This window comes from Arachis hypogaea, chromosome 3 (genome assembly GCF_003086295.3).
Source record: "Arachis hypogaea cultivar Tifrunner chromosome 3, arahy.Tifrunner.gnm2.J5K5, whole genome shotgun sequence".
Lineage (NCBI taxonomy): Eukaryota > Viridiplantae > Streptophyta > Magnoliopsida > Fabales > Fabaceae > Arachis > Arachis hypogaea.
In genome coordinates this window covers 108,380,595-108,668,952 of record NC_092038.1, presented here as the reverse complement: position 1 = coordinate 108,668,952, position 288,358 = coordinate 108,380,595, and the positions used below count along the sequence as shown (strand labels likewise).

The 288,358-nt window shown below is 35.4% G+C and overlaps 8 protein-coding genes, 3 long non-coding RNA genes and 1 pseudogene across 18 annotated transcripts; 5 read left to right on the top strand and 7 right to left on the bottom strand.

Annotated features, from left to right (window-relative positions):
* Positions 1-17,087: 17,087 nt before the first annotated feature.
* LOC112790872 (probable E3 ubiquitin-protein ligase RHB1A) lies at positions 17,088-19,927 on the bottom strand. 2 transcript variants are annotated; one of them, XM_025833472.3, is made up of 5 exons: positions 19,704-19,927; positions 18,995-19,119; positions 17,787-18,216; positions 17,567-17,676; positions 17,088-17,479 (listed from the first exon to the last, which is right to left on the bottom strand). In XM_025833472.3, the coding sequence occupies exons 2-5, from the start codon at positions 19,061-19,063 to the stop codon at positions 17,450-17,452; spliced, it is 639 nt and encodes a 212-aa protein (XP_025689257.1). In that variant the 5' UTR covers positions 19,064-19,119; positions 19,704-19,927; the 3' UTR covers positions 17,088-17,449. The 2 variants fall into 2 exon arrangements, with proteins under 2 accessions (XP_025689257.1, XP_025689258.1); XM_025833473.3 differs by having other exon boundaries at positions 19,272-19,868.
* A 15,300-nt stretch (positions 19,928-35,227) lies between these two features.
* LOC112771038 (uncharacterized) lies at positions 35,228-37,125 on the bottom strand. Its single transcript, XR_003186901.3, has 4 exons — positions 36,987-37,125; positions 36,221-36,745; positions 36,032-36,101; positions 35,228-35,473 (listed from the first exon to the last, which is right to left on the bottom strand). It is a non-coding gene; the product is annotated as an uncharacterized lncRNA (long non-coding RNA).
* A 29,360-nt stretch (positions 37,126-66,485) lies between these two features.
* On the top strand, positions 66,486-184,169 carry LOC112779587 (general transcription and DNA repair factor IIH helicase/translocase subunit XPB1-like; annotated as a pseudogene).
* Positions 184,170-188,112: 3,943 nt separating this feature from the next.
* On the bottom strand, positions 188,113-190,314 carry LOC112790870 (uncharacterized). The gene is made up of 4 exons (XM_025833470.3): positions 189,450-190,314; positions 189,224-189,358; positions 188,587-188,736; positions 188,113-188,503 (listed from the first exon to the last, which is right to left on the bottom strand). The coding sequence occupies exons 1-4, from the start codon at positions 190,119-190,121 to the stop codon at positions 188,417-188,419; spliced, it is 1,044 nt and encodes a 347-aa protein (XP_025689255.1). The 5' UTR covers positions 190,122-190,314; the 3' UTR covers positions 188,113-188,416.
* Positions 190,315-198,341: 8,027 nt separating this feature from the next.
* LOC112790869 (brassinosteroid-responsive RING protein 1) lies at positions 198,342-199,023 on the bottom strand. Its single transcript, XM_025833469.3, has one exon. It carries the CDS (start codon positions 198,973-198,975, stop codon positions 198,526-198,528), a length of 450 nt encoding a protein of 149 aa, XP_025689254.1. The 5' UTR covers positions 198,976-199,023; the 3' UTR covers positions 198,342-198,525.
* Positions 199,024-210,678: 11,655 nt separating this feature from the next.
* Positions 210,679-211,820, top strand: LOC112779580 (uncharacterized). The gene is made up of 2 exons (XM_025823900.1): positions 210,679-210,684; positions 210,804-211,820. Exons 1-2 carry the CDS (start codon positions 210,679-210,681, stop codon positions 211,818-211,820), a joined length of 1,023 nt encoding a protein of 340 aa, XP_025679685.1.
* Positions 211,821-213,528: 1,708 nt separating this feature from the next.
* LOC112771019 (CLIP-associated protein-like) lies at positions 213,529-215,557 on the top strand. 6 transcript variants are annotated; one of them, XR_003186895.3, is made up of 6 exons: positions 213,529-213,883; positions 214,175-214,257; positions 214,398-214,472; positions 214,552-214,639; positions 215,055-215,158; positions 215,241-215,557. XR_003186895.3 is itself a non-coding variant. In XM_025815567.3 (6 exons), the coding sequence occupies exons 1-5, from the start codon at positions 213,844-213,846 to the stop codon at positions 215,110-215,112; spliced, it is 291 nt and encodes a 96-aa protein (XP_025671352.1). In that variant the 5' UTR covers positions 213,529-213,843; the 3' UTR covers positions 215,113-215,158; positions 215,241-215,557. The 6 variants fall into 6 exon arrangements, 4 of the variants coding, with proteins under 4 accessions (XP_025671352.1, XP_072089357.1, XP_072089358.1 ...); XM_025815567.3 differs by having other exon boundaries at positions 214,552-214,586; XR_011880081.1 differs by having other exon boundaries at positions 213,544-213,883; positions 214,165-214,257; positions 214,552-214,586.
* Positions 215,558-218,089: 2,532 nt separating this feature from the next.
* Positions 218,090-220,776, top strand: LOC140182726 (uncharacterized). Its single transcript, XR_011878790.1, has 5 exons — positions 218,090-218,462; positions 218,574-218,617; positions 218,767-218,895; positions 220,155-220,243; positions 220,414-220,776. It is a non-coding gene; the product is annotated as an uncharacterized lncRNA (long non-coding RNA).
* Positions 220,777-246,138: 25,362 nt separating this feature from the next.
* LOC112779561 (uncharacterized) lies at positions 246,139-248,925 on the bottom strand. Its single transcript, XM_025823867.1, has 5 exons — positions 248,635-248,925; positions 248,091-248,472; positions 246,798-248,015; positions 246,286-246,672; positions 246,139-246,197 (listed from the first exon to the last, which is right to left on the bottom strand). Exons 1-5 carry the CDS (start codon positions 248,923-248,925, stop codon positions 246,139-246,141), a joined length of 2,337 nt encoding a protein of 778 aa, XP_025679652.1.
* Positions 248,926-250,730: 1,805 nt separating this feature from the next.
* On the bottom strand, positions 250,731-261,417 carry LOC112790867 (replication protein A 70 kDa DNA-binding subunit B). Of its 2 annotated transcripts, XM_025833467.3 has the most exons (16): positions 261,222-261,361; positions 260,593-260,824; positions 260,476-260,493; positions 260,318-260,367; positions 257,628-257,713; positions 253,618-253,885; positions 253,395-253,491; positions 253,160-253,281; positions 252,975-253,059; positions 252,755-252,887; positions 252,362-252,516; positions 252,125-252,254; positions 251,817-252,005; positions 251,526-251,696; positions 251,323-251,424; positions 250,731-251,198 (listed from the first exon to the last, which is right to left on the bottom strand). In XM_025833467.3, the coding sequence occupies exons 6-12, from the start codon at positions 253,850-253,852 to the stop codon at positions 252,143-252,145; spliced, it is 939 nt and encodes a 312-aa protein (XP_025689252.1). In that variant the 5' UTR covers positions 253,853-253,885; positions 257,628-257,713; positions 260,318-260,367; positions 260,476-260,493; positions 260,593-260,824; positions 261,222-261,361; the 3' UTR covers positions 250,731-251,198; positions 251,323-251,424; positions 251,526-251,696; positions 251,817-252,005; positions 252,125-252,142. The 2 variants fall into 2 exon arrangements, with proteins under 2 accessions (XP_025689252.1, XP_025689253.1); XM_025833468.3 differs by lacking the exon at positions 257,628-257,713 and having other exon boundaries at positions 261,222-261,417.
* On the top strand, positions 257,994-259,163 carry LOC112790868 (uncharacterized). The gene is made up of 2 exons (XR_003196950.3): positions 257,994-258,264; positions 258,700-259,163. It is a non-coding gene; the product is annotated as an uncharacterized lncRNA (long non-coding RNA).
* Positions 261,418-266,751: 5,334 nt separating the features above from the next.
* On the bottom strand, positions 266,752-270,151 carry LOC112790866 (uncharacterized). Its single transcript, XM_072231992.1, has 11 exons — positions 269,891-270,151; positions 269,665-269,761; positions 269,430-269,551; positions 269,208-269,292; positions 268,985-269,117; positions 268,590-268,744; positions 268,353-268,482; positions 268,045-268,233; positions 267,548-267,649; positions 267,273-267,422; positions 266,752-266,817 (listed from the first exon to the last, which is right to left on the bottom strand). Exons 2-11 carry the CDS (start codon positions 269,736-269,738, stop codon positions 266,752-266,754), a joined length of 1,206 nt encoding a protein of 401 aa, XP_072088093.1. The 5' UTR covers positions 269,739-269,761; positions 269,891-270,151.
* Positions 270,152-288,358: the final 18,207 nt, after the last annotated feature.

Below are 288,358 nucleotides of genomic sequence, written 5' to 3'. Positions count from 1 at the left end.
CTAGTATTGGGGATAAGATAGAATGAAAAGTATTAGTTAGTTTGTTTGGTTTGTAAATTTGACTCTTTGATGCGTTTTGAACATTGCCAAGGTTTCTGGCATTTGTTTGTTTTGACTTTTGCCGAGTATAAAGCTCAGTTTTGTTTATTATGACTTGTTCTGAGTATGAAGCTCAGTTTGGATTTTGATTTTTAAATTGACAGTAATGCTATCATAGTACTATGTTTGTTGATTTTGATACAAAAATTGATTGAAATATTTACATCATTTGCATAATAAAATATGGCGTCCGGCCTCATTAAAACCCTTTGAGTAAAACCCTGCTATTATGGGATAAAACCTCAAATGGGAAAAAGAGTAACTTCATCTTTAACACAAATCATGATTGGTATTTCCTCAAAGAGGATAAATTCCAGTTTCCTGGTATTAGATCTCCCAAAAGTGTCTTTAGTTGGTATGCTCCCTTGTCGAGAACTCTATTATTCGGAATGAGCGCTCCCAATTTGCTGCTAATTTCCTGTGAGCTTGAGGCTTTTTGGCTTCCTCTGTCTTTCTGAGGACGAGTTCTCCATGTTCGAATGCTCGGGGGATTACCTTTTTATCATGTCACCTTTGTATGATTTGTTTCATTGCCTGTTGCCTTATTGCTGCCATTTCTCTTTCTTCATCAATGACATCTATGTCAGTTGATCTTGCGTTGTTATTTCTGTTTTGATTATATAACTCGGCTCTTAGAGTTGGCATTTTGATCTCTACTGGTATAAGAGCTTTTGCTCCGTATACCAGTTTGAAAGGAGTTCCCCCGTTGCTAATTGGGTTGTTGTGTTGTAGCTCCATAGGATTTCATGAATAAGGTCGGCCCATTCACATTTGACATCGTCCAACTTCTTTTTTAAAGCCTACAAAATGATTTGGTTAGCCGATTCCACCTGTCCATTCATTTGTGGATGTTCGACCAAACTAAAATGATGTTTTATGTTAAAGTTTTATAAGAAAGTGGCGAGGTTATGGTCTGTGAATTGTCTACCATTATCAGAGATTATTTCTGTTGGTATACCATAGCGGCATATAATGTTTTTCTTAAGGAAAGACCTTGCCTTTTGGTGCACGAAATTGCAATCACACTTTTGCGATTCCGCACAACTAACCAGCAAGTGTACTGGGTCGTCCAAGTAATAAACCTTACGCGAGTAAGGGTCGATCCCACAGAGATTGTTGGTATGAAGCAAGCTATGGTCACCTTGTAAATCTTAGTCAGGCAAACTCAAATGATTATGGATGATGTATGAATAAAACATAAAGATAAAGATAAAGATACTTATGTAATTCATTGGTAAGAATTTCAGATAAGCGAATGGAGATGCTTTGTCCCTTCCGTCTCTCTGCTTTCCTACTGTCTTCATCCAATCCTTCTTACTCCTTTCCATGGCAAGCTGTATGTAGGGTTTCACCGTTGTCAGTGGCTACCTCCCATCCTCTCAGTGAAAATGTTCAACGCACCCTGTCACGGCACGGCTAATCATCTGTCGGTTTTCAATCAGGTTGGAATAGAATCCAGTGATTCTTTTGCGTCTGTCACTAACGCCCAGCCTTCAGGAGTTTGAAGCTCGTCACAGTCATTCAATCATTGAATCCTACTCAGAATACCACAGACAAGGTTTAGACCTTCCGGATTCTCTTGAATGCCGTCATCAATTCTAGCTTATACCACGAAGATTCCGATTAAGGGATCCAAGTGATAAACATTCAAGCCTTGTTTGCTTGTAGAACAGAAGTGGTTGTCAGGCACTCGTTCATAAGTGAGAATGATGATGAGTGTCACATAATCATCACATTCATCATGTTCTTGGGTGCAAATGAATATCTTAGAACAAGAATAAGCAGAATTGAATAGAAGAACAATAGTAATTGCATTAATACTCGAGGTACAGCAGAGCTCCACACCTTAATCTATAGTGTGTAGAAACTCCACCGTTGAAAATACATAAGAACAAGGTCTAGGCATGGCCGTGAGGCCAGCCTCCCAATGATCTAAGATAGCATAAGAACAAAGATAGCTACCAAGATGAAAATACAATGGCAAAAGGTCCTATTTGTAGAGAACTAGTAGCCTAGGGTTTACAAAGATGAGTAAATGACATAAAAATCCACTTCCGGGCCCACTTGGTGTGTGCTTGGGTTGAGCATTGAAGCATTTTCGTGTAGAGACTTCTCTTGGAGTTAAACGCCAGCTTTTGTGCCAGTTTGGGCGTTTAACTCCCATTCTTGTGCCAGTTCCGGCGTTTAACGCCGAGCAGTTTTGAGCTGATTTGGAACGCCGGTTTAAGCCATCAAATCTCGGGCAAAGTATAGACTATTATACATTGCTGGAAAGCCCAGGATGTCTACTTTCCAACGCCATTGAGAGCGCGCCAATTGGGCTTCTGTAGCTACAGAAAATCCACTTCGAGTGCAGGGAGGTCAGAATCCAACAGCATCTGCAGTCCTTTTTAGTCTCTGAATCAGATTTTTGCTCAGGTCCCTTAATTTCAGCCAGAAAATACCTGAAATCACAGAAAAACACACAAACTCATAGTAAAGTCCAGAAAAGTGAATTTTAACTAAAAACTAATAAAAATATACTAAAAACTAACTAAAACATACTAAAAACATACTAAAAACAATGCCAAAAAGCGTATAAATTATCCGCTCATCACAACACCAAACTTAAATTGTTGCTTGTCCTCAAGCAACTGAAAATCAAATAAGATAAAAAGAAGAGAATATACAATGAATTCCAAAAATATCTATGAAGATCAATATTAATTAGATGAGCGGGGCTTTTAGCTTTTTGCTTCTGAACAGTTTTGGCATCTCACTCTATCCTTTGAAATTCAGAATGATTGGCTTCTTTAGGAACTCAGAATCCAGATAGTGTCATTGATTCTCCTAGTTAAGTATGATGATTCTTGAACACAACTACTTATTGAGTCTTGGCCGTGGCCCAAAGCACTCTGTCTTCCAGTATTACCACCGGATACATACATGTCACAGACACATAATTGGGTGAACCTTTTCAGATTGTGACTCAGCTTTGCTAGAGTCCCCAATTAGAGATGTCCAGGGTTCTTAAGCACACTCTTTCTGCCTTGGATCACAACTTTATTTCTTTTTTTTCTCTTTTTTTTCGTTTTCTTTTCTCCCTTTTTTTCGTTTTTCTCCTTCTCTTTTTTTTGTATTCACTGCTTTTTCTTGCTTCAAGAATCATTTTTATGATTTTTCAGATCCTCAGTAACATGTCTCCTTTTTCATCATTCTTTCAAGAGCCAACATTCATGAACAACAAATTCAAAAAGACATATGCACTGTTTAAGCATACATTCAGAAAACAAAAGTATTGCCACCACATCAAAATAATTAATCTGTTATAAAATTCAAAATTCATGCAATTCTTCTCTTTTTCAATTAAGAACATTTTTCATTCAAGAAAGGTGATGGATTCATAGGACATTCATAACTTTAAGGCATAGACACTAATGATCGCAAGACACAAACTTAGGTAAACATAAGCATAATTTTCGAAAAACAGAAAAATAAAGAACAAGGGAATTAAAGAACGGGTCCACCTTAGTGATGGCGGCTTGTTCTTCCTCTTGAAGATCTTATGGAGTGCTTGAGCTCCTCAATGTCTCTTCCTTGTCTTTGTTGCTCCTCCCTCATGATTCTTTGATCTTCTCTAATTTCATGGAGGAGAATGGACTGTTCTTGGTGCTCCACCCTTAGTTGTCCCATGTTGGAACTCAATTCTCCTAGGGAGGTGTTCAGTTGCTCCCAATAGTTTTGTGGAGGAAAGTGCATCCCTTGAGGTATCTCAGGGATTTGATGATGAGAGGGGTCTCTTGTTTGCTCCATCCTTTTCTTAGTGATGGGTTTGTCCTCATCAATTGGGATGTCTCCCTCTATGTCAATTCCAACTAAATAACAGAGGTGACAAATGAGATGAGGAAAGGCTAACCTTGCCAAGGTAGAGGACTTGTCCGCCACCTTATAAAGTTCTTGGGATATAACCTCATGAACTTCTATTTCTTCTCCAATCATGATGCTATGAATCATGATAGCCCGGTCTAAAGTAACTTCGGACCGGTTGCTAGTGGGAATGATTGAGCGTTGGATAAACTCCAACCATCCCCTAGCCACAGGCTTGAGGTCATGCCTTCTCAATTGAACCGGCTTTCCTCTTGAATCTCTCTTCCATTGGGCGCCCTCTTCACAAATGACTGTGAGGACTTGGTCCAACCTTTGATCAAAGTTGACCCTTCTAGTGTAAGGATGTTCATCTCCTTGCATCATGGGCAAGTTGAATGCCAACCTTACATTTTCCGGACTAAAATCCAAGTATTTCCCCCGAACCATTGTAAGCCAATTCTTTGGGTCCGAGTTCACACTTTGATCATGGTTCTTGGTGATCCATGCATTGGCATAGAACTCTTGAACCATTAAGATTCCGACTTGTTGAATGGGGTTGGTAAGAACTTCCCAACCTCTTCTTCGGATCTCATGTCGGATCTCCGGATATTCACTCTTTTTGAGTTTGAAAGGGACCTCGGGGATCACCTTCTTCAAGGCTACAACTTCATAGAAGTGGTCTTGATGCACCCTTGAGATGAATCTCTCCATCTCCCATGACTCGGAGGTGGAAGCTTTTGCCTTCCCTTTCCTCTTTCTAGAGGTTTCTCCGGCCTTGGATGCCATAAATGGTTATGGAAAAACAAAAAGCAATGCTTTTACCACACCAAACTTAAAAGGTTTGCTCGTCCTCGAGCAAAAGAGAAAAGAAGAGAGTAGAAAAAGAAGAAATGAAGGAGATGGAAATGGCTTTGTGGTTCAGCCAAAGGGGGAGAAGTAGTGTTTATGGTGTGTGAAAATGAAGGAGTGAAGATGGGATTTGATAGGTGAAGGGTTTTTGGGGAAGAGGTGTTGAGGTGATTGGTGAATGGGTGAAGAAGAGAGAGAGTGGTGGGGTAGGTGGGGATCCTGTGGGGTCCACAGATCCTGAGGTGTCAAGAAAAAGTCATCCCTGCACCAAGTGGCGAGCAAAATTGCTCCCTGTGCCAATTCTGGCGTTAAACGCCGGACTGGTGCCCATTTCTGGCGTTTAACGCCAACTTCTTGCCCTTTCCTGGCGTTTAACGCCAGTCTGGTGCCCCTTTCTGGCGTTTAAACGCCCAGAATGGTGCCAGACTGGGCGTTAAACGCCCATCTGCTAGCCTTACTGGTGTTTAAACGCCAGCAAGTTCTCCTCCAGGGTGTGCTATTTTTCTTTCTATTTTTCTTTCTGTTTTTGCTTTTTCAATTGATTTTGTGACTTCTCATGATCATCAACCTACAGAAAATATAAAATAGCAAAAGAGAATAGATAAATATAATAAGATTGGGTTGCCTCCCAACAAGCGCTTCTTTAATGTCATTAGCTTGACAGTGGGCTCTCATGGAGCCTCACAGATACTCAGAGCAATGTTGGAACCTCCCAACACCAAACTTAGGGTTTGAACGTGGGGGTTCAACACCAAACTTAGAAGTTGGTTGTGGCCTCCCAACTCCAAACTTAGAGTTTGACTGTGGAGGCTCTGTTTGACTCTATTTTGAGAGAAGCTCTTCATGCTTCCTCTCCATGGTGATAGACGGATATCCTTGAGCCTCAAACACAAGGGATTCTTCATTCACTTGAATGATCAATTCTCCTCTGTCCACATCAATCACAGCCTTTGCTGTGGCTAGGAAGGGTCTGCCAAGGATGATGGACTCATCCATGCACTTCCCAGTCTCTAGGACTATGAAATCAGCAGGGATGTAATGGTCTTCAACTTTTACCAGAACATCCTCTACAAGTCCATAGGCTTGTTTTCTTGAATTGTCTGCCATCTCTAGTGAGATTTTTGCAGCTTGCACCTCAAAGATCCCTAGCTTCTCCATTACAGAGAGAGGCATGAGGTTTACACTTGACCCTAGGTCACACAAGGCCTTCTTGAAGGTCATGGTGCCTATGGTACAAGGTATTGAAAACTTCCCAGGATCCTGTCTCTTTTGAGGCAGTTTCTGCCTAGACAAGTAATCCAATTCTTTGGTGAGCAAAGAGGGTTCATCCTCCCAAGTCTCATTACCAAATAACCTGTCATTTAGCTTCATGATTGCTCCAAGGTATTTAGCAACTTGCTCTTCAGTGACATACTCATCCTCTTCAGAGGAAGAATACTCATCAGAGCTCATGAATGGCAGGAGTAAATCCAATGGAATCTCTATGGTCTCAGTGGGAGCCTCAGATTCCCATGGTTCCTCATTAGGGAACTCATTGGAGGCCAGTAGACGTCCATTGAGGTCTTCCTCAGTGGCGTTCACTGCCTCTTCCTCCTCTCCAAATTCGGCCATGTTGATGGCTTTGCACTCTCCTTTTGGATTTTCTTCTATATTACTTGGAAGAGTACTAGGAGGGAGTTCAGTAATTTTCTTGCTCAGCTGACCCACTTGTGCCTCCAAGTTTCTAATGGAGGACCTTGTTTCAGTCATGAAACTTTGAGTGGTTTTGATTAGATCAGAGACCATGGTTGCTAAGTCAGAGGTGTTCTGCTTAGAACTCTCTGTCTGTTGCTGAGAAGATGATGGAAAAGGCTTGCCATTGCTAAACCTGTTTCTTCCACCATTATTGTTGTTGAAACCTTGTTGAGGTCTCTGTTGATCCTTCCATGAGAGATTTGGATGATTTCTCCATGAAGGATTATAGGTGTTTCCATAGGGTTCTCCCATGTAATTCACCTCTTCCATTGAAAGGTTCTCAGGATCATAAGCTTCTTCTTCAGATGAAGCTTCCTTAGTACTGCTTGGTGCATTTTGCATTCCAGACAGACTTTGAGAAATTATATTGACTTGCTGGGTCAATATTTTGTTCTGAGCCAATATGGCATTCAGAGTATCAATCTCAAGAACTCCTTTCTTCTGATTTGTCCCATTGTTCACAGGATTCCTTTCAGAAGTGTACATGAATTGGTTATTTGCAACCATTTCAATCAGCTCTTGAGCTTCTGTAGGCATCTTCTTCAAATGAAGAGATCCTCCAGCAGAGCTATCCAATGACATCTTGGACAGTTCAGACAGACCATCATAGAAAATACCTATGATGCTCCATTCAGAAAGCATGTCAGAGGGACATTTTCTAATTAATTGTTTGTATCTTTCCCAAGCTTCATAGAGGGATTCTCCTTCCTTCTGTCTGAAGGTTTGGACTTCCACTCTAAGCTTACTCAATTTTTGAGGTGGAAAAAACTTTGCCAAGAAGGCATTGACTAGCTTTTCCCAAGAGTTCAGGCTTTCTTTAGGTTGTGAGTCCAACCATGTCCTAGCTCTGTCTCTTACAGCAAAAGGGAATAGCATAAGTCTGTAGACCTCAGGGTCAACCCCATTAGTCTTGACAGTGTCACAGATTTGCAAGAACTCAGCTAAAAACTGATGAGGATCTTCCAATGGAAGTCCATGGAACTTGCAATTCTGTTGCATCAAAGAAACTAATTGAGGTTTAAGCTCAAAGTTGTTTGCTCCAATGGCAGGGATAGAGATGCTTCTCCCATAGAAGTCGGGAGTAGGTGCAGTAAAGTCACCTAGCACCTTCCTTGCATTGTTGGCATTGTTGTTGTTTTCGGCTGCCATGGGTTCTTCTTCTTTGAAGATTTCTGTTAGGTTCTCTACAGAGAATTGTGCCTTAGCTTCTCTTAGCTTTCGCTTCAAGGTCCTTTCAAGTTCAGGGTCAGCCTCAACAAGAATGCTTTTGTCTTTGCTCCTGCTCATATGAAAGAGAAGAAAACAAGGAAATATGGAATTCTCTATGTCACAGTATAGAGATTCCTTAAGGTGTCAGAGGAAAAGAAAAATAGAAGGCAAAAGTAGAAGAATTCGAACTTATCAAGAGTGATGGAGTTTGAATTGTTCATTGAGGAATAGTGTTAGTCCATAAATAGAAGGATGTGATAAGAGGGGAAGAAATTTTCGAAAATATTAAAAAGATTTTAAAAACATTTTGACAAACTTTAATTGATTTTCGAAAATAAGAGTGGAAAAGAAATCAAGTGATTTTTGAAAAAGATTTTGAAATTAGAAGATAAAAAAGATATGATTGAGAACTATTTTGAAAAAGATGTTATTAAAAAGATATGATTGGTTTTAAAAAGATTTGAAAAACATTATAAAAAGATTTGATTTTAAAAATTAATAACTTGGCTAACAAGAAAAGATATGATTCAAACATTAAACCTTTCTCAACAGAAAAGGCAACATACTTGAAATGTTGAATCAAATCATTAATTGATAGCAAGTATCTTTGAAAATGGAAAGAAATTGATTTTGAAAAAGATTTGATTGAAAAGATTTGATTTGAAAAAGATTTGATTTTGAAAAGATTTTGAAAACTAAAAAAAAATTGATTTGAAAACGAAATCTTCCCTCTTGTGCCATCCTGGCGTTAAACGCCCAGAATGGTGCACATTCTAGCGTTTAACGCCCAAACCACTACCCTTTTGGGCGTTAAACGCCCAGCCAGGCACCCTGGCTGGCGTTTAAACGCCAGTTTGCCTTCCTTACTGGGCGTTTTGAACGCCCAACTTTTTCTGTGTAATTCCTCTGCTGAATGTTCTGAATCTTCAATCCTCTGTATTATTGACTTGAAAAGACACAAATTAAAAATATTTTTGGATTTTTAATAATGAGGAATAATTAAAATGCAACTAAAATCAAATAAACAATGCATGCAAGACACCAGACTTAGCAGTTTGTATACTACTGACACTAACAAAATGAGAATACACATGAGAAACACAAAATACTCAAGTCAATAGAATTCAAAGATCAGAGCAATGAATCATCAAGAACAACTTGAAGATTAATGAAGACACATGCATGAATGCAAGAAGAACAGAAACATGCAATTGATACCAAACTTAACATGAGACTCTAGACTCAACAAGAAACCTAAAATATTTTTGGTTTTTATGATTTTGTAAATTTTTTTTGGTTTTTTTCGAAAATTAAGTGGAAAAGGAAATAAAGATATCAAAATTCTTAATGAGAATTCCAGGAATCATGCAATGTTAGTCTAAAGCTTCAGTCTAAAGGGATTAGACATGGCTAGTCAAGCTTCAGCAGGACATTGCATTCAAGAGCTAAATTCATGAGAATCAATCAGCTTTGGTGATGATAAGAATATCACCTTGAAACACTAGAATTCATTCTTAAGAACTCTGAAGAAAAATACCTAATCTAAGCAACAAGATGAACCGTCAGTTGTCCAAACTCAACAATCCCCGGCAACGGCGCCAAAAACTTGGTGCACAAAATTGCAATCACACTTTTGCAATTCCGCACAACTAACCAGCAAGTGTACTGGGTCGTCCAAGTAATAAACCTTACGCGAGTAAGGGTCGATCCCACAGAGATTGTTGGTATGAAGCAAGCTATGGTCACCTTGTAAATCTTAGTCAGGCAAACTCAAATGATTATGGATGATGTATGAATAAAACATAAAGATAAAGATAAAGATACTTATGTAATTCATTGGTAAGAATTTCAGATAAGCGAATGGAGATGCTTTGTCCCTTCCGTCTCTCTGCTTTCCTACTGTCTTCATCCAATCCTTCTTACTCCTTTCCATGGCAAGCTGTATGTAGGGTTTCACCGTTGTCAGTGGCTACCTCCCATCCTCTTAGTGAAAATGTTCAACGCACCCTGTCACGGCACGGCTAATCATCTGTCGGTTTTCAATCAGGTTGGAATAGAATCCAGTGATTCTTTTGCATCTGTCACTAACGCCCAGCCTTTAGGAGTTTGAAGCTCGTCACAGTCATTCAATCATTGAATCCTACTCAGAATACCATAGACAAGGTTTAGACCTTCCGGATTCTCTTGAATGCCGCCATCAATTCTAGCTTATACCACGAAGATTCCGATTAAGGGATCCAAGAGATAAACATTCAAGCCTTGTTTGCTTGTAGAACAGAAGTGGTTGTCAGGCACTCGTTCATAAGTGAGAATGATGATGAGTGTCACATAATCATCACATTCATCATGTTCTTGGGTGCAAATGAATATCTTAGAACAAGAATAAGCAGAATTGAATAGAAGAACAATAGTAATTGCATTAATACTCGAGGTACAGCAGAGCTCCACACCTTAATCTATGGTGTGTAGAAACTTCACCGTTGAAAATACATAAGAACAAGGTCTAGGCATGGCCGTGAGGCCAGCCTCTCAATGATCTAAGATAGCATAAGAACAAAGATAGCTACCAAGATGAAAATACAATGGCAAAAGGTCCTATTTGTAGAGAACTAGTAGCCTAGGGTTTACAAAGATGAGTAAATGACATAAAAGTCCACTTCCGGGCCCACTTGGTGTGTGCTTGGGCTGAGCATTGAAGCATTTTCGTGTAGAGACTTCTCTTGGAGTTAAACGCCAGCTTTTGTGCCAGTTTGGGCGTTTAACTCCCATTCTTGTGCCAGTTCCGGCGTTTAACGCCGGGCAGTTTTGAGCTGATTTGGAACGCCGGTTTGGGCCATCAAATCTCGGGAAAAGTATGGACTATTATACATTTCTGGAAAGCCCAGGATGTCTACTTTCCAACGCCATTGAGAGCGAGCCAATTGGACTTCTGTAGCTCCAGAAAATCCACTTCGAGTGTAGGGAGGTCAGAATCCAACAGCATCTGCAGTCCTTTTTGTCTCTGAATCAGATTTTTGCTCAGGTCCCTCAAATTCAGCCAGAAAATACCTGAAATCACAGAAAAACACACAAACTCATAGTAAAGTCCAGAAAAGTGAATTTTAACTAAAAACTAATAAAAATATACTAAAAACTAACTAAAACATACTAAAAACAATGCCAAAAGGCGTATAAATTATCCGCTCATCACCTTTTCGGTTGTTATTCGTGCAAGGGGTTGTGCTTCTATCCATTTTGAAAAGTAGTCTATTGACACCAAAAGAAATTTTACCTGCCGTGAAACTTTCGGGAAGGGTCCGAGAATATCCAGTCCCCATCTGTCAAAAGGCCAGCTTACCTCAAGGATGTGCAACTTCTCGACTGGTGTTGTTGAGATAGTGGCGTGTTTTTGGCAATTGTCACATGTCTTGACCTTGGCCATGCAATCTCTTTTCATCGTTGGCTAATAATACCCTGTTTTTAGTATCTTGGTAGCTAATGCGCGGCCTCCGATGTGGTGTCCACACACTCCTTCGTGTGTTTCTGCCATCACTATTTTGGCGTCATCTTTGCTGATGCATCTGAGGAGTGGTTGCGAGAATCCTTGCCTGTATAGGTTGTTGCCGACTATTGTATAGAAGCTCGCTCTCCTTCGAAAGAGTTGTGGATTTCGTTCCTCTCTCGGGATAATTCCTACGTTGGCATACTCAAAGAAGGGTGTCCTCCAGTCTCTTACCTGTGTAATACTCAGTACAAAATTTAGCTCAAAGATCAGCTTTTCAAGTGTTAGTTGTGAGAGTGCTGGTGTGTGAAGTGTTGGCCTTGTTGTAGCTAGTTTAGATAACACGTCGACCCTTGTGTTTTGTTCTCTGTTTATGTGTGTGATTTCGAACTGATGAAATTTTGAAATGAGATCCTTTGTTATGAGCTAATATTTCTCTAACAAAAGATTTTTTACCTGGAAATCACCTTTGATTTGTTGTACAACTAGGAGTGAATCACAATATACTGTGAGCTGAGGTATTTGCAAGTTTTTTGGGTGAGCTTTAGTCCGGCCAGCAGAGCTTCGTATTCTCCCTGGTTGTTGCTTCCTGCAAAGGAAAATTGTAGCGACTGTTCGGCTATAACCTTTTCTCCTTATTTTAGTGTTACCCCTGCTCCACTTCCTTCTCTGTTTGATGCGCTATCTACATATAGTTTCCAGCTTTGCTCTATTTGGTTGTCTTCAGTTGTCATCTTAGAGACGAAATCGGCTAGTATTCGCAATTTCGGAGTTTTTCTTGGCTAATATTGTATGTCAAATTCAGAAAGCTCAATGGACCATTTTATCAGACGTCCAGCTAACTCTGGATTTTTCAGGATTTGTCTCAGTGATTGGCCTGTTCTTACCACAATTGTGTGGCTTTGGAAGTATTGTCTCAGCCTTCTTGTTGTGGAGACTAGTGCTAGTGCGAGTTGCTCTATCTTCGGGTATCTGGTTTCTGCTGGTTGTAGTATTCTATTGACAAAGTACATCGGTCTTTGTGTTTTTTCTATTTCAGAGACCAGCACCAAACTTATGGCATAGTTAGAAATTGACAAGTATAAAAATAACGATTTACCGAGTTCTGGCTTCTGGAGGATTGGTGGAGATGACAATATTTGCTTAAGCTCGGTGAAGGACCGTCGCAATCTTCCTTCCATTTGAATTTTTTGCTTTTGGAAATTGTCTGGAAGAAGTGGTATGATTTGTTTGCCGCTGTAGGTAGGAATCGTGACAGTGCGGCTACCCTTCCTGCTAGTTGTTGTACTTCCTTTGCCATTTTTGGGTTGTTCATTTTGAGGATAGCTTCACATTTTTCTGGGTTTGCTTCAATTCCTCGTGAGGCCAACATGAATCCGAGGAATTTCCCTCCTTGGACTCCAAATGTGCACTTTTATGGATTGAGCCTGATGTTATATGCTCGGATTTGTTTGAAGATCTCTTGTAGATCGTCACAGTGTGAGCCTTGTGTTGAGGTTTTTGTTACCATATCGTCCATGTAGATCTCCATGTTCCGACCTATTTGTTGGTGGAAGACTTTATCCATCAACCGTTGATATGTTGCTCCTGCATTCTTTAGGCCAAATGGCATTACTTTATAACAAAAATTTTCCATGTTCTGTTATAAAAGTTATTTTGCTTTGGTCTTCTGGATGTCTGAGGATATGGTTATAACTAGAATATGCATCCATGAAGCTTAAGCTTTTAAACCCCGAAGCATTGTCTACCAGTTTATCGATACAAGGCAAATGATAAGCATCTTTTGGACAAGCCTTATTGAGATTTGTAAACTCGACGCACATGCGCCATTTATCTTAGTTTTTTCTTACCATTACCACATTCGAGAGTCATGTGGTGAAGCGGATTTCTTTGATGAAGTTGGCATTGAGGAGCTTCTTTGTTTCTTCGAGGGTTGCTTTCATTTTTTCTGTTCCAATATTTCTTTTCTTTTGGGCAATAGGTCTGATTGTTTTGTCGATGGCGAGCTTATGGCAGATTACACTTGGGTCTATTCCTGGCATGTCTGTTGGTGTACAAACGAACAGGTCGGTGTTATCCTGGAGCACCTTAATTAGCTTCAATATTTCCTCTCCTTCTTGAGCTCGTCTGATATAGGTAAACTGTTCAGTCTTGTTGTCAGAGGGATTTTTTGGAGGTCGTCTGTTGATTGGGGTCTTTCCTGAAAGTCTTCCCTGGGGTCGAGCTCCGCAAGAGATAGTACTTCGGACGCAGTTTGGATGGCTTTTACTTCTTGTTTAGTATTTCGCGTTGTGTTGGCTTTCTTCATGCTGGTGTTATAACACTGCCGAGCTTGTTGGCGATCTGAGTGTACTGTTGCTATTTTGTTATTTTGAACCTGAAACTTGACACACAAGTGTAAAGTAGATAGTACCGCTCTGAAGTTGTTCAGAGCGGGTCTCCCAAGAATAATATTATAAGGGCTGGGGTAGTCGACTATGAGATATTGTACATCAATAGTTTTTGCTAACGGGGGTATTGCCCATTGTTGTCTTTAGCCATATATGTCCTTTTATCGGGACCCTTTCTCCAGAGAACCCAACCAGTTCTCCAGATGAAGGTTGCATGGCTTTTTTAGATAGTTGCATTTTAGAAAAGTTGAATAGAATAGTACGTCAGCACTACTACCTGGATCCAAAAGGACCTTTCTTACTAGTAATTTCACTGTCTGGATGGAAATTACTACTGGGTCGTCGAGGTTTGGACTTTGTGAAGCTAGGCCGGATTGATTGAAGATTATCTCTGGCTCCTCTGTGTTATGTTTTCTTGGAGGTATTGTTCCTTCGATTGCTAGCATTGCTCGGCAGCTTTGCTTTCGGGCCGAGCTTGATTCTCCTCCTCCCGCATATCCTCACATGCAGCTTATGATTCCTTTTGGTGGGTTTGGGGTTGTCCACTTCCCTTTGTCCTTTTCTGTTGGGCGTTCGTCTTGGTCTTGTTTGGTTTCTATGTTTCTTCGGCTCTCAATATACTTGTCCAGCAGTCCTTGCCGAGCTAACCTTTCTAGCAAGTCTTTGGCTATTACGCATTCGTCCGTTGTATGTCCGTATTTCTGGTGGAAAGCACAGTGCTTACTCCTGTCTATGAATCGCTGGTCTTGATAGCTTCCTGCTCGGGCAGGAGGTTTCACTATCTTGGCATTAAGGATTTCTTTGATTATGTTTTCCCTCTTGGTGTTAAATCTGTTGTAAGTGTTGAACTTTGCGTGAGCTTGAAAGGTTTCTTTTGTTCTTTATTGGTTGACAATTTGAAAGTTTTCTCCTCCTCTCTTTTGGTTGGTTGTTTGTCCGCCTTTTGGGCCTCGCGAAGTTCTTCGATCTCCATTTGGCCGGTGGCCCTTTCTCGGAACTCCTCAAGCGACTTTGGTTTGGTTATTGCAATTGTTTCTCGGAACTTGCCAGGTCAGAGTCCTGTCTTGAGTTCATGCAAGTGAACTGCAGGGTCTAAGTTCGGAATCTCCATAGTGGCCTCGGCAAACCAAGTCATATAGTCTTTTAGACTTTCATGTTGTCCTTGTCCGATTGGGCCGAAAAAGTATGATCCGTGTACGTATATTCTTAATGCGGCGAAGTAATCAATGAAAGACCTTGCTAACTCTTCAAAGGAGGAAATTGTACCTGCAGACAATTTTGAGAACCAAAGTAAAGCAGCACCATTAAGATAAGTGAGAAAAGCTCGGCAAAGTATAGGTTCATTATTAGCGCCATTAAAAAACATCATGGACTGGAATTTTTTGATGTGGGGGCGGGGGTCGCCAAACCCCTTGTACGACTTCAAGAAGGTGGGCAGCACAAAGTTCTTTGGCATCTGGAAATTGGTAATCTCTTATGAGAAGGGGTTGTCTAACGTCAGCTTTTTCTTTGGCAGGGTGATGCTTAGAGGATCCACGTTGCCTTGAGCCAAGCTTTTGGAGTTTTCTTCCTCGTGCTTTCCAGCATTGTTATGGGCGGACAGCTCGGCTATTCTTCGAACTTCTGCCCGGAGTTCAGCAATCTGAGCTAGAAGCTTTGCTTGTGTGGGCTGATGGACCCCATTATCGGTCATATTTGAAGATCGGAGGTCCTGCAACAAAAAGAGTAAAGAGCTAGGTAAAGAAAAGAGTGGGGTTAAATGAATTTTGGCCCCACGATGGGCGCCAAATGTTCCGTGCGTATGAGGCCGAGGTATGATAAGTTCTTCTGCTTATGACTACGTTTGGGCGAAAGAGTTATACGTCGGCTGAGTTGGAACACCGCGGCGGGAGCACTTGCAAAAAGCACTCCGACGCTCAAGTAAGAATATGACTTAGAAGAAATGATGATAATAAAATCAGAAAGAGTTACGTGACCTGTTTTGCTCCAATGTTGCTTGTATGTTTATATAGATGTTTTAGGTTGTTCGGTTGAAGCTTGTTTTGGGATCCTCCGTTTTTGCCAAAGTTATCCATAATGATTGCGTTTGACTCGTTAGCTGCGATTTCGAGCTTTTAACAGCTCATCCGAATTTAATGGGTTGTTATTATTTGATTCTGTTTAACGTCAAGATATACGTTACGTATCAATATTAATGTAAGACATAAATAAAAAATTTACAATTGATAGATAAATAATATATAAAATTAACTTATTTAATATTTTTAATTTATATAAATTATAATTTATTGATATAAAATTATAAATTATATTTCTATTATTTGAAGCAATTTGTGAACTCAAACTAACTCGTAAAATTTTGTTGAATTGAGTTTAAACTTACAAAATAATTTTGATTGTTAATAAATCAAACTTAATTTTTGTGAGTCGAATTTAAAGTTGGTTTAACTGGACGCTCACTTTCGCTATTCCCATCCTCGGCCTCTCACCCAACCTCTCACCTGGCAATTCACCACCAACAACAATAATACCAAGAACAGCAATGTCATAAACATATTTCACAATCAAAACTGAGGGAAAAGAGTAGAGGAAGGAGGAGGCAGCGGCCACAGAGAGGAGTCGCCGCCGCCGCCGCCGCCGCCGTACAAGGAATAGAGGGGACGACAGAGGAGGCAACACTGGGGCCTGAGTTACAGCTGCGACATTGTCTTTTGCTCCGTAACCACCGCCTCCTTCCTCCAACAAATCTTTGGAGTCCCAGAACGCTTCCTTGTACCCCTCCCCCTTTGCCAGCCCATTGAAATCAACGACGCGGATATCACCCTGTTCGACGCGAACCACTTCCCTAGCGCGGTCCAGTTCCTCTTCAAGGTCCCAACAAAAGGGGGGAAGAAATTCGAGAGGTATGATCACACTGGCGATTTCAGGTTTGTAGTTCAATGATACGACTTATTGCAACCCAAAGTCTCTGTTTCCTTCGCAAGAGAAGAGTGTTGATTATGTGGTTAGCGTAGTGGACTAGTGGAGAGGGTTATTGGTGATTGTGGTGACCATGGTAGTGGTGTTTGCAACATGCCAACATCCATATCTATAGTGCTAGTGCAACTTTTTTTTATTTGCATTTGATGGAGTGAAGGCGGCTCAGATGCAAAATGCAATCTCAGTTTAAGATACCGTGAACAATCATATAAAATGCGTTAAAATTATCTTTATAAAAAAACATTCAATTCAGCATTTACCTTTTACGAAATGATTATAACTTGTTCTTTTCTTCTAATGAATATTTTTTCATTTTAGTTAATTGAATGAATATTTTTGGGGAAGGAGGGATGATGCCAGCGGTGGCAATTCAACCCTCCTATTCAAATTATATAAACAAGTCATCTTAATTAGTTCTGAATCAATGTTAAGAGAAGCAAGACGATTACAGTGAAAGCATTTATCATTCTTTGACAAAAATATTAACACCCAAAATAATATACGATAAAAGAAGCACGGGAAATCATATTGAACGCATCGTTGTTTTGTAATTAACATGTCTCCTAACATAATGTATGCAATATATTGCACTTAGGAGTTAGGACTCAACACTATTTTAAACTTTCTAATTGAGAACTATTAAACAATAACATCCTACTTTCCTTTAATTTCCTGTAACCAACACAAAGGACTCTGCACAAAAAATGGGGGGGGGGGGGGGGAGAAAACCTCAGGTAATTCAGAAGAACAAAACAATCAAAATACACCCATATAATTCGGTTGGCAAGATAGCAACCAATGACGTTGAAACCTCCTCAAACTGTATCACATACTATGTTTGAACCCCCTAAGTTGACATCTATTATTCGATGGGAGGGTTGAAAACCATTTCCTGCATTACAAATTTTCGGTAAGTGTCATATCCATAGGAAAACTTCATAATGATAAGGGAAACGTAAAGTAATTAATTAGGACAAACCTGATCACACACAGGGCAAGTTTCACTTCTTTCCATCCACTCCAGGATGCATGCAAGGTGAAAATGATGGTCACATTTGGTGGTGAGTTTTGGATTTTCTGTATCATACTCTACAAAAAGATGTACATACATCAACAACTCGTTACCAACCAAGAATAAATGTCGCAACATGATAAATGACTTAATTGTATCGCCAGCTAAAGAAGCATAATAATATTACCTTCTAAACAAATTGGGCACGAATCCTCCTCTTCAGCTAAATTTATAGGTTTTCTCAACTTTGGAAGTTCAATCTCAGAATCCTTAGTTGACTCAAGTTCAAAATCAGTCTGAGCTCTGCCTTCTGATTCTTTCAGCTCTTCCAATTTAGTTGAGGTCCCATGATTATCTCCAGCAACTGGTTCTTGAATTGAATTAGAATTCGTAGATTGTAAGGAAGCATTACTCTTGTCTCCAACAATTTCTTGAGCCACAGGTGGTGTGTGAGTGGTACCTAAGGTGACATTGAAGGGAATAGGAGCAGGAGGTGGTCTGTAAGTATCGGGGCTTGAAGTATCTAGATTAGTATCAACTAAGAGTCGCCCAGAGAAAGCAGACGCAGCACCCGGGTGAGATGAAAGTGGAACATGCTCCTCTGATGCTCTTGGGTACTGCAGATAGAATGTAACAAATGAAGCAACATTATAACACACTGGATGAGGCCAATAGAAAATAATTAGCAGAAAGAGATGATAAGCTAATACAAGAAGCAGACGTTAAAATCCCATCGAAATAATTAAAGGTCCATGTTACATGTTAGTAAATGGCTAGGTCGGTACTCTGAAAGTATCTGTCCTAAGGCTGGCCCTTCATTTATGAATACATCAAACTAGCCTTTATTGTCAAGTTATGCCATTAAACTGGTCTCAAAGTAACATCAAATTAGTCTCTCAAGAAGACAACTGACGAGATTTGATGATCAGCAGTGAACCAATTTGATGGTTTTTTGAGTCTTAAGAATTGCTCAGGTGAGCTCGGGAGGTGGTTGGCCAAACCCCCTATGGTAAGTTGCAAATCTGGCATTTGAAAACTTGGTATTGCAGGTATCTGTCTCAGATCACAGTCCACTTCCACAGCCACCAATTACTTCTAGGTAGTTTAATGTTTGACTTTTGATCATGGTGAACCATAGACTGAATACTTTGTAGGACAAATCGTTTGCCTTCCTCCAAATGGACAGAGTTCACTGGAAACACTCCAAAATCCCCCATTAGCAGGTAGCAAACTCGGTTCTAATTTGTAAACAACTCAAAAAGTCATGTATATTACATGAACTGAATAGTCATAAAATTTCTCCTTCGGGGTTGTTAGAGAGTAAGCAATCAAGTCAGACAAGAGCTAGCAGAAGATAAAGAGTATGAAATTCAAGTAATGAAATAGGATACTGACATAGTAGTATGCAGTTGGAGCGCTCAATTCGGTCACTTTGGGAGAACAACAACAGCAACAACCGCCCATCGCCCCTTATCTCCAGCACCAAAATATCACTATTGCCACTGATTGCATTATTTCACCTTTATCAACATATTCACACATATATTCACAGTTACCTCAGACTGATTAATAATTAAGCAAGTACAAGAGCAGGATTATAATTAAGCTAAACACATCGCAAATTGATTGAAAAAGCAAAGGAAAAAAGTTATATGTTTTATCGGAAATTTACAATAGTGCGTGGAAGCTACTCCACCGCCACCGAAAGAGAGTAATAATACCCTACTTTCCAGAACAGAATCCAATTCATCAAAACCTATCACCAACTCGGAGGGGTAAAGACAACGAAAAAAGAAACAAACAGAAGCAATAGGGCAAGGTGCAGTAAAGAGACAAGAGATTCAACAACAATCAGATTACGCTGTGATTTCGATTGAAACAAAAGAAAAGCGTAGCATATATAAAGCTCATAGGAGATTTCAGAAAATTATATTTAAAACAATAATCATAAAAAAAAACAAGAAGAAAGAAAAGCTGATGAATTAGATGAAGAGGCAGTAATCGATGAGTTGAGTGGAGCTGTAATGAAAAGCAAAGAAGATGAATATGCGAGGGAGTGAAGATATGAAATCAGCAGACAGGATTGGCGATGGAGGCTTCGTACCTAACGATTGAGAATTACGGCGAGGGTGGGCGCGTGAGAATGGAAAAATCGAAGATTATTGTTCAGCTAAAAGATGAAGGAGGAGAAGGAGAAGAAGAAGAAACTGCGGAGTAGTTGCTGTAGCTGATTATTTGACACGATGATGTGGTGTGCGAGTTGCACAGTGCGGGGGTTTACGTGTACGAGAAACACTTGCACGGAAATTTGAAAATTCCTCTCATCTTAAATTACTTCTTTGACCCCGTCCTTTACTTCTTCATTCTTCAAGGCCACATCTCAACCCTTTACTTTCTCTGGGGCCCGCTTTCTAATGCTGATCAACGGCTTACACCTAACTCCGCCACCCCTTCCACACAGGATCTAGATTCTCTGATATTTAATAGGATAATGATAATGATCGAATAAACAAATACAGAATATTATTATGTTTTTTTTTTTCGATAAGTATATAATTTGAGAACAATTCAATTAGATATTTTTAAAAAAAAAATTTTATTTAATTTTTTACTATAATATTTAAAAAATTAAACAAATAGATTCATAAAAATTTATTATCCTTTTTAAATTAATACACATCTAAAATACAAATTAAATAAAATTTAATTTTAAATTTTAAATTTTAAAATTTTTGTTTTAATTTTAACATTTTAAATTACTAACAAATTATAATTTAAATACACATCCAAAAAATAAAATTAAATAAAATTCAAAAATTTTAATTTTAGAATTAATAAAGACTTTAAAATAAAAAATACTAATGCTCAAATAAATAATAAAAATTTTAACTAATACTATGAAAAAATATGTTAGATATATTTTTATTGAATAAGATTTAAAAAATTTAACTTTATTATTCATTTTAATAATTTAAAAAACAGTAATATTTAAATAAGTAAAGAAAAATCCAACTAATAACAAAAAAAATAAGAAATATTAGATGCGTTTTTATCAAATAAGATATAAAAAATAATTTTATTTTTAACGTTTAAATTTAACAATTAGATTTATAATTTCGGATATGTTTTAAAAATATTTTGTATATAACTTAATAATTGTATATGTGTTATAATTGAAAAAAAATAATTTTTATAAACATACATTTTAATAATTTTAAAAACATTAATAATCAAATAAGTAATGAAAAAAATCAAACTAATAATAAAAAATAAGAAATATTAAATACATTTTTATCGAATAAGATATGTAAAAAAAATAATTTTATCTTTAACGTTTAAATTTAAATTTAGATTTATGATTTTGGATATGTTTCAAAATATTTTATATATAACTTAATAGTTTTAGATGTGTTATAATTGAAAAAAATAATAACTTTTATGAGCATACATTTTACTAATTTTAAAAACGTTAATGTTCAAATGAGTAATGAAAAAATTCAACTAATAATAAAAAAATAAGAAATATTAGATGCATTTTTATTGAATAAGATATAAAAATAATTAATTTTATTTTTAACGTTTAAATTTAAATTTTAGATTTATAATTTTGAATGCGTTTCAAAAATATTTTGTATATAATTTAATAATAATTTAAGATGTGTTATAATTGAAAAAAATAATAATTTTTATGAACATACATTTTAACAATTTTAAAAATGTTAATGTTCAAATATAAGTAATGAAAAAATTTAACTAATAATAAAAAATAAAAATATTAGATGCATTTTTAACGAATAAGATATAAAAAAATTAGTTTTATTTTTAATGGTTATATTTAAATTTTAGATTTATGATTTTGGATGTGTTTCAAAAATATTTTGTATATAACTTAATAATTTTATATGTGGTATAAATAAAAAAAATTATGAACATAAATTTTAATAATTTTAAAAATATTAATGTTCAAATATATAAGTAATGAAAAAATCCAACTAATAATAAAAAATAAGAAATATTAGATGAGTTTTTATCAAATAAGATATTAAAAAATTAATTTTATTTTTAACGTTTAAATTTAAATTTTAGATTTATAATTTTGGATGTCTTTCAAAAATATTTTGTATATAACTTAATAGTTTTAGATGCGTTATAATTAAAAAAAAACAATTTTTTTGAACATATATTTTAATGATTTTAAAAATATTAATGTTCAAATATATAAGTAATGAAAAAATTCAACTAATAATAAAAAATAAAAAATATTAGATGCGTTTTTATCGAATAAGATATAAAAAAAATTAATTTTCTTTTTAATGTTTAAATTTAAATTTTAGATTTATGATTTTGGATGTGTTTCAAAAATATTTTGTATATAACTTAATAGTTTGAGATGCGTTATACAACAAACAACAACAAAACCTTGTCCCACTAAGTGGGGTCGGCTACAATCAAACGATGCCATTGTGCTCTGTCATGTATCATGTTAACAGAGAGACCGTTTACATGTAGATCTCGTTTGACCACCTCATGGATGGTCTTCTTCTTAGGTCTACTTCATCTGCCTTTTGTCCCTTGTCCATTTTCCATCCCATCCACCCTCTTGACTGGATGTTCTATCTGTCTTCTTCTCACATGTCCAAACCACTTGAGATATGATTTAACCATCTTTTCCACAATGGGTGCTTTTTCAACTCTCTCTCTTATATCTTCGTTCTTTATTTTATCTAATTGCATATGACCACTCATCCATCTCAACATATTCATCTCTGCCACACTCATCAACTTATGTTCGTGCTCCCCTTTAACTGCCCAACACTCCGTACCATAAAGTATAGCCGGTCTTATAGTGGTGCGATAGAATTTACCTTTAAGTTTTAAAGACACTTTTTTTGTCGCATATAAAACTAGATGCACTCCGCCATTTTGACCAACCTGTTTGGATCCTATGATTTACATCATATTCAATCTCTCCATTATTCTGTATGATGTACCCAAGATACTTAAAACTTTTAACTTTTCATAAGATGTTTTCTCCAATCTTCACCTCTATATTAGGGTTTCCAAAAAAAATAATTTTTTAAACATGTATTTTAATGATTTTAAAAACGTTAATGTTCAAATATATAAGTAATGAAAAAATCCAACTAATAAAAAAAAATAAGAAATATTAGATGCGTTTTATCGAATAAGATATAAAAAAATTAATTTTATTTTTAGCGTTTATATTTAAATTTTAGATTTATGATTTTGGATGTGTTTCAAAAATATTTTGTATATAACTTAATAATTTTATGTGTATTATAATTAAAAAAAATCAAATTTTATGAACATAAATTTTAATAATTTTAAAATTGTTAATGTTCAAATATATAAATAATGAAAAAATCCAACAACTAATAAAAAAATAAAAAATATTAGATGAATTTTTATAGAATAAGATATTAAAAGAATTTTTACTTTCACAACAAATTTTTTCTTTTGCATAGTCATTTACTTTCTTTTATTGTGAATCATTCATAACCAAATTTGCAAACTAAATATTTAGAGGACTAAGTAATTAAGTCACTCGCATATACTTTTATTTCCGTACTTTAAAATGTGGAAATATTAAAAATGAGAAAAATATAACTAACAAATAATCAATAATCAATCAATCGGATGATATTAGATAAATATTACGAAATCTTTTTGAATTTAGAATAGAATTTATAAATTTGAAAAGAAGTATAATAATAATAAAATATTAAATTATGAAGTAATAAATTTACCTGCAGAGGAGTAGCACTCATAAATTGAATTTAGTATGAAGAACTAGAGAGAAAAAAGTACGAGAGAAGAACGCACAGAGAGAATGAAAAAATGATAAAGTAACTAGTAACTACATTATGAAGTGGGTAGGAAGTTAGAGAAATTCTAGTATTTAAAATTTAAATTAATTTTAATTACTAATATATTTATCTACAAAATAGAAATATGTTTTAATTAAAATTTAATTAAATAATATTATTTGAATTAAAAAGTTGATTTAAAGTTGAAAGTTAAATGACAACTAGCATTTTTTATTTGATAAATAAGAAAGGTAAACTATTACATATGTGTTGTAAAATAAATAAAGATTTTTTTTATTTCAATAAAATAATCATCTTCCAAAATTATCTAATTCCCCTAAAGCATTTTTTCAAAACGTAAATTCCTAGTTCCTAATAATATATAAATCGTCTCAGAGTGTAATAGTGGTTAATATATTATATAAATTACAAGTCCTAAGGATGATTTATGTATGAATAGCTTCTGATGAATAACATATAAACCGTCTCAGTGTAGCCAGCTTTAGTAGTTGTATATAAATCATTTCAGAGAGAAAGGATTTACGTATTTTGAGGCAAAAACACAAGGGATTGGCATTATTTATGTGCAATAACTCACCCTCAACACCCAAGCGCAATTTATGTTCAATTTGACTAACCAGCAAAATCTAGTTATGATTAGGAAATGGATCCTCTCCATTGTTTTGTCATTGGAAAGAATAAAGTATAATTTTCCACCTTTAATTCTACAAGTGGGACCAAAAATAAATGAAAGAGAAAAAATAATGAAAAATAAGATTTTTCACTGGATACCATCCAATTTTTTTTATTGGAAAGGATCCACTTCCGCTATAATTATGCTCAAAATATAAAGCAAAAGTATCGATGAACATCCATACTAGAAATATTGAAATTCATTAAAAATTAAAAAATAATTATTAGTTAAACAACACTGATAAATATATTTAGACATCATTTTAATTTGTATTCAAATACTTCTAAATTGAATATTAATTTTTCAATAAATTTAGGAAGTGAAAAATTTAATTAGTTTAAAAAATAATATAAAAGGTGATTTTGTTACGAGAAAGATTTATCTTTTAAAATAAAATAAAAAAACTTCATTTAAAAAATTAAATTATTGTGTATGAATAACTCTATATTTTTATTTCAAAGACAATATCTAAAAAAATTAAATAATTTAAATGTTTTAAAATAATAAAATAAAATAAAATTACTCATCATTAAATTTGTAATTTTTATAAAATATATATTTTATTATTTTATTTTTTAAAATTAATTTTTTATTTTATTATTTTATCAATTTATTCAATTTAAAGAATGTTTATCTAAGGTTAAGTATTAGAATAATCCTAAAACTAAATAGTAATTTCTTTATCTAAACGACAGAGAATTAGATCACATATTTTATGTATGAAAAAATAGTATTAATTTGGCCGAATAGCAATCAATAATTGGATACCATATTGTATGAAAATGAAATGAGAAAATTAAAATACATAACAAATGTAGAATTTAATGAAGAAAAAGTATATGGAATCAAAAGGTTACCAGCCAAAAACTAAACAAAACCACATTAATTTATATTAATAATTAATTTTTAAATTTTTAAATTCAAAATTTAAAATTGATTAAGTAAACCTAATTAAAACCTATAAAAACCTTCCTCTTCTCTCTCACATTAACCTACCCACCTCCAACAGTCACACATACAGATCTCTCTCTTACCGTCAGGCTCTCTCCGTCTTCCTACCGCGACCCACTTCCACTTTCAGTCAGAACTGTCTTTACCAGATCCGGAACTCGTGATGATATCTTAGTAATGTCTGCACCACTAAATCCATGTGTATAATGAGCAAGAGCCGAAAGATCGACGTCCTTCGAAATTGGTGACTTCTTCAAGCACGCTTTGAAGATCTGGAGACGACGTGATGTCTCATCCGGTAAAGGAATGTATATCAATTGATCAAGACGTCCTGGCCAAAGCAATGCAGGGTCTATAATGTCAGGTCTGTTTGTTGCTCCAATGATGAACACTGTTTCCTTAACAGAAATTCCATCCATCTCTATTAGTAGTTAGTTCAACATTCTATTAGCACCGCCGGAATCCTCTCTTGAACTTCCTCACTGCAGATCCGAAATGTCAAAGCTTTAGAAAAATAATTAGTGGCAATTTGTGTGAAATATAAAAAAATCATTCATTTAATATGAAAAAAAAAACATCCTAATATTTAACAAAAGAAATATCCAGTTATATTTTAGAAAAAATAATTAAATATCTATAAAATTTAAAAAAATGAAATTCTTAAAGAAATAGAAGTATTCACATTTACAATACAAAAAAATTCGAAAAATATATAAAAGAACATCCATTTAGTATGAAAAAAAAATTTTCTGATACTTAACAGAAGAAACATCCATATATATTAACTCGTAGAGATTTTAGATTCACCCAAAGATATTTTGACTGATTTTTGGCTAATACCCTTTTGGTTCCCTAGCATTGCTCTTTAATGAAAAATTGAGTTGAGTACTTAATGTACTAAAATTAATTTTGTGAAATATTTAGTCAATAACATTAGATCAAATTTATTTCAATATCCTGTTAAAACTAAAACTGAGTTTATCTCAATTTTAAAACATAATTCAAGAAATAAAAAATATTTTTATATTTATAAATTATTTAGACATATAACAAAAAAAATTTAACTATCTGAACATAATATAACAAACTTTGGACTTATCACAATACTCTCCCTCCTAATTACCATAATATGCGCCACATTCACTCAATTAGGAGTTCTATACTTAATTAATATGATCTCGCATCCCAAGAAGCAAACCATGCGGTTATATTTGTGGCAACTACTCCATTGAAAATGTTAAAAACATCTTCTCATGATGATCTTTCTTCAAAAAGTGTGGCTTATTTGTTTAGCAACACTTTAAATAAAGGTAACACTTTTACTTCAAATAAAAATCAGGCTCTACAACTTATCATCCAATGATCAAAATAAAATATTTTCACATGATGACAATCATGAAATCTTTATTGGAATAGTCACCTTTTTTTAGCTACAATCATATGCTTTATCATTTTGAACATACATCGTGACTGGGTCTTGAGGGTTAGCCAAGTTGAGCATAAATCGTATTTGGGTGATGAGGGTTAGCTATTGCACATCAATCGTGTCAACCCCTTGTGCTTTTGGGGTGATTTATATATAACTATTAAAGATGGCTATCCTGAGATAATTTATATGTTATTCTTTGGAAGCTATTCATGTATAAATCGTTCTAGGATGTACTGGTTAATATATTATATAAATCACAAGATCCAGAGACAATTTATATATTATTAGAAACAGTAAATTTGCGTTTTGAAAAATACTTTAGGAAAATTAGGTAATTTTGGAAGGTGTAATTTTATTTAAATAAAAAAGCCATAAATAAATAAGAAAAAAAATAAATATAAAATAAAAAATATAAATAAAAGATTTTAGAATTAATATTATTAATATTATTATTTTAATATAATAGAAATGATTTATATCTATTTACTAATATTATATGTGGTAGTGTGTATATATAAAAAAGAAAGAAGTGTTTAGTTGTTGTTGTATGTTGTTTTAAGTGTAGTTTCTCCTATTTATACATGTAACAAGTCTTTATTTTTAAATTTTATTTATTTGAATTTGTCTTGAAAAATGATTCCTTTAATATTGAAAAAGTTAGCCACTCAAGTCATAAATGGACATTCATGTATCTCTTCTTATCACAACACTTCCCTTGGATATCCATTTAAAATTATGCCTTGTTAAAACTTTACTAAAAGAACCCAATAGAAAAACTTAATAGGGACAAAAACCTAACCAAGAAAAAAAGAGTACAGTCTGCCCTTTTTGTCGACAATATTTGATATTTCGAAATTGGCACATCCCAATCTAATGTACCAATTTTTCAAAAGAGGATTTTGGAAGTGCCTTTGTAAATAAATCTACCAGATTATCACTTGAGCGGATCTGTTGGACATCAATTGTTCCTTGATTTTGAAGATCATGAGTGAAAAAAGAATTTAGGAGAAATATATTTTGTTCTATCACCTTTGATATATCCACCCTTAAGTTAAGTAATGCATGCTGTGTTATCTTCAAACATAATAATTGGAGCTATTTTTCTATCGGTTAGTCTACAAGATGATAGAATATATTGGATTAAATTCTTGAGTAAAAAACACTCGCGACTTGCTTCATATATTTCGCTAGTATTGCAGCATGATTAGAGGATGTTGTTGTTATCGTCTGTTTTGTGGATCTCCATGACATAGCTGTATCATCATATGTGAACATAGGAATCCTATTTGAGATCTTCCTTCGTGTGGATCAGATAAGTATCCTGCATCTGCATAAACGATTAATTGTGACTTGAATTCATATGGATAAAGTAGTCCCATATTAACTGTTCCATGGAGATATCGAAAGATTTGTTGTTTGATTCCATTCGAATGTCTTCTGGTTGGAAAGGAACTATACCTTGCTAGTAAATTTACATCAAATATTATGTCAGGTTGTATATTATTAGCAAGATACATTAGTGTTTTAATGACACTAAGATATGGTACTTCAAAACCAATAATATCTTATTTTTTTTAGGATTGATCTTTTTTCACATCCAAAGACCTTACGATCATTGTGGTACTTAATGGATGTGACTTATCCATATAAAATCTCTTCAAGATCTTTTCTATGTATGTTGTTTGATGAATAAAGATCTCATTTTTTGTATGATTGATCTGTAGGCCGAGACAAAATTTAGTATTTTTAAAATCTTTCATCTCAAACTCTTCTTTTAGAACTTTTATAATTGTTGGAATCTCTTCAGGGATTCTAATGATATTTAAATTATCAACGCACACAGCAATTATAATGAATTCAGATGCATATTTTTTTTTATAAAAACACATGGACAGTCATTCTTAAATCCATTTTTTGCCAGATACTCAATAAGACGATGATACCACATTCGTCCAGATTGCTTTAGATCATATAAAGATCTTTGCAATTTTATTGAGTATAACTCTTGCAAATATTCATTAGATGGTTTAGATATCTTTAGTCTTTCAGAAATTTTCATATAGATATCACGATCTAATGATCTATATAAATAAACTGTCAGCACATCCATTAGATGCATATGTAGTTTATGATATGCGGATAAACTGACTAAATAACACAATGTTATTGTATCAACTATAGAAGAATATGTTTCTTCATAAATCTATACCAAGCCTTTGTGAAAAACCTTGTGCTACAAGTCAAGCTTTGTAGTGTACAACTTTATTTTTCTCATTTCGTTTTCTCACAAATACCCATATGTATCCAACAGGTTTTACATCTTCTGGTGTACGGACTACAAGTCCAAAGACTTCACGCTTTGCAAGTGAGTCTAACTCAACCTTCATGACTTTTTTTCATTTCGGTCAATCATTCCTTTGTTGACATCCTTCGACTGTTGTTGGCTCAAGATCCTTACTTTCATGCATGATGTGTAATGCCACATTATATGCAAATATTTCATTGAGAATTCTCCTGTAAAAACATATCAGAATTTTCAAGTACCTGAACGTCTTTCGGCATCAAAACTATATCAGAATTTTGGACAATTGTAGGTGTCTTTACTATGTCTTTATCCTTTTTAACAAGAATAATATTTACCTCTTTTCTTTTTTAAAAATTTTTATCTTTGGAACCAAGAGGTCTACCACGCTTCTGACGTGAATTTGTTTCGATGGTCAGTTGTCCAATTGGGACATCAATTTGAATTGGGGCATTTTCGACTGGCATGTAGGATTTGGTTATCCTTTTCGTATCAAAAAATGCATCAGGAAATTCATTTGCTATTCTTTGCAAATATATAATCTTTTGAACTTCTATTTCACATTCTCTGATCAATGATCTAAATGTATCAAGGATGATGTATTCCTATTAAGTTCCTTTTTAAGAAGTTTATTCTCTAACCCTAATGTTGAAAATTTTGATTCATCAAAATGACAGTCTGCAAATCGGGTTTTAAATACATCTCCAATTTGTATATCAAGATATCTCATTATAGAGGGAGAATCATATCCAACATATATCCCTAATTTTTTTTGGGGCCCTATTTTAGTGCGATAAGGCAAGCAATTAGAACATATATCACACACCCAAATATTCTTAAATGAAAAATATTTTTCTAATGGCCAAAAGCTAATTGTAGAGGAGAGAATTGATAGTAACTTGTTGGTTTCAAATGAATAAGTGTTACAGCATGTAAAATTACATGTCCCAAGCAAAGGTTGGGAGATTTGTTCTCATAAGTAAGGGTCTAGCAATTAATTGAAAGTATTTAGTAAGTGATTTTACTAACTTATTTTGTATGTTAACATAAGCTACTGGATGTTCAATGCTTATTCCGTTAGCTATACAATAAGTATCAAAGGCTTGGGAAGTGAATTCACCGGCATTATCAAGGAGAATATTTTTTTATTGAATTTTCTGAAAACTGTGCTTTTAATCGAATAATTTGAGTAAGTAATCTCGCAAACGCTAGGTTGTGAGAATACAATAAGCACACATGTGAAAATTGTTGGGAATAAGTAGTATGACCACAATCCAATAAATCATGTGTCAAATAATTTGTTATTGTTATTATATTAAAATGTTAATATAATAAGGTCCTTGATTTAATTTAGAAATTTATCATTGTGATAATGATCATAATATTGAGAGATAAATCTTTTATAATTTAATCTAAATTATTCTTGATCATAGGATTATTAAAAAAGAAATTAATAATCCGAAAAGATCAATATATATATATATATATATATATATATATATATATATATATATATATATATATATATATATATAATGGTCTTCATTGGATGAAGATTAATAGATCTCATTTATTAAATTATATATATAGGTGGTGCATATAGAGATATGACTATTGAACTGACTCATTTTGAGAATTCTTAATGGTATAATTACCGTGTATTTGTCAATAGGATATTCTCAAGATGAACATAGTAATATAGTTTCCTTTGACCTACGACTGTCATAGTAATTAACAATGTATTTATTATACTTTGATTCCGGACGCCTAATATCCTAGGGTTCTAGTTGGATGGATATTGGGTATAATTTAAATACTTGTAGAATTAATGATTAGTCAATAAGGAATCCGTTAAATCTCGGTAAAGAGTTTGAGCTTTATGATTATAATAACTGAGATTAATAAAACCTTGGCCAAGGGAATTGAATGAATGAAGAAATGAATTTTTTAGGTCATTCATAGTTCATTATAATAATAGTAACAAATTAGAGTTTGACAATTAAACCATACTCTAAGTGTTAACCAAGAGGTGAAAAGATGGAAGGAATTATACTTTGTTCTTCTTGGGTTTTCAGTAAAAATATATTACTTCATGCTATTGGGTCATTGAGAAGTGTTGGTAGATGCCAACCTTGATTAGTAAATTTAGTATGACTAATTTACTACCCGTTTAGTATTAAACCTATGGGTCACATACTAACGAGTGTCCTAATATTTGTTGTAGAATTATTTAATTATTATTTTGATTTAATCAAATAAATAATTATATGAATTTCAAATAGAATATTATTATTTTTTTTGCTAGTACCAAGAATATAATAATAATATGATAATTAAGAATATTAAATGAGATTTGAGAATAATTAGTTATTCAATTTCTAAATTTGAATTTTAAATTTGGATGAGATCCTAAATGATTATATTTCAAATTGAGTTATGATATGATTCATAAATTTAAAAAATTCAAGCTTAAAATAAAAGGATATGATTTAAATCTGAATTGAGATTCAAATTTGAAATCAATAACAAATCTCATACTATATATATGTATGACAAGAGTAGAGGAAATATAAGACCAATAACAAGAGTTTTATTCCTTTACCTCTACACACATAAACGTATGTGAGTTTAATTCTTGGAGAAGAATTTTATGGCGTGCAAGGAGTTGCAAGAGGTTTCTCAATTTAGATTAAATGTCCATTGGTCAAGGAGTTGACAGCAAAGGTTGGTCTCGGTGTGGATACGCATAGCGCATTTGTACCATCAAAGGAGAAAGTGATTTTTACTAGCATACACAGGTATTTAGATCTGATCTATATTGTTTATTCAAATAAAATTTAAGCACAAAATAGATCTTTAGGATTACTTTCTTTTCTTCCGCTGCGTGTTATGAACACATAGTAATCCTTCAACAATCTCAAAGATGCGTCTAATAGGAACATAAAATATCTAAAAGATCCACATGGTGGATGAATAGGTCCACATATATCATCTTGAATCCTTTCTAAGAATTTAGGGGACTCAAATCCAATCTTTACTAGTGATGATCTCAAAATTAGCTTTTCTTGATAACATGCAGCACAATAAAATTAACTAAATTAAATTTTTTTTTGGTTCTTTGGTAAATGTCAATGAGAGTTTTCAATAATTCTCCGCATCATGGTTGTTCTATGATGACCCAATCGATCATGCCAAATTAAAATTCATTTAGGCTAATAACTTCTAGTTTACAATGGCATATGATTCAATTGCACTAATTTTAGTATAATATAACTCAAATGAAAGTGAAGGTAACTTTTCTAATATAAGCTTTTTATTTGAATCATGAGTTGTGATACATAAGTACTTATGATTTTTCTCATTCATTGTTTCAGTATGATATTTATTTCGACGAATATCTTTAAAATTCAACAAGTTCTTTAGAGACTTAATAAACAATAGTGCATTATTTATTATGAATTTTATTCCTTCAAAAAATAAAATTATAACTCTTTTAGAACCCTTTATCACATTGCATAAGCCAATAATAGTATTAACACATTCTTCTTTTGGTACAAGATAATTAAAATATATATTATTTTTGAGAATGTTATGTGAACTTGCACTATCCGCAAGGCAAACATCTTCATTATATATCATTGTCATTTTCTTCAAATAATAATAATAATAATAATAATAATAATAATAATAATAATAATAATAATAATGCATAGTAAAATTGTATTTTCTAAGAAGCACTATTCATAAAAAATAGTGTCATATACTAGAATTTTATTATTATTACTATTATTATTATTTTAGAACTTGACACATTTAGTGATTTTTGAATTCATAAAGATAAACATAAATATTTTATTAAACATTATTTATATAACATTATTTATTAAATATTATTTTTTCTAGCATGTCATTATCAGTTATCTTTTTTTCACATAATTTCATTCATGAGTTAATTTAGAACGTTGCTGAATTATATTCATTTATGAATTTAAAATCCTATAAACGCAAGTGTGTCCACTCATATCGAACTTGAGGAAGTATCAGTGTCTTTTGATGATTATACCTTTCTTCAAGGTTCTTTCACAGATCTGAAGAATCTTTTAGTGTGAGATATTCGATCAATTTTCAATCCTTCGTCAAGATGACGACGAAGGAAGATCATGGTTTTGGTTTTATCCTTCTGAGATGCAGTATTTTCAGTTTTAGTGGTATCTCCAAGATCCATTGAATCAAGATAAACTTCGGCATCTAATATTCATGATAAGTAATTATTTTCAGATATATCAAGAGCATTAAATTTAAGATGAGAGAATTTTGACATAATAAAAATATAGGAAAAAGTTTAGTAACAAAAAATTTTCAGCCATAACTAACCAAAACTTTCCAAAATTTACTTCGTTTATATAACTTACATTATAATTTTTTATCTCACTCTCCTGTCAATTCACTTATCATACTCATATCAGCCGTATTTATTAATGATATTAATTATAATATCATATCTTTAATTTTTACTTTAACATTTTCTTTTATAATTTGAATTTTATATTTAAGAATACAATAAAGACTAATAATAATAATAAAGAATGATAATAATAATAATATTCATTAAATGACTTTAGCTGGAATCGGGTTTTATTTCCTTTAATTCATTTATTATCATTCCAGGAGTTAACAAATGTGAAATCCTTGTTTAATAGGTTTATCGTTGTTAGAAGGATCATGAAGGCCGTATACTTTCTCAAAGACCAAAAATCACAACTCTAGTTCAATTACAAGCACAATTGGGATAGGCCAAGGAAATTTACAAGAAGTCGTCTTTATCATTGCAAATAATATGACACTTGAATTCGACCTTAACATAGTGCCTATGTCGGAAGGAGTTGAAGAATAATTTGAACTACAGACAGATTCATCCGATGAGATTGTTGCCAGTCACCCAATTTTCGAGAATATGAAAATCACACTAGCTTTGATGAGGTATGGTAATAAACTGATTTAATTTTTCTTTGGTATTTTTATGTGCATTTATAATTATACTGTGCTAACTATATTCATACACATAACATTCATAAGATCATATATATAACATCCATAATTACATATAACTAACATCTAAAAATTAAAAATTCATGTTTATTAGATATTACATCCATACCCATATCATTTTTTAGTTATTGCATAAGTAACTATCAAGTTAACACAAATATTTTTAAATTTTATCATAATTGAATTTGAAAAAATGTCAAATTCTTAAATTAATTTATTCAATTGATAAAGTTACTCATAACATCTATAAATTCATACACATAACATTCATAGTTTCATATTAATAACATTCACAATTTTGTACTCATAATATTCATAATTTCATACATATGATGTTTATAGTAAATAAATTTTTATAATTAATATTACCAAATTTTAACTACGTGTCTTATTGTATTCTTTAAATTATCTCATTCGTGCACTAATAAATCATTATTTTAATTATTTTAATATTTTTTATTTAATATTTATATATATGCTTATTTATTGATTTTAATATGATGAGTTAATAATTATTTTTAAAAATTTATTTTTTTAAAAAATTATTTTTTATTTTTAATAGTCTATATATAAAACATGAGTGTATAGTAGAAGTTGTTAAAATTTTTTAATTTATCCTCCATCATTTTTGTAGAGAAATTGTATTTTAATGGGTAATAATGCGATTGAGAGATGTTAGGAATTTGATTTAGGAGAAATTGAAATTAATTTTGAAAAGAACATTTATGACTCTAAACACGCAAAAAAAAGTGGGTGATAAGGAGGGTGAGTGATAAGAAGGTGTATGCCACTTACTTATCAAGAGAATGAGAATTTTTACGTAACATTTCTATATTACAATTACTCTTTGGCTATCTAGCATCACCAAAAAAATTTATTACTCAAGTCTTCCTAAATTTTGATTAGAATTTTGTGCTGATAACGTGTTATAAAATAAATAAGAAAGTAAAAATAAATATAAAATAAAAAAATATAAATAGAAGATTCTAGTATTCATATTCACCAATATTATTGCCTCAATATAATAAAAATGATTGCTATATATATCTACTAATATTATATGTGATAATATGCATATATAAAAGAGAAAGAAGTGTTTAGTTGTTGTTACTGTGTGTTGTTTCAAATGTGATTTTCCTTATTTATACATATAATAAGTCTTTATTTTCAAACTTTATTTATTTGAATTTATTTTAAAAAGTGATTCCTTCACTATTGAATTTTATCTCTTCTCATCACAACAATGTGTTTAATATCTTAAAAATAAAAGCTATTAAGTATATGAATTAGTGGTGAAAATTTTAAATAAGAGATATGAGATTTTAGATTCAAATTTATAATCATTAATTAATGTATCCAAAGAACAAATATCTGAAAATTATAAAAGATAGTACCAGTATCTTTTTATTTAAAATTTAAAAGTACAATTAATGAATTAATACGAAGTTATATTATTTTGTGCATACAAAGTTATAAACGTAAAAATGAATAAAGTTTTGTCATTACTTTTAACATTAGTGGCCTATGAACTTTATTACGAGTAATGGAAGTGGAAGTGAGGCCTTTGTCCTTTGTGCTTGGGTTTGTCGTTTCCTTCAAGGTGATTGCTGAATCGGACATCCTGCAAGGACAAATTAAACTAGATTCTCTTCACTAAAATAAGATACAAGACAAGTTGATCAAAATTAATGATATAACTTCATATCTTTTACTTAAATTTAGCTTCTATAATTTGCTGAAGTGCATGTATGAAAATAATTTATAAACTAAATGTACTTGAGCAATCAACATCAAGTTGGATACTTTCACAACAGTTGCTTACACAGATAATATAAAACACGTCACTTCCTATAGAAACCTAAATATTTTCACAAATAGTGAACCAGATGAACACATGACAATGTGTTGCCAATTTTTATTTTTATTTTTATCACTTTATAAAGCACTCAACATAATTGTACCATCTGACCCAAAAGAAAGGAACATGATTGGACCATATACGATGAATTATTGTTCTTAAGAAACAGAACATGATGTTGGAAACCATTAAACCTAGTGTACATAGCCTCCAATAATAGATAAGAAAGTTGAATTGGTGTTATTTTCACTTCTTTTATTGCCTTCACAAAATTAGTAAATAGCATAAGTTTGAGAACACTGTGATGCACAAAAAACTTACCTCAACAAAACAGCAGCAAGTGCAGATCTCAAGAGCTCCGATCTGGATGGCTGAGTCTTATGTATTATTTCTAAGGAAGAAAAATGTGTATGAGGAAACCAGCCAACTTTCATTTTGTAATTATGTGCTTTTAAACATTTTAGAAGGAACATTAGATGGTAATATCATGGCACCAAACAACTAGTTTACCTTCTTATATATGCATCTACATATCTAATTGAGATTGGATGCTACAAGTGGCAGCAAGTCTATCTTCTTGTGGAAGTCCAATCCAAGATAATCAAAACGAGGACATAAGATGATGCAGTAAGCATTATAGTATTAATTCACTATATGCTCCTAAAGAAAAATACTAAACTCCGTTAAACCTTCAACAGCGAAAAACACAGTGCTTCATACATAATCTACTTGATTATTATCAAATAACCAGTTAATCTCAGAAAGATTGTTATCATTGTTGTGACCTATATCAGATCATTAACAAAGGTAATTAAATTGAACTACAACAGATATATAAAACAGAAACGAAATAGTAATCAACACGCGAAAACCATTAATGCAAAGATGACAAACTTTTTGACTAGCCTGCCAACATTGATCTCAAGTTTCTAATGAGTCCACATCCTCTCTAACAGTTGAGACTTGCACCCTGTTAGCTATTAATCAACAACCACCGTTGTCTACCTCGCCGTTTATCTGGCGTTTGGCTTCTATCTGTAAAACCGAAGGAGGGAAGAAAACTCAATATTAGATTGAATGGGAAAAAATTTACCACTACCCCATGTATAGAGAAAGCTGATTATTTGCAGAATCTCCATTAATATCCCTTCCACAATGCTTTGATTTCAAGATAGTGTGGTGACCATGACGAACATGAAAGTAATTCATACTAATGTAGGAATAAGAGACATGGATGAGTCAAAGGGATTGAAAGGGAAAAATGAAAGTTACTTACAACTGAGCTATGCAGCTGGCAACACCTGAGATGCATTGAGATGTTTCGTATGGACTTTGAAATCACACATCTCAGTTACTTACAGTTGATATTGAAACAAAAGTAAGAGCAATAATATAAGAAGAGCATAACAAGAGAGTTAATTTTGATGCAGTCATATTCAGTCACGATTGAAAATTAGTTATTTTTATTGATACGACAATACATGTTAATTATGTAAACCTTGAAAACTAAATCTAATTAATTCCCAATTTTGGTGTCTTAAGTTCCTCTTTATTTACTCTGTCTCTAGCAACTTTATCAATTATTTGACTTTTCCACATGTGGAATTATGCATCAGATCTTTAATTCAACAAGGATTAATCCCATTCTTAGAAAGCAAGATGCAAAAATACCTTTGGCACTATAACAAATTCGGGTTGAGGCAACCCTTTGAAAACGTTGCCTATAATACGGAAAAGTATTGCCTTTGATCAAAGGCAACACTTTCTGACAAAACGCAACGCTTTTTGGGGGTTGGCTATACAGCCATTACCTTTGGTCTAAGGCAACGCTTTTGTGCATCAAAGGGAACCCTTTTTATGGCAACATTCAAAAAACGTTGCCTTTTCTACAAAAAAAGTAACTCCACAAAAGGGTTGACTTAGGGGACCCAAACACAACGCTTTAGATAAGACTTTATGGCAACACTTTTTACAAGTTGTATTTTTTAATACATAAAGCAACATTTGTCCAGATTTTTTTAAGTTGCCTTTTCATATACCTAAAGCAACACTTATATAAGTTTTTTTCTGGTTATTTTTTCATATACCTAAAACAAACTTAATCAATATAGGGAGAATAAACTAATAATATATATTGCATATATAGAAAGGTCTTCCAAGTGCCAATTAACATACTTGCTAAGTTACCAAGTCAAATAAATAAACATAAGTAACAAAATACATATTTTTCCTATTGTGCGATGTTGTGAATTTGGCAATGCACCTTGCATGTGTATTTCATCACTAATAAGGCAGTAATCAACACACTTACACCCCTTGAAAAACAAACCTAATTCTAAATCTCAACATACCAACTAATAGAAAACTATAACCGAACTACTTTCTTGAGATCCTGTGGTGCTATTCACAAAATTCTATAGTCACAAGTAGGATATCAATTTGTTTCCATTTGTTCCCCACATTCCTCACCATTTGATTTTGTTGCTTCAGCACCATTAGCATCTTCAGGGGGTGGTGGCAATGTTCTCTTCACAATCTCAACTATTTCTGTGAGCTCTTCATCCGAAAAACGAGTATCACAACACTCTATGATCTATGTAACAAAATCAAAGCACACCAAAACTCTAATTAGAACTACTCAAATAAATGCTAAACACAAGTGAAGATAGACAACAAACTCAAAAGCATATCACCGAGTTCATCGATTGTCAATGTCAAACATAAAAATGACATAACATAGTAGAGTGATTCTATGGCTTAATAATCCATGCACCATCATAATTACTTTTCTCATTTCAAAACAAATGCAACCAATCAAGAATTGACATACCCCAAATTCACATTGAACAAGGAACTTAGAAGACAAGGTTTTGTCATTTATGTTCTAAGCTACAAGGACTCAAATATGGGTTCAAGGATGATTAATCACTTTTCCTTATGAGTTTTCGAATCATACTAAGATGAATTTAGAGCTAAGCATTTTCCATAGTATTTAGAAGTTATGTAATAATGTTAAGGTACCTATCTATTCTCAGAAAGATTCTATTGCTTATATGTTAGTGTGTTACTGCTAACCAGTTTATTAAAGCGAAAGACAAGGTTTAGTGGGTAAAAACTAAAAAGTAACTAAAAAGTTGAGAGCAAATATAACTTGTAAACATTATTGCCAACATACAGAAAAAATTTCGACTATGTTGGTGGGCCTGATGTTGATTATGTTGAGAATCTCAGATTTTGCTAGATCATGGCTTTTAACATTTTCAAAGAACTCATTGATGCTCTCTCTTGTTTGATCACGAGCAGCAGTATCAAAAGTAAAAGGACTGCTTTGTAGTTGAAACAAGACAGACAAAAGAAAATCATACCATGTTCATCCAGTCTGATAGATGATCCCCTACAGAAGCTAGAGCCTTATTGCAGTGCCTCAACCCCGCATCCAAAGTTGCCTCCAAGTCAGTAAGGCGCGACGAAACCTATATCCAGAAAAGCAAACTCTTGACCCCTAAAACATCATTGCAAGAATATGCAAAACTCAACAGTTAAAACTTTAAAAACAACATCCCACTGATAAATCTTAAACCAGATGGAATTAAATAAGGGGGTTAAAAATAAGGAAAGAGTACTAATATGTTAATAACGATAAATAAGGTGCATATCTACACCCCTAAACTTCGAAATTAAACTGAGAATATGCTTGCTACAAAACATCAAGAAGAAAAATAAATAAATAAATACCTTCTGCAATACAATCTTGAATTCGAGGAGTTCATTATATGATTGCCGAAGTTTGTCACTGTTGGAATTCATTTCAATTAGCTCATGTTCATGCTCAGCAAGTTGTATCTGGTTAAAGTAAAATCAAATAGAATTTAAATCAGAGCAAACCCACCAACTTAAATAGCAACAGCATGTCATTTTTGGCAGCTTGAGAACATTAAATACAAAATCTTTGGAAATAATTGAATATTATACACACACACAGACATGACAAAAAAAGGACATAGAATGATACCTCTAAATCCTCCAAGTCAATCTCTGGTTGCAATGTAGTATGAGAAGACATTATGCCATCTTTATTGATTTGATCCTTGAAGAATCGTAGCTTCCGTGACATTTTCGCACATTGCTTTACCTGCCAAAAGTGGATTGTGTTATCCATTAATAACAGAATGGACAACAGATAAAAAATATTATTTAAAAAAAGAAAAAAGAAGGTCATTACTTCTGAAGATAGATAATATATATCTAGTTCAATAAAATTATAAACTAAAAATTACAGGAAAGCACTAAACAAATGTTAAGAGCATAAAGAACGTCAACAAATTGAAACATAAACAAATGGATAGCAATATAAAGAACGTCTTATGAGCAACAAGAACAAGATCCACAGAATTCCAATAATGTTAAGAGCAAGGATAGTTCAATATATTACGTATGCACATGAATATGGGAATTGCAAAAGTTATTTATGTTATGAGAAGCACTAACATTGTCTTTCTTAGTTTTCAAAATTGAGTTAAGCCATAAAAACACTCACAGTCAAAATTGAGGAAAGCCATATGCTCCAGCGGCCAGAATTCCCAAGCTACACCACATATTACATCAGCATCTCCCTACAAGACAACAATGATGACATATATGACATCAAATATCATTCAGAAGAAAACTAAAGAAAAAAATAGACACCTTGAAAATTAAAATTTTAATAGTGTCACAAAATGCTCTTTTTGTTCCTTCTTTCTTGTTCTTTTCCCTTTAACTTGAATCCTACTGAAAACCAGTGAAAAACTTGAAATTCAACAAAATATCAATCAATCCATTCCAAACAAATTGAAGTTCCAGACTCAAGAATTATAATAGCATGCGTAATTACCTATGAACTAAGACATATGCTGATAAGAAAATCCTAATTTTAATCTAAATTAACCTAATTAGCAAAAATAAGTTTGACTAAATAAAATTACTAAGTAAAAATTAAAATCCAACTAAAATGTAATAAATTAAATTAGATAACAGCAAAATGGGTTTTTGCAAAAACCTGGAAATTGAAGAACAGAGTAACAAGGCAGGGGTGAGGAGGTTACACTTGAGGGGTGGTCGCCGTGTTGCCAGAGCAATAGACCAGCGGAGGGGTGGTCGCTGTGTTATGTCAAAGCTCGCTAGCGGAACAATGGATGCTATGGTTCTGCATGCATCTCCAGTTCGCAAAGAGGAGGATGCGAGAAAAGAGAAGAAGAGGAAGAAGGAGAAGAGAAAGGAGAGGGGTTTCTCGTCGGAGGTGGTTCGGCGCAGAACGAGGAGAGCACCGCGCCGTCGTCGTGGAGATGACTGCGTGGAGAAGAGCACCGCACAGTCGCTGTAGAGGAGTGCACCGCGCTGTCGCCATGGATGAGAGCACTGCGCCGTCGCCATGGAGGAGCTGCTGTCGCCGTTAGCGTCGTCGGTTATTGGAGCTGACAATGGAGAAAGGAGAGAAAGGGATCGTGTGTGGGTGTTACTAGCTTCAGTGGCTTGGTTATTTAGGGCTTAGGATATTCTCTTTTCACTGATAAACAATTTTTTTTTAAGTTACTTGATAGAAAAATTAATTGGTGGGAAAATGATTAAAAGTTTTTCTCTAAAATTTTTAACTATGAATAATTTTAGGCAACTTTTTATAAACGTTATTTGTTAAATTTTTTTGACAACCCTTATAAAATTTTGTATTTTTATTTAAAAGTGTTGTCTTAAAGTTTTTATTTTGCAACATTTTGTAAACGTTGTTTTAGATATCAAAGGCAACTTTTTTTATGGGTGACCAAAAATTTTGTTATCTTTGCCTTACTCAAAAGTAACCCGTAAAAAAGGTTGTCTTTGCCTATCTAAGACAAATTTTGTTAAATGTTGCTTCGAATAAGGGTTGCCTTAGGGCAAAAATGTTGTAGTGTAGTTTGACATAATATTGACATTTATTTAAGTTTGAGAGTTTTCAAAAGCATCAAGAAAAGCGAGTGGTGAATCTTGATGACCGAAAAAAAAAAGATGAATTTTGATAGGTTTGTGTGCATACTCTTCACTTTGTTGTGTAAATTCAAGCATTTGAATTGTTGATTCTTGACTTCATTCCTAGTTTTTCTTCTGCCACCGTTCTACTCATGGGACAGCTAGTCTGCTACGCTGTCAATTGTGATGGAATCGCATCACGGAGATATGTGAATAGTAGTAACAGCATCACGAAAATGTAGAGGAAAAAGAGGAACCCTAACGGCATTGCTCTTGTTCCTTACAACCTCCACATAGTGCAATTACGCTATGCTATGCTATGCCTATCAATAAGCATGCAAAATTGGAGATGGAAATGCAGCGGCAGCATAGAACGGAACAGAACATTTTCTTCTTTTATTTATTTACTAGTATTTTTATTCGTAATAACATTACTAAAATATAAATTTTTGAGAAATTCCCCAAATAGGTCCCCAAGAAATTTACCATTCGACAGTTTTATTTCCCACAAAATTTAACTAAGATTTTGACCTTGAGGTTCTCAGATATCCAAACCGTTTGATCCGGTTAACGTGGTGATGTGTCAGGTTAACTGCGACATGTCACCTCCAGGACATTTTGGTCCCCATCCACGCTGGACAAAATGACGTCGTATTGAAACCAGGGGCAAAACGACGTCGTATTGGAACCAGGGGCAAAACGACGTCGTTTCGGAGAGGACAAATTCGTCTCAATTTGGACAGAGAATGCAAACGGCGTCGTTTTCATGTGGGGAACCTATTTGCCTTATAATAGAATCTTAAGGGACCTATTTAACCTATAATTCGTGATGTTACACTCAAATACTTTCATTGCCCCTGTTTGTTAATATTGAAAACACATGCTGATGTATTTGGACCTGGTAGCATGTAAGAGCCTAATCCTCCCTCTTAATATACTCAAGTTGACAATTCTCCCTCAGATGCGACAAGAAATGTCTCAAGCAATACAAAGGTATGCCCCATGTAAGTGGCTTGATGTAAGCAGTTGAACTCTGTGTGAAACATGGTGATAATAATACTGCTTATTCCAATCTCAGCTTTCTTTTAAACGTCCAAAGGAGATAGTAATTAGGGCCAAGAATTCGAGGAGTGTTAGTGTTGAGACAATGGCAGCTGCAACCAGTGGCACAATATCTAAATTTTTCAAATTCATTCCAACACCAGGGTTGAACCAGTCTTTCAAGAAATGATGCTTCTAAGAATTAGTGTGAAAGTTGTTGTCTTAGTTATGTTACCACCTTTTGTTATGTTGGAGGAAGAAGACTTTATGTTGTTTAGAATGGTTTCGTTTAGTTTATGTTGAAGAAAATAAATCTTCTTTTGACTTGATTTAGTTTGTGTTGCTATTGAAGCCAAATATTTGTATGGTTAATATGTTTGGGGTTCTCAGGTTTATGTTACCATTTTGATAAATGAACTGACCAATGTCAATGTGTTTTTAAGATTTGCGTTGAAGTAAATATAGCTTCTTTTAACATCATAGATTATAGGTCAAATAGGTCCCCTAAGATATTATTATAAGGCAAATAGGTCCTCCACATGAAAATGGCGCCGTTTGCATTTTTTGTCCAAGTGGGGATAAATTTGTCCTCCTCGAAACGTCGTCGTTTTGTCTCTGGTTCCGATACAACATCGTTTTGTCCAGCGTGGATGGGGACCAAAATGTCCTGGAGGTGACATGTCGCAGTTAACCTGATATGTCACCATGTTAACCGAATCAAACGGTTTTAGGGACGTATGTGGTGGATATCTGAGAATCTCAGGTCAAAATCTTAGTTAAATTTTGTGGAGGACAAAACTGTCGGATGGTAAATTTCTTGGGGACCTATATGGTCCATTTTATTTTGACAGTTTAAATTATGCATGACACAAAAAATTTATAAAATTAAACTACTTTTACAACAAAAGTTGTAGGTTGACAAAAGTCTCTAGTTAAGAAAACTAAAATATCTGTATATAAAAAATTAAATAATAAAATTTTTAGTTATTATTTTTATATGAAAAAAATTAATTTTTTATTAATAATTAATTTTGACATTCATTAACTAAAATTTAAAATAATTTAACGTGTATAATTTTACATTTAATTAGATATTAAGTCTATTGTACAAATAGAAATAATTAATTTTTATACTTGCTATTAAAAATAATATTTTTTTATATGTATATGAAAATATAATTAGATATTATTATAAAAAATTATACTGATAGTTATAAAATTAAGTCAAAATTAATTTTTTTAAAACAATTGAATCTTGATTCTACCTTTTAATTATAATATTAATATTCTCTCCAAATTATATGTAATAAATATTTGAAAGAGGAATGAAAATATAAATTAGAAAGATAAGCTGTGAAAATTTAAACTAAACAAAAAAATTAAAAAACTACGTATATAATAATAATAATAATAATAATAATAATAATAATAATAATAATAATAATAATAATAATAATAATAATAAAATTTTTTATTTGAATTATATTATTTTGTTAATTTTTGTTTTCTGTAGAACAGAAAGATAGAAAAAATAGAGAATAAGAGAAAAGAGAGATAAATATAAAGATGAAGAATCAGAGTAAGAGTGAGAATTTGTTATTTTTAAAAGAAAAAGTTTTATTTTAATTGTAAAAAAATATCAGATGACATATTTTGATTTGCTGAATTACTAATATAAAATATAAATTATATATATAGTAAAATAGTAGAGAGAAATAGAAAATTGGAGAGAGATAGATGAGAGAATTTAAGAAGGAAGTTTATTAATCTTAAAAAAATATTTTCTCTCAATTTTAATAAGAGAGTGTCATGTGACACATTTGATTATTAAATTAGATAGTAATATATGATACATAATATAGGTATATTTCAATTTCAATTTTAATGTTTCAATTTTAATTTTAATGCAGTTAAAGAATATCATGTTGTACATTTTGATTGTCAAATTAGTAATTAGTCATTGATATTGATAATGATATATAAAATAAATAGAGTGGTTGAAAGAATGAGAGAAATATAAAAAGGAAGAGGGAGGAGGGGAGAACTCTTTAATTTTGAAAGAAAAGATTTAATTTTAATTGCAATGAGAGAGTAATATGTGGCATATTTTGGTTGTAAAATTAGTAAGGAGAAGGAAAGAATTCTTTAATTTTGGAGGGAAAGATTTAATTTCAATTACAATGAGAGAGTGACATGTGGCACATTTTGGTTGTAAAATTAGTAAAGAAGAGAGGAGAATTTCTTAATTTTGAAAGAAAAGATTTGATTCTAATTGCAATGAGAAAGTGGCATGCGATACATTTTAGTTGTAAAATTAAAAATATATAATAGATAATAGAGTTTTTTGGTTTTGAAAAAATGAACAGAACAGAAAAATAAGATACAATAAAATAAGAGCCCATTTATACCTTTCTCAAGGTGCATAAACGCTAACCTTCAGCTCATTTAGGGTTTAGCCAACTGACACTAACTTGTAACCCAGTCCAAAGTTTGACTCAAAGTTGTCCAAACTCCAAAGAAAAAGAGTTTGACCAACATTATGCAGTTCTTAGTTCTTACAATTTATTCTCTCCACTAACATAATTCGATATTCAAAAACATTCAAATAAAAAAATAAGTCTCTGAAAGATATTATAAATAAAATAATTTTTGAATAATTTAAAAATATAATAAAAATAATTAATAAATATTATATTTTTATAAATAATAAAAAATTTATATTAACAAATAATTTATTTATTTGATCTAAATTTTTATGATAATCTTTGAATAAATATTTAGAAGATATACAAAAAATTTAAAGTAAAACTTAATCTTTAGATTTTTTATTTTTCAAAAGAATATGATCATTTACAATAATTTTTTTAAATTACTCGATATAAAATTACTAAAATTTAAAGATAAAAATATCTTTTTTTTTAATAATGTTTGCAAAAGTTTATATCGAAATCTAATATCTAAAATTATTTTTTAAAATATATATTTAATATTTAGTTTTTTTATCGCGTTTTTAAATCTTTTAAAGATTTATTTATCATTAATGTAAACTTTTAGACACTATTTTAGTAATTTCTTCAACTAAAAAGATACATATATTGATAATTCTCCATACCATCTTCATCAGAAATATTTCGTTCATCTCTTGGAATCTTTTGAATCCTAATCCATTCTATTGTTTTGAAAGACAAATAGAATTCTATCCCATATAGTGTATTCTTCTTTGCGTAGGGCTCTCACCCTATATGATTTTTTTTAGCTTTTTCCACTTCTTTACAAAATTCTTTAGGAACTCTAGCCTTCTCTATATCATAATTGATAATTATTATATTATTTTATAACAGGTTATATTCTGACACTAATAATGCTGATGTGACGCATTCTGATGGCAGTATATATATTTCTCTTCTCAACTTATTTTAAGAAAGTTTTTTTTATAATTATATAAAAATCAATGTTTGATAAATAATTATCCTAATTGTTAATCATTCTAATTATTCTAATTGTCAATCATACATAATTAATATTATATGATATTTATGTTGATGTCACGTGGCGTATTTTGGTGCCAATATACTTGTTTCTCTCTCTTCTATTCTTTATTTCTGAAAAGTGTGAATTTCAAATGTCAAATAATTATATTTGTTAGTGTTCATACCCTAACCCAAATTATAAAGCCAAGTCCAATAAGGATAAAAGGTCCAACCCAAGAAGGTGGCCCCTATCCCGTACCTGACCTCTTCAAAGGGCTTGGACTACGACAAAAGGGGTAGCTTATGCTTATCTAAGTAAGTAACTGCCTCTCGGAATCTTTTCAACTATTTCTATCTTCTCTAAAAGATAGATCCTAACAAACTCTCAAGATAAAGAGAACAGTTATGCATCAATAAAGATAGAACTACTCCAACAAAGGTGGTTATCTACTATACTATAAATACACTGATACCTCTCAGGTATATTCACGTTCTACTCTACTAAAAATTTGCCTAAAGTCCTTGCTAACTTAAGCATTGGAGTCTCTTGCAAGTACCACCCACCATCTCCTCACGAGAAACTCGGACAAAGGGCACCTTGGCATCAACAAGTCAGACGCTGCCATACAAAGGGACCTGAACCTCATGTTCAGGCCCAAATCAATGTTTCAGGTAACCCTCTGAACATTGACGCCATTATTAAGGACCTGGAATTCACTTCTGATAAATGGAGGACCACTAGCATGTAAACTTAAAATTAAAATTTGAAATACATATCTTCACTAACATTTTATGAAGAATCAAGTTTCAACTTCTAAAAATAACTAATATAAAAAAACCATAAAATTTATGAGTAATATTACAATAGTATCTTAATTTGACACAATAAAAAAATAATTAATTCACAAAGCCTATCATCTAACTATAATATCAGTAGATTTTAACACTAATATCAAAACAAATAACCTTAATCACAATACTAACATTGAAATAGATCAAGTAAATTAATAAATTTTTAGTGAAATTTATATTTATATTAATAATGGTATATAACTAAAATATAATTAATTTGAAAAATAGGAAAAACAAAAATTAAATTAAATTAGATATTTATGTATACTATATAATTAATATTTGTCACATATAGTAATAAGAAGCGCAATGGTTGAGTGGCAAGTGGAGGATGCTTTTGCTCAGAGGTTCTTGGTGGAGACATTTTCAAAAAATTTTCAAGCAGACCGGTTCAGTTAGATCGGTTTGTACCGTTTCTCGTCAATTTTGACTGGTTTGATCCGGTTCTTACTAGTTCACACTGGCTTTCTTTCTTAAACGGTCCAAGTAGTAAATCGAACCGGATTAAAATTCAGTTCACCAGTTTTCCGGTTGAACTAGCCGGTCTAGTTCAGTTTTTATAACTATGATTAAACATAAGAAGGCAAGAAGTCTGACGGACTACTGTGAATACCATAAGCTCTATGGATATTCCACCAACGAATGCTACGACTTGAAGAATGTCATAGAAATTTTGGCCAGAGAAACCCGATCAGACAGATATCTGACAGACAGGTCGGACGACCCAAGGAAAAGAATGAAGGAGTAAGAGGAAAGACGACAAGAGCGTCCACCTTAAACCCCTAGAGCGAAACATACACATGATCTATGGGGGGTTCGCTATAGGAGGAACGTCTAAATCATCAAGGAAAAGGCATCTCAAAGAGGTATACCAAGTCGAAGAAGAAACTAGAATTCCCGACTTACCTACCGTCACATTCACTAAAGAAAATGCCCAAGAGATAACATCAGGGCATGATGATCCCGTGGTTATAACGATGATCCTCACAAACACAAACCTCCATAGAGCCTTGGTAGACCAGGACGGCTCGGCGGACATCCTATTCAAAGCCGCTTTCGAGAAGTTCGGATTTGAAGAAAAGGACTTAAAGGCCTACCCAGACAACCTATTCGAATTGGGGGACACGCCAATCTGACTACTGGGGTATATCTCTTTATACACCACTTTCGGAAAGGGTGGAAGGTCGAAGACATTAAGTATTGATTACATTGTGGTTGATGTAAATTCGGTGTACACTGCCTTAATAGGTCGAACGACCTTAAACCGACTTGCGATTGTCGTCTCAACACCTCTCCTCTGCATGAAATTTTCCACAGTGGAAGGGATTGCCACTATTAAGAGAGATCAAAAGCTAGCACAAAAATGCTATAATGAAAGCCTTAATTTAAAAGGCGGTCCTAGGAGCAAAGAGGTCAATATAATTGAACTGGGTGGAGTCCGAACTCGAGAAGAACTACGCCCCCAACCTGAGGACAAGGTAGAGAAAGTACAAATCAAAGATCACCCCAACAAAACAATGACCATTGGAGCTAACCTGGAGGAAAGTCTAAAGGAACAACTCGTTGCGCTATTGAGAAAAAACTCCGACCTCTTTGCCTGGAAGGCCTCCGATATGCCTAACATAGATCCCGACCTAATATCCCACAAACTCGTAGTGTATCTGGGCTCCCGACCTGTTCAACAAAAGTGTCGGAAGCTTGGACCAAAAAGGACATAGGTAGTGGAGGAGCAAGTTCAAGCCTTGCTGGAGGCAGGATTCATAAGGAAAGCAATTTGAGTGGACTCCAGAATGCGAACAAGCCTTTCAAGACTTCAAAGTATTTCTGGGATAGCACCCAATACTTACCTGACCTATCAAAGGGGAAGAACTCATGCTGTACTTGGTAGTAGGAAGCCAAGCCATAGCTTCAGCTCTGATCCGAGAAGATGAAAAGGGCCAACAACCTATCTATTTTGTCAGTAAAGCCTTACAAGGGACAGAGTTGAACTATCAAAAGATAGAAAAAGTTCGCTTATGTCATTATCCTCACATCTCGAAGACTCCGACCTTACTCAAAGTCCATACTGATCAGCCAATGAAGCACATTTTACAAAAGACGGACTTGGCAGGACGGATGCTACAATTGGCCATGGAATTGTACGAGTTCGACCTAAAATATGAAACTCGGATAGTAATCAAGTCACAATATCTTGCTGACTTAGTCACTGAGTACACCGAAATTCGTAAAGAGTGGTATCGACACAAGTACCTCAGATTATATATATATATATATATATATATATATATATATATATATATATATGCACTCAACTCTGTGTTCTCAAGAAGAAACTAAAACTTCAGAATTAATAGAACTTGTTCCTTTTACAAGTAATTTGAGATCTTTCCAAGAAGAAACCATGGGCTTCCGTTTACCTATTATCAGAAAATCTACACAAGTAACCTCAAAGAGTGGAGAAGTCCCAAAAAGGTATCTTGTAGTGTATGTGGGAGAAAACATGAAGAGGTTTGTGATTCCAATAGCATACTTGAACAAACCTTCTTTTCAAGACTTTTTGAGTAGAGCAGAAGAAGAATTCGGATATGTTCATCCGATGGGTGGCCTCATAATTCCATGCCGAGAAGATATGTTCTTAGATATCATATCAGTTCAGGCTTAAGTTGTTCATCAGAGCAAAGAGACTGACATAACATATTTTTGTTGAAACTAATTTTGTAGTGTACAATAGTGCTTTGGTAGAATTTTTTCCTCCCTTTGTTTTCATGCAAAAGTGGAATGTGTTTATTAGTTTCATTACTTATTGTTGATAAAAATCTAAAGTATTATTTAAGCTCATTGTGTTTCTATTATTTTAGTTTCTCTTGTTTATTCTATGCCCCTAGCTAGGGGTGTGGTTGGGTAAAATCGGATTTGTCCTGATTTAGAATCGGTCCTAAATATACATCGGCTCTATTTTTTAGACCCTAACCCAACCCTAAATCTGATGAAACCTAAATATTTTTGGGCCACAACTATACCAGGTCCAAACCTGGTAAAAACTGGGTCTTTAAAGCTTTAACAATAATTTATAAAGAAACTTATTTATAAAATAACTTATTTATGATACACTTATTTATAAAGAAGAAACTTGTTATCGAAAAGTTGATATCTATATTTGAACTTGAATTTGTCCATAAATTCTAGTTTGATACTTCTTCGATCTATTTTCTAATTCAACAAGTGTGATTAAAAATAAAACAATAAGCTTATAATTTATATAACATAATATTGAAATAAATTTAAAACATATATATCTTTTTTAGTTCTCTTAGGGTGCACACGAATCGGGTGAAGTCAGGTTCACCTTGACCCGGACCTGACCCGAAATAATAACTGAGTCTATTTTTGAGACTCTTACCGACCCTAGACCCGATGAAATCACGCCAAATTAGCCCCTAAAGCGTTCGGGGTCGAACCAGGTAATACCGCCATGCACACCCCTACCCCTAGCAATGCCCCTAAGGCAATATGATAGAAGGGTAAAGACTATAGAGGCTATAAAATCCAGTAAGACTATCCAAAATTTGTGGTAGCATTTACCATACATAGAAGAAGCAGTGTATTATATGCTACAAATTCATTTGCTAGAACCTAACTTGCATATAGGATATGGTTAAAATATTTCGACAGCCACAAATTGTAAAAGCAGTGTAGAAAATTAAAGCCTTGACCTATCCAAATTTGATTACTTAGTCATCAAAATTAAAAAATTAATTAATGCTTCTTTCTTCTTAATTTCACACTCTACACTGTGACACCAAATATTTTATGAATGCAACTAGTATTAATAATTTACTTATGTATGATAATACAGGATTTTGGAAGCAAAAATCTGCAGATTAAAAGACATAGATAAAAGTTTTTAGGTATTGAAAATCAAAGAGACAGAATTCATCCAATACTGAAAATCAATAGCAGTCCATAAAATTCATACGGGGAAATATATAAATTAATTTAACTTTTAGAAAATATTATATTGAGTAAATAATCAAATTCGTCCCTACAAAATTACCCATTTTTTAAATAGGTCTCCAAAGTTTTTTTTAGTTAAATTTGTCTTTAAATGATATTAAATTGGTCAAATTAGTGCTTTCATTACTTCTATTGCTCATGACATTAGAGTTTGTTGATATCACGTATTAAGTGATACTATAATACATACTGGATCATTTCAATTGGTTGCTAACATAATAAGTTTTTAAATTTAAATCAAATCAACCCTAAATTGAGAGATTTCAATGTCTCAAGGTCTCCTTAATTTGAGGTTGATTTAATCTAATTGCATAAACTTATCATGTTGGTTGCTAAGTAGGACTACTGTGTGTGTTATGGTGAACGCGGTGTCATTTGATGTGCCCAATAAGTAAATTTTGACTCCATCAACAATGGAAGTGACAGAATGACTAATTTGACTAACTTAAAATCTTTGAAAGACGAATTTGATTAAAAAAATCTTTTAGAGATCAATTTAAAAAATGAGTAATATTTTAGAAACAAATTAAAATTTTTTTGAAGCAAAAAATTAAACACAACATGATGGAGCAAAAGAACAAACAAAGAAATAACTAAATAAACAAAATGTAAAACTTAACTTGTAGTCATTTCAGGTATTGCCATCAACAATCATAGAAGTTAACACCTTCCCACTCTCGGTAGCTTTTAACCGTTCTATGGATAACTTCATGTATCAGAGTGCTTGTTCTTGAAAATTCTATCATTTTTTTACACCAAATATTCTATACCACCGGTTCTGCTCTTCTTTTCTTCTAAGTTCTTCAGTCTAACTCTCAAAGTGTTGCTTAATATTATCTGAACCGTTCATAGTCTATCAGAGGTAAATAACCAAGCACACCATACCTGCCAACTACACTCACAACCAAGGAACAGGTGAAATATGTTTTCAATTTTTTTTACATAATACACAAACAATATCATCAGACTAATAACAGCTAACCGACACAATCTTTTTTTAGTATTAACTCACCCAACCAAGGCAAGCCAAACAAATAATTCAACTCTTGGTGGAATAATGTCTCTCCATATAATGCTAGTGAAACTATAACTTGTTATATCTTTTGGAAGTATTTCTGCCTGCATAAGCTGCACCAAAGAATTAGTAGAATAAACGTTTTTTTTTAATCAAATTTTCATACAACTTGATCCTCTCTTTTAGATGTTAACATGACTGATTGTAAAGTTCCATGGAGTTGATTAAGTAGCCCCCATCACCCATTGAAATAACTCTCTCCTCCATTGGAAAATCTATATTCATTCTAATCCATCGCAGAACTCACAATCCCCGACAAAAGAACCTCTTTGGTTTAAGACCGAGAAAAGGCTTAAAAAAGTATGTTTCAGAGCACTGCTTTATAATCAGATGTCCTCCCAGAACTAAATCCTTCTTCTATTCCCTAGTTCTATAAACAAGCCTCGAATCAATTTCTCTCTTACGCATGGTTCTTTAATTTGTAACTAACAAATATCCTTCTATGGACCCCTGTTTAGGTATGGGCTGACTAGAAAGCATCTCTGAAAAATTCAAATTATTCCATAAACACACAATCTTTTTCTATAACGGATAGTCTTCTTTTAAAAATCATTGCATCTCCAATCCACCTAGTTTTTTTGGAGTCTGCACCAATTCCATTTTATTAAAGGTATTCCATTTTTTCCATCCTTATTATTTCATAAAAATCTCATTGGCAGTGAAATTAGCTTCTCTGCCATAGACTTAATGCTTGTTTGGTCGCTATTAAATTGATAAAAAAATATTTTTTCAATAAAAAATCTTTTTTTTATTTTTTAGTGTATTTGGCAAATTTTTAATAGTAAAAGTAAAAGTACAAGAAAAATAAAAAATCATCTTTTTTGAGAAGTTACAATTTACATCTTAAGGTCTTTTTTCTTTAAAAAAATATATTTTTCACATAATAAATGACAAAAAAGTACTTTTATTTTATTTTATCCAAACATAATTAATAAATAAAAAATCTTTTTACATGGAATATTCAAACATAAATTATTTTTATTTTATAAAAAATCTTTTAAATAAATATCATTTAAAAAAACATATTTTTCGAGAATAACGCCTAAACAAACTCTTAAACATCTTATATAAACTAAGATAATATACAAACAAACTATTAAAAACAGGTTTAATAACAACTAACTTATCAATTTTATTAAGAATTTTTGCTTTTTCCATGCCGAGTCTTTTGATCATTTACTCATTTTATCAATACCAACTAGAATCTTATCTTATCTATATAGAAAATCACATATTGTAAAAATACCCTATCTAATATTACTAATACTTACAAAACGTGAAATTAAAGAGGTTAGTTTTCATGGTGATTATCATTATCATTTGGCATTCAAACGAAAAAAACTCTTTATGTATCAGCTGATTAGAGTATAGTACATTGTCTAAATGTTTAGAGTATTTTTAATGTTGTTCGATTTAACTTGAGAGATATTTTAAGACAATGTCCTAAAAAATATTATACAAATTACAAACTAATTTTTACTCTCTTTTTTTCAAGAGAAGAATCCAAGAAATCAGAAATAAGCCCTTTTAAAAATATATGCTATTTTAAATCTTTTAAAATAAAAAATAGAGAAATTTAATAAAATAATAAAATAAAAAATTAATTATTATTAATTATATAACTTTTATAAAAAATATATTATTTTAATATAAAAATAATTAATTTTTTATCTTACCACTTTATCAATATTACTTTGTAAATTAATTACTTTTGATAGTGAATAACTCCAACAGAAAAAAAAGAAAGGCCTTCCGGTACTAATTACATAAATGCATAAAGTCAACTAGTCATTGACCAACAAAGGAAAAAAAAAGATTACACAGATTTAAAAAATTATAATTATAATTATTAAATGTCTACACACATGCATAGGGCCCACAAAGCGTAAAACACCGCCATTGGCAACCTATATAAGAATGCAAAACTCTCTTCTCAATACTACGTAATTTTTAAGCTGGTTGTGATTTCTCAGTAAGCTTTTAGTTTTTGTTCCTCTTAAATTTAGTTTTCTGTGGTATTATTGTTCTTTATTTTCTCTTCTTTTTCCATTGTTGAGTTCTTTCTTTCTCTGTTATTACTTTGAATAATAGGATCAACACTCTACTGTGGGTGAATTCGGAGGTTTAGTTCAACAAAATTTCAACAGTGAATACGAGGGGAATTAGTGCTTTTGCAAAATCTACTTGATTAGGGTTTTAAAGAACGTATGAATCAACAATGGTAGGAGAAGAAACTCTATTATCTGCATGTTTCTGTAATGGATGGATCCCCCTTCTTTTTTCTTTGTTGATTCTCTTTATAAAGATGTTTTTCTGTTCAAATCTTTTGTATTTTGCTACTTAACATCGGGGTCCATTGTAAAGATGGCTTTTTTTTGTGCAAATCATTGTTGTTATGGAATATATTCAAGTCCGAGAAAAGAAAAGAAAAAGGGTTTGCTTTTTTATTGTGATGTTAGTTTTTGATTATCTTGGGAATGAATTGGTTTTGAAAAAGTTGGTTTTTCTTTATTTTCCAAACTATTTTTCTGTTATTGAATTACGGGCAATTGAGTTTTGCCATTTGATAGTTCTGGGATGCCCTGTTTTTTCTCTCTTCTTTTTATGAGATGGACGTGACTCTGGACTTTGAATTTATTTCAATTCTACCTTGCACAATGTATGTTCGAGCCGTTTGGAAAAAGAATTTGTTGCAGAATGATATATGATTGACTTTTACAGCAGAACAAACTTAGTTGCAGAATTGTTTCAATTCTTTTGCAATGAATTCTTTTACTATGAGGATCAAATAAGATTTTGTCCCTTGAAAAAGTAATGATTTGTTGACGGTAAAATTGTGCGATAGTTTTCATGATTCTTGTGACCCTTGAAAACTGAAATGTGTGAAAGGGTAATATACTTGGCCTTTCTATCCAATGATATTGAAATGTAACGATATATGTGTCCCTATGAATTGTGATGAAGGATTTTAGTCCGTATGACCTGACCCTATGAATTGTGATGAAAGACTTTAGTCCCCATGACCCGATAAAATCGGATAAGATGATATATGTGGCTCTTTGAAGTTGAATTGTGACAAAGTATTTTAGTCCCTATGCTCAAGAAAATCGGATACAATAATGTGTGGTCCTATGGAATTGAATTATGATGAAGGATCATAGTCCCTATGACCCTAAAATATCGGATACAATGATGTGTGGCCCTATGAAATTGAATTATGGCGAATGATCTTATTCCCTATGACCCGAATATATCGGATATGATAATATGCTTGACCCTTATGTTACAAAATGATGTTATTTTCCCTTTTTTGACCCATGAATATTGAAGTTTGATGGTATAGCTGACCCTATGACCTTAAAATTTAGTGAAGGGTTTCTTGTCCCTAATGTGGTTGGAATGTGGTGAAGGATCTCTTGGCTCCAAAATAGTATTTCCTTTCTCTGATATGCTTTTGTTCATGCTTTGAAATTTATCGGAACAGTTAACAGTTAATTATGGTTTTTCTTATTGCAAGTAGCTTTGATTGCCAAACACATTGAGATAATTATTTTGTTGAAAAATGTTATGGATAAATAGAAAATAATTGAATGACTGAATTCATATTCAATTTTACACAATTTTGTTTGCAAATCGTTGCTCTTATGGAATATATTCATATCTTAAAAAACAAAAAAGATTTGCTTTCGATTATTAGTGCTATCTTTTTATTATCTTGGGGATGAGTTGGTTTTGGAAAGGTTGGTTTTTCTTTATTTTCCCAACTATTTTTTTGTTATGAATTACGGGCAACTGAGTTTTGCCATTTGGATTTGGAAGTTCTGGGATGCACAATTTTCTCTTTCATTTTTATGATTTGGATGGGACTCTGGAGTTTGAATTTATTTCAATTCTACCTTGCACCTATTATGCTTGAGCCGTTTGGGAAAAGAATTTGTTGCAGAATTGTTTTAATTCTTTTGTGATGAATTTTTTTTACTATGTGGATTAGATAAGATTTTTTTCCTTGAAAAAGTTGTGTAATAATTTGTTGATGGTAAAATTGTGCAATAATGTTCATGATGCTTATGATCTTAGAAAAATAAAAACTGTGAAAGGGTTATTTAGTTGGCTTTTTCTGTCTAATCATATTGAAATATAATGACATATGTGGCCTTATGGATTGTGAATTTGTGATGAAGGATCAGTCCTTATGACTGGATAAAATTGTAATGATGATAATATGTGGCTCTGCAAAATTGGATTGTGATGAAGGATCTTAGGCCCTATGACCCGATAATATCGGATACAATGATGCTGATAGCTCTACGAAATTGAATTGTGATGAAGGATCCATATGACCTAAAATAATCGGATATGATGATATGCTTGACCCTTATGTTGCGAAATGATGTTATTTGGCTTTTTGGACCTATGAATATTGAAGTTTGATGGTATAATTGACCTTGTGACACTGAATATGGCGACGAATCTTTTGGCTCCAATGTGGTTGAAATATGTTGAGGGATTTCTTGGCTTCAAAATAGAGTTTTCTTTCTCTGATGTGTTATTGTTCATGTTTTGAGATTTATTAGAACACTGAACAGTGAAATATGGCTTTTCTCACTATAAGTAACTCCGCATATATAAGTGCTGCTCAAGAATTGAAAGATGTTATCAGAAAAATAATTGAGTGATTGAATTCATTATCAATTTGTGATGGACTTTTACAGCGTGACGACTTAGTTGCAGAGTCATTTCAAGTCTTTTGTGATGATTTATTTTTTTGTGTGCACTTACTATTGGATTAAATTAAAATTTTGTCCTTTAAAAAAAGCTGTGTAATGATTTGTTGATGGTAAAATTGTGGGACAATGTTCACTATTCTTGTGAGCCTAGAAAAATGAAATGTGTTGAACAGTAATATGTTTGACCTATATATGACTACAAAATCAAATTGTGGTGATACGAAATTGAATTGTGATGAAGGATCTTAGTACTTATGACTCGATAAAATCCATTCTATTTATCGGATAGGATGTTATGCTTGACGCTTATGTTGCAAAATGATGTCATCTGCTATTTTTTTCTCTAAAATATTGAAGTTTGATGGTATAGTTGACTATATGAAGTTGAAATGGTGAAGGATCACTTGATTCCAAAATAGAGTTTTCTTTTTTTGATGTGTTCTCCTCATGCTTGAAATTTATTAGAAAAGCCAAATCTGATTTTTCTCATGCAAGTAAATTTGCATATATAGGCTGCTAATTGCTTCGAGATAATTGAAAGATGTTATAGATAAACAAAAAACAATTTGAGTGATTGAATTCATTGTCAATTTGATTATACAAAAAAATAGTACACACTCTTTGAATTTGTCATTCCAATTCTCTATACTAATTTATTATTACAACATGTATGCTAATCTATGCCAATTAGTCTCAGAAAGTCTGAGATTCTTCATCAGTCTCAACTCAAGGAAGATGTGAGTTGGTGGAATACATCTTCACTGCAAGGAATTGTTCAGACCTCCGTTGAGATGATCATATCCAAACTGTTGAATGCCCTGAGAAAATTAATGCAAAAAAAGAAATAGAAGATAAAAGAGAGAGAGAGCAAATGGTCTCATCATTAGGAACGGAAAGATTCTTCCTTTATCTTCTAATTATTTCAAAGAATTTCATTATATAAATGTGGGTGAACATTTTGGATACTTTTGGACCTACAAGAGAATTTCTGGAGTGATGTGTTGGGAAGGGATGAAAAGACAAATGCTGCAATATATCAAAGAATGTAAGGTCTGCTAAAGGAATAAGCACCAGACATTGTTACTTGCTAGTGATGAGCGGATATTTTGTACGCTTTTTGGGGTAATTTCATGTAGATTTTAGCATGTTTTAGTTAGTTTTTAGTAAAATAATATTAGTTTTTAGGCAAAAATCATATTTCTGGACTTTACTATGAGTTTGTGTGTTTTTCTGTGATTTCAGGTATTTTCTGACTGAAATTGAGGGAGCTGAGCAAAAATCTGACTTAGGCTGAAAAAGGACTGCTGATGCTGTTGGATCCTGACCTCCCTGCACTCGAAATGGATTTTCTGGAGCTACAGGAGTCTAATTGGCGCGCTCTCAACGGCGTTGGAAAGTAGACATCCAGGGCTTTCCAGCAATATATAATAGTCCATACTTTGAGCGAGGATAGACGACGTAACTTGGCGTTAAACGCCAAGTTCATGCTGCTGTCTGGAGTTAAACGCCAGAAAAACGTCATGATCCGGAGTTGAACGCCCAAAACACGTCATAACCTGAAGTTTGACGCCAAGAAAGGCCTTTGCACGTGGAAAGCTTTAGTCTCAGCCCCAGCACACACCAAGTGGGCCCCAGAAGTGGATTTCTGCACCAATTATCTTAGTTTATTCATTTTCTGTAACCCTAGGTTATTAGTTTACTATTTAAACAACTTTTACAGACATATCTGGTACCTCATGACATTTTCAGATCTGAATTACATACTTTGTGACGGCATGAGTCTCTAAACTCCATTGTTGGGGGTGAGGAGCTCTGCAGCGTCTCGATGATTTAATATAATTCCTTTGTTTTCCATTCAAACACGCTTGTTCTTATCTAAGATGTTCATTCGCGCTTAACTGTGGAGAAGGTGATGATCCGTGACACTCATCACCTTCCTCAACCCATGAACGTGTGCCTGACAACCACCTCCGTTCTACATCAGACTGAATGAATGTCTCTTAGATTCCCCAACAGAATCTTCGTGGTATAAGCCGGATTGATGGCGGCATTCATGAGAATCCGGAAAGTCTAAACCTTGTCTGTGGTATTCCGAGTAGGATTCCGGGATTGAATGACTGTGACGTGCTTCAAACTTTAACCTGCTGGGCGTTAGTGACAGACGCAAAAGAGTGATTCTATTCCAGTAGGAGCGGGAACCAACCGGTGATTAGCCGTACTGTGACAGAGTGCGTGCATAGTTTTCACTGCGAGGATGGGAAGTAGCCATTGACAACGGTGACACCCTACATAGAGCTTGCCATGGAAGGAACCTGCGTGTGAGAAGAGGATTTCAAGGAAGAGTTGAAGTCAGAGGACAAAGCATCTCCAAAACTCCAACATATTCCCCAGTACTGAAAATCAAGTAACTCTATTATTTTAACTTACAATTTTATGAAATTTGTAGTTTGGCTTTTTACAAATAAATCCAAATAACTTCTTTAGCCTCCTGACTAAGATTAATAAAATAAGCATTGATTGCTTCAAACCAATAATCTCTGTGGATTCGACCCTTACTCACGTAAGGTATTACTTGGACGACCCAGTACACTTGCTGGTTAGTTGAACGGAATTGTGTCCACTCATGCCAATTTCTTAAATTCCATAATTTTACAATGATACCAAAAGGCACAAAATAGTGATCACAATTTCGTCCACCAAGTTTTTGGCGCCGTTGCCGGGGATTATTGAGTTTGGACAATTGAAGGTTTATTTTATTTCTTAGATTAGGAATAATTTATTTTGCGTTTTTATTCTTAATTTTCGTGAGTTTTAGTGTCTTGTTCTAAGTTTGGTGTCAATTGCATGTCTCATATTTTTCTTTAAAATTTTCGACTTGTGTCTTTGTTCTTCATTGATTTTCAAGTTGTTCTTGTTTATTTTTCTTGTTTGATCTTGAGTTTTTCTTGTTCTGTATCTTTTCTTGTTTTTCTTTTACTAATCCAAAGCATTAGTCTTTCAAAAAGAATATACCTGCCCAGAACAATTGTTACCTTTTCTGCCCATTTGGCTAGAATAGAAGGGTCATATTCTTGACAAGGGAGCACCAATACTTTTAAAAAAATCTTTTTCAAAAATAATTTTTCTTGATTTAATCTTGTGCCAAACTCCAAGTTTGGTGTTTTATTATTAATTTTTATAATTTTCGAAAATTTTCTTAAAGTTTTCTAAAAATTTTAAGTTTGGTGTTCTTTCTTTTGTTCTTGGTGTTCTTGTGAATCTTCAAGGTGTTCTTGAGTTTTTCTTGTGTCTTGATCTTAAAATTTTTAAGTTTGGTGTTCCTTGGTGTTTTCCCTCCAAAAATTTTCGAAAATTAAGGAGCATTAGATCTAAAAATTTTAAGTCTTGTGTCTTTTGTGTGTTTTTCTCTTTCATCATAAAATTCAAAATTCAAAAAATTTTATATTTTCTAACTAATTTTGAACCACTTTTTCGAAATTTTTATATAAATTTCAGATTTTAATTTCAAATTTTTCGAAAAAAAATTTTCAAAAAAAAAAAAAAAAATAATAATAATAATAAATAAATTTTTAACTCCTTTTTATATATTGTTTTTACTTATTCCATTTTTTTCTAAATCAACATATAAATTATCTCTTGTGTTCCAATTCTAAAGTAAGTATGAATGGACAAGACAAGAGGACCCTGGGGTCATATGCTAACCCCACTACTGCTTCATATGAGAGTAGTATTTGTATACCCTCCATTGGAGTTAGTAGCTTTGAGCTGAATCCTCAGCTCATTATCATGGTGCAGCAAAACTGCCAGTACTCTGGTCTTCCACATGAAGAACCTACAGAGTTTCTGGCACAATTTCTGCAAATTGCTGATACAGTACATGATAAGGAAGTAGATCAGGATGTCTACAGACTATTACTGTTTCCATTTGCTGTAAAAGATCAAGCTAAGAGGTGATTAAATAACCAGCCTAAGAACAGCATAAAAACATGGAAACAGCTGTCAGAAAAATTCCTGAATCACTATTTCCCTCCCAAACGGATGACACAGCTAAGGCTAAGCATCCAAGGCTTCAAACAAGGAGATAATGAATCCCTTTATGATGCATGGGAGAGATACAGAGAGTTGCTAAGAAAATGCCCCTCTGAAATGTTTTCGGAATGGGTGCAATTAGACATCTTCTACTATGGGCTTACAGAAAAAGCTCAGATTTCTCTAGACCACTCAGCTGGTGGATCTATACATATGAGAAAAACAATTGAAGAGGCTCAAGAGCTTATTGATACAGTTGCCAGAAATCAACATCTGTACTTAAGCAATGAATCTTTCAGGAAAGAAGAAGCTAAAACAGTAACTGCAGAACTCAGTCCAGTGGATCAGGCTAATGAGTTTAATCAGCAATTAGACTTTCTAACTCAGCAGCTAGCCGAATTCAAGGAAATGTTACAGGAAACAAGAATGGCTAACAGGAACATGGAAGTACAATTAAAGCAGACAGAAAAACAACTGTCAAGACAAATAACAGAAGAATGTCAAGCAGTTCAATTAAGAAGTGGGAAAACATTAAATACCTCACTTCAAAGCAGCAGGAAACCAAGAAATAAACAAGTGGATACTCAAAGTCCTCCTGAAGACAGTCCGAGCCCAGAAAGGGACAAAGCTGGTGCTGAACGCCCAAACCATGCTCATTCCTGGCGTTCAACGCCAGAAACAAGCATGGATCTGGCGTTGAACGCCCAAAAGAAACATGGTTCTGGCGTTCAAACGCCAGAAACAAGCAGGGAGGTGGCGTTTAACGCCACCCCAGCTTCCACCCCTGGTATTCAAACGCCAGTGGGTGATCAGTCACATACAAGTGCTGATAACAATCCTTCTAAAAAGGCTTCCCAACCCACTTCTGTAGGTAATAAACCTGCAGCAACTAAAGTTGAGGAATACAAAGCCAAAATGCCTTATCCTCAAAAACTCCGCCAAGCGGAACAGGATAAGCAATTTGCCCGCTTTGCAGACTATCTCAGAACTCTTGAAATAAAGATTCCGTTTGCAGAAGCACTTGAGCAAATACCTTCTTATGCTAAGTTCATGAAAGAGATATTAAGTCATAAGAAGGATTGGAGGGAAACTGAAACAATTTACCTCACTGAAGAATGCAGTGCAGTCATTCTAAAAAGCTTACCTGAGAAGCTTAAAGATCCTGGGAGCTTTATGATACCATGCACATTAGAAGGTGTTTGTACCAAGCAAGCTTTATGCGATCTTGGGGCAAGTATCAACCTAATACCTGCATCTACTATCAGAAAGCTTGGTTTAACTGAAGAAATCAAACCAACCAGGATATGTCTTCAACTTGCTGATGGCTCCATTAAATACCCATCAGGCGTGATTGAGGACATGATAGTCAAGGTTGGGCCATTTGCCTTTCCTACTGACTTTGTGGTGCTGGAAATGGAGGAGCACAAGAGTGCAACTCTCATTCTAGGAAGACCTTTCCTAGCAACTGGCCGAACCCTCATTGATGTCCAAAAAGGGGAAGTAACCTTGAGAGTCAATGAGGAAGAGTTCAAGCTGAATGTTGTTAAAGCCATGCAACATCCAGACACCCCAAATGACTGCATGAGTGTTGATATTATTGACTCTCTGGTAAGAGAGGTCAATATGGCTGAGAGTCTCGAATCAGAGCTAGAGGAATTTAGACTCAATGCTTTCGAAAATGCAAAGATTTACAAAGAGAAAGCGAAAAGATGGCATGATAAGAAATTGTCATCCAGAGTCTTTGATCCGGGGCAGAAAGTTCTGCTATTCAATTCTAGGCTCAGATTATTCCCTGGGAAATTAAAATCCCGGTGGAGAAGTCCATATGTCATTACAAACGTATCACCATATGGATACATAGAGCTTCAGGATAATGACTCTAACAAAAAGTTCATTGTTAATGGACAAAGAGTCAAACATTATCTTGAGGGCAATTTTGAGCAAGAATGCTCAAAACTGAGACTTGATTAAAACTCAGTCCAGCTAATGACATTAAAGAAGCGCTTGCTGGGAGGCAACCCAGCCACTCACAAAATATAATTTTATTTGATCTAGTTTTACAGGTAGATGCTAGAGTATCTTCAAAAGGTGAAATAGCAATTGATTGAAGTCACAGAGTTACAAGGAAAATTGGAAGCTCACTGGCGTGAAAAAGCCAGTAAGAAACAATTTGGGCGTTGAACGCCCATGAGAAGCACCCACTGGGCGTTTAACGCCAGTAAGGGTAGCATCTGGGCGTTAAACGCCAGAAAGATGCATCAGCTGGGCGTTGAACGCCCAGAAGAAGCAGCATTTGGGCGTTAAACGCCCAAACCATGCAGCAGTTGGGCGTTTAACGCCAGGATGGTGGGGAGAAGGTAAAAATTCGTTTTTCTCCATAATTTTTCTAAATTTTTATGTTTCAATTCATGATTTCTTGCATAAACATGTTTCAAAACGTCATCCTTCAAAATCAAATTGGTTTTCTAAAGAACCCTAATTTCTAAAATCCCTTTTTCAAAAAAAAAATATCAAATGTATCTTAACTCATAAACATAAATCTTTTTCCAATCCAATTCTTTTTCAAATATTTTTAATTTCTTCTCATATCTTTTTCAACTCATCTTATCTTTATTTGAAAAATGCCTTTCCTTCTACTCCTCTCCTTTCCTTTCTTTTGCTTGAGGACAAGCAAACCTCTAAGTTTGGTGTGATTTGCCATGATCACTGAGCTAAAACTCATTAAGACCATGGCACCTAAGAGAACAGGAAGAGCAAGGATGTGAACTTAAGGGAGCTGAAGCGTCAGAAATTAATTCTTGAAGGCACCCCACAGACTAGAGGAACATCCACTTCCCAAAATACAGGTTGTTAAGTTCTAATTCCAGCTTTAACTCTGTGATAGTATGATTATAGGATTTTACCTTAGAAGTTATATAGTAGTAGTAGTAATTAGTATGTCTATTTTGATTTTATTTCCAATTAAGCTATAATTTATTTTTCTCATCATCATTAGGCATGAATAAAGTAGTAGATTTTTTTTAGAATAAAGAAGTAATCTATATTTTTCGAGTTCTTAATAATAAAATTTATAATTAATTATATGTGGTGGCAATACTTTTTGTTCTCTGAATGAATGCTTGAACAGTGCATAATTTGTACTTTGAATTTGATGAATATTGGCTCCTGAAAGGATGAGGAACACGAAAAATATTGTTGATGATCTGAAAAATCATGAAATTGATTCTTGAAGCAAGAAAAAGCAGTTCAAAAAAAAAAAAAAACACAATATTCACAAGCCATGGGCACTAGCCAAGAGAAAAAAAAAAAAAGGGATCCAAGGCTTTGAGCATCAATGGATAGGAGGGCCCAAGGAAATAAAATCCAGGCCTAAGCGGCTAAATCAAGCTGTCCCTAACCATGTGCTTGTGTCATGAAGGTCCAAGTGAAAAGCTTGAGACTGAGTGGTTAAAGTCGTGATCCAAAGCTAAAGAGTGTGCTTAAGAGCTTTGGACACCACTAACTGGGGACTCTAGCAAAGCTGAGTCACAATCTGAAAAGGTTCACCCAGTTATGTGTCTGTGGCATTTATGTATCCGGTGGTAATACTGGAAGACAAGGTGCTTAGGGCCACAGCCAAGACTCATAAAATGACTGTGTTCAAGAATCAACATACTACACTAGGAGAATCAACAATACTATCTGAATTCTGAGTTCCTAAGGATGCCAATCATTCTGAAAATTTAAAGATACAGGGAGATGCCAAAACTGTTCAGAGACAAAAAGCTACAAGCCCCGCTCATCTAATAAGAATCTGAGCTTCATTTAAAACTTGAGAATATTATTACTTCTTTATTTCTGTTAGAACCTATTTTATTCATCTAGTTGCTTGAGGACAAGCAACAGTTTAAGTTTGGTGTTGTGATGAGCGGATATTTTGTACGCTTTTTGGGGTAATTTCATGTAGATTTTAGCATGTTTTAGTTAGTTTTTAGTAAAATAATATTAGTTTTTAGGCAAAAATCATATTTCTGGACTTTACTATGAGTTTGTGTGTTTTTCTGTGATTTCAGGTATTTTCTGACTGAAATTGAGGGAGCTGAGCAAAAATCTGACTTAGGCTGAAAAAGGACTGCTGATGCTGTTGGATCCTGACCTCCCTGCACTCGAAATGGATTTTCTGGAGCTACAGGAGTCTAATTGGCGCGCTCTCAACGGCGTTGGAAAGTAGACATCCAGGGCTTTCCAGCAATATATAATAGTCCATACTTTGAGCGAGGATAGACGACGTAACTTGGCGTTAAACGCCAAGTTCATGCTGCTGTCTGGAGTTAAACGCCAGAAAAACGTCATGATCCGGAGTTGAACGCCCAAAACACGTCATAACCTGAAGTTTGACGCCAAGAAAGGCCTTTGCACGTGGAAAGCTTTAGTCTCAGCCCCAGCACACACCAAGTGGGCCCCAGAAGTGGATTTCTGCACCAATTATCTTAGTTTATTCATTTTCTGTAACCCTAGGTTATTAGTTTACTATTTAAACAACTTTTACAGACATATCTGGTACCTCATGACATTTTCAGATCTGAATTACATACTTTGTGACGGCATGAGTCTCTAAACTCCATTGTTGGGTGTGAGGAGCTCTGTAGCGTCTCGATGATTTAATATAATTCCTTTGTTTTCCATTCAAACACGCTTGTTCTTATCTAAGATGTTCATTCGCGCTTAACTGTGGAGAAGGTGATGATCCGTGACACTCATCACCTTCCTCAACCCATGAACGTGTGCCTGACAACCACCTCCGTTCTACATCAGACTGAATGAATGTCTCTTAGATTCCCCAACAAAATCTTCGTGGTATAAGCCGGATTGATGGCGGCATTCATGAGAATCCGGAAAGTCTAAACCTTGTCTGTGGTATTCCGAGTAGGATTCCGGGATTGAATGACTGTGACGTGCTTCAAACTTTAACCTGCTGGGCGTTAGTGACAGACGCAAAAGAGTGATTCTATTCCAGTAGGAGCAGGAACCAACCGGTGATTAGCCGTACTGTGACAGAGTGCGTGCATAGTTTTCACTGCGAGGATGGGAAGTAGCCATTGACAACGGTGACACCCTACATAGAGCTTGCCATGGAAGGAACCTGCGTGTGAGAAGAGGATTTCAAGGAAGAGTTGAAGTCAGAGGACAAAGCATCTCCAAAACTCCAACATATTCCCCAGTACTGAAAATCAAGTAACTCTATTATTTTAACTTACAATTTTATGAAATTTGTAGTTTGGCTTTTTACAAATAAATCCAAATAACTTCTTTAGCCTCCTGACTAAGATTAATAAAATAAGCATTGATTGCTTCAAACCAATAATCTCTGTGGATTCGACCCTTACTCACGTAAGGTATTACTTGGACGACCCAGTACACTTGCTGGTTAGTTGAACGGAATTGTGTCCACTCATGCCAATTTCTTAAATTCCATAATTTTACAATGATACCAAAAGGCACAAAATAGTGATCACAATTTCGTCCACCAGCTAGCCTGTTATAACCATTATCAATTCCCATAAATGTTCGGTCTAATGTATCTATGGACTACATTGGGGGACTACATGGCTTTGGAAATAGACACTATTTTGGTGGTTGTGAATAGGATGATTAAATATGCTCATTTTTTTAGTCTAGCATACTTTTACACAGTTAAGGAAGTAGTTGATTTGTTTGCCAAAGAAGTGGTGCAACTTCATGGTTTTCTAAATTCAATTGTTCGAGATAAATTATTCAAGAGAAAATTTTGGGGTGAGTTCAAGGAAGCTGGGACCACCCTCAAGATGTGTTCAACTTATCATCCACAAATGGAAGGTCAACGTGGGTTGTCAATAAATGCTTGGAAACCTACTTAAGGTGTCTTATAGGTTCCAAGCCAAGACAATGGCCTAAATGGCTAGCTGTGGGTAGGACATTAACAAATTGTATGATTAATTGATCAAAACAATTAGAGTCTAGGAGTGAATTATTTTAATTAGAAGACAACACTACATTCAGAAAGAGTGGAAGGGAGAAAAGCATACTAGCATTCTCTAAAACAGATATATAATAAGTTTTCCTTTGGAACTTAATTTTTGCAAGAACCATTCATTTTGTTAGATTGATCGTCTATATTCACTTGTTCAGTATCTCATTTGAACGAGTTAGTTCATTAGAGAATTGAGATATAACAATAGCAACAAGTGTTTTAAGTTACAATACTATCTTGCCATAGGAATGAAAGCAAAATGGAAAGTGTCCATAAAAAAAAGAATGAAGTGCCTTCTGTATAAATATGTCTCTCAACTAATTTATCTACATCCTAATAGCATGATCTACATCCCATTCAAGTGAGAATCGATGTTTAGAAACTCATTCTCACTGCACGGAATTGTGAGACCACCCATTGGATGATCATATACATATTCTTCTTCAACGTGACTCAACAATTCTTGAAATGAAGGTTGGTTCAAGTATGATATTGGAATCACGAACCACCTCATGTTGTCTCTAACATAGACTGCAAGGTAGTCGTTTGGTATATCTATCCCCTTGGAAATTGTTTTTGTTGCTCTTTTAATACTTGGAATGCGAAAACCCATGTTGTATAGTGGTTTTTTCAAAGAACTTGTATGAGAAATAAGTATTTGAGTTAGGATACTTGAGGATGCAAATGACTTGTGTTAATTTACAACCCTAAGAAATTTGGTATATATAGATGCTAAGGGAAGTAGGAAACCTTCAAATCAATTTCCAACTGAAATTATTTTTGATGAGTGATAAGGGATCACATGGCATTGTCTTGGAGGTGTTTCTATAGATTGCTAAGTTGAAAAGGATTACATACCCCACTTTCTGATATAGTGGCTAACAAATTTACCCTCTTGAAATCAAAGACATATGACACCAAAAATATGTCCATGCATTAAACCATACATAATCTATTAATAGATATGCTTTAGACATCAAACATCCTCTTTTTCTTTCTCTTTTTCTCTTCCTTAGATTGACATTGATGTTGAAATGCATCTGCGAGGTGCCAACTTATACCAGATTGACTTTGAAAAATACTGTTACAAAGAGAACCAACATAGCGTACATGATGACATGCCAGTGTATATATTCATAAAGTTCAAAGCATCCTCCAATCAGACGATAGATTTTGATTTATATATGCATTGAATTTCTTCTTTTTTCTTGGATAAAGATCATACAACAGTTAGATTCCTTTTTATTATTCTGAATTTTTGTAAGAACCATTGTATCATACCAAGAAAGCCAAAAGTGAAAAGTTTGATAATGGTTTTAGCTTCATACTCATGATAGCTGTTATAAAAGTCACTGGCCTTTAGTCTATTTGGTTATTTTAGACCTAAAGTTTATTTGATTTGTTAAACTGACATTATTGGAAAGAAGGAAATATAGCAATGAATAAGTGGATTAAGATATCTTCAGATGCTTTTGTGGTGAATATGGATCAGTGAGGAACCAGTCACTTGCATATAATTTTGTTGTGGTGAATAAGTGGATTAAGATATCCTCAGATAGCTTCATACTCCCCTCGCATTAGTTAGTGTTTTTGGGCCGGACCGGCCCATGTTGTCATTGGCCCGTTTGTAGGATGCGACAAACACCGTCTTCCTCGCCAAAATTCAATAGTATAAATATTAAATACGCAGACATTTTCTATCGGAAAATTCATTGTCATTTGTCAGTTTTGTTTCTAGTTTTTACTGTCTTCGTTCTGGCTATTTCATTAGTAACTGTAGTTGGTTTATTGTCAAGAAAAGGAGGATATCTAATGGAACACGGCACTTTTAAGTTTTCTCCCTTCATTCTAGCTTTCCTGATTTTCTTATCCTCCCGCCAATTCTATTGAAATGCACCGTAATCACACCGTTTCTTTTTCTCTTCTTTTAGTGTTTTGGTATTCTCAGTTGAAAAAGGTCGACCCTCCAAGAAACAGAAAACCGTGAAAGACGTTAGTTCTCTCCTACATCTCTGATATCAGTTCGTTTCTTTCATTTTCTCAACTTCTGCTGTTTTGCTTACATTATTTCAAACAGGGAAATGGCAAAAAAAGCATTGACAATGATGGTAATCTTCATTGACCGTCCAATTTTCAATTTCATGCAATCCTACTCTAGGGTTGAGGGGTTTTTGGCGTGAATCGGATGGTAGAACCAAAGATTTTAGCAAATTGGAGTTGAAACCAGATAACCTAAATCGCCCTCTCCCGTGTACAAGCATGCTTACGATTTTCTCATTGCCATCGCCAAACCTGTCTGCAGGTTCCTTGTTATTGGAATATATAAAAAGATGATGATTCCACTACAAATATGCAATGTTGTGTTAAACGATTGGTGCTGTACAGACCGGAGTCAATGCATGAGTACAACCTTACTCTGCACTCCTTGTATTCCGCGGTTTCAGTAGGTTCAGAAACAGAAACAATCATAAATGTTTTGACCAAGTTGTCCAAAACCAAGCTTCCCAAAGAGATGATTAAGTTTATACATGATCACACTAGAATGCTTAAGAAGAACAGCTACTTTGTTGAATCTCCTTTTTCTGAGGCATGCAGAAATGTCAGATGCCCCTAGCAAGCAATTTCTGCAAATGCTTTTTTCAGATCTTATGCGGTTCATACTTCAAATTTTTGTAGGTATTGAAGACATTTCTCAAGGATAAAACTATATCTAGAGCAAGGATTGTTTCTGAGGTGTGTGATCAGATTTTCTTTCTGTTTAATATATTTGGGTGACTTTGGTTTGACAAAATTGCTATGATTGTATGTTATGTCTTTCTTCGTGTATTTTTTTGCTTCCTCTTCCCCATATATAGGTGAAACTCAAATTCAGTATTGATTTTTATTTTTGTAGGGTACAAATGGGGATGGATTTACAATCAGCAAAACAGTAGGTGAAATTGAAGGCACTCACGATGAGTTGTTCGATGAAGCAGAAGTAGCAGCTGTAGCTGAAGATAAAGAAGCTCATTTATTTGAAATTGATCCTTCTCAGGTAACATTGGTCAAGCTGTTAAAAAGGAATGTGATATTTCTTTCTTGAGCACCTTAATCCATTTGTTTTCTCAATCTGACTGCATATAGCAAGTCTTGGAACATAATGGTGCCAGATTATATGTCATTCATGTCCTAAATTAATGCAATAAATTGATTATTTTGAATATAAGAAGGCAAAAATTGAGTATATGAGGTGTCGAAATCCTTCACATGTTCGGTGCTTATAAGAAAGTTGAGATTGTCATTGCAAATGTAACGAGAGCTAATTTGAATATTTGGTTACATTGATATTAGAAAATAGGATAGAATAGTTGTAGTTACTTCAAATTATATATTCTATTTGTATGTAGGTTGAAATCGTAAAGCAACGGTGCTTGCTAAATGCATTAAATTATCCCATGTTTGGAGGTGTATGACTTCAGAAATGATACAGTAATTATAATTTTTCAGGATCATAATCAATATGTTTATATATGCCAAGCATTGCAACTTTATGGCTTTGGACTTTAAATTAGTTTATCTGCTGCTCATGCAGTTACCCTGTTTTAATGGTGCAGGTGAATCCAGACATTGACATGGAACTAAAGCCTCAAGGAAAACCTCCACCATATCAAGAGAAGAGCCTTAGTAAAATGTTTGGAAATGGTAATGCTGATATATTTTGCATGCACATGTATCTTTAAATTTCCTCTCTAGTTAAAAAATAAAAAATAAAAAAATCTTTACACTTCCTCTTAACATGTTATACTTTATGAGCACCCATCAGTTGTTTTTTAGAATTGATCGATCTGACTTCTTTAGTTGTTTGACTTGAGATATAAAAAATAATATTCCATCTTTCTGTGTATTTTGAAGACTACAATATTCGGGACCACTGTTAAACCATGCAGAGTGTATTATGACAAAAATTGAAGTAAAGGGAAACATACACACCTTGGAACATATTTTTGCAGTGTGCAAGCCTATCAATGGTCCTTCCTCACTTGGAAACCTCATGTAATATGAGCTAGTAGTATGGCATTTGGATGATTTGTAGTAGGTATATATTTAATCTATATGCATTAGTTTTTACCCAAGAAAATATTTGGTTATTTCTTTTATGGAAATTTATGAGTTGGTATGTTTATGTTTCTAGTATAAAAAAACTGCTTAGAGATAATTGGCTTGTGGTGTGGCTGCATCGGGCTTGGATTAGCATGACTTCAGTAACATAAGTGCATATTGAAAATTAAATTACTTTTGGCTGCAATTTTATTGTCTTCCTCCCAGGTAGAGCAAGATCTGGTATAATAGTTCTCCCACGTGGCACTGGAAAGTCCCTAGTTGGTGTTTCTGCAGCTTGCCGGATGAAACAGAGCTGCCTTTGTTTGGCAACAAATGGCGTCTCTGTAGATCAGTGGCCTTTTTAGTTTAAACTTTGGTCAACTATCCACGATGAACAAATAACATCTGATAGCAAAGAGAGATTCCATGGTAATGCTGGAAATGTTGTGACAACATATAATATGATTACTTTTACTGGTAAATTATCTGAAGAATCAGACAAGATCATTGAAGAAATAAAAAATAGGGAATAGGGATTGCTCCTCATGGATGAGGTTGTCATGCTAAATTATGGTTGTATCCTTCTGGCTTGAATTCTTAAGGTTGTTCTTTATGCATAATATCATTGCATTATTAAACATCTACACGTGGTTCCATCCCATTTATTTCGAGAAGTCATTATTATCACCAAATCTCACTGCAATCTTGGGCTCATAGGTATTCCATTTTGCTTTTAATTTTGTCATCATCCTTATTGTGAACTTAGCCTTTTTCTGCTGGGACTGAAATCTTGATGGTTAACACTGCAGCTACACTTGTGAGAGACGAAAAAAGGATTACCGATCTGAACTTCCTAATTGGTCCCAAGTTTTATGAAGCAAATTGGTTAGATTTATTAAAAGGAGGATTTATTGCAAATGTATAGTGTGCTGATGTATGGTGTCCAATGATAATTGAGTTTTTTGCTGAGTTTCTAAAGAAAGAGAACTAAAAAAACAGGCAGGCAAGGCTTCCTGCTTTAAAGTAGAGATTATGTGGAGAGATTATAATGCATTGGTTTTGTTGAGTACTACAGGTTGCATTTTATGTTGTGGCTATTTAGATTATCAATGGATTGAAAATAAATTTTAAAGAATACTTCTACTGCTAAACAATTTCTGTGGTTTACTTGTTTAAGTTCACTGTTCCTAACTAATTATGTTTACATTTACAGGCATTATATGTGATGAATCCAAATAAGTTCAGGGCATGTGAGTTTCTCATAAATTACCATGAAAAGGCACGTCGTGATACAATTATAGTCTTTGTTGATAATCTTTTTACTCTCACTGAGTATGCCATGTAACTCCACAAGCCTATGATATATACTGCTACTAGGTGCTGTTGACATATATTATTACTATATATATAATTTGTGGTTCTCTTTCTACGGTACCTTATATTCTAATGTGTTATCTGCAGCCATGTCGAGCGGACAAAAATTCTTCAAGCCTTCAAAACTAGCAAAGATGTAAACACTATTTTCCTTTCCAAGGTCTTTTCCCATTTTCCTATACTTCCATTTTGAGAATTATCTGCTTTATTCTTCTTGGATATGTCAAAGCATATGTTGGTAGGTCCATCCTATCGACCTTGATGAATGTCAAGTTTGAACTGATGTATTTTTGCAAGTTTTGTTGTATTGATTGGTTTTGTAAAAGATCTAGTATGTTTTATAGTTGTCTGCCTCAGTGTTGCCTGTTTGATATTATTGATATATTATGTGTGATTTCCTTTTTAATTTTACAGAATAACATACAATGATCTAATCCTAGCACCTCTCTAAAATTTTCAGGTGGGTGACAACTCTATTGATATCCCTGAAGCAAATTTAATAATTCAAATCCCTTCTCATGCCAGTTCAAGGCATCAAAAAGGCCAACGGTTAGGGGGTATATTCTTAGGGCAAAGGTTAGTTTTTGAACTTCCTCCACATGTAATACTATCATAACTTATTGGGGCAGCTATGATTATGTATTACTTGAAAAGAAGATTTTTGAATATTATTCTTGAATTGTTTCACTTAGAGAGTAATTACATACAGAATATAAAGATTTATTTACAACTTAATTAAGGAAACAAAATAATAGGTAATAAAAGTTATTCAAAACAAATCTACACCAAATCTGTCCTAATATAAACAAATCTGTACTAATTATAGAATAATTACAACACTCTCCCTCAAGCTGGTGAATGTATATCTATCATTCCCAACTTACAAGTAAGGTCTTTTAAGTGCTCTGTGGAAAGTCTCTTAGTGAACATATCTGGCAATTGGAGTCTTGAAGGGATGTACTTTAGTGGCTATAAGACCATTGTCCAATTTCTCCTTAATAAAATGTCGGTATATTTCTACATACTTTGTTCAGTTATGTTGAACTAGATTGTGTGCAATACTAATGGCAGACTTATTATCACAAACCAATTCCATAGGAGCTTCATACTTTACTTTGAGGTCATCGAGTATGATCTTCATCCATAATAATTCCCAAATCCCTTGGGCCAGGGTTCTAAATTTCACCTCTGCACTTAATCTTGCAACTACATTTTGCTTCTTGCTCCTCCATGTCACCAAGTTTTCTCCCGAGAACATACAATATCCTGAGGTGGATCTTCTATCAATAATTGATCCAGCATAGTCAGCATCAGTATATACTTTCATGGATAAAATCCCTTCCTTTTTTGAATAGCAAGCCTTTCCCTGGAGAGGCTTTCAAGTACTGAATAATCCTGTTTATAGACTGCAAATGTCTCTCACTTGGATCATGCATGAATTGACTAACCACACTAACTGCATAGGTTATGTCAGGCTTGGTGTGTGATAAATAGATGAGTTTTCCCACAAGCTTCTGGTGCTATGTCTTCTCCACCTTTGGGCTTTCCTCATCATTTTCAATTCTATGATTTTGCTCTATGGGCACTCTAGTGATCTTGCAATCCAACTTACCAATCTCTTTGAGGAGATCTAGGATATATTTTCTTTGGGAAATAAAGATGTCTTGTCTAGAGTAAACAACCTCTATCCCAAGGAAGTACTTTAGCTTGTCAAGATCCTTCATCTCAAACTGAGTGGCTAACTTCTCTTTCAAAGTCTATTTTTCTAACTCATCATTACCTGCAATAATTATATCATCTACATAGACCAATAGTAGAGTGGGTTTTCCTTCCTGTGAATGTTTTATAAACAGAGTATGATCACCTTGGCTTTGTCGATACCCTAAAGATATCATAGCTTGAGTAAATCTTCCAAACCAGGCATGAGGTGACTGTTTAAGACCATACAAAGCCTTTTTTAGTCTGCATATCTTATTTCCTTCACTAGTGATACCATATCCTGGTGGAATCTCCATGTACACTTCTTCCAAATTTCCATGCAAGAAGGCATTTTTAACATCAAATTGATGCATCTCCCAACCAAAGTGTCACTACAAGAAAGAGCGTATTTATCGACGGCAAAAATCGACGGCTATTTCTGCCGTCGATAATTTTCGACAGCTTGATGTCGATATTACCAAAAAAATAATAAAAAATAAAAATATTAAAATTGACGGCCTATTCGTCGATATTTTTATAATGCATTAATTTATTTCTGTATTATCGTCATGGTAGGGTCGAACCAGAAGTCGAAAATAAAATCGACGAATATGGTGTCTATTTTATTATTTTAAATATTGACAACCTTGCCGTCGATAAATTTGAACGGTCTAGATTACTTTCTAAAATGGAATAAACGGTCTAAATTTAATTTATATAATAGACGCCATATGTATTGTTTTTTTATATTAAAATCGACAAATATAGTGTCTATTTTATTATTTAAATTATCGACACCTTTGCCATCGATAAATTTGAACGGTCTTGATTGCTTCCTAAAATGAAGTGGACGGTGTAAATTTAATCTATAAAATAGAAGCTTTGTGTGTTGTTTTTTTTAATTAAAATCGACAAATATTCCGTCGATTTTTATCACTAAAAACATATATCCTCGCGTCCACTCCGGCTTCCAAATTCAGAAACGCAAACTTCCCCAAATTCAAGCTAGGTATTCTTCAAGCTAGGTATCTTTGGTTGACTTCACTTTCTCTTCACCACCGCCTCCGTCCGACACCACCACCGGCGACCACAATCGCCTACCCTCTCTCTTCCTTCTTCTCTTTCTTCCCCATTTCTCCATTTCTTCGTTCCTGCGTGCGACACCCCTGTTCATGGAGTCACCCTCTGTCCGCGTCTTCAAGCACCGACAAGCAACCACCAGTGGCGGCGACCTTCTGTGCCACCGCGACATCACCACCACCCCGCCGCCTCTCCGTTCTTCTTCCTCCTTTCATCAATGCAGGTTCCCTTCCCCTGTTCCATGTCTTTCTTTTCTTTATTTTCACTGCTTTTTAATTCTGTTTTTAGAAATTTTGGTTTGGCTTAGGTTTGTTAAAACTTGTGTTTCTAGACTGAAATTGTTGTTGGCTGCATCTTTCTGAAATTACTGGGTTGAATGTTGCTTAGATTGAATTGAAATTTACTGTTTTAAACTCTGCACACCACATGTTCGAAGAAATTCCTGAATGGAATTTTTGATTTAATTTCTATGTCTAATCAGCCAATTTTTTGGTTAACTATAACTACAAACTAGAATGGATTTTGTTAGAATCACTACTAAACTAAAGGAATTAGACCAATAACTAGCTATAAGTGCTGACTAAATACACTAAATTGTGCTGACCCTTGAACTTTTCGCTTTAGTATATTAGGCAGCAGGAGCGTAGTCATAGCCATCATCGTCATCATCACCTTCCATGAAACTTGAATGATCATATTCATTATTATCCTCTTGTCGAAAGCAATCAGTAGTTGCAGGAGCATAGCCATCATCACGATCATCGTTTTCAAGCTTGTTGCAGCAAGAGGCAACATTAACCTTGCAAGTGGAACACATTTTTCTAGAGTAAGTAGTTGAACGAATAATGCAAGTGTATGTATGTTACTGAATTGGTGCACTATTATTCGATTGTTGTATTGAGTTTGAATTGGTTTGGAAGAGAGACCACTTTATATAGAGCAGATAGAAAGTGGGAGGACCCCTTTAATTTGGTCACTAGCCACGAGCCAAGCTTGTGGATTTAGGTTTGGGACATGTGCATCTCCCTAATTCCAATGATGCACATATCTAAGATTCTTCTTCTCTCAACTCTGATCACTACAACTCTCAAATTGTCATTTTCCACTAACTCACATGCCCTGTTGTTTACTCACAGTAATTCCAACAATTCATTTATGGTCAATGTCTCAGTTCAATCTTCTTGTTTCCAATAACATATGTGTATGGAAAAGAATATCTATATATTATTGAATGCATTTTAGATATATTAAAAATTTTCAGGAATTTTAATTATTGATTTTATATGTTTTATGATTAAGATCAATGATCAATCAAATACTAGATCACATGTAGTTTCAGTTAATATATAATTTTATAGGCATAACCAAACCAACTGCTTAGCTTTCCAACAAGTAAAGAACAAAAATCCTACTCTTTCTGTCTCGCATTAACAGTGAATATCAAGAGCATATCATCAAATAATCTGTTTCTTTTTTCATGATAAATCCATTTTGATATCCACTTTTGACATTCAAATTCCAAACACTACTCCAGCATATAATCTTTGTATATTACATTAGTCTTGAATTTCAGCTCAAGTACACTACCCTTTTTTCATTTCTTCAAGCTTAGCTTTCTTTCTTTTTTTGGCCTCCCTTCCTTTCCTTTTTTTTCTTTTCATTTCTTGTAAATTGCTTTATAACTAATGTTAGCTACTAAGAAATATGTTTAATAATCTTCAATGCTGTTATTTTATTCTTTTCTCATCCCTCATTTGTTCTGCCCGTTTTTGGACATAGTAGCTGGACACAAAAATATAAACTAGTACTGCAAATTTAATTTCTTCAAAGAAAATAAAAATATTCTCTCCACCTCAAAAATTAATCAACAAATTAATTATTATATATTTATATATATTTTTTATATAATTTTAATATATATTTTATATTTAATTTACATTTTTCACAATTAATTAATAATCACTAATTTTTAGTATATGTCAAAATTATTTAAAAATAAATTAAAAAAGAGATATAAAATAAAATTCTTTAGAGTTATGAAACTGAGTACTCAATAGGGATATATTCAAATTCTTCATGTGTTGATTGCTTGCTTGATTTCTTGTTAGCTAGTTTTAACTTTGTTGGAATTTGAAATTCGGTTACTGATTAAGCATTTTGTTATTAGCTGATTCTGTTTTCTGGTTTAGCTTCTTGGAGCTTAGTTAGTTTTCTGCTTCTTTGTGAAGTATGAGGAATACTCAATATTGAAAGAATATTCAGTTTTCTGCTACCAAACTCAAGATTCTAATATACTCTTTTGCAACATTTGATATTTCTATGCAGCATTTCACAGTGGAAACTGTAGTGGTGTGGGTCAATGGAATCTTTTGATAAAAGAAACAATAGTGGAGTATTTAGTTCTTCAGCATATACACTATCACAAAATATTGGTAGAGTTTAAGACTCCCAGAAAAGCTATTCAATGTTTAACCTTCTACTTATTTATTTATTTATGAATAGTGATTGAAAATAGCCACCACTTTCAATTATATTCGAACCAAATTAGTCACAAAACGAAAGACTCCAACCAAAAATTATTACTGGCTGCTTTTGGCTTTTGATTCCATGCAGCTACTTGTCCACATGCATGCATCTGATGATATGCTACGACCTCCTGAGAAGCCAAATTTATATTCCTTATTAATATTATATCCCAATTCAACACACATAATAAAGTGATAAGCTCTGAAATGGCATGAAAGTATTAATTTCTTGAACAAATTGATCTGGTTGCTGCACTATGCATAATGCATTGGAAGCATGATAGAGATAATGTGAAACCAGATTCTGCTGTCAAAATAGAATTGGTTGAAGTTAGTTATGAATTTCCAGATATAGTAATTTAGTTATGTTAGTTACTATGGCAGTTGATGAAGACTAATTGATATATATATATAGCCTCTGACATAGGTAGAAGACTCGAGGCTTGTAATAATTTTTCAAATACTAAATCAAACTTTAGATTCATTTTTTATTACTTTCTATTCTCTTCTTCCTCTGCTATTCTGTCTAAGATTTCTTCAAACCAGAAATAGCCACCATTTTCTTCCTTCCTTAATATGTGCATTGCACTAGTCACTCGAGCGAGTATCAAAAACCTCTATGTATATTTTGAACTTTTCCTTTTATTTATTTATTTATTTATTTTTGGTGGCGTACCCAAATGCATGCTAGCATTCCGCATGATCACCTCAGAAGACGATCATAAAGTTCAGCAAAGTCATCTAACAAAATGAAAGGAGAAAATTATCTTACTTACAAGCTATCAAACATTAACTGTCGAAAGTAATACTCATTATCCACCTATAGTTACTAGTATGGATAATTGCATTTTACATTAATTGCATTTTACTTTAATTAGTATGGATAATAACTTGCTTATTTTAATGTGTACAGGATATGGTTGGTAGAGACGGAGATCGCGGTCGTGGCCGTGGCCGTGGCCGAGGCCGAAAGGGGAGGCCTAGGCTTTCTACTGTTCAGCCCCTTGACTTGCATGCGGATCCATACTCTCTCGTTGGGTCATCATCCGACACGACTGTTTCGACCAATGGGAGACCGCCACCTATTGCTACTACTACCCCCTCCCGTCAGGAGCCTCAGATACAAATGATGCCTACTCTGGGTGTGCCAAGATCATGCACTCAACAAGCCAATGAACCTTCCAACACTGCCTCACATGGTGTGCAGAGTGAACCAGCTATTGTAGCTCCCAGTCGAGCAGGATCTTGTGGGAAAAGACAAACCACATCTAATAGTACCCAAGATGCTCAGGGTCAAGGAACATCCACTGCCACTGGTCACTCCAGCACAAGTGCTCGAAAGCTCAGATATGATGGTGCCAAATGGTTTGTTATTTGCTTTAAATTTGTTGAATAGCATGTCTCATTTTTACTTAGTAATATGTCGTTATCATTTTTTTGGTTTTTGATGCAGTTGGCACCCACCTAAACCTAGATTGAAGCGTATTTCTCAGGTTTTTAAGGAAAACTACAACAAGCCTTGGCTGAGTTTTGATGAGGCAGATGATGATATTCGAAAAATATGGTGGACTGAGTGGAGGATAAATTTTATCTACCTTGTTTTACGTATTTTACAATATTATATCTCATAGTATATCATACTGTCTCCTTATGTTCTATCAAAATTTCTGCAGCAACAAAATTGTTTTTAGGCTCAAAATATTATGGTTATTTTTTATCCTCCCAACATTAGTTAATATATATATATATATATATGTTTTTTGGTGGGTAAGGATAAGTAGTCAACAGTTAGTTTTTTTAAAATTATTAGTATTTTTCACTTTTGTAGGATTGACATAGTTTTGGTTTGGAAAGAAGTGATTAAACCTTTATTGTACATTGTTCGGTAATGGTAATGGTAATGGTTCCATGCCTTGTGAGTTCAGTGTTGAGTCTCATTATCATAAGAGCAATAAAATTACAAGGCGCAAAGTACCTAGGGAAGGTGCCGAAATCTTCTAGCTTTTTGGATCATGTAAAGAAAAAGAACAAAGGGGTTATGTCATAGAAATTTCATGTAGTTTTCGAGAGTTTGGAGTTAAATGTGTTGTTTGAACTGATTCTGTCTTTCATCGTTTGGACTCTGCAGTTATGTGGTTTCTATGAAACATGGTTTGCTATAAAGTATACACTACACTCATTGCTATGTGACAGATCTTTGTCCTATTGTGGGTCATATTTTCATCTTCAAAAATAAAACCCAACATTTATATATATCACAATTCAAATTATTCATGCCTGCTTCAATTTAAAATATTAGGAGATGTTTATTTAAAATTAGAATTTCTGATATAATTATGAAATAAAATGAAATTGTATAACCATTTATTTATTAGAGAGATTGTGACTATACAACCATAGTAAGGCCAAGACTTCTGTTTGAAATGAAATGATGGATAATGACCAATGAAACAATAATTGTTCAGAGGCTAAATTTTATTCCAATGATTTTTTTTAAAATAGAAATTCTTTGACATTATTGATACGGAAGAGGATGATATCTATTAAGCTTGGAGGTTTAGGGCTGCCAAGCGCTTGCGAGGTATGCTCCATGCCATTCACAAAAAAGGTGCCCGTCCATATTGGATCCCACCAGAAGTTCTTGGTGAATTGATGAGACGTTGGAACACTGATGCCTATAGACAATTACAGGCGAGAAATACAGCTGCCAGGAAATCGACTCGAGGTACTTCCCTTCACACTGCAGGAGGCACCACCTTTCCAGAGGCGAGGTTACGCTTGGTAAGTTACTTATAGACAATCTTTACTATGATATTTGCTGTTCTGAAAGTTGTTTAATAAAAATGATCTTAAATGTCAATCAGTGAATGGTGACAATTGCAAATGTTATTTTATACAAATTCAAAAATAAATAAGTGTTTCCATTGTGTCGTTTACCTGGTAATTGGTATGTGAAAATATACAACTATACAAGGAAGCGTTAATGATATTAGTGTTCACTTAAATGTTAACCAATTGTTTATTCAAGCTATTCCCTTGCATTTTGATTGTTTTTTCTTCCCTTCCCTTTAGTTATCAAAACTTACATACATCTCCTAAACTTGCATCGATTTTCTGATTTTCTGATTTAGTTATGCTTTGGTAAGCCTTAATCAATAGAGAGTGAAATCCGTTCTTAATAATGAGCTTGATCTAGTTTCTTTTTAAATTGATGCAAACTGCTGAGTTTTATTTTCTGCTTAATCAATTGCTTAGTACAATACATCCCATATTACATGATAATTTGGTTACATTATGTAGAATCATTCGCTTGTAAGACAATCACGTATGGATGAGTTTTTTGAGCACACTCATACTCGCAAAGAGGATAGGACTCAATGGGTTGATGAACACTCCCGAAAGACAAAGGTAACTTACCTTTATTAATTGTAACTATTTTGTTATCTAATTGTTATGAATTATTAATACTTATAGTAGTTTATCAATCATTTCTCCTCATTGTAGGATATATTTCAAGAGCGTATGTTTCAAGCTGAGCAAGAGCGGCAGGCTGCTATAGAGGCTGGTGTAATTGATCCACCGCCTGTCTCTGAGGAAAGCATATGGATTGAGACAGTGGGTGGAAAACGAAGAGGTAGGGTATATGGCATGGGTGAGGTAAGGGACTCTTCTATGGTGCGGCCTCGAGTTGATGGGCCAACCACCACCACCAGCGCTGATATTTTGGATCTTAGAGAACGAATCATAATACTCAATAGAGAAGTTGAACAACATGCCGCTAAATATAGAGAGCTTGAAGACCGCTACCAAAGGGAGAAAAGAGAGTGGCAACAGACTGTTGAATCCTTGCAGAGGATCTCAACACCAGTAACTCACAGATGGATCAATTTAGTCATCAGTTGAGCAGTTTGACTGAGTATGTGAGAGCCATGGGTCCTAGTAGTTCTGGATTACGTGTTTCCCCACCTCCTCCTTTTACTTTTCCAAGCTCTCAGAAAAGCACAGCCCCAGCCCAGTCCCAACCCCAGCCCCAGGTAGAAAAATTCCATCTATTCTGCAGTGACCAGGACAACCACTGAGTTCTCAAAGGGAGGATGATTCTGACGACGATTTTGATGACTCAGATGATTATTTAGATGAGTATGAGTAGGTTATTTAATTACTTTACTTTGAATATTTTGTATTATTAGTAGATTGCAATTTAAACGAATATAAGTCTAAGTTTAGTTATTTATCTTGTCTTGAGTCTTTATGTTAGAGGGTTATTTATTATTTTGATAAGTTTGTAAACTCATTATCTAATATTTAGTATAAATTTTATTTTTATATTTAAAAGTTTCTTTGTCTTGTTATCTAATATTCTGTTTAAATTTTATTTTATATTTAAAAGTTTATTTGTATTAACGGTTTACTATTTTTCAAATAGAAAAAAAAATTAAAACATATAACTATTAAAATCGACGGCAACGTTGTCGATTTTATTCAAGCCTATATCGACGGCTTTAGCGTCGATTTTATTAAACATATTATAGACAATAGTGTTGTTGATTTTATTAAGTTAAATATCGACGGCAACATTGTCGATTTTATTCAAGCACATATCGACGGCTTTAGCGTCGATTTTATTAAACATATTATAGACAACAGTGTTGTTGATTTTATTAAGTTAAATATCGATAAAAAGGTTGTCAATTTTATTGAATCAATTATCGACAAAGAGGACGTGGATTTTAAATAATAATATCGACGGCAATGTTGTCGATTTTATTAAGAATGTAAAATTCTCACACCCATATTACAGATGGAATGGACGTCGATTTTATTAAATTATTATCGACGGCTATGAAAGCCGTCGATTTTATTAGCATTTTGAAAAATCGACAAGCTTTATAGCGATCAACTGCGCCGTTTATTTTGCCGTCGAATTTCAATATTATCGACGGCTAAGCCGTCGATTTGGCCGTCGATTTTAACGATGTTTCTTGTAGTGTGTGCTGCTAAGGATACGATAATCATGACGGTATTCATTTTTGCCACCGGAGCAAATGTCTCTGCGTAAATGCGTAATCGATCCCATAGGTTTGGGTACATCCTTTTGCAACCAACCTTGCTTTATACCTGTCCAATGTGCCATTAGATTGATATTTAACTGTGTATATCCACCTACAACCTACTGCTTTCTTGTCCATTGGTCTCTCTACAATCTCCCAAGTCTTATTCCTTTCTAATGCACCCATTTCTTCATTCATAGCTTGAACCCAGTTCTCATCTTTTAAGGCTTCTTGTACTGATGTAGGGATTCTGACAGAATCAATAGCTGAAAGGAAATTCTGGTGCTGTACCAAAATATTTTTAGTGGACACAAATTTGGAAATAGGATATTTGGCACATGATCTTTTTTCTTTTCTCATGGCAATAGGTAAATCATCTGGGTTAGTTGCACAAGTGGTATTTAAGGTGTCAAGAGTCTTAAGAGTATGAGGTCTTACCTCCGGTTCAAACGAATGAAGTTGCTGTTTGACCAGGACGGGTTCTCGTTACCTTCGCTGATATTGTTTTCCAAAAAACTTGTCCTCATTATTCTCCTCATTATTCTTTTCTAGTAGTGATGTTGATTCAGGGTCTTTGTTATCCTCCGGAGAAGTGAAATTTTACAATAAGGGAAAAGGTGATGACTTAAGGAACTCATCTTCTGGAATACTCTCCCTTGAAGCTGAGAACTAGGAAAGAAGGACTCAGACTCATGAAATGTGACATCCTTGGAGATATAGAATCTACGACTTTGAGGATGATAGTATTTGTATCCCTTTTTGTTTGAAGCCTAACCTATAAAGACACATTTGATTGCCCGAGGATCCAACTAACCCGATGAGAACTATAAATATGAACACAAATAGAATAGCCAAAGATACAACTTTGAAGACTACTCATAATAGGGATAGAAGGGCTAATTTTGGTCAAAAATTGAACATGGCTAACACCGTCTAGGACCCGAGATGGTAATCTATTAATCAAATAAGTGGCCGTTAGGACAGCTTCCCCCTAGTAAGACTTGAGTAATGCTCGAGTAACCTCAAGAAGATGACAATTTTTCCTTTCTGCCACCCTATTCTGTTGAGGGGTATTTACACAGATCAATTCATGAATAACTCCATTATCCTTAAGGAACTTGGAAAAATTTTGGTTCACATATTCTCTGCCATTATCAGAACGTAATCGCTTAATCAGCCTTCCGAATTGTGTTCAAACCATTTGGTAAAAATTTTTAAACAAGTGGAAAACTTCAGATTTATCTTTCATTAGTGATGGTTTCAGTGGCTAAGAGAAGGGGGGTTGAATCTTAGCCCCTTTTCACTTCAGAACACTTGCTTGTCTTTGAAACAACTTCTAGAGATTTTGTCTCGTCCCTAGCCACAAGACTTTTCTTTTTGTCTCGTCACTTGGCACGAGATATTTTTCGGTTTTATCTCCTGTGCAGCAGAAACAGAAAATGGAGTAGAAGAGAAGGAAAATAACACCCAGATATATCCTAGTTCAGCTGCTAAGTGCAGTGTAGCCTACATCCAGTCTCCATCACAACAATGATGGAATTTCACTATAATCATCTTTGATTACATACACCAATTCTCCCTAGGAACTACCCTTTCTATCTGGGACAAGTCCAGAATTCTAAACCCAATCCTGAACTTGACTTGGTCACTGCCAAGTTTCAACTGTAAAGTGCTAACCCAACTTACAAAGGGATTTCCACAGAATCATGAAACACAACACAGATGTACAAAGGAACTCTAAGGACATCTATGGCTTTTTCTTTTAATTTTGCACTCTCTGCCTTTTTCCGTTCTATGGCTTTTTCATACAAACCTCACTGTTTGCCTTTTTTCATGAGACTCAAGATATGACAAAATTAAATAGAAAAATACAAAATAGAATACATTGAAGGAAAAGAAAATCTGTTAGCTTAGGTAGCTCTGAGAATTCTGTGCCTTACACTCTCACACTTTCTCCTTTCCTCAAACCCTGACTGTTCACCCTTACTTATAGGGAGAAGCCTTCAAGGTTGAAACCAAACAAACCAAGCTAAGCTTCTTCTTCTTCAGAACAGAACCGGTTCAGCCAGAGAGAGAGAGAAGAGATAACCCATGCAAAACTCAACATGCAATTACCTCTAGTCATTCCTTGGTCACCAATCTTCATCAATCCGAGCCCTTCATCCTTTCTTGCTCTCCAAGATGAACTTTTGGCCCTTGATGCTTCATGATGATGATAGCTTCATCTGCTCTTATCTCTGCCTCTTCCATCACGTAGCCACTGTAGCTACCTCCTGTGGTAGTTGAGCAAGATCAGAGACAAGCCATCCCTCCAAAGATCTTCTCCTTGCTGGCCGAAATCTTCTTCAACCATTTTTGGTGTGGAGAAGCCAAGATTTCATCACAAGATCTTACCAAAAGTGAATGAGAATCTTAGCCACAACATATTTTTTGTTTGCTTTTTCTTGCCATCATTTTGATGGTCATGTAGCGTGCATCTTCCTCTCTTCGGTGGCTAGGCTTAGCTTCCATGGTTTGCTGTGTAATGACCGAAAGAGAAGAAAGAAAGAATGAGAGAGAAGAAATAATTGGAAGAAAAGCAATTAAATGAATTGAACAAATTAACTGAAAAGAAGTTGCTTTTCCTTCCCTGAGTAGCGTGTAGCCTTAATGCCATCAATCATATCAATGACAATCTCTCTCATGTTTCCAAGACAATTAATACAAGTTAAATGAATTTTGAAATCCAGCATGTGATGAAAGTGGGTATCCATTGCAAGCATTGCAACTTTTGCTTTCTTTTCTTTTAATTTTTGGACCAAGCATATTTGGTCTCATACCAAGACTCTCAATTGGGCTTGTATCACAATTGCTGGCCTAATTAACAAAAACATTGTTTCAGCCACCATGATCTCATACAAAGACTCTCAAATAGCCTCATACCAAGACTCTCAATTTGGCTTAATTATTCCAATGGGCTTGCTTTATTTTTTCTTTCTGTTCGGCCCAAAAAAGAAACTGCACAGCAAAAATTATTTTAATTAACATATATTTTTTATCAAAAATAAATTAATAATTTTGTTGTTAATAATGTTTGATCATCATCAATTTAAATTAGAATTTTTCAAACTCATCAATCCCTCTCTTGATGACAAACATTATTAAAATTGAAATTAAAGATTTGAATATAGAGTACTTCCTTTGAATATTTGAATTTCTCCCCCTTTCCAATTTGATTTTTTGCTCAAGCTCATACAAAGCAATTGTGTACATATCAATAAAAAATATTTTTGATGTTTTCAAGAGGTAGCTGTCCAAGCTGTTTTGAAAATATTTTTCAATTGACAAATCAAAGCAAATTAATCATAGCAAGGAAAATATTTCTGATCAAGCATGATCATCTAGAACCATAGCAATTATCAAACTTTATTTTTATATCACAGCTTAAAGGAACTGCCAAAAATAATTCAAAACAGCAAACATTTTATCAAGGTAAATCAAATAAATCAAATGCATCATGAACACAGCAAACATTTTACCAAGATAAATCAATCACAAACATCAAGAAGTAGCAACAAACTATTGAAACTTGAAACAAGGGAGATCATGAATCCTCAAAAAAATTTCATCCCCTGTTTTGTTAATTTCAATTTTCAGCCAATTTCTCCCCTTTTTGGCATCAAGGGGCACCTGCAAAAAATGTCATGGGAAACAAAATATCCAAAGTATGTCTAAAATATCAAGAGTGTAGCACAGAGTCATAGGTTCAGCAGTATCTAAACAGACAAATACAGTATGAAATTGAGCCTAAACATGCCAATATCAAATACTAAAAAACTTGATTAATCATCAGATAGGTGAAACTCAGATTCCTCAGCCTCTTTGTCACTAGCAGCACCCAACTCTTCCTCAAAGTTTTGTAGCATCAGACACACTCTATCCTTGCATCTAATCCACGCCCTTTCATTTTCATAGGCTAGCTTGCGAGCCGCCCTATGGGATTGTACCATTAGCTCCGACATGTTTGAGAATTCAGTGAGGATTTCTTTGAGTGATTCGGTTGCCTTGGAGGATTCAGGCCGACTCTCAAAGTCACTATCCGAAGGTACGAACTTCCTTCCTTTGGTTCCCTTCGTGGCTCCTCCTCCTTTGATCATTGATACTTTATTTTCTACACTCTCATTTGTCAAATCTACCTTAAAATACTCAAAAGTACAGGTAAGAAACATTCTATAAGGTAAATTAGCCTTTTTTGGTACTCTTTACAAATTTTCACATGTGTCTAATCATAAGGTAACCAAATGAAATAGGAGATGAAGTAACAAGAGCAAAGATTATAAGAGAATCAGATACTGTTACCCTGTTATGTGAACCACTTTGAGGGGTCAGAATGTGAGTTATGATGTGGTGCTGCAGTGAGTTGGTTAGTCCAAGAGCTTTGTGGGTAGGAATAGTGCTGTCTAAGCCAGACAGATTTTCACAAATATGTGGAAGAACTTGCTTGTATGTGACCCCAACTTGTGCATCCCATTTGTCAGTCATGTATACCCTCGGTCCTTCATCCGTGTATCCAAGGGCAGAGCTGATGGTCTCAGCATTCAGAGTGATATACACATGCTTCACATTGGAGTGAAGACTACCATCAATCAATCTCAGATTAGCATAAAATTGTCTCACCAACCCTGGGTATACCATTTTCTGAATATGTAGCAGTGGAGACCATTTGAGATTGTCAAACAGAGGGTGTAAATTGATCCCTTTGGCAGCCAGAGAGTCAAGATTCACCAAATATGAGGGACACAGATGCCGCTTTTTCAATACCTCTTGGTGGAATTCATAAAATACACATGTAGAGAACTTTGATGGATCATAGTGAGAGTGTGGTTTGTGAAATCTGTTCTTGAAGTCTAATAATTCAAGGTTCACGGGTTCCTTGGTCTCGTGCAACACGAAACCTTTAGTCTTCTGTGAGCTTCTTCCGGATGCATGTGGTGTTGCCCTTTTTGGTGATGAGGGAGGAGGTGATGTGTGCGACTCCTCTTCTTCTTCAAGGCTTGGTTCCTTGTTCTTTCCACTTTTTCTCCTTCCAGAGGATTTTTGGGCAATTACTTTGTGCCTCATGGACTCGGGTTGCTTGGTAGGAGGTGAGGGAGAGGATGATGAAGTTGAATGAATGTGTATGTGAGTGTGAGTTTGAGGTGTGGTAGGTTTTTGGGAGAATAGAAGCCGTTCACTCTTCCTTGGTGCAGTTTTCTTTTTCATGATAATGAAAATGAAAAAGTGGAGAGGGAGAAGAAGAAGAGAACCGAATTGAGTGAGGGAGAGAGGAGGTTAAAGGTGCATTAAATGTGGAGTGGAGAGAGAATTTGAGGGAGTTAAATGACCATTGATGGGAGGTTATTAACCAAGGAAGTTTCTCTTTTATTTGAAATAAATTAAAAAGTGGTTTCCTAGAATCAAGGGATTAGATGAAAGAGAAAGATTTGATTTGACAATAACCACTTCCAACAAGATTTGATGAGATAATAAAAAGATATTGTGTTTTACACAAAGAGAAACTAACAAAACGGTCAGGGTGGGGTCAAAGGAATTTGGTGGGACCTATAAAAATTTATTTCTGCACTGTCTCCCCCTTGATCATTGCACTCTCAATACAACCTGATTTTTATCTCCTCCATTCCTACGAGACAAAACTGAGCAGAGTCAGAGATTTTCACAAGTTATCAATAAAACTTAAATCAATCATTCCCAAGCTTTTTCTTAAAGAACAGAATCTGTCTTCACAAAAGGGTTTTGTAAAAATGTCAACATGTTGGTCTTCAGATTTTACAAATTGAATATCAATAGTACTCTTTTACACATGTTCTCTAATGAAATGATATTTAATTTTAATGTGCTTGGTTCTTGAGTGCAGAACAGGATTTTTTGAAATGTTTATAGCACTCATATTATCACAAAATAAGGGTATACTATTGATCTTTAATTTGTAATCTTCCAACTGCGTTTTTAACCAAATTAATTGAGAACAGCATGCAGATGCAGAAATATATTCAGCTTCAACTGTGGATAGGGCCACGATTGCTTATTTTTTGCTTGACCACATGTTGAGTGAGCTTCCAAGGAAGCAACACATGCCGTATGTGCTCCTTCTATCCACCCTATCTCCCGCATAATCTGCATCACAAAACCCTTCTTACCATCTGGATGAGGTACTAGTGTCCAAACCTCATTCTTGTCGAATTGAGCAAGCTCTTCTTGCATGGCTTTGACCCATGATGGATCTTCAAGAGCTTATTTCACATTGTTGGGCTCCATTTGTGACAAGAGTGCAAGATTGCTTGGTTCGGATTGCCTTTTGGTTGAGGATCTTGTTGTTACACCTTGAGAGGGATCACCAATGATAAAGTCATGAGGATAACCCCTCATGGACTTCCATTCTCTAGGCTTCCGGAGTGGTGTTGAACTTTGATGAGCTTCTGTGGGTCTCACTGTTTCAGTTTCTCGTGCTGGTTCAGGAGATAAAATGAAAATATCTCCTCCAATCTGACGAGACAAAACTGGACTGGCAGATTCTTCATTTTGAGCAGACTTAGGATTTTCACCTCTGGTTTCCTTGACAAATTCTTCACAATCTGTGTCATCATCTATCACAGTACTGGGGATTGAATTAGAATCACAAAAAGTCACATGTATGGATTCCTCTATGGTCCTATGTTCTTTGAGATAAATCCTATTGGCATTACTAGTGGTGGAATATCCAACAAATATTTCCTCGTATGATTTTGGATCAAATTTACCAATATTTTTTTTGTTGTTTAGCACAAAATATTTGCATCCAAAAACATGAAAATACTTAAGATTTGGAGGGGTTCCTTTCCATAGCTCATAAGGAGTTTTCTTTAACCCTTTTTTAATAATGGTCCTATTCAAAATGTAGCATGCTGTATTTACAGCTTCAGCCCATAGGAATTTTGGAACCTTATTTTCGTATAACATAGCCCTAGTCATCTCTTGAAGGCTTCTATTCCTTCTTTCAACAACCCCATTTTGTTGAGGTGTTCTAGGGCATAAAAAATTATAAGCAATTCCAAAGTCATCACAGAATTTTTCAAAGTCTTGGTTTTCAAATTCTTTTCCGTGATCACTTCTCAAATGGGCCACTTTTAAATTTTTCTCATTTTGAATTTTCTTGCAAAGGGTTGAGAAAGCATGAAAAGCATCATTTTTATGAGCAAGAAAAAGTACCAAACCAAATCTAGAGTAATCATCCACCACCACTAGACCATAGTGTTTACCTCCTAATCTTTGAGTTCTTGTTGGACCAAAAAGATCAATGTGTAACATCTCTAATGGTCTTTTGGTTGAAATTCCATCTTTTGGTTTAAAAGAAGATTTTACTTGTATGCCTAATTGACAGGCATCACAAGTAAGATCCTTATCAAATTTGATATTTGGAATTCCTCTCACCAAACTTTTCTTGACTAGCTTAGAAATTTGGTACATGCTAGCATGACCCAACTTTCTATGCCATAGCCATTTTTCAGATTCAAGAGAAGTAAAACATGTTACATTTTGTTCTTTCAAGTCCTCAAGAGTCAATCTATACACATTATTGCATCTTTTAGCCTCAAATAAAATATCCCCAGTTTTTTCACAAACAACCAAACACACGAACTTTCAAAAGATAACTTCAAAGCCTAGTGATAGGCAAAATTGTGATTTACACTTTTTATAACTCGAACAATTCTTAGTTATGGCTCCAAAAAACTTGGTGCACACTACTATGGTTCACTCACATTCTTCACAACTTCGCACAGCTAACCAGCAAGTGCACTGGGTCGTCCAAGTAATAAACCTTACGTGAGTAAGGGTCGATCCCACGGAGATTGTTGGTATGAAGCAAGCTATGGTCATCTTGTAAATCTCAGTTAGGCGAATAATAAATGGTTATGGAGTTTTCGAAAATAAAGATAAATAAAACATAAAGTAAAGATAGAGATACTTATGTAATTTATTGGTAGAAATTTCAGACAAGTGTATGGAGATGTTGTGTTCCTTCTGAATTTCTGCTTTCCTACTGCTTTCATCTAATCCTTCTTACTCCTTTCCATGGCAAGCTGTATGTAGGGCATCACCGTTGTCAATGGCTACTTCCCATCCTCTCAGTGAAAATGGTCCAAATGCTCTTGTCACAGCACGGCTAATCATCTGTTGGTTCTCGATCATGTCGGAATAGAATCTATTGATTCTTTTGCGTCTGTCACTATGCCCAACAATCATGAGTTTGAAGCTCGTCACAGTCATTCAATCCCTGAATCCTACTTGGAATACCGCAGACAATGTTTAGACTTTCTGGATTCTTAAGAATGGCCGCCAAAGGGTTCTAACTTATACCACGAAGATTCTGATTAAGGAATCTAAGAGATATTCATTCAATCTTAGGTAGAACGGAGGTGGTTGTCAGGCACACGTTCATAAGGATGGATGATGATGAGTGTCACAGATCATCACATCCATCAGGATGAAGTACGAATGGTATCTTAGAACAAGAATAAGCTAAATTGAATAGAAAATAGTAGTAATTGCATTAATACTCGAGGTACAGCAGAGCTCCACACCTTAATCTATGGCGTGTAGAGACTCCACCGTTGAAAATACATAAGTGATGGTCCAGGCATGGCTGAGAGGCCAGCCTCCAAAACGTGATCAATAGTCTCCTAAGATGAACAACTGATTAAAACTGAGACCAAAGATGTCTAATACAATAGTAAAATGTCCTATTTATACTAAACTAGTTACTAAGGTTTACAGAAATAAGTCTAAATGCAGAAATCCACTTTCGGGGCCCACTTTGGTGTGTGCTTGGGCTGAGCTTGAGCTTTACACGTGCAGAGGCTTCTCTTAGAGTTAAACGCCAAGTTGTAACGTATTTTTGGCGTTTAACTCTGGTTTGTGACGTGTTTCTGATGTTTTACTCCAGAATGCAGCATGGAATTGGCGTTGAATGCCAGTTTGCATCGTCTAAGCTCGAACAAAGTATGGACCATTATATATTGCTAGAAATCCCTGGATGTCTACTTTCCAACGCCATTGAGGGTGCGCCATTTGGAGTTTTTTAGCTCCAGAAAATCCATTCGAGTGCAGGGAGGTCAGAATCCAATAGCATCAGCAGTCCTTTTTCAGCCTGAATCAGATTTTTGCTCAGGCCCCTCAGTTTCAGCCAGAAAATACCTGAAATCATAGAAAAACACACAAACTCATAGTAAAGTCAAGAAATGTGAATTTTTCATAGAAACTAATAAAAACATCCCTAAAAGTAGCTAGATCATACTAAAAACTACCTAAAAATAATGCCAAAAAGCGGATAAATTATCCACTCATCACCTAGATCACACAATTGGCTTACACTAAGTAAATTATTTTTCAAACTATTTACAAGAAGAAAATCATTTATACAAGATGAAAAGCTTTTACCGACTTTCCCAATGGCCACTATCTTTCCTTTTCCATCATCACCGAAAGTGACAAGTCCTCCATCATACTTATCAAGCTTTATGAAGAAGGTTGTTGATGACTTGCATCATCTACCCGTCTTTCTTGCATAAAGAAGACCATAAAAGAGCACAAATCTCATTTGATGAATACAATTCATGCATTATTTGATGAATATTATCATACAGTACTTTGAGATGAGTTGTGCTGAATTGCAGGTGAAAAGGTATCAAAAATGGGTAGAAGACAAGCAAGAAGCTGGGCGTGTGAAACTGGCGTGCCACTTGAGGGCAAACGCCAAAAAAATGCACTGGCGTGGCACGCCAGGAACTAAGCGTGGCACGCCAGTACTAAATTCCAGAAGGTAGATCCAAGCATGCATGTGGGCGTGGCACGCCAGGGACTGAGCGTGGCACGCTAGCAATAGAGTCCAGAGAGCAAAAAAGGGGACACAAGAAGGGCGTGGCACGACGGATCTATCAACTACTATGGGCGTGCCACTTGAAGTCGAAGGCGTGGCACGCCAGCTCCAGAAAGTCACTTTGCCATGCCACTTGAAGACCCAGGCGTGGCACACCAAGCTTGAAGAGTGAACAAATACATGGGCGTGCCACTTGAAGTCGAAGGCGTGGCACGCCAACCTCTCAACCTCACTTAGGCGTGCCACTTGAGCAACCGGGCGTGGCACGCCAATGCACAAGACAACACAAGCAAGAACTAGGCGTGCCACTTAGCGTCGAAGGCGTGACACGCCAGCCTCAAAAAGTCACTTTGGCGTGCTACTTGAAGGCCAAGGCGTGGCACGCCACTTTCTGGAACGAGACAAGATCATGGGCGTGGCACGCCAACCTTCAGGCGTGGCACGCTGGTATAATTTTCCAGAGAGGATGGAAGAGGCCAATTACATGGGGCGTGCCACTTGAGCTCGAAGGCGTGGCACGCCAATCACTATTCTTCACTTAGGCATGCCACTTGAGCAACCAGGCGTGGCACGCCACTGTCATTCAGAGGTAGAGAAGCATTGGGGTGTGCCACTTGAGTTCGTGGCCTGGCATGCCAGGCAGAGGGGCCATTTACCTAACAAAGGCGTGGCACGCTAACCTTTAGGCGTGGCACGCCAACCTTTAGGCGTGGCACGCCAGTTCAATTTTCCAGAGGCAAGGAAAGTGGAGAAATCAAAGGGCGTGCCACTTGAGCTCGAAGGCGTGGCACGCCAACATGAGAATTCCACTTTGGCGTGCCACTTGAGTTCGAAGGCGTGGCACGCCATGGTTGAAAGAGGGATGAGCGTGCCACTTGAGGGATTGAGCGTGGCACGCCAAGCCATTTTGAAGGGCACGTGACACGCCTGAGAAGCGCCAGCCACACGCCAGCTAAGGGGTCACGTTTATTGAGTGCTCTCTTTCCCTTCAAAATGTAATTTCCTTTTTTCACTTTTTGTAATTCTTTTATTTTTACTAGGAGTAGTATATATACCCCAAGAGAGTACTGAAGAAGGGGTTAAGCAGTTAGTTCTAGATCCACTTTTACATTCCACTTTTGAGTACTTTCTAAGCTATGAGTAGCTAACTTCCCTCTCATTGAGAGATTGAGCTCTATTGTACTTGATGGATTGATAATAGTGAAATTCTTCTTCTCTTCATCTTATCTTGATTTGCTAAAAGGAATTACGTTCTTAATGCTTAGTGTTCAATTATCTTGGGAAAGAGATTGAATACAATTGGGTTTCATGGGAACCTTGGGAAAGGAAACATGAAACCATGCTTGAAATCCCTTCTCACATTTGAGTAGATTATGGGTTTTGGTGATGGGATACGTGACATATAATCTCCCCTCTACCTGGATTTACAAAGGTGTGTGGTATAATCAGGGAACAAGCTTCATCTCTTCTCATGAGCAATTAGAACAAGGAATTGGCTATTAATCAAGATTTCAGAGATTGAGTCACCAAGGGATTGGGGCTCAATCAATCATGATTGCCAAGAGGTCAGTGAGTTGCATGATTGAAGAAGATCTAAGCTATATTTGATCCAAAGAGGCAACATCTCCCAATCTCAATGAATTCCCCCATTCTTATCTATCCATTTCTTTATAGTTCAATTTTACCTTCAGCAATTCCCCATTCCCATTTACATTCAAGTCATTTATGATTAAGCAATTTACATTCTGCAATTTCCATTTCTGTAATTTACTGCTTTTCTTTACATTCTATCATTTACATTTATGCCATTTACAATTCTGCACTTCACCCTATTATTGATCTGCTTGACTAATTCATCAATCAATTAAAACTGTTTGGATTTGTCAATCTCTGTGGATACAATCCCACTCCACTGTGGGTTATTACTTGGCAATAATTTTGGTGCGCTTGCCAAAGGAACTCGTTCACTGAATTTTTAAAAGGGGGTAGTGAATGAGGGTCTTCAAGATTTATGGCGCCGTTACCGGGGATTGGCTTAAATTTGAAAGTGATTAAATTAATTGGAGAGCTAGATTAAGCAATTTAATTTCTTTGTTATTTTAATTTCCTTCATTTAGCATTTTATTTTTTTTATTTTGAGCTCTATTTCATTCTTCTTTGATTATCTCTATTCCCACTCTTCTAACTGTTTGATCTATTGCACCACTCACACTAATAACCACTCTAACAAAGTAATTTATTCACCCACTTTCTTTCTTGCTTTTTGTCTTGATTGGTTGTATGACAAGTAAGAGAAGTGGAGCTTCAACTTCCTTTGATTCTGAACTAGAGAGAACCTTCCTTAGATTAAGGAGGGAAGCAAGAGGGAAGAGAGTCGTTGGTGCTGAGAAAGAGGAAGAGTATTTCGAGACAAACATGGAGGAGAATATGGAGAATAATCATGAGGAGGAAGTTCATAACCATGCCAGAGGAGGCCCAGTCAATCATGATGAGCAAGAAAGGAGAGTTTTAGGCTCTTATATCAACCCAAATCCAGGGAATTGTGGCAGCAGCATCCTAAAGCCAACAATTCATGCCAATAATTTTGAGCTGAAGCCTCAGCTCATTACACTTTTTCAGAATAATTGCTCATATGGAGGAAGTGCCCAAGAAGATCCTAATCAACATCTCAGCACGTTCTTGAGGATATGTGATACTGTAAAGTCCAACGGGGTACACCCCGACATCTACAAACTACTCTTGTTCCCTTTCTCACTCAGAGATAAGGCAGCAAAGTGGTTGGAATCATACCCAAGGACAGCCTAACTACATGGGAGGAGGTCGTGAACAAATTCTTTGCAAGATTTTACCCTCCACAAAGAATCAACAGGCTAAGAGCTGAGGTGCAAACTTTCAGACAACAAGATGGATAAACACTCTATGAAGCCTGGAAGAGATTCAAAGATCTAACAAGAAGATGCCCACCAGAAATGTTCAATGAGTGGGTACAACTACACATCTTTTATGAGGGACTATCCTATGAAGCAAAGAAAGCAGTGGACCATTCTTCAGGAGGCTTACTCAACAAAAAGAAAACCATTGAAGAGGCTATATATGTCATTGAAACTGTAGCTGAAAATGAGTATTTCTATGCCTCAGAAAGGACTCAGAAGAAGGGAGTGCTAGAACTCAACTCTGTGGATGCTTTGTTAGCTCAGAACAAGGCAATTGCAGCACAAATAGCAGCATTAACCAAGAGAATGGAGGCCAACCAAGCCTCAGTCATTCAAGACCAAACTCCTCAACAAGAAGGAAATGCATCAGAATCTGAAGGTGACTGGGAACAAGTTAATTATGTGCACAATTCATCCAGAACACCATATGACCCACACTCTAAGACATACAACCCAGGTTGGAAGCACCACCCAAACTTTGGGTGGGAAAATCAACAAAATCACAACCAGGACCACAACAAGCCTTATCCATCAAATCAACAAACCTACAACCCCAACCATCAAACAGGGAACCATAGACCTTACCACAACTCATAAAATAATTCATACCATAACAACCAACCCATACACAACAACCTCAATTAAGACGCACCATCCTCAACCATGCAATCATGCAAAATCAAGAGCAACTTTGAGAGGATGGAGGCTACAATAGCACAACTCTCATCCCAGATTTCAGGGGCAGTCTCCTCCCTCATGAACAGACAAGCACAAACTGATAGAAGGATAGATGCTAATCAAGAGGAATACATGTTAAATTTGAAAAATCAAGGTGCAGTAATCTCAAAGTTAGAAGCACAAGTGGGGATTCTTTTCAAACAAATCCCATTTTCCACTCACACATTTTCCAGTGATACCATGGCTAACCCAAGAGGGGAATGCAAAGTCATAACTCTAAGAAGTGGGAAGGTTGTAAAGGAAGGAGCCCCAAGCAAAGATAATCATGAAAAGATTGCATCGAAACATGGAAAAGAGGATGAAGGGGAGATCCCAGCTTCTCCTCTATCAAAACCAGTTTTGAAGCCTTATTTACCAAAGGCACCATACCCTCAAAGATTGAGAAAATATGAGAAGGATGGCTAGTTCTCCAAGTTCCTAGAGATCTTCAAGAAGCTCCAAATCAACATACCATTTGCTGAGGCATTAGAACAAATGCCACTCTATGCCAAGTTCTTGAAGGAGTTTATAACCAAAAAGAGGAACTGGGGAGCAAAAGAAACCATAGTGTTGACTGAGGAGTACAACGCCATCATACAGAGGAAATTACCTCAAAAGTTGAAAGACCTAGGGAGTTTTCAAATTCCCTACATCATAGGGGACATCACTATTGAGAAAGCTTTGTGTGATTTGGGAGCTAGCATAAATCTCATGTCCCTAACCATGATGAGAAGGATGAAGATTGAGGAAGCCAAGCCAACAAGAATGGCACTCCAATTGGCTGACAGGACATTTAAGTTTCCACATGGGGTAGTAGAAGATTTGCTAGTGAAAGTGGGAGAGTTCATTTTCCCTGTCGATTTTGTTGTGCTGGACATGGAAGAAGAAGCCAACACATCAATTATCCTAGGAAGACCATTTCTAGCTACTGCTGGAGCCATCATTGATGTACAAAAAGGGGAACTAGTCTTGAGATTGCATGAAGAGAAAATGGTCTTCAATGTCTTTAAAGCAATGAGTTACCCCAAGGAACCCATAGGAGAATGCATGATGGTAGATACCATGGAACAGATAGTTCAAGAAGTCATGGGAGAAGAACAATGTGAAGAAAACAGTGAGCTGGAACAAGCAACCATGAGGAGCTCAATCATGCCAACTACCACAGACAACAAAGATGCAGAGTCACCAAAACTTGAGCTGAAAGCCTTACCACCCATCTTGAAGTATACATATCTGGGTGCCAATAACACTTACCCAGTAATCATAAATTTAAGTTTGAGCAAGGAGCAAGAAGAGGAACTTATCCAAGTGTTGAGACAACACAAGGATGCCATAGGCTGGACACTTTCAGATTTAAAGGGGATCAGTCCTTCAATGTGCATGCATAAAATCCTGCTTGAAGAGGATGCCAAACCCTTAAGACAGCAACAAAGGAGGCTGAACCCAACTATGAATGAAGTGGTTTAGAAAGAAGTTCTGAAATTGTGGCAAGCAGGGGTGATCTACCCCATTTCGGACAGCCCTTGGGTAAGTCCGGTGCAAGTAGTTCCTAAGAAAGGGGGGATCACTGTTGTGGAAAATGAGAAGAATGAATTGATACCCACAAGAACGGTAACCGGATGGCGTATGTACATTGACTACCGGAAGCTTAATAAAGCCACCCGGAAGGATTACTTTCCCCTACCATTCATGGACCAGATGCTTGAAAGAATGGCATGACATGAGTATTATTGTTTCCTAGATGGATACTCGGGCTACAACCAAATTGTTGTAGATCCCAAGGATCAGAAAAAACTTCATTTACTTGTCCATATGGTGTATTTGCTTATAGGAGAATGCCCTTTGGATTGTGCAATGCACCTGCAACATTCCAAAGGTGCATGCTCTCCATTTTTTCGAATATGATTGAGAAGTTCAAAGAAGTATTCATGGATGACTTCTCTATGTTTGGGGACTCATATTCTGATTGTCTATACCATCTTTTTCTTGTGCTAAAAAGGTGTCAAGAAACCAACCTTGTTTTGAATTGGGAGAAGTGCCATTTTATGGTGACTGAAGGGGTGGTTCTTGGTCACAAGATTTCAAAAGATGGCATAGAAGTAGACAGAGCAAAAGTGGAAGTAATTGAAAGATTACCTCCACATTGCAACGTCAAAGCAATCAGAAGCTTTTTGGGACATGCTGGGTTCTATAGGAGGTTTATTAAAGACTTTTCAAAGATTGCCAAACCCCTTAGCAACCTACTTGTTTCAAATACTCCTTTTGTTTTTGATAGAGAATGCATGGTAGCAATCAGGCTTGGCATGGCACGCCGATCCATCAACTACTATAGGCGTGCCACTTGAAGTCGAAGGCGTGGCACGCCAGCTCCAGAAAGCCACTTTGGCGTGCCACTTGAAGACCCAGGCGTGGCACGCCAAGCTTGAAGAGTAAACAAATACATGGGCGTGCCACTTGAAGTCGAAGGTGTGGCACGCCAACCTCTCAACCTCACTTAGGCGTGCCATTTGAGCAACCGGGCGTGGCACGCCAATGCACAAGACAACACAAGCAAGAACTGGGCGTGCCACTTAGCGTCGAAGGCGTGGCACGCCAGCCCCAAAAAGTCACTTTGGCATGCCACTTGAAGGCCAAGGCATGGTACGCCACTTACTAGAACGAGACAAGATCATGGGCGTGGCACGCCAACCTTCAGGCGTGGCACACTGGTATAACTTTTCAGAGAGGATGGAAGAGACCAATTACATAGGGCGTGCCACTTGAGCTCGAAGGCGTGGCACGCCAATCACTATTCTTCACTTAGGCGTGCCACTTGAGCAACCAGGCGTGTCACGCCAGTGTCATTTAGAGGTAGAGAAGCATTGGGGCGTGCCACTTGAGTTCGTGGCGTGGCACGCCAGGCAGAGGGGCCATTCACCTAACAAGGGCGTGGCACGCCAACCTGTAGGCGTGTGAAGTTAGGATTTTTGCTAGTAAAGAATTTTATAAAGTTGCGTTGTAAGTATAGATTCTGAACCAACAGAAATCCCTTCGTACAAACGTTTTGGTTGTCACAAGTAACAAACCCCTAAATAAATTGATAACCGAGTATTTAAACCTCGGGTCGTCTTCTCAAGGAATTGCAGGGAGGTATGTTCTTATTGTTGGTTATGAAAAAGTGTATTTTGGGGTTGAGAGTGAGGAATGAATATGGCAGATAATTTAAATGGCAATTAAAATAAATAAATACTGTAAAGCAAACCCTTCGGTAAGGTATGAGAAATTGGAAGTCCAGACTTAGTTATTCTTATCAATAATAATGAAAGTTAAATCTTAATTTCACTTAGTTAACCTTTGCTAAAGCAAAGGAAAGTCAAGGGACTAATTAGTTGACCTTCGAATCCTATTTATTTCCTAAGAAAAGGTTGGGATTATTGAAGTTCAGTTCAATTAGCAAAGATAACAGTTATCAATTATGTTGAGCTAAGATAACTCCTGAGTTTCTGATTTCTTAACCAAGACCAAAAGGAAAAGAAATTAAATCTGCTGGAATAAAAAATATCTTCAGATTGGGAATAATCAATAGCATAAACAAAAGAAAGCAATATTAAACTGAAATACCTCAAATATCATTAAATAAGAAAATCATCATGAATGTAGCATAAGCCAAATAGGCAACATAACTAATATAAGCATTCAAGTATCTGAAAATAAGAGATAAATGTAAAGTAAAAGAACATTGAACCTGGGATTGAGAGTCGCTCATAAAACTAAGAGAAGTCCTAAATCCTAATCCTAAAGAGAGAGAGGAGAGAACCTCTCTCCAACTAAACCTAAATCATGGAAAGTGACTAAAAATTCGGAGACTCCCTGAATGGATGCATTCTCACACTTCATAACCTCTGGTCTATGCCTTCTGGACTTGGATTTGGGCCAAAAAGGGCTTCAGAATCCGCTATGTGCGTTTTCTGTAATTTCTGGTGCGTGGCCTCTGTCACGCATCCGCGTGGGTCACGCGGTTGCGTCGATTGGAGTTTTCTTTGTCGCACGGTCGCGTCAGTCATGCGGTCGCGTCATAGGTATTCTCCTTTAGGCGCGTGGTCGCGTCAGTCATGCGGCCGCGTCGCTGCTTCTTCGCTCTTGGCACGCGGTCGCGTCATCCATGCGATCGCATGGATGCCAGTTTCTCCAAAACTCTGTTTTACGCTTTCTTTCTATTTTTTTATGTTTCTTTTTCATCCTCTAAGCCATTCTTGCCCTGTAATCCCTGAAATCACTTAACACACATATCAAGGCATCTAATGGTAATAAGAGAGGATTAAATAAAAGAAAATAAAAGCCAAAGAAGCATGTTTTCAATCATTGAACAAATTCTGGGAAGGAATTGTAAAACATGCAAACCATATGAATAAATGTATGAAAGATTGATAAAATCCACTCAATTAAGCACAAGATAAACCATAAAATAGTGGTTTATCAATCTTCCCACACTTAAATATTAGCATGTCCTCATGCTAAGCTCAAGAGAAGCTATAAAGGAATGAAGAGGAATGGTAAAATGTATGAAATGCAACCTATCTATATAAATGCAAAAAATGTTTCTATCTACTTGGTTAAAAGTAAGCAAGTTCTTCAAGACAAATATGAATCAATTCCACTAATTCAAATTATACAATGAAAGACAAGTAAACTTGTAAGAAGATAGCTTATGAAAGCAGGGAACATAGAATCAAGCATTGAACCCTCACTGGTTATGTATATCACTCTAGTCTCTCTAGTGTATAGGGTAATCACTTTATTCTTCCCTAGTCATGCTTTCTAAACTTTGTTCTTCATCTAACCAATCAACAAGTATTTAATGTACTAATGCAAACATCATGAGGTCTTTTCAAGGTTGTAATGGGGCCAAGGCAACGGTGAGGATATATGTATGGCTAAGTGAGCTATAAATTGAATCCTTGACTAACATAAGCTCTCACATAAACACACACACACTCTATATAACTTCTTAAATCACGCCTAGCTACCCATAATTTCCACTTTTGTATCACATACTCATATACCAAACTTTTGATATTTCTTTACTTTTATCACATATGCATTGATCTTTCTATTAAAGCTTAACATTGGGGTAATTTTGTCCCCTTATTTATTGAATTTTTTTTGAATCATAAAAATAAACATAACATTGTCAATGCACATGGAATTTTTTTTCTATTTTGGTTTTTCATGAGTAGGTTCCCAAATTCCCACTATTAGAAACATGATACATTCCCTTATTAACCCATGTTCCCACAGTTTCCCCACACTTAGTTGATACACAATCTTTATCTTAAGCTAACCAAAGATTCAATTAGGATATTTAATTTGTTTTTCTACTTAAGGCTAGTGATGTGGTTATAGAATAGAAGGGGATAAAAAAGTTCAAAGTGGCTAACAAAGGTAATTTAAATGGTAGGCTTATTTGGGATAAGTGAGCTAAAACAAATAATGGCCTCAATCATATGCAAGCATGTAAATACACTAAATAATGGACATATAGAATGAAACAAAGTAAAGATTGCAATCATAGAGAAGAAAACACACAAGAATAAAATATTTATGGTTAAACAATGTAACCATGTAAATAAGCTCAAAGTCTCACAGGTTGTGTGTTCTAGCTTTTAATTATGTTCCAAATACAACTTCCAAACAAGTTTAACACAAATTTTTCAAATTAAATTAGTGAAATACTATAAAAATTTCTTGAAAAAGAAAATATTACTTCAACCAAGTAGTAACTAAATGCACAAAATCAAATAAATATGTAATTAAATATGCAAATGCAGCAACTAACAAGAAAAATAAACCATTGGTGTTGAGATAGAAGAGTAACTAACCCATGGAGATTGGTATCGACCTCCCCACACTTAAAGATTGCACCGTCCTCGGTGCATGCTAAGATGTGCAGGTGGACGGGTTGCTTCAACTGATGCTTTTCTCTAAAGATTGAGCAGATGAACTTGTTTGTCTCCCCAGTAAGAAGCTTTTCCTCTCCCTTTGTGGTGGCCATCTTGAAAGAAGAGGGAAAAAAAGAAAAAGTAACCCAGAAATAAAAATAAGAATATGAATAAAGTCTGGGTGGGTTAATGCCAAATAATGGGGATCTCAATTACATGGTAGCTACAACATGCAAGTGAGAAAATAGTAGAGACACATGGCATATCAATAATGTAAAAATTTGCAAAAATGAGGGAAGAGAGTGTGGGTAAGGAGAGATAATATAAATTCATGATAATGCAAAAGTGATACATGTATAAAAGATTGACATTGATATAAATAATATTACCTAACCAGAATAAAACAAGTCACTAAGCACTCAAAATAGTTCAAGAGAAGATGCAACAGTTAAATAAGAAAATTCAACACCAAAGGAAAAATAATGAATTTAGAAAAGAAGGAAGAATATATACCAAATTAAAATGCAATGAATGGAATATGCAAATAAATAAAATGAAAGATAAGAAGAATGAGAAGGGAAAGAAGTGAGTAAGAAAGGAGGGAGGGAAAAAATTAGGATTGGGGAAGAAAAGATAAGATATTTGGCAAATTAGGATAAGATGTGCGGCGCAAGCGATGTGGACACGTGGGGCACGCGATCGCACGACTTTCACTGATACTGATTGACGCGGTCGTGTCGGTCACGCGGTCGCGTGACACAATTCATGCTACTAGCGCGAGGGCAGCCTCGCGCTCGCACAACTCTCTGTTCAAAATCTTATTTTGCCAAATTTTGGATGACGCAATCGCATGGTCGACGCGATCGTGTGAGTGGCCAATATGGGGATATGACGCGGACGCGTGAGCCATGCGTCCGCATGGTAAGGTTGTGCTTTCAGCACCAGTCCAGCACCACTCCAGCATAACTTTCGGCTATGCACCCTTTTCACGTCGATTTTCATGGCACGCGGCCGCGTGGGTGACGCGGTCGCGTGGGAGGCTAAAGTTCCCACATGACGCGGTCGCGTGAGTAACGCGGTCACGTGGGGTCAAATTATGCTAAAGGCGCGCCTCCAGCCACGCTCTCGCGTGACTCTCTGTTCAATTCTTTTCTACCCAACGCACTAGTGACGCGGACGCGTCAGCAATGCTGCCGCGTCGCGTGCGAAATTTTTTTTAATGCAGTATGCAGAGTGCAATGCTTAATATGAATGTTATGCAAGTATGCATGATTCCAGGTTCAATCAAAACTCAAAAATAGACAAAAATTCAAACTGAAGAAGAAACGATAATACCATGGTGGGTTGTCTCCCACCTAGCACTTTTAGTTAAAGTCCTTAAGTTGAACATTTGGTGAGCTCCTTGTCATGGCGGCTTGTGCTTGTACTGATCCAGGAATCTCCACCAGTGTTTGGAATGCCAGCATCCTCCGAGGTCCCAAACTAAGCATGTAAAGCTTCTGAGCAGCTTCAGACATATGCTCAGGTTCCCGGGATGACGACTATCAGAATATTTTCCAGGATCCCAGACTTCGCTTTTAAATCAGCCTTTGTTTGGATCTATATGCATCCATTCGGGCGGTTCAGAAGTTATATTCTCACCAAGGTGACCAAACGTCTTCCGAGATCCATTCGATTGAGCTTGACTCCTTGCACTTCGAGTTGAAGTGTGGAACCTTCTTGAACGTTGTGCACTAGCTCTGAGTACGAGCCATTTTCCTCTTACTCTTAAAGCCGTAGAGAGCTCTAAGTTGGCCATCTGTTTCAAGCAAACCATATTCAGGTGGAAAAGTAAAGATTAAAGCTAAGGATTTTACCCACTTGAAGCTTGTATTAGGTGGTAATGGCCTTGGGGTAGGTGTTTCCAGTGGTTCTGTAAGTTCCGCTCCCTGGTAATCTTCTGTGGGTTCCTCCACTTCCTTGCAAGATTCTTCAAATGCAACATCATCCTGATCAAAGTCTTCTATGTCTTCCTCATCGCTTAAGTCATAGATTGGAGGTTGAGAGAAATCTACCTCTGCATCTTCTTCGTGTTCACTTGGGGAAGATTCTTCGACCTCAGAGAATTTACTTGCGGATGCAAGTTCATTACTAAGAGAACTTGACTTGTGACTATCATCATCAAGGGAATTTATGTCCTGGGTTATTCGGTCCAGTTCTTCATAAGATATTTGCATTGGAGGCAGTGCAAAATCCTCCTCAGCGTCAATTGTAGCATCCTTGACGGAGTCTTCCATGACTCTGTGTTCCCATGGAGGTTCAGCATCTCCTAAATCTTCAACCAACTCTTCCTCCTCTATAATGACAGCATCCTCTACTTGTCCCAGTATGAAGTTAGGCTTTATGCTGTCCACTGGAGCTTCTCGTGTCTTCTCCACAACACATTCTTTATTAGATTCTCCATATGAAGCCATGGGATTCTGTTGAGTGTCCGAACATCTGGAAGATAATTGATTTATTGCTTGCTCCAGTTGATGAAGGGTTGCATTAAATTGGTTTATTGATTCTTTGAGGCGAACCTGTGATTCTGGCTTTAATGGATATGGGCATGGTGTATGGGGGAGTGGTGGTTCTCTGGAGTAATTGGATTGGTGTTGGGGTGGATAAGGATCATGTGGTAGTGAATGGTGAAAAGAAGCTTGTGAGTATGGTGGATTGAGATTGTGTTGAAAGGATGGTCTCTGAGCACAGGGTGGGGCTTGTTGGTAGCTACAAGGCGGTCCATCAAATCTATCAGTTGGGCATGCATTGTAAAATGGTCTTTGTCTGTGATATCTAGTAGGATGTTGTTGCCTAAAGGGTTGATCAGATCCTCGTGGCTCCATCCATCTTTGATTGCTTAGACCTTGATGCATAGTCCTGTTATAGCTTCCATTCCTTGCAACAAAATTAGAACCAAACTCGGGGTGAGAATTCATAATAGCTATCAGAAATAAGAGGGAAGAAAGAAAACAAATAAACAAGTAAAAGAAAAAATATATTTTTTTTTCTTTATAAAAAATATTTACAATAACCAATAATAAGGCACACGTTTGCAATTCCCTGGCAACGGCACCATTTTTGACGTTAGGATTTTTGCTAGTAAAGAATTTTATAAAGTTGCGTTGTAAGTATAGATTCTGAACCAACAGAAATCCCTTCGTACAAACGTTTTGGTTGTCACAAGTAACAAACCCCTAAATAAATTGATAACCGAGTATTTAAACCTCGGGTCGTCTTCTCAAGGAATTGCAGGGAGGTATGTTCTTATTGTTGGTTATGAAAAAGTGTATTTTGGGGTTGAGAGTAAGGAATGAATATGGCAGATAATTTAAATGGCAATTAAAATAAATAAATACTGTAAAGCAAACCCTTTGGCAAGGTATGAGAAATTGGAAGTCCAGACTTAGTTATTCTTATCAATAATAATGAAAGTTGAATCTTAATTTCACTTAGTTAACCTTTGCTAAAGCAAAGAAAAGTCAAGGGACTAATTAGTTGACCTTCGAATCCTATTTATTTTCTAAGAAAAGGTTGGGATTATTGAAGTTCAGTTCAATTAGATAAGATAACAGTTATCAATTATGTTGAGCTAAGATAACTCCTGAGTTTCTGATTTCTTAACCAAGACCAAAAGGAAAAGAAATTAAATCTGCTGGAATAAAAAATGTCTTCAGATTGGGAATAATCAATAGCATAAACAAAAGAAAGCAATATTAAACTGAAATACCTCAAATATCATTAAATAAGAAAATCATCATGAATGTGGCATAAGCCAAATAGGCAACATAACTAATATAAGCATTCAAGTATCTGAAAATAAGAGATAAATGTAAAGTAAAAGAACATTGAACCTGGGAGTGAGAGTCGCTCATAAAACTAAGAGAAGTCCTAAATCCTAATCCTAAAGAGAGAGAGGAGAGAACCTCTCTCCAACTAAACCTAAATCATGGAAAGTGACTAAAAATCGGAGACTCCCTGAATGGATGCATTCTCACACTTCATAACCTCTGGTTTATGCCTTCTGGACTTGGATTTGGGCCAAAAAAGGCTTCAGAATCCGCTATGAGCGTTTTCTGCAATTTCTGGTGCGTGGCCTCTGTCACGCGTCCGCGTGGGTCACGCAGTCGCGTCGATTGGAGTTTTCTTTGTCGTGCGGTCGCGTCAGTCATGCGGTCGCGTCATAGGTGTTCTCCTTTAGGCGCGCGGTCGCGTCAGTCATGCGGCCGCGTCGCTGCTTCTTCGCTCTTGGCACGCGGTCGCGTCATCCATGCGATCGCGTGGATGCCAGTTTCTCCAAAATTCCGTTTTACGCTTTCCTTCCATTTTTGTATGTTTCCTTTCCATCCTCTAAGCCATTCTTGCCCTGTAATCCCTGAAATCACTTAACACACATATCAAGGCATCTAATGGTAATAAGAGAGGATTAAATAAAAGAAAATAAAAGCCAAAGAAGCATGTTTTCAATCATAGAACAAATTCTGGGAAGGAATTGTAAAACATGCAAATCATATGAATAAATGTATGAAAGATTGATAAAATCCACTCAATTAAGCACAAGATAAACCATAAAATAGTGGTTTATCAGCGTGGCACGCTAGTTCAATTTTCCAGAGGCAAGGAAAGTGGAGAAATCAAAGGGCGTACCACTTGAGCTTGAAGGCGTGGCACGCCAACACGAGAATTCCACTTCGGCGTGCCACTTGAGTTCAAAGGCGTGGCACACCAAGGTTGAAAGAAGGACGAGCGTGCCACTTGAGGGATTGAGCGTGGCACCAAAGCCATTTTGAAGGGCACGTGACACGCCTGAGAAGCGCCAGCCACACGCCAGCTAAGGGGTCACGTTTATTGAGTGCTCTCTTTCCCTCCAAAATGTAATTTTCTTTTTTCACTTTTTGTAATTCTTTTATTTTTACTAGGAGTAGTATATATACCCCAAGAGAGTACTGAAGAAGGGGTTAAGCAGTTAGCTCTAGATCCACTTTTACATTCCATTTTTGAGTACTTTCTAAGCTATGAGTAGCTAACTTCCCTCTCATTGAGAGAGGGAGCTCTGTTGTACTTGATGGATTGATAATAGTGAAATTCTTCTTCTCTTCATCTCCTCTTGATTTGCTAGAAGAAATTTCGTTCTTAATGCTTAGTGTTCAATTATCTTGGGAAAGAGATTGAATACAAGGTTTCATGGGAACCTTGGGAAATGAAACATGAAACCATGCTTGAAATCCCTTCTCACATTTGAGTAGATTATGGGTTTTGGTGATGGGATACGTGACATATAATCCCCCCTCTACCTGGATCTACAAAGGTGTGTGGTATAATCAGGGAACAAGCTTCATCTTTTCTCATGAGCAATTAGACCAAGGAATTGGCTATTGATCAAGATTTGAGAGATTGAGTCTCCAAGGGATTGGGGCTCAATCAATCATGATTGCCAAGAAGTCAGTGAGTTACATGATTGAAGAATATCTAATCTAGATTTGATCCAAAGAGGCAACATCTCCCAATCTCAATGAATTCCCCCATTCTTATCTATCAATTTCTTTATAGTTCAATTTTACCTTCAGCAATTCCCCATTCCCATTTACATTCAAGTCATTTATGATTCAGCAATTTACATTCTGCAATTTCCATTTTTGCACTTTACTATTTTTCTTTACATTCTAGTCATTTACATTTATGCCATTTACAATTCTACACTTCACCCTATTATTGATCTGCTTGACTAATTCATCAATCAATTAAAACTGCTTGGGTTTGCCAATCTCTGTGGATACGATCCCACTCCACTGTGGGTTATTACTTGGCGATAATTTTGGTGCGCTTGCCAAAGGAACTCGTTCACTAAATTTTTAAAAGGGGGTAGTGAATGAGGGTCATTAGTTGTCTTTCCGGTCATGTGCCTAGAGCATCCGCTGTCCATGTACCACATATTTTCCTTCTGTTTGGATGCTAGGCACACCTACAAAATAAGCTCAAGTGACCTTAGGTATCCAAATCTTCTTGGATCCTTTGATGTTAAACCATCTCTTATGTCCTAGTCCATTATAATCAAAACAACTTTGTAAACTTTATCACCAATCATCCTTTCACCAAAGAAACATTGAATGGGAAAGTGGCCATTCGGTTGCATAGTCTACAAAACCTTGGAGTTGCTGTTTTGTTAAAGTAGGTTGGATTTTGAAACCTTGTGTCATTAGAAGATGAAGCAATATTTCCAAAAGAAGGTTTTTCAATAGATTTGAAAGTCTTTTGAAACCCCAAGCCAACTTTATCAAAAAGTGGTTTTTGACTAGCCAAAATTTGATTTAAATTTTCAGAACTTTGAGTGAACTTGGCTAGGTCATTTTCAAGGTTTTTGATCTTTTTTAGCAACTCTTCATTCTGTTTAAAATAGTTTACATATGCAACAACAGAATGGTTACTTTCACAGCTTTTAAGTTGAGCTTTTAACTGCTTATTTTCTTCAACAAGTTTAGTAGCAGTTTCGGCCTCCCTTAGCTTTTCTTTGAGAAAATCATTTTCAGCTTTAAGAATGGTGATTTTTTGTTCAAGATCTTGGTTATCAAGCAAAAAATATCTTATTTTTTCAGAAAGGTGGTCTATCATAAGATGAAAATCTTCAGTGTTTGGATTATAAAAGACTACCTGTTCTATGTTATCTGCCATGAGACATGGTTGTGACTTGGTCTCGGATTCTTCATCACTGTCTGAGTCATTTTCCAAGTCCTCACATGATACCATCAGCCCCTTTTTCTTTCCTCTTTTTGGCTTCTCTTCTTTCTTAAACTTAGGGCAATCTGACTTGAAATGCCCAGTTTCTTTACAATTGTAGCATGTAACTTTGCTGAGATCCTTTCTTTGTTTCCTAAAGCTGCTTCCTTTACCTCTCTCCTTGGACTTCATCATTTTCTTGAATTTCTTAGCAAACAACACAAACTCATTTTCAGAAGAATTATCACTGGATCCATCATCCAGGGGGTTAATCACAGATGTAAAAGCAATTCCGTTCTTTTTTGCATCTTTTTTCAAATAAGTATTTTCAAAAGCAAGTAAGTTTCCTCTCAAATCATCATATGTCATGGAATCTAAACTACTGCTCTCAGAAATGATTAATGCTTTTGTTTCCCATTCTTTTGTAAGGCATCTTAGAACTCTCCTCACAAGCACAGAATCAGAATGTGTTATTCCCATAGCATCTAAGCCAACAATGATGATATTGAACCGTTCGAACAGTTCATCAATAGATTCTCCTTCCTTCATTGCAAACATTTCATACTCTCTGTTCAACATGTCTATCTGGGTCTTCTTCACTATTGTGGTTCCTTCATGGGTGATTAGAAGTTTGTCCCAAATTTTCTTTACCGTTGTGCTTGGTGATACCCGTCGGTATTCCTCGAAACTGATAGCACAGTTGAGTAAGTTGACAGCCTTGGCATTGAGTTCCACCTTCTTTCTATCTTCTTCGGTCCATCTTGCTTCAGGTTTGAGAGAGACTACTCCTTCAACACTTGTGGTGGTTGGGAATTGAGGACCTTCCAGGATAATCTTCCACAGTCTGTAATCCACTGCTTGTACAAAGATCTTCATTCTCTCCTTCCAATAGGTATAGTGTTTACCATTGAAAAGAGGAGGTCTATTGCTTGACTGTCCTTCTGTAAGGTTGTAGTACACCAGATTTGAGCCACTGCTTTCTGCCATATGGATCTTTTCTCCAAGCTGCAAAGCTTGATCTCTTTGAGACCAAGCTCTGATACCAATTGATGGTTTCAGTGGCTAAGAGAAGGGGGGTTGAATCTTAGCCCCTTTTCACTTTAGAACACTTGCTTGTCTTTGAAACAACTTCTAGAGATTTTTGTCTTGTCCCTAGCCACGAGACTTTTCTTTTTGTCTCGTCACTTGGCACGAGATATTTTGCGATTTTGTCTCCTGTGCAGCAGAAACAGAAAATGGAGTAGAAGAGAAGGAAAATAACACCGAGATATATCCTGGTTCAGCTGCTAAGTGCAATGCAGCCTACATCCAGTCTCCATCATAACAATGATGGAATTTTACTATAATCATCTTTGATTACATACACCAATTCTCCCTAAGAACTACCCTTCCTATCTGGGACAAGTCCAGAATTCTAAACCCAATCTTGAACTTGACTTGGTCACTACCAAGTTTCAACTGTAAAGTGCTAACCCAACTTACAAGGGGATTCCCACAGAATCATGAAACACAACACAGATGTACAAAGGAACTCTAAGGACATCTATGGCTTTTTCTTTTAATTTCGCACTCTTTGCCTTTTTTTGCTCTATGACTTTTTCATACAAACCTCACTTTTTGCCTTTTTCCATGAGACTCAAGACATGACAAAATTAAATAGAAAAATATAAAACAGTATACATTAAAGGAGAAGAAAATCTGTTAGCTTAGGTAGCTCTGAGAATTCTATGCCTTGCACTCTCACACTTTCTCCTTGCCTCAAACCCTGACTGTTCACCCTTACTTGTAGGGAGAAGCCTTCAAGGTTGAAACCAAACAAACCAAGCTAAACTTCTTCTTCTTCAAAATAGAACCGGTTCGGCCAGAGAGAGAGAAGAGATAACCCATGCAAAACCCAACATGCAATTACCTCTAGTCCTTCCTTGGTCACCAATCTTCATCAATCTGAGCCCTTCATCCTTTCTTGCTCTACAAGATGAACTTCTGGCCCTTGATGCTTCGTGATGATGATAGCTTCATCTGCTCCTATCTCTGCCTCTTTCATCACTTAGCCACTGTAGCTACCTCCTGTGGTGGTTGAGCAAGATCAGAGACAAGCCATCCCTCCAAAGATCTTCTCCTTGCTGGCTGAAATCTTCTTCAACCATTTTTGATATGGAGAAGCCAAGATCTCATCACAAGATCTTACCAAAAGTGAATGAGAATCTTAGCCATAGCATACTTTTTGTTTGCTTTTTCTTGCCATCATTTTGATGGTCTTGTAGCGTGCATCTTCCTCTCTTCGGTGGCTAGGCTTACCTTCCATGGTGTGCTGTGTAATGACCAAAAGAGAAGAAAGAAAGAATGAGAGAGGAGAAACAATTAGAAGAAAAGCAATTAAATGAATTGAACAAATTAATCGAAAAGAAGTTGCTTTTCCTTTCCTGAGTAGCGTGTAGCCTTAATACCATCAATCATATCAATGACAATCTCTCTCATGTTTCTAAGACAATTAATACAAGTTAAATGAATTTTGAAATTCAACATATGATGAAAGTGGGTATCCGTTGAAAGCATTGCAACTATTTCATTCTTTTCTTTTAATCTTCGGACCAAGCATATTTGGTCTCATACTAAGACTCTCAATTGGGCTTGTATCATAATTGCTGGCCTAATTAACAAAAATATTGTTTCAGCCACCATGATCTCATCAAGGCTGAAAAAAGACTTATTCCATTGGGCTTGCTTTATTTTTTCTTTTCTGTTCGGCCCAAAAAGGAAACTACACGGCAAAAATTATTTTAATTAACATATATTGATCAAAAATAAATTAATAATTTTGCTGTTAATAATGTTTGATCATCATCAATTTAAATTAGAGTTTTCCAAACTCATCAATCTCCCCCTTGATGACAAACATTATTAAAATTGAAATTAAAGATTTGAGTATAGAGTACTCCCTTTGAATATTTGAATTTCTCCCCCTTTCCAATTGTCACATGGCTCTCCCTAAACATACGCTATTTTACCAAGGGAAGCTTTATACCTGTAACAATTTTTATCAAGCCTAAGGCAACAATGTTATTCAACATATATAATTTTGTAATGTTGAATGGCTTGATTTATGAGCAGAATTGAATGATAATCAAAACTCATTTGTTATCAATAATTTAATTTTCTGCTCAAGCTCATACAAAGCAATTGTGTACATATCAATAAAAAATATTTTTGATGTTTTCAAGAGGTAGTTGTCCAAGCTGTTTTGAAAATATTTTCCAATTGACAAATCAGAGCAAATTAATCATAGCAAGGAAAATATTTCTGATCAAGCATGATCATTTAGAACCATAGTGATGTACGGAAAACTTGTCTCTCAACAAATCTCCCTTCGGCAAGTATACCAAATTGTCGTCAAGTAATAACTCACAAAAGAGTGAAGTCGAATCCCACAGAGATTAACGGATTAAGCAATCAATGGTTAATTGATTATCCTAGTTAGACGAAACATATTAGAGTGATAAGCAACAAGGAAATGTAAATGGCATAAAAGTAAAGAAAGCAATAAAGTGCAAAGAAGTAAAATGGCAAGAAAAGTAAATGTAAGAACTAAAAATAAAATGAACATTGGGATCAAGAGATATTGCAATCCTCCAGATCAAGTTCATTCTCATCTTCTTCCTCAATCAATGCATTCATTGATCTCCTTGGCAATCTTAAGTGATTGGATCCCAATTCCTTGGAATTCAATCTCTCAAATCTTGATCAATAGCCAATTCCTTGGTCAATTGCTCATGAGAAGAGATGAAGTATGGTCGATTATACCACATGCATTCCCAAATCAAGTGTTGGTAGGATTATAGTCACATATCCATCCAAACCCAATTTGGTCCAGCATGAGAAAGCATTTCTAGCATGATCTCTTCATTCCTCTTCCAAGGTTAAAAAAAAATCCAAGTATGAATAGCTTCTTTTCCAAGATAACTACCCAATTGGATGAAGATCGAAAGCTCTCTAGTAAAATCAAGAGAAAAGATAGAAGAAGAAGAATGAAAACTAATATTGATCCATTGTATCACAATAGAGCTCTCTAACCCAATGGAAAGAGTTAGTTGATCATTGCTCTACCAAAATAGAAAAGAAAGAAAGTGCAGAAAAATAAAGATGAAGAATAAAACTGAAAATGAAACTTCCAAATTCATAAATGAAAAGTAAAAAGAAAAGAAAGAGAATGAAAAGTGTGTGAGGGGAGGGAGTACGAAGACTCCTCTTCCAATCCCCAATTTCTGTGTTCCAGCCTCCCTTTTGAATGTACAAACTAAGGCCTTTATATAGGCTCTCCTAAATTACAAAATAAAATTAAAAGCAAATTACATTTAAATGAAAATTCCTATTCTAGATGCTTCTTGTGGCCTTGATTGGTTGACACTTGTGAGCTTGCTTCCTTGAGGTTGGGTGGTCCTTGAGGCCCATGGTGAAATGCTGCCCAGTTGGTGTTTTTGGGGCTTAAAAGATGCCTCCTGTTTGTGCTTCAATTTCATGCCCACTATAGACTATTATATATCTTTGAAAAGCTCTGAATGTCAGCTTTCTAACGCAATTGGAATCACCTCAATTGGATCTCTATAACTCAAGTTATACTCCTTTGAAGTGGACATGGTCGCTGGCATAGTCGCTAGCGTTAATGGAAAACGTGAGTCCCGATAACGCTAGCGACCAGGGGCTTAATGTTTCCAAGTTCTGGAGCTCAAAATCAATTTCCACCCCATACTATTATATATTGTTAGAAAGCTCTCGATGTCTACTTTCCAATGCTATTAAAAGCGCATCATTTGGAGCTCTAAAACTCGAGTTACACTTCTTGGAAGGTGAAGAGGTCAGTTGGCCTTACTACAGGTTGATACCATGTTCATCTTTGCACTTTCGGGGAAGGTTTTCTCCCTCAAATTTAGTGTCAATCATGTAGTGCCATATATTCTTGGAAAGCTCTGGAATCCTACTTTCCAATGCCACTGGAATCACCTCATTTGGAGCTTTGTGGCTCAAGTCATGCGTGTTTGAAGAAGGCATGGTCAGGCTGCCAGGTGGGACTATTGCCTACCTTAACTTCCACATTAACTTAGTTAACGTAGAAGTTAACGTGGGTCTTTTTTGCCTCGCCAACGTTAGTGGCACTCACTTTTTCCACTAACGTTGGCATCTCCCTTTCCTTCCATGTTAACTACCACGTTAACTTAGTTAACGTGGCTGTTAACGTGGGTCTTTTTGCTTCGCCAACGTTAGTGGCACTTACTTTTTCCACTAACGTTGGCATATACCTTTCCTTCCACGTTAACTACCACGTTAACTTAGTTAACGTGGCTGTTAACGTGGGTCTTTTTGCTTCGCCAACGTTAGTGGCACTACTTTTTCCACTAACGTTGGCATATACCCCTTTCGCAAGCGTTATTGGGACTTACCTTTCCCATTAACGTTGCTTGGTGCCTTTTGTCTCTACATTAGAGTTCACGTTAGTGTAGCTAACGTGACTCTTAACGTGGGTCTTCCTTGCTAACGTTCCATGCTCTCCTTCTTCAAAGTTAATGCCACTAACTTTTCTCACTAACGTTGGGGCTTTCGTTCCTTCCACGTTAGTGCCCACGTTAGTGTAACTAACGTAGCCATTAACGTGGCTCTTCTCTTCTTCTTTTGGCCTGAAATCAATCAAACAAAGAGCATCAAAGTCTTGCTCTTAATCATGGGAACATGCATCATCCAATTTATCATTCAATTTATGCATGATTCTCATGAAATCGTTCAAAATTCACAATGTTTGCTTGAATCATGGTATGATTGCATTTTCACCCAAATACTTGCCTATTTCCCACGAAAATGCATGAAACCAACCTAAAGCATACAAAAAATGGCTAGTAAAACTAGTCAAGATGCCCTGGCATCAAAACACCAAACTTAAATCTTGCTTGTCCCCAAGCAAGAAAAGAACTATGCATAAAGAATTCTCTTAATTGGAATATATTGAAGAATTGCTTATGATGCCTTAGTGGGTGAAGTGAATAAGTGACAGTGGGGTGAACTCTAATTTGTATGCTTATGCAAGGATTCCAATGCTCATTAGTCCTCACATTTTGGAAGTCTTAGATCTTAAGACTTTCATTCAAATGATATTATGGAAGTCTCTTTATAGATTGTCACCTTGAAGCAGCACTTATTTTCTAGCATTTTTCTTTTCTTTTTGTATCTTGGCCTCGACTCTAGGTGTCATGTATCAAAGCGGCTTTTTAAGATAAGATTTCAATCAATACTCCCAAACCAGTTGGTCTAAGGTATTAGGTGTTGAAGCACCCTTTAGGATTTACTTGCTCAAGCCTCTCTCTTTGATACAAATCCACCACAAGCATTTAACTAGGACAATAACTCTTTGAGTTCTTGTTTCTTTCTTTTTCTTCCTAGAAATTGATGCTCAGAGCCTTGGGCTTGTTCTTTGTTTTTCTTTTTCTTTTGTTTTCTTTTGTTACTGCTTCTTGGATCAATAGATGTTTAAGAAATTCCATAATACTTCTCTAAATTTCATTTCCTGTCTATGAGCTCCCATGCAAGTTTTCACAAACATGCAACCTCAATACACAATCATACAATCAGAACCTCCATTCCTCTTAATCTTTTGCTTGCCCCATGATTTATAAAATTCTTCAATATTTTCCTTTCAGAAAGATTAATTTTTTTGTTGCATTCTTTAAAGAGATTGGGTGCAAGTAAAACTCAAGATGATAATCATGATATCATAGCAACATGTTACAAATCAAATATCAAATTATGCTTATTCACAAGGAGTAATCACACATGCATACAAAGAAAATAGAAGACAATCATGCAATTTAAAGTGCTGAAAATGAGTAAGAGGAGAAAGAAACTTTACCACCTTGTAGTTCATCTTCATTGTTGTTGCCCTTTTCCTCCTATTCTTCCCCTTCTCACACCAAACTTAGAATGCTTGCTTATACTCAAGCAACAATTAAAACAGTGGTGATGGGGTCTATGATGGATCATGAATGTCTTAGAATGAGGTGTGAGTACGCATGTGTTTCAGCAAGCAAGATTAATGATACAATAAAGGCACAAGAGATACAAACAGAGACATTTTGATTGCATTAATAAGTAGTGTGCTTGGTACTTTGCATGAAAGATAAGTGGCAACACCAAACTTAGTATGGCACTCTCAATTTAGAATGTTGCAAGTACCCAGTGAAGATTGAAAATCAAATTGTTGCATGGCAACACCAAACTTAGAATGCAATCATATGTCAATTAATTGAAAGTAAACTAAGCAAAGCAAGGAAATGTTACCTACGGTTGGGTTGCCTCAAAAAAAGCGCTCTTTTAATGTCATTAGCTTGACATGTTGTTCATGACTTTCTTCCTCTTCTTCCAGTTTGTTAAGAGGAATGACCTCAAGATGAAAGAGGAGACAGTTAATGCCCCTTGCTTAGAGTGCCTCTCCCCGGCAAGCTTTCTTTTGTTGTTAGCTTGAGTAGACTTGCTTGTTGGGGTAGGGGTGGGATGGCTTTTGGTTGACCTTTTCTTTTTCATGGATATTGTCCTTCTTTTCTTGGTCACCATCTTCTTTTTAGTGCTCATGTTGATTGCCTTCACCACCTTAATTTTAGGACTTGGGTGTTGTATGATGGTTGGAGCATCCTCTTCATCAAGTGCTTCTTAAATTGGTAGTTCAATGAACTCACCCTCTATGCAACTCTCTATTTCATTGGAGTGTGGGCTCCCTTGATTGACTTCCTCCCTTTCTTCTACATGATGTTGCATTAAGTCTTTTGGGAGTGAGTTTGCGTGTTCATTTGGCACCACTAGTAACCTCTATGAGTATGGAGCCTTAGGCTTATATACTCTCACAACCTCCTCCTTCTTCATAGAAATCTCACTTGGTATGGGTGCCTCTTTTTCTTTTTCTTCTGATTCCTTCCTTGGGTTTGCCATGATGTCACTAAGGGAATTATGGGTATGGATTTGCTTTGATAGATATCCAACTTGTGCCTCAAGCTTCTTAATGGCAACCCATCGGTTCTGCATAATGGGTTTTACTTCCTCTTGGAAAGTCCTAGTGTCCTTAGATTCTTCCAAGAGCATTGCCAGTAGGTTTTCTATCCTTGATAGCTTATCCTCGAGGGGAGGGTGTGCAGTTGGGGTGAAATTTGGAGGTTGAGGGTGGCTACTTTGTGAATGGAATTGGTTGTTTTGTGGTTTTATATTCTGAGAGTGGTATGACTTTTGTGGGTAATGATATGGGTTTTGTGGACTGTGAGAAGAATTTTGTGTGTAATAGAATGCATTGTGTGAGTGGTGAGATGAATTATATGGATGTGAAAAGGAATTTTGTGTTGAGGCATGTCCAAGTGGTGAAGGGTTTTGATGTGCAAAGCTAGGAGGTGAGGTTGAATAATTAAAGGATGATGGCTCCTGATGAATGGGGTATGAATGAGTGAAATTTCTTTGGTTCTGATCTCCCCAGGCACAGCTTGAGTAGTGCTTAAAGTCATCAAAATATGGACCATTTTGTGACCCTGGGAAGCACCCCATTTCATGTTCTTGATACTCCCATCCACCATGAGCATAGCGAAGTGAATCATTCTGTGGTGGTGGAGAGTTTCCCCTGAAATTTGATTGACCAAAGGATGATCTATACTCCATTTTTCTACAAAATATTTTGTATCAACAACAATCACCAAGATAAAAGAGATTTGGAATTCCCCTTGTCACAAATGAGGAAATTCCCAGTGAGGCAATATCACAAACAGTTTGTTAGCAAAAGAAAATAATGCAACAAAAGAAAACAAAAATAAAAGAAACGTGTCTAATCTAGTAAATCAATCAACCGGTAGTTTGTTAATCACAATTAATCCCCGGAAATGGCGCCATAAACTTGATGCGCGGAAAACTTGTCTCTCAACAAATCTCCCTTCGGCAAGTATACCAAATTGTCGTCAAGTAATAACTCACAAAAGAGTGAGGTCGAATCCCACAGAGATTAACGGATTAAGCAATCAATGGTTAATTGATTATCCTAGTTAGACAAATCATATTGGAGTGATAAGCAATAAGGAAATGTAAATGGCATAAAAGTAAAGAAAGTAATAAAGTGCAGAGAAGTAAAATGGCAAGAAAGTAAATGTAAGAACTAAAAATAAAATGAACATTGGGATCAAGAGATATTGCAATCCTCCAGATCAAGTTCATTCTCATCTTCTTCCTCAATCAATGCATTCATTAATCTCCTTGGCAATCTTAAGTGATTGGATCCCAATTCCTTGGAATTCAATCTCTCAAATCTTGATCAATAGCCAATTCCTTGGTCAATTGCTCATGAGAAGAGATGAAGTATGGTCACTGATTATACCACATGCATTCCCAAATCAAGTGTTGGTAGGATTATAGTCACATATCCATCCAAACCCAATTTGGTTCAGCATGAGAAAGCATTTCTAGCATGATCTCTTCATTCCTCTTTCAAGGTTCAGAAGAAATCCAAGTATGAATAGCTTCTTTTCCAAGATAACTACCCAATTGGATGAAGATCGAAAGCTCTCTAGTAAAATCAAGAGAAAAGATAGAAGAAGAAGAATGAAAACTAATATTGATCCATTGTATCACAATAGAGCTCTCTAACCCAATGGAAAGAGTTAGTTGATCATTGCTCTACCAAAATAGAAAAGAAAGAAAGTGCAGAAAAATAAAGATGAAGAATAAAACTGAAAATGAAACTTCCAAATTCATAAATGAAAAGTACAAAGAAAAGAAAGAGAAGGAAAAGTGTGTGAGGGGAGGGAGTCCGAAGACCCTTCTTCCAATCCCCAATTTCTGTGTTCCAGCCTCCCTTTTGAATGTACAAACTAAGGCCTTTATATAGGCTCTCCTAAATTACAAAATGAAATTAAAAGCAAATTACATTTAAATGAAAATTCCTATTCTAGATGCTTCTTGTGGCCTTGATTGGTTGACACTTGTGAGCTTGCTTCCTTGAGGTTGGGTGGTCCTTGAGGCCCATGGTGAAATGCTGCCCAGTTGGTGTTTTTGGGGCTTAAAAGATGCCTCTTGTTTGTGCTTCAATTTCATGCCCACTATAGACTATTATATATCTTTGAAAAGCTCTGAATGTCAGCTTTCTAACGCAACTGGAATTATCTCAATTGAATCTCTATAACTCAAGTTATACTCCTTTGAAGTGGACATGGTCGCTGGCATAGTCGCTAGCGTTAATGGAAAACGTGAGTCCCGATAACGCTAGCGACCAGGGGCTTAATGTTCCCAAGTTCTGGAGCTCAAAATCAATGTCCACCCCATACTATTATATATTGTTAGAAAGCTTTCGATGTCTACTTTCCAACGCTATTAAAAGCGCATCATTTGAAGCTCTAAAACTCGAGTTACACTTCTTGGAAGGTGAAGAGGTCAGTTGGCCTTACTACAGGTTGATACCATGTTCATCTTTGCACTTTCGGGGAAGGTTTTATCCCTCAAATTTAGTGTCAATCATGTAATGCCATATATTCTTGGAAAGATCTGGAATCCTACTTTCCAATGCCACTGGAATCACCTCATTTGGAGCTTTGTGGCTCAAGTTATGCGTGTTTGAAGAAGGCATGGTCAGGCTGCCAGGTGGGACTTTTGCCTACGTTTAACGTGGGTCTTTTTTGCCTCGCCAACGTTAGTGGCACTCACTTTTTCCACTAATGTTGGCATCTCCCTTTCCTTCCACGTTAACTACCACGTTAACTTAGTTAACGTGGCTGTTAACGTGGGTCTTTTTGCTTCGCCAATGTTAGTGGCACTCACTTTTTCCACTAACGTTGGCATATACCTTTCCTTCCACGTTAACTACCGCGTTAACTTAGTTAACGTGGCTGTTAACGTGGGTCTTTTTGCTTTGCCAACGTTAGTAGCACTCACTTTTTCCACTAATGTTGGCATGTACCCCTTTCGCAAGCGTTATTGGGACTTACCTTTCCCATTAACGTTGCTTGGTGCCTTTTGTCTCTACGTTAGAGTTCACGTTAGTGTAGCTAACGTGACTCTTAACGTGGGTCTTCCTTGCTAACGTTCCATGCTCTCCTTCTTCAAAGTTAATGCCACTAACTTTTCTCACTAACGTTGGGGCTTTCCTTCCTTCCACGTTAGTGCCCACGTTAGTGTAACTAACGTAGCCACTAACGTGGCTCTTCTCTTCTTCTTTTGGCCTGAAATCAATCAAACAAAGTGCATCAAAGTCTTGCTCTTAATCATGGGAACATGCATCATCCAATTTATCATTCAATTTATGCATGATTCTCATGAAATCATTCAAAATTCACAATGTTTGCTTGAATCATAGTATGATTGCATTTTCACCCAAATACTTGCCTATTTCCCACGAAAATGCATGAAACCAACCTAAAGCATACAAAAAATGGCTAGTAAAACTAGCCAAGATGCCCTGGCATCACATAGCAATTATCAAACTTTATTTTTATATCACAGCTTAAAGGAACTGCCAAAAATAATTCAAAACAGCAAACATTTTATCAACGTAAATCAAATAAATCAAATGCATCATGAACACAGCAAACATTTTACCAAGATAAATCAATCACAAACATCAAGCAGCAGCAACAAACTATTGAAACTTGAAACAAGGGAGATCATGAATCCTCAAAATAATTTCATCCCCTGTTTTGTTAATTTCAATTTTCAGCCAATTTCTCCCCCTTTTGGCATCAAGGGGCACCTGCAAAAAATGTCATGAGAAACAAAATATCCAAAGTATGTCCAAAATATCAAGAGTGTAGCACAGAGTCATAGGTTCAGCAGTATCTAAACAGACAAATACAGTATCAAATTGAGCCTAAACATGCCAATATCAAATACTAAAAAACTTGATTAATCATCAGATAGGTGAAACTCAGATTCCTCAGCCTCTTCGTCACTAGCAGCACCCAACTCTTTCTCAAAGTTTTGTAGCATCAGACTCACTTTATCCTTGCATCTGATCCACGCCTTTTCATTTTCATAGGCTAGCTTGCGAGCCGCCCTATGGGATTGTACCATTAGCTCCGACATGTTTGAGAATTCAGTGAGGATTTCTTTGAGTGATTCGGTTGCCTTGGAGGATTCAGGCCGACTCTTAAAGTCACTATCCGAAGGTACGAACTTCCTTCCTCTGGTTCCCTTCATGGCTCCTCCTCCTTTGATCATTGATACTTTATTTTCTACACTCTCATTTGTCAAATCTACCTTAAAGTACTCAAAAATACATGTGAGAAATATTCCATAAGGTAAATTAGCCTTTTTGGTACTCTTTACAGACTCCCACATGTGTCTAATCATAAGGTAACCAAATAAAATAGGAGATGAAGTAACAAGAGCAAAGATTATAAGAGAATCAGATATTGTTACCCTGTTATATGAACCACTTTGATGGGTCAGAATGTGAGTTATGATGTGGTGCAGCAGTGAGTTGGTTGGTCTAAGAGCTTTGTGGGTAGGAATAGTGCCGTCTAAGCCAGACGGATTTTCACAAATATGTGGAAGAACTTGCTTGTATGTGACCCCAACTTGTGCATCCCATTTTTCAGTCATGTATACCCTCGGTCCTTCATCCGTGCATCCAAGGGCAGAGCTAATGGTCTCAGCATTCAGAGTGATATGTACACGCTTCACATAGGAGTGAAGACTACCATCAATCAATCTCAGATTAGCATAAAATTGGTTTCAAAGGGGCCCGTGGCAGGCAACCAAGTCTGCTAACCTTCACTCCTTTTTTTCTAGTACTGCTTGCTGAGATCAGCATAAAAGATAGGGATTGGATGGAGTTCTTTCTTTTTAGAATGTATTTGTCGTTCTTGGAGTTGCCATTTTTGAGTATGAGAATGAAGAAATGAGATCTTTTAGTAAGCGTAGGGGGCGCTGGGATCACAGAATAGGATCCCGAGCAGAATTAATAGTAGGAAATCAATACACAAGTCGTTGGTCTTTCTTAAAATTGGCCTTCTCTTTGATCTTTTATTCAATCTTTCGTATGTGGTAGCCGCTCATTTGTCTATGTATGGTATGTGCATAGGAATTCCCATATTGAATTAGCATGAATACCGGCTCAATCAATCCCATATCATATATAGGGTGATGTAGAGCTCCTGGAAGGTCTTTCTTCAAGCCAGCCTAGAGTTCATGAGTTGAGGGGTTTTGGAGTTAAGTCAAATATGCCAAGAGGCGCTCACCCAGGAAGCTAAAGGGGTGTAGCCTTCCTATAGTTCCAGAGATGGGAGGAAATAAGACCACGATACTCCTCCTTAGGCCGATCAAAGTCGAAAGGTTTTAGATCGAAGGTTTAGGCATTTCTAGGAAGACGAATTATCAAAGGTTACACCTAAGTAGAAAGGGGATTTAACAGATAGAGAAGTGGGACGGAAGTTGAAGGCTTTGTCCATTCAAGTCCCCTTTTTTGCTCTTCTTTCCTTCTCCACTTCAGAAATTTTGACCAGGTCAACCCAATCCTGAGATTGAAGGATGGGACCTTTTCTCGAAAGACTTCGGATCCCGAGGAGAGTGGAAGATGGTGCAACATTGAAACCTGTTATGTTACTTCGAATGGAATCTTGGCCTGCCTCACTTTCTTTACTGGATAAGGGCCATAACATAAGGGCATAAACAAAGTCAAGGGATTTCCAATTCCGACATTCTCATTCTCAAGATTCAACGCTATTCCTTTCACACCGCTGACAAATTCAACCATAAAAAAAGCTGTAGAATCTGAAGAAATTCTAAACTATTAATCCATCTTTCTGAAAGATTCTGAAGAATAGCCAAAAGCTCATCGAAATTCTCGTAATCACTAACAAAGAAGGATATGTCTCTAAGTGTCTTCCCTTCCAGAAGAATAAAGTCGGGACCAAAATAAAGCTTTAGGCATCGATCCATTTCTTTCTCAATTTACTCTCTAAGCGTATCAAAGCAGAGATCCATAAGCCTGTCGGCCATATTCTCTACATTGAGGCCTCTGAGGCACACAGCACGATAAATAATCAGAGTAACCAGTGGAATGTATGTTAACTCCATAAAATTCAAAAGTGGGAAGTTATATCGACTAAAACGGTTCAAAAGAGCTTCGGACATTCCGTATTATTTCAGACTGAAATAGAAGAGAAATTCAAATGTTATATAGATACGGGAGAAGATTAAACCTCTCTTGGCGTGATTTGAATTAGACAATCCCTATCTAGGAAAAGAGCCCTGCTTTCGATGCTTAAAAAGTCTAATCCTAACTAAATTCTATACATTATAAAGACGAAAAAGACCCTTTGCCATTTCCTTTTTCCCTAGATTAACTTAAAAGGTATCCCTTTCTTTGGATATGCCCTTCCTTATTTACGCAAATAAAGTCGCCCGAAGAATGGGAATGCTAGACTCTACCAAGTAAAGCAACTCCAACTGTCACTGCAACTCGCTCGCAAACAATTCCTGCTGACGGGCTACAACCACAACCTATACTATGGAAACTCCCAATGTCAGGTCCAACTTTGACTGTGGAGGATCTTCATCCCAGATCAGAGAGGGAATAGAAGATCAGGCTTTCGGCCTCACCTATAGTTGATGATAAGGCATTTGCCTCTGCTGTATTAAAGTCTTTAGAATGAGAGGATGCTTTCTCTTTTGCCTCTTCAAGGAAGGCACATTTCAGACTGACTAGCCATTCTTCCCGGGCATGTAAGAACAAGCAAGAAGAGATCAAGAGGAAGCCAAGCTATGTGTATACTTTCCTCTCCTAGCATTTGGGGATGATGTTAAAGGGATATGGAACTAAGCAGCCTAGGATTCTGTTGGACTATGACTTAAGTTTCTTTTGATCTCAGATCCCTAATAAGTAACTTCGGGTAAGGGGGCTACCTTAGTTGATGAAGCGCTTGCACCTAAAGATAAAGTCTAGGTTTTCAAGTTAATCTGAGGAGATCTCTTCAGCTGGAGATAAAATTTTCCGATCTTGCTTTTCTTTAATCTTGGCTTCCGGTGCATATCTGGGAAGTGAATCAAGGGACTTTTGCAGATCAGGGAATTGGAAGAGGTAGGATTAGGCAGCTCATTCTCTAGTCTTTTCTTTCTATCTTTAGTTCGATTAGCTACTTGCAACTCTTTCTTCCTAACTCCTGACCTAAGGGGTTAGCCAATAGACTGTCTTCATGACTTAGGCTTGTCCGATAGATTGAACTATGGGATTTGGGAGACTTAATTGGCTGCTTTAACTCATTAGTTCCCAGAGCAGATCAGGGACAAGAGAACAACGTCAGAGCGGCTTCTATCTTAGATATATTATTTGACGATAGAGATTTAGAACAAACCGCTGTTAAGCAAACCAAGCAACCAACAACCCCAGGAATGTATGTAGAGAAGAGGGCTTAGGAAGAATAAGAGCTTTCTAAGACTCCTCACATAAATAAAGCAAACCAACTCCAGGGATTAGTTATATGAAAGCGCTTGCTCATGGATAAGTGATCAGAGTGACTAATTGGCACAGAGCGAAATGCCACTCAATTGAAAAGCATAGTAGCTCACCCTTTAAGTGAGAAGAAGATTGGGGCAAACAGTCTAGCTAGCTTCTTTGCCTTTACTTAGTCTTTTCTTTCGTGCACTACTATGAGTGACATTTATGACAAGGCATACCTCTCTGTGTAGCTACAGAGAGGATCAAAGGTAAAAAAACGTAAACAACCCAGAGAAGGGCTCGAAATCTGTCCTTTTAGTTGTGTAAGAAGGTGATCCACATGATCACGAGCCCGCTTCCGTCGAGCCTCTTCGAAGACACTAGCCTAGGCCTTCTTCCCACTAGACATGACTTGGCCTAACCTTTGGCTCTTCTACCACTTTGCCCCTCGCCAAAAACATAAGGGCCCTCAAGCCCACAAAGACTTGTCATTCTTCTATTATATTAGCCTGGTCCCTTCGAGAAGAGAGGATATGTAGGTAGCTTCCTTTTCTCTTGTTGTTGGAACTCTTCATGCCTTTATCAATCACTAAGAACTCATTCTAGTCATGAGATTCTATTACCTGAGATCTAGAGGGTAAGAATGAAATGCTTAAATAGGATGCTTTGCTTCATCTGATCGATCAATTCATCTCTGTAAGGGGGCAAGTGCGTTGTGGAAAACTATAGAAGAAAGAAGAAAGGAGAAAGCTTGACCTCGAGTCACTCTATTTGGTTAGCGATAGCTTTCAAAGAGGATAGTTGAATTGAGATTTCGTAAGAGAAGGCCTTATCCCTACTAGGTGAATGAAAGGCCTTAAATAAATCGTGAGATAGGGGTATAGGATGGCTTTTTTCCGTATGAAAATTGTCTTTTTGACACTGAAAAGTAGGGACTATGGACGGGTCTTGACTAGTTAGAGAAGAGAAAGAGGAGTTTGGGCACAACCCCGAGGAAGAATCAAATAAGTTTCTTCAAGACCAGTCGAGAATCCCCAAGTGTCTAAAGAAAGATACGTGAAATCTCAATTTTTAGACTCAGTTGAACCGGGGCCTTACTATTGAAATGAATTGGAATTTTCGATAGATGTGACCCCTATCCAGAGAAGGGAAATAGGGAAACCCCCTAGAGCATGGGTTCTGGGGAAAGAAAGAGTGAAGAGAGATTACCTTAGAGTCATAAGTCAAGAAGGGGTCTCCCACTCTTAGAGAACCGATTCCAACCCTCTTGGAAAAGACTACCTCGGTCCTTGACCTGATTCATTGCATCGGTCGAATAAAGATTTTCTAGGGCAGGTTTCTGGGAACAAGTCATAGGTCACCCGTGAAAGCTCTTGTTTCAGCTCCAGTGTACACAATATTCATTTTCTTTTAGGGTAAGATACCCTGGCTTTCAGTTGTAGTACTGGTCATTGGCAACCTTGGGACGCATTTCAAGTGTACTGGGCACCCCCTCATTGCTTATAGACTCAGCACAGAAAAAGTAAGGCTCTTCTTTGAGATCAGGATGTTATACCGCTTTTCCCTGGGACGGCATATATGATAGTAGTCCACTTTGTGAAAGTCCCATAAAATCTCACTTCACGGCAATGACATCCATCCAACGAGATATGCTTCGGGTAACATTCCCTGATATAAAATTTTGTTAGTGAGCTGCTTCGGTCTATCCCTTCACTTAACTGAAAGCGTACACTCAACTTTGATTATCCAATGGGTAGGTTTATTGCGCACTCACGCCCAGTGCTACTGCCTCATCTTGTTCCTGAACGGTGAGGCATCCCAAGCCCCTATAACATTTGCCTTTTTGTGTGCTTCTTCCCTGGAAGAGCAACTGAACCTTCGCTATGTTCCAGCTAGTCTAACTACCTCAGTGAACCAGAGAAAGCATCTCTATTCAAAGCAATCCAACCAAGCCAAGCAGCTATAGATCTTGAGCATCTTGCAAGGGCATCTTCTTGTCTATTTTTTTTCTTGGGACATGCTTTATGGTCACATTACCAAGCCACCCAATAAGCCTTTTTATTTGCGTAATTATAGTATGGAATCAATTTAGGTCAGGCTTTTTAACTGAATAATTACCAAGGAGTTGATTGATCACCAATTTCAAATCTCCATAAGAGTTGCAACTCTTTCAAATCCACAGCCATCTCAAGTCAAGTATGAGGGCTTGGTACTCTGCGAGATTATTGGAACAAGGTTTCGACAAGGTGAAGGAGTGCAGCAGCACTTCTCCTTCAGAAGTAAGAAAGAGGACTCCAGCTCCATCTTGATGAGCAGCACCATCAAAGTACATCTTCCATGGTGGAAGAATTTCGACCACAAGCACATCTTCATCAAGTCGTCAAACATTTCCCATTCAGGGTCAAAGAACTAGTAAATTCTTTTCTTTCTTCTTTTGCTTTTTTGGTTTTCTTATTAAAGGAAGGTTTTAACTTGGCATAAGCTAAGGTACCCCGCTCATTAGTCACTTCCGCTGCATGGTCAACTCTTACCGGATTAATGTATTTGAATTAATCATATATTCATTCTTACGCGTAGAGATACCTATTTCTAGTGGTTTGTTCCTGCATCAATAGTAGCTTGAAGCTATAGTTTAAGAGAAGTAACAAGATCATCAAAAACAAGGGAGGCACTCAAGCTTGACTATACGATTGGTAGGAAAGATTTTAGACTTGAGCATACGCCTTCTTCCTCTATGGATAGGGCGACGTGACACGCAATGGATCGGTTAGAAAGGAGAACAAATTGATCACATGTCCCCTTCTCAACAACCTTTCCCGCATCAGTAGATAGAGTAGATTTCCTATCCTTGGCCAACCTAAGGATTTTCTTCTCTCTATATTTAGTTACCATCGACCCGAGCCTATGCGAAGCAAGCCTACACCCTAGACTGGCTCCAGACCAAAGTGATGAAAGGGCAAACGATCATATATCGTAATATAATAGAAAAAGGTCCATGAGAGAAAGCATAGCCCTATCTTAACCTTATGATCCTAGTCAGCTCGCCTCTGTCTTGAGGCCAATAACCAGTGACTCTTTTGTTAACCACATGTAAAATATCTTTTGTAGTCGGGTAGGAAAACGTCAATCTATCTTTTCTTTAGTGTGTAACCGATTTCTATATGTTAAGCTCCCATTTTTTCTATCCTTTGCTTTTGCTCCTCTTTCCTGTAAAGCAGCTTCTTAGAGTTGGCTTTTGCAATTGCAATCTGTCTCTGTCTGGCTCTTCGCCTTAAACTCAAATAAGACCTCCTTTTGGTCAAGTGACTTTGTTCCTGGTCTTCCTATTCCCTTCACTTCCCCAGCCGCTACCAATAAGGCCCAAGTACTTTTTTTGTTTGATCAAATGATTGATTTAGATTTCAAATTCCTCTTTACCAAGGGAAGAGAGCGTAGATCAGGTGCCCTCTTGGATGTTCCAAACCACCATCTTGGACTTCCAACATTTGCTTCAGACAGAAAGTTTGGGACTCAAAGTGTGCCCTCATAAGGCAGGGAAAACTTCCAAATGTGTCTTTTACGTAACTTGGATAGCTGAGTGGTTAATCCTGCACCAATCATTGATTTGTTTCCATTCTGTCTGATCTCCAAGGCTATTGAACAAATTGAATAAAAAGCTTAAGCGAGACAAGAAGGAATGTTGGAGCTATTCCCATAGTGAATTAGCATCTTTCTTTCGAACATTCGGACATTGTAAGCTCTCCTCCAACAAAGGACTGGGAAACAAAAACTCACATTCCCGAATAAGCAGAAAGTCTAGGAAGATATCAACCATGGATGGAAGGTCTCCTGTAAGCCAAAAGGTCCTACTAAGTGGTCTAAATCCAATCCCTTCCTTGAATGGTTAAGGAAAGCTTTCATATAATGCCTTTGTTCGTACCAGACTCTTTGACTTGGTTGGGATTGTAACCTTGAATTAGTGGGGAGACTGCTGCTACTACTATTTCCTCGCTGAGGGAGAGATGGACGTAGGGTGACGTAGGAAGTAGTTCAAGCTGGCTTGTAGTTTTAGGCTATCGATTGGTCAACCACCACTCAATGTCTAGCTTTAGACCTTTCTTGAGCAAGTCGGTGGCACCCTACTATCAGTGTGGATTTTTTTATCTATTTCTGAAAAAAAAAAGAAGGGATCTTTATGCTCAATTAGTTGAGGACGCACAACAAAAAACTATCCAAATCCAGGGTGTAATAGATGAATTGGAAGAATAAACGTCTTCTATGGACAATATGGATGAGATCATAAGGAGGTTCTCAAATAAGCTAAGAATCCAAAGTTCCTCTTCCTCCTATAAGGAAGGCGATTTGCCAATCGAACCAGAATGAACTGCCGCCGTGAAAGAGGTAACAAAAGAGTTTGCACTGTCGAGAATGAAACTTATTTTTAGTTGAGGGCCCCACTCCTTAACTTATTGAATAGGGGCGAGTAGCTTCACCCCTCTCCCACATGGTCGAGTGGCTTTAGAAAGATAGTTTGCCAGGTCTGTCTATTTGTATACATTGGCAAGAGAAGCCTAGGTACCCATTCGCCGGAGTGAGGTTTGAAGATGCTCGAGTGAAGTGAGAGGAAGGAACAAAGTAACTCGACCGTAAGGGAGCAAAGAGGGAGAAAAAATCCAATACCAAGAGTGTTGTGTATCATACACATATCCAATAGCAAGAGTGCTATAGCAAGCTATCAGGTGTCGCAACCTGGACTCCCAACAATTGAAGTCATCATTACGTGCCCAACATGAGTGGGCACCTAGGTGTGAGCAAAGTCGATCCGGGAAAGCAAGCCATTTTTAGCTTCCCTATCAGATAATTCTTGAGTCAATACCTGGCTTTGAATAGTATGCGGCATAAAGACCGTACAGGTGGTGCGAGTTCATAACTCCTTTATAAGAGATTGGGGAGAGATGTCTTTCGACCCAGAGTTATTCAATTTAAGCTTAAAAGAAGGTTATAGCAGATGGAATTTTGAGTTCTCAAGAAGTCATTGCCAAACACTTTAGCATTCTCTCTTTACCTTAAATTGGAGAATGCAGTAAGGTGCAGAAGAAAGGAGGGAAGGATTACTAACCTCCAAGCTCTTTCCTTATAAATGACTAACGGAATAGTTGAGGATTCAATGATCCTATTCAAATAATATAATGAAGCAGATTAGTAAATGGAAAGTTTTTCTGTTATGCAACATGGAGACTATAGTGCAGAAAACTACATTCCCTTATGTTTAAGAACTTCTTGCCTGGCATGTACTGTCATGTCCTTAACCAGGAAAATGACTTAGAATCGTGATAAGGATTTATTTCGAATAGCTGGTAAATTCATTCTCTTAGTCCGTGGTAGTTCCATTCCAGCCCACCTAGTGTCCAGTCATGCATTTTTAGTCTTAAGCTAAGTGCTTTCCATCTGCCATCCATCTAAGGTTAGCCCTGCCCATTTTGTTGGCTTAGAGCGAGTATGAAGTCAAGGAAGAAGAAGAAGAGAGGGAATGCCCGGTGGTGCACGAAATTGCAATCACACTTGCAATTCCGCATAACTAACCAGCAAGTGCACTGGGTCATCCAAGTAATACCTTATGTGAGTAAGGGTTGATCCCACGGAGATTGTCGGCTTGAAGCAAGCTATGGTTACCTTGTCACTCTTAGTCAGGAGATTATCAATGAAAAGGGTTTTGTTTGCAATAAAATAAAAGAGCATCAAATAAAAGGTACTTGTGCTCAATATTGGAGAACAGGTTGGAGTTTTGGATGTCTACTTTCCAACGCAATTGGGAGCGCGCCATTTGGAGTTTTCAGCTCCAGAAAATCCACTTCGAGTGCAGGGAGGTTAGAATCCAACAGCATCTACAGTCCTTTGTCAGCTTCTGAATCAGATTTTTGCTCAGGTCCCTCACTTTCAGCCAGAAAATACCTGAAATCACAGAAAAACACACAAACTCATAGTAAAGTCTAGAAATGTGAATTTTTCTTAAAAACTAATAAAAATATACTAAAAACTAACTAAATCATACTAAAAACTATATAAAAACAATGCCAAAAAGCGTAAAAATTATCCGCTCATCACAACACCAAACCTAGATTGTTGCTTGTCCCCAAGCAACTGAAAACAAAATAGGATAAAAAGAATAGAATATACAATGAATCCCACAGTATTAATGAAACTTAGTTCTAATTAGATGAGCAAGGCTTGTAGCTTTTTGCTTCTGAACAGTTTTGGCATCTCACTTTATCCTTTGAAATTCAGAATGATTGGCATCTATAGGAACTCATAATTTTAGATAGTGTTATTGATTCTCCTAGTTAAGTATGTTGATTCTTGAACACAGCTACTTTATGAGTCTTGGCCGTGGCCCTAAGCACTTTGTTTTCCAGTATTACCACCGGATACATAAATGCCACAGACACATAACTGGGTGAACCTTTTCAGATTGTGACTCAGCTTTGCTAAAGTCCCCAGTTAGAGGTGTCCAAAGTTCTTAAGCACACTCTTTTGCTTTGGATCATGACTTTAACCACTCAGTCTCAAGCTTTTCACTTGGACTTGCATGCCACAAGCACATGGTTAGGAACAGCTTGATTCAGCCGCTTAGGCCTAGATTTTATTTCCTTGGGCCATCCTATCCATTAATGCTCAAAGCCTTGGATCCTTTTTACCCTTGCCTTTTGGTTTAAAAGGCTATTGGCTTTTTCTGCTTGTTTTTTCTTTTTCTTTTCTCTCTTTTTTTCGCCATTTTTTGTGCTTTTTTTTTGCTGCTTTTCTTGCTTCAAGAATCAATTTCATGATTTTTCAGATTATCAATAATATTTCTCTTTGTTCATCATTATTTCAAGAGCCAACAACTTTAACATTCATAAACAACAAGATAAAAAATATGCAATGTTCAAGCATTCATTCAGAAAACAAAAAGTATTGCCACCACATCAAAATAATTAAACCAGTTTCAAGATAAAATTTGAAATCCAAGTACTTCTTGTTCTTTTGTAATTAAGAACATTTTTCATTTCAAAGAGGTGAAGGATTCATGGAGTTATTCATAGCTTTAAGACATAGACACTAGACAATAATGATTATGTAGTGAAGACACAAACATAGATTGAGCATACAGCATAAAGCCGAAAAACAAAAAATTAAATAGACAAGGAGATTAAGAATGAGTCCACCTTAGTGAGGGTGGCGTCTTCCTCCTCTTGAAGAACCAATGGTGCTCTTGAGCTCCTCTATGTCTCTTCCTTGCCTTTGTTACTCCTCCCTCATAGCTCTTTGATCTTCTCTAATCTCATAGAGAATGATGGAGTGCTCTTGGTGTTCTACCCTTAATTAGTCCATGTTGTAACTCAAGCTTTCCAAAGAAGTGTTGAGTTGCTCCCAATAATTGTTCGGAGGAAAATGTATCCCTTGAGGCATCTCAGGGGTTTCTTGATGAGGGAATTTCTCATGCTCTTGTTGTGCAGTCAAATGCTCTATTATTGAGCTATGGACCCTTGAGATGAATCTCTCTATCTCCCATGACTCGGAGGTGGAAGTAATTGCCTTCCCTTTCTTCTTTCTAGAGGTTTCTCCAGCCATAGGTGCCATAAATGGTTATGGAAAAATAAAAAGCAATGCTTTTACCATACCAAACTTAAAATGTTTGCTCGTCCTCAAGCAAAAGAAGAAAGAAAGAAGGGGAAAAAGAAGAAAAATAGAGGAGATGGAGGGAGAAGTAAATTCGGCCAAGATGAGGGAAAGGTGTGTATGATGTATGAAAATGAAGGAGTGGAGAAGGGCATTTCGGGAAAGAGTTAAGGAAGTGATTAGTGAAGGGTATTTGGTAAAGAGTGTTGTAGAAAGGTGTGAAGAGGAGAGAGAGTAAGTTGAGATTGGTGGGGATCCTGTGGGGTCCACAGATCCTGAGGGGTCAAGGAATTCTTCATCCCTGCTCCAATTGGGCGTTCGAAACGCCTTAGAGTGCAATTCTGGCATTTAAACGCCAGTCTGCTGCCCTGTTCTGACATTTAAATGCCAGCTTTCCTTCCTGTTCTGGCATCTAAACGCCAGTTTGTTGCCCTGTTTCAGCGTTTAAACGCCAGTCTGGTGCCCTATTTTGGCGTTTAAACACCGAGAAAGGTACCAGATTGGGTGTTTGAACGCTCATTTTGCTACCCTTAGTGGCGTTTAAACGCCAGTAAGTCCTTCCTCCAGGGTGTGCTGTTTTCAATGCTGTTTTTTATTTTTTTTCTTTATTTTTGTAATTGTCTTTGTGACTTCACATGATCATCAAACTGAAAGAAAACAAAATAATATAGATAAAATTAAAATAAAATTGGGTTGCCTCCCAATAAGTGCTTCTTTATTTTCTTTAGCTGGACCTCACTGAATGTTATTCTAGTCTCAGTTTTGAGCACTCTTGCTCAATATTGCTTTCAAGATAGTGCTTGACTCTTTGCCCATTAACAATGAATCTCTTGTCAGAATCAATATCCTGAAGCTCCACATATCCATATGGTGACACACCTGTAATCACAAATGGTCCCCTCTATCGGGATTTTAATTTCCCAGGGAATAATCTGAGTCTAGAGTTAAATAATAGGACTTTTTGTCCCGGTTCAAACAGTCTAGATGACAATTTCTTGTCATGCCACTTTTTAGCTTTCTCCTTGTAAATTTTTGCATTTTCGAAAGCATTTAGTCTGAACTCTTCTAGCTCATTCAACTGGAGCAATCTTTTCTCTCCAGCTAATTTAGCATCAAGGTTTAGGAATCTGGTTGCCCAGTAGGCTTTGTGTTCCAGTTTCATGGGCAGATGACAGGCTTTGCCATACACAAGTTGGTATGGAGAAGTTCCTATAGGAGTCTTGAATGTTGTTCTGTATGCCCACAGAGCATCATCCAAGCTTTTTGCCCAATCCTTTCTACGGGCCATTACAATCCATTCCAGGATCCTCTTTAGTTCTCTATTAGAGACCTCAGCTTGCCCATTTGTCTGTGGATGATACGGAGTTGCCACCTTGTGGATAATTCTATACCGGACCATAGCAGAGTAAAGTTGTTTATTGCAGAAATGAGTGCCTCCATCACTGATTATTGCTCTGGGGACACCAAATCTACTAAAGATGTGTTTCTAGAGGAACTTTATCACTATTTTAGTATCACTAGTGGGTGTTGCAATTGCCTCTACCCATTTAGATATATAGTCTACTGCCACCAGAATATAAGTGTTTGAGTATGAAGGTGGGAAATGCCCCATGAAGTCAATACCCCATACGTCAAACAATTCAATCTCTAAGATCCCTTGCTAAGGCATGGCGTAACCATGAGGCAGATTACCAGCTCTCTGGCAACTGTCACAGTTCCGTACAAACTCTCGGGAGTCTTTATAGAGAGTAGGCCAGTAGAAGCCACATTAGAGGACTTTTGTGGCTGTTCGCTCACTTCCGAAATGTCCTCCATATTGTAATCCATGGCAGTGCCAAAGGATACTCTGCGCTTCTTCTCTAGGCACACACCTATGGATTAATCCATCTGCGCATCTTTTAAAGAGATATGGTTTATCCCACAAGTAGTACTTTGTATCAGAAATTAATTTTTTCATTTGCTGCGTGCTGTACTCTGGTACACGAAATTGTAAATCACACTTTTCAAAATTCGTACCACTAACCATCAAGTACACTGGATCGTCCAAGTAATACCTTACGTGAGTAAGGGTCGAATCCCACGGAGATTGTTGGCTTGAATCAAGCTATGGTTATCTTGTAACTCTTAGTCAGGATAATAATAATTCTCGGTTTTGATTGGTAGTAAATAAAAAGCTTGGATTACATAATACTTGTTATGTAGTAATGGAGAATATGTTGGAGTTTTGGAGATGCTTTATCTTCTGAATCTCTGCTTTCCCCCTGTCTTCTTCTTCACGCACGCAAGGTTCCTCCTATGGCAAGCTGTGTGTTGGTGGATCACCGTTGTCAATGGCTACCATCTGTCCTCTCAGTGAAAATGGTCCAGGTGCGCTGTCACCACACGGCTAATCATCTGTCGGTTCTCACTCATGCTGGAATAGGATCCATTGATCCTTTTGCGTATGTCACTACGCCCAACCCTTGTGAATTTGAAGCTCATCACAGTCATTCAATCCCTGAATCCTACTCGAAATATCACAGACAAGGTTTAGACTTTCCGGATTCTCAAGAATGCTACCAATGGATTCTAGCTTATACCACGAAGACTCTGATTAAGGAATCTAAGAGATACTCATTCAATCTAATGTAGAACGGAGGTGGTTGTCAGGCATGCGTTCATAGGTTGAGAATGGTGATGAGTTTCACGGATCATCACATCCATCATATTGAAGTGTGAATGAATATCTTAGATAGAAACAAGCGTGTTTGAATAAAAAAAACAGAAATACTTGCATTAATTCATCGAGACACAGTAGAGCTCATCACCCCCAACAATAGAGTTTAGAGACTCATGTTGTCAAAGAGTATAAAGTTCAGATCTAAAAATGTCATGAGGTACAGAATAAATCCCTAAAAGTTGTTTAAATACTAAACTAGTAATCTAGGTTTACAGAAAATGAGTAAACTAAGATAGATAGTGCAGAAATTTACTTCCAGGGCCCACTTGGTGTGTGCTGGGGCTGAGACTTGACCTTTTCATGTGCTTGGGCTGTTTCTGGAGTTAAACGCCAGGTTGTAACCTGTTTTGGGCGTTTAACTCCAACTTGTAACCTGTTTCTGGCGTTTACCGCCAGAATGGAACATGGAACTGACGTTAAACGCCAGTTTACATCATTTATCTTCAAGCAAAGTATGGACTATTATATATTGCTGGAAAGTCCTGGATGTATACTTTCCAACGCACTTGAGAGCGCGTCAATTGGACTTCTGTAGCTCCAAAAAATCCATTTCGAGTACAGGGAGGTCAGAATCCAACAACATTAGCAGTCCTTTTTCAGCCTGAATCAGATTTTTGCTCAGATCCCTCAATTTCAGCCAGAAAATACCTGAAATCACAGAAAAACACACAAACTCATAGTAAAGTCCAGAAATATGAATTTTGTATAAAAACTAATAAAAACATACTAAAAAGTAGCTAGAACCTACTAAAAATTACCTAAAAACAATGCCAAAAAGCGTATAAATTATCCGCTCATCACAACACCAAACTTAAATTGTTGCTTTTTCCCAAGCAACTAAAAATCAAATAGGATAAAAAAAAGAGAATATACTATAAATTCCAAAATATCAATGAAGCATAGTTCTAATTAGATGAGCGGGACTAGCAGCTTTTTGCTTCTGAACAGTTTTGTCATATCACTTTATCCTTTGAAGTTTAGAATGATTGGCATCTATAGGAACTCAGAATTCAGATAGTGTTATTGATTCTCCTAGTTTAGTATGTTGATTCTTGAACACGGCTACTTTATGAGTCTTGGTCGTGGCCCTAAGCACTTTGTTTTCCAGTATTACCACCGAATACATAAATGCCACAGACACATAACTGGGTGAACTTTTTCAGATTGTGACTTAGCTTTGCTAAAGTCCCCAATTAGAGGTGTCCAGAGTTCTTAAGCACACTCTTTTGCTTTGGATCACGACTTTAACCACTCAGTCTCAAGCTTTTCACTTGGAACTGCATGCCACAAGCACATGGTTAGGGACAGCTTGATTTAGCTGCTTAGGTATGGATTTATTTCCTTGGGCCCTCCTATCCATTGATGCTCAAAATCTTGGATCCTTTTTACCCTTGCCTTTTGGTTTTAAGGGCTATTGGCTTTTTCTGCTTGCTTTTTCTTTTTCTTTTATAATTTTTTTCGCAAGCTTTTGTTATTCACTGCTTTTTCTTGCTTCAAGAATCAATTTTATGATTTTTCAGATTATCAATAATATTTCTCTTGTTCATCATTCTTTCAAGAGCCAACAATTTTAACATTCATAAAATTCAATATCAAAAATATGCACTATTCAAGCATTCGTTCAAAAAATAAAAAGTATTGTCACCACATCAATATAATTAAACTAATTTCAAGGATGAATTCGAAAATCATGTACTTCTTGTTCTTTTGTTTTTTGAACATTTTTCATTTAAGAGAGGTGCAGGATTCATGGAGTTATTCATAGCTTTAAGACATAGACACTAGACAATAATGATAATGTAGTAAAGACACAAAACATAGACAAACATAAAGTATGAAAAATCGAAAAAAATAGATAGATAAGAACAATGAAGTTAAGGAATGAGTCCATGATAAACCACTATTTTATGGTTTATCTTGTGCTTAATTGAGTGGATTTTATCAACTCTTTACTCACTTATTCATACAATTCGCATGTTTTACATTTTCCTTCCTGATTTTGTGCTATGATTGAAAACATGCTTCTTTGATCTTATATTTGCTTATTATTAATCCTCTCTATTACCATTAGATGCCTTTATGTGTGTGTTAAGTGTTTTCAGACATTATAGGGCAGGAATGGCTTGGAGGATGGAAAGGAAGCATGCAAAAGTGGAAGGAATACAAGAAGTTGAAGAAGTTGTTAAGCTGTCCAACCTGACCTCTTTGCACTCAAACGGCTATAACTTTAGCTACAGAGGTCCAAACGATGCGGTTCCAGTTGTGTTGGAAAGCTAACGTCCGGGGCTTCGATTTGATATATAATATATCATAGTTGCCCTGACACTAGGCGACGTGAACGCGTGATCCACACGGACGCGTCGCATCTGCAAACTTTAATCCGCGCGGCCACGTGGGCGACGCCTCTGTGTCACTTGGCCGCGACCTGTACGGACCAGAAAGTGCTGGAAGTGACTTCTGGGCTGTTTCTGACCCAGTTTTTGGCCCAGAGAACACAGATTAGAAGCTATAAAGTGGGGGATTGCATCCATTCATAATCAGGCTTTCATAATTCACTTTTCCATGATTTAGTTTTAGTGAGAGAGGTTCTCTCCTCTCTCTTACGATTAGGATTAGGATTCCTCTTAAAGGATTTAGGATTTATTATTATTCCAACTTACAATTTTCTTCTTCATTCCAGGTTTAATGTTCCTTTCTATTTAATTTCGTTCCTATTTTTATTCACCTTTATACTTTAATTGATATTTATCTTTTGAATTTGGTTTATGACTTTCATGTTAGGATTTTTTTAATTAATGTGATTTGAGGTATTTAAGTTTATGATTGTTTCTTTTTATTATTCCCAATCTGAAGACATTTTATTCCAGTAGATATAATTTTCTTTCCTTTTGGTCTTGGTTAAGAAATCAGAAACTCAGGAGTTATCTTAGCTCAATATAATTGATAACTGTTGTCTTTGCTAATTGAACTGAACTTCAATAATCCCAACCTTTTCTTAGGAAATAAATAGGATTTGAAGGTCAACTAATTAGTCCCTTGACTTTCCTTTGCTTTAGCAAAGGTTGACTAAGTGGAATTAAGATTCAACTTTCATTATTATTGCTAAGAATAACAAAGTCTGGACTTCCAATCTCTCATACCTTACCAAAAGTTTGCTTTATGGTATTTATTTATTTTAATTGTCATTTAAATTATTTGCCATATTTATTCTTCATCCTCAAAACCCCGATTTTACCTTTTTCATAGCCAATAATAAGAACATACCTCACTGCAATTCCTTGAGAAGACGACCCGAGGTTTGAATACTCGGTTATCAATTTCAAAAGGGGTTTGTTACTTGTGACAACCAAAACGTTTGCACGAAGGGATTTCTGTTGGTTTAGAATCTATATCTACAACGCAACTATTTTTATAAAATTCTTTACTAGCAAAAATTCTAACGTCAAAATGGCGCCGTTGCCGGGGAATTGCAAGCGTGTGCCTTATTATTGGTTATTGTAAATATTTTTCAAAAAAAATTTCCTTTTTCGTTAGTTTTTGCTTTTCTTATCTCTCACTACTATAAACTCTCACCCCTTTGGCTATGAGTCTGGTTATAATTATGTTGCAGGAAGAGGAGATTATAATGACAACATGCACCATGGTTGGAACAATCAAAGATGGAAGGAGCCACAAGGATTTGATCAACCCTCATGGCAACAACCACCTCCAATGGACTATCAACAACCATTCTGTGATGCATATCAAGGCAATGGCTATGGTGAGCACTCTTTGGACTACCAACAAGACCCACCATATGCCTATGAACCCCCTCCTCCTCAACACAACTTTGGACCACCACACTCACAAGCCAACTACAACCAAACACCACCATATGACCTTAACCCGTATCCACCATACCAACCACCTTATGAGCCAAATGAACCATACACAGAACCACCACCTTTCCAACACAACTACTCTCATCATGAACCACCACCTCAATGTTCACCATCTCCATATCATTATCAAGATGAACCACCTTCCTATTATGAACCCTCTCTCCCAACCAATGAATCCTCATATCCACCCCAACCTCCAATGGATGACAGACTTCGTGTTATTCTTCAAGGGCAAGAAAGGATGAATACAAGTGTGCTAAATTTCGCGCCCGCCTTAGGCGAGTTAGTAAATATATTAGCTTCCTGACGTTCGGACACTCAAGGAACCCCCATGGCTTCATGTGGACAATCTAATGAAGAACGTAGCATGAAGGAGACATTAGAAACTCCGGAGGACAATGAGGAACATGGCTTTGTACTGGAACAAGTGGAGGAAGCCATAATAGTTGCAGAGGAAGAAGTGGTTGAAGACTTAGGAGATGCTGAACCTCCATGGGAAAGTCAAGACATAGAGCCTCCTTCCAAGATGGTTGCATTTGATGTTCCGGAGGGTGTACAACCTCCAAGGCATGTCATGGTTACGGACTTAGAAGAGGCCGATCAAGAAATAGAGATTAAAGAAGAAGAAGCACAACCTCTCATGCCCTTGGAAAGCAGTAAAGAGGAGATTGAATTGGAAGAAAGCTACCAAGAGGAAGAGGTTGAAATTGAAGAAGCTTGCAAAGAGGTGGAAGTTGTCAAAAAAGAACACAAGGGAGTGGAGCTTGAAATCACCTTGCCAAAGTTATTGGAAACCCCTCCACCTGAGTTGCCATCATCCTTCACAACATTCAAGTGGGTAAAATTCATATCCCTTAGCTTTCTAATTCCACTTGAATATGGGCTACTGGAGACGGATGGTCAACTTAGAGCTCTTTGTGGCATTAAGAGTAAGAGGAAGATGGTTAGTGGTAAGAATTACCCTGCAAGGTTCATTATGGTTGGAAGCTTTAAGTTTAAACGCAAAGGTTGGTGTAAAGCTCAACTGAATGGGTCTAAGAAGTTGTTTGGCCGCTTTAGTGAGAATTCAGATTGCCTGCCACCCAGATGGAATCATAATGATCAACAAGAAGACGAGTGCAAAGGCAAGGTCTGGGACCCCGGAATCCATTCTACCAATCACCACTCTTGGAGCCTTGTCACTTGCTTCAACTTACTTGAAGGCTTTCTGCGCCTAGTTTGGGACCCCGGAGGTTACTGGAGATACAAATATTGGTGGAGATTCCTGGATGAGTTCAAGCACAAGCCACCATAACAGGGAGCTCACCAAAGGTCCAACTTAAGGACTTTAACTAAAAGTGCTAGTGGGAGACAACCCACCATGGTATGATCGTTTCTTTTTCATTTTTATCTAGTTTTATTTGTTTCTGAGTCTTATTTTATCTTATTATATTGAACCTGGAGTCTTGCATAACATTCATATTAGCATTGCATTCTGCATTTTTCATGCATAATAAAAAAAATGCCACGCGATGCGACCGCATCAGCGACGCGTCCGCGTCGCAAGGAGAGGGGAGAAAATTAAAAATGAACAGAGAGTCACGCGAGAGCGTGGCTGGAGGCGTGCCAATGGCACAAATCGTCCCACGCGACCGCGTCGCTGACGCGACCGCATCACATGGGAATAATGGCCTCCCACGCGACCGCGTGCCCCATGCGGCCGCGTGCCTTAGATTTCGATGTAAAAGGGTGCACAACCAATTATTGTGCTAGAGTGGTGCTGGATTGGTGTTGAACGCACAATTCTACCCACGCGGCCGCGTGACCCACGCGACCGCGTCACATTCTTCTAAAGCCCACTCACGCGATCGCATGCCCTATGCGATCGCGTCACTTAAAATTTGGCACTAATAATAATTTGAATAGAGAGTTGTGCGAGCGCGAGGCTGCCCTCGCGCCAGTAGCATGAATTGTGTCATGCGACCGCGTGACTGACGCGACCGCGTCAATCAGTATCAGCGCAAGTTGCGTGACCGCGTGCCCCACGCGATCACGACGCTTGCGCCGCACAGCTTATCCTATTTTGCCAAATATCTTATCTTTTCTTCCCCAATCCTAATTTTTCCTCCCTCCTTTCTTACTTACTTCTTCTTCCGTTCTTTCCCTTCTCATTCTTCCTATCTTTTATTTTATTTTATTTAATACTTTCATTCATTGCATATTTTTATTTTTCTAAATTTATTATTTTACCATTGGTGTTCAAATGTTCTTATTCAACTGTTACATCTCTTCTGGTATTTCCTTGGTGCTTAGTGACTTGTTTAATTCTGATTGAGTAACATTATTTAAATCAATGCCAATCTTTTATATCTGTATTACTTTTGCATTGACATGAATTTATATTATCTCTCCTTCTCCTCTATCTTCCCCATTGTTGTACATTTTGTACCACTGGCATGCCATGGCTTCTATTGTTTTCTCACTTACATGTTGTAGCTACCATGTAATTGAGACCCTTATTATTTGGCATTAACCTACCCATACTGTATTTATTTTCCTATCTTTATTTCTGGGTTACTCTTCTTCCATTTTTCTTTCAGGATGGCCACCCGGAAGAGAACCGGAAGACGTTCACATGGGGAGACAGGCAAGTCCATCTGCACAATCTTTGGAGTAAAGCATCAGTTGAAACAACCCATCCACCTGCACATCTCAGCATGCACCGAGGACGGTGCAATCTTTAAGTGTGGGAAGGTCGATACCGATCTCCGTGGGTTAGTACCTTTCTGTTTCAACACCAATGTTTAAATTTTCTTTGTTAAATTAGTTGCTGCATTTGCATGTATTGCATGTTTATTTGATTTTCTGCATTTAGTTACTACTTGGTTGAAGTAATATTTTCTTTTTCAAGAAATTTTTATAGTATTTCACTAATTTAAATTGAAAATTTTTTTGTTAAAACTTGTTTGAAGTTGTATTTGGAACATGGTTTTTGAGCCAAAGAACACCAACCTGTGAGATTTTGAGCTTATTTACATGGTTACATTATTTAACCATAAATTTTTATTCTTGTGTGTTTTCTTCTCTATAATTGTAATCTTTGCTTTGCTCCATTCTATATGTCCAATATTTAATATATTTACATTCTTGCATATGATTGAGGCCATTGTTTGATTCTAGCTCACTTATCCCAAAATTAGCCTACCTTTTACATCACCCTTGTTAGCCCCCTTGAGCCTTTAATTCCCTCTTATTCTATAAACCAAAACACTAGCCTTAAGCAGAAAAACAAATTTAAAATCCCAAGTTGAATCCTTGGTTAGCTTAAGATAGAAATTGTGTAATTTTTTAAGTGTGGGAAACCTATTGGGAACATGGATGATAAAAACAAAGGACAGGAAGTTGAAAAAAATGAAATAATTCAAAATAAAAATTTTTGGAAAGCATGCTCATGTGAAATCAAAGTAATTAAATTACCATGTGCATAAAAAAAAATTTCAGTATTTAAATAAAGGGGATATAAAAGAATTCTCCAAATGCAAAATAAAGCAATGCACATGGGACAAAATTCAAAAATAAGTTTGATACATGAGCATGTAATACAAAAGTGGGAAAATTTGGGTAGCTAGGTAAAGAATATTAAATTTTATAAAGTATGTATATGTTAGGTGAGATCTTAGACTAATCAAGGATTCACTCTGTTAGCTCACTTAGTCTTGTATGTACATCCTTACCTTTACCTCAGCCCCATTACAACCCTGAAAAGACCTCATGATGTTTGCATTGATATACTAAATATTTGTTAATTGGTTATATGAAGAACAAAGTTTAGAAAGCATGATTAAAGAAGATTAGAGTGAAGTACCCTATACATTTGAGAGATGAGAGTGATATACACTACCAGTGAGGGTTCAGTGCTTAATTCTATGTTCCCTGCTTTCATGAGCTATCTTCAACAAGTTTACTTGTCTTTATTTTATATGATTTGAATTAGTGAAATCTGCTTTATGTTTGTCTTGGAGAACTTATTTATTTTTAACCAAGTAGGTAGAAACATTTTTGCATGTAGTTGCATTCATATAGATAGGTTGCATTTCATACATCCTACCACTCCTCTTCATCTTTATAGTTTCTCTTGAGCTTAGCATGAGGACATGCTAATGTTTAAGTGTGGGGAGGTTGATAAACCACTATTTTATGGTTTATCTTATGCTTAATTGAGTGGATTTTATCAACTATTTACTCACTTATTCATACAATTCGCATGTTTTACATTTTCCTTCCTGATTTTGTGCTATGATTGAAAACATGCTTCTTTGATCTTATATTTGCTTATTATTAATCCTCTCTATTACCATTAGATGTCTTGATGTGTGTGTTAAGTGTTTTCAGACATTATAGGGAAGGAATGGCTTGGAGGATGGAAAGGAAGCATGCAAAAGTGGAAGGAATACAAGAAGTTGAAGAAGTTGTTAAGCTGTCCAGCCTGACCTCTTTGCACTCAAACGACTATAACTTTGGCTACAGAGGTCCAAACGATGCGGTTTCAGCTACGTTAGAAAGCTAACATCTGGGGCTTCGATTTGATATATAATATGTCATAGTTGCTCTGACGCTAGGTGACGCGAACGCGTGATCCACGCGGACGCGTCGCATCTGCAAACTTTAATCCGCGCGGCCGCGTGGGCGACGCCTCCGCGTCACTTGGCCGCGACCTGTACGGACCAGAAAGTGCTGGAAGTGACTTCTGGGCTATTTCTAACCCAGTTTTCGTCCCAGAGAACACATATTAGAGGCTATAAAGTGGGGGATTGCATCCATTCATAATCAAGCTTTCATAATTCACTTTTCCATGATTTAGTTTTCGTGAGAGAGGTTCTCTCCTCTCTCTTAGTATTAGGATTAGGATTCCTCTTAAAGGATTTAGGATTTATTATTATTATTCCAACTTACAATTTTCTTTTTCATTCCAGGTTTAATGTTCCTTTCTATTTAATTTCGTTCCTATTTTTATTCACCTTTATACTTTAATTGATATTTATCTTTTGAATTTGGTTTATGACTTTCATGTTAGGATTTTTTTAATTAATGTGATTTGAGGTATTTAAGTTTATGATTGTTTCTTTTTATTATTCCCAATCTGAAGACATTTTATTCCAGTAGATATAATTTTCTTTCCTTTTGGTCTTGGTTAAGAAATCAGAAACTCAGGAGTTATCTTAGCTCAATATAATTGATAACTGTTATCTTTGCTAATTGAACTGAACTTCAATAATCCCAACCTTTTCTTAGGAAATAAATAGGATTCGAAGGTCAACTAATTAGTCCCTTGACTTTCCTTTGCTTTAGCAAAGGTTGACTAAGTGGAATTAAGATTCAACTTTCATTATTATTGCTAAGAATAACAAAGTCTGGACTTCCAATCTCTCATACCTTACCAAAAGTTTGCTTTACAGTATTTATTTATTTTAATTGTCATTTAAATTATTTGCCATATTTATTCTTCATCCTCAAAACCCCGATTTTACCTTTTTCATAGCCAATAATAAGAATATACCTCACTGCAATTCCTTGAGAAGACGACCCGAGGTTTGAATACTCGGTTATCAATTTCAAAAGGGGTTTGTTACTTGTGACAACCAAAACGTTTGCACGAAGGGATTTCTGTTGGTTTAGAATCTATATCTACAACGCAACTATTTTTATAAAATTCTTTACTAGCAAAAATCCTAACGTCAGTCCACCTTAGTGATGGCGGCTTGTTCTTCCTCTTGAAGATCTAATGGTGCTCCTCTATGTCTCTTCCTTGCCTTTGTTGTTCTTTCCTCGAGGCTCTTTGATCTGCAATCAAAACCTCTACCACTGAACTATGGACCCTTGAGATGAACCTCTCCATTTCTCATGACTCAGATGTGGAAGCAACTGCCTTCCATTTCCTCTTTCTAGAGGTTTCTCCGGCCTTAGGTGCCATAAATGGTTATGGAAAAATAAAAAGCAACGCTTTTTCCACACCAAACTTAAAAGGTTTGCTCGTCCTTGAGCAAAAGAAGAAAGAAGGGAGTAGAAGGAGAAGTGTGAATGGGTGGGTTTGGGAGGGGAATGGTTTGAATTTGAAGGGTGAGGTAGGTGGGGATCCTGTGGGGTCCACAGATCCTGAGGTGTCAAGGATTTCTCATCCCTGCACCATTTAGGCATGTAGAACATCCTCTTAGCGAAATCTTGGCGTTTAACGCCAGATTGCTGCTTATTTCTGGCGTTAAACGCCAGCTTGTAGCCTGTTTCTGGCGTTTAACGCCAGCTTGATGCTCCTTTCTGGCGTTAAACGCCAGTCTGATGCTTCTTACTGGTGTTTAAACGCTAATAAGCTTATCCACCAGGGTGTGCTATTTTTAATGCTGTTTTTTATTTTGCTTTAATTTTTGTAGATGTTTTTGTGACTTCACATGATCATCAACCTAAAGAAAACACAAAATAACAATGGAATTTTAACATAGATAGATAAAATTGGGTCGCCTCCCAATAAGCACTTCTTTATCATCTTTAGTTGGACTATTACTGAGCTTTAATCCAGTCTCAGTCTTGAGCAAACCATAGTGCTTCCTGAATGGCAAAAAGTTGCTCATCCGAAAAGGTTTCAGAGATCTTAGTAAGAGGGAGGGATGTCCCTTCTACTGGTTCTATTCGGGACAGGTGATCTGCTACTTGGTTCTCTGTCCCTTTTCTGTCTCTTACTTCTATATCAAACTCTTGCAGAAGCAACACCCATCTTATGAGCCTGGGTTTTGAATCCTGCTTTATGAGTAGATATTTAAGAGCAGCATGGTCAGTGTACACAATCACTTTTGATCCTACTAAATAGGATCTGAACTTGTCAATGGCATAAACCACTGCAAGCAATTCCTTTCTGTGGTTGTGTAGTTCTTCTGCGCATCATTTAGAACACAGCTGGCATAATAAATGACGTGCAGAAGCTTGTCATGCCTCTGTCCTAATATTGCACCAATGGCATGATCACTAGCATCACACATTAATTCAAATGGTAATGTCCAGTCTGGTGCAGAGATGACTAGTGCTGTGACCAGCTTAGCTTTCAGAGTCTCAAACGCCTACAGGCACTCCTTATCAAAGATAAATGGCATGTCAGCAGCTAGCAAATTACTCAGAGGTTTTGCAATTTTTGAAAAATTCTTTATAAACCTTCTGTAAAATCCTGCATGCCCCAGAAAGCTTCTGATTGCCTTAACATTGGCAGGTGGTGGTAATTTTTCGATTACCTCCACCTTAGCTTGATCCAATTCTATTCCTTTATTCGAAATTTTGTGCCCAAGGACAATTCCTTCAGTCACCATAAAGTGACACTTTTCCCAGTTTAAAACTAGGTTAGTCTCTTGGCACCTTTTTAGAACAAGTGCCAGATGATCAAGACAGGAGCTGAATGAGTCTCCAAATATGGAGAAGTCATCCATAAAGACTTCTAGAAATTTTTCCACCATATCAGAGAAAATAGAAAGCATGCATCTCTGAAAAGTTGCAGGTGCATTGCACAGACCAAATGGCATCCTTCTGTATGTAAATACTCCAGATGGACATGTGAATGCTGTTTTCTCTTGATCTTGGAGATCTACTGCAATTTGGTTATAACCTAAATATCCATCCAGAAAGCAGTAGTAATCATGACCTGCTAGTCTTTCTAGCATCTGGTCTATGAATGGTAAAGGAAAATGATCCTTTTTGGTAGCTGTATTGAGCCTTCTGTAATCAATATACATACGCCACCCTATAACTGTTCTTGTAGGAACCAGTTCATTCTTTTCATTATGAACCACTGTCATGCCACCCTTCTTAGGGACGACTTGGATAGGGCTTACCCAGGGGCTATCAGAAAGAGGATAAATAATCCCAGCCTCTAGTAATTTAGTGACCTCCTTCTGCACCACCTCCTTCATGGCTGGATTCAGCCACCTCTGTGGTTGAACCACTGGCTTAGCGTCATCATCCAATAAGATCTTGTGCATGCATCTGGCTGGGCTAATGCCCTTGAGATCACTGATGGACCACCCAAGAGCTGTCTTGTGTGTCCTCAGCACTTGAATTAGTGCTTCCTCTTCCTGTGGCTCTAAGGTAGAGCTTATAATTACAGGAAAAGTGTCACCTTCTCCCATAAATGCATATTTCAGGGATGGTGGTAATGGTTTGAGCTCGGGTTTAGGAGGTTTCTCCTCTTCCTGAGGGATTTTCAGAGGTTCTATTATTCTCTCTGGTTCCTCCAGATCAGGCTGAACATCTTTAAAGATATCCTCTAGCTCTGATTTGAGACTCTCAGTCATATTGACCTCTTCCACCAGAGAGTCAATAATATCAATGCTCATGCAGTTGTTTGGGGTGTCTGGATGCTACATAGCTTTGACAACATTCAACTTAAACTCGTCTTCATTGACTCTCAGGGTTAATTCCCCTTTTTGGACGTCAATGAGGGTTCGTCCAGTTGCTAGGAAGGGTCTTCCTAGAATGAGAGTTGCACTCTTGTGCTCCTCCATTTCCAGCACCATAAAGTCAGTGGAAAAGACAAATGGCCCAACCTTGACAATCATGTCTTCAATCATGCCTGATGGGTATTTAATGGAGCCATCAGCAAGTTGGAGACATATTCGGGTTGGTTTGACTTCTTCTATCAAACCAAGCTTTTTGATAGTGGATGCAGGTATTAGGTTGATACTTGCTCCAAGATCACATAGAGCTTTCTTGGTACAAGTACCCTCTAATGTGCATGGTATCATGAAGCTTCCGAGATCTTTAAGCTTTTCTGGTAAGCCTTTCAGAATGACTGCACTGCATTCTTCAGTGAGGTAAACTTTTTTCAGTTTCTCTCCAATCCTTCTTATGACTTAAGATCTCTTTCATGAACTTAGCATAAGAGGGTATTTGCTCAAGTGCCTCTGCAAATGGAATCTTTATTTCAAGAGTCCTGAGATAGTCTGCAAAGCGGGCAAATTGCTTATCCTGCTCCGCTTGGCAGAGTTTCTGAGGATAAGGCATCTTGGATTTGTATTCCTCAACCTTAGTTGCTGCAGGTTTATTTCCTACAGAGGTGGTTGGGAAAGCCTTCTTAGAAAGGTTGCTATCAGCACTTGTATGTATCTGATCCCTCACTGACGTTTGAATGCCAGGGTTGGAAGCTGGATTGGCGTTGGACGCCAACTCCTTACCTGTTTCTGGCGTTTGAACGCCAGAACTGAGCTTTCCTTGGGCGTTTAACACCAACTCCTTGCCTGTTAGTGGCGTTTGAACACCAGAACTGAGCATGGGTTGGGCGTTTAATGCCAGCTCTCCACCCTTTTCTGGTGTTTGAGCGCCAGAATTAATCCTTTCTGGGCTCTTACTATTCTCAGAGGGATTTTGGATAGCATTTTGTTCATTTCTTGGCTTCTTGCTGCCTTGAAGTGAGGTATTTAATATTTTCTCACTTCTTAATTGAACTGCTTGGCACTCTTCTGTTATTTGTTTTGATAACGGCTGTTCTGTTTGCTTCAACTGTACTTCCATATTCATATTAGCCATTATTGTGTCTTGTAGTATCTCCTTGAATTCGGCTAGCTGTTTTGTTAGAAAATCTAATTGCTGATTGAATTCAGTAACTTGTTCCGCAGGACTCAGTTCAGCAGTTATTGTTTTAGCCTTTTCTTTCATGGAAGGTTCACTACTTAGGTACAGATGCTGATTTCTGGCAACTGTATCAATGAGCTCTTGAGCTTCTTCTATTGTCTTTCTCATGTGTATAGATCCACCAGCTGAGTAGTCCAAAGACATCTGAGCTTTCTCTGTAAGCCCATAATAGAAGATGTCTAACTGCACCCACTCTGAAAACATTTCAGAGGGGCATTTTCTTAGCATCTCTCTTTATTTCTCCCAGGCATCATAAAGAGATTCATTATCTCCTTGTTTAAAGCCTTGGATGTTCAGCCTTAGCTGTGTCATCCATTTTGGAGGGAAATATTGATTCATGAATTTTTCTGACAGCTGTTTCCATGTCCTTATGCTAGCCTTAGGTTGGTTATTTAACCACCTCTTAGCTTGGTCTTTTACAGCAAATGGAAATAGTAATAATCTATAGACATTCTAATCTACTTCCTTATCATGTACTGTGTCAGCAATTTTTAAAACTGTGCCAGAAACTCTGTAGGTTCTTCCTGTGGAAGACCGGAATACTGAAAACTTTGCTGCACCATGATAATGAGCTGAGGATTCAACTCAAAACTATTGACTCCGATGGAGGGTATACAGATACTACTCTTATATGAAGGAGTAGTGGGGTTAGTATATGACCCCAGAGTCCTTCTGGACTATTCATTTCCACTTAGGTCCATGATGGAGAAAGGGAGATATTGTGAATTGGAGATTCAAATAGTATTAAAATATTTTTTAAAAAAAATTTTTAGAAAACGGAAATTAAAAAAATAAAATAAAATAAAATGAAAAATGGGTGAGGATTTTTGAAAAATGAAGAGAGAAAAAGTGGTTAGGAAGTTTTGAAAAAGATATGATTTTTAAAAATTTTAAAAAGGATACGATTTGAAAAAGATATGATTTTTTAAAAAACTTGACAACTAAGATATGATAAGATAAAATTTTGAAATTGAAATCTGAATTTTTATGAAAAATTTCAAAATATTTGCTTAAAAATAGTTAGAAAAGATATTTTTTATTTTTGAATTTTATGATGAAAGAGAAAAACACACAAAAGACACAAGACTTAAAATTTTTAGATCTAATGCTCTTTGTTCTCGAAAATTTTGGAGCGAAAACACCAAGGAACACCAAACTTAAAAATTTTAAGATCAAAACACAAAGAAGACTCAAGAACACTTTGAAGACTCACAAGAACAACAAGAACATGAAGATAGAACACCAAACTTAAAATTTTTAGAAAACCAGAATAAAATTTTCGAAAACTAAAGGAAAATTAACAAGAGAACACCAAACTTAAAGTTTGACACAAGATTTAATCAAAGAAAAATTATTTTTGAAAAAGTTTTAAAAGGAAGATACCCAATTACCAAGAACACAAGCACAATGCTCTAACCAACTGAGCTATAAATTTAACGTGTTTTAAAAAAGGTATTTTTAAAGGAAAACAAAATCATGCAATTCGAAAATTGAAAGATAAAGAAAAGCATGCAATTGACACCAAACTTAAAACATGACACTAAACTCACAGAAAAACTCAAAATTAATAAAGAAAAATAATATTTTTGAAAATTTTTTGAAAAGAAAATAAAAGACTCTGACCCAAAAGACAAAATTTTCTAATCTAAGCAACAAGATTCACCGTCAATTGTTCAAACTCAAACAATCCCCGACAACGGCGCCAAAAACATGGTGCACAAAATTGTAAATCACACTTTTCACAATTCGTACCACTAACCAGCAAGTGCACTGGGTCGTCCAAGTAATACCTTACGTGAGTAAGGGTCGAATCCCATGGAGATTGTTGGCTTGAAGCAAGCTATGGTTATCTTGTAACTCTTAGTCAGGATAATAATAATTCTCGGTTTTGATTGGTAGTAAATAAAAAGCATGGATTAAATAATACTTGTTATGCAGTAATGGAGAATATGTTGGAGTTTCGGAGATGCTTTGTCTTCTGAATCTCTGCTTTCCCCCTGTCTTCTTCTTCACGCACGCAAGGTTCCTCCTATGGCAAGCTGTGTGTTGGTGGATCACCTTTGTCAATGGCTACCATCCGTCCTCTCAGTGAAAATGGTCCAGGTGTGCTGTCACCGCACGGCTAATCATCTGTCGGTTCTCACTCATGCTGGAATAGGATCCATTGATCTTTTACGTCTGTCACTACGCCCAACCCTTGTGAGTTTGAAGCTCGTCACAGTTATTCAATCCCTGAATCCTATTCAGAATACCACAAACAAGGTTTAGACTTTCCGGATTCTCAAGAATGCTGCCAATAGATTCTAGCTTATACCACGAAGACTCTGATTAAGGAATCCATGATATACTCATTCAATCTAATGTAGAACGGAGGTGGTTGTCAGGCACGCGTTCATAGGTTGAGAATGGTGATGAGTGTCACGGATCATCACATCCATCATATTGAAGTGCGAATGAATATCTTAGATAGAAACAAGCGTGTTTGAATAAAAAAAATAGAAATACTTGCATTAATTCATCGAGACACAGCAGAGCTCCTTACCCCCAACAATGGAGTTTAGAGACTCATGTCATCAAAGAGTACAAAGTTCAGATCTAAAAATGTCATGAGGTACAAAATAAATCTCTAAAAGTTGTTTAAATACTAAACTAGTAACCTAGGTTTACAGAAAATGAGTAAACAAAGATAGATAGTGCAAAAATCCACTTCTGGGGCCCACTTGGTGTGTGCTGGGGCTGAGACTTGAGCTTTTCACGTGCCTGGGCTGTTTCTAGAGTTAAACGCCAGGTTGTAACCTGTTTTGGGCGTTTAACTCCAACTTGTAACCTCTTTCTGGTGTTTAACGCCAGAATGAAACATGAAACTGGCGTTAAACACCAGTTTACGTCATTTATCTTCGAGCAAAGTATGGACTATTATATATTGCTAGAAAGCCCTGGATGTCTACTTTCCAATGCAATTGAAAGAGCATTAATTAGACTTCTTGTAGCTCCAGAAAATCCATTTCGAGTGCAGGAAGGTCAGAATCCAACAACATCAGCAATCCTTTTTCAAGCTGAATCAGATTTTTGCTCAGATCCCTTAATTTCAGCCAGAAAATACCTAAAATGAAAAAAAAACACTAAACTCATAGTAAAGTCTAGAAATATGAATTTTTCATAAAAACTAATAAAAACATACTAAAAAGTAGCCAGAACCTACTAAAAACTACCTAAAAACAATGCCAAAAAGCATATAAATTATCTGATCATCATACTCCTTGGGTATGAACCTTGCAGCCTTATAGTTTGCAATGTCTGCAAACCATGGTACTTCTTGAATGGCAAAGAGATGCTCATCCGGAAAGGTATCAGATATCTCAGTGATGGGGAGGGACGCCCCTTCTACTGGTTCTATTCGGGACAGGTGATCTGCACTTGGTTTTCTGTCCTTTTTCTGTCTCTTATTTCTATATCAAACTCTTGCAGAAGAAACACCCACCTTATGAGCCTGGGTTTTGAATCCTGCTTTGTGAGTAGATATTTAAGAGCAGTATGGTCAGTGTACACAATCACTTTTGATCCTACCAAATAGGATCTGAACTTGTCAATGGCATAAATCACTGCAAGCAATTCCTTTTATGTGGTTGTGTAATTCTTCTGTGCGTCATTTAGGACACGGCTGGCATAGTAAATGACATGCAGAAGTTTGTCATGCCTCTGTCCCAATACTGCACCAATGGCATGGTCACTGGCATCACACATCAGTTTGAATGGTAATGTCCAGTTAGGTGTAGAAATGACTGGTGCTGTAACCAGCTTGGCTTTCAGGGTCTCAAATGCCTGCAGACACTCTGTGTCAAATATAAATGGCGTGTCAGCAGCTAGCAGATTACTTAGAGGTTTCGCAATTTTTGAAAAATCCTTTATAAACCTTCTATAGAATCCTACATGCCCCAGAAAGCTTCTGATTGCCATAACATTGGCTGTTGGTGGTAATTTTTCAATTACCTCTACCTTAGCTTGATCCACCTCTATTCCTCTGTTCGAGATCTTGTGCCCAAGGACGATCCCTTTAGTTACCATAAAGTGACATTTTTCCCAATTTAAAACCAGGTTAGTCTCTTGGCACCTTTTTAGAACAAGTGTTAGATGATCAAGACAGGAGCTGAATGAGTCTCCAAATATGGAGAAGTCATCCATAAAGACTTCTAGAAATTTTTCCACCATATCAGAGAAAATAGAAAGCATGCATCTCTGAAAAGTTGCAGGTGCATTGCACAGACCAAATGGCATCCTTCTGTATGTAAATACTCCAGATGGACATGTGAATGCTGTTTTCTCTTGATCTTGGAGATCTACTGCAATTTGGTTATAACCTAAATATCCATCCAGAAAGCAGTAGTAATCATGACCTGCTAGTCTTTCTAGCATCTGGTCTATGAATGGTAAAGGAAAATGATCCTTTTTGGTAGCTGTATTGAGCCTTCTATAATCAATATACATACGCCACCCTATAACTGTTCTTGTAGGAACCAGTTCATTCTTTTCATTATGAACCACTGTCATGCCACCCTTCTTAGGGACGACTTGGATAGGGCTTACCCAGGGGCTATCAGAAAGAGGATAAATAATCCCAGCCTCTAGTAATTTAGTGACCTCCTTCTGCACCACCTCCTTCATGGCTGGATTCAGCCACCTCTGTGGTTGAACCACTGGCTTAGCGTCATCATCCAATAAGATCTTGTGCATGCATCTGGCTGGGCTAATGCCCTTGAGATCACTGATGGACCACCCAAGAGCTGTCTTGTGTGTCCTCAGCACTTGAATTAGTGCTTCCTCTTCCTGTGGCTCTAAGGTAGAGCTTATAATTACAGGAAAAGTGTCACCTTCTCCCATAAATGCATATTTCAGGGATGGTGGTAATGGTTTGAGCTCGGGTTTAGGAGGTTTCTCCTCTTCCTGAGGGATTTTCAGAGGTTCTATTATTCTCTCTGGTTCCTCCAGATCAGGCTGAACATCTTTAAAGATATCCTCTAGCTCTGATTTGAGACTCTCAGTCATATTGACCTCTTCCACCAGAGAGTCAATAATATCAATGCTCATGCAGTTGTTTGGGGTGTCTGGATGCTACATAGCTTTGACAACATTCAACTTAAACTCGTCTTCATTGACTCTCAGGGTTAATTCCCCTTTTTGGACGTCAATGAGGGTTCGTCCAGTTGCTAGGAAGGGTCTTCCTAGAATGAGAGTTGCACTCTTGTGCTCCTCCATTTCCAGCACCATAAAGTCAGTGGAAAAGACAAATGGCCCAACCTTGACAATCATGTCTTCAATCATGCCTGATGGGTATTTAATGGAGCCATCAGCAAGTTGGAGACATATTCGGGTTGGTTTGACTTCTTCTATCAAACCAAGCTTTTTGATAGTGGATGCAGGTATTAGGTTGATACTTGCTCCAAGATCACATAGAGCTTTCTTGGTACAAGTACCCTCTAATGTGCATGGTATCATGAAGCTTCCGAGATCTTTAAGCTTTTCTGGTAAGCCTTTCAGAATGACTGCACTGCATTCTTCAGTGAGGTAAACTTTTTTCAGTTTCTCTCCAATCCTTCTTATGACTTAAGATCTCTTTCATGAACTTAGCATAAGAGGGTATTTGCTCAAGTGCCTCTGCAAATGGAATCTTTATTTCAAGAGTCCTGAGATAGTCTGCAAAGCGGGCAAATTGCTTATCCTGCTCCGCTTGGCAGAGTTTCTGAGGATAAGGCATCTTGGATTTGTATTCCTCAACCTTAGTTGCTGCAGGTTTATTTCCTACAGAGGTGGTTGGGAAAGCCTTCTTAGAAAGGTTGCTATCAGCACTTGTATGTATCTGATCCCTCACTGACGTTTGAATGCCAGGGTTGGAAGCTGGATTGGCGTTGGACGCCAACTCCTTACCTGTTTCTGGCGTTTGAACGCCAGAACTGAGCTTTCCTTGGGCGTTTAACACCAACTCCTTGCCTGTTAGTGGCGTTTGAACACCAGAACTGAGCATGGGTTGGGCGTTTAATGCCAGCTCTCCACCCTTTTCTGGTGTTTGAGCGCCAGAATTAATCCTTTCTGGGCTCTTACTATTCTCAGAGGGATTTTGGATAGCATTTTGTTCATTTCTTGGCTTCTTGCTGCCTTGAAGTGAGGTATTTAATATTTTCTCACTTCTTAATTGAACTGCTTGGCACTCTTCTGTTATTTGTTTTGATAACGGCTGTTCTGTTTGCTTCAACTGTACTTCCATATTCATATTAGCCATTATTGTGTCTTGTAGTATCTCCTTGAATTCGGCTAGCTGTTTTGTTAGAAAATCTAATTGCTGATTGAATTCAGTAACTTGTTCCGCAGGACTCAGTTCAGCAGTTATTGTTTTAGCCTTTTCTTTCATGGAAGGTTCACTACTTAGGTACAGATGCTGATTTCTGGCAACTGTATCAATGAGCTCTTGAGCTTCTTCTATTGTCTTTCTCATGTGTATAGATCCACCAGCTGAGTAGTCCAAAGACATCTGAGCTTTCTCTGTAAGCCCATAATAGAAGATGTCTAACTGCACCCACTCTGAAAACATTTCAGAGGGGCATTTTCTTAGCATCTCTCTTTATTTCTCCCAGGCATCATAAAGAGATTCATTATCTCCTTGTTTAAAGCCTTGGATGTTCAGCCTTAGCTGTGTCATCCATTTTGGAGGGAAATATTGATTCATGAATTTTTCTGACAGCTGTTTCCATGTCCTTATGCTAGCCTTAGGTTGGTTATTTAACCACCTCTTAGCTTGGTCTTTTACAGCAAATGGAAATAGTAATAATCTATAGACATTCTAATCTACTTCCTTATCATGTACTGTGTCAGCAATTTTTAAAACTGTGCCAGAAACTCTGTAGGTTCTTCCTGTGGAAGACCGGAATACTGAAAACTTTGCTGCACCATGATAATGAGCTGAGGATTCAACTCAAAACTATTGACTCCGATGGAGGGTATACAGATACTACTCTTATATGAAGGAGTAGTGGGGTTAGTATATGACCCCAGAGTCCTTCTGGACTATTCATTTCCACTTAGGTCCATGATGGAGAAAGGGAGATATTGTGAATTGGAGATTCAAATAGTATTAAAATATTTTTTAAAAAAAATTTTTAGAAAACGGAAATTAAAAAAATAAAATAAAATAAAATGAAAAATGGGTGAGGATTTTTGAAAAATGAAGAGAGAAAAAGTGGTTAGGAAGTTTTGAAAAAGATATGATTTTTAAAAATTTTAAAAAGGATACGATTTGAAAAAGATATGATTTTTTAAAAAACTTGACAACTAAGATATGATAAGATAAAATTTTGAAATTGAAATCTGAATTTTTATGAAAAATTTCAAAATATTTGCTTAAAAATAGTTAGAAAAGATATTTTTTATTTTTGAATTTTATGATGAAAGAGAAAAACACACAAAAGACACAAGACTTAAAATTTTTAGATCTAATGCTCTTTGTTCTCGAAAATTTTGGAGCGAAAACACCAAGGAACACCAAACTTAAAAATTTTAAGATCAAAACACAAAGAAGACTCAAGAACACTTTGAAGACTCACAAGAACAACAAGAACATGAAGATAGAACACCAAACTTAAAATTTTTAGAAAACCAGAATAAAATTTTCGAAAACTAAAGGAAAATTAACAAGAGAACACCAAACTTAAAGTTTGACACAAGATTTAATCAAAGAAAAATTATTTTTGAAAAAGTTTTAAAAGGAAGATACCCAATTACCAAGAACACAAGCACAATGCTCTAACCAACTGAGCTATAAATTTAACGTGTTTTAAAAAAGGTATTTTTAAAGGAAAACAAAATCATGCAATTCGAAAATTGAAAGATAAAGAAAAGCATGCAATTGACACCAAACTTAAAACATGACACTAAACTCACAGAAAAACTCAAAATTAATAAAGAAAAATAATATTTTTGAAAATTTTTTGAAAAGAAAATAAAAGACTCTGACCCAAAAGACAAAATTTTCTAATCTAAGCAACAAGATTCACCGTCAGTTGTTCAAACTCAAACAATCCCCGACAACGGCGCCAAAAACATGGTGCACAAAATTGTAAATCACACTTTTCACAATTCGTACCACTAACCAGCAAGTGCACTGGGTCGTCCAAGTAATACCTTACGTGAGTAAGGGTCGAATCCCATGGAGATTGTTGGCTTGAAGCAAGCTATGGTTATCTTGTAACTCTTAGTCAGGATAATAATAATTCTCGGTTTTGATTGGTAGTAAATAAAAAGCATGGATTAAATAATACTTGTTATGCAGTAATGGAGAATATGTTGGAGTTTCGGAGATGCTTTGTCTTCTGAATCTCTGCTTTCCCCCTGTCTTCTTCTTCACGCACGCAAGGTTCCTCCTATGGCAAGCTGTGTGTTGGTGGATCACCTTTGTCAATGGCTACCATCCGTCCTCTCAGTGAAAATGGTCCAGGTGTGCTGTCACCGCACGGCTAATCATCTGTCGGTTCTCACTCATGCTGGAATAGGATCCATTGATCTTTTACGTCTGTCACTACGCCCAACCCTTGTGAGTTTGAAGCTCGTCACAGTTATTCAATCCCTGAATCCTATTCAGAATACCACAAACAAGGTTTAGACTTTCCGGATTCTCAAGAATGCTGCCAATAGATTCTAGCTTATACCACGAAGACTCTGATTAAGGAATCCATGATATACTCATTCAATCTAATGTAGAACGGAGGTGGTTGTCAGGCACGCGTTCATAGGTTGAGAATGGTGATGAGTGTCACGGATCATCACATCCATCATATTGAAGTGCGAATGAATATCTTAGATAGAAACAAGCGTGTTTGAATAAAAAAATAGAAATACTTGCATTAATTCATCGAGACACAGCAGAGCTCCTTACCCCCAACAATGGAGTTTAGAGACTCATGTCATCAAAGAGTACAAAGTTCAGATCTAAAAATGTCATGAGGTACAAAATAAATCTCTAAAAGTTGTTTAAATACTAAACTAGTAACCTAGGTTTACAGAAAATGAGTAAACAAAGATAGATAGTGCAAAAATCCACTTCTGGGGCCCACTTGGTGTGTGCTGGGGCTGAGACTTGAGCTTTTCACGTGCCTGGGCTGTTTCTAGAGTTAAACGCCAGGTTGTAACCTGTTTTGGGCGTTTAACTCCAACTTGTAACCTCTTTCTGGTGTTTAACGCCAGAATGAAACATGAAACTGGCGTTAAACACCAGTTTACGTCATTTATCTTCGAGCAAAGTATGGACTATTATATATTGCTAGAAAGCCCTGGATGTCTACTTTCCAATGCAATTGAAAGAGCATTAATTAGACTTCTTGTAGCTCCAGAAAATCCATTTCGAGTGCAGGAAGGTCAGAATCCAACAACATCAGCAATCCTTTTTCAAGCTGAATCAGATTTTTGCTCAGATCCCTTAATTTCAGCCAGAAAATACCTAAAATGAAAAAAAAACACTAAACTCATAGTAAAGTCTAGAAATATGAATTTTTCATAAAAACTAATAAAAACATACTAAAAAGTAGCCAGAACCTACTAAAAACTACCTAAAAACAATGCCAAAAAGCATATAAATTATCTGATCATCATACTCCTTGGGTATGAACCTTGCAGCCTTATAGTTTGCAATGTCTGCAAACCATGGTACTTCTTGAATGGCAAAGAGATGCTCATCCGGAAAGGTATCAGATATCTCAGTGATGGGGAGGGACGCCCCTTCTACTGGTTCTATTCGGGACAGGTGATCTGCACTTGGTTTTCTGTCCTTTTTCTGTCTCTTATTTCTATATCAAACTCTTGCAGAAGAAACACCCACCTTATGAGCCTGGGTTTTGAATCCTGCTTTGTGAGTAGATATTTAAGAGCAGTATGGTCAGTGTACACAATCACTTTTGATCCTACCAAATAGGATCTGAACTTGTCAATGGCATAAACCACTGCAAGCAATTCCTTTTATGTGGTTGTGTAATTCTTCTGTGCGTCATTTAGGACACGGCTGGCATAGTAAATGACATGCAGAAGTTTGTCATGCCTCTGTCCCAATACTGCACCAATGGCATGGTCACTGGCATCACACATCAGTTTGAATGGTAATGTCCAGTTTGGTGTAGAAATGACTGGTGCTGTAACCAGCTTGGCTTTCAGGGTCTCAAATGCCTGCAGACACTCTGTGTCAAATATAAATGGCGTGTCAGCAGCTAGCAGATTACTTAGAGGTTTCGCAATTTTTGAAAAATCCTTTATAAACCTTCTATAGAATCCTACATGCCCCAGAAAGCTTCTGATTGCCATAACATTGGCTGTTGGTGGTAATTTTTCAATTACCTCTACCTTAGCTTGATCCACCTCTATTCCTCTGTTCGAGATCTTGTGCCCAAGGACGATCCCTTTAGTTACCATAAAGTGACATTTTTCCCAGTTTAAAACCAGGTTAGTCTCTTGGCACCTTTTTAGAACAAGTGTTAGGTGATCAAGATAGGAGCTGAATGAGTCTCCATATACTGAGAAGTCATCCATGAAGACTTCCAGAAATTTCTCCACCATATCAGAGAAAATAGAGAGCATGCATCTCTGAAAGGTTACCAGTGCATTATACATACCAAATGGCATCCTTCTGTAGGCAAATACCCCAGATGGACATGTGAATGCTATTTTCTCTTGATCTTGGGGATCTACTGCAATTTGGTTGTAACCTGAATAGCTATTCAAAAAGCAGTAATAGTCATGACCTGCTAGTCTTTCTAGCATATGGTCTATGAATGGTAAAGGAAAATGATCCTTTCTGGTGGTTGTATTGAGTCTTCTGTAGTCAATACACATGCGCCACCCTGTAACTGTTCTTGTAAGAACCAGTTCATTCTTTTCATTATGCACCACTGTCATTCCTTCCTTTTTGGGGACGACTTGGACATGACTCACCCAGGGGCTATCAGAAATAGGATAAATAATCCCAGCCTCTAGTAGTTTAGTGACCTCTTAGATCACTTATGGCTAGATTCAGCCGCCTTTATGGTTGTACCACTGCCTTAGCATTATCTTCCAAGAGAATCTTGTGCATGCTTCTAGCTGGGCTAATACCCTTAAGATCACTTATGGACCACCCAAGAGCTGTCTTGTGTGTCCTTAGCACTTGAATCAGCACTTCCTCTTCCTGTGGCTTTAAGGTAGAGCTCATGATCACAGGAAAAGTGTTGTCGTCTCCCAGAAATGCATATTTCAGGGATGGTGGCAGTGGTTTGAGCTCTAGTTTGGGGGACTTTTCCTCTAATTGAGGAGTTTTCAGAGGTTCTTCTGATTCCTCTGGCCCCTCCAGATCAGGCTGAACATCTTTAAATATATCTTCTAGCTCTGATTCGAGACTCCCAGTCATATTGACTTCTTCTACCAGAGAGTCAATAAGATTCACTTTCATGCAGTCTTTTGGTGTGTCTGGATGTTGCAAAGCTTTGACAGCATTCAACTTAAACTCATCCTCATTGACTCTCAGGGTCACTTCCCCTTTTGGACATCAATGAGAGTGCGTCCAGTTGCTAGGAAATGTCTTCCTAGAATGAGAGTTGCACTCTTGTGCTCCTCCATTTCCAGCACTACAAAGTCAGTGGAAAAGGTAAATGGCCCAACCTTGATAATCATGTCCTCGATTATGCCTGATGGGTATTTAATAGAGCCATCAGCAAGTTGAAGACAGATTTAGGTTGGTTTGATCTCTTCGGTCAAACCAAGCTTCCTGATAGTGGATGCAGGGATTAGGTTGATACTTGCCCCAAGATCACATAGAGCTGTCTTGGTGCAAATTCCCTCCAATGTGCATGGTATCATAAAGCATCCGGGATCCTTAAGCTTCTCCGGTAAGCTTTTTAGAATGATTGCACTGCATTCCTCAGTGAGAAAAACTTTTTTAGTTTCTCTCCAATCCTTCTTATGGCTTAAGATTTCTTTCATGAACTTAGCATAAGAGGGTATTTGCTCAAGTGATTCTGCAAACGGAATCTTTATTTCAAGAGTCCTGAGATAGTCTGCAATGTGAGCAAATTGCTTATCCTGCTCTTCTTGGCGGAGTTTCTGAGGATAAGGTATTTTGGCTTTATATTCTTCAACCTTGGTTGCTGCAGGTTTATTTCCTATAGAAGCAGGCTGAGACCCCTTCTTGAGGGAGTTATTATCAGCACTTGTGGGTGTCTGATCCCTTACTGGCGTTTGAACGCCAAGATTGGGTGCTGGATTGGCATTTAACGCCAGATTCCTACCCTGTTCTGGCGTTTGAACGCCAGAGTTGAACATGGAATTGGTGTTTGACGCCAACTTTTCACCCTTTTCTGGCATTTGAATGCCAGAACTGGGCGTCCATTGGGCGTTTAACGCCAGTTTGTCACCCTTTTCTGGTGTTTGGAGGCCAGAATCATTTCTCTCTGAGCTCTTACTATCCTTAGAGGGATTTTGGGTAGTATTCTATTCATCCTCTGTCAGTTGTTCTTTCCTTGGCTTTCTGCTGCTTTGAGTTGATGTATTTAATATTTTTCCATTCCTTAATTGAACAGCTTGACATTCTTCTGTTATTTGTTTAGATAACTGTTGTCTTATCTGGTCAAGTTGTGCTTCCATATTCTTATTAGCATCCTGAGAATCTTGTAACATTTCTTTAAATTCTGCTAACTGTTTTGTCAGAGCAAGTAATTGCTGGTTGAGTTCAGTAGCTTTTTCGGGAGGACTAAGGTCAGTAGATACTGCTTTAGCCTCTTCCTTCATGGAGGACTCACTGCTCAAGTACAGATGCTGATTTCTAGCAATATTATCTCTAAGCTCTTGAGCCTCTTCAATTGTCTTTCTCATGTGTATAGATCCACCAGCTGAGTAGTCTAGAGATATCTGAGCTTTTTCTGTAAGCCGATAGTAGAAGATGTCTAACTGCACCCATTCTGAAAATATTTTAGAGGGGCATTTCCTCAGTATCTCTCTGTACCTCTCCCAGGCATTGTAAAGGGATTCATTATCCTCTTGTTTAAAGCCTTGAATGTCTAGCCTTAGCTGTGTCATCCTCTTGGGAGGGAAATATTGATTCAAAAATTTTTCTAATAGCTGTTTCTATGTCCTTATGCTGGCCTTAGGTTGGTTATTTAACCACCTCTTAGCTTGGTCTTTACAGCAAATGAAAACAGTAATAATCTGTAGACATCCTGATCTACTTTCTTATCATGTACTGTGTCAGCAATCTGTAAGAACTGTGCCAGAAACTCAGTAGGTTCTTCCTGTGGAAGACCGAAATACTGGCAATTTTGTTGTACTGTGATAATGAGCTGAGGATTCAACTCAAAACTACTGACTCCGATGGAGGGTATACAGATACTACTCCCATATGAAGCAGTAGCGGGGTTAGCATATGACCCCAGAGTCCTTCTGGACTATTCATTTCCACTTAGTTCCATGATGGAGAAAGGGATATGATGTGGATTTATTTTATTTATTTTATTATATTTATATATATATATATATTTTTTCGAAATAATAATAATAATAATTGGAAACTAAAAAAAGTAAAAAGAAAGATTTGTAAAATTTATGATGAGGATTTTCGAAAAAAATGAAGAGAAAGTGGTTAGTAAGTTTTGAAAAAAAGGATATGATTGAAAAGATATGATTGAAAAATAATTTAAAAAGATTTGATTTTGACAATTGATGACTAATTTAATGCAAAACTTTCAAAAATTTGAGGAAAACACCAAGGAACACCAAATTTAAAAATTTTAAGATCAAAACACAAGAAAGATTCAAGAACATAAAAGGAACACCAAACTTAAAATTTTTAGAAAACCAAAAATAAATTTTTGGAATTTAAATAAAAACTAACAAGAGAACACCAAACTTAAAACATGCAACTAGACTCAAATAGAATAATCTAAAAGAAAAATAATAATTTTTTTTGAAAAATTTTGAAAAGAAAATAAAAGACTCTGACCCAAAAGACAAAATTTTCCTAATCTAAGCAACAAGATGGATCGTTAGTTGTCCAAACTCGAACAATCCCCGGCAACGGCGCCAAAAACTTGGTGCACGAAATTGCAATCACACTTGTAATTCCGCACAACTAACCAGCAAGTGCACTGGGTCGTCCAAGTAATACCTTACGTGAGTAAGGATCGATCCCACATAGATTGTCGGCTTGAAGCAAGCTATGGTTACCTTGTAACTCTTAGTCAGGAGATTATCAATGAAAAGGGTTTTGTTTGCAATAAAATAAAAGAGCATCAAATAAAAGGTACTTGTGCTCAATATTGGAGAACAGGTTGGAGTTTTGGAGATGCTCTGTCATATGAATCTCTGCTTTCCTACTATCTTTTTCTTCACGCACGCAAGGCTCCTTCCATGGCAAGCTGTGTGTAGGGTGTCACCGTTGTCAATGGCTACTTCCCATCCTCTCAGTGAAAATGGTCCATGTGTGCTGTCACCGCACGGCTAATCATCTGTCGGTTCTCGATCATGTTGGAATAGAATCCAGTGATCCTTTTGCGTCTGTCACTACGTCCAACACTCGCGAGTTTGAAGCTCGTCACGGTCATCCCTTCCTAGATCCTACTCGGAATACCACAGACAAGGTTTAGACTTTCCAGATCCCAGGAATGGCAGCCAATAATCCTAGCTTATACCACGAAGACTCCGATCTTTCGGAATGGAGGCTAAGAGATACACATTCAATCTAAGATAGAACGGAGGTGGTTGTCTGGCACGCGTTCATAAGTTGAGAATTGTGATAAGTGTCACGAATCATTACATTCATCATGTTTAAGTGCAAATGAATATCTTAGAACGGAAGCAAGCGTGATTGAATAGAAAACAGTGGAAATTGCATTAATCCATCGAGACACAGTAGAGCTCCCCACCCCCAACAATGGAGTTTAGAGACTCATGCCATAGAGATGCAATGTAAAACGTGAAAATGTCATGAGATACAAAATAAATCTCTAAAAGTAGTTTTTATACTCAACTAGTAACCTAGGTTTACAGAAAATGAGTAAACTAAGATAGGTAGTGTAGAAATCCACTTCTGGGGCCCACTTGGTGTGTGCTTGGGCTGAGGATTGGAGCTTTCACATGCATAGGCTATTTCTGGAGTTAAACGCCAGCTTTGGTGCCAATTTGGGCGTTTAACTCCAACTTTTATGCCAGTTCTGGCGTTTTGACGCCAGAAAAGGGCAGAGAACTGGCGTTTTGACGCCAATTTACGTCATCAAAACTCGCTCAAGGTATGAACTATGACATATTGCTAGAAAGCCCTGGATGTCTATTTTCCAACTCAATTGGGAACACGCCATTTGGTGTTCTTTAGCTCCAGAAAATCCACTTCGAGTGCAGGGAGGTCAGAATCCAACAGCATCTGCAGTCCTTTGTCAGCCTCTGAATCAAATTTTTGCTTAGGTCCCTCACTTTCAGCCAGAAAATACTTGAAATCACAGAAAAACATATAAACTCATAGTAAAGTCTAGAAATGTGAATTTTTCTTAAAAACTAATAAAAATATACTAAAAACTAACTAAATCATACTAAAAACTATATAAAAATAACGCCAAAAAGCGTATAAATTATCCGCACATCACCCGGCTGGGTAGGAAGTTTACTGGTTCGCTAGAGATAGGGAAGGAGCACTCAGGGATTAGCATAGAAATGGAAGGCAGAACAAATCCAAAGGATAATCTGACACTCTAATAATCCCAGGAGAGAAGAATAAAGATCCTCTAGCCCGAGTCTTAAACTCTGGTATGTAAGGGAGGAGTTGCAACACCGGCAAGTCTCTAATGTGGAAGAAGCCACCAACGAGGCCGAGTCTTTGATGGACTTTGCCAATGCTAAGGGCAAGCATAAAGAGGAAAGAGGCGAAAGCCACTTGACTTACAGGAGAGGGGCAGTCACACCAAAGGTGGGCGAAAGCCTGGGCATCTTCCCTTATTGGGATGGTTCGCTCGACGCCATTTTAGGATCTATCATTTCATTTCGGGCGGGTGGAGTGAACCAAAGATGTTGACGATCGATTCCTTCCAAAGGGAGCTGTTGCCGGTCCTTACACCATAAAAAGAATACCTCCGACCCTTTAGAGAAATTCAAGAGAAGCTACTATTCTTTAATTTTTTGTTAGCCCTACCCTAGTGTATGCACTCAAGACCCAGTTGCGAGCAATAGCGTCTTACTCTTTCCCAAAGACCAATACACAAGTGATTCGCCATAGTCTAATCGATTGAGGAGGCCTTATTTCTATACAGAATGCGTTACTTCGAAATGGGCTTGAGGTGGCAAACTATAGAATTTCTTTTTTGCCCGCAGAAGGCCTTATTTTTGAAGCAGTCGAGATGCTTTTCCTAGGCCTTACATTCTTTTATTGTATTCGCTTCAATCGCTCTTGAATCAGCAGATCAAAGATTGGAATACTTTCCTTTAACTGCTAGAGGTGGATGAGAGGCCGCTATTTATTTGCTTGCTTTTCTGGTTCGTCTAGTTCATCTAGTTTACAACGGTCTGTTTGCTAGGTTTTAGACAGGGGCTAAGGGCGAGTCATCCCTCTTAGCAGCTCTTTCCTAATCAATCAACTTTTGTGCTCTCCCAAAACAGCAAAAAGACTTTGAAGAATTCCACCAACTACTGATCTCATGAAAGGGAATACTTTTAAACAAGACTTTCTTTCTCTTGCGCCACGTCGAAATGTATAGGCACTACCTAAAGTTAAGTAAGAAGGCATCGAGGTGGCTAGCTTCCCTTCTTTTCTGGATCTTGACTTGGATTGTGATAGATGCAATTTTTTAAGTCTTGATTGAGAGCTTTGCACTTCCTTACATCTCACTAGCTCACCTCATAAAGTAAAGGTTCTTTCTTTCCATTCCGTTAGATGAGAACTTGGTATGGAAAAAGGTTCTCCGCGTCACATCGGCTTTTCATTCAAAGACTGGCACCCCCTTTTCATCTGCATCTGAAAACAGTGGTTAGGCCTTACCTGGACCTTCCTTCTTTTTGCATCTCATCTCTTGCTTGCTAAGTTAGTCTACTATTGAATTGAAGTCCGCCAAGTGGCAGAGTTAATAGCAGAAAAGCCTTTTTTTAGGGATAGTGAAATTCTAGATCGAGGTGATTCACCCGTAATAAGGGGGCAAAGCCAAAGGCAAGGCTATAGGTGCCTCCATCTGTATGGGGGAATTTTTTGCTCAAGCTTCTCGATCCGGGAAGGAACTGCTCGCTACTACTACATACGATGCACTAATGAAAGGCTCGACCCAGGCTGGAAGAGCAATCCATGCATTTTGGAATTATGATCCAAAGAGAGTCGTGTTGACGTGTATCAAGCAAATTGATCACAAGAATCCATTCAACCGTGCAACTTCCAGTAGATCAACTAACTTATGATGGCATTAATAAAATAAATAAGAGATTTAGAAGCCTGCTTCACGTTTATTTCTTTTCTCTTTATTCATTATCAGTATATGCTGTATGTCAATTAAGGTAAAAGTAAAACAAACATCTAAAAGGCTCGAAATGAGGTTAAATCGGGTCCTTTTATCCTCATTAAGCTTATAATGAATCATCAGAGTGATTCACGATCCTAGGGCCAATCTATAACTCTGTTACAGCCATGGATCTCCTTTCAATCCTAAGGGAATCCTATGAAGTTGGAAAAGATTCTCCATTCTATAGGTATTCCCCTACTGTTGGACTTTTAGTTTCGCAGGCCAGTTACTGTTTTCGTTGCCTTTTCTGTCAATCCGCAAGTAGAAAGGATAAAGGATCAAGGGTCTCAACTCACTTTGCTTAAGACAGGTCAGCAGAGCTGGATCTAAAAGAACGAAATCTTCCTTTCGATCTTGTACTTTTCTTTTTTCGAGATTGGCTTGGTCTTCAGTCTTCCTTTAAATGAAAAGAAGAAATTGGATGGTAAATCAGTGGCATCCTGAAAGTTAAGCCACGAGCCCAAACCCCTGCCAGAATAGCAATGCCAATACCAATAAGTTGAAAGGTAGTTCCGAGAATATTAGGTAATTTTCGTTAATCTTTACTTTCGCTCCTATTCTGATATATGATCCTCCCTTGTCAGTTTCTGAGCTTTCATTCTTATAGGTAGAGAGAGGTCATATCCCGGTCAAATAAGGCGCACCTTCTGCTAGGAAGTAAAAGAATGTCCATAATGTTGTGCCAATAAGGGATTGAATCTGCCCTCTTTTATTTCTGTATTTTTTTGTGCTTTCTTGGATTGGATCCACAGCCTTACTCATAGTATATGACGCATCCTAAAATCACATTCCTTTTTACCCTAACGTGTGACCCTTTGGTTTTAGTTCGTTGGCATAGCCTTTTAACTGGAGGAATACAAGCAAGGTCCAAACCTGACTCCTAGTCATCTTTAAAACTCACTTCTTAAGGTGCAAACAGCGATTTAGTTTGAAACTTACCTTTCTTTCTATTTTTTTATGTTTATCTTTCTTTATATAATATTGTTCTTTCTTGAGTCAGACTAGTTTGTATCTCTTTGGTGTGCATGGTCTCTTTCTTATTCTTATTCTTATCATCAATAAGTTCTTCCATATTTCTTTTTCTATCTTTCTTCCAATTCTCTTTCTTTCTGAGCACTAATGGATAAGCATTAAAAGTAAGTTCTCTGGGCGATTTCTTTCCTATGCTTGCTAGCTAAATAGAGTTGCCTTCCACACGTGCACTAAAACTAGAGTATACTACTCGCCTTCAGCAAAATCCTGAGTCTCTTGCTTGAACATCATTCTCCTATCTAAAATAAGGCCTGAACGGTGGCATAAAAGCCTTGGAACGGCTGCCGCGCCTGATTCGACTCACCATTATTATATTAGGCCTTCTTTGTCTTCGCATTACCCTAGTTCCTTAACCCAAATCCAAATTTAGGAGAAGCTAAGCTAGCTGACCTTTCGAGAGAAAAGGAAATAGCTACACCGAAGGACTTACTTCCTCAAAATAAGGAGCGAAACCCTATGATGACTCACTTTAGGTTGAACCTAATCTGAGATCTCTCCCATCTTCAAAAACCAAGTAATAAAGCCAACTCTCACCTTCGATTGATAGATGAAGAGCCCCGCCAAACCAATGAAAGTTGAGAAAGATTTGGCATCTTGAAAGGCAGCTAAGAGCACATCTGGTCTTCACGCAAAGAGCGACGGGTTATGGGCTCATCTCATATGTCCGATTTAGGCATCTATCTTATTGGCGCAATTTTAAGATCAAGATTTGTCCCAGCCGCTCAAGCGGGATCCGATCGGGCTTTAGCGAGAACAGCTGTAATTGAATCGGGAACGGAAAGACTTCAAGTCAGAAAGTTAGCCTGAGTTAAACCCTTTTCTTGATCTATGATATTGGGAGAGATTTTGTGTGATCTCATCTCGGCGGTATCCCCTTCGCTTTCTAGATTCATAGGAGGTCTCAAAGTAGATTCGGGAATAGACCCTATTCATGAACAGGGGAACCATAAACTATAGATTCTCCAATCCCTTGACTTTCAATTCTCGCATTGAAGGTTAATGAGTTAACCCACTAGACTAGAGGGAATCGGCCAGCCGCGCCCTTCCATTAGCAGTGAGACCTTAATGGCCTAGTACGACCAGACAGAAATAGGTTACTCGGGTAAGTCTTCTTCCAGCGCTGCTTCTTTCGGCTTAAAGCAGAGCAGCGGACAGGGGAGATCGAGGATAGGACCAAACGGAAAGAACGAAAGCTCAGAAACTGACAAGCATATACTACGATATGGGAATCGATTTGTCCCAACCTTTCTTTGATTCCAGGATCGATAGCAGCTCAACTTCCGGCATTGATGAGCTAGAGGAGCAAGCAGAATGGGAAAAAAGGGAAAGAGGCAATGAGTTCCACTGCCATTACTTCAGTTAAGTGCACGCCTTCCGGTAAAGGTAGTCCGGGGAATGCCATCAAGAAACCAATGAAGTCTTTCCTTCAGCCATCAAGGAATCAAGCAGAAAGTTCCGTCTTTTCAGGTGAATGGGCGAGTTCCGGGAAAGAAAGAAGCCCGCCCAACACAACAAGTGAATGCTATGAATGAGCCTTCTTTCCTTCATGAGTCAAATTCATTCTATTGAACGGGGTAGGAGGCGACTACGCTGCTGGGTTACAGACCTGGAACTACGATTCTCGATAACGCAATCAAATGACTGCCTCCTCTGATTAAACCAGCCAGACTATCGGGGGCAGGCATTGACACCCCGTCTACATCGCCTTCTTCCTTAACTATGCTATTGATGACCAGGGAAGTATGCTTAATGGCTTCCTGGTTTCATCCATATCCATACCATAGGTCTATTCCTTAAGTGGGTCTAAGACTATCAGACAGTGACAGAGTGAAGGATCGTAGATCAGTAGCTGCTAAGAAAGACTAGACTCTAAGAGAAGTAGCAGCTATGAGACATACCTTGTTTGTTTCTCAATGCTAGGATTTACTCCAATTCATGAGCAGCCCTTGCCCATGAATGCCATTGATAGATATCCCTATTTAGGTCTTCCAACATATTAATAAAGGACCTTAATGGAAGACCTACGATATTTCTTTTATTACTTTGGAACTAAAGCTTATGGCTGATAGGTTCAATCCTTTAATATAATGAGAAAGTCGAAGACTCCCCTTAGCCTCCCCTTGTTTGTTCTTGTGCTTAAGCTCGTGCCTAAGAATGCTAAGCCAGAGACGGATCCACTTTAGCGCATCGAGTAGGTCGAGGGGTTAGTGTTTCCAGTCAATCTAGTACTAGTACTTTCAGCTACAGTGGATTAGTCCTATGCACTATCTATTGTTTACCGTGAAAGCCATTAGGAGAATACGGTCGATTAAAAAAAAAGGGTTCCTCATCAATCATCAGTTAGAAGAGCTTCTATTTGTGACATGGCTTCAGTCACTGGGTCCAACCTAGAACATCAAGGGCTTTCCTCTGTAGGGATATCAGATAAGTAGCGCTGCTATGGCATACCCAAAAGTCGGAGAAGAAGGTCCATTCACTTATTTACTTCCACAGTTCGCTAATGCTCACCTTAAATACTTCCAACCTTGGGAATTGGTTGAATAAGCTCTAGAAGCTTCCCTAACCTATCGACACGAGACATCCAGACTAAAGGTTGGATACTCCAACCTAAGACTCACGACAGGCGGCTACCCCCCGGCCTCCTTCTCCTGGCTCTACCACCTGGAATATGAACTAACACCCATCCGGTACCATCGAGCTAGGAGACCAACCAAACCAAGCATGGTGGTGAAGTTTCTCTTTTTCACTCCACTTTCCTTGGGGATAAGAATAAGCTCAAGAAAATCATCCTTTCGAGGAACGTAGTCGCTTTAGCGGCTTGCTAGTACTTTTTTGAACTGAACTGCTTTAAAATGGCTTAGGCCCCAGCTTTCCCAAAATCAATGCTGGCTTGAAATAATCCTCCTTTAAATGCTTGATATACTCCTTTCTCCTTGCCAGTTGATAGAATTCTTCCTCTTTGCTTGCTAGCAACTCCAGAGGCTTAGATTTATTCTGCAACTGAAGGGGGACTAGAAATAGATCTATGAAAGAAAGATAGGGGGACGTTTTATCTATCCTGGATGACTTAAGCATAAGATTTCAAAAGTTGCTTTCTCACTTGCCTAGCAGATGACTGTATCAGAGGTTACTTTATGATATTTATATGCAACCTAAGCAGCCACTTAGGATTCAGGAGCAACAGCACTTCTCTATTTTACGATATGATTTTATCTATTGAAAATCGTCTTAAAGCGTAGTTCCCCCTCACAGCTCGAGCATCCGCTAGTGTCCTCGACACGCACCTTAATAGCTTAAAAAAAGGAATTGAGAGAAGAAGATGAATGTGCAATGGAATTGCTATTGGATGGTTATACTTTTACTGCTTCTTTTAGCTGTTCCGATATCGGAATCGGTAGCATTCACAGTTGAGTCAATTCTATCACTCTCACTTGCAGCCTAGTCTCTTCCTCAAATAGGATTAATCTAGGAATGAAGGACGAGCGGATTTAATAGCTGAGAAAGGATGGCAAGACAGTCAATCAGAATCAGAAATAGCTGTCTTCCGATGATTCACTATTCCGAAAGAAAGGGTTGCGCTAAACCTTACGTAAAAACCAAACTTACCTTACGAATGCTACGGGTAGCTCTCAAGGGTGAAACCTCACTAATTGCCTATATTGAAAAAGGAACCAGAGCTAATGATTGTAGATCCTCTACCGTAGTAGAATTCACACCAACTTACTCTAGACAAAGATAAGATAACGATTTGGCTATTATATATATTCAATTTAGATTGATTGACTCTAAAAATTTTGGAACTCTCCAAAAAGAAAGATATTCTACTTGAGCTATTCTCGTTCTAACGAATTCAAGAATTTCGACTATAGGAAGAAAAAAGAGTTTGAAATTGTAAGAGGATGGAACCGAAAGACGGACAACACATTGTTCCAAACCGTAAAAATGCAGACGAGTCGAACCTACAACAGAAAGACTCCAAAGCAATGAGACAAAGACTGAAGAAAAGGAAGAAAAGCCTTTCTCAAAACTGCTTCTTCATGACTGAAAAAAGCTACTCAGAGCGGCTTTGGCGTACGAGTAAAGCTCCAAGCAGGAATCGGCAAACTGCCTCTATCTAGATAGATTCTATGGATGCTAAGATGATTAGTCGAGTGAAAAGACGATGATTTGATAGTCATTTCACTACGTTCAACTCAAACTTAGATACGTAGTGACTTGACTATACATATATTTTCCTTCAACTCATTCCTCTCCTTCTGTCTCTTTATTGGACCAAAGAGTGGCTCCCCTGCTCCCTTCTCTTATGGCGCAACTAGACCAGAATGAGCTAGCTGATAGAGCTCTTATGCCTACTTCTACAAGTACGGTATCAAATGGCATGGGACCTAAGTCACTCTGTTCTGGCCTAATTATATTAGTTATAGCCGCGCCGTAGCGCTTTCTGTTATGATTCCAAGTCTTGCTCCCACTTGTGTTAGTTTTAATGCTTTTTGCTTTATACGTAAGTTTGGCTTTGCCCATTGGCTATGTCCCCCTTCGTATGGCTAATGAACTCCTCGCTTTAGTCCGTTCTTTTCCTTCAGGTCGAGAGTTGCTGTTCTCGCCGATCGGGAAAGGCATATCATAAAGGGACGTTCAATGTAATTCTATAAGAGCGTTACCAAAATCTGAGTCTTGGCAGTTTAAGTTAAAGTTTATTAGACTAATACCACTAAGATGGCGGGGAAACTTACTTCCGAGAGAGATGCTAGTGAGGCAATGAATATTGTTAGTTCCAAGTCTTCGATGTCCCTCGGAGCATGAATTCTATTAAGCAAGAGTCAGATGGGTACTAACCTAGTAGTAGAATTCTATTGATGATGAGCGGGCAAAATCCCTCAGATCCCCCGGTTTGTGAGCCAGGTTCCCCCCTTCTTTTTTCTTGGCACGAGATGCCGTTACACCATACACAGTAGGAAAATGCTTCTCGGTCATAGGGGAGTTCAGAAAGAATCTCGATGATGAAACATTTTTGTATTTCTACCACTGCCGAAAGCTCCTTCTTGTACACTAGCACTTTGGTTCAGCTACCTTTTTCGTTGTGTTTAGCGATAGAACATCAAATAAAAAATTGATTGATCTCTTCGATTCATAGCTTGGCAAAAAATCCAAAATTCTACCTTTGATAAAGTGTTCACAAAGCAGAGTGAAAGGCACCCCATCGAGAGAGAGAGAGAAGGACCCAGCCCGGCCTCTTTTATTGCTCTGGGTTAGCTCTTTTCTTTTGTAGCTCTAGTCAGTGTATAACTCCTATTAAGGAAGTGCGCAGCACTCCGCGATCTCAGGGCTTGGAAGACCTTTCGCCAAAGGGCGTCGTTGCTACTTTTTGCGTGACTACTGATAGTGATGACCCCGCTACCGAATACTGCTGAGACAAATGGGTCAAAGCAAGGGCGGTGAGGCATGGCCAGAGAGGTGGTGAAGTTCTTGTTGGTGAATCTTCCTTTGATTGAGGAATGCATTTGGAATGAAGTGATTGATCAATTCATTACTAGGCTATGAGAGTCTCATAGAGGAATCTAAAGTTATCATTTATGTAACCCTCTACCTCGCCCTGGAAAGTCCCAAAATGGTCAAGTTGGCACTCTCGCATACGTATCTTGGAGAAGAGAGCAATCCTAGTTATTGGTGGGGGTAAGGCAACGGGTGGGTCATTACTTCTATTACTTGTTCGTTTTTCGTGAAATTATATGGGAATTTACTGAGAAGGCACTAATGGCCAAGCAATTGAAAGGAATCCCTCGGCGTTTGGGAGGACCATGTAGTATTCAAAGTAGTATTCAAAAGCAGTTTAATAAAAGAGTAGCTCTTAGGGTAAAGTTAGTAATAGTATCCTTATAACCCGAAGGCCAAGAGAATGGGGAAGACCTTTCCTAACCCAAGCGGAGGGACTTGCTTGTTCTTTCACATATGCGCATAGAATCTCTTCCATTATGTTCTTACCGTAGTTGCCGTGTGATGGTTTGAAAGTAGTTTCAAATATTCTTCGCATCCCCAGAGAGATACATTGTAACTTGGTCGTTAAAAGGTGCTTTTTTGAAAGCCTTTGCTATGGTCTTTACAGGAGAATTTTTTATTCAATAAAGGGGAGACTGTCCAGTTGCAAACCTAAAGGAATGGTTTGGTTGATAACTGATTGCGCCGGATTGGTATACTTCTCCTCTTGGCTTTGCTTTAATAGAAAATATTCGATAGGAAGCATTGACTCATGCACTCATGAACTCATATGCACTCCTAAAACTCCTAAAATCAGGAACTGGTTTGAAAGCTTCATTCATGAGCTATCTTACTAAAGGAATTCCAATTTCCTAAACAGGTGAGAAAATATAAGTGTGCCTTTTAATATAATAAAAGAAAAGTCATCCCTTGGATTGCTTACTTACTTTCTTCCCGATTGTCATCAGACAGAAGAGGGGTTAGACCAGACCAGCTAAGAGCTAGATTTTAGATTCCAGATACGACTACTGTTACAAGACAAAAGACCGGGAAAAGGAAAATAGATATTTAGAGGAAAGAGGTATTCATGTCGTGGATAGCTTAACTGATGAGCCCTTTCCACCCTTTGCAAAAGCAGGAAATCGATCTTTTGAATTGAAATGCACTTCTCATTCAATCCATAGCAAATAATGTTTTTTTTTCTAGACTTTGGAAAATGAGAGAACACCTTAGAAATTGCCAATAGATCGAATAGACTTCCCTAGCTAAACAACCAATGGCCTATGATAATACAAGCAGAGCAGACCGAACAAGCAACGGATTGAAGGAGAGGACTTGACTCAAGATTTCGACTATACGTATAGAGCTTTTCGTTTCACTATGTTCAACTTATTCCACTCATTTGGATAACTTATCCCAAGGAGCAAAGCTACAATAGACCCAACCCTATTCATGTTCCTTTGTCAAGATCAAGATGAAGGGGGGAGGATGAGATCTTGGGGGTCCTTGGCTAAGATGGAATCTTCACCTCTATCAAGGGAACCAAAGACGTTGAGAATCGATTCCTTATTCCCTAAAGAGAGTAGTTTCCGACCCTTACATCATCCTAAAGAGAATCAAGATACCCTAGGAACCAAGCTAGGGATTCATGACTAGCGTGAAAGCCTAGCGAACAAATAAGCGCTCATTCTCTATCGTGTTTACCTCTCTTAGCCCACTCCTACCTAGACAGGAGGATATAGATGCATTTTTTTCTTTAGGCATCCTCCTCTTAGTCTTTCGATGAGGAGTAGGTATTTCTAGGTTACGGGAATAAATATCTTTTGGAGTTCGAGTGGAAGTTGCCTGGTTTAAGTATGGTATGAATAATGCATGGCCAACCAACTTCGTAGATCGATCTTATACTTAGGAATATGGGAATCATTAGCAACAGTGATTTGTTTGTGACCAGATGAATTAGTGTAAGACAAAAAAGAAAGGGAATGAGGTGTTATATGATCTATAGCACCAGAGTCTACAATCCAGGTACTCTTAGTGCTAGGAGCATTAAAGGATAAGAAGCTAGAACTCTTACCAGTCATAGTTAAAGCACAAGGGCTAGATGTCTTACTAAGTGAGTCCATGAGACCACGTAAATGGTCTAATTCTTCTTTGCTAAGGGCTGGGATTTCCTTTGCAGCTTGTGAGATAGTTGGGTCTTCCATACTTTCAAAGTCAGACAATGTGTGGTTAGCACGTCTTTGTATGGCACCTTTGAATCCTCCAATACATTCGAGGACCTTCTCCTTTCCATAAAGTCTAAAATATGTGTCCTTAGTATCACCCGTTTTCCTACAATATCTGCACCAACAATCATCACGGTGAGCCTTTGAGGGAGGCTTTCCATACGAAAGGGATGGACCTTTTAAAGGACCTTCGCCGGTGGCTAGGGCTGAACTATCAATAGAATTTCCTCCTTCCAACATGACTGACCTCCAAGTTTCTTCCCCCCGTACAATATGAAAAACTTCTGAAAGAGAAGGAATTTTTTCTTTACCCAAAATTTGAACCCAAATTGGATCAAATTCAGAGTGCAAGCCAGACAAAAATTTAAATATACGTATCCTTTCAATAAATTATGTCAATGTAATAGAATCAGGTGTGCACTGCATAGTCAAATTTTGATACTGATCTAACTCGATCCACAAACGATTCAGCATCCCATAGTAGTCTGTTACGGAGAGGCTCCCTTGCTTGGTATTGAAGATCTGTTTTTCTATTTCATAACATGTTGCAATATCCTTCTTCATTGAGTATGCCTGACTTAGATTATTCCAAATCTCACTAGCAGTAGGGAAGAACATATAATTACGGCTGATTTCTGGTGTCATAGAATTCCATAACCAGGTCATGATAAGAGCATCCTCATCATCCCAGGCTTCATACTTGGGGTATGTCGTGGCTGGAGGGTTTCTTTCTAGATGATTTAATTTCTTTCGCCCCTTGAGAGTAGTGCGAACCAGTTGGGACCATTGGAGGTAGTTACGCCCATCAAAATGATACAACCCTTGTAACACCGGTAGATCATTGGGGCTGACGAAAGGTGCAGTCTGATCATCCATCATTGGTAAGAATCGGCAGCAAAAGGAAGACAGAAAAAGAAAAGAGAAAATCGACGATCGTGTCTGCGCAAGCAGCGTCGCAATCAAAGAGATCGCGTACGGAGTGGCCGATGGCAACGAAATCTCCTGGGCTTTGTAGATCGACAAATGCCGCTTTTGATGGCGGTGGTCTCGTTTAGAAACTCGCCGGAAAAAAATTCCGGTGGCGGCGTGCAGCAGCGGCAGAGCATCGAAACAAGTATAGTTACAACAATGAAGACTACCTGAGAAAATGTTGGAAAAATGCGGAAGCAGAGCCCTCAAAATCAGGAGCTCTGATACCAACTTGAAAAGAAGATTTTTGAATATTATTCCTGAATTGTTTCACTTAGACAATGATTACATACAGAATATAAAGATTATTTACAACCTAATTAAGGAAAGAAAATAACAGGTAATAAAAGCTATTCAAAACAAATCTGCACCAAATATGTCCTAATATAAACAAATCTATACTAATTATAGAATAGTTACAACAGTATTTTATGAATAATTTGCAAGCACTACTTAAAAGCCTGTGAAACTACCATATGGAAGATTTTAAACTTAAAATGTTGTTAAGAAAGGTAGGAAGTTATCTGCCCTTTGTATAGTCATTTTTTCTTCAATGAGTTATTGTGTGTCCCTATGTAATGGCTGACAATTTTATTTTCAAATAAATTAATTAAATTAGGGAAAACTTCAAGATAGGATGGCAGGTGGTAAAGAGGAGTATGACGCATTTTTTTATTCACTTGTGTCAACAGATACCTAGGTAAGCATTCGTTTTATGCCGGGCATTGTATTTTTTAATCAAAGAATCATGAAAAACTTATAGAATTAGGAATTGTGGTGTAATGTACCTTTTTCATTGCTTGAATTTGCAGGAGATGTATTACTCAATTAAGAGATAACAATTTTTAATTGATCAAGGTTATAGCTTTAAGGTATTTTCTTTTTAATTTTATGTTCACTACTTTTTACAGTTGTAGTTATTTTTCTTGAAAGATTGCTCAATTGTTTTACTCTATTCCAATGTTGGTTTGTTAGGATACAAGTTTTCTAAGAATTGACTTATAATAATTTGGGATGTTCCAAAAGTTCCTTTTGATAATATATTTATTTTATAATGGTTATATCCATGAAGTATACTTGACAACTATGAGTAAGGTGTACGATGCTGAAGTACACTTGGATGAAATTAAGCTTCCTTGTGGTGTATTGTTATTTGCTATCATCTGTGAAAAGGTACCAGACCACAAAGGATGATCTTGAAGGGGAAGAATTAGACGAAAAGTGGATAGAGAAAGAGAATAGAGAAAATAGAGAAGAGAAGGGATCTCATTGATTGAACTAAGAGTTGAATTACAAAGTTGCTATTACAATGTGATGAAGAGGATTATTTATATGGAATGAGACTGAACAGTGAGCTGGACTGAGCAGTGAAGCTTTTAGTATCTTCTAGTAACTAACTGACTAACTGAAAGGGGGAAGTGGAGCCTAACAGAATTAACAGAAAGCACATTACACATTCTAAACGTGCCAAATTCTAACTATGCCATGACTCCTATCATCATCTCTAGTTATCTGCCTTTGTTGACTTGACTGCTAAAACATTGGTTGACGCCTAGCATCATCATCACCTCGAGTTGTTGTCATTTGGACTGGTGATTTGCTGTTGATTGTGAACACTCAACTTGCCCGGAGTGAAGAAAGCTCTCAGAAGGTACTGCCTTTGTAAGAATGTCTGCTATTTGGACTGAGCCTAGAATGTGGCTAACCCGGATTGCCTTGCTATTAACATGGTCACGAACAAAATGTAAGTTTGTTTCAAAATGCTTAGACTTGGAGTGCAGAATTAGCAGTAAGTAGGACAGCACTCAAGTTATCACAGTATAGCATTGGTGCTTCTGGTGGATGATGCAGCAGCTCCCTCATCATAGTCCTTATCCAAGTTAGCTCTGCTACTGCCTCTGCCATACTCTTGTACTTAGCTTCAGTACTGGATCTAGTTACCACTGTCTACTTTTTTATTGTCTAGGATATTAGATTTGCCCCAAGAAAAATACAGTAGCTACTGGTGGATTTCCTATCATTCGGGTCCCCAGCCCAATCCGAGTCACTATAAGTAGTTATCCCCAAAGAAGTCTCCCGTTTTAGATGCAAGCCATAGCTAGATGTCCCACTGAGTTACCTTAGTACTCGTTTTTACTAATTTCCAATGAGACTCTAAGGGAGCTTGGACAAACTGTGATAGTTTGTTGACACTGTAGCATATTTCAGGCCTGGTTATTGGTAAATATTGCAAGCTGCTAATGATTGACCTGTACAGTTGTGGATAATAGAAGCTTGATCCTCCAAGAGCTGTGATCTTTACTGTGGAGGGCAAGGGAGTGTGAATGTGACGGGGTGCACAGCCCACCATGACAGCTTCCTTTAAGAATTCACTGATGTACTTTTGTTGAGTAAGCACCAGCCCTCCATCACAGGTTTTGTTTACTTGAATTCCAAGAAAATAGTGAAGGTTTCCCATGTCCTTTAAGGCAAATTTATCATTCAGTTTTGCTATGACATCCTTCACGAGCTCTGGAGACTCCCCAGTTACTATGATATCATCAACAACACAAGCACATAGGTCTTTAGTCCACTGAGTTCCTGAAAGAAGACTGAGAGACTTTGTGGCCTCAAAGCCAATCTCTCTTAAACCATGCTCATAGCTAGGAGGCTGTTTCATGTAGACTTCCTCTGTTAAGTCACCATGAAGCAAGACTGAGGAGCTAACTTGAGAGGAGGTATGACTGCAGAAGGGTGCTGACTTGAAACTAAAGTCCTAAGACTTGTTTGTTGACTGGCAAAGACACCATATCTAACTCAAAATCTTAAGATAGTAAGTAAATGAGTCTCTCATCTTATAAACTCCTCACTCTTCCTTGTTTTCTTTAATGTGGAACTAACTTCATACACTCCTCACACTTGCAATACTAACAATCTCTCCCTAAGGTGTGAGTCTTTACATCAAGCATCAACTCCCCTCTAGCTCCTCCATCACACATGAGTATTCATCCAATGCTCCCCTCTAGCTCCTCCACCACACATGAGTATTCGTCTATCACACCGCCGCACCATATCGTGGGACACGCTGCCCAAACCACCTTTGCCGGGAAGACTTTCGATGCTTCACCTTGAATACTCCTTAAAACCCGCCCGGACCACCTTTGCTGGGAAGATTTTCGATGCTTTACCTTGAATACTCTTTAAAACCATACCAATTAATCATCGGCTTTGATACCACTTGTTGGCCACTTGTTAGGCTAACCGTGGGGAGCTCTCGACAACCGGAGAGATTTCGGGGAGGAATCGAGTGAGAAAACATAAGATGAGAAAACACTACATCCAACTCAAAACCTTAAAGTAGTAAGTTAATAGGTCTCTCATCTTATAAACTCCTTACTCCTCCTTGCTTTTTTTCATGTGGAACTAACTTCATACACTCCTTACACTTACAACACTAACAAAAACACAACATGAAGAGGGATAACTCTTCCATCTTGAGTGAGACATTTATACTCTTTGTGAGAGGTTCCATACCCAATAACGGTGTAGGAGAAGATCTGAAGTCCAACTTATGCTTGTTATAAGCTCTATGATGAGGGAAGCACAGGCAGCCAAAAACTTGAAGCTGCTCATATGAGGGCTTCTTGCCAAAAAAATTTTCAATAGGGGACAAGCCATCTAAGACTGGTGTTGGCAGCATATTTATCAGCTTTGCAGCAGTAGTGAAGGCCTCACCCCAAAATTTTGTAGGCATAGATGCACCTGTAAGTAAGGTAAGTCCCATTTTAACCACATGACGATGTTTCCTCTTAGTAGCTCCATTCTACTGATGAACATGGGGGCATGAAAACCTGCAAATAACTCATTTGGCTTGCAACAGCTTTGATAAACTCGCATATTCAATAGCATTGTCACATTGCAACATCTTCAATTTCATGTTTAATTGTAACTCAGCAGTTTGTTGGAAGTGATTAAATACTGATTTTAATTGAGCTCTAGATTTGATTAGGTAAAGCCATGTAAATTTGGAAAAGACATTAATGAAGTTTACAAAATACAAATGTCCATTATTATCAGCAATAGGGGCTGGTCCCCAAATATCAGAATGTACAAGTTCTAAAGGGTGCTTGTATATAGTTTGTGATAAGGGAAAAGGTAAATGATGAGATTTGCCAATACAACAGGCTGAACAAGCAACTTTGGTTACAAAAAGGGAATTTTGACAAATTTTTAGTACTTTTGACACAACACTATGGTTGGAATGTCCTAGTCTAGCATGCCAAGTCAGCAAATCATCTTTATTTCCTATTGATGTAGTGAAAGCTTCTGGTGAGCTTTGAAGAGCTGGGAATTTATAAAGGCCTTGGTGAACAATGGCTTGAAGCACTATCTGCTGAGTGTCTTTTGTTTTTATGCAGCACCTATCATCATGGAATTCAAAGAAGACTTGGTTGACACAACAAAACTGATATACACTCAATAAATTCTTTGTAATCTCAGGCATACACAACAGTTTCTTAAGGTATAGCATTCTATAGCTCAAATAAGATTTAATACACGAATTACCAACAAAAGAGATATGCAAACCTGTTCTATTACCAACTATGACTTGTTCATTGCCACAATACTCCTCCTTCTTTAACAAATTCTGCTCATTATGAATCATGTGATGCGTAGCCCCTGAATCAGGATATCAGTTTGGATCCTGAACTGTGGCAAGTGTTGCTAGGACATTGCAAAAATTGGCATGAGGTTGAGAAATCTGCTGACAGACCTGGTTGTTGTACCAGAATTGTTTCCATCTCTACTAGTGTATCTTTCATTATTGTAAGCTTGGTTGTTTTCACTGCTGTAACTTTCATTACTGTATCTTCTATTTTCATAATCTCCTTCATAAGGATCTTCACTGTACCTATACCAGCAAGTCCTTGTTGTATGGCCTAGTTTGTTGCAAACTTGACACTGAGGTCTGTCATTCATATGACCTCTTGTGTTGTGCACTCTTCCTCCTCTATTGAATTAACCTCTACCAGCTTGAAACTGTCCACTATTTGACTGTTCCTGTATCAAGGGATCTTGAGCGAATCTTCCTCCAATAAAGGCACCTCTGCCTCCTCTAAACATCCTTCCTCCTCTTCCTCAAAAGCTGCCTCTGAAGTTTCCTCTTCCAAATTGAGCAATGTTGGCTTGGTCAAACGCTTCTGGCTTCCTGAACCTAGAAAGCATGCTCTCATGTGCAAGTAATAACGCCTCTAACTCAGCCACTGTTATGCTTTGAGCTCTTGCTAGCACAGAGGTGTATACTGAGGAATACTCCTCAGTTAGGCCATGCAGGATTGCATTTGCATGATCACTCTCATTGATTGACTCTCCAATAGAGACTGTGCATCAATTGTACCTTTAATCGAAAGCACATATTCTGTCATTGATGCTCCGATCTGAAGTGTGCTAAGTTTGTGCTTCAGTTGCATTATCTTTGCCTTGATCTGAGAAGAAAAATGATCCTCCAATCTCTTCCACACCTGATGCATGTAGGTGCAACCAACCATTTGTGTAGTGAATGGCTTGCTCATTGAGGCTAAGAGCCAAGATTTGAGTAATGCGTCCTACCTTTTCCACTGTTGATATTGTGGATTCAACACTGCATCCGTTTCATCATCTGTAACTATATACTATCGAGGAATTTCCTTTTCTGTGACGTGACTCAGCATATCCTTTCCTTCAATTGTCGAGAATGCTTGATCTTTCCACTGCAGAAAGTTGTCCTCATCCAGCTTCATTGAAATTGGTGTTGCGATGAATCCCTGAGCCATTGTGTGTGGCTTTGATTTTCTTGTTCTTGTGATTTGGATCTTGCGGAAGTTATGGCACCATATGCTCTGATACTATGAAAAGTACCAGACCACAGAGGGTGATTTTAAAGGAGAAGAATCAGACGAAAAGTGGATAGAGAAAGAGAACAGAGAAAACAGAGAAGAGAAGGGATCTCATTGATTGAACTGAGAGTTGAATTACAAAGCTGCTGTTACAAGGTGATGACGAGGATTATTTATATGGAATGAGACTGAGCAGTGAGCTGGACTGAGCAGTGAAGCTTCCAATACCTTCTAGTAACTAATTGACTAACTGAAAGGGGAAAGTGGAGCCTAACAAAATTAACAGCCTAACTGAATTAACAGAAAGCACATTACACATTCTAAACGTGCCAAATTCTAACTATGCCATGACTCCTATCAATCTGATTGCTTGTTTATGCTATGCCGTGTTTGGTGAAAAGTAAATGTAGGGAACAAAACTATATATAAAATTAAAGTCTGAATATTAATACAGGGGCTCGTTCTTTTTTTTCTTTCCAATTCTCTCTTAGAAAATGTTGCATAATTGCCCAATTTTTTAGAAGATGTTTCATTAAGTGTTGCATAATTGCCATGCTATATCAATTGCAATTCATCTTGGTCATCGGAAGTGTTTTACCAAGATCTTAGTTGGTATATGCTTAGCTTTTGATTATACTTGACAGGTAATTACAAGCTTGCCTCCATCTGATGAAGGGCTTCGTTTGAACTATTATCACCTTGAGGATCAACTTGCACTTCTTGCAAAGGTCTCCATTTTCATTGTGTTTAGAATTGGATTTAAATTTTTTCCAAGGAAAACAACTGACGCCCATCTATCTGGTATTGAATGCTGGTGATGATGCTGTTGGATCGGAACAGCTAGAAGAAGATACAGATGAAATAGCTCTTCATGGTGCCCGTCGTTCTCAAACATCAATGAGCACCTTGTCAGGTGCAAAAGGGATAGCTTACATGGAGTACAGGTTTGTTATCCTCTTTGTTTGCCTGCTACATTAAAGTGTACTGCGTGTTAATCCATCTTGAGTTGTTGAATTTTGTTGTTCTTTACAACCTTAATTTGTTAACTACACATCTGTGGTCGTGATCAACTTTCTTCCGCATGCAGTACTGGGCGTAACACCGGCCAAGCACAGATAAAAAATAAGCCAAAGGATCCATCAAAGAGACATTTGTTATTTCGAAAACGATATAGTTCAAACTGAAGCAAGCAGGGTATTGTGCAAGATAGTGATCAATAGAGTTTACAACCTGTTAATATAATGCTGTTCTCCCTCCCTGTAACAAAGTACATGTAGATATCAATCATTTGCCCCCTTTTCCCCCCTTTTCCCCCCCTTTTTTTTTTCAGTTTTTTCATTAGTCTATGTTGCGAAATGAAAAGCTTGCTTACCCTGTGCCTAAGGTGCATTTGTGATTTGCAATCTTAGAGATGAAGGGAGGGACGCAATGAATAAAGTGGAGAGTTCATTTTACTCTCCAATTTATTCCCTTTCCTTCCTTTCCCTCTTTGACCTCAATTCACAAATGTGCAGTCTAAGGGGCCTTTTCTGGTTTTTCTACTAGTTGGAGCACAGAATATCAATAGCACTCATCTGACATCTCTTCCCAAAGGAAACAAAGTCAATTCAGGTAGTTAGGTCTTCCATAACAGTTGTTGCACCATCTGTGTAAATGGCTCCAGTGAATGGATGTGAATGCAACTGGCTTGATCATCTTGAATTTAATTGTTTGTGTACACACATATAACATGTACTAATCTAGCTTTTCTCAAATTTTTAGTTTGTCATGGAGTTTCATTTGAGAATGAATTTCAGGTTCTACCATAAGCAGCAGTCAGGAAAGACTGAAGAATAGAAGCTGAATTTTAATCTTGTCTAATCCTCACCCAAAACAGCTAGGCCCTATGTTGAAATAGCTATGCACCTTTGGGGCATATTTCGAAAGTAAAAACTTGAGTAAAAGTTGCACTTGCACCTCATATTTCTAAAATATTTGCAAGAAATAGGTTTTCCCATACTGCTATATTATTATTATTGTTGTTGTTGTTGTTCTTGTTGTTTGGGTTAGAAATTTCTAATCTCATATTTGAAAATTTCGTGCTGATCTGCTCTCTGAATGTGTTGCCTAATTCGTAATTGCGTATAATTATGCAGGCTGGCTAATCAGATTGTTGCTCTAGAAAGTAGGTGAAGTGGTTCGCAGACACCAATCAACCATGTAAGAAAACACAAGGTACCTCTAAAATAGAGTACAACATGCTGATTTATGCTATTGCAAATTTCAAGTCTTCCTTTTTTGGTTCATCTCGGTGTATTTCACTTAATTTGTTCAAATTATTCAATAATTAGATGGTTGGGTGTGTCTTGGATCACTTCTCAAATAGTTGAAGTATTATGAATAAAGGTAGGAAAGGAGAAGTGATGCTTTGATAATTTATACTAGATACTTATGGAGTAATTAGGATGATTTATGTTTTAATGGTGTTATGTTGAGGCTTGAGAGTATCCGTGCATACAAACTTCATGTTACTACTGATGTGCTCGTTCTGTTGTTTTTTCACCCTGCAATTTTTCTCAGTTCTTTTGAATTTTGATTAACTAATTGATAGTGGAGTACGAATTCAGAGATGTACAGGGCAGAGAACAGTGGAAATCACTAATCATGTCACTGTCAGATATTTGGTAAGAGGCCCACAAGAAGCACACTAGAGAGAGAAAACGAATTGATGGTTGCCTTTTGTGTGGATACTTTAGATGTTGGTGAAGGAACCTCTTGTCCTTGCAAAGACCTAATAAGGAGATCTAGCATTTGACTACTTTTGGGACATTCTCTTTGCTTTTGGCTTATGTGCAAATTGTATTTGATCATGAATCCCATTCCAAGATAAAGAGCTTCTACTCATTACACCATGCTCGTGTGAAAGAAAAGTCAGCTAACCTACCTCAGCAATCGTTAAAACACTTCATCTTTTCTCACCGGCATATGATTGACTTTCACAAATTCAAAGCCTTCAAGGCAAACATTAGACATTACACACATGCATTTGTCACCATTAATGTCTATTAAAGGGAAAATAAAACTCATTAAGGGAAGAAAAAAGAAGAAAGAAGTAACACTTTGTGGAAGCAATAACTCCCATTCTTAGGCATAGTCTGAGTGTGATGAAGTTGAGCCACTTTTGGTGACCATCTTGTGCTCATGGGATTCCCCACTGAAGCTAAAAGGTGCATTTCCAGTCTTACCCCTGACAAAAGTTCCATCGACATTAACATATTAACATGAGCTCTTTTCTTGTCTGCCAGATCACATATATTTTATGTAACTTGGCTTGTCCACTAAGGGCTCACACAATGGCATTCGTGCGAAGAAAACAATAAAATATCGATTTTGTGTTTGATTATCGTCAATCAAATCGCTAGAAATATATTCTATCGAACAATGGAACCTTCGATGTACCAATCATAAGCCTTTTGTTGGACTAAAGAAAAGGTCTAACCCTGTCCCTGTTGGACAACTTTCTTAAGCACTTATTATTTCCCCCTATATCTCACGGGAATGAAATTCGTTCTCCGTTGTCTGTAAATACGGCTAGGCAAATCATCTAATAATCTATAGCACTGCAATGATAGGATGTTGAAGTGTTTTTTGATATTCATTCTTGCTGGTCAAAAGTGGGTGTTTGGAATCATTAAGATCAATTTTATAAGCATTCTTTTCTTACTGCTCTCCCCATTAAAGGCATTGTCTCCCTCTATTTTCAATTACATTCTCATTATAACAGGAAGCTAGTTACTTCATTATTATTTAACTATGAAGAATTCTGGGACCAGATCCAAAAAAAGACTAGGCTTAGCTGTGGATTAAAGTGATTCGAGTCTGTCTTTCTTCATTGGTGTTTATAACTTGGTTTTTATCGCACATTTTATTTTCTGTAACTGATTTGGTTTGTAACTGCTCTTGTCGAGTTATTCCTCGTGTCTTAGTCTGAATATTAATAGACAGATCAAGTATAGTAGAAGATTTATTGATGAAAAAAAGGGTAGCTTATGGAGATTATAAACTGTGATAAACAACAATGGATATATTTTTAGAGAAGCAGCACGAGCTTTATAAATTGAAGCATCTCTTTTGCTCTGGCACTACCATATATAAATATAAATGATTGACATTGTTTAGCTGAGAATCTGTCAAAACGGTCTTGGTATCTGTTTGCTGTGTTGCTCTGTCTTCAAAATGTTCTTTTTCATTTTCAGCATAAACTGATGTTGTGATAGCATCCTGTACAGAGTGGAACTTCCTTCCATTTCTCACATTATATATATATTATGTGTGAGTGAGTATTGCTGCCAAAATGGCAGCTCAACACATGTTACCGCACTTTATACCAGTATATGGCATCTAAATAGCTTCACATTTTTTTAATTGGCCATTAAATTGCATCTTTATGCTCTGAAGAGCAAAAGTATGCAACTTTGTGCTTGTGAAAATCGAAGCTAATTCTTAAAAATAGTTTATTTGTGTTTATCGAAAATATGAGGGATAAATTTAAAATTAACAAAATGTCGATGCAATTTTTTTTTAATTTAGATTTAAATTTTGAATTTTACTTTAGAGAATAAAATATGATCTTTTATCATTTATTTTATCGGTGAGACCAAGAAAAAATATGAAAGATAAAATATTCAAAGGTGAGAAATCACACTTTATTTTCTAAAGTGAAAATCCAAAATTTAGAAAATTCATATTCATTTTTTTTAGTTTCTGAAAAGGTGGGATGAATTACAATTTTTTATTAAAAATTTTATAAAAAGTAATTCACTTGGACAAATTGTATTTTTTTTATTTTTAAAAAAGGGCAAACTGTAAATAGTTTATTAATTCGTCCGTCAAATTGTTTGTATTCCATAACTCAATAAATAAACAATTCCGCTATGTCTATATCCTTCGTAATAAACATGGGAGTAAATTGACAATTAAATCATCGAATTAATTTGTTTTTTTTAAATATTATTAATTAGGTCTAACCGTAGATATGTATATTTTTTTTTGTCAATAAACAGTGTGAAACAAAACGAAATTGTATGTGTATTTTGTTATCTATAATGGTGTGAATTTCGATGCTATTATATGAGTATAGAAATGATATAATTTTTGGAAAATGGATCCTCTCCATTTTTTTAACATTTGAGAGAATAAAGTGTGATTTTTTACTTTTAATTTTATAAGTGGGACTAAAAATAAATAAGAGAGAAAATAAAAAAAGGGTGAGATTAAACACTAAACACCATCCAATCTTTTTTTCACTGAAGAGGATTCATTCCCTAATTTTTTATAGTGAAACATTTATTATCTTTTGAGTTTTCATATAATCTTTATCACCTATTATTTATGTGATGATTTTTCATAAATAGACACGTAATAGTAGTTAACGGTACATATAAGCACCACCGTTAAATTTTATTATATGTTTACTAGATAAATTGATAGAAAGATATAATGCGTCTATTATTTGCTATTGTGAAAAACCAAATCGGTATTTTTTTTAGGGACTAATTAGTCTGGTTGAAATCTTCATAAACCTTATTGTCACTTTACTCTAAGCATTATTTTGACACATTTTTCTAATAACAAAATACGTGATAATTTTATTTTGTTAATTAAAAATAATTTAAATATATAATTAATTATTAATAATTATATTTTTATATGGATGTCAATAGTATAGTGTGTATAAATATTGCTTTTCATAAACTTTTATGCAATTCACCTTCTCTATCAATAAAAGAGAATCTTTTGCCTTCCATGATTCTGTATTGCAGGCTCATCATCGAAATGCCCAAGCCTAGTCCTACTATTATTTCCATTCACCGGTGGTTTACATTTTTAAAAAAATGAAAAGGTTTTCACTTTCAAGAAGATAGGTTAGAATATTATCCTTTTTTCCGTAGTCTACGATTAATTATTAATTTAGGAACGTTGTATTTCAAGAAAATAGGAAAAGTTGTGTTGGGAAGCTGAAATTAATCATAACTAGTCCACTTCTGCTGAAATTATGTTTATTTTCATTCTGACTTCTAATTCGCGAGGAAAATTTATATATCAGTTAGACGGAGATATTGAAATTGAATTTGCACTTTGGCAAACCCATCATTCTTGTGTGCTAAGTCATCATTATGGCCGAAGATTTGACGGCACTAGAGTGTAAAAATATAAACTAATTAATCTTTATATCCTTGGAATTTATTTGACTGGTGTTTGATTGGAAGATACAATTCCCACTGCACTAAATTGTTATTTTGAAATTAAAGAGACAAATACTATTTTAGTTATTTATTCAACCTTTTTTTTTTGTTTCTCCCCCAAAAGGTAAGCACAAAAATTTTCGCATTTGCTATTTCATATGTTTTTTGACAGTCAAATTGTGAAGATTACGATTTACGAGCCAATTGTTCTAGGAATGTTGAGGCACATCTCACAGTCGATTATCATTATTCGTTTTGACTCCAATATAAAAAAGCGATTATATGCGGTAATTGGGTTGAATGCAATAAAAAATAAAAAATAACCGAAGATGAAACTTTTGTAGTGGCATGTTGCGAGGAACAACTTGTGATTTTCGTTAGTTAAGCCAAGTTGACAATTTGTGGTAGCTGATTAGTTTCATAGCTAGAAAATGCTATGCTAAAAAATTGTTAAATATTGAGTTTGCGGTGACCGGGTTACCTACTTACTAGACTCCACATGGGGGTTCGAATTGAGAGAGAAGAGACAAATGACAAGTTAAAAGTTGTGTAAATAAAATTTAGAACCGCATAATTTTTATTTTGGTATGGTATAAGTTGAAGACGAATGGATGAAATATATAATAAGTTTAGTGTAAGGGCTTTCTAGAAAGAAAAGCATATTTACTATCATGTCATGATTATGGCATAAGTGATATTATTATTTATTATCTATTTTCTAATTGGCGACAATCAATCATAACCTGGAAGAAAAAAAAGGAAAACAGAGAGAAAATAGGGGCCAAGAATAACTTAACTATAAACTAACTAGGGGCTCCCTCCTCCAAGTACCCAACTTCTTCATATTTGACTTTGTTATCTGTTTCTTAAAAATGAATTTCTTTAATTACCACCAACAACAGAACTCTGCTGTTAGAAACGAAAGTACTGAAACTGATTAGGTCCATAAGCGTTGACTGTTACATCCTCCTGCTCTTCATGCAACCGCAACCCTTCAATCTAATATGATAACAATATATGATGAGTTCAAATAAGTGATTTATGTATTCATGTTGGAATTTGATAGAGCAATAGTAGTTTACCCAGAAATCGACTTCTTCGTCTTCATCATCTCGGGCTGAACATGGAGCCTTGTGATTTGGAATAGGAATAATGTCGCGCTCCTCGTCGTTGCGTGCGAATCTGCCACGTATGCGCGGTCGATTGTCGGCTAGTGTTTTTCGGCATGCATACTGTTACCCCACACAACAAAAAAAAAAAGTGAGGTCTAACTTGCTATTAAAAAAAATTAAAAATTAATATTTAATTTTAAAAAATATAGAAAATAAATTAGACAAAAATTATATACTAACCAATAAGTATCATAGAATTTGTTTTAAATTATTCAAAAATACTATTTTTACACTAATTATATAATATATATATATATATATATATTATTTAATTTATTTTTAATATATATTATATTTTAATATATATTTTATATTAGTGACTAATTTTAATAGGTGATTTTAATATATATATATATATAGTATAGTTAAGATTATTTATCCTATATTAGAATTTAAAAAAAAATCTTCTTATACATTTATTTTTTTTCAATTGATTTTTATTTTATCAACAAATTACTAAACTAATTTGGTTGAAATTGATTATCAAAATAGTTTGGTCACTACTAATATTAATACTCTAATTATTCATCTTAATTATTATACATACCTTGATGGTTTTGTTGAAGTTCCTCTGGCTTCTCTTGGCTCTATATTTTGATATTCTTTCTTTTCTTTCTTCGGCACTATAACGCCCTACTTTGAAATTCGGTTCCTCCAACAATGATCCTTCCCTTTGACACTTCTGATACATGATCATTTCAGTCAAACAACTAATCAACTTACAAAAGGAAATAATAATGCATAAAATATGTTTTTGATTATTTAATTTGTACCTGCAAATCTCCAGTGCTGCACACCCTCCTCATTTGTCCATTGAAGGCACTGTTTTCAGGTGAATTCATATCATGCCTTTGAAAACTTGGAGATTTCATGTTGTTATTATTATTGTTGTTGTTCAGTGTGTCAGAGTGATTATTTTGGAACAGAAAATTGCCAGGTTTGCCATGAAAGGAGTTGCTGCTGAAACTCCTCTGCATGTATTTTGCCACATTCTCAGCACCGCTATAACTGTGGGGAAAAAAGTGTTGGTGATTATGATTATTATATCCATAATCAAATTCAACACCGATTTGGCACTCCTCACTCTTCACTACTTGTGTCACATCAAAACCCGATGAGAAACTTGCAAAGTCACTCTCCAAATTGGGATCAACACGGTTGTTCTTGTTGTTGGTCTGAAGGCTAAGGTTTTCTAAGTGAATACTTGGAGGAGAGAAAGAAAAGAAGCAAGATGAAAAAGGGTCAACAGAAGAAGAAGAAAGAGCCTCATCGAACATGCTTTGGTTGCTCGAACAGTGTTGACCAATATCATTATTAGTAGTGCTGTTTTCGAAGAAAGGAAAAGGGTCAGTGAGAAAAGCAAGGTCTCCTCCATCAGCAGTGACCATGTCTGAGCTTGAATGTGCTTGGAAAGTGGTTTCAAATGAATACAGACCAGAAGACATTGAATTGAAAAATGAAAAACAGGAACAAGCAGCTAGTTGTATTTTGTCGTTACAATGAACAAAAATAGAAACGAAATAAAAAACAAAATTATGACGATGAGGGGTGCTATTTTGTCAGTGTATTATTATATTGGTAACTTGTTGAACAACAAGACATAATCCAAGCTTATGTTACTCTCTTCAATGACGTTCCATTCATCTCTGCTTCAATGCTTATATATACAAGAATGATTAAATAACATATTTACAAATTTGCACATTTGCCCCTCCTCTTTCAATATTCCACTACATGCCTTCCAGTTGACTGGTGGGGTCCTTTTTAATTAATTTTAAATAATCCCCTGTCGCCGGAATTCACTTGATATTTTTTCAATTTTATACTATTATTATATTTAATCTCTGATCAGGGGATGGTCAATAATCTTTTATTTCTCTTTTTGGTGAATCATTCTAATAGCATAGCATTACCTTGACTCATTGGTTGAGTAAACAGGTAGAAAGTTTAATTTTGGGCTACTGTTCTGTTGAACGAATGAAATTAAAGTGTGGTTAACTTGATATTGTTGATACATTCTAAGCACAACTTGTTAAGTCCAACATGCAATTTGGTTTTTGAATTATTATTTATATTGTCTCAACAATATAATATCTAGTGCACTGCGTTTGTTGTGATGAAACCAGACTCAAGTTTGGTTTGATAAAGTTTTTATTTTTGTTAAAATAGTTTATAAAAATTAATTTTTAAAAATTATAATATTTATGTTTAATAAATTAAATTAAAAATAATTTTTAATAAATTCAAACGACAGCAAATATATTTATTAAAATAATTTTAAAAATTTAAAAATATTATAATAAATATTAATATAAGAACTAAATTTAAATATTAATTAATATATAAAGTTATATTATATTTTTTAATTTTAATAAATATAAATTAATTTAAAAAATTAAAAATTTTAAAAATACCATACCTTTTAAAAATTAGAAATATAAACATAAGACAAGAGATTTACCAAACCAAGTTTTAATATATCTCTCTGATAATAGAGTCTAGCCTTGCCTAAACTCAAATGAGGCAAAAGAATTAGCTTTTTTTTTAACTAAAATAAAGAGATTCGAATTCACGACTTTTTAGGTGAGTATGGAAAGATTATGTCATTTAAACTATAACTCATTGGCAGAGAATTAACTATTTTTATTCATTACTTTTTTTTAAATTAATTTTTTATCCTTATATTTATGATTATTTTTATCTTAAAATTTTTAAATCATATCACTAAATCTTAAAAAAATTAATCAAAAATAATTAATTAAAAATTAATATGTTTATACCATTTTAAGTTTTTATCTACTGATATTATTTTAGATTATTTCTCTAAATTAAGTAATAAATACCATGCTCAAATACAATTTCTAAGGATTCAGTTTAATGACTAAAAGGTTTAACTCAAAACTATTATCTATATCTATGTTTTTCTTGTCTATTTTATCTATATTTGTTTTTGAGAGATCTGTTTGACAGGTGGAGGAGGCATTGAGGGTTGTTCCACCTAAAATTGGAGAGTTGTTGAGAAAAGAAACGGAGAGTTAGATTTGAAACACTTAAATATAGTCACCATGAGTTTGGTTTAGAGAAAATTTTAGGACATGAATTTGGATTGTTCGAGCTTTAGAATGTTTTTGGCTTTTCGAGACATTATTTATTAACTATTCAGGTACTTTTACCATGTTGAAAACCCCTAATTCTCATTCTATATATATATTATTGTTTTTCAAATGCAGGACGCAAGGCACCTCGTTGAGCATGCTTATATATATATACTCTGCCTGGTCTTTACTTTGCAGGTCGAGTTAAGAGCTTGCTATTTGTATCTTTTTGGAACTCCATGTATATATATGTACATTATCTTTACTATACGTTGTTATCTATCCCTTTTTACGCTTAACCGTTTCGATGCGACGCGTTTTTTGTTTGTTTCATCAAGTTTTTCTTCAAGACTCCTAGTTAAATTTTCTTTTTATATATGTCTATGTATACATTTTTTTTAGATGTCATAATACTCCACTACCTCTGATTTATGAACCTAAGCGTAAATCTCTGTGTGATATGGTGTTACATTAATCATTCTATAATTTACATTGAAAATAAAAAAAATAAAAAAATACTAGAATAAAAATGGAGAACCAGATTGCTGAATCAGTACAACCAACATTGAGAAGTGCACCTCAGTGGACAAGTCATAGGGAACTTGAATTTAGTAGAAAATCAATCAAGCCAGTCCAAACAAATTGAAATTCTAGACCCAAGAATCATAATAGCATGCTTAATTACTTATGAACTAAGATAAATGCGGATAAAAGAATCCTAATTTTAATCTAAATTAACCTAACTAGCAAAAACTAGTTTGACTAAATGAAATTATTAAGTAAGAATTAAAAATTAACTAAACCGTAATGAATTAAAACAGAGAAGATCAAAATGAGATTTTCAAAAATCTAAAAATTGAAGAACAGAGAAATAAAAGGCAGGGGAGAGGAGGTTGCAGACTTGCATGCAGGTGCACTGTAGTGTCGCCAGAACAATAGAGCGGCAGAAGGGTGGTCGCCAAAATGCGTCAGAACTCGCCAGCAGAACAGGATTGCTACAGTTTTGTATCTTTGGTTTGCAAAGAGGAGGAGGCGAGAAAACAAAATAAGAGGAAGAAGGAGAAGAGAAGGGAGAGAGGGGTTGTTCGCCGATGGTGGTTCGACAACAGTGGATGAGAAAAGAGGTGTTTTGAGGTGGTGGTTCGGCGCAAAACGAGGAGCACATCGCGTGCAGTGGAGAAGCGTGCGTGGAGAAGAGCACCGCGCGTGGAGGAGAGCACAATGCCATGGAAAAGCATACTGCGCAGTGGAAAAGAATGTTGAGTTGCGTTGTCACCATTAGGTTCATTGATTGGAGTTGCACAGTAAAAAATGGATGCGTAGGTTAGATTTCTGGTATTATTTCAAATGAACTGATGATGATACCTAAATCTATTTTTATTTTTTTTCTTTTTTAAGCTATTTGGAGAAAAAACATAGGTGAGAATATGATTAAAAGTTTTTCTTTAAAATTTTTAACTATGAATAATTTTAGGCAACTTTTTATAAATGTATTTGTTAAAATTTTTTAACAACTCTTATAAAATGTTGTATTTTTATTTAAAAATATTATCTTAAATTTTTTATATTGCAATATTTTATAAATATAGTTTTAGATATCAAAGACAACTATATTTTTGGGTTGCAAAAAAATTTGTTATCTTTGGGTTGTGCAACTCATCGAAAATGTTGCCTTTGCCTATTTGAAGCAACTTTTGTTAAATGTTATTTCGAATAAATATTACTTAAGCAAAAAATATATAGTGAAAAATATAATAATAATAATAATAATAGTAATAATAATAATAATAATAATAATAATTATTATTATTATTATTGTTATTATTATTATTATTATTATTATTATAATTTCCCATCACTTGAGTTAATATATGTTTTTGTGTAGGGCTGCACACGGATCGGATCGGATATAGCCTAAAATTCTATCTGATCTGCATTGTACTTATCGGATCGGATCGGATATGATATCCGCATTTTTTCAGGCCAAATTCGATAGTATGCGGATCGGATCGGATCGGATATCGGGTATATCCGCATAATTAAAAAAAAAACTATTTTAAGATTCTATTTGGCTATTTTTACAAAAAATATCCATAAAATTCTTTTTTCACCTGTTTGAGCATATTTACTCCTAAAATATTATCAATAAAAGTTCTCTTGAATAACAAAAAAAATAATAATACAAAATTTAATTTTAATTATTCTAAGTTGAAGTACAACATAAAAAATTAAAAACAAGATATCATAAAAATCATAAAACAACATACTAAAATTCATATCACATTAGGATTTACTTTCTTAAACTATACTATTTATATGAGACGTGCGGATATGTGGATTTGCAGATCAGATCCGCAGATCGCAAAATTCGGATCGGATGCGAATAATTATCGCGGATATGCAAATGTGCAGCCATATTTTTGTGTGATTATGCTTTTTGTTTAACTCATCCGGCTCTAGTTGAGCTTACTATTTTTCCAATAAATGAGGTACACTTTGAGTGTCAAAACGTTTCTCCAACGTATAAATCATTGAAGGTATGGTTCATCGTCAAAATGAAGTAGTGATTCAGAGCTATAACTTAGCTGGAGAATTATTCGTCGTAAGCGCTTCAATGGTAGTGGTTAATGTCGAACCAAAGATAGGTGGGGTGTACTTACAAAAGAAATTCAAATGCTCAATAGATATTTAAGAGATATAATAATTCTCGTTATATCAAAAATAATATATTCGCCAAATTTTTTATGTCGATGAAATAACTCTAATAAAAAGTCAGATTTTGACAAATAAAAAAGGAAAGTAAAGTTATTTGAGTTTTCGTCGATCAAGTTCCAAGTGTAAAAAAATAATGCCTTGTGTTTTACATGGTCAACAGACAACAATTAAAAGGAATGGAAGCAGTTACAATTTGCAAGGAAACAACTACTAAAAGTGCAAAGGAGCAGTTCAAGATTAATATGTTTCACAAAGGAACGATGAGTAGAAGAAATCATTTAGCAATTATTAAACATTTCTATGAGCACTCCTGAAAATTAGACACCAGTCACACCACATAGTAATATTGATCAAGAAAGCATACCTATTGGAGGGGTGATAGTACAACTAGATAACTCACCCTCTTCTACTTTACCCAAAAAAAAAAAACACATCCTATGCAAACTAGAGCTACGGCTGGTATTACTAAGCCAAAACTATATACTGCTATTATGACAGATCCTGAAAATCTTAGACATAATGTGCCAACATCTATCTCACATATGGTTCCTTGTGACCCCTTCTCTTGATTCTAAAATCATAGGTAGTAGATGGATTTTTTCCATCAAACGCAACCCGAATGGTAATATTATGAAATATAAAGCTCGGTTGGTGGCTGAAGGTAATCACCAAATAGATGGCATTGACTTTGATCAAGTCTTTGGCCCTGTGATCAAGCCTACAACAATTAGGGTAGTATTAACAATGGCATTGACATATAAATGGATAATAAGACAATGTGATTTCAACAATGCATTCTTGAATGAGTTGGTTTTAATGTCACAACCTCCAGGCTTCAATTCAGGTGATACTACTAAAGTTTGTAAGCTTCATAAATCTCTCTAGGCTCAAACAAACCCCTAGAGCATGGTCTATAAAGCTGCATTCCACTCTATCTTCATTTGGATTCTTCAATACAAGGTTTGATCCATCCTTTTTTGTAAAACAATCTTGTAATCTTCCTTACATTCTAGTTTATGTAGATGATATTTTAATAACTGGAAATGATGCTAAAGCTATTCAATCCACCATTGATTAGTTACATAGTAGTTTCTCTTTAAAAGATTTGGGTGAATTTAGCTATTTTTTGCACATTGAAGTCACAAAAACATATTCTAATTCTTATCATATATCTCAAAGTATATACATTAGAGATGTTCTCCATAAGGCTGGAATGCTGGGTGTGAAGGGAGTGCCAACTCCTATGGTTACTACTTACTACAATCAAACTATCAAAACATGGTGATGATGTCTTTGATAATCCCATTCTATAAGATCAATAGTTGGTTCTTTACAATATGCAACTTTAACAAGACCAAAAATTTCATATTCAGTAAATAAAGTAAGTCGACATATGCATAGACCATTGATTTCTCATTAGAAGTGTGTAAACATATTCTAAGGTATTTGGCAAGAAGTCTAAATTGTACTATGTCTTTTCATGCTTGCACTAATTTGAGAATGTTTGCATTCTCCGATTCAGATTGGGGTTCTGACATCGATGATAGGCGCTCAATGTACAGATATATATTGTGTTTATATTGGTTCAAATTTGGTATCTTGGTCTAGCCGAAAACAAGCAAGTGTCAGTCCAATTTAGGGCTTTACATGGTTTGGTTTTCTTTTTGGGTTAGTCAAAAATATAATTTGGTTAATTAACTAAATTGGTTTTATATAATAAAACTGATTATTAACCAATTAAAAAATTCAAAAATTGATTTTTAATCGATTATAAAAATAAAAACTAGTTTTGAAAAATAACGATTTTTTTAAAAAAATTCAGTTTTTACATAGAAAAATTTGATTTTTCAAAAAAAAATTAAAAATTAGTTTTTAATCGGTAAAAAACAATTTTAACGGGTTAAAAATTAGTTTTTACAAAAAAATAGGTTAACCAATTTGAACACAAAAATTGCATAAAATTTGATTTTGATTTTAATTAACCTGTTAAAAATCAATTTTTAAAATTTGATTTTGGTTAACCATTTTTTAATAATATGAATATAATTTTTAAAATTATTTTATTAAATTGATTAACCATAATATGGTCATAAGTTTTTAACTTGTTAATCACAATTTGGTTATTTTATGTACACCCCTACAGTCGAACATCAACGGAAGCAGAATATAGAGGCTTGGCAGCTGCAGATTCTGAGATAATTTGGATTCAAAACTTGCTTCAAGAACTGAGAGTCACATGCTCCATCACTCCAACACTGTTTTGTGATAATATTAGTGTTGTTCTATTGGCTGCTAATTCTATACTTCATAGCCGGACAAATATTTTGAGTTAGATTTACATTTTGTAAGAGAATGTGTAAATCAAAGAAAATTACAAGTAGCACATAAATTTTCGGGTCAGGTAGCTGATATATTTACCAAGTCCCATCCCAGTCCATTGATTTCTTTGATAAGTTCAGATTCAAACTCAAAGTTACTCCAAAAATAACGTTGAGTTTGAAAGAGGCTAATAGAGGATTAATTTATAACAATCAAAATGCTCAGCATGTAGACAAAGTAGTTAAATAATAGTCCGTGCATACATAGGCTCTTTCATCTTATAATAGAATCTTGATGATATTCTTGCTCTACATCTATATAGGAAGAGTGCGTGAGCCTTGTATACACGCTTCAGATCAATAATCATTTTCATTCAGTCTTAGTAAATTTTCTCCCATTTAATTTCTTTACAAACCTCTTTAATAATGATTAAAAACAATCTAAAATTAAAGATTAATTATAGAGATATTTATGAGAAAAATTTTATTTGATAACTAATTTATTGTAACTTCATGTACAGGTAAGCATAACCGAAGGTCCAATTCCTATATGAAATAGAAGATCCACAGCCGTTAGTTCGCTGCTCCGCCAAAAATCGGTTGCCAACAAAACTTTAATTTGACTGTGACTCCACTAAATAAATAATATAAAAAAGGGTCTCGTCTGTTAAAATTTAAGATGGCGAGTAAGCAGGGGAAGCAAGTAATTCATTAAACATGCTTAATTCATGGAAATTATAATTTTCTTTGAAACACGGAGCCTTATTTTATTGCAGTTGCACCAGGTCACACTACCGATTTTATTATATTAATAATTCTGACTAGGTTGCGTGGAATGGAGCCTGACAGGACGAAGAACGTTAACATAAGCACCATTCATTCAAAGTTAAACAAACACCTTGTCTCATAATTTGTCGATTCTGCCCTCCTCTCCTCTATTCAACAAACCACGCCGGCTTACCTTTTATCAATCTTATTTAATTTTGATGAGACACGAATGAATTGATCACGTGTAAAGAAGACTAAGCTAGCCAGCTATTGCTATATGAAAAAATTTAGAGAATTAACTATATCATGAACCAACTCAAACCAATTTCTTGTACTTTTAATTTTAAAATTCAAAAAATTAGAAGTAGTGGGGAGTTGTTTTTTTAATAACAAACCTAAAACTAGTTAGCTTTAATTGGCTATGCCCCCAGTTAGTTCTCTAACGAAACCACTATCATTATCAATTTAATGACTATAAATCATAACATCAATCTCTTGTTATGAAAAGAGCCCTTTGTATCTCAACAAAGAGATATACTCACATGATTAATTTTATGATTTATATATGACTTGGACACATGATTAATTTTACTATTTATATATGATTTGGAAGTGGGAATGTCTTTTATAGTAGTCACGATCTTCTTTGTCCAAGTATACCTACCAAGTTCAATTTTTTCTAAGGCGAAATATAACTAAGACAATTATCTACACTGGAACAATAATCTATAAGCAGAGTGAGAAAGAATGCAATGCAAGGCAAGGCAACTGGTAGCAAGCCAAATCCAATTATGTATATGAAAAAGTAATCTAAACCGAGATGGATATAATCAATTCAATTAAACTGTAGGAGCCGCGGGTCCATTTGGAGGAGCTGAACTATGTACACACATACACATATAGATACACAAGGAAAATGAAATGAAGATATTAAGAAGAAGAAGAAGAAGCAGCTAAGCATGAAATTCGGGAATGGCAGAAGCAGCCCAGAGGCCGTGATTGAAGAAATCATCTGGAATGAAGGGTGTCCTGCACAGAGGGCACGTGCTCTGATCGTAACCCATCCAACGGTCCACACAACCCCGGTGGAACACGTGCGTGCAGTTCACCAGCCGTCGGATCTCATCCTCCTGCTCGAAGTCCGTGAGGCACACGGCGCACCTCTCAGGCGGCTCCACCAGCTCCGAGAACTTCACCACGGGAAGGATCTCTCCGATGAGGAGCTCCGAGACGGGGTGGAATTGGGGCATTGTGTTATCGGTGTCATCGGGTTCGAGGAAGTTGGGGAGCCCCGTGTAGCTGAAGAAGGTGAAAATCAACCTTCTTATGTAACCCAATACGGAGAGGATTTGAAGAACAGGCTTTGGGAACAGAAGCTCCGTGTAACCCACTGGGAATCCCATATAAACGTCCGTTTTTGTTTGTGAATGGAAGCTAAACACTCAGCGACACCTGCCTATATATATATGCTTTATATAGTAGTCAGGTTTTAGGCTTCCCTCTGGAAATACCAATAATGCCCTTTGTCTTTTTCCACACTCATCTAACTAGACGACATTTATTAGGATTAGGGAACAACAGAGTAAGACCATTAATTTGACGTTGAAATTGTTTTAAGACTCCTTCAAATAACTTCATTTTGTAGCGTCAAGTTAATGCCACCACAACTCATCATTTTGAGGTTTCACGTGGTCACAATAATAAACCAGTACCTAGTATAGCTAGAACCTTTCGTTCGAAATTGAAATCCCATCATCATTTGAATTTACTTCCTTCATCTCTTTCCTAGATGTGCATTTTGTGTAAAACAAGTTCAAATAAGTTAGTTGAAAACAACGGGTTGGATGGGTCACCGTACCATGTCATTTCAGGATCATTTGGTTCATGATGGTCCCCTGATAGTGATAGTGAAAATTAATGACTCTAGTAGTATATGACGAAGTTGAGCACATCATCCGTGAGCGTGAGTTGTTATAGTATATCTGGAGTTGAAATGTCCCATCTCATGCCAAAGAAAAGAAAATCATGATCCCATTTGAAAGGCCACTAAATTGAATGCAGTACTTTTGTTGGGGACAGGTGTCAGCTGTGTGATGGATGATCATGTTACTCTGGTACTTCTTGGATCAAGGAATTTCTTCAATTTCGATTTCCCATAGTGTCTGATGCAGCCAAGACATCGTTGGTCCACACTCACCGTTCCCCATTCATCATCCTTGCTTCCCTTTGTCTCATCTCAACCTCAATCTCAATATTGCACCTTCTTCTAAAACCATATTTTTCAGTTTATATGGTTCTGAATAGTAAATTAAATTTTGTGACTATGAAAATCTTAGATATATAAGACAGTTCCATAAATAACTCAAAAAATTTCAACAAAGTTATATTCTACTAGATATTATATATTATTTACGTAAAAATATCTTTATGATGTGAGTAACCACCAATCTTTATGACATGGTCATTTACCATATAAGATTAATTATTTTACCAGCCAGATATAAACCCTGATGACTTCTTGCATTGGCTTTAATGCCAATGCTTAGCAACATAGTACTTCCCACTTCAACTTCTTCTTGTTTTCTTTTTGTTATGCCTATATATTACTTTGATTCTCACCACTACTACTCACGATTAACAACTAAGCCAGTAGTGTAGTCATTGGAGATAAGTTATTAAAAAACTGGCGGGGAGGGTTGTCGCTGCTAATTCCAAAACCTTTAATGTAAGGAGCATCAGAAGTTGCCTGCCATTAGGGTAAAAAATAATTAAATGTAAAACATAAAACGGAGCATAGCCTTCACAATATGCTTGTCAGATACTGTCTCTGGCCTCATCATATATAATGAAAAAAAAAAGGTGTTTTTTACCAGCAACAAACAAGTTGCACATATTTAATGAAAGCACGCAAGGCGTGCATTGTAAACGGGTTCTGATTCGTCATCACTATTATATATCTCTTAGAATGGCATGGCATGTGAAAGCACGTTGATGATGGCTAATGTAGAAAGAGCTATTCAGCTATATACATATACTAGTAAATAACCCGCGGGATAGATATTGAATCAATGTAATCATCCAATTTAAGTATCCTTGTAAGAAAAACGATTAACATATATAAAGCGTAAAACCTACGAAGAACACGGATACTTTCTTGAGTTGTAGTTTTTGTGTGTCGGATATATTTTAGAAATGATATTTATTGACATTTGTCTGTTCTGTATTTTAATAAAAAGTAAAAAAATTTTTTTTAGATACGTTTAGATACACCTAAATATCATTACGTGTCCAATTTTATTTTTAACATATATTCTTAAAATAAATTTAGATATAGTATATATTATTATTTATTAAAATAAAAAATATTTTAAATACTTTATATAATTAAAATAAGATATTAAAAATAATTAAAAAAATTAATTTATATTTTAATATCAATAATATATCAAAATATCATTACAATTTATCTAAAAAGTACTTTATATTTTATATATATACATGTCCTCATGTCTTATAAAATTTTAAAATTCGTGTATCGACGTGTTCCATATTGTATCGTGTCCTATAACCGTATCAGTATCCATACATTATAGTGTAAAACAAAATTGTAGGTCGTATTTGGTTAGGATCTTTTCAGATATAATATAACAGTGACACAAATATATAGAAAGATATAAAAACAAGGATATAAAATTTTTTATTACGTTTAATAATGATACACAAAATATGTTAGTCTAAATCAAATATCAATTTTCTTTCTACACTATAATTGCTACTTTACCAATTACCAGTATTACCACTATTTTATCCACTTTTTATTTTTATTATTGAGATTTTTGTGGTATTTTTTAATAATGTGGAAAATTAGCGTATTTTTTTTGTGAATGTTACAAATTTAAGTGTCAAATTTATGGTTTTTATTTATTTTTTGATGTTACAAATCTAATGATCAGATTTATGGTTTTTATTCATTTTAAAAAAAAAAACAAATTTAATGGTCAAATTTGCATTTTAGCGTTAAAAAAAATTTTAAACATACAAATCAAACCTTTCAATTTATTTAAAAGCGAAAAAAAAATTCATCTCATCATATATCAAATTCTCTAATTTATGTATTATAGAAATCTATCTTCCAATTTTTTAAATATGAGAATTTGATTTGTTATTTAAAATAAAATAAAAAAATTAAATTCATATAAAAAAATACACCAATTAACTAAAATATTAGATTATATATAATTTTTTTCATTTTAAAAAAAATTAGTTTATTTTATCCACTATCACCACCATTAATTTTTCAACCTCATTCTAAAATACTACTATCAATAACTCTAGTTCAATAATAATCTATTAATATTAATATTAATATTAATTAATATATATGATAATAAGAATTTAGTAAGTGATTAGTTGATGTATAAGTGAAGCTTCAAATGTTTAACAAATAATTATTTTTATTGTGTTACACATTGCACTTACAATTAGAGCTAAAAACTATAATAAAATATTTATTGATTTGAATTTGAATTTTAAATAAAACAGTCTGCAAGAATTTTACAGATATTTCCTTTTAAATAATTTCAAATGTCAAAATTAGTCTTTCTTAGCCTCAAATGTTTTTTGACTTTTTTTCACTCCCATAGAAATAAAAGCTGATAGACAAAAAAGGACACGGAGGCTTTCTTTATGGCACAAACGCCAAAAATCAATTTGTGACGAGTACTGCCTCATTAAAAACCTTGTCAAGAAAAACTCAATGCAAAAAAAAAAAAACTTGACCAAGGAAAAAAGAGTATAGTCTCCCCCTCTTGCCGACATCATTTAATGTCTCGAAATCGGCGCATCCCAATCTCATGTACCAATCTTTCAAAGGAGGATTTTGGGAGTGACTTTGTAAATAAATCTGCCAGATTGTCACTTGAGCGGATCTGTTGGACATCAATTGTCCCTTGATTTTGAAGATCATGAGTGAAGAAGAATTTGGGAGAAATGTGCTTTGTTCTATCGCCTTTGATGTATCCGCCTTTAAGTTGATCAATGCATGCTGTATTATCATCAAACAGGACAGTTGGAACTATCTTATGATCAATCAGTCCACATGATGACAGAATATATTGGATCAAACTCTTGAGCCAAAAACACTCGCGACTAGCTTCATGTATCGCTAGTATTTCGGCATGATAAGAGGATGTTGCAGCAATCATTTGTTTCATGGATCTCCATGATATAGCTGTACCACCATATGTGAATAGGTATCCTATTTGAGATCTCCCTTTATGTGGATCAGACAGATATCCAACATCTGCATAGCCAACTAATTGTGACTTGGATCCATATAGATAAAACAATCCCATATCAACCATTCCATGAAGATATCGAAAGATCTGTTTGATTCCACTCCAATGTCTTCTGGTTGGAGAGGAACTATATCTTGCTAATAAATTCACAGCAAATGATATATCAGGTCGCGTATTATTAGCAAGATACATTAGCGCTCCAATGGCACTAAAATATGGTACTTCAGGACCAAGGATATCTTCATTTTCTTCTTTAGGACGGAATTGATCCTTTTTCACATCCAAAGATCTTACGATCATTGGGGTACTTAATGGATGTGACTTATCCATATAAAATCTCTTCAAGATCTTTTCTGTGTATGTTGCTTGATGAATAAAGATCCCATCTTTTGTATGCTCGATCTGCAAGTCAAGACAAAATTTAGTCTTTCCAAGATCTTTCATCTCAAACTCTTCTTTTAGAGTTTTTATAATTGTTGGAATCTCTTCAGGAGTCCCAATGATATTTAAATCATCAACGTACACAGCAATTATAATAAATCCAGATGCAAATTTCTTTATGAAAACACATGGACATATATCATCATTCTTGAATCCATTTTTGGCCAGATACTCAGTAAGACGATTATACCACATTCGTCCAGATTGTTTCAAACCATATAAAGATCTTTGCAATTTGATTGAGTATAATCCTTGTAAATATTCATTGGATGGTTTAGATATCTTTAATCCTTCAGGGACTTTCATATAGATATCCCGATCTAATGAGCCATATAAGTAGGCTGTTACCACATCCATTAAATGCATATGCATTTTATGATATGCAGATAAACTGACCAAATAACGCAATGTTATCGCATCCACTACATGGGAATACGTTTCTTCATAATCTATACCGGGTCTTTGTGAAAAATCTTGTGCCATAAGTCGGGCTTTGTAGCGCACAACTTCATTTCTCATTTCGTTTTCTCACAAATACCCACCTGTATCCAACAGGTTTTACATCTTCTGGTGTACGAACTACGGGTCCAAAGACTTCACGTTTTGCAAGTGAGTCTAACTCAGCCTTCATGGCTTCTTTCCATTTTAGCCAATCATTCTTTTGTCGACATTCTTGAACTGATCTTGGTTCAAGATCCTTACTTTCATGCATGATATTTAATGCCACGTTATATGCAAATATTTCATTGACAATTGTCTTATTTCGGTCCCATTTTTCTCCTGTAAAGACATAATTTTTCGAGATCTCATCATTTTCACAATTTTCATGTACCTGAACGTCTTCTGGCGTTAAAACTATATCAGAATTTTGGACAACTGCAGGTGTTTTTACTATGTCTTTTTTAACAGGAATAGTATTTACCTCATTTCTCTTTCGAGGATTTTTGTCTTTGGAACCGACAGGCCTGCCACGCTTCTGGCGTGTATTTGCTTCAGTGGCAATTTGTCCAACTGGGACATCAATTCAAATTGGTGCATTTTCTGCTGGTATATACGACTTGGTTATCCTCTTTGTATCGAAAAATGCATCAGGCAATTCATTTGCTATTCTTTGCAAATGTATAATCTTTTGAACTTCTAGTTCACATTGCCCTGATCGAAGATCTAAATGCATCAACGATGATGTATTCCAATTAAGTTCCTTTTCATGAATCTTATTCTCTCCCCCTAATGTTAGAAATTTTGATTCATCAAAATGACAATCCGCAAACCAGGCTTTAAATACATCTCCCGTTTGTATCTCAAGATACCTCACTATAGAGGGAGAATCATATCCAACATATATTCCCAATTTTCTTTGGGGTCCCATTTTGGTGCCATTAGGTGGTGCAATGGGAACACATATCGCACACTCAAATATTCTTAAATGGGAAACATTTGGCTGCTGGCCAAAAGCTAATTGCATAGGAGAGAACTGATGGTAACTTGTTGGTCTCAAATGAATAAGTGCTGCGACATGTAAAATAGCATGCCCCCAAACCAAGGTTGGGAGATTTGTTCTCATAAGCAAGGGTCTAGCAATTAACTGGAGGCGTTTAATAAGCGATTCTGCTAACCCATTTTGTGTGTGAACATAAGCTACTGGATGTTCAACACTTATTTCATTAGCCATACAATAAGCATCAAAAGCTTGGGAAGTAAATTCACTAGCATTATCAAGGTGAATTGCTTTGATCGGATTTTCTGAAAATTGTGCTTTTAATCGAATAATTTGAGCCAGTAATCTCGCAAACGCCAGGTTGCGAGAGGACAATAAGCACACATGTGACCATCTCGAAGATGCATCTATTAGGACCAAAAAATATCTAAAAGATCCACATGGTAGATGAATAGGTCCACATATATCACCTTGAATCCTTTCTAGAAATTCAGGGGACTCAAATCCAATCTTTACTGGTGATGACCTTAAAATTAACTTTCCCTGAGAACATGCAGCACAACAAAATTCACTAGATTTAAGAATCTTCTGGTTCTTTAGTGAATGTCCATGAGAGTTTTCAATAATTCTCCTCATCATGGTTGTTCCTGGATGACCCAAACGGTCGTGCCAAGTTATGAATTCATTTGGGCTAGTAAACTTCTGGTTTACAGTGGCATGTGATTCAATTGCACTAATCTTGGTATAATACAACCCAGATGAAAGTGAGGGTAACTTTTCTAATATAACCTTTTTATTTAAATCATGAGTTATGATACATAAATACTCATGACTTCCCTCATTCATAGTCTCAATATGATATCCATTTCGGCGAATATCTTTAAAGCTCAACAAGTTTCTTCGAGACTTGGTAGATAATAGTGCATTATTTATTATGAATTTTGTTCCTCCAGGAAACAAAATTATAGCTCTTCCAGAGCCTTCTATCACATTGCCTGAGCCAATAATAGTATTAACACATTCTTCTTTTGGCACCAAATGTGTAAAATATATATCACTTTTGAGAATAGTGTGCGAACTTGCACTATCCGCAAGGCATACATCTTCATTACATATCCTTGCCATTCTCTTCAAAGACAAATAATAATAAAATGAGTAGTATGCACAGTTAAATTGAATACTTGATCGAAATTATTTTTCTGAGAAATACTGTACATAAAAATAATGTCATATACTAAAATTTTATTTTAAAACATGACACATTTAATAATTTCAAAATTCATAAACATTAATATTTCATTATTTATATACATCATATTTGAAACTTAAATACATAGAAAATAAAACATAACAATAAGTTCTTTACATTATTTATTTACATGAATGCTTAACAATCTCACACATTAAACTATTCCATCATTGATCAAATGACCAATATTTCCTTCAGGATCCTCAAAGAAATCAGATACATCATAATGAGTGGTGGAATTTTCAGCATCATTTGAAACGAAATTCGACTCTTTTCTCTTGTCGTCCTTTTTCAAAGATGCCTGGTAAAGATCGACTAGGTGCCTTGGGGTACGACAGGTACGTGACCAATGGCCCTTTCCACCACAACGGAATCACTTATCCTCTGTTGATTTATTCTACCCGATATTTCTTTCTTTATCCCACTTCTGGTGAGATCTTCTCTTTTGAATATAATTCCTTTTCCTTCCATAATTTTTCTTGTTATTAAAACCTTGCCATTTACCTCTTCTGGGGTAATTTACCACATTTACTTCAGGAAATGGGGCGGCGCCTGCTGGGCGCGCTTCATGATTTTTTAAGAGCAACTCATTGTTGCGTTCAGCAACAAGAAGGCAAGAAATTAACTTAGAATATTTTTTAAATTCTTTTTCTCGATACTGCTGCTACAGGAGCACATTCGAGGCATGGAAGGTTAAGAAAGTTTTCTCCAACATATCATGATCAATTATCTTTTCCCCACATAATTTCATTCGTGAGGTGATTCGAAACATTGCAGAATTATATTCATTTATAGATTTAAAATCTTGTAAATGCAAGTGCGTCCATTCATATTGGGCTTGAGAAAGTATCACTATTTTCTGATGATTATACCTTTTTTCAAGGTCTTTCCAAAGATCTGAATGATCTTTTAATGTGAGATATTCATTTTTCAACCCTTCGTCAAGATGACGACGAAGGAAAATCATGGCTTTGGCTTTATCCTTCTGGGATGCATTATTTTCAGCCTTAATGGTATCTCCAAGATCCATTGAATCAAGATGAATTTCAGCATCTAGTATCCATGATAAATAATTGTTTCCAGATATATAAAGAGCATTGAATTCAAGATGAGAGAGTTTTGACATAATAAAAATTTGTTACCTGAGTCTTCCTAAAATTTGATCAGAGTCTCGTGCTGATAACGTGTTGTAAAATAAATAAAAGATATATTAAATATAAATAAAGATGTATAAATAGAAGACTCTAACATTAAAATAATTAGCTGAATAATGATTTATATATATATATATATATATATATATATATATATATATATATATATATATATATTATATGTTGTAATGTGTATATATATATAAAGATAGAAATGAGTATTAAAAGTAAAGAGAGAGAAAATTGCATTTGCATATATTTTATTATTGCTGTTTCATTTCAAAAGTTGCTTCTACTATTTATACACACGAGAAGGTTTTGATTTCAACCTTAATTTATTTTAATTGTCTTGGAGAGAGGTTCCTTCAATATGGAGAAGGTAAACCCACGTGGTCATCCACATACTTATATTAACAGAGGGATCATTTTTTAATTTTTTAAATAAATATATTTAACTTAATTGTTAAAATTAGTTAGATCCTCAATATTTAATTAACTATTGTCCCGCCTTTTTTTTTAGTTTTCTTTCTCTTCTTCTTTTGTCGTGATAAGTGCACCACCCCTTTTATTATCTCCGTCATTGACAACGACTCAAATTTATCTACTGTCTTTTTAACTCTCTCTTTCTTCGCACTACAAACTTCTTCTCCTTTCCACTCAGCCATCGTAATTTTGGCACCGTCTGGCATGTTTGAAGTTTACTGTCTACACTCCACCAAAAATTGCAATGATTTATCAAACAAAATTTGACATTTTTAAATCATGAAACGCTTGATTGTTTGAAATTAAAAAAAGTATTCAGTGTGAATCTTTTTTCTAAGACAGATCCAAACACACCAACAGCATGCGTTGCGTGGTTCTACTGTATCTTTTGCACTTAACTGGGTAGACAATTGACCGGGAGATTTAAAGTTTAAGTAAAATTTACGTAATTTTATTTTAAAATGAAAGAATCGTACTCGATTTGACCAACATTGCAGAGTAAGAAAGAATGTGGTGGGCTCATCATAACGGAAACAGCCAAAATGTTTCTCATCTTTCCTGTAGCAAATGCACAGATCCTATTTGTTATATTAATTTTATTAATTATAGTAATATGCTTTGAAAAATTACTTTTTTAGATTAATTTTATTAATTATAGTTAAATGATATAGAAAATAACTTTATTAATTATAGTAAGATGTCATGTGAAATTAATAATTTTTTTAAAATAATTTTATATATTATAGTAACATAGTTTCAGAAATTAATTATTATATCCAGTAATTCTATTAATGAGAAATTAATAATTAGGTTAGATTAATTTTATTAATTATAGTGATATGTCATGAAAAATTATTAACTGTTTAGAGTATTAATCATATTAAGATGTTGTAAAAAAATTAATATTTTTATTAATTAGTATTTTGAATTTAGAATTTAGAGTTTTAGAGTTTTTTTTCTTTTTATCCTTGATATACGTCCATCCTTTTATTTAAATCTTAGAATTTACTACATATATTTTATTTCATTTTAAATTTATTCGTCAAGTTAGCGATAACACTTATCAATTTAATAAAATTAATTTAAAAATACTAATTTTTTTATAGCATCTTACTATAATTAATAATTTAAATAATTAATAAATTTTTATGACATATTACTATAATTAACAAATTAATCTAACAATTATTAATTTCTAATATCATATTATTGCTATAATTAATAAAGGGTAAAAAACCTAAATAAACCAATGGCAGAACAAAATTACTCAAATCAGCCAAAACAAAAATTTTTTCAGCAATCCACCAACGAACAAATAAATATAATTCGAATCAACATGATTCGAACTGCAAATTCAAGTAATTCGAAACAACTTGATTCGAATTACCTTTGAAAGGAATTGCATGTAATTCAAATCAAGTAGATTCGAATTAGGTGATGCTAAATCGAATTGACTCGATTCAAATTAGTAGGCAAACGTGACTCAATGGAATTCGAATTAACTTGATTCAAATTACTGTGTTCCAGACCTGTATATATATGTGATGAACGTGAGTTGCTCTCAATATTGGGAGGTCAAATGGCTGGTGAGGACAGTTTTATAGTGTTGGTTCACCACAGAGGATCAATTAAGAGGAAAACTCGGTCAGGTGTCAAGTTCACCGATAAAGATCCTCTCTGTATTATCGTCAGTTCTACGACGAGCTATGATGACCTTGCTAGGTCTGTACTGTAGAAACTAGGTTTGGACAGTGTTAAAAGGGTTAAGAAGTTTTTCTATCGCATTCCAATCACGGTGCTCCAAGATAGCGTGAAGTATGATTGTTTCACGATCGGGAGTGATGAGGACTTGCAGGCCTTGTTTCTCTGTCGCCGGCAGTTTCCCGAAGTGCGGACACCGGAGCTGTTGGCAAAGCTGGTTGATGTGGTGTCCAGCTCGGGGGGTTCAAACCGGAATACCAACACTTTAGCGACGGTTACCGGTTCTAGCTCAAAACCTGCCGTTGCATCTTCCTCAGTTCCCGCCTACGAGCCACCCGCCGGTTGTCGCCTCCCCTTCGTTCGCTGTTGATCTCAACGGCAGTGTTGGCGACGAGGTTGGAACAGCGGAACTTGTACCTACCTCTGTACACTGTGCTGCACCGGCTGGGGCTGGAGATGGATTGTTTGATGATGTAGAGGACGATGATGTCGAGCCGGATATGATTGCTGATGATAGTGGCGATGATATTGGAGCGAGTGAGCCTGCCGGTGCCGGTGGTGGCTTTAGCTCTAGCACACAGCAGTATCCTCCACATTTTTCATCTTTGGACTTGGATGCCATGAGGCAGCCGGGGGTAACTGGGGAGGCTGCAGGATTTGGCGCTAGAGATGCAGAAGGATTAGCTGGTATGACAGAGTTTCAGGTTGGTCAGCAATTTCTGGATAAGGAGGATGCCCTGTTAAGTGTGAAGACTTACAGCATCCGCCGAGGTGTATAGTACAAGGTTGTGGAGTCTGATTATCGCCGTTATTTGGCAAGTGTTCTGAGTTCGGGAATGGGTGCACATGGTTGATTCGGCTGAGTCTCCGACAACGCAAGGGCACATGGGAGGTCAAACGTTACAATGGACCGCATACTTGTCTCACCAGCTCTATCTCCAGCGATCACAGGAGGTTGGATTATCATGTGATATCGGCATTCATTATGTCAATGGTTAGAGCTGATGCATCCGTTAGCATCAAGGTGCTCCTAAATGCGACTGCCTCGCACTATGGGTTCAGGCCGACCTACAGGAGGGTCTGGATGGCGAAGCAGAAGGCTGTTGCACTCATTTATGGTGACTGGGATGAGTCTTACAACAAGCTCTCAAGGTGGGTGTTAGGAGTGCAGGTGACCATGCCTGGTTCTATTGCAGTTCTTTGGACTAGCCCTGTTCGAGTTGGGGGATAGCTGGATGAATCTCAGGCTTATTTTCACAGACTGTTCTGGACTTTTCCACCGTAGGCATTTCGTCATTGCAAGCTGTTGGTTAGTATTGATGAGACGCATCTATATGGCAAGTATGGGGGTACTCTACTTGTTGCAATTGCATAGGACGGGAACTCCAACATACTCCCTGTTGCATTCGCACTAGTCGAGGGTGAGAATGCTGAGTCTTGGTCATTCTTTCTCTCCCACCTCCGTCAGCATGTCACTCCACAGCCGGGTCTGCTCGTTATCTCTGACAGGCATAACGGCATCAAGGTCGCCCTTGAGGCTCCCGACGGGGGCTGGCTGCCTCCGGCTGCATACCGAGCTTTCTGCATTCGGCACGTAGCAGCAAATTTCGCCCTCACCTTCAAGGGTAAAGACGTAAGGAGGCTTCTCGTTAACGCTGCCTATGCTAAGACGGAGGTTGAGTTCGATTACTGGTTTGATATTCTTCGCTCGGAAGATCCGGCGATGTGTGATTGGGCAAACCGGATTGAGTATTCATTGTGGACACAGTATTGCGATGAGGGCCGGAGATTCGGTCACATGACGACTAATATATCTGAGTGTGCGAATTCAATCCTCAAGGCTGTGAGGAACCTTCCTGTATGCTCCTTGGTGAAAGAAACGTATGGTCGGTTGGCCGAACTTTTTGTACGCAAGGGGAGAGAGGCGGAGGCCCAGATGGGTACTGGACAACAATTCAGTCAACACCTTGTTAAATGTATCGAGGCCAACTTGAAGACGGCAAGGTGCTTCACAGTTACTTTGTATGACAGAGACAACTCCGAGTACACGGTCGCAGAGACCACTCCTACTGGTTTTTTCTCCCTTGGTACCTACAGGGTCTCACTCGGATCTCAGACATGTGACTGCGGATACTTCCAGGCACTTCATTTCCCTTGTCCGCACGCACTGGCATGCTGTGCCTACTCACGAGTCACTTGGCACTCCTACGTCCACCCTGTCTATCGACTCAGTAACATTTTTAGTGTTTATCAGATGGGATTCAGACCTCCAATCCCAGAGGGTTTCTGGCCATCATATGATGGGCCGACGGTAATACCGGACCCGAACAAGAGGCGTGCAAGAGAGGGTCGTCCCAGGTCTACTCGGATACGGACGAACATGGACGAGGCAGATCCAAACCGGCCTAAGAGATGCGGCTTATGTCGGCAACCCAGACACACTCGTCGGAGCTGCCCACAGGTCGGAGGTAGCCAGGGTATATAGTCATAGATGGGTAGGGTTGGTTTTGTGCTGTTTGATTTACTAGTGTCCGTTGTATCGAGTTTTAGTTTTTTAAGGGAAAAAATGCCGTACTTGCATATGCATTGTATTTCTGCTGTTTTTAACGACCGTGAACTACTAAATAATTTAATCTGCATCTCGAGTCTTTGTCGAATAGATTCTGAGTCGTTTTCTCTGGGATTTGGTGGGGTATGAGGAAGTGAAACTGATTCGTTTCTCCCTTGGTTCGAACTGCTTATATAGGCAGCTAACTAGTAATTCGAATCAAGTTAATTCCAACTACTTTTTGTGACCAATAGTGAATAATTCGATTCAAGTTAATTCGAACTCCATTGAGTCACGTTTGTCTACTAATTCGAATCGAGTCAATTCAATTTATCCTCACCTAATTCGAATCTACTTGATTCGAATTACATGCAATTCCTTTCAAAGGTAATTCGAATCAAGTTGTTTCGAATTACCTGAATTTGCAGTTCGAATCATGTTGATTCGAATTATATTTATTTGTTCGTTGGTGGATTGCTGAAAAAATTTTTGTTTTGGCTGATTTGAGTAATTTCGTTCTGCCATTGGTTTATTTAGGTTTTTTACCCATTAATAAAATTACTTTAAAAATTTACTAATTTCTCAAATTATATTACTATAATTAATAAAATTACTAAAAATAATTAATTTTCTAAATCATATTACTATAACTTATAAAGTTACTCTAAAAATTTGCTAATTTCACATAACATCTTACTATATAATTAATATAATTATTTTTCATATCATTTAACTATAATTAATAAAATTAATGTAACAAAATCACTAATGTTCAATATATATTACTATAATTAATTAAGTTACTCTAAAAATTGTTAATTTAATATTTAGAGTTTAAAGTTTAGGATTTAGGGTTAGAGTTTAGAATTTAGGATTTGGAATTTATGGTTTAGAATTTAGAATTTAGAGTTGAAGATTTAAGATTTAGTGTGTGAGATTTAGGGTCTTTTTCTCTTCTTCTTATCCTTGATATACATCCATCATTTCATTTGAACCTTAAAAATTATTACATATATATTTTTTTATTTTTAATTTATTCCTCAAGTCAATAGTAACACCTATCAATTTAATAAAATTAATCTAAAAATACTACTTTTTTTATAGCATCATACTATAATTAATACTCTAAATAATTAATTAATTTTTATGACAATTATAATTAATAAATTTAATTTAGCAATTATTAATTTCTCATATCATATTATTATAATTAATAAAATTACTTTAAATTTTAAAAATTTACTAATTTATTAGATTATATTACTATGATTAATAAAATTACCAGAAAAATAACTAATTTCCTAAATCATATTACTATAACCTATAAAATTATTCTAAAAAATTACTAATTTTACATAACATCTTACTATATAATGAATAAATTATTTTCCATATCATTTAACTATAATTAATAAAATTAATGTAACATATCACTAATTTTTAATATATATTTTTTAGGTTTAATTACTCTGCAGGTCCCTATAGTTTCACTGAATTTTCAATTAGGTCCCTATACTTTTTTTCTTTTTAATTGGGTCCCTGTACCTTTTTTTTTTCAACTAAGTCCCTACCGTCAATGTAACATTTGAGATAACAGAATATTCCTGATAAAAAAAGAATATTCTTAACAATTAACTGTAGAGGTTTGGTGAAGTAATCTGAATTTTTCCCTAATACCCAAATAACCCCTCGCATTTCACTCCTAAGTAAAAAAGAAACCCTAAGTTTCTCTCCTCTTCTCCGTCGACGGCGTGTGTGTCTGCGATCGAGTGCAACGGTTTGTCCACGGCATGTGTGTCTCCGTCTCCTGCCTCTGTCGCCTTCCCTCTGTGTTGGGCCCTTGTGCGTTGTTGTTGTCAGAGGTCTTCTCCACGGTTTCTCCGACCCAGGTGTCTTTGTCTCGTCGCGGTAAAGGCCCTCGCCTGGAGTCACCGTGCCGCACCTTGCCGAGCCTCCGACCATGCCTCTGCTCCATCTCCCTGTAGTCGAAGTTTCTGCATGTAAGTGACAAAGAAAAAAGCCTCATTTTTTCAGTATTAAAACTTGATATTTATGTGATTTTTTTTCAAAAAAATATGGCATTGTTTGACTGTTGTTGCTGTGATGGTGGTGCTTTAAATAGATTCTGCTTCTATTTTTATTAAATTGATTTTGCTGTCAATGGGGGATTTGTGAAATTGTGATGTATGCTGATGGTTTTAAATTATGAAAGTCTGAACCTTTTTTTCAAATTATGTGATTGAATGGAGCTACTATGGCATTGGATGATGAATTCTGACAGATTCTGACAGTTGTGCTTGAGGTGCTAGATGATTCAGATTCCTCAGTCAAAGAGCTTGTTCTTTCAATGCTTGTTGAAATGCTTAAAAATCAGGTTCTTACCCCTTTTTATGCACTCCACTTTGTTTCATTGTACCCTTGCCTATATTGGTAAATGCAACCATACATATTTCTTTTATGGATTTTTTGGAATATAATAAGAGGTTGTTCTATCTTTCTGTTTATTTTTTTCAGAAAGATGTCATGGAAAGTTCAGTCAACATTGTTATTGAAAAGCTGCTTAATGTAATAAAGGATAGAGTTCCTAAGGTATCCAACATTGTGATGTTCATGTTTGTCTTCTTGTTAATTCTTCTCCTAATTTAAGCAAATTTCGTCCTGTTTTCAGGTTTCAAATGAAGCAGAGCACTGTCTTTGTCACTGGTAATGCTAATGGGACTGTCTTTGTCACTGGTAGCTCTAATAATCTTGCTAGGGTACATATCTCTTGATACATACATCATACATGTCTGAATATGAAAATATCTCTTATTTCCTCTATCATATATTTGAATGCCATATTGTATAGGCTTTAATGGTCATCATATGCTAACAAGACAACCTCAAAACTAAAATTTACTATAGAAATAACTTGTGAGGTGTTTGATCGTTTTCCATTTATAAGAGTACCTATGAGTGTTTAGCTTTGCATATTAAATAGCTTCAAAGAAGTTTACAATCAAGATGTTTAATGCTTACAGAGACAGAGGAAGAGAAAGGAAGAAAAGAACCCATAGAAAAAAAAAGAGAGGGGAGAAGGGGATTTAGGTTTCCTTTAATTAAACTAATCATGTATTTAATGAAATGGATTTTCATCTTTACAATTTGTTATCTAACTTCAAGGTTTTACAGGTCTGGAATGCTTGTAAACCAAGTGTGGATGATACTGAACAGCCAAATCACGAGATAGATGTGTTATCTGGGCATGAAAATGATGTAAACTATGTGCAATTTAGGTTTGTATTGCTCCAGTATCTGATATACTAGTTGATAGATGAAATTTTTGCATGCTAATGCCCTTTGCTTCATTTTTTGCAGTGGATGTGCACTAGCATCTCTGTTTTTCACATCTCGGCCTGTGCGTCACTTGGCATCAGTTGCAATGCAAAGATCATATCCAAGGGAGATGGAATATCTGTTTATGCTAGAGCATTAGGGATTTCTTCAATATATTTGTTTTTGAGTTTTTATCAGCCAAATTGATTCTCTTGTTTGAGGAATTATATAGAACTCAATTTTTGTAAACAATTTTAGTTATTATTCTATCGGTGATTCTTGTTATCATATGTCATATGCAAGTTCTTTCATTACTTGAGTGATGAAAATTGAATTTTATATTATACTTATTACTACTATTTCTCTGTTTCATTTTAACCATTACTTTTTTTTGTATATTCTTAAGATAAGGTATTTTAAAAGTCAAAAAAATAAAGGGACAGTATTTTTGGTACAATTTGTATATAAATAAGAAAAAAATGATAGTGATAAAATAAAAGGGATTATAGAAATATTTTTTATGTCGTAGAATCATTAAATAGGGATTATAAGAATATCTTTTATTGAATATTTATATTTTTTAAAAATTTTTAATTAGGTCCCTATATTTTTTTTCTTTTCAATTAAGTTCCTAGGGGTATACAAGTAATTTCACAATTCACTAACATTTTTTTAATGTTTAACGTTAACAAGGACTAACTTGAAAAAAAAAATAATGTATAGGGACCCCAATTGAAAAGAAAAAAAGTATAAGGACTTAATTGAAAATTCGGTGAAACTATAAGGACTTACAGAGTAATTAAACCTATTTTTTATTATAATTAATCAAGTTACTCTAAAAGTTACTAATTTAGGTTTCAAGGCTTAAAGTTGGGTTTAAGATTCAGGGTTTAAAATTTAGAATTTTCTTTTCTTCTTCTTATCCTTAATATACGTCCATCCCTGTTATTTGAACCTTCAAACTTTCTACATATATATTTTTTTATTTTTAATTTATCCCCCAAATCAGTGATAACACCTATCAATTTAATAAAATTAATCTAAAAAATACTAATTTTTTATAGCATATTACTATATTCTAAATAATTAACAAATTTATATGACATATTACTATAATTAATAAAATTAATCTAACAATTATTAATTTCTCATATCATATTATTATGACGAATAAAATTACTTTAAAATTTTAGTAGTTTCTCCGATTATATTACTGTAGTTAAAACTACTAAAAAGATAGCTAATTTCCTAAATCATATGACTATAATTTATAAAGTTATTCTAAAAAATTACTAATTTCACATAACATCTTATCATATAATGAATAAAATTATTATCCATATTATTTAACTGTAATTAATAAAATTAATGTATTAAAATCACTCATTTTTAATATATATATTACTATAATTAATCAAGTTACTTTATAAATTACTAATTTAGGATTTAAGGTTTAAGATTTAGGATTAGGATTCAGGATTTAGAGTTTTCTTTTCTTCTTCTTATTTTCAATATATTCTATCCTATTATTTAAACTTTTGAACTTTCTACATATATTTTTTCCATTTTCGATTAATTCTCCAAGTTAGCGACAACACCTATCAATTTAATAAAAATAATCTAAAAAATATTAATTTTTTATAACATCTTACTATAATTAATATTCTATATAATTAATAAATTTTTATAACATATTACAATAATTAATAAAATTAATCTAACAATTATTAATTTCTAATATCATATTATTATAATTAATAAAATTACTTTATCAATTTACTAATTTCTCATATTATATTACTATAATTAATAAAATTACTAAAAAATAACTATTTTCTAAATCATATTACTATAACCTATAAAGTTATTCTAAAAAAATTACAAATTTCACATAATATCTTACTATATAATTAATAAAATCATTCTCCATATCATTAACTATAATTAATAAAGTTAATATAACAAAATCACTAATTTTCAATATCTATAATATTATAATTAATCAAACTACTCTAAAAATTACTAATTTAGGATTTATGATTTATGATTTATGGTTTATGGTTTTTTTTTCTTCTTCTTATCCTTCGTATACGTCCATGTTTTCATTTAAATCTTAAAACTTACTAAGTATATATTTTTTTATTTTTGATTTATTCTCCGAGTTAGCAATTATCCTATCAATTTAATAAAATTAATCTTAAAAATACTAATTTTTTATAGCATCTTAATATAATTAATACTCTAAATAATTAATAAATTTTTTTATGACATATTACTATAATTAATAAAATTATTTTATGAATTTAATAATTTTTCATATTATATTACTATAATTAATAAAATTACTAAAAAAACTGATTTCCTAAATCATATTACTGTAACCTATAAAATTATTCTAAAAAATTACTAATTTCACGGAACATCTTACTATATAATTAATAAAATTATTCTTTATATCATTTAACTCTAATTAATAAAATTAATGTAACAAGATCACACTTTTCAATATATATATTACTAAAATTAATCAAGTTATTCTAAAAATTACTAATTTAAAATTTAAGGTTTAATGTTTATAGTTTAGAGTTAAGATTTAGGATTTAGGGTTTAAGGTTTAGAATTTAAGTTAGAATTTTTGGGATTTTTTTCTTCTTTCTATTTTTGATATATGTCCATTCTTTTACTTCTTATTTATATTTCTTTTATTTATCAAACTCATAGTAGAATGTAAGTTACTACCATTGTTGCCACTACCATTATTGCCACTATCAATAGATTTAAGTTTCCTAAAAATGTAAGTTACTATATGTTGTTTTCATTATAAATTATGATACCTTTTGAATTTATTTAGTTCATAAACTAATGAGTATGGCTTTGGTTCCTAAAAATGTACGTTACTATATGTTGTTATTTAGTTCATATACTAATTTACTTTTTCTATTTTTCTTCTAAAAGTTTACATAATTGTTTATATCTCCAATTGATATTGGTTAAAAATACTCTGTTGGGTTTTGTTATCTACATGCACCAATATGAATTTTCTTGAAAGATATTTTGGGTTCTTAATTTTACAGTTGGGTTTCTTTATTTGCATTCACTAATTAAACCTTGCTTCAACAAATCTTGGATTTGTGTTTTTCTAATACTTGTAAATTTTGCTTGTATAAAATAGAGATGTATGATAGGCTGCTTGAGTTTAGAAAAAGTGTGATGACATTCAAAGGTCCCAAGAATAGATGTGATCATGAGCATAAACATAACAAGGTTAGTTGATCCTCCTTCCATGGTTTAGCGACTGAAATTCTCAAAATCACATCTAGCTGTGTTTCTGATTTATATGTCATTTGAAGTTGACTTGATTACTTTTGGTATTAGGCATACTGGTCAGAGGGTGTAAAGCAGAAAGCAGAAGAGAAAAGGTAATTCTAGATTTTTTGCTCTGTTTGCTTACTCTATTATTTCCAGAATGTGTTGGGGCACAAGTTGTTCAGTGTGCTTCTGTGATTGAATTGCCGAAGTTACACTCACATAACTTTTCATCTTTTACTCTGATTTATTTTGTTGGAAGAATCCAGAGAAGTGGAGTAGAAAATTGGAAGGATAATTTCCCTTGCCCTTGGTTTGGATGCCAATTTCTTTGATCAGCCAAAAGTGCTTGGAGAGGCAATTGCAGTTCTGCATTTGCTGCAATATGAAGGTTTTGAATCGTTACTATTTTATCCTATGTTGTTTTTGTTTAATTACTCATGTTGCAAATAAAGCATAATTTTTTGGAGTGCTTTTGGATTATTGATCCAAGTATCCATATTTATGATTTTAAATCATCTACTCATTCTATCATATATAACCCAGGTTGGATCAAGCATAATTTTTTTGTGGTTATTCAAACTGAAAATGGACACAGCATATACTTGAATGACTATTGCTGAAAACCTTTGAGGATTTTCTGATTTAGCTTTTTATTTAAAAAGCAATTAGCATGTTTAATCATTTGATTTATTTCAACAATTAAGCTGTCTGTAAGTTGAGAAATCAAATAGACTTCTGCAATTTATTTTTAGTTTCTTATATTCCAACTTATGATTAAGGCATCATAGCTTAGACAATATTCAGCAACAGATGATTAGAAGACACTAATTTTATCTAAAGAAGAATATAACATGAATTGCAATGTTAATAATTTTAATGTAATATATTTATGATATATGAGTTGTGAATGTTGTTCCATTTCAGCAGTGAAATTTTTTTGTGAATTGTTATAGCTACTTCCATTTTAATCTATGTTCAATTTTTGCACTTGCATGCTTAAAAGAATGATTGAATCCTGACTTTTAGTAAGGTGTTGGAAACAGAAGTATTCTATTAAAAAGTGGAGCTCACATTGTGTTCCACCACCTTGAAATGACGTTAAAAAGGAACATAATATCTTTGTACAAAATTTGCATATTGCATGCTGATTTTGTAAAGGGTTATGCTATGACAACTACCAATCAAATCAAAACACACTATACCTAGTGAAATGAACATATGATATATCAATTGTTCATATTATTTAGTATTTTCATTGTCTACCTATACTTTTCCTTTTGTAAATTGTGATGACAAAAATTTTTTAAATTCGATTCCTATTTAGCATATAGCGATTTAATTTATGTCTTATTAAAATAGAGATCCCATTGTAACGTCTTTTTCATATAAATGCAGCTTATTAAAGGAGTATGTAAAGATACCATGATTTACCTTTCTTTTTATCTTTAGTTTAGGCTAATTATGAATTTTTCTTTCGTTCACTCTCCTTTCCTCTTTGATTGATGATATCTTTTAATTTTTTTCAATGCTTACTAATTATTGGTTTTTTCAAAGTTGCATAATTTAATTAGTTTGTGATGTAGCTTATTTCCCTTCGTGACACCTTACGAGTGGTGAAATTCATTTCCTAAAATATCTCACCTTTAGGTCAGTTTCTGGGATGAATGGGAGTGCATAAGAGATAGAACAATAGATGGATCTCGACAGAAGAGGTGGATTTCGGCATTGATGATCAGGTAATATACCTGTATACTTCATTTCAATTGTCATAATCTCATCCATTTTTCTCATGTCATAAATGTTAAATAAAAAGAAACAGAAATAATAAATATGTTTTTCTTGGTTTCACTTCAAGCAGTTAGAAAAAAGAATTGTGTTTTAACGAGTTTTTGCATTCTTTAAGCAGAGAAAGTCGATCCTGTGGAAGTTGAAATACTTTATAAAGAAGGTTTCAGAAAATCAAAGCAAGAATTCAGGAATCACATGTGGCAATGAAATCCATAACAAAAACAAATGTAAACAAGAGTTATGTGATGCTATTGCCAAATATGTAAGCTGTGTGTGTAGGTCACGAAGGCCGCTCAGATTGGATCAAAGTTTAGGATGATTAGGTATAACATATTTTAGTATGCAGACATTTAAGAAGTTTTTGAAGATCTAAAAATATATTTAAATTTTTGATTTCTTCAAAATCTGGATATATCGATTTTTGAGTCTAATTTGTTCAATTTTAAAAATTCTCTCACGTGTACATTCGTAACAACCAGGTCAGTACAACATGTTTGATTTTTTCGTTGAGTTTGACAAACTCACGTGAACATGAGAGATCGATATGTCTAGGTTTTAAAAATATCAGAAACTTAAATGTCTGCAGATCAAAAGGTCAAGGACCTATTTGTTCTTTCTTAATAAGTCCATCCAGTAAAAGTGGTCTCTTCTACTCTTACTCGACTTCATAGAGGTCGGACGTGAAGAAGGTAGTCTAAGGCTTAGTTTGGTAAAGCTTCTACTTTTCAAAAGTTGCTTATAAAAGTTAACTTTTAAAAGATGGCTTTTTAAAAATGGTAGCATTTATGTTTGGTAAATCAAATAAAAAATAACTTTTAATAAACACAAGCAACATCAATTGCGTTTGGTAAAATAACTTTTAAAATTTAAAAATATTATAATAGACATAAATGTAAGTATTAAATTTAAAAATTAGTTAACATATGAGGTTATATTAGACTTTTAAATTTTTAAAAAGCACAAACCAACTTTGAAAAGCTCTATCTTAGGTGCTTTCACAAGTATCCTGATCTTTTAAAAGTTACAAGCACAAACACATGATCTTTTTTATTTATCAAACACAAAAGGAGGAGCTTGAGCTTTTAAAAAGCACAAGCACATCTTCGAAAAATTTTACCAAACCAAGCCTAACTTTGTTTATCCGAATAAGGAACTACCTCTTAAAATATCTCCCATTTATCTAGAAGGGAGATTTCAACAACTTTTCTTAAAAAAAGGAATGATCATCCACTATCAAAGATAGAACTACTCTAAAATGTGATTATCTATTTTACTATAAATACATTCAGACCCAATCTACTAAAAACTTACTTAAACCTTTGCTGACTTAGACATCAGAGTCTTTTACAGGTATAGTTGTCAAAATCGAATTGGTGATTGAACCAATCAAGTTACTGGTTCAACTGATAAATTATTAGTTGAATCGATAAAATCGATTTTACGTAAATAAAAGTTAAAAAATAGTAAAAAAATTAGTAATATGATAATTAGGTTCTTGAAGTTTTCGACTTCAAATTAATTCACCCTTAAAAAATAAAGTACCAATTTGGTCTCCACAATAGCAAACTGTGGACATGTTATGACCCTCTATTAATTTATCATGTAAAATTTAACAGTGATGCTCATATGTACCATTAACTACTATGACGTATCTATTTATGAAAAATTGTTATGTAGATAACAATTTTTTGAGTGAAACTTCAGCTGTTTTAATAGGATCCATAATAAATAGAGAGCAGTTGATAAATATTATATAAAAACTCAAAAGATATTAAATGCTTTATTATTCAAAACTACATTGTTCACATGCTTACCTAAGAGTAACGAGACATGCATAATTGTAAATAACGAAATACATGAGCAATTTCATTTTGTTTCGCACCATCAATTAATGGAAGGATATACATGTCCATTGCTTATTATCGTGGATGACCTAATTAATACTTTTTTATAATTACTAATTAGTCCTAAGTCGAAATCCTCGAATACCAAATTGTCACTTTACTCTAAAAAAATTAAAATAAATATCTTCACTAATATTTTAATATATAAATGTAAATATTAAAAATATTTAATACTTATTTTAATAATTGTATAAATCCTAAAAAATTATAAATTAAAAAAAGTGAGTATAAAATTAAAATTAAATTAAATAAAAATAAAATAATTCAATTGTGTATGTAAATAATACTAGCAGAGGACCCGTGCGACGCACGGGTTGAAAACTTTTGTTCCTTCTTTTGGATTTGTTTTTTTAATGTTTTTGGATTGTCACTTTTTACGTTAATAAAAAGTACTTTTGTTATTCAATTCTTAACTAAATGTAACAAATTTATTTATTCTATAACCAATCAATACATAAGTATTTTTTCTAACTCTTCATTGTTTGTATAAGTAACATTGATTTTCAAAACATTAATTTTGATGAGCACATCTTAAAATTGGCTATAAAAATTCTCTCACAAAATCCTAAACCCAAAACATTTGAGAATAGTTAATTCATATATACAGGAAAGATATCCAAAAAAATCCTAATAAATTACAAATGATCAGATATAATTGATATAAGACCAAAGAAAAAAGACAAAATATTTACCTTAATTATTCGGGAGAACTGCTTCTCCCAAACCACCTGTTAGAAATGCATGCATCAATTCCACAAGTAATATACTAAAAATTCTTAATTAAAACACAAACTCCACTATTTACTAATAAAGTTACAACTGAATTGTAGGTTACTCAAATAAAAGGAAACACTTGAATTTAGAACTTCAGCAAGTAAAATAAAATGCTAACATAATGTCTAAGTCCAACCAACTCACAACAACCCAATTCAAGAAAACTACAACACCATATCTTTAACACAAAGAAACTAAATCACACATTGTAACTAAACATTCTAAGCAAATCACATTAGCAACAACTGAATCTGATCCTAAATATTCATAGATGATGATGCCTCCTCATTATCATTCCAAGTTTCATCTATACTCCTAGAAAAGGCATCTTCAAGTTTTTGCTTTGTAGATCTTGGTCCATCACGGTATGGGGATGCCAATCTCTTGTTGCAAATAATTTCATTCACCACACGAACAGATTTGTGCTAAGAAATAAGACAACAAAAATGAAATCTGTTAAATTTACTGAAATTTAATAAAAGACGAAATACTTAAGCAATAAAAAATCAGTTCTACAAAAATACGATATCAAGGAATAATGGTCGAAAATACAACATAGAGATGAAAACTTACAGCAGGTAATATTGAACCAGAAATATGTGAAACAGGGTCTTCAATAGAAGTCACATTTGAGGCCGAAACAATAAGCACACTAATTATACATGTTTTGATAGAGAAGACAATATCATTGTTACGCGTAATACTAAAAAAGTGAACAAACACTTATTAAAAAATATCTTGGAAGTCAATAGAGAAAACTAAACTAACCGCATTCAAAGCACGATTCTCAACACGTTCAATCAGCTTTAACATAAACTCATGTGTAGAAACTTTAAAAACATTATACGCAGGGCATATTGTGTCATTCTCAACGGGCTGAGGATCAACCATAAATATCAATTTTTTTCCTATCAATTTGTACAAAAAATCGAATGCATCCAAGTGAAATTCTTCATTCTGACAATAGAAGAATAGAGAAGTCAGTATCTGAATATACAGAGAAAAAAAGAATAGAATATCAAATCCAAAAAATCAAAAATACAGAAAGAGAACAAATTAAAGAGTAGTAAGAATACACATAACGTATCTTTAAGATACAAATTAAGAAAATCATCAATTGATATCACACCAGAGAGAATTTTATAGAATTTTTCACTTTTAATCACAATATTTTTTTTACATTAAATGAATAAAGATATATCATTTAACAGGTAGAAATATAAGAGATAAGGAGTTCCAGTCTAGAGAACATGGTGAAAAAAAAAAGCAGAACATCAACATTATTTATTTATTGAATTAAATTCCTAATAAAAAATACAACATCAATAATTCAAAATTTAGAAACTAACTTAGCATCATAAATGAAATTAAAATAAATGTCTTGTTTTCTAATAAAGTTAAGAATGTGATCTGAAAGACATAAAAGTTTTTAAAAATAAAAATACTACTAACAAAAAAAAATACACACACACAACCAACTCCTAAACACATTACCAATTCCAAGAGAAACAACTCACTCATCAGTTTTAGATTACAAACAGTAAATAACTAAATGTTAAACATATCCAACTAAAATTCAAGTAGAGTATAATAACACAGATAAGAATAAACTCCTCATTAATTTTATTTTAATATTATTTGGAAAAAATACAGATTCTCAATATTACTTATAGCACCATATGAAATAAGTGAGTTGTTATCAAAATCCATATCTGAATAGTTCACAATTTTTAGATAAATTATACGCATCAATGTAACAAATAGATAATAAATTAATCTTGTTCAGAAGTAACTCGTGAAGAAGCTAACCAAGATAAAGGAGTCATCATCTCTTAAAACCTCAGAACATTTTCACTCCATTAAGTGCTGCACATCTCCATCATGGAGAATTAATGCATTGCAACCACCAGCGTGATTAACATAAACTTTTACTTTGTATCTACAATAACAAAATAACAGTAGAGATATTTTAAAATAATCTAAAAGTCCTAAACTAACCCAAAAATCTACTAATTAAACAATATATAAATAAAAATGAACATAGTTCAAAAGATAACCTCAAAACTCCATCAGAACAATGTGTCAAGCAAATGTGACAAAAGAGCTTAGATTGGTTGGCATCTATTTTTTCACCACACAAACAAACTGAGTACCACCAATTCTTATCATTAGAGATAGATGTAATTGTACCAGCCAACAGAACACAAGGATCCTACAATTTGTTGAATTTTATGATCCAAAAGAAACGAAAGAAACATGAAAAAATTAATTAAATTGAATCCAAACAGCATGCTTAATATCATTTATATTTATACAAAATCAATCTAAACTATTTTGTACTGATTTTGTAAGGTTATACGCAGCACCCAAAGCCTCCATATCAACTTCAATAGATTTCATGTTGTCAGAAGTAACTGAGATTCTACTACCAAGAGATGATATTTCATCATGAGGCTGCGGATTTTGAATGACATCCTCATAAATCGGTGAAAATACGGTTGGTGGGAGAAGTCTCTACACAAAATGTTAATTGATCAAGATAGAAATAAAAAAGGAAAAACAAAAAAAGCATGGTAACTATATGTCTTTGAAAGAACAAAAGATCAATTCACGGTAAACAAAGTCCAAAGTAAAAGTATGGAATGGAACTACTAACACTGGAAACAGGATCTGTCTTAAATTTGTTAACAATCACATGATCATCAGAACAGTTGACTACTTTAAATGTCCCAATATTTGGTCTATTTCTAACTTTTTTTCGGTCTACTTTAAACACAACTTCCTTTCCAATTACATCATCAAAGAATGGTGGATAAGGGGTTGCATACACAACCTACAATTAACCAAAAAAGTATAAAATAAAAATGAAGTCAACCAAAATAAATGAATGTCACTCAAAAGACCAAATATCATTAATAAATGAAAAAGTATAAAATATGTGTTTTGGTATTATGAAATATATATCTATACCGAGTGCTCAGCATCAAGATCCCGAAGAACCTCAATGAGCTTTTTCCTGAATAAGAGCGCTGCAGGACGGTCATACAAAACAAATCTAGCACTTCCAGTAGCATCCTCAACATCTACTAAAATCTTGTACCTAAATTAAGACATAAAATAATTATAAGATCTTTTAACAATGAACTAATTTCACATATAAATTATATAACATATGATATTTTTTAGAAGTAAATTGGACATACTTCTTCACAGCATTCTTTATTTTCCTTCCACATTCGGAACAACTGAAATGACTTCTAAAAAGCTCCAAAGGATAACCACAGACACATGAGTAGTACCACCAATCAAAATTGTTGCATATACTTTTAATCTTAGCAACAACATTGAAGAAACCATCCTATATCACAAATATTGAATTAGAAATAATTACAATGATGAGCAACACAAAAATAAAATTTCAAAGAAAGACAACTATAATAAGCAAAGTTACACATAGTTTACAACAATCCTAAAAATGACAAATTAAGTTCCACTAACCGCATCATTTTCTCTTAATTCCTTAATATTCCTATTCATAGAGAGATTGACAAAATCATCATCGACATCAGCAACAATAAATCCATTACCAAGCGTGATAGAGTCAATGAAATATGACTCCGAAGGATCCAATCTACATATTTTATAGTTACAAAAAAGTTACTAAATACCAACATTAATGTCAATATACACAAAATATATAACACCAATTAGAAGAAAAATTGATACTCACCTAGTAATAAAACATACAGCCTCTGGAATATCAAGATTGATCATAATTTTGGTACAATCTATTACATTTTGAACTACAATCTTCCCTATTATTGGTAAAATAAAAATAATCAAAATCAATATATTATTTTGCTGTGAAAAAAATAACATCAAAATAAATTTTATCATCCGAAAATAATTCTAATTGAAGTCATAAAATCAAATATTATTATCAATAGTATATTAATAAGGACATAAATCTATATAACAATTCTTTTTTGACTGAGTTTATAGTCAAAATATCATATTTATCACATGCTCCAGAGTTTCGAATCTTTCCATTATCTTTGTTTTTAATTTTGGGACTATTCATTTATAATTAGATTGACATTAATTAAAACATTAACTTTATTGACACATTATAATAACCTACTAATTTTTTATAAAACTTATGTAAATCAGGTGTAACTTAAATATTTGAAGCCATATGTTTAGTACTAAAATTCTTTACGAAGCAATGAATTCTAAAAGAAAATTCAGAATACCTTCATAAATCTTGATCTTGACAGATTGGAGTAAAATAATTGGCGGTTGCGAGACAGCATTCATAAGAGCCAACCGCATCTTTGTTAAAAAATCTCCAAATAAATTACAGGTGAGATAAGAGCTACAATATGACGTGTTCAACATAAGTACTAACTAATTGGTTTATTAATAGACTCCATGAATATGGACATATAAAGAATGAAAAAATTCAAATCAGATACTAAAAATCGCAACAAACAATAAACAATCAAATAAAATGCTAACCCATTTGAATACAACTGGATGAGAACTAATTTAAACTTTTTTCCATCGTCAAGTTCAACATCAGAATAGTCACGAACACTTATCAGGAAACCCATGACATCTGATCGCATCAAACAGAAAGAGATTAACACACAATGATGATTTATAACATACATATCCATTTTATTTGTGATTAGAGAACATTTAAGATAGTAAATCATAATTATACCGATCAAGTAGACTGAATCTTGTCCCATCTGAACAACACTTTCAACAGTCTCTAATGAATATGAAGCCTCTGGAAACTCAACATCAGAAATTGGAATAACCTCCGTGTCAAACCGAAAAAGCAACTTATATCAATGCTTTACAACTTTTGCTGCACCAATATTTGGAACTACCGTGAATCGAGATATAGAATATAGCTCTCCTTCTTTGAGAATTTTTTGGAATTGATTAATGACCTCCTTCTTCAAAGTACACTGTATCTTGTTTAACTTCATAAATCACATGATAGCAAACACAATTTATAAATATAAACAACAAAGTTAAAAGTATATAGTGTCTTGTTCACATGCATACACAATACTATCACCATTAATAAAAAAGATTGAAGATCAAAACATGTTAGGAGTTTCAAGTTAAAAATTTACATATGTATTAACCATATAAAAAACGGAATAAATATTAAAATATTCAGAAGACCATAATAAATATAATTTGTTAAAAATAATAAGTTAATTTCTTAATTTGATTTTATTTAATTTTTAAAAATGCAAATGAGATTAAGTGCAAATTTAATTGAAGGCACAACTCAAGCCACCACAGCAACCATTCATGGATCCTAATTATATTGTTTTTTTTTCTTGGTTGAAAGTTGGAATTGGGTTGGGCTTGATATAAATTGTTTCAACACCTTTATTATGGATAAGCCCAATAATAAGATGGACTAAATTTAACATTCTAGCCCAAAATATCACAATGAAGGATTATTCCCCATGCGCTTTCTCATATCAAGAATGGCCATGATTATGGTAGCCCAAAAAAAAAGAAAGAAAAAAAAGCCTCCTTTAAGGATGCTTATCCCTTGATGTCATTGTGTGGCATTATCTATCACATACTTCACTATGGAGAGAATCCTCTAGCATAGAATACCTAAGAATCTTGGCTTCGGAGACGAGGAATTGCATTTTTTTCCTTGGGAGAGTGAAAGAAGTTTTTTTAATTGATCGCCATTCGCAAAAGAAGAAAAACGGTTAGCATAAAATTACTAATTATAAAAGGTAGAAAACTTTATTTTTAAATAAATTTACAAAAAATCGCTTTAAAATATGAGTGAATTTCTTTTTTCTAACCATGAAAACAAATCTGTTTCTCTCACACTAATTTAGAAATAATGTAACATAATCCAATTTCTAAGAAAAATTGTTTAACTTCATAAATTATGTGACACAAAATACAATATAAAATAATAAACTACATAATCTAGAACATAAAGCTTAGTTAGCAGTTGGAATTTTTATACAACTTGTTGAACTCAACTACTTTTAAAAAAGTGCATACAAATTGATTAAGTTAAAATCATAATTATTTAATTATTTTGAAAAACTTTGAGGATTTTCTAACTTCAAGTTAAATATTTAAAGTATACACCCAAATTTTTGACAAAAAATAAAAAGGAACATTCAACCCTTTTAATGAGAAAATATAAAAAACTGAAATTTTAGACCATGTTTTTTTCACTAAATAGGTAATATCCAATTCAAATGACTAATTGAAGAAACTAAATTTTCATTAAACTGATTTGAACACGTAGACTACACTTTCACGCTATTCCAATTATTTTAGCATTTTTATCCTAGAATAAAATCCACAAACAACACAGAAAAGCTGAGAACAAATAACGAAATAAAAGTTCTGTATCTTTGAACCGAACATAAAAGGTAGAAATAATATACCAAAACTCAAAACAAATTATACAGAAAATTCAGATTTTATTATGGGTAAACTTTTACTTGAGAAACTATAAAGCATGTCATTGCACTAAATGAGTATGTCATTTTCAAAAATCAGTAAATGAGAACTACCACAGCATGTGAGATAAGAAACTAAATAAAGATACGTAAAATACCAAATATAAAATTGAGGGAGAATCAGAAATTAAGCAAATAATGAGACTAAGTAGTATTAGTATTGAAGTATAGGAGAAATTTATTGGGTAAAATCTGATAAAATTATAGATGTTTTTCAGGCATGGTGCCACCAAATTGTGGTTAGATGCGAAAAAAGATGGTGGATTAATCTATGATTTACTATTATCTGGATTACTTGGAGAATCAGGAACCAAAAACTCTGAAGATAAACAAATACAGGATAATGAAGTTTGGGAAGAAATCATTACCATTGGAAGGAATGGAAGAGGTGCAAACAGCCAAGTGTAAGAGCCTAGAAAATTGTAAAGAAAAGCCGGAAGATGGAAGATGGGGTCAAGGGAGAAAAGGAAATAGAATTTATTGGTGTTATATGCAGAATTCATCAATGATAAAAATGTAACATGAGTGGGAGATCTTCTTACTCTGTACTGTATAATTCCATGGTTTTCTAAATTATAGGTTTTATAAAATAAATATTCAAAATTGTATATGATGCATCAACAAAAACAAATAATATAACATAAAAGGGATTGAATATTTATAGTTTTAGATAAATTTTATGTGACTAATAAAAATCATAAGTGGACAAAAAAATGTGAAAAGGATTTTAGGGAGAAAATTACACACATAAAAATAGATGAGTAGTTAAATTAATTATTTTTTAAATAAATTTATTGTTTAAAATTTAAAAAGAAAAGAATTATCAATTCAATTGTAAACTTAGCAAAGCTATGAAAAAGGAATTTCAAAATAAAATAATGATTATTTGAAAAACATAAAACTGTTCTTAATTAAAAAGTAAAAAATATGTCTAGAAGATATTTTATTTAATCGGATTGAGTACTATTAATTGTCAAGGAAATGAAAATCCTTCATGTTTTGTAGCATGGTTTGTGGAGACTATTAGTTCTAACTATTGATTGAGATTTGTAGGCTTAGATGCAGATATATTTTGCTCTAATCTTGCTTTTACATTTGTAATCAAAGTAGAATTCCTTGAATTAGTTTCTAAAATCTTTGTAACACTTTTCTTAGACGTTTCATAGGTAGTTTAGTTCATCCTCTATGATTGTTAGTTAGTTAGTGTTGAAGCACAAGGATTCCATAGTATACAATCCAACTTGTATTCAATAAGTTCTAACAATTTCAACCGAAGTTTTATGAAGATATTTATTTAGAAGTATCACTTTGTAGTATAAAATTTTTTTTTGACCAAAGTGTATATTTTATGCATTAAGTTTATCTATGAGAATTTTGACTTCATTTTTACCCCACAATTAAAAATACCCTTGAGGTCTTAGAAAAAGCTCAAGCAACAAAATAACTTGTTAGATAGAAAAAAGACTGATTTGTTTGCTTCATATAACTATTACTTTTTGACTGACTATATATTCCATCAATGGCTTCCTTTTGATTGATGAAATTGTAAGGATTAGAATCATACATGACCCATTTGCTCAGCTTTATATTACTAAACTTTCTTTCTAACCATTTTAACTACAAACTTGAATCAATCTATATCATGAATCATGAGCGAAATTCACATAATCAAGCTTGTACTCTGTCATTCGATTCATAAAGCAAAGTTTGCAAAATTCAGCATTTCTATTGAAGTTATGATTCTACTAATTCTAAAAACTGTTTTCCTTCAAATGAACAACATCTCAAGCATTGGCATATTTTAGAGTGACACACAAGTTAAACAAAAATTCAACTCAAGTAAGAACACATTAAATAAGCATTGTCCTATCCAAAGAACAAATTAAACTAAACCACCATGATTGATTGTCTAGTTCTCTTGAATTCATGCCTTTGTAGAATAAAAAAAAAAACAAAGTAGTAAATAGCAAAATTTCAATTATCAATAGATTCCAAAGACCAACACAGGTTAAACAAAGCAAGTGATCAACATATCCATGTCTTTGTATTAAATAACATGTTTGAAAGAATAAAAAATGAAGAAAGTCACAGAAAAATTGCCAAGGATGGAACTGTGTACTAATGCGACAGATATACAGCATTAAATTTAGCTTTCAAATTATTCACATAGATCTATCAAGCAGTTTTCATGTATTAAGTTACACAGATAGGATTATGCATATCAAACAATTACGAAAGACCTCATACCAATAACAAAAAAAAATTGGAATCATAAAACTGTGAATTATAATTTTCTACATTTCACATAGCTTCTTCTAATGATGAAAAATTTTCTATTGAAATATCTGATTCAACTCAAAACAAAACAAAATTAAATAGACTGAATCTGCAGCAGATAGTAAACTTGAAAAATTAAACAAAATTCTGAAAACATATATAATAACTCTCGGATTAAAAAATGTCTCAAAGCATATATAAAAACTCACTGATTTATCCATGACCACAATATGAAGAAAAGCAGGTTCGTCAGTCTCCTCTCTGGGATCACATGAACTCCACATCCTGATCACCCTAACAGTTATTTTCCAATACTCCTTCCAAGGAGTGATGTTACGAAGGCATTGTTGTGAATCAGTTGACACCATACAAATCTTATTTGCTGCATCCATGGCCAGAACCAGCACAAAAAATGAAAGGATATATCCAATGTTGAATAATAATTCAGAGAAGAAAGAGTATACAAAAGGAAACTCTTTTTCTAGGACCAATAAAGCAATTTAAAAAATCAGAAATAAAAAATTTCATTAACATTCAAAATCAATGAAATGAAAACCCTAATACACCTACTCCAAAACAATTTCAACTAAAGTACGGCCAATAGATATTAGAATCATCATGATCAACAGCAACCCTAAGAAATAGCTATTTGAATCCATCAGTCACTTCCACATAAAGAAAAATGACTCAGTTAGATACAAAATCACAGTAAAGAAGTAGAAGTAGTTACAATTACCAATTTGATAGACAACTATAAATCTAATAAGAGTACCTGTGTATTGAATCCTATTGTGCCCTGTGATTGCTAACAGGAAACGTTGGTCAAATCAATGGAAAATCCTATGCATGTTCTGACAGAAGATCTTCACCATGTCACCATCATATGGGAAAGAGAAGCTCTTCATCGCCGCCATCATGGGAACCCAAGAAACGCTGCAGCAGGGAAAACATGTTGAGCAACACCTAATAGCAACTTGTGCTCCCTTCATATAGTGGGTAGCTTTTCCAGGTCTATGGAAGAGATGTTGAGTGACATGAAACAGAGAGCTTGGGAAAGATAAGAACGCGAATGTCATCATGCCCTATGGAAAAAACCCCTAAAATTGAAATAGAAACAGGAGTGAAAAGGGATTTATAGGGTATGGAATAAAAAAAAGTAAAACAGCTGTGGAAAAGGAATTTATAGGGATGAGGCAAATTGAAAGGATATGAAGAATGGGTGAGAATTTCACATAATAATTTTATCTTGGAAGTAGAAATTTTTCTATCACATCAATCTTTTTCTATTTAATTAAAATTATATTTATTATTGATAGGAATTGGTGAAGGGTATATGAACCATATCCAATAGGCCAATTTTGATCATTTGGCTTTCACTCTTTAATTTCGATTTTTGAGCAATCAATTTATACAATTAATTAATTAAACCCAATCCATAAAGAATCACAATCAAGTGTAACATTGCTTATACGTTAAGAAAAAGCTCTTAATGTCAAAACAAGGAAGCAGACACGCAGTGTAACCATGACCTTGTTCTAACCAAAGTTAGTGGAGTTATTCCAAAAATTCCAATACCATTTCCATTTTCAAGATATACGCAGCTTTGTAGCCACACATTTAAAAAATTAAAAATAACTTAAATTTCAATTGGAAATAAAATACAATTTAATGATAAAACGAATTAATAAAATTTTAGGTTTAAATTAAATTTCAATATTTAAAATATTTATAAAATAAAATAAATTTTTTTAACAAAAAACTCCATCTTTTATTAATATAATATAATTTTTAAACAATAAATATATTTATTTACTAAACAATATGAAATTATTTAAATACATCTAAAAATTTTAAGAGTTAATTTTTTTAAAAGTAGGTGTGCACCAATTTGTATGAAATATTTTTTCTTAAGAGTATTTATTACATCTAATAATCTAAACACATCTAAAAATTTAAATAACTTAAATTTTAGTATGTGTGCACCATTCTTTAAGAGTTAATTTTTTTATATACAAAAAACAAATAGATACAATACAATTTAAACAAAAAAATATCTAAGTAACTTAGATCATAAATCTATAACATAAAACTATAAGAAAATGTTTTTGAATAAAACTTAAATTTTAAATATATTAATAAAAAATTTACAACTAACTCTTACAAAAAAATAAATTATTTACTAATGAATAAAAAAAACCATCAACTCATTAAAAAAATGATATTATAGAAATATATAATGAACATTTTAAAAAAATAGCTAATAGATATTATTCGACAAAAAAAAAACTAACAATAAAAGCCTCTTTAAAAAATGTATATAACAATTAAAGAGTTTTTAGCAAATAAGTTTTAAGCATAAAATAAATCATTTTTTTTATACAAAAGAATTGTATAATTTTTCCACATCTTTTGCTCCTATATGATTTTAACAGAATTTTGAACAAAAAATAAAATATAGACCCCAAATAGAATAAAAAATAAACAGAAAAAGAATACTTCTAAAACAAACCTCAACTTTTTCAACAAATAATTCATATAGCATAGAGAAGAAACTACTTACCAAATTATATTTTTTGAAAAACTTCTTTGTAAACAACATTTGATGTGAGGTTACACATTTCATCATCTTCATTAGATAATAATATCTTTAATCCTGACCTTGTTGTCACTCTGGATATTGCAACATATAACTGACCATGAGAAAAAACTGCTCTTCGAAGATATATACCGACCAGGGCTAATGTTTGCCCTTGACTTTTATTAATAGTCATTGTAAAACAAAGACTAACTGGAAACTGTCTACGCTGAAATTTAAACGGGATTCCAGGATCACTGGGTATTAAATTCATCCGAGGAATAAAAATTTTGTCACCAATGTTACTTCCAGACACAATTTCAGCCCCAATAATGTTCTCTCCAAGATCTTGAACAATGAGTCGAGTTCCATTACACAATCCATTTGCTTGATCTATGTTTCGTAACAAAATAATGAGAACACCTTTCTTCAATTTAAGAGCATGTTTTGGTATCCCAGAACATGTAATCTGGTTCAAAAACTCAGTTATCAACCGATCAGTGTCAATCGCACCTTGACAATCACTACTACAAATAGAGTCAGAACTCAAATAAACCTTCTCAAGACCAGGAAAACTGTCAACAACAAAGTCATTTATCTGTTGCACAATATCAACAGTAGGAGCAAGTATAGCACGTTCTTGAAAATAAGAAACATTACCATAGTTATCATGAATATTTGAATATATCGCTGAAACAATATCCTGAATAGGATTGTCAGTTGGCGGAATAAGTAAATCACTTGGAATATAAACAATTATTTTATCCTCCTTCTGATTCCCACAAGAACCTTCACCAATCTTTAAAATTCAGTCTGAGAATTCCTTTATTTCATCCAAATTTGACAAAACAGAGTTCTTTCCCAACCTAAGATTTTTTGTCAACCACATAACATTACAATGCTTCCAAAGAATTGACGAATTAATTGAAGTCATAACTATTTCAGCACGAGTTCCTTTCGGAATAACTGGCAACACTTGTCTAAAATCACCACCAAGAACAATAACTTTTCCACCAAACAGAATATCACGAGCCGAAGCAACATTTGAACTCATTAGGTCACGGAAAGTTCTATCAAGCGCTTCAAATGCCAACTTGTTCGTCATGGGTGCCTCATCCCATATTATTAGAGAAGCACGATGATGAGCGGATAATTTATACGCTTTTTGGCATTGTTTTCATATAGTTTTTAGTAAGTTTGAGCTACTTTTAGGGATATTTTCATTAGTTTTTATGTTAAATTCACATTTCTGGACTTTACTATGAGTTTGTGTGTTTTTCTGTGATTTCAGGTAAATTCTGACTGAAATTGAGGGATTTGAGCAAAACTCTGAAGAAGGCTGACAAAAGGACTGCTGATGCTGTTGGAATCTGACCTCCCTGCACTCGAAATGGATTTTCTGGAGCTACAGAACTCCAATTGGCGCGCTCTCAACGGCGTTGAAAAGTAGACATCCAGGGCTTTCCAGCAATATATAATAGTCCATACTTTATTCGAAGAATGATGACGTAACTTGGCGTTGAACGCCAAGTTCATGCTGTTGTCTGGAGTTAAACGCCAGAAAAACGTCATGATCCGGAGTTGAACGCCCAAAACACGTCATAACTCAGAGTTCAACGCCAAGATATGCCTTAGCACGTGAATTCATCAAGCTCAGCCCAAGCACACACCAAGTGGGCCCCGGAAGTGGATTTATGCATCAATTACTTACTCATGTAAACCCTAGTAGCTAGTCTAGTATATATAGGACATTTATCTATTGTATTAGACATCCTGGATTGTATTTTGATCCTGTGATCACGTTAGAGAGGGCTGGCCATTCGGCCATGCCTGAACTCTTTGCTTATGTATTTTCAACGGTGGAGTTTCTGCACACCATAGATTAAGGGTGTGGAGCTCTGCTGTACCTCAAGTATTAATGCAATTCTATTATCTTTTATTCAATTCTCTCTTATTCTTATTCCAAGATATTCATTCGTACCCAAGAACATGATGAATGTGATGAGTCAGATTACCCTCATTATCATTCTCACTTATGAATGCGCGTGATTGACAACCATGTCCGTTCTACATGCAACAGAGCTTGAATGCGTATCTCTTAGATTCCCCAACAGAATCTTCGTGGTATAAGTTAGATAGTTGGCGGCATTCATCTGGATCCGGAAGGTCCAACCTTGTCTGTGGTGTTCCGAGTAGGATCCTGGGAGTCCGGAAAGTCCAACCTTGTCTGTGGTGTTCCGAGTAGGATTCCGATCATGAATGACCGTGACGTGCTTCAAACTTTAACCTGCTGGGCGTTGGTGACAGACGCAAAAGAGGGATTCTATTCCAGTAGGAGCGGGAACCAACCGGTGATTAGCCGTGCTGTGACAGAGTGCGTTGCATAGTTTTCACTGCGAGGATGGGATGTAGCCATCAGCCATGGGTGATGCCTCCAGACTGGTTAGCTGTGCGAGTGACAGCCGCACAGGTTATTTCCCCGTGAGGAATGAAAGTAGCCACAGCTGATGGTGAACCCCTATACAAAGCTTGCCATGGAAAGGAGTAAGAAGGATTGAGTAGAAGGAGTAGGAGAGCAGGCGTCCAAGAGCTCTACAGCATCTCCATCCGCTTATCTGAAATTCCCACCAATGAATCTGCATAAGTGTTCTATCCCTTTTATTATTTATTTCTTTTTATTATTCCTATCCTCAAACCCATAAATAATGTTTAATTTGCCTGACTGAGATTTACAAGGTGACCATAGCTTGCTTCATACCAACAATCTCTGTGGATTCGACCCTTACTCACGTAAGGTTATTACTTGGACGACCCAGTACACTTGCTGGTTAGTTGAACGAGATTGTGAAGAAAATAAACAATGCCCTCAGAGTACACATCTTTTATAAATACATACAAGTGATCACAATTTCGTCCACCAAGTTTTTGGCGCCGTTGCCGGGGATTGTTCGAGTATGGACAACTGACGGTTCATCTTGTTGCTCAGATTAGGTAATTTTCTTTTCAAAAATCTTTTTCAAAATTTTTCTTTTATTTTTCGTTTTTCCAAACATGTTTTTCGAAAAAATTAATAAAAATACAAAAAAATTAGAAAATCATAAAAATCAAAAATATTTTGTGTTTCTTGTTTGAGTCTTGTGTTAATTTTTAAGTTTGGTGTCAATTGCATGCTTTTAAAATTTTTCTTGCATTGTTTTCGAAAATTCATGCATTCATAGTGTTCTTCATGATCTTCAAGTTGTTCTTGACAAGTCCTCTTGTTTGATCTTGATGATTTCTTGTTTTGTGTCTTTTGTTGTTTTTCATGTGCATTTTTGCATTCATAATTTTCATGCATTAAAGATTTCTAAGTTTGGTGTCTTGCATGTTTTCTTTGCATCAAAAATTTTTCAAAATTATGTTCTTGATGTTCATCATGATCTTCATAGTGTTCTTGGTGTTCATCTTGACATTCATAGCATTCTTGCATGCATCTTGTGTCTTGATCCAAAATTTTCATGTTTTGGGTCATTTTTTGTGTTTTTCATTCAAAATTTGATTTCAAAAATATCTTTTCCTTATTTCCCTCCAAATTTTCGAAATTTTGGGTTGACTTGGTCAAAAAAATTTTCAAAATTAGTTGTTTCATACAAGTCAAGTCAAAATTTCAATTTTAAAAAAAAATCTTATCTTTTCAAAATCTTTTTCAAAAATCATATCTTTTTCATTTTTTTAGCATTTTCGAAAATTTTAAAAATTATTTTTCAAAAATCTTTTTCTTATCTTTTTATCCAATTTTCGAAAAATTAGCTAACAATTAATGTGATTGGTTCAAAAATTTGAAGTTTGTTACTTTCTTGTTAAGAAAGGTTCAATCTTTAAGTTCTAGAATCTTATCTTGTAGTTTCTTGTTAGTTAAGTCAATTTTAAAATTAAATCTTTTTCAAAATATCTTTTTCAAATATATCTTTTTATCTTTTATCTTATCTTTTTCAAAATTTGATTTCAAAATATCTTATCTAACTTCTTATCTTCTTATCTTTTTCAAAATTTGATTTCAAAATCTTTTTCAATCAACTAACCAACTTTTTGTTTGTTTCTTATCTTTTTCAAAACCACCTAACTACTCTTCCCTCTCTAATTTTCGAAAATTCTCCCTCTCTTTTTCAAAAATTCTTTTTAATTGTTTTAAATTCTAATTTTAATCTCATCTCATCTTTAATTTTCGAAAATCACTAACCATTTTTTCAAAATTATTTTCGAAAATTCCTTTCTCTTTTCTTCTTCTATTTAATTATTTAATTACTAACACTTCTCTTCACCTCTCTTCATTCACATCCTAACATCTCATCTCACATCTCTGCCATCCTCACAGTTGTGTTTCTTTTCCACTCTACCCCTTTCTTCTTCTACTAACATAAAGGAATCTCTATACTGTGACATAGAGTTTTCCTCTTTCTTTTCTTGTTTTCTTCTCTTTCTTATGAGCAGGAACAAGGAAAAGGGCACTCTTGTTGAAGCTGATCCAGAACCTGAAAGGACTCTGAAGAGAAAATTAAGAGAAGCTAAATTACAACAATCCAGAAGCAACCTTTCAGAAATTTTCGAACAAGAGAAGGACATGGCAGCCGAAAATAATAATAATAATGCAAGGAGAATGCTTGGTGACTTCACAAAGCCAACATCCAAATTTGATGGAAGAAGCATCTCCATTCCTGCCATTGGAGCCAATAACTTTGAGCTTAAGCCTCAACTAGTTGCTTTGATGCAACAAAACTGCAAGTTTTATGGACTTCCATCTGAAGATCCTTATCAGTTCTTAACTGAATTCTTGCAAGTCTGTGATACTGTAAAGACGAATGGAGTTAATCCTGAAGTCTACAGACTCATGCTTTTCCCTTTTGCTGTAAGAGACAGAGCTAGAATATGGTTGGATTCACAACCTAAGGATAGCCTGGACTCCTGGGATAAGCTGGTCACTGCCTTCTTAGATAAATTCTTTCCTCCTCAAAAGCTGAGCAAGCTAAGAGTGGATGTTCAAACCTTCAAGCAAAAAGATGGTGAATCCCTCTATAAAGCTTGGGAAAGATACAAGCAGCTGACCAAGAGATGTCCATCTGACATGTTTTCAGAATGGACCCTATTAGATATATTCTATTATGGTCTCTCTGAATTTTCGAAAATGTCACTGGACCATTCTGCAGGTGGATCTATTCACCTGAAGAAAACGCCTGAAGAGGCTCAAGAACTCATTGACATGGTTGCAAACAACCAGTTCATGTATACCTCTGAGAGGAATTCCGTGAATAATGGGGTCCCTCAGAAGAAGGGAGTTCTTGAAATTGATGCTCTGAATGCCATACTGGCTCAGAACAAAGTGTTGACTCAACAGGTCAACATGATCTCTCAAAATCTGAATGGATTGCAATATGCATCCAACAGTACTAGAGAGGTAGCTTCTGAAGAAGTTTATGATCCTGAGAACCCTGCCATGGCAGAGGTTGATTATTTGGGTGAACCTTATGGAAACACCTATAACTCATCATGGAGAAATCATCCAAATTTCTCATGGAAGGATCAACAAAAACCTCAACAAGGTTGTAACAATGATGGACGCAATAGGCTGAATAATAGTAAGCCATATCCATCATCTTCTCAGCAACAGACAGAGAATTCTGAACAAAATAATTCTAATTTAGCTAATATAGTCTCTGATCTGTCAAAGGCCACCTTCAGTTTCATGAATGAAACAAGATCCTCCATTAGAAATTTGGAGGCACAAGTAGGCCAGCTGAGTAAGAAAGTTATTGAAACTCCTCCCAGTACTCTCCCAAGCAATACAGAAGAGAATCCAAAAGGAGAGTGCAAAGCCATTGACTTAGTCAACATGGCCGAATGCACAAAGGAGGAGGAGGACGAAAATCCCAGTGAGGAAGACCTCCTGGGACGTCCTCCAAGCAAGAAGGAGCTTCCTAATAAGGATCCTGAGGAATCTGAGGCTCATACAGAGACCATAGAGATTCCATTAAATCTCCTTCTGCCATTCATGAGCTCTGACTATTATTCATCCTCTGAAGAGGATGAAGATGTGACTAGTGAGCAAGTTGCTCAATATCTAGGAGCTATCATGAAGCTGAATGCCAAGCTGTTTGGTAATGAGACTTGGGAAAGTGAACCTCCCTTGCTCATTAGTGATTTGGATACTTGGATTCAGGAAACTCTACCTCAAAAGAAACAAGATCCTGGCAAGTTCTTAATACCTTGCACCATTGGCACCATGAGCTTTGAGAAAGCTCTATGTGATCTTGGGTCAGGGATAAACCTTATGCCACTCTCTGTAATGGAGAAGCTAGGGATCATTGAGGTGCAACCTGCTTTGTTCTCACTGCAATTGGCAGATAAATCCATGAGAGAAGCTCATGGGATAGTAGAGGACGTGCTAGTAAAAGTTGAAGACTTTTACATCCCTGCTGATTTCCTAATCCTAGATACTAGGAAGGAAGATGATGAATGCATCATCCTAGGAAGACCTTTCCTAGCCACAGCAGAAGCTGTGATAGATGTCAACAGAGGAGAGTTAGTCCTTCAATTGAATGGAGAATACCTTGTGTTTCAAGCACATGGCCATCCCTCTGTGACAAAAGAGAGAAAGCATGAAGAGCTTCTCTCAGTTCAAGGTCAAGAAGAGCCCACACAGTCAAACTCTAAGTTTGGTGTTGTGAGGCCACAACCAAACTCTAAGTTTGGTGTCCAAGCCCCATAACCAAACTCTAAGTTTGGTGTTGGGACTAGACAACATTGACTTGATTGCTCTGTGGCTCCATGAGAGCCACTGTCAAGCTATTGACATTAAAGAAGCGCTTGTTGGGAGGCAACCCAATTTTATTTATCTAATTTTATTTTATTTTATTTCTTTGTTATTTTTGTGTTTAATTAGGTACATGATCATGAGGAGTCACGAAAAAATCAAAAAAATTAAAAACAGAGTCAAAAACAGAAGAAAAAAAATTTTTCACCCTGGAGGACGCACGGGCCGGCGTTCAGCGCCCAGAAGATGCATCTGGCCAGCGTTCAGCGCCAGAACAGAGCATCTTCCTGGCGCTGAACGCCCAAAACAAGCAACATCCTGGCGTTTAACGCCAGGATGCGCACGCAGAGGACAATCTGGCGCTGAACGCCAGAAACAAGCTTGAAACTGGCGTTCAACGCCAGAAACAAGCATCACATGGGCGTTTAACGCCCAGAACATGCACCAATGGGCGTTTGAACGCCAGAATGGTGCATGAAGGCAATTTACACGCCTATAGGGTGAAGGAATGGTATTTCTTTTTACCTCAGGACCTGTGGACCCCACAAGATCCCCACCTCAGGATCTGTGGACCCCACAGGATCCCCACCTACCTTTTCTTTTAATCCTATTCACACTCTCCTAATCCAAATCTCATTCTCAATGTCACCCTTCCCAAAAACCTTCACCAATCACATCAATTTCTCTTCCCAATTACCCCATGCACCATTCACATCAACCTCCTCTTCCCCATAAACCCCACCTACCCCCATTACATTCAAATTCAATTTCCCACCCATTCCCACCCAAAATGGCCGAAACCTACCCTCCCCCCTCCCTATAAATACCTCTCTTTTCTTCATCATTTTCACACAACACTACCCATTCTTCTCTCATATAGCCGAACCCACTTCTCTCCCTCTCTTCCAAATTCTCTTCTCCTTCTTCTACTCTTCTTTTCTTTTTGCTCAAGGACGAGCAAATTTTAAGTTTGGTGTGGTAAAAAGCCTAGCTTTTTATTTTTCATTCACCATCAATGGCACCCAAGACCGGAGTTTCCTCAAAAGGAAAAGGGAAGGCAAAAGCTTCCACTTCCGAATCATGGGAGAAGGAGAGATTCATCTCCAAAAGCCACCAAGACCACTTCTATGATGTTGTGGCAAAGAAGAAGGTGATCCCTGAGGTCCCCTTCAAGCTCAAAAAGAATGAGTATCCGGAAATCCGACATGAGATCCAAAGAAGAGGGTGGGAAGTCATAACCAACCCCATGCAACAAGTCGGATTATTGATGGTTCAAGAGTTCTATGCTAATGCATGGATCACAAGGAACCATGATCAAAGTATGAACCCGAATCCAAAGAACTATATCACAATGGTTCGGGGGAAATACTTAGATTTCAGTCCGGAGAATGTGAGGTTGGCGTTTCATCTACCCATGATGCAAGGTGATGAACGCCCCTACACAAGGAGGGTCAACTTCAATCAAAGGTTGGACCAAGTCCTAATGGACATTTGTGTGGAAGGCGCCCAATGGAGAGTAGACTCCAAAGGCAAACCAGTCCAACTAAGAAGACTGGACCTCAAGCCTGTAGCTAGAGGATGGTTGGAGTTCATCCAAAGATCCATCATCCCTACAAGCAACCGATCTGAAGTTACTGTGGATCGGGCAATCATGATTCATAGCATCATGATTGGAGAGGAGGTAGAGGTTCATGAAGTCATATCCAATGAACTCTACAAAATAGCTGACAAGCCTTCATACATGGCACGGCTAGCCTTCCCCCACCTCATATGCCATTTATGCTACTCAGCTGGAGTCATCATAGATGGAGATGTCTCCATTGAAGAAGACAAGCCCATCACAAAGAAGAGGATGGAGAAAACAAGGGAAGTCCCTCACGGCCCCCAAGGAGAACATGAGGAAGTTCATCAACAAATGCCTCATGGAATGCACTTTCCTCCTAACAACTATTGGGAGCAACTCAGTACCTCCTTAGAAGACTTGAGCCATAATGTGGAACAACTAAGGGTGGAACACCATGAACACGCCCTCACTCTCCAAGAAATAAGAGAAGATCAAAGAGCTATGAGAGAGGAGCAACAAAGGCAAGGAAGGGACATAGAAGAGTTGAAGAACATCATTGGTCCTTCAAGAAGAAGACGCCACTAGAGGTGGATTCATTCCTTGTTCTTTATTTTCTTTCTGTTTTCGGTTTTTAAGTGTTATGTTTATCTATGTTTTTGTGTCTCTACTTCATGATCATTAGTGTGTAACCATGCCTTAAAGCTATGAATAAAATCCATTAGTCTTTCACCTCTCTTAAAAGAAAAATGTTTTAATTCAAAAGAACAAGAAGTACATAATTTTCGAAATTATTAGTGAATTTAATTTAATTATATTGATGTGGTGGCAATAATTTTTGTTTTCTGAATGAATGAATGAACAGTGCATATTTTTGATCTTGTTGTTTATGAGTGTTAAAATTGTTGGCTCTTGAAAGAATGATGAACAAAGAGAAATGTTATTGATGGACTGAAAAATTCATGAATTGATTCTTGAAGCAAGAAAAAGCAGTGAAAAAGCTTGAAAAAAAAAGTGGCGAAAAAAAATAGAAAGAAAAAGCAAGCAGAAAAAGCCAATAGCCCTTAAAACCAAAAGGCAAGGGTAGCAAGGATCCAAGGCTTTGAGCATCAATGGATAGGAGGGCCCAAGGAAATAAAATCCAGGCCTAAGCGGCTAAATCAAGCTGTCCCTAACCATGTGCTTGTGTCATGAAGGTCCAAGTGAAAAGCTTGAGACTGAGTGGTTAAAGTCGTGATCCAAAGCAAGAGAGTGTGCTTAAGAGCTCTGGACACCACTAACTGGGGACTTTAGCAAAGCTGAGTCACAATCTGAAAAGGTTCACCCAGTTATGTGTATGTGGCATTTGTGTATCCGGTGGTAATACTGGAAGACAAAGTGCTTAGGGCCACGGCCAAGACTCATAAGTAGCTGTGTTCAAGAATCAACATGCTTAACTAGGAAAGTCAATAACACTATCTGAAATTCTAAGTTCCTAGAGAAGCCAATCACTCTAAACTTCAAAGGAAAAAGTGAGATGCCAAAACTGTTCAGAAGCAAAAAGCTACAAGTCCCGCTCATCTAATTAAATTAATATTCATTGATATTTTGGACTTTATAGTATATTCTCTTCTTTTTATCCTATTTGATTTTCAGTTGCTTGGGGACAAGCAACAATTTAAGTTTGGTGTTGTGATGAGCGGATAATTTATACGCTTTTTGGCATTGTTTTCATATAGTTTTTAGTAAGTTTGAGCTACTTTTAGGGATATTTTCATTAGTTTTTATGTTAAATTCACATTTCTGGACTTTACTATGAGTTTGTGTGTTTTTCTGTGATTTCAGGTAAATTCTGACTGAAATTGAGGGATTTGAGCAAAACTCTGAAGAAGGCTGACAAAAGGACTGCTGATGCTGTTGGAATCTGACCTCCCTGCACTCGAAATGGATTTTCTGGAGCTACAGAACTCCAATTGGCGCGCTCTCAACGGCGTTGGAAAGTAGACATCCAGGGCTTTCCAGAAATATATAATAGTCCATACTTTATTCGAAGAATGACGACGTAACTTGGCGTTGAACGCCAAGTTCATGCTGCTGTCTGGAGTTAAACGCCAGAAAAACGTCATGATCCGGAGTTGAACGCCCAAAACACGTCATAACTCAGAGTTCAACGCCAAGATATGCCTTAGCACGTGAATTCATCAAGCTCAGCCCAAGCACACACCAAGTGGGCCCCGGAAGTGGATTTATGCATCAATTACTTACTCATGTAAACCCTAGTAGCTAGTCTAGTATATATAGGACATTTATCTATTGTATTAGACATCCTGGATTGTATTTTGATCCTGTGATCACGTTAGAGAGGGCTGGCCATTCGGCCATGCCTGAACTCTTTGCTTATGTATTTTCAACGGTGGAGTTTCTGCACACCATAGATTAAGGGTGTGGAGCTCTGCTGTACCTCAAGTATTAATGCAATTCTATTATCTTTTATTCAATTCTCTCTTATTCTTATTCCAAGATATTCATTCGTACCCAAGAACATGATGAATGTGATGAGTCAGATTACCCTCATTATCATTCTCACTTATGAATGCGCGTGATTGACAACCATGTCCGTTCTACATGCAACAGAGCTTGAATGCGTATCTCTTAGATTCCCCAACAGAATCTTCGTGGTATAAGTTAGATAGTTGGCGGCATTCATCTGGATCCGGAAGGTCCAACCTTGTCTGTGGTGTTCCGAGTAGGATCCTGGGAGTCCGGAAAGTCCAACCTTGTCTGTGGTGTTCCGAGTAGGATTCCGATCATGAATGACCGTGACGTGCTTCAAACTTTAACCTGCTGGGCGTTGGTGACAGACGCAAAAGAGGGATTCTATTCCAGTAGGAGCGGGAACCAACCGGTGATTAGCCGTGCTGTGACAGAGTGCGTTGCATAGTTTTCACTGCGAGGATGGGATGTAGCCATCAGCCATGGGTGATGCCTCCAGACTGGTTAGCTGTGCGAGTGACAGCCGCACAGGTTATTTCCCCGTGAGGAATGAAAGTAGCCACAGCTGATGGTGAACCCCTATACAAAGCTTGCCATGGAAAGGAGTAAGAAGGATTGAGTAGAAGGAGTAGGAGAGCAGGCGTCCAAGAGCTCTACAGCATCTCCATCCGCTTATCTGAAATTCCCACCAATGAATCTGCATAAGTGTTCTATCCCTTTTATTATTTATTTCTTTTTATTATTCCTATCCTCAAACCCATAAATAATGTTTAATTTGCCTGACTGAGATTTACAAGGTGACCATAGCTTGCTTCATACCAACAATCTCTGTGGATTCGACCCTTACTCACGTAAGGTTATTACTTGGACGACCCAGTACACTTGCTGGTTAGTTGAACGAGATTGTGAAGAAAATAAACAATGCCCTCAGAGTACACATCTTTTATAAATACATACAAGTGATCACAATTTCGTCCACCACACGACGGATGAGTTCCGCTCGCTGACTATCTTTCTTAATACTACAAACAGATTCCTCATTCAGCTCAATGGGGATGCAAAATAATGAGTGTGCAGTCCTCCCATTAGGGAGCAATAAAGATGCAATACCACTAGAAGCAACATTTAAAACAATTCTCCGTTCTGATCGAAGACAGAAAGACAACAATCTCCACAGAAATGTTTTTCCGATTCCACCAAATCCATACACAAAAAAGAATCCAGGTCTTTTATTGGTAACTGTATCAATTATTCTCCCATAGATCAGTTTTTGCTCATCTGTCAATTTGTTCAAATTTACATCATGTTCTTCTCGAAGTTGATCTACATCATAATTCATCTCATTCATAATCATAGAATTTGAAAAATGGGAAACCAAATCCTGATTAGGAAAAGGCATTTGGGAATAATCTTTCAAGCTTCTGCCATTCATTTGCAATAATTTTTCAACTTCAATCAAACAAAGAACTTGAAGTTCCTCTTCTGTCATCACAAGCTCTATGAAGTAAGTGAGAAAAAAAAGGCACATGAATTACAAATAAAAGGTAAACTTATCATGACATAACCATCTACAAATAAACTTACTGAATAATAATAAATAGAACAAGACTTTGAAAAAATACCTTGCAATTGTAACTCCCATCTTCTATAATATAAAATGTCGTCCGCTAACAATCGCCAAGTGTCTCTCCAAACCAACTCTGGTTTGTTCATTGAATTAGATGCTAACAATGTAACAAACAACTGACGCAACTGAAAACCAGATGAGAATTCTGCAGTTTCTTTAATAGCATTAATGAACTCCTGATCATCACTCAATAAACCAAGAGCATTGCACGCAGCCTTGAAAGAATCATATACAACACCATCAACAGTGCGAATGCTTTCAAAACTTTTACAACCCCTTTGAACATTGAGCAGCAAACGCAGATAAAATATCTCACCCGAACCAACATGGATAAAAGTTAGCCTTCCAATTGAGAACCCTCTCTGCCTTGGAACCCATTCTTGAGAATCACGCAAGTAAACAAAATGATTTGGAAATTCAGAATATAATAACTTATTACCATGCGGGAACTTAAGATTAGCTCGCATCCACGCAGTAAACATTGTATCCTTATACTTGTTTTTCTCAACAATTTCAGGAATCTTATCATGATCAGCGAATAATAGATTCTGCTTTCCAGGCAAATGGAATATCAACCGCTGAACAGATGGCCACTTATGATGAATGTCAAATGCAAATAGTCTCCAAGCAGATTCACAAGGTGCTAGATAGCAACAATCATAGAATTGCTTAATCTCATCAACATCTTGACCACCATTTTCCTGAGTTTGTACATTTCTAATTGACGCAGTGACGCGGTCTGGCCCCTTGTTTATGTATTTAAACAAATACTTGATGACATTTGACTTGTTATAAAACTCCAAATTGATATGAGCTCGATATTTCATAAGGAGCATAGGATTATAAGGAACAACAAATCGATTATCCACATCCACACCATTTATTTTATAAGTAATCCCCATACTTCGCCTTCTATATATTGGATAACCATCTTTATCAAAACCTGTTGCATCAACAAATTTCTTGGGATAGAACTTAGAACAGCCACCATTTCTCATGCATGGAGAAGAAGGTCTTAATTTACCACAAGGACCATGAATCATATATTTAGTAACAACACTATACAACTTTGGAAATCTAACTGGATCCGGTAACTCAGCTGATATAACCTCATCCATGATTTCAGTTGTTTGTAACCTACCCACATTTTGAAGCCAAACCAAAATATGTGCATGTGGCAAACCCCTTTTTTGAAATTCAATTGTATACATCCCTAAACAAAAGAGAAATTCAATTTTGCATATATAAATCATTATTAAATAAGTAGAAATAACCACTTAAAACTTACCGGCATTCACAGGTCCAAAGAAGACTCTATCCTTCAAATCATTCATCAAAGATTGAATTTTCAACTCAAACAACCTACATGCAAGATCAGGCCGATCAGATATAGCAATATGAGAGCGTTCAGTGTATCTTTGAAACTCCAGCCAACTCGGGTTGCAAGTTATAGTAATAAATAAATCAGGATAACCATATTGTTTGCAAATAGACATAGCATCTTGACAATTATTAAACATATATCTTCTGCCCCCAGTAAAAGAAGACGGTAACACAATCCTGGTTCCAATGGAACACGCATCAACATCTCCTCGTTCCATGGCTTCTTCAACCCCTTGCAATATATGAGATCTTATATTCTTCTGGTCAAATCTAATATACATAAGACGCTGTGATTCAACCATACTAAACGAATCAACAATAAATTGTTGGAATAACCTTCTAGACTTGAGTATCGTCCCAAACTCATTTTCTCGTTCTTGGATTCGAAAACAAATAAATTCTCATAGAGAAACTCTTTGTCTTTTTGGTATATTTTCTCTACTTCTAACACAACGGTATGGTATATCTTCCTGGTATCCATCTTCACCATACGGGAATAGCAAAGGATATTGCAACGGCCAGTACAACGTATGTGTCTCATGAATGCGTTTTAAGTCTCCATTCCTCCACTGAACAATAATATCACGTGCAGTATCCGATCCATCAAAATCTCCAATAATAAGACCAGCAATTTCAGAAACTGTGGGCTCATTATACACTCGAGGGTCTGCTGCTCGATGTCTAAACAAACGAATGGAAAAAGCCTCAGTAGGACGTTGCTGATAGAACTCTTTCGCCATTCAAAAAGATTTTGCAACGACATTATTCTCATCAAGCATCTTTAATAAATCTTCAATTAATGTTGAATCCAAAGAACCCATACGACTGCTAAAGCTACATATAAAAACAACTGTCAAGTAGAAACATATAAAAACTAATGGAAAACAAATATGAAAATACAACAATTAGGATTTTATCAACCATACTAATACCATACCAAAAAATTCTCTCTCTATTTGCCAGCTCATTCTCAGTGTCAAAAATATACAACTGAGCAAATTTCGGTTGCTGCCCAGGCACGGGGAGTAAACTACCAATTCTATGGTAATTCTGGCCACAGAGAATAAATTGCGGTGGACCTGATCCATTACTAAGAGACGTGTCAACCCTTCCACCAATAGAAGTAAAACAAAACAAATTATTATATGCCTGAATGTTCTTAAAAAAATGTTTACTCCTTGGATCATTTCCACTCAAAAGTGAAACCAACAATTCAGGTGGCTCCTTCAACAATGGCAATTGTACTTTTCCTTTAAGGCAACACATTGAAAATACTGGTTGACTAACTTTAGATTCTCTAATAACACGTTCATCATACCAAAAGCCCGCACCACACCATGTGCAAGTGTAATTACAATCACCATGGTCCAAGTATCATATTTATAAAATAATGAACATCAATGTTCTATTATATGCTGAAAGAAAAAAAATCTACCGATTAACAGAGAGAAGAAAGAAAAAGTATTGGCATTATTTACTAAGATCAAATACAAACCTTTCGTCTCACTTGATGCAAACAATACATGATCATTAATATCAACAAAGCTTGTGAATACATCATGGAGGATATCATGCATAACACCTTCATCTAACAAAGAACATTTATGTAGTCATAAAAAATAGTTTAAAGAATATAATAATATCAATACTCATTTATTATAAACAACTATTTATAACAACATACTGAAAATACTTGCTTACACATATGTATATATACCTTTATTAGTATATATTGATCCAACACAAGATAGAATACTCTGAGATAAAAAGGCCGGTTGAGCTATATAAAAAAAATATAGAAAAAAAAAATGTGAGATACCCTAGATAAGTAATACATCATTTGTTAAAAAAACAGTAATTGAAAAAAGAATCAAACTAACCATTTCTTATTCCAAGTGTCTCATCTTTTTTCCTCTTTATTGCCAATTTTCTTTTCTTTCTAGCATCTTTAGATGATTCACTCATAGTATTGTTTGGTAAAGAATAACACAAGGAACAATAAGTAAATGGAATGTCCAAACCAAATAAAAAAAGAACAACCTTTGATTTTATATGAAAGAGAAATACACTACCCTAGTTGAATAGGGCATTTTAGCAAGTAGACCTCTTTGCCTAATAGCAATTATAGTCTACCAATTTTAATTAAAAAAAATTCTACTTTAGGAGCATGACATGTGATGGATGAAAAAGAATGTACTTTTTTAATACCTAAGCTACATTAACCATTCTAGACAAAAGGTATCCATAAAATCCATCAAACAAAAAGTAATGACCAAAAGATCACTTCCAACTTGTGATGGATAAAAAAAATGAACCTTTTTTAATACATAAGCTACATTAGCTATTCTATGCAAAATGCACCTAAGAAATCTACTAAACAAAAGAAATGGCCAAAAGATCACTTCCAATCTGTTCAATATAGATATATCAAGAAAGTACAAATTAATTCAACAACACATGAATATTCAGTCATCTAAATACCATAAAGCATTTACTTAGCAAAACCAAATAAGTTAAGGAATAAACTAAATTGTCGAAAGAGAGATTTTTATATCATTAAAGAGCTACTGCATTTTATTGAATTTCAAAGAAATAAGTACAAACATAAAGGGCTAAATAGCTAATTTGCCTAGTGGCTAATGATATTGTGTCCAACCCTAGCACTTAATCTATTACACGAAAAAGATGCCCAAAAAACAATCCAAACAACTTATACAAAACATGACAACACACACATATTCTCATCCACTAGAATCCAATGCATCAAATGCTATTACACGGACACAACCAAAATACATAATGCCTTAGATTAGTCCTAATCAGTAGCTCTAGTTAACTGCCATGGGCAGCCACCTCAATTAACCCCATGTCCAGAGGAGCCATCATTCTCCGAGCCACGAGACTCATCAGCTTCATCAAATTGCAGCCTCAAGGATCTTCTTAACCTCTTCAACGAAGGCTTCACATCTTTCTCAGCATCAACAGAGCCTCTATTAACGCCAGCCACATACTCCTAGTGTAAACAATTGCATGAAAATATAAACCTAATTAGAGGGATAATTAATGAGTTCTAGTAAAAGGAAGTTGATTATAAAATTAAGCGCCCTGTCAAAAAAAAAATTGGCAACACTACTCACCTCTTCACTTTCATCAACTTCATCACATGAATTTTCAGAACTATCCACTTCATTAAACTTATCCACCACAGCATCAGCAGACTTTCTCTTGAGGAGAGGACACTATTAAATGACACAACATATTAGGTTCAATTTAAACACAACTCAAAAAAGAGTGAAAACTAATACAGAAAAAATAATAGAAGAAACTGCAATCATGGAACCTTAGCATCTTCATCAGCTCCCAAGTCAACAACACTTGATTCTGGTTGGGAACATTGAGGCGAACCAGCAAAGAGCTCGAAACAGCTGGAAGGAGTCAATCCCAAATTCGGTGATTTGGTAACCTTAGAGGGTTCCCCAAATGATCCCTCTCCTTTTCGTACAAACTCAGCCTTGGATAATACAAAGCACATCCGATGTAAGACATGAATAAAGGTGGAACAACCAAAAAATGAAAAATTAAGGAAAGAATTTATTTAAAAGAACCAATAGGTGCGAATTCCGTTTTATACCTTTTCAGGACTCAAATCTGAACCAGAGAGCTCAAACATTCCAAGTATTGCAGCATCATCACAAACACGCCTCACTAGATAAGTCCCTTTGAATTTTTCCATCCCAACAGGCCTACTAAGAACCTTGAACAGCATAGTTTTTCCAACAAATTCTTGGAATATAGGAGGAGACTGTGTGCCAAACACAACCTACGAACAATATAAAACAGACACAACAGAAAAAATAAATCGGTAGAAACCAGAGGATAAGAAAAATCTTTAACAATAAAATCAGCAAATAAAAAGAATATAGATTTCGAGTGACTTACATCAACATCCTTAAGATGTTATTCAAACAGCTGGGCACAAGTCTTATTCAGTAGGTAACTTGCCTCACGATCAAAGAGGACAAAAATAGAAACACCAGTGGAATCCTCAACTAACACCTTTACTCTAAACCTGGATTTTTTTAAGATGCACATAAATACTGGCCTAAGGTTAACAACTACGCAGAAATAATTAACTATTTAACAAAGCACAAAGGAAGCATTGTAAAATATTTATACCTAGGAGTCACATTTGTAACATGGATGTTGCAAAATTGACAAAAATATATCCCAGATTCTGCCTGAACACCTCTGCCACACACACAAGCAGAGTACCACCAAGGACCATCTTCAACTATTTCAGCTATCTTCGCTAGTACAACAAAGATTCCAGCCTAAAAAATAAGACCAGGTCTATAAATGTTAAGACATTATAACCAAAGATAGTTGTAATACAAATTACAACTGAAAAACTAAAATAAATACTAACAGCATAGTATTTTCAAGTATAAAGGAGGACAAAAGCATTAATATCATTAAAAAACAAAGCAGTATTTATTAAGGAATAGAAAAAGAAAATTTAACACAAATTATCAAGAGTAAACATGATAAAAAAATTAAACTGGTTCCAACCCGATTGTTATCATCAAGCGACTTCACAGTACACCTAGGTATGAGCTTCATAAAATCTTCTTCTATTCCAATATTTTTTCCAGATCCAACAATGCCAATGGGTTGGGATGCACTAACTCCATGAGGAATAGAACTGTTAACAAATAAAGCCCCAACTTAAATAAATAAACAATGACAGCAACAAAAAAAAAAACAACAGAAACTACATGTACAAAAATACCTTTTCCGAAAAGCTGCCACCTCTGGGATGTCAAGATTAAATCCAAGCTTCGATGCAAACATAACATTCTGAAGTCCAACTCTACCTAAAAAAAATATATATACATTGGTTACAGGAATATAGTGGTAAAACCAAGTGGACTTGGATAACTGACACACCTGAAATGAAATTTACATGATACAAACCTCTAAAAAACTTAACTTTGGCAAGATGTAAAACCACAATTGGCTGTTCAGCATACCCAGAAGACAGAAATCGATTAAGTTCGTCAACATATTCACCAAATAAGGCACACCGAATCCTGTGACTGAAAACGACCAACAAAATCAACTACACTATTAGAAACTTGACTATACAAACACACCAAAAACAAAAAAGAATCCCAATAAGAGTAAGGGGTAGAAATTAAAGAACGCTAACTCATTTTCAGCAAGTTCCATCACAGCCATCTTCATCTTCTTTCCATCTTTATCATATTCTTTCTCTTCCGACACAGAGACCAACAGACCCACCATATCTCAAATAAACATTAAAAAAAACTATTAGGAAATAATGACAACAAAGCAATATTCTACAAATCACAAAGAAACAAGACTTCAATCATTCCAGACAAAAAAAAGTATGAGCAAATAGCACAACATACCAACTAAGAAATCAGAATCCTCTTTGGTTTCCAAAAGTTCAATGAATGGAGAGATTGTAAGAGCGGATTTTGGAATAAAATCGCAGATAGCATCCCTAACAGTGGTCCTGAACTGGAAAATCAACTTAAATTGATGCCTAGTGGCCCTATAAGATCCTTGGTTTGGCACAACAGAGAAGAGCTTCATTACATATACTTGACCCTCGGAGAGAAGTTGTTTGAACTTGTAAATCATAGTCTTCCGAACAGTAGCTTGTATCTTGCACCCCTACCAATCAACATAAATTATAGTAAAAATCTGATAAATGACAAATCGAATACAGAGAAAAACAAATTTAAATGAAACAAAATTTCAGACCTCGATATAAAAAAGTCAAGGAGAAACACATCCAAATACAAAAAATAAACAACCAAAAAATTTTAATAGATTTAGACCACTATAACTCACAGATTCATCAACCAAAATCATTTCCATGGAGTTTGGGACAAGCTGACCAGTGAAAGTAGGAATAGTCCAAAGCCTAATCACCCTAACTTTGAGGTTCCATGCTTCCTTCTCAGGATTAATCTTATTAACCATATCCAAGGCAGTTGTCATATTGAAATGCAATTAGAGGGATGAAAGAGAAAACAGATTTCAGTTAATCAAACAACAACTAAGAAACACATACAACAGCAACATGAATGTGAGAAAAATCTGCCATGATCAATGGGTTCTGCCTTTATTTATAAACACAAATTAATTGAGTAATTTGAATTTCGACATACATAGAACCCTTATTTTGGGAGGAAAAAAAAGAAGCAAGATAGACATTTGAAAGATATTGGTGTTGATTGATCTTAGATATCAATCGAAAGATATTTATGGGCCCCACTAAATAATCCTATATATAGGACCTAAGCCAACAATATTTGATACACAAAAAATGTGTATAAATGGTAAGCTATATTAACCCTAAGTTATTTTCTATATAAATTGTAAGTTAATAGGAGAAGAGAGGATGGGATGAGAAAAGGACGAGAGAGAAGAGAGAGATAACAAAGACAACATGAGGTAACACCTAGAAAAAAGGGAGAACTAAAAATAAAAAGAAAACCTATGCATAGATTTAGGAGTGGTAGACTTAGATGATGACACCTTTTAGTATAGATATCATTATTTGATTAGGCTTCCTATATAATTATATTTTCAATGACAAATATATCATATTCCCAATGAAGATACACACAAGATAATTATCTATCTATGTAATGAAATACCAAAAACAAAGTGGACATCTATAAAGTTCAAAAATTGAGTTCAAAAGAAAAAAATATATAAATTTAAAAGGGTGAAAGAAAAAATATATTTCAATTAATAAAGCAAACTCTGTAAAAAAGTAATACAATAGGCCAAAGAAATGTGAAAAAAATATGAATCAACAAATGGGTTATGGCTTTATGTATAAACATATATCAATTAAGAGATTTGAATTTTGAAATACATAGAATGTTTACTTTGGAGTGGGGAAGAAGTAAGTAACATGGAAATTTAAAAGATAATTAGTGACCTCACATATCTAGACATCTAGCGAAAGATACTCACGGCCCCCAATAAGTAATCCTCTCCATAGATATTAAACTTAGAACAATAGATATAAATCTAGAGATATGTAGTAAACAGTCGCCCCTATCAGTAATCTTTTTTATAGATCCTAAGCTAGCAGCAATATAGATGAGTAAGAAAGAGAATATAAAGAGAATAAAAAGAGAGGGAAGTCGAAGTTAACAAAAACATGAGGTGACACTAAGGAAAATGCAAGAACCAGAATAAGAAGAAAGCTTATGCCTAGATCTAGGAATGGTAAACTCATGCAATGAGCACACCTTTTAGTTTAGATATCATTATTTTAGTAGGCTTCAAATATATTTAGATTTCTAATGAAAAAATATATTATATTTCTAATGAAAATACACACAAGCTAATTTTTTATCTAGTTAAATACACATGAATAGATACGACATCAATAATTCTAAAACTATAAGATATATCTAAATAACTAAATCAATTGTACCACAAATTACAAAAAATAAATAACTAAATCTAAATAACATGTAAGTTCAATTCAAGTGGTGTATAATAATACAAATAAGAATAAGCTTCTCGGTAATTTTAATTCAAAAAAGAGGAAAACAAAATATGTAAGTGATATGAAAGGAGTAGATGGAAAGGCAAAGATGAGATCCTTGATGGTTAGATTCAATAGAGAGAAAGTGCATTGGACTGAATTTTATAGAAATTTCCATCTTTTACCATAGAAGCCTTTTAAAATTAAATGTCTAAAAATATATCATTTTAAGAGTTAAAACAAAAGAGTTAAGAGTTCCAGTGCGAAACAAATGGTGGAAAAAAAAAAGCAGAGCAGCAACACTAATTATTTATTTAGTTAAAGACCCAAAAAGAAATAGGGCATCAATAATTCAAAGATGAAAAGCTAATTTAGCATCATAAATAAAATAAAATAAATAACACCACGATACCAAAAATTCAATCAAAGGAAACTCTCACAAGATTTTGTTTATCAAATAATAAAATAAAATTCAGAGATATGCAAAAGTCAAAAATTAAAAATTTGCTCCCACCTAAATAGAATCAAATTTTGAAAAACATAAAAAACTGATAAATAATGAAACTGACCTCAACCTCCAGCAATTAATATTGAGGTAAAAATAATCAAAAACTTTTTTCACCTACCAATTTCATACAAAAAAACAAACCAAACAAAAAAAAGTTTATAATGATAATAGTAAATGAAATAATAAAAGATGTCATTGCTTATTAAAAAAATTATTAGGCAACTAAAATTCAAGGTAGCAATTTTTTTATTTGAAAGAATAATATGTTTTCATTTTTGGTATGTATGTTCTCATCTAAGTTAAGCGACAAAGAGAATTGGTAAACTAACAATTGCTAAAACACCCACAAACTTTTTAAATTAACAACATCAAGGAAGTAAAAAGAACTTAGACAGCTGTGATTAAACCAAGGGAAACTGAATCTATTTATAAACACATCAAAAGTGGATAAAGTGCAAAAAAGCTATAATAATATCTTAATAAAGTTATATTCGAGTAAAAATTTACATATGCCATAAGATAATGCTTATTTTTTATTTTTTTTTTTATTTATGCCTAAAAAGAGAACACTAAACAAATGGCATCTAGTAAATGCACAAACATGCCAAGGATTAGTCAATGACTGTGGCAAAAGAAGATCCGAACTTGATAAACGGCATTTAGTAATAATAATAATGAATGAAATAATAAAAAAGTAACTAATATAAAAGGAGAATATGAAAAGCCAAAGAAGAGATATTTGGTGGTTACAGATTCGATAGAAAGAAAGTGCATTGGATTGATTTTTATAGAATTTTCTACTTTTTATTACAGAAGTTTTTTAAATATAAATGCATAAAAATTAATCATTTAAGAGTTAAAAAAAATAAAAGTTAAGAGTTCCAATGCAAACCAAATTGTGGAAAAGAAAAAAGGCAGAACAACAACGCTAATTATTTATTTAGTTAAATACCCAAAAAGAAATTGAGCATCAATAATTCAAAGATTAATCTAATTTAGCATCATCAATCATAATTTTTTAAAATTGAATGCATCAAAAGGTATCATTCAATGATTAGAAATATAAGAGATAAATAGCTCCAATCTGAAGCAAATGAGGAAGCCAACAGTTGAAATTGAACCATATCGAACATAGTGCTCAGAAATAAAATAACAAACAACAATAATATAAGCAGGGGAATTAAGGCCTTAAAAGTTAGAATAGTAGGGGAAGAAACAAAAGAAACTAACCCCTTTATTACCGAAGAAATGGCTTTTTACATCAACTAAGACATAATATAAGCAGGCAGAAGATAAGACCCAATTTTAGATAGTTGTAAGGGATACATAAAGAAATTTCTAACACACAAGATATCCTTACTTATAAAATCATGCAAGAAATCTAAATGAAGTACCCGTGATTATGCTCATCGGGGGCTCCACTACGTACAAACACTGGCGCAGCTTTGCATAGATTGGGAGGATCCAAAAATGAGAAAACCTACATTTACCGGATAGGCATGAGTGGTCATGGTTCTGAAAACCGAACCGGACCGGCCGGTTCAACCGGAATAATCGGGAACCGGTCACTTAGTCGGTCCGAGTAATATCAAAAACCGACTTGCAAAAAATCGGTCGAAAAACCGGTCGAACCGGCGGTTAACCGGTGAACCGGAAGAACCGTCTAGTTTTTTAGCGGTTTTTGGTTTGAAAACTAATATGCTAAACGACGTCGTTTTGGCTTTAAAAAAAAAAAAGAGAGAGACAACGCGTAAATGGAAGGAAGCCCTAATAGCAATCAGTTTCCACTTTCGACTCTCCAGAGCTCGAAATCACCAGCACCCAGCCAAGCTCGAAATCACGCAAGCTCGAAATCACCAGCACCCAGCCACCCACAGCCATCAGTGAAGCCCACCGCCATCGCCATCGCCACCGCATCCCGCAGCCAGCCATCCACAGCAGCGACGACGTTGACCACCGCAACCACCACCGCGTCCTGCTTCTCGCCGAGCCCGCCTCCTTTGTCGTCCTCGCCGAGCGTCGCCTTCTGAGGTTCTGTGTTTGATTTTGTTTGCGATTTTGCCTTCATCAGTGAATTGTTTTTGATTGCTTCATGATTTTTGTTTGCTGCTTCTGATTTTTGTTTGCTGTTTCATGAATTTGATTTTCTTTGATTTTTTTGATTTATTTGCTGAGGTTATTTGTTCATCAGTGAATTGGGTTTTGATTGCTTCTGATTTTTTTTGCTGCTTCATGAATTTGATTTTCTTTGAATGTTTTTGATTTATTTGCTGAGGTTATTTGTTCATTAGTGAATTGGGTTATTTGATGCTATAAATATCATATAAATGTTACTTCGGTATGATTCACAATTATATTATAATTATTGATAATTTTAGGATTAATGGGTTGTGCACTTGTGCTCTCGAATTTATTGAAATAGGTTGAACATACAAAATGAATGAGGGGTTCTGTAATGAGTTGCAGGTATTGGTGGCTCTTCAAGCGGCGCTGACCGTTATTGGTAACTTCACAATGTGCATTGCTGCTTACAGGATATACAAATCGTCCAGCGAAGGCTCCAAGAACTTTTGAATGAAAAAGTACGTGTATATATACTTTGAATGGATGTCCTACTCTTCTCTTGTGTTGATTCTGATTGCTAAACTATATCTTCCATGAACATGCTGATCATTTACCAAAATATGTTTAGACAACTATAGAATAGTCCCATAGGCAAAGGCATAGGTTTCACATGATTACTTGAACTCTTTTCATTACATTGAAAAATAAAGCTTTTCAAAGCTACAAGTTTGTTCAGTTTAAGAATCAAAACACAGTACCTTATTACTTGTGAAAGTATTTTAGTAAAGATTTTGCCAAGGTATTAGTTAAGAATTGTAAATAGAAAATACTCAATAATAATCATTACATTTGAAAATTTCAACATATATTTTACATCTCTAAGATCAGTTTTGTGTGTGTTTAGATAAACTACAACTTACTAGGGTAGTGGCTGGGTAAGCTTTTGTAGAACTCATTCGAAATAAACTTTATTGGAGAAATGTAAAGCATGTGTTATATATTGAAGCAAATGGCATTTGCATGCAGCCTTCCACGAGATCAAGTAAGCAGAGAAGTCCCCTCCAAAATGGTTTGAAGATGTGGTCCATTTCTTTCATAATTCACATGTCATTTTTCTTTTCAAGTAAAGAAAAGCCATCCCATCTTGTCTACCTTCTAAAAAGTCCATGCAACCCATAAAGATAATGAAAGCATTCATAATGGCTCATGAGTCACAAGTCAAAGTGTGAAACTTTGATCATCCACATGGACCTAAATTTTGATGTTTGAAGTTGTTTGTAAACTTCTAATATTAAGTAATGGATAATTTATTATGTGAAATTTTAAATTTTATTAAGTTAGAAATTATTGAATTTATATATTTAAAATTATTTTTAGGTTTTTTAATAATTTTATTTAATATTTAATTAAACCGGTTGAACCCCGGTCGAACCCCGGTCGAACCAGTGAACCATTGAACCAGTGACCTCACCGGTTTATTGACCGGTCCGATTCTCGCAACCTTGATAATTTAAAGACCATTAACAACTCAAATTGACTTAAAAATTGGGGGTATACTATTTGCATTAACAACTCAAATTGACATAAAAATTGGGAGCATTTCTATACAATAGATAAGGAACCTGAACTTCATACTCGAAATCCCCCAAAAGATTTTCCACCAAATTTTCTGCTTATGCAAACATACCAGGGTTAAATATAGGGATATTTGGAAGTTCTCAACCACCATGTACAGTAGCAGCAAAGTATATACCTCACCCACAAAATAATGTCTACAACACCTATATTTACAGCTTGCATAACTACTAATTTCACTGTACTCACAATATTGAGTGCAACATAACAACTACGGTGGAATTCCAATAGCCAATACCTAAGCCCAAATCCTACAATATTAAGGGCAAGATCACAACTACCCGATTGCCTCAAAAAGGGAAAAGAAAGGCGCAATTCATTCTATAAAGTAATTAAAAAAAAGTTTGTTGACGACAAAAAAAAAAAAGCAGAAGGACTAACTAACCACTATTGCGAGGGTTTATCACAATAAACTGAAATTGCAGTTGCGTGTTCCTGAAAAAATCAAACAAAAAGCAAGCGGATCGTGGAATTCATGAATTGTTGCAATATGATGAAGGAAAAGGAACAAAAAGTAGACTTTTTGACAACGAAGAGGCATACCTCGACGGCCTTGCGGCTCTGCAAACGGTAATCACAGAAAGAAGAGAGAGAAAGCATTAGAGAGATATTGACAGAGAATGGAATCGATGAAAGGAAGGAGATTATAAAGGAACGAACCCATTGGGATAGGTCGATGTTGAACTCGTAGAAGCTGACGAATGCAGCGGTGATGAGGATTTCCTCGACGAAGGGGTGGATGCGCTGAAGAACAGTGAGGTTGAGGAGCTTGGTGCTGTGCTGGTCGAGATTCGGCATGAGCTTCCCGTTCTGAGACATTATGGAACCGCAAACACAGACCCTAGAATTTTGCGGGTTGGGTTTAGGGTTTGGATGTGTTGTGTGCCTCAGACTGAGAATGGAAAATTAGTACTCAATAAACAGAAAGCAATTTTTATTTTCATTACACAGTAAACATTAAGCAACGCGAAAAAACATTGAATCCAAATTGGGCAAATCGAACTACTCCAATTACGTTCTACAGTTCACAACCCACGATTTTGATAAACTTCACAATCAGGCAGAAAAATTCACAAACTAACAAACCCTAAAACTTAATTGACGAAAAATTAGGTGATCTAAAACAGCTTAGCATCATTAAATTCTCATCGAATCCGAAAGAGAAAGAGAGACGAGTCCATTGCAAAGAAAAACCCCAAAAACTTCGGTTCAAAACTTTTACCTAGAAAATATAGAATTGGATTTTCTCGGGAAACAAACAACAAAGAAAAATATAGAGTTGTATATACCTGGAAGATGAATTCGGCGTGTTAAAGGAGGAAGCAGGTGCAGTATGCTTAAACTTTAAACTTTTACCTCTCAACTCTCAAGAATGAAGATTCTTCTCCATAGTTTATTCTCTCATATTTCCAGTCCTACCCTTTTCATTTTTATTTTACTTTGATAATAATTTTTAATTAATTATTTAAAATTAGAATTTAGAAATTATATCATGTTTTAGCGGAACCATATTTATATCATGAGTAATATCTAAATTAGTTGCCAAAAGTTTTTTAATTAGATATATATTTTAATTCTCAATAAATTTTAGTTATTAAATTAATTTTTAAATTTTTATTAACAAATAAAAATACATTTTTTATTAATTTTATTTAAAAAAATAAGAGACTATAAATAAAAACAACTGCAAATATGGAAAATTACTTTGTAACTAATAATTTTATTGGAACAATTGATAAACTCAAATAACTTGAAGCACCACAAAGAATTAATAGTTATTTTGCTTTACATTTTGTCAAATAAAATGTTGAGAGACTCAAACAAAAATATCTAAAACATTTTTTTTTAAAGATATTTTTTAGTAGTTAAAATTTAACATATATAATCGATTAAATCATGTTATTTTTGTCAAAATTAGGTTTGACAAATTGATTTAACCGAAAAAATAATGAATCAAATTTTGAACTGGTTTAAATTAATATTTTTTTACATATAAAAAATAACTACAATACCCTTGTTATAGAAAATGATTAAAATACTCTTATTATATATATATATATATATATATATTAATTCTAAATCCTAACCCTATGATAGAAAAATAAAGGACTAAAATTTTGGATTCTCAAAATTAATATATATAATAGAAGTATTTTAGTCATTTTTCATAATAGGGTATTGTAGTCATTTTTTATAAAAATAATATTAATTTATACTAGGTCAAGATTTGATTCACCATTTTTCGGTCAAATCAATTTGTCTAGCATAATTTTGACAAAAATAACACAATTTAATCGATTATATGTGTTAAATTTTAATTATTAAAAAACATCTTTATAAAAAAGACGTTTTCAACGTCTTTATTTGAGTGGCTCCCTAAAATATTTTACTGTCACAAAATATTAATAATTAGCATGCTTATTTCATTAATTCCATTCAAACTATTCATTCATCACTATATTAAATCAAACTTATGTCTTTTTTTTATATGTATTGCACCGTAAAAAATCAATTTCAAAGTGTTAGTATTTATCAATTAGTACTTCTCAAATATTATTGCAATGCTTAAACTATCTTTTCTTTTGTTAAAGTCATTCTTTATTATTGATCTAGCATATATTAATTTTTAAGTATACTAAAGACACTATAAAAAAGATTGAAATGACAGGAAGAAATCTTTCACATCTCATCTCCATTTAATTTTTTCTTTTGAAGTACTCAACAATAACAAACAAAAGATTTTAGAAATTATCTAAACTCCTGAACCAATATTTCATGTCCCATCTTCATTTAATTTTTTATCTTGAACCACTTGATAATAATAAGTGAGTGAAGTGATAAAAGATGCAAAATAATAAATATAGATATAGGTAAAAATAGATTGTTAAGTAATGACTACACCTACCCTTTAATATGTTGAGATAGTCAAGACCCATTTAGCATAGTTCATTATAACTTGCTCATGATAAAACTTATGCAACTGAAAATTATTTGGCAAACTATCACTGTGTTATGTCTTTTTAAGAGAAAGAGATTGTACCATTTCTTTTCAAATTCATAGAAATATATAACCATAAAAATATAACATAATGAATAAAATATTTTACACCAAGTTAAATAAAAATTCTTACAACACAAATAATGCATATGAACTTAAAAATAAAGGATAAATACTACAAATGAACCAGCAATGCCATACATGATCTTTCTTGGACAATGCAACTTGAACCAATATTTGACATTGGTAGTAACACTCATACACACTTAACAAACCACAATAAATGAAGACATAGTATTCCATTAAAACTAACTCTAAATAGCACCCAACCCCTAAAATTTTAAGTCCTAAGTCCTACCAGCATATTTGGTAGCAAAGCACGACTATTACAACTTTCTAAGTAATCTATTATACGGGAAATAAAGTTTCTTCATATGCATGGATAGATCTAATTTTAACATGATTATCATAAAAAACCTGATGAAGCCTGTTTCTTGTGCCTTCAATGGGGTTATATCGAACAAAAAAAACTGAGAGTACGCAATGACTTGAGCCCCAACCAGTTGTAGGTGCCTCTCCATAACTTGAATAACATCATGATCAACTATAATAGCTGGCACGTACAAAGTACCTATTCCATTATATGTAAATAGTTGTGACCAGTTAACACCTTCATCAGTGTCACTTACCTGCCATATAACTGAGTTGTATGAATAGAATGTGTGATTATTTGATGTCAAACATAGACATCCATCTCTAACCAAAAGGCAACCACAATGAGACATAACTTCAGGAGGGACATAAATTTGTCCAAAAGTCAATGTCATCAATGAGAAAGATACAATATATGATTGGTCACCGTCTTCACAGTCAGCAAGCCAAACACAACACCGTTGGCTACAACATACGAAGGATCCAACCGTTGCACATATAAAGGACATGAAATCCTAACATGCCAGTTCCTAGTGAAACTTGTATACATAGATAAAGTGTAAGCAGTGCTGTCGGGTTCATCTTCAAAAATATGCAAAATTGTATAATGAACACTATTCGAAAAATGTGCAAAGGCATAAGTAAAGAAACCCTCACAAGAACTAAGTTGCAAAGGATCATCTAGTACCCGAGGAATTTGAATAAGTGGATTCCAAATCACCAAGTGGCTTCTTCTTCCAAGGGAGGAGTAACGGATACAGAAGACTCCCATCTCAACTCCAATGAGCTGAAACTAATCGTGTTGGGTTAAAAGAAAAGGCAAGTTCAGGTAGCCAGTTTCTCCGGTAAGGGCATCAGTCTTTATGATCCAATCCACCGACGTAATTATAGGAGATGCAAACCCAAAGTGAATGAATAGTGAGCAGCCACGCCTTTTCCATATCTTTGAATCCTTATCAGAGAAGGGTCAAATTAGGTGAAAGAACCTTAGATAGTAAATGTATCGTAATCAAATTTTGTGTTGCAAGATCGTAACCCAGAAAGTTTAACATCTTTAATTTGATTCTTGTTGGGTTACTGTCTAATATTTAGGATTATTATTGGGGTATATTATCTTTTTTATTTGTTCTTTGCTCCCTTAATTAATCTATATAGTAGTTGTTGTTGTAGTATTTAAAAAAAGAAAAACTATTAAGTGTCCTCGTAGTATTTTGCCTCTTAAGTTTTACCCTATTGATTTTTTTTGACTTTTTGAGAAATTTTAATTAGAACAGAAAGATCAATAATATAAGGCATCCAGATCTTATTAAAATAATTTTAAGTAATTAAAAATATATACCAATCAAAAAAATAGTTGATTTTAAGATGACTATTTACTTAAGTCAGCACAAGTTCATTTCTTACGCTACAAATAATTGAAGTATATGACTAACTTATGATGGTGTTTTTATATGTTCTCAGGAGGTTTTTGGCAACCCAACAACATTGGATCCAAGGAAAAGAAGCAACTCTAAGGTTTCGACTATATCACGGGCAGGTAAGTAAATATATATAAATTTATGTCATGTATCGTAAATAGCATGTGAGTTACAGCATTTAATTTGAACTGTAACATGTAATATAGGGAGACAGAGCTCTACCACCATGTTTTGAAGCAATTTATGGACATGAATTAGGGTTGTCATGCTACGCAATTGATGAGTGGGACAATTGCTTAGTGTTAGATATAAAAAGTAAAAATAAACAGAAGGCTATAACTAAGGGTTCATTCGAGCTGATTAGGAATTTTTATTTTGTCGGGAAAGGAAATACTATACAGTTTACCTATGCGGGTTTTAGGATATTTTTCATTTCACTTTTCGATGAAATGAACCAACCAATTAAAATTTTTCCTGAAAAAAACTTTTATGTGGGGGATCGATTGGACCAAAACACATTGAACAATGTCAAAAGAGTATTTCATCTAGATTACAGCAGCAACAATAACTCTTCCTCACCTGATGTTATGATACTGTCTGGGTCTGAACCATCCGAGCTTCAAGACTCATCAGATGAGGATGAAGATTCAACAATGGAGGGTAATAACCCTAACAATCCAATAATTATGTCTGATGAAACCAATTCAATCATTGAGTTGAGCGAAGACAGTTCTGAAAGAGAAGAAATAGCTGAACATAGGTAATGTGACACTTAATTTATGTATTTATCCATAAATTTTATTTCTAGATAACACTGAGATAAATTTTAGGTTGGAGACTAACAATTTAAACTATCATCAAGCAGGTACAATCCAGAGGTTTCCTATAGAAAGAGACTGACAAGTACTGACGTGATTGGAAGTAGATTGGTAAGTTCATTATAAATAATTCATATCAATTTTATGCAAACACATCAAATTTTGATTATCCATTTACAATACATAACCTTAAGAATTTCTCCCAAAACATTAACAATGCTTCATTTTTTGCAGTACCTGGGTGCTAGTTTTGCTGCACATCTCACTCCATTTGGACATGGTTCCATTTGGCAGATCGCTGGTCCATCATCTAGCGGAGACAACAATGTCTTTTTTTTTCATTTACTCAAAAGTCAAGGAAGAAATACAGAGTAGAGATTCGGGGTGGATTGGGCCAAATGCTGTCAAACTTATAACCTGAAGAAAAATGACACCATTATCCTGAAGATGGACTCCTTGCAAAACCGCCGAATAGATCTGACAATTTAAAGATCTTAAAGCCTGTGGGTGATTGCGATACTAAAATTTACATTCACCATATTTTGAACTCATGAAGTGTATTGTTAATATTATACTGTTTTCAATGTCTATGTTATTATAAAGTGACAAAGTTTATATGTATAAGCTTCATCCAAAACTTGTTGGTCTTTCTGAGCATAGAAAACTTCATGGATTGAATGGTATAGCGCATACTATTTCTGTTGATCTTTACATTATAACATGATGCAAAATTTGTTTACCTATTTACAATTTACATATTCACCATATATTGAAAAAAATGGATTTAGCAATAATTGAATAAAATATAGTGAATACATCATTCATTATATTCAAAAAAACAGTGTTTTCGTATACAGTCACAGTGAAAACAGAATTATTATTATAAAATATATAGTTAAATTTACTCTACAATAAATCAACTAATCAAAATTTTGTCACTAATGTTAAAATTGTGTATTCAAAGAACTGGGTATTTAAGTCTCAAATTGACATGAGAGAGAGCCAATAAAATCCAAATATTTTTTAAATGACTTCATCTAATAAAAAAAAATTAGTCAAATAGAAAATCATGAGTGACTTTGTGGTGTACATATATCCTTGTCATCATTTTAACAAAGAATGAACTTTTTTAATACCTAAGCTATATTAGCCATTATAGGCAAAATGCACCTAAGAAATCTATCAAAACAAAATAAATGGCCAAAAGATCACTTCCAACCTGTTCAATACAAATATATCAACAAAGTACAAATCAATTCAACAACATATGAATATTCAGTCATCTAAATACCATAAAGCATTCGCTTGGCAAAACCACATAAGTTAAAAAATAAACTAAATTGTGAAAGGAGAGATTTTTATATCATAAAAGAGCTACTGCATTTTATTGAATTTCAAAGAAATAAGTTCAAACATAAAGGGCTAAATAACTAATTTGCCTAATGGCTAAAGATATTGTGTCCACACCCTAGCACTTAATCTATTACATGAGAAAGATGCCCAAAAAACAATCCAAACAACTTATACAAAACATGACAACACACACATATTCTCATCCACTAGAATCCAATGCATCAAATGCTATTACACGGACACAACCAAAATACATAATGCCTTAGATTAGTCCTAATCAGTAGCTCTAGTCAACTGCCATGGGCAGCCACCTCAATTAACCCCATGTCCAGAGGAGCCATCATTCCCCGAGCCACGAGACTCATCAGCTTCATCAAATTGCAGCCTCAAGGATCTTCTTAACCTCTTCAACGAAGGCTTCACATCTTTCTCAGCATCAACAGAGCCTCTATTAATGCCAGCCACATACTCCTAGTGTAAACAATTGCATGAAAATATAAACATAATTAGAGGGATAATTAATGAGTTCTAGTAAAAGGAAGTTGATTATAAAATTAAGCGCCCTGTCAAAAAAAAAAATTGGCAACACTACTCACTTCTTCACTTTCATCAACTTCATCAAATGAATTTTCAAAACTATCCACTTCATTTAACTTATCCACCACAGCATCAGTAGACTTTCTCTTGAGGAGAGGACACTATTAAATGACACAACATATTAGGTTCAATTTAAACACAACTCAAAAAAAAGGGTGAAAAGTAATACAGAAAAAATAACAGAAGAAACCGGAAGCATAGAACCTTAGCATCTTCATCAGCTCCCAAGTCAACAACACTTGGATTCTGGTTGGGTAAATTGAGGCGAACCAGCAAAAAGCTCGGAGCAGCTGGAAGGAGTCAATCCCAAATTTGGTGATTTGGTAACCTTAGAAGGCTCCCCAAATGATCCCTCTCGTTTTAGTACAAACCCAGTCTTGGATAATACAAAGCACATCCGATATAAGACATGAATAAAGGTGGAACAACCAAAAAATGAAAAATTTAAGAAAGAAATTATTAAAATGAAACGATAGGTGCGAATTTTGTTTTATACCTTTTCGGGACTCAAATCTGAACCAGAGAGCTCAAACATTCCAAGTATTGCAGCATCATCACAAACACGCCTCACTGGATAAGTCCCTTTGAATTTCTCCATCCCAACAGGCCTACTAAGAACCTTGAACAGCATAGTTTTTCCAATAATTTCTTGAAATATAGGAGGAGACTGTGTGCCAAACACAACCTACGAACAATACAAAACAGACACAATAGAAAAAATGAATCGGTAGAAACCTAAGGATAAGAAAACTCTCTAACAATAAAATCAGTGCATAAAAAGAATATAGCATTCGAGTGACTTACATCAACATCCTTAAGATATTGTTCAAACAGCTGGGCACAAGTCTTATTCAGTAGGTAGCTTGCCTCACGATCAAAGAGGACAAAAATAGAAACACCAGTGAAATCCTCAACCAACACCTTCACTCTAAACCTGGATTTTTTTAAGATGCACATAAATACTGGCCTAAGGTTAACAACTACGCAGAAATAATTCACTATTTAACAAAGCACAAAGGAAGCATTGTAAAATATTTATACCTAGGAGTCACATTTGTAACATGGATGTTGCAAAACTGACAAAAGTAAATCCCAGATTCTGCCTGAACACCTCTGCCACACACACAAGCAGAGTACCACCAAGGACCATCCTCAACTATTTCAGCTATCTTCGCTAGTACAACAAAGGTTCCAGCCTAAAAATATAAGACCAGGTCTATAAATGTTAAGACATTATAACCAAAGATAGTTGTAACACAAACTAAAACTGAAAAACTGAAATAAATACTATCAACATAGTATTTTCAAGTACAAAGGAGAAAAAAAGCATTAACATGGTTACAAAACAAAGCAGTATTTACTAACGAACAGAAGAAGAAAATTTAGCAGAAATTATCAAGAGTAAACATGATAAAAAAAATTAAACTGGTTCCAACCCGGTTGTTATCATCAAGCGACTTCACAGTACACCTAGGTGTGAGCTTCATAAAATCTTCTTCTATTCCGATATTTTTTCCAGATCCAACAAAGGCAATGGGTTGGGATGCACTAACTCCATGTGGAATAGAACTGTTAACAAATACAACACCAACTTAAATAAGTAAACAATGATAGCAACAATAACAACAAACACAACAGAATCTACATGTAAAAAAATACCTTTTCCTAAAAGCTGCCACCTCTGGGATGTCAAGATTAAATCCAAGCTTTGATGCAAACATAACATTCTGAAGTCCAACTCTACCTAAAAATTATATATATATATATATATATATATATATATATATATATATATATATATTGGTTACAGGAATATAGTGGTAAAACCAAGTTAACTTGGATAACTGACACACCTGAAATGAAAATTTACATGATACAAACCTCTAAAAACCTTAATTTTGGCAAGTTGTAAAACCACAACTGGCTGTTCAGCATACCCAGAAGACAGAAATCGATTAAGTTTGTCAACATATTCACCAAATAAGGCACACCGAATCCTATGACTGAAAACAGCCAACAAAATCACCTACACTATTAGAAACTTGACTATACAAACACACCGAAAACAAAAAAAAATCTGAATAAGAGAAAGAGGTAGAAATTAAAGAACGCTAACTCATTTTCAGCAAGCTCCATCACAGCCATCTTCATCTTCTTTCCATCTTTATCATATTCTTTCTCTTCCGACATAGAGACCAACAGACCCACCACATCTCAAATAAATATTTAAAAAAAATACTATTAGGAAATAATGACAACAAAGCAACATTCTACAAATCACAAAGAAACAAGATTGCAATCATTCTAGCCAAAAAAAAGTATGAGCAAATAGCACAACATACCAACTAAGAAATCGAAATCCACTTTGGTTTTCAAAAGTTCAGTGAATGGAGAGATTGTAAGAGCAGATTTTGGAATAAAATCGCAGATAGCATCCCTAACAGTGGTCCTGAACTAGAAAATCAACTTAAACTGATGCCTAGTGGCCCTATAAGATCCTTGGTTTGGGACAACAGAGAAGAGCTTCATTACATATACTCGACCCTCGGTGAGAAGTTGTTTGAACCTGTAAATCATAGTCTTTCGAACAGTAGCTTGTATCTTGCACCCCTACCAATCAACATAAATTATACTAAAAATCTTATAAATGACAAATCAAATACGGAGAAAAACAAATTTAAATGAAACAAAATTTCAGACTTAGATATAAAAAGGGCAAGGAGAAACACATCTAAATACAAAAAAAAAGAGTAAAAATTTTTTAATAGATTTAGACCACTATAACTCACAGATTCATCAACCAAAATCATCTCCATGGAATTTGGGAGAAGCTGACCAGTGAAAGTTGGAACAGTCCAAAGCCTAATCACCCTAACTTTGAGGTTCCATGCTTCCTTATCAGGATTAATCTTATTAACCATATCCATGGCAGTTGTCATATTGAAATGCAATTGAAGGAATGAAAGAAGGAACAGATTTCAGTAAATCAAACAGCAACTAAGAAACACATACAATAGCAACATGAATTTGAGAAAAATCTGCCATGATCAACGCGTTCTGCCTTTATTTATAAACACAAATCAACTGAGTAATTTGAATTTCGAAATCCATAGAACCCTTATTTTGGGAGGAAAAAAAAAGCAACATAGACATTTGAAAGATATTGGTGTTGATTGACATTGGATATCAATGGAAAGATATTTGCGGGCCCCACTAAATAATCCTATATATAGGACCTAAGCAAACAACAATTGATACACAAATAAGGTGTATAAATGATAAGCTATATTAACCCTAAGTTATCTTCTATATAAATTGTAAGTTAATAGGAGAAGAGAGGATGGGATGAGAAGAGGATGAGAGAGAAGAGAGAGATAACAAAGACAACATGAGGTAACACCTAGAGAAAAGCAAGAACTAAAAATAAAAAGAAAATCTATGCATAGATTTAGGAGTGGTAGACCTAGATGATGACACCTTTTAGTATAGATATCATTATTTGATTAGACTTCCTATATAATTATATTTCCAATGACAAATATATCATATTCCCAATAAAGTTACACAAAAGATAATTATCTATCTATGTAATGAAATACCAAAAAGAAAGTGGCCATCAATAAAGTTCAAAAATTGAGCTCAAAAGAAAAAAAGATATACACTTAAAATGGGTGAAAGAAAAAATAGAGTTCAGTTAATAAAACAAATTTTGTAAAAAAGTAATACAATAGGCCAAAGAAATGTGAAAAAACTATGAACAACAAATGAGTTATGGCTTTATGTACAAACATATATCAATTAAGATATTTGAATTTTGAAACCCCAATAAGTAATCTTTTATGTAGATACTAAACTAAGAACAATAAATATAAATATAAAGATATGTAGTAAACAGTAGCCCCTATCAGTAATCTTTTCTCTACAGACCAAAGCAAGCAGCAATATAAATGAGTAAGAAAGAGAATAGAAAGAGAATAAAAAGAGAAGGAAGTGGAAGTTAACAAAAACATGAGGTGACACTAAGAGAAATGCAAGTGCACTTCAAATATATTTAGATTTCCAGTGAAAAAATATATCATATTTCTAATGAAAATACATACAAGCTAATTTTTTATCTAGTTAAATACACAAGAATAAATACACATCAATAATTCTAAAACTAAAAGATAAATCTAAATAACTCGATCAATTGTAGCAAATATTACAAAAAATAAATAACTAAGTCTAAATAACATGCAAGTTCAATTCAAGTGGTGTATAATAATACAAATAAGGATAAGCTTCTCACTAATTTTAATTCAAAAAAGAGGAAAACAGAATATGTAAGTGATATGAAAGCAGTAGATGGAAAGGCAAAGATGAGATCGTTGTTGGTTAGATTCAATAGCGAGAAAGTGCTTTCGATTGAATTTTATAGAAATTTCCACCTTTTACAATAGAAGCTTTTTAAGATTAAATATCTAAAAATATATCATTTTAAGGGTTAAAACAAAAGAGCTAAGAGTTCCAATGCGAAGTAAATGGTGAAAAAAAAAAAGGCAGAACAACAACACTAATTATTTATTTAGTTAAAGACCGAAAAAGAAATAGGGCATCAATAATTCAATCAAAGCAAAAATTAGAAATTTTCTCCCACCTAAATTAGAAACCCTATTTGAACTCAATCTCTTGTTCTCATTCTGTAGTTTTTGAATTCAATGCCTCTACCATTCCTACATACAAACAAAAGAACATGAAAAATTCATCCCTACCTAAAACAACAAACAATGAGACACCGAAATAGAAAAATATCATCAAGCCAAAATGGCCGTAAACTGGCAAAGGTAATGTAACAAAAATAAATATGGATAAAATATAAATACCTGGAATTTCAGCAACCAAGGCACAAGCCTTTCAATTAGAACCCCGAAAGGGTCTTCAAAATTTAGTTTAATAGTTGAACATTTAATAGTATTGTCAAACAGTTCAAAAATTTTAGCAACCATCTTTCACATATCCTCAATGAGCAAATTAACATTACACAACTAACCTCAAACGGATTACTCCGCAGAATGCCGCTTGATAGGTAAATGGAAAGAATTTTCCAACATCATCTCTACCATACCCAAATGTCATTTGGGTAAGGTCATTGGTTCCAAATAAAAAGAACTCGGCTTGATCATCAATCTACAAAAATAGATGATAAAATTAGCTAGCTAGTTTAAATAAATAATTAAGAGTATGGGAGAGTAAAAATTTTGAGCTCATATATATATTTGGTAACTGGGTTCCAATGAACACAACTCTTTGAAAAGCAAATAAGCAATAGAAGACATATGACTTCAATATAAATGGTTATTTTTCTAAAAAAAAACACCATGCACAATGCATGCAAGTTGAAACAGCATAGTAACTTCTTCGATTACAAAATTGGAGTAACTATTATTAGATAAAGGATTCATTAAAGGATGCCATTCTCTATCTTCTCTTCCGGTTACTGCTTTTATCACCAGCGAGATCCTTCTAGAGAGAGAGAGAGAGAGAAAGAGAGAGAGAGAGAGAGTAATGATCTGATTTTTAAATATGAATTTAATATGATCCAAAAACGAAAAGATTGTGCTCAAAATCAATTTTTCCTTGCTCTCAAAATCTGAACTCTTGTTTGCTTTTCTATTGTGCCATTTGTCATAGAAATGAATATAAAAAATGGTATACCTTTTTCAAATTCCTCGCTTTTAAAGGTAGTAGAGCTCCCAATAACCACAGGCTTTGCAGATATTTCAATCGCAGAAATCTTCATATCCTAGTTTGATTCTTATCCGCATAGATTTTAACATGAAAATATAAAAACTAAATCAATAAGAAAAAAGAGAAAGTACAATCCAAAAACAAATCCGAATCGAGCATTGGCCAAATGTCAACAACACTGAAGGATAACAGTATCATAATCACACACAACTTCAACACAAAAATTACGAAAATTTATTTACATCAAAATTTAACAGCTTGCAAGAAAAACTTAATCCCACGAAAGCCTATAAATTTTGAAAGACATTCAAAGAAACCTTAGGATTAAACACAGTGAATTCATAATTATGTGAAACACAATAATATCTAGAAAAGACAATGATGATAAACAAAATTAATTTCAGAAACAAAACCCTTACCCACTTTGAATTCGACTGAGATAATGGGAAAGAAGCAAGGCAAAGACGCGACACCACACAAATAATTTTATGAATGCACAGAGCAGATGAAATCCAATTTATTAATCAACAGGTAACAAACTATATATTATTATTATTATTATTGTTATATTAAATAGTATAATGTTAGATGGCATTGGATTGTACAAATTAAACCTTTGCAGGCAATGAAATTGGGGCTATTCAAGTTGTGTAATGTGTAAAAATAGCAGAGCCAAGTAATTTGGGATTCTACAGATGCTTAGCTTAATTAATTATGAACACACTAGAATATGGCGAAACAATACACTATTACGTTGTGTAATAAACAGAGAAATAGAAAAAGCTAAGATTTATGAGAGAGAGAGAGAGAGAGAGAGAGAGAGAGACGAACGGAGTAATCGAGTTATGAGGTTGGTGGATCGGAATGGTCTTGAGAGTTGAGGTCGCCGAATTTGTGTTTGAAGGATTCTTGGCACTGCAGCCACATCATGTGTCCCTGGAGCCCAGTTGCCCACACTATTATCAACGACGCCAACCAGAATTTCTTATCCTTCACCACATTTCTCAGCTCCATCTCTTTCAACTTCAATAACCCTGTAGCTTTCAACTTCAGTAACCCTAACTCTAGCCTTCTGCACAATTCGGAATTGGCATCGGCAACTCCACGCAATGGCTGAAACTATTCTTGTTGGACTCGGCCCATCAGATAATTGGGCCTTGCTTCCTATCTCATCAATCCAATTACCCCAGCCAATCATGCTTACTTACAATTTTGCAGAAACAAGAGAGAGAAAGCGTTAGAGAGAGAGATAGAGAATGGAATCGATGAAAGGAAAGAGATTATAAAGGAACGAACCCATTGGGAGAGGTGATGTTAAACTCGTAGAAGGTGACGTGTGCAGCGGTGATGAGGATTTCCTCGACAAAGGAATCGATGCGCTGAAGAACAGTGAGGTTGAGGAGCTTGGTGCTGTGCTGGTCGAGATTGGGGATGAGCTTCCCGTTCTAAGATATTATGGAACCGCAAACACAAACCCTAGAATTTTGCGGGTTGGATTTGGGGTTTGGATGTGTTGTGTGCCTGAGAGTGAGAATGGAAAAGGGGGCAGGGTTTAGGGTTTGAAGCAGCCAGTTTAATGGGAATAAGGAGATCCATAGAGAGATCTGTTGGCTTTTAATGGGAAGAAGGAGATCCACAGAGAGATTAATATAATGACACAATGAAGGAAGGAGGAGAGACACAGAGTGGGAAACTTAGAAGGGAGAGAGAAGGAGCAGCGTAGACACAGAGAGAATAAGCTTTACTTTTACCAATCTACTTTTTCATTATTTTATTTCAAAATAACGTGAGACCGACACTTGGCTTAACGAGCCACGCCAATTATACAAGTAGTAGATATATAATGATTAGCACATACATTTGTAAGAGAACGGCTAGCCTAGTGGCATGATGTGTTGGAATGCAACCAAAGGACATAAGTTCAAACTTACATTTGTGGTGTGAAGGTGTCAAGTGAAGAGTTTGAGACTGAGCAGTTAAAGTGGTAAGAATCACTCTAAGACTTATTGTATTCTTCTCTTCTTTTATGTCCTACTTTGTTTTTGGTTGCTTGAGGACAAACAATAGTTTAAGTTTGGTGTTCTGATGAGCGGATATTTTATACACTTTTTGGCATCATTTTCATATTGTTTTGGTTATGTTTTATTTAAGTTTTATTATATTTTCATAGGTTTTAATGCAAAATTCACATCTTTGGATTCTACTTTAAGTTGTTGTGTTTTATGATGATTTCAGGTAAATTATGGCTGAAATTGAGGAGCTTTGAAAAAGTTTGATTCAGAGACAGAGAAAGGACTGTAGATGGTGTCAGATTCTGACCTTTCTGCACTCGAAGGAGCATTTCTGGAGCTACAAAGGTCCAAATAATGTGATCTCAACGGTTATGGCAAGCTAACATCTAGGGCTTTCCAGCGATATAAAATAGTCTATACTTTGCTCAGGAAATAAAGGTCCAAAATTGGCATTGAACGCCAGAGCAAAGCTGGCGTCTAACGCCCCAAAGGGAGTACTAACTCGTGGAGACATCCCATGCTCAGCCCAAACACTCACCAAGTGGGCACCAGAAGAGGATTTTTGCACTAAGAGACTAGTCTATCTTATTTTCGTAAATCCTAGCTATTAGATTAGTATTTAAAAGGAGGAGATCACCCTTGTTTAGGATCTTCTTCCTCCCGCATTCGAACCTTTCATTACTTTTCTGTAAGCTATGAGTCACTAACCTCCTAGGTTAAGGTTAGGAGCTCTGATGATTCTTATGGATTAATAATATCATTGTTCTATTTCAATCAATGCTTGATTCTATTCTAAGATGTATCTTCGTTCTTTGTCCTAACGAATTGAGAGTGTAACTTGACCGTCATCCCTATTCTACAAGGATTCTTGCGAGTCCTTGACGGGATAGTACTGAACCACAAGCTTGATTATACATCTCTTAGACGGATGATCCACGACTTCGTTGGGGACTTGGAGACATCAGTTCAGCCGAGGTACGGGACGATTAGGGCCTTTGTGGTATAGCCTAGAATCAGGAAGCAACATTCTCTGATCCGGAAGATCCATCCTTGTCTATGGCGCTTTGAGTAGGATCACCAAGGGAATGGACTGCAGGAGCTTTACCTTTGTTTAGATTGGAAGACCACTGACCTGGCATTTGATCTGAAGTAGAGGAGATTAATGACCACTGACCTGGCGTTAATCACTTACAGCCTGCCATGGAATGAATCATCAGAAGTTGAAGTAGACAGTGAAAATAGTTAATCCAGAAGAAGAAGGCATCTCCGAAGCCTCAACCGTTCTCTTATCAATTGATTTAACATCTATCCAGTAATACTTTATTTATTCTATTTTTATGTGTTTTTCCACAATAATTATATTTTTCATCCGCCTGACTAAGATCTACAAGATAGCCATTGCTTGTTCAAACCAACAATCTCCGTGGGATCGACCCTCACTCACCTGAGGTATTACTTGGACGACCTGGTGCACTTTCCGGTCTATCTGTGCAAATATTGCGGAATCAATTTAATGCACCAAGTTTTTGGCGCCGTTGTCGGGGATTTTTCTGAGATTGACAAACTTCCGGACTATCTTGTTGCTTAGATTAGGTACTTTTTGAGGTTTTATTGCTCTTTTACTTGTGTTTCTTGTTTCTTTTTCAAAAACTTTTTCAAAACCTTTTCTTTTCTTTATCCTGTGTTTGAGACTTATGCCAATCTTTAAGTTTGGTGTCTTTTTGGTGTTTCTTGGTTTTTCTTTCCTTTAGTTCTTCGAAAATTGTTTTTGGTGTTCTTTCTTGTATTCAAAATTGTTCTTGTTATTTTTCTAATTTGATTTTAAAAATTCTAAGTTTGGTGTCTTGTAGTGTTTTTCTTTTAAAATTTTCAAAATTAGTGTCCTTGATCTTCAAAACTTTTAAGTTTGGTGTCTTTTCTTGGTTTTGATTGATTTTTCCTTTCTTGATTTTTCAAATATCGTTCTTGTTTTTCTTTCTTGGTGTTCGAATTGTTTGTTATTTTTCTTTGTTTGATCTTAAAATTTTTAAGTTTGGTGTTCTTTTGTGTTTTTCATTCCAAAATTTCAAAAATTGGAGTATTTGATTTCAAAATCTTTAAGTTTGGTATCTGTTTAGTGTTTGTGTTTTTAATTTTTCAAAACTCAAATTTAAATTTCAACTTTTTTATTATCTTATTGTAATTTAATTTCAAATTTTAAGCTTGGTGTCTTGTTAGTTATCTTTTTCTTTATCTTGTAATCTTTTTCAAATCTTTATCTTATCTTTTTATTGTTCTTTGAATTTCAAAAATCTTATCTTATCTTGTTTTAAATTCAAAATCTTTTTCAAATCTTTATCTTATCTTTTTTATCTTTCTTTGAATTTAAAAAATCCTATCTTATCTTATTTTAAATTCAAATTTTAAAATTCAATTTTCAAAATTCTATCTTATCTTAATTCAAATTCAAATTTTAATTCAAGATTTTAAAATTCGAAATTCAAAATCTAAAATTCAAATTTTAAAATTCAAAATCAAATCTTTTTCAAAACTCAAAATTTAAAATTTAAATTCAAAATCTTTTCAAATATTTCAAATCTTATCTTACCTTGATTGACTTTCTCTTTTTAAATTTCAAAAAAACTTTTAAAATCAAATCTTTTTCAAATTTTATCTTTTTTATTTTCAAAACTTATTATCTTATCCTTAATTTTAAAATTCAAATTTTAAAATTTGAGTATTTTGTTAGCTGTTCTCTTCAAATTTGAAATTCAAATCTTTAAAATTTTCAAATCTTTTCTTTTTCTTTTCAATTAGTTTTTAAAATTTTCAAATCATATCTTATTCCTTGATTTTAGTTATTTGATTTTTCATTTAAATTCAAATTTTAAATTTTGATTTTAAAGTTTGGTATTCCTTTAGTGTTTTCTCTTTCTTCTTGAAATTTGAAAATTTTTAAACATCTTTCTTTCTAAATTTTTCCAGAATTTTTGAAATTTTTTTAAATTATTTTCTATTTTTTATTTTATTTAATTATTTTCAGAAAAAAATAAAATAAAATTTAATTTTTGTTTTTTTTGGGTATCTCACACGGAGCTCTCTATACTCTGACATAGAGACTCCCACTTGTCTTTGTCTCTTGTTTGTGTATGCAGGAAGAGAAAGAGTGAATGAAACTAGAAGGAGAGGCACAACCAAGAAGAACCTTGGGATCTTATATAGCCCCCACTCCTAACTTCTATAGAAGCAACATTAGCATACCGCCTATTGGAGTAGCTGACTTTAACCTCAACCCACAGTTAATAATTCTAGTGCAGCAAAACTGCCAGTTTCATGGACTTCCACAAGAAGAGCCCATGGAATTCCTTGCAAAATTCCTATAATTAGCTGACACAGTACACACTGAGGGAGTAGACCAAGATGTTTACAGATTGCTGCTTTTTCCCTTTTCTGTTAAAAACCAGGCAAAGAGGTGGTTAGACAACCAACCCAAGTCTAGCTTGAAAATATGGAGTCAACTGGTGGATAAGTTTTTGAATCAATACTTTCCTCCAAGGAAGCTAACCCAGTTGAGACTGGACATCCAAGGCTTCAGATAAGAAGTTAATGAATCCCTGCATAATGCTTGAGGGAGATACAAAATGATGCTCAGAAAATGTCCCACTGAAATATTTTCAGAATGGGTAAAGCTAGACATTTTCTATTATGGGCTCACAGATATGGCTAAGATGTCCTTAGACCATTCTGCTAGTGGTTCAATCCACATGAGAAAGACAATTGATAAATTTTAAGAACTCATTGAGATAGTTGCCAGCAATTAGCACATGTATTCATCTAGTGAGACTTCAATGAAGGGAGAGGTCAAGACAGTGTCTACTGAATCTAACCCTCTAGAACAAAGTGAATCAGTAACCCAGCAGCTGCACCTTCTCACACAACACATGCTGAGCTTACAAGAAATAGTGTAGGAGACCCGAGCTTCCAGCAAGAATATGGAAGCACAATTGAACCAGACTAAACAGCACCTGTTTGAACGGATAAGGGAAGAGTGCCAAGCCATCCAATTAAGGAATGGAAGGACACTAACCACCCAGCCTCAGAACAGTAGGAAGCAAGGGGCAGAGGAGTTGGCCAAAGATGAACAGGCTGCAGCCCAGGGCATCATTAGGGGTGTTGAACGCCCAGAAAGGGGTGACCCTGGCATCCAATGCCCAGGAAGGAGCAACATTGACGTTCAACGCCAGGAAAGGACCAGTAGTGGTGTTGAACGCCCAAATAGGGGAGACCAGACACATGCAAGTGCTAGGAACACCTCCCCTAAGCAAGTTGGTAACCCTTCTATAGGCACTATGGACACTTACCATGCATCACTCATGGCCCTTGAGTACAAGGCCAAGATGCCATATCCTCAGAGACTTTAGCAGGCAGAAAAGGATAAGCGATTCTCCAAGTTCTTAGAAGTTTTTAGGAAGCTGGAGATCAAAATCTCCTTTGCAAATGCTCTTGAACATATGCCTTCATATGCTAAGTTCATGAAGAACATACTGAATAACAAGAGGGATTGGAAGGAAGTATAAATAGTGTTGCTTACTAAGGAGTGCAATGCAGTCATTCAGAAGAACCTTCCCGAGAAACTTAAGAGACCTCTCACTCCTCCCAGTAACCCAGTGCCTACCCAAAGAGAAGAGGGTACAACCATCACAGTGGATGCTGAATTCGTACCAAAGGAGGAAGTGCAAGCTGCCAAAAAGTCAGAAAAGAGGGAAGCTCCAGAAAAGGCTGAGGCTACATTGTCACATGCTTCCTCTATGACACTCATTCAAAAGCTTGAAGCACCACTACCCCCCTGATAGAAGAGATACTTGCATGCAGAGTACAATACTGAAGCCTCCTCCCTTGGTGGAAACTCATACAGTTTTCCAAGACAACAAACCTAAGTTTGGTGTTAGGTGTGCACTATCAACCAAGGGGGAAGGTCCCGAAAGAAATATGCCTAGGGGATGGACAAACAACAATATCCCTATTGAAGGCTTCTCACCAGGGACGAGGGTAGTATTCCCTACAAGCCCATCTTGCCTCATGCAGTAAACAAGATCCTATCTCTTGAGCATATTAAGTTGATCCATGAGAGCACAAGAAAGAAGCTCCCAGTGAGGAGTGAGGATTCATTCCTCTATGACTATCTTCCTCTTTGAAGGAGCTGACCATCAAGCTAGTGATGGTAAAGAAGTGCTTGTTAGGAGGCAACCCAACCATGAGTAGAGTACTTTTGTTTTTCTTTCTTTTGTTTATTTTCAATTGAGTATATTTTAGTTTATTTCCATAGTTTTCTTTTGCTTTTAACGTTTGTGATCATGTGCAGTACTTAGAACAGAGACAAGTACAACAGAAGAGGACAAGTAAAACACCCTGGGGAGATCCCTAGCTGGCATTGAATGCCACCCAAGAGGCAGAAAGATGGCATTGAATGCCACCCAGGGGGTACCCTGGGCGTTCAACACCCTATAAGGGGCAGAGACCTGGTGTTGAACGCCAGGAAGGGAGGCACCATGGGCCGTTCAACGCCCTGTATGGAGTGAGAAGCTGGCGTTGAACGCCAGCCAGAGAGCAGAGGCTGAGCATTCAACGCCAAAAGGGGGCAGGGAGTTCGAAATTCCCTAGCCTCTCAAGACCAGTGGGTCCCATAGAATCTTCACCTACTCCACCCCCTCTCTCTCTCCCCTACCTTCCCCACCCATTCTTCCCTTCCATATTCTCTTTGCTTGGAGCAAGCAAACTTTTTAAGTTTGGTGTTGTAGAACGAGCTCTAGGTTATATTATCATCAATGGCATCACGGGAAACTGAATCATCTTTAGAGAAGAGAACAGCTTGAGGAGCAATTGCCGCCATCACTAAGGTTGTTAAGTTACATCATCCCTCTATTTTTTGTTTTTCTATTGCACTTTATTCTACTATCTGCTTTCTATTTCTAATACATGATCATATCTAGTCTTTTATTTCTGTTTAGTCTTGCTATTCATGACTTATAGTGATCATAAGATATCCATTGTATCCGTCACCATGCTTAAAAGAAAAATTTATTTTGAAAAAGAATAGTGAGATACATGAGTTTTGAGTATATCATGAGTTCATTCTAATTATTTTGATGTGGTGGCCCTGCATTTATCTTCTGAATGTATAACTTAACTGTGCATATTTGATAGTGATGTTAAGAATGTTGACTCTTGAAGAATAAAGGATTTGGAGAAGTATTATTGGCTCTCTGAAAAATTAAAAAAAACTATTGATTCTTGAAGCAAGAAAAAGGAGTAAAAAAAAAAGAGAAAAAAAGAAAAAGAGAAAGAAAAAGCGAAAGAAAAAGCAAAAGAAAAAGAAAAAGAAAAAGCCAACAGCTCTTAAAACCAAAAGGCAAGAGCAAAGGTCCAAGACTTTGAGCATCAATGGTTAGGAGGGCCTAAAAGAAACAAAATTTTGGCCTAAAAAGTTCAATTAAGCTTCTCCCCCAAACTAAATGCTTGTGGTGTGAAGGTGTCAAGTGAAGAGCTTGAGACTGAGTAGTTAAAGTCGTGATCCAAAGCAAAAGAGTGTGCTTAAGAACTCTGGACACCACTAGCTGGGGATTCTAGCAAAGCTGAATCACAATCCCAAGGGGTTCACCCAGTTAAGTGTTTGTGGCGTTTATGTATCCGGTGGTAATACGGGAAAACAAAATGCTTAGGGTCATGGCCAAGACTAAAAAAGAAGATGTGTTCAAGAATAAAAAAGAACTAAACTAAGAGAATCAATAATATCATCCGGATTCTAGTTCCAAGGGATGTCAACATTTCTAAGCATCAAAGAAAAGTGAGATGCCAAAACTTTCAGAAGTTTAGAGCTAATAGTCCCGCTCATCTAATTGGAATTGACCTTTACTGACAACTCTAAGACTTATTGTATTCTTCTCTTCTTTTATGTCCTATTTTATTTTTGGTTACTTGAGGACAAGCAACAGTTTAAGTTTGGTGTTCTGATGAGCGGATATTTTATACACTTTTTGGCATCATTTTCATATTGTTTTGGTTATGTTTTATTTAAGTTTTATTAAATTTTCATAGGTTTTAGTTAAAAATTCACATTTTTGGATTCTACTTTGAGTTGTTGTGTTTTACGATGATTTCAGGTAAATTCTGGCTGAAATTAAGGAGCTTTGAAAAAGTCTGATTCAGAGACAGAAAAAGGAATGTAGATGCTGTTAGATTCTGACCACCATGCACTTGAAGGAGCATTTCTGGAGCTATAGAGGTCCAAATGACGAGATCTCAACGGATATGGCAAGCTAACATTCAGGGCTTTCTACCGATATAAAATAGTCTATACTTTGCTCCACAAATGAAGGTCCAACACTGCCATTGAACGCCAGCTACCAACCCCCCTCTAGTGTTCAACATCCACAAGGGAGCAATTGGCACCCAACATCCAAAAAGGAGAGCAAAGCTAGCATCCAACGCCCCAAAGGGAGTACCAACTCATGGAGACATCTAATGATCAGCCCAAACACTCACCAAGTAGGCCCCAGAAGTAGATTTTCGCACTAAGAGACTAGTCTATCTTATTTTTGTAAACCCTAGCTATTAGATTAGTATTTAACGGAGGAGATCACCCTTGTTTAGGGTCTTCCTCCTCCCCCATTCGAACCTTTCATTATTCTTCTGTAAGCTATGAGTCACTAACCTCCTAGGTTAAGGTTAGGGCTCTGCTGATTCTTATGGGTTAATAATATTATTGTTCTATTTCAATCTATGCTTGATTCCATTCTAAGATGTATCTTCATTCTTCATCCTAATGAATTGAGAGTGTAACTTGACCGTCATCCCTATTCTACATGGGTTCTTGCGAGTTCTTAACAGAATAGTACTGAACCACAAGCTTGATTATACTCTCTTAGACGGCTAATCCACGACTTCATTGGGGACTTGGAGATATCAGTTCAGCTGAGGTACGGGGCAATTAGGGACTTTGTGGTATAGGCTAGAATTAGGAAGCAGCATTCTCTGATCCAAAAGTTTTGACCTTGTCTGTGGCACTTTGAGTAGGATCATCAAGAGAATAGACTGTAGGAGCTTCACCCCTGTTCAGACTGGATGACCACTGACCTGGCATTTGATCTGAATCAGAGGAGATTAATGACCACTGACCTGGCATTAATCGATTACAACTTGCCATGGAATGAATCATCAGAAGTTGAAGTAGATAGTGAGAAAAGTTAATCCAGAAGGAGGAGGCATCTCCGAAGCCTCAACCATTCTCTTATCAATTGATTTCACATCTATCCAGTAATACTTTATTTATTCTGTTTCTATGCGTTTTTCCACAAGTACTATATTTTCTATCTGCCTGACTAAGATCTACAAGATAGCCATTTCTTGTTCAAACTAACAATCTCCGTGGAATCGACCCTCACTCACCTAAGGTATTACTTGAACAACCTGGTGCACTTGCCGGTCTATCTGTGCAAATATTGCGGAGTCAATTTCGTGCACCACCTGCATAGCCACAGCCATGTTCTCCAGAGCTGCCATGAAGTTTATGGGGTTATTTTCAGTCGTTTTGGGTTTCGTATTACTATTTCTACCTCTCCCTCGGCTGTGCCCGCATCCACGAGTCGTCATATGGTCTCTATTCACACTAAACGAGTGATATCAAGGTGATCGGTCTCAATATCTCAAGTCTAGTGCTTCAAAGTCCCAAATGCATGCTCATGAATAGATATGCCACATATATCAGTTGGATATCCTAATTAGCATATACACACCCAGAGTATGTCCAGAAGCATAGTCAGTCTATCTCTCAGGCTCTATAGGAACGAACTGCTATAATACTATAATGTAACACCATACCACTCAGAGCTTTACACTTAAGTCATAAAATAGAGTTGGTGAGATATTACGACCTCTAAAAGAAAAGACGTACATACAGATATAGTGAAAGAAATCATATCTAGAAGCCTTGAAGAAGAGTTTAAGCAAAACCGTAAGAAGAAAAGCGCATCACACACGTAAAAGGATAAACAAAATCGGAAGAAGAATAAAGATGTAGATACATATGTATATACATAGATCAAAGTTTTAAAATACAGATATCAAGCTCCGAGCTTAACCCGCGAAGCCAAGGCCGGCCAAAATATATATATATATATATATATATATATATATATATATATATACAAAACCCAAATTTTTCCCAGAACATAAACAACACTCCTATTTCTCCAAATTAACTTCTAAGAGGGTAGATTTACAAGATATACATGTGTAGAATCTATATACATGAATACATAGTCTAAAACTAAAATATGACATCCCCTAAAACTACTATCTTCACTTGCATAGAGACTTCCAGACGCTTACCGAGGTGAATCTCAACCTGCATCTAAAAAACAGCAGAAATACGTATGGGATGAGAACCGGGAGTTATTAACATGGTAAAGGTGCCAACGTAGATAATATATAAGGTTCCAGAAAAGCCAGAGGCATTCTTAGAACTTCAACACTTAGATTTAAACTTAAAGAAGTATATTAAACCAGAAATTTGGGAAACCTATTTGTCGATTCTAGTTCTAGTCTAACTCTTCACCTTCTGTTAACCCAAACCTTCAAAACATCGGTGGAACTATCCTCAGTGTCACCTCTGCCAGCATGAGGGATCTCTCAGTTGAAAAGACATACAAGGCAAGCAAAGAAAGAATAGATAGGATGCAATTACCGCAAGTAACACAAATATCAGATAAGCATGCTAATCAATTAGGCACACTAAAGTAATGCATACCCAAACAAAACATACAAATACATATGATGCATGCTTACCCTATGATGAGTCTCATATGTCGATTATATAGCCAAACCCGACATATCCGATAGCTAACCCTGGACAATCCCTCCGTACGCGTATCCCCAATAGTCTATGCATATAATCACAATCATTCATTTATTATCTCATTTGGGGAATTTTCGGGGAGTTAAAGTGCCTGACAATATCTTGCGATGTAGGGTCAACAAAGTATCGAGTCTCAACTCGGAGCAAGTGGTGGCAAGCCACTGCGTCTACCTAGAAAAACTCATATCTCAGATAATTAAAGTGCAAATGCCATTAATCATTCAATATCAATCAATTATTATCAGTACAGTCTTCATTTATTTCATATTCAACATCTCCGCATTTCTCAAACCATAAATCATCATTTCATAATCTTTCTTCACTTCTAAGTTAATTCCCACTTTAGGTTCACCCCTCTCCCTACAATTAGAAACTAAGTATCGGACCTTAGAAGACAATTTATAGAGGCTTGGATCCTAGAGAATAAGTTTAGATCACAAAAATGCAACTTTTCCAAAACATGGTGGTCATGCGTTTGCATAGATGTGATTCTTGCCACACTCGCGTACGTGAGCACCTCCCGCGTACGCGGATGCCCAAAACAGAGGGGATGGCTCGCGTACGCATACACATCGTTGCGTACGCATGCGATGAAAACTGGGCATTCTCGCGTACGCATACTTCATGCGTACACATGTTTGCAAATTTTGACAAGTTCGCGTACACGTCCACCCTATGCGTACGTGAGTAAGTTGAAACAGAAAGGATTCCCACGTACGCATACATATGTTCTTGTACGCATGCCTGTATTTTTCAAAAAAGCTTTTAAGTTTGCACAAAATAGATTTTTACACCAAACTTCAAATGCGCATAACTTTTTCGTTAAAAATTATTTTTTGTCTGTTCTTCAAACGTAAACTTCATGGATCCAATTTTTATTTGAAATAAGTTTAACAAAATTTGAGGGTCCAGAAACTAAGTTATGACCCACCAAAGTTGGTCAAAAATCAAGTTTTTACCAAAAGTACCAAACTTTTATTTTTACTAAAACCTCAACTGAAAACCAATGTTTCACACCCCCAAAATAATACAAATTACATTCCAAGTAATTTTATATCCATTCCATCTCTTTCACAACATACCGATAATCAATTTTCATCATTTTCATCCCAAATGATCTACAACCAAAACAACACAATTCATTATTCATCAAACTATCATCATCACAATTCATTGTCATCACCAATCATCACAATCATCAATAATCAACACATTCTCATAACAAACTCAATATTTTCACCAAAATTTACTAAACCTTAACAAGTTTCCATAATTCAACTTATCCTATGGTCAACTAACTTAAGTTTTCACGTAACATTACATATTATCTATGAGAAACCAAAATCATACTTTGGCTGATACTTCCCTAAACCTAGAACACCTTAAGAATCCTCAATTCACAAGCTCCAAGCTTTCACCAAAAGGATTTTCGGCTCCGAATACTCAACCCAAGTCTCCAACTTCATCGAGTTAGTTATAATCCTTATATATACCACCTAATTTCACATCATTACATACACATTTACAATTTCAATACCTAACCTCTCATAATTAAAGAATTTACAAGAGTTTTGAGTGCCTCACCTTATCGACGAACGTTTGGGACAAGACCCAATGATCTTTCAAAGCTAATTCATCAACCCTAAGACATCAAAATCACATAATCCTCAATACACACAACCCAAATTTTCAAAATTGAATGAGGATGAGTAACTGGGTGAGGAATGAGGATTACTTACCACGTTTTATGAATGGATTTGTAGAGTTCGACGCGGCGATTGCGTGGCCACAAACGGTATGGCGATCAGAGCTCTGGATTGAGAGATATAGAGGATTGAATGTGAGGTTAAGGTTTTAGTTCTTGCTTCTTGCCCTTTCCTCAATTCTTAGCGTGATTCCCTTTGAACTTGGGGAAGAAGAGCTGAACTTTCTCTTTTATATGTTGGACCTTGGGCTTAGCTCAATTGGTTCGGCCCGTTAACTCGGTTTTAGGCCAAATTCTTTAAATTTAGTGTCAAAATTCGTATTTTTAATATTTCTACTGCTCTAAATTATAAAAATTTAATTTTCTAATTTTTTTAAGATTGATTAATTTGTTGGCTAATTATTTATTCATTTCGTGGATTTTATATCGGCGGGTCCGAGTTCGGGAAGAGCTACATCTCCAACCTGAAGGAAAGATAGAAATGGTACAAATCGTAGATCAGGCAGAAAAGACAACTTGGAAAGCCTTTGATATGCCTGGTATAGACCCCAACCACATGTCTCACAAGCTTGCCGTTTATCCAGGTTCTTGACCTATTCAGCAAAAGCAGTAGAAGTTCGATCCTGAAAGGACACAGGTCATGAAAGAATAGGTACAATCCTTGTTAGGAGCTGGGTTTATAAGAAAGGTCAAATATCCTTTATGGTTGGCTAATGTGGTCCTCATAAAAAAGTAGAACGGGAAATGGAGGACGTGTGTTGATTACAGTAATCTTAATAAAGCTTGCCCCAAGGATTCATACCCTCTCCCTAGCATTGATGCCCTAGTCTATTCGGCTTCATGGTATAGGTATCTGTCCTTTATGGACATATACTCAGAATATAACTAAATTCTGATGTACAAGTCGAACTAGAAAAATATTTCATTTATTACTCCAAAGGGCTAACTATTGTTATATAGTAATGCCTTTTGGATTGAAAAATGCTGGCGCCACATACCAACGACTCATGAATAAGGTGTTCTCAACGCACATTGAAAAACTAATGGAGGTATATGTAGACGATATGCTTGTCAAGACCCGAGATGACCTCGTTCTTTTGACCGACCTATCAGAGGTGTTCTCCATAATAAGGAAGCATGAGATGAGGTTAAATCCTTCAAAATGCATCTTTACAGTAGAAGCTGGAGATAAAAATCCCGACTTGCCTCAAGGAAGTGCAGCAACTAAATGGGAGGCTGGCAGCGTTGTCCAAATTCCTAACAGGGTCAGCTCTAAAGTCTTTACCATTTTTTTAATACTTTAAAAAGGGAGACAATTTGAATGGACTCAGAAATGTGAACAAGCCTTCCAAAACTTTAAAACATTCCTAAGCCAACCCCCAATCCTCACCCGACCTATTCCAGGAGAGGAGCTCGTCCTCTACCTAGTAATAGCAAGTCATGATATGGCCTCAGCCTTAGTCTGAGAAGATGA

What these genes read in the sequence shown, in the direction of transcription:
- LOC112790872 (XM_025833472.3), bottom strand. Translation starts at nt 19,063, where the DNA reads ATGGGCGGTTGTTGCTGTTGTTGTTCTCCCAAAGTGACCGAATTGAGC. An exon ending in CTCCAACTGCATACTACTAT is followed by an intron (nt 18,217 to 18,994) that starts GTCAGTATCCTA and finishes TTCTATCTGCAG; the next exon opens with TACCCAAGAGCATCAGAGGA. An exon ending in CTTGCCCTGTGTGTGATCAG is followed by an intron (nt 17,480 to 17,566) that starts GTTTGTCCTAAT and finishes TTTGTAATGCAG; the next exon opens with GAAATGGTTTTCAACCCTCC.
- LOC112790870 (XM_025833470.3), bottom strand. Translation starts at nt 190,121, where the DNA reads ATGTCTTCTGGTCTGTATTCATTTGAAACCACTTTCCAAGCACATTCA. An exon ending in GCAGCACTGGAGATTTGCAG is followed by an intron (nt 189,359 to 189,449) that starts GTACAAATTAAA and finishes ATCATGTATCAG; the next exon opens with AAGTGTCAAAGGGAAGGATC. An exon ending in ACGAAGAAGTCGATTTCTGG is followed by an intron (nt 188,504 to 188,586) that starts GTAAACTACTAT and finishes TTATCATATTAG; the next exon opens with ATTGAAGGGTTGCGGTTGCA.
- LOC112790869 (XM_025833469.3), bottom strand. Translation starts at nt 198,975, where the DNA reads ATGGGATTCCCAGTGGGTTACACGGAGCTTCTGTTCCCAAAGCCTGTT.
- LOC112771019 (XM_072233256.1), top strand. Translation starts at nt 214,559, where the DNA reads ATGAAGCAGAGCACTGTCTTTGTCACTGGTAATGCTAATGGGACTGTC. An exon ending in GCTCTAATAATCTTGCTAGG is followed by an intron (nt 214,640 to 215,054) that starts GTACATATCTCT and finishes AAGGTTTTACAG; the next exon opens with GTCTGGAATGCTTGTAAACC. An exon ending in GTAAACTATGTGCAATTTAG is followed by an intron (nt 215,159 to 215,240) that starts GTTTGTATTGCT and finishes CATTTTTTGCAG; the next exon opens with TGGATGTGCACTAGCATCTC.
- LOC112779561 (XM_025823867.1), bottom strand. Translation starts at nt 248,925, where the DNA reads ATGGCGAAAGAGTTCTATCAGCAACGTCCTACTGAGGCTTTTTCCATT. An exon ending in AAGATATACCATACCGTTGT is followed by an intron (nt 248,473 to 248,634) that starts GTTAGAAGTAGA and finishes GTTGAATCACAG; the next exon opens with CGTCTTATGTATATTAGATT. An exon ending in TTTAAATGTTGCTTCTAGTG is followed by an intron (nt 246,198 to 246,285) that starts GTATTGCATCTT and finishes ATCTGTTTGTAG; the next exon opens with TATTAAGAAAGATAGTCAGC.
- LOC112790867 (XM_025833468.3), bottom strand. Translation starts at nt 253,852, where the DNA reads ATGATTTACAAGTTCAAACAACTTCTCTCCGAGGGTCAAGTATATGTA. An exon ending in GGATTCTGATTTCTTAGTTG is followed by an intron (nt 253,492 to 253,617) that starts GTATGTTGTGCT and finishes TGTTTATTTGAG; the next exon opens with ATATGGTGGGTCTGTTGGTC. An exon ending in CAAAGTTAAGTTTTTTAGAG is followed by an intron (nt 253,060 to 253,159) that starts GTTTGTATCATG and finishes TATTTTTTTTAG; the next exon opens with GTAGAGTTGGACTTCAGAAT.
- LOC112790866 (XM_072231992.1), bottom strand. Translation starts at nt 269,738, where the DNA reads ATGTCGGAAGAGAAAGAATATGATAAAGATGGAAAGAAGATGAAGATG. An exon ending in GTTACAAATGTGACTCCTAG is followed by an intron (nt 268,483 to 268,589) that starts GTATAAATATTT and finishes AAAAAAATCCAG; the next exon opens with GTTTAGAGTGAAGGTGTTGG. An exon ending in AATATCTTAAGGATGTTGAT is followed by an intron (nt 268,234 to 268,352) that starts GTAAGTCACTCG and finishes TATTGTTCGTAG; the next exon opens with GTTGTGTTTGGCACACAGTC.